Here is a 247996-nt window from a genome sequence, read left to right as displayed (position 1 = left end):
CATATGCCACCACACCTGGCCTTGCAAATTGAAGATCTTTAGATTTGTTTTTTGGCCATTATAGCTCTTTTTCCTATTTTTACCTGTATCAGTTAGCTGTTACTAAATGACAGATCACCCCAAAGCTCAGTGGGTTGAAACAGGAGTCTGTAGGGCATCTGGGTGGCTTTGCTGCTTGCAGCTGGGCTCACTCCTGTGTCCCGTCAGCTAGGGGGTTGCTGAGCTGGTATAGGATGGCCTTGGGTGGATCAAGCTGGCTCTGCTCCCCATGGTCTCTCCCTCAGGCTAGCCCAGGCTGATTTTCATGACAGTGGCAGAGATTCAAGACAGGAAAGAGACTTGAATGTGTTTTCCAGTCTCAGCTCTGTTTGTGTAGATGCTTCCATCCCATTGGCCAAAGCAAGGCATGGTCATGCCCAGAATTAGTGTAGGGGGGCAGAACCCACAGGACTGGACACAGAGGCCATTGACTGGGGTCATTAATGAAACCAGTTCTTGCGTTATCTTTTGACCACTGTTTTGTCTTGTTGATTTTTAAGAGTCCTTTTTATATTGAGTTAATTAGCTCTACACATAACTTCAAATAATGACAGTAAAATTTGGGTTATACATTTATAAGTGAAAAAAAAAAAGCAGACTGCAGCACAGCAGAAATAATCCCCTTTATAGCTCCTTAAAAAAAAAAGGCTCTTGTGAATCAATACAAGCAAACACAGGCACTAACTAAAATGCTGGGAGTGGGATGGCACAGATTCCTTGGATATAATAGGACGTTTCTATTTAGATTATAGTATGTGGTACTTTTAAAGCAGCTCTCGGAGTTCTAGAGCTTCCACCTCTAGGCAGGCTCCTCCTGCCCCTTGAACACAGAGCCCTGGGTCTACCACATCCTCTCCTATCTTCCAGCTGATACAGACTTAGATAATTCCATTTTGTGATTTAATATTAGATGGTGGCGGGGCGCGGTGGCTGAGGCCTGTAATCCCAGCACTTTGGGAGGCCGAAGTGGGTGGATCACGAGGTCAGGAGATCGAGACCATCCTGGGTAACATGGTGAAACCCCGTCTCTATTAAAAATACAAAAACTTAGCTGGGTGTGATGGCGGGCGCCTGTAGTCCCAGCTACTTGGGAGGCTGAGGCAGGAGAATGGTGTGAACCCGGGAGGCGGAGCTTGCAGTGAGCCGAGATCCCGCCACTGCACCCCAGCCTGGGCGACAGAGCCAGACTCCATCTCAAAACAAACAAACCAACCAAAAAAAATTAGATGGAGGTGGGGTGGCTCACGCCTGTAATCCCGGCACTTTGGGAGGCTGAGGCTGGAGGATGCCTTGAGCCCAGGAGTTCACGGCTGCAGTGAGCTATGATCACACCACTGCACTCCAGCCTAGGTGACTGAGGGAGACCTTGTCTCTAAATAAAGACCAAAAAATAACAACAGATTAAACCAAAGTATTTTCTTTCCCACATAAGAGTCTGGGCATAGCCAACTACAGATGAGCTCAACCAGCCCCACGTGTCAGCCCCCCAGGCTCCTTCTGCTGGTTGTTCTGCTGTCCTGAGTAGGTTGACCTTTTCCATTGGTCCAGGATTGCTCCCCAACCTGTGGAGGGGAACAGAATGAAGGGGAGGGCTCGGCGCAGTGGCTCACACCTGTAATCCCATCACTCTGGGAGGCTGAGGCAGGTGGATCACTTGAGGCCAGGAGTTCAAGACCAGCCTGGCCAACATGGTGAAACCCTGTCTCTACTAAAAATACAAAAATTAGGCTGGGCATGGTGGCTCACACCTGTACTCCCAGCACTTTGGGAGGGCAAGGTGGGCGGATCACCTGAGGTTGGGAGTTGGAGACCAGCCTGACCAACATGGAGAAACCCCGTCTCTACTAAAAATACAGAATCAGGCAGGCACAGTGGCGCATGCCTGTAGTTCCAGCTACTCGGGAGGCTGAGGCAGGAGAATCGCCTGAACCTGGGAGGCGGAGGTTGCAGTGAGCCAAGATCGTGCCATTGCACTCCAGCCTGGGCAACAAGAGCGAAACTCTGTCTCAAAACAAACAAACAAAAATTAGCTGGACATAGCGGCACACACCTCTATTCCCAACTACTCGGGAGATTGAGGCAGGAGAATCACTTGAACCTGGGAGGCAGAGGTTACAGTGAGCTGAGATTGCATCTCTGCACTCCAGTCTGGGAGACAGTGAGACCCTGTCTCAAAAAAAAAAAAAAAAAAAGAATGAAGGGGAGGCCACGCATGCCCCCTTTTTTTCAGAAGGCACATAGATCATTTCTGTTCACATCCTACTGACCATAGATCAGTCACATGACTGCTAGAAGAAAATTGAAATTTAGGGACGGTACAGGGCTTTGCCATATGCCCTTATCAGAGGTGCCTTCCTTGAGACTATTTGGGGACAATGATCCGTGCAAGTCTGCTGCTGTCCCCAGCCTTCCCCCAACACACACATTCCTTAACCTTAGATTTTAAAGTTTTAGAGGCCAGAGAGCAAATCCACTTATTTATAGACATGCAGTTGTAAGGGACATGAGAACAATCTGTGAAGATGGCATTCGGAGCAGAGAACATGTAGGGTGTTAGTCCCCCGCAATGACGCTCCAAGTGACCTCATGCAGGTCACACTCCCTCTGCCTCTCAGTGTCCTGGTAAATGATGAGCCAAATGGCGCCTCCTTCCCAGATTTACTGTGAGGATTAACTGAGTTGGCGTGTGTCAGATCCCGGTCCAGGGCCAGCCGATGCTGAAGTCCGAGGGGAGTGGGTGGATGAGCAGATAAGCAGATACGCTTTTGGGCAGGGGGGCCTAGGCAGGTGAATATGGTTTTATTCAGCAGCAGTTCTCATCAGTGGCTTTTCATTAGCAGCTTACTCACATTAGCTCTCTCGCCCTGTCCACCTTTACCTCGGCTATTTGCTTCCACTCTGTGGCTCCTGCGACCCCCACGCCTGCAGCTGCACAGCCGGCTCTCCCTTGCCGTCAGGGTCAGCAGCTTAACTCTTTCTCTCTCTGGCACAAGCAAGCAGAGCTGTGTCCTGGCTCTCTCCTGTCTGTCTACAAGATGGACAGTTTTGGCTGTCTCCCTTTCCCTGGGCACAAGCACAACCACCACATTAAGCCACGTCGAGCCGAGCTGAACCTCAAGAGCACCTGTATAGCGTCAGCGGGGCAGTTATACCTTTTACAGACAATAGTGCCTTAGAGCCAAGTATGAACTTACACAAACAGGTTATGTAACAAGTGGAGGTGTGCGCCTGTGCACCAAACTCCCTGAGTCGTGCAGGCCTGGATATCTGCCTTGGCCTCTACCTTGACCAAAGCACATCCAGGTACCTTATGGTGCCTTACAGTGTGCATGATGCTTGGCCAAGCACACGCACCCAACACACGTGAGCCATTGTTAGTAACAGTAGCACCAGGTGAGCCTCTTTGACTTAATGGACTGAGTCATCAAAGGCGAATGAAAATCATCAAGTCAGCATCAGTCCAAGACTAAGAAGAGCTCAACTGAAGAAAGCAGTGAGACAAGCACCATTTATAGCCCTTTTTCCTACTGTTCTCTTTCTCCTTCCCTCCCTGGGGATGTATGTCCTTAGTCCTTGGGTGCCTCCATTGTCTTTATCAAAAAGAACACTAGATTCCAGTCTTCATTTCATGTTAATGAAAGTTTCAAATTTTATCAATCCCTGAGTTGTCTGCTTTTTTTTTTTTTTTTTTTTTTTAGACAGGATTTCACTGTCACTCAGGCTGGATTGCAAGGGCGTGATCTCGGCTCACTGCAGCCTCTGACTCATGAGTTCAAGCGATCATCCTACCTCAGCCTCCCAAGTAGCTGGGACCACAGGCATGCACCACCATACCTAGCTAATTATTTTTGTATTTTTTTAGTAGAGACCGGATTTCACCCTGTTGCCCAGGCTGGTCTCAAACTCCTGGGCTCAAGTGATCTGCCCACCTCAGCCTCCCAAAGATATGAGCCACCATGCCCAGCCAATTGTCTGCATTTTATCAAGGATCAAATTATTAAACCAAAAGAATGAAGCTTTCAATATGAAATGCATGCATCATTAAAAATGTAAAGAAGTATTTTCAAAAATGTATTCTAACTGGGCCTTCCTTCATATCTTTATTTGTATTTGTTTTTTGTTTTGAGACATAGTCTTTCTGTGTCACCCAGGCTGGAGTGCATGGCACGACCTCGGTTCACTGCAACCTCCGCCTCCTGGGTTCAAGCCATTCTCATGTCTCAGCCTCCTGAGAAGCTGGTATTACAGGTGTGTGCCACCACGCCCAGCTAATTTTTGTATTTTTAGTAGAGACAGGGTTTCACCATGTTGGACAGGCTGGTCTCAAAATCCTGGCCTCAAGTGATCCGCCCGCCTCAGCTTCCAAAGTGCTGGAATTACAGGCGCGAGCCACCGTGCCCAGTCTGTATCTTTATATTTGTTTTTTTTTTTTTGAGATGGAGTTTCGCTCTTGTTGCCCAGGTTGGAGTGCAATGACACAATCTCGGCTCATTGCAACCTCTGCCTCCTGGGTTCAAGCAGTTCTCCTGCCTCAGCCTCCTGAGTAGCTGGGATTACAAGCACCTGCCACCACGCCCAGATGATTTTGCATTTTCAGTAGAGACGGGATTTCACTATGTTGGTCAGGCTGATCTCAAACTCCCGACCTCGGGTGAGCCACCCCCCTCGGCTTCCCAAAGTGCTGAGATTACAGGTGTGAGCCATCACACCCGGATGGGTCTTTATAATTTTTTTATAATTAAGACATTTTCTGTCCCTTTCATGGCTACATCTTGTTAATTCAAGTTCTATTCAGCATCTCAAATAGGTCCACTTTCAGCAAGCCCCCCAACCGCCACCAGGCAAGCTCCAGTCATGGTCCTCTTGTTCCAGGTACTGTGGCTGCACAGCAGATTACCCCCAAATCTAGCTGTGTAAAGCAGCCCTTTGTTATGTTCACGGATTCTATGGCTAGGAATTCAGACAGGGTCCAGCAGTGATGGCTTGTCTCTGCTCCCCGGGATTGGGGATTGCCACTAGAAGATTTGAAGGCTGAAATCAGCCATGTCTGGCAGATGCTGCTGGCTGACAACCTCAGTTCCTCCTCATGTGGGCCTCTCCCTGGGTCTCTCCATGTCGGCTGGTGTGAGCTGAGAGAGAGAGAGGGAGGCAGAGCCTGGCAAGGCCATATTGCCTGTCATAGCCTAACTTACTTTTTTATTTATTTACTTATTTATTGAGACAGGGTCTCGCTCTGTTCCAGGCTGGAGTGCAGTGGCACAATCTCAGCTCACTGCAACCTCTGCCTCCCTGGTTCAAGCAATTCTCCTGCCTCAACCTTCCAAGTAGCTGGAACTACAGACACGTGCCACCAAGCTTGGCTAATTTTTTTTTTTTTTTTGTATTTTTAGTAGAGATGGAGTTTCACCATTTTGCCCAGGCTGGTCTTGAACTCCTGACCTCAGGTGATCTACCCACCTTGGCCTCCCAAAGTGCTGGGATTACATGAGTGAGCTACAGTGCCCAGCCTCATAGCCTCATAGCCTAGCTTTGGAACCCACATGGCATGTGGTTCTATAGTGAAGTGGTTATCACATCTGCTTTACACACAGAAGGTCCTGGGTTCAAGTCATGGTGGAACCATGGTGAGGTCTACTATTTTCTCACCTGTAGTCCCAACATCCTTGGGATGCTGAGGCAGGAGAATCACTTGAACCCAGACGCAGACATTGCTGTGAGCTGAGATCTGGTGAAACTCTGTCTCCACAAAAAAAAAAAAAAAAGAAAGTAAGTCATACAGTGTCCCTTTGCCACATTCATTTGTCAAGGCAGTCAAAAAGTCTCGCCGGCGGTTCAAGGGGAGGGAAGTAGACTCTACCTCTTGATGGGAGCGGTAAAGTTCTGCAAGAAGAGGTGGGAGTGGAAATGTGGGAGCACCTTTCAGACATGGGCTCTGCCATGTTTCTCTTTCCTGAGTTACTGGAATGGCCTCATCACTGGCCTTGCTACTTACACTTTTTTTTTTTTTTTTTTTTTGAGATGGAGTTTTGCTCTTGTTACCCAGGCTGGAATGTGATGGCATTATCTCAGCTCACTGCAACTTCCACCTCCTGGGTTCAAGCGATTCTCCTGCCTCAGCCTCCTGAGTAGCTGGGATCACAGGTGTGCACCACCACATCCGGCTAATTTTGTGTTTTCAGTAGAGATGGGGTTTCTCCATGTTGGTCAGGCTGTTCTCGAACTCCCCACCTCAGGTGATCTGCCCTCCTCGGCCTCCCAAAGTGCTGGGAGTATAGGCGTGAGCCACCGTGCCCAGTCCCACTTTGTTGTTGTTGTTATTGTTTTTGAGATAGAGTCTCGCTTTGTCACCACGCTGGAGTGCAGTGGTGTGATTTCGGCTCACCTCAACCTCCGCCTCCTGGGTTCAAGTGATTCCCCTGCCTCAGCCTCCCGAGTAGCGGGGATTACAGGCACCTGCCACCATGCCTGGCTAATTTTTGTATATTTTTTAGTAGAGGTGGGGTCACCATGTTGGCCAGACTTGTCTTGAACTCCTGACCTAAAGTGATCCGCCCGCCTCAGCCTCCCAAAGTGCTGGGATTACAGGCGTGAGCCACCACACCCAGCCTACTTCTACTTTTGTACTTCCCTTTCTGTGGCTCTCACAGAGCAGCCTGGGAAAACCAGAAACAGATTAGCTTGTGCCCTTCCCTGCCTCTTACTTCTCAGGGTCGAACCACCAAGGAAGCCAGGCGGACAGCCCAGTCTCTTGCCACAGACGCCTCTCACTCAACCTTTCTTCACGCCCCAGGCCTCCTTTCAGTTCCTCAAACAAAACAGACCAAGCCAATTTCCTTCCACCTCAGTGTCTTCCTGGAAATTTCTTTTCTCGACTTGTCATGAGTTTGATTCCTGTTCTTTCTTCTTGCCCCAGCCTAAATGTCTCTCCCTGGACAGGCACCATCGCTGATTCCGCTCTAAAAACCCTTCCTGAACTCCTGTCACGTCACTTGTGCCAACGTGGATGAAGCTGCAGAATGTGACGTTAGGGTGAGGCAAGCCAGGCACGGAGAGACAAACACTGTAAGATCTCACTCATATGTGGCCTCTAAAAACAACAAACCTGGCGAGGCACAGTGGCTCACGCCTGTAATCCCAGCACTTTGGGAGGCTGAGGTGGGCAGATCATGAGGTCAAGAGTTCAAGACCAACCTGACCAACATGGTGAAACCCCGACTCTACTAAAAATACCAAAATTAGCCGGGCGTGATGGCACACACCTATAATCCCAGCTACTCAGGAGGCTGAGGCAGTAGAATCTCTTGAACCCGGGAGGTGGAGGTTGCAGTGAGCCGAGATCGTGCCATTGCACTCCAGCCTGAGCGGCAGAGGGAGACTCTGTCTCCAAAAAAAAAAAAAAAAAAAAAAAAAAAACGCCACAGGGCTCTGGGTGGTAAAGGATAGGTTGGCAGAATGGATGGACCGCACCAGAGAGCTCTGTGTTTAAATCACAGCCTGGCCTGGCGTGGTGGCTCAAGCCTATAATCCCAACACTTTGGGAGGCCTAGTAGGGAGGATCATTTGAGCCCAAGAGTTCGAGACCAGCCTGGGCAACACAGTAAGACCCTGTCTCTACAAAAACTTTTACAATTAGGCCAGGTGCGGTGGCTCACACCTGTAATCCCAGCACTTTGGGAGGCTGAGGTGGGGAGATCACCTGAGGTCAGGAGTTTGAGACCAGCCTGGCCAAAATGGTGAAACCCTGTCTCTACTAAAAATACAAAAAGTAGCTGGGCATGGTGGTGCCCGCCTGTAATCCCAGCTGCTCCGGAGGCTGAGGCAGGGGAATCGCTTGAACCTGTGAGGTAGAGGTTGCAGTGAGCCGAGATCGCACCATTGCACTCCAGCCTGGCAACAGAGCAAGACTCTGTCTCAAAACAAAAATTCGCTGGGCATAATGGTGTGTGCTTGTAGTCCCAGCTACTCAGGAGGCTAAGGAGGAAGGATCACCTGAGGCCAGGAAGTTGAGGCTGCAGTGAGCTAAGATCGTGCCACTGCATTCCAGCCTGGGGTGACAGGAGTGAGACCCTGTGTCCAAAAACTAATAATAAACAAATATATCACAGCCCAGGTGGATTAGCCCCTTACCTTCAATCTTCTCGCTTGTAAAAAGGTCACAATACCTACCTTGCCACGTGGCTATGAGAGGAAAGCCTGGCACAGAGAAGGTACATGATGACAAGTCGTTACTGTAGTATTATTTTGTTTGTAATCTGTCATTAAAGGTAATTCCGTGGCTTGCTGGTAGGGGGGGTCTTAGTTTACCCAATAGGAACATGGAACAGTAGTATCAGATTATTTTGTATCTTAGATTTAAGACCTACGCGGGCAAGGTGGGTCATGGCTATAATCCCAGCACTTTGGGAGGCCAAGGCGGGTGGATCACCTGAGGTCAGGAGTTCAAGACTGGCCTGGCCAAAATGGCGAAATCGTGTCCCTACTAAAAATAAGCCGGATGCGGTGGCATGCGCCTATAGTCCCAGCTACTCGGCAGTCTGAGGCAGGAGGATTGCTTAAAGGCAGGAAGCGGAGGTTCCAGTGAGCCGAGATTGTGCCGCCACACTCCAGCCTGGTGACATAGCGAGACTCCATCTCAAAAAAAAAAAAAAAAAAAAATGATTTAAGACCTAAAACCGTCCAATGCAGTTGAGGCTCAACAAAGCTCAGTGACTTGTCTGAGATCACATAGATGAGGATCCTAAAATACACCTGGCCCCCTGCCCTCTTAGTAAACAGAGTGTCACCTTCTCACACTGTCACCTGGACCATTTTGACATAAAGAGATCAGGCTGCGTTTGCAACTTCTTTCAAAGAGTTGGGAAATTTTCTTTCTGCCTCTTAAATATCAGTGACGATTATGCCTAGACCGGAATTTTAATTTCCCATTCCAGTTTCCTGAAGAGAGTACAGTGAAAGAAAACTCTAGAAATTTACTGACCTTTTCTCATTGGCTTGATGCCATGCTTGACTTCTCAGTGGGGCTGAATTTCCCCTCTGGGTCTGACTCACATTTTCCAACACACAAAGCACCCCGTTCAATAACAACCAGACACTTGTACTGTTCCGTATCAATCTGGACCAAAAGTGGGTTGCTAATGACAATGAACAAATCACCGGCAAGGACCACATTTTCCCCTGCGTTGTTTTTCAGTTTTCAACTTGGTTTCATTTTGCCATGACCAAAGAACCTGCTGGCCAGGCATGGTGGCTCACACCTGTAATCCCAGCACTTTGGGAGGCTGAGGTGAGCAGATCGCTTGAGCCCAGGAGTTCGAGACCAGCCTAGGCAACACGGCGAAACCCTGTCTGTGCAAAAAATACAAAAATTAGCTGGGCGTGGTGGGCTTGCCTCTAGTTCCATCTCCTTGGGAGGCTGAGGTGGGAGGATTGCTTGAGTCCAGGAGGTAGAGGTTGCACTGAGCTGATATTGTGTCACTACCCTCTAGCCCAAGTGACAGAGCAAGACCCTGTCTAAAAAAAAAAACAGAGGCCAGGTGTGGTGGCCCACACCTGTAATCCCAGCACTTTGGGAGGCGGAGGCAGGTGGATGGATCACTTGAAGTCAGGAGTTTGAGAGCAGCCTGGACAATATGGCGAAACCCCGTCTCTACTAAAAATACAAAAATTAGCTGGGCGTGGTGGCGGCCGCCTGTAATCCCAGCTACTCAAGAGGCTGAGGCAGGAGAATTGCTTGAGCCTGGGTAACAGAAGATGCAGTGAGCTGAGACTGCACCACTGCACTCCAGCCTGGGTGACAAGAGTAAGACTTCATTGCAAAAAAAAAAAAAAAATGCGGGGGCCAGGCCCAGTGGCTCACATCTGTAATCCCAGCACTTTGGGAGGCCAAGACAGGTGGATCACGTGAGGTCAGGAGTTCGAGACCAGCCTGGCCAACATGGTGAAACTGTCTCTACTAAAAATACAGGCCGGGCGCGGTGTCTCAAGCCTGTAATCCCAGCACTTTGGGAGGCCGAGGAGGGTGGATCACGAGGTCAGGAGATCGAGACCATCCTGGCTAACATGATGAAACCCCGTCTCTACTAAAAATACAAAAAAAAAAAAAACTAGCCGGGCGTGGTGGCGGGCGCCTGTAGTCCCAGCTACTCGGAGGCTGAGGCGGGAGAATGGCGTGAACCCGGGAGGTGGAGCTTGCAGTGAGCCGAGATCGCGCCACTGCACTCCAGCCTGGGTGACAGAGCGAGACTCCGTCTCAAAAAAAATAAAAAAATAAAAAAATAAAAAATAAAAATACAAAACTTAGCCAGGCATGATGACAGGTGCCTGTAATCCCAGCTACTCAGGAAGCTGAGACAGGAGAATCACTTGAACCCAGGAGGCGGAGGTTGCGGTGAGCTGAGATCACACCATTGCACTCCAGTCTGGGCCACAGAGCGAGACTCCATTAAAAAAAAAAAAAAAGAACTAGTCTGGGTGTGGTGGTTCACACCTGTAATCCCAACACTTTGGGAGGCTGAGGTGGGCGGATGGCCTCAGCTCAGGAGTTCAAGACCAGCCTGGACAACATGGTACAACCCCATCTCTACTAAATATACAAAAATTAGCCTGGCATGGTGGTATACACCTGTAGTCCCGGCTACTCGGGAGGCTGAGATGGGAGAATCGCCTGAACCTGGGAGGCAGAGGTTGCAGTGAGCCGAGATCACACCAGTGCACTCCAGACTCAGTGACAGAGCGAGACTCTGTCTCAAAAAAAAAAGAAAAAAAGATGGGAGGCCGAGGCGGGTGGATCACGAGGTCAGAAGATCGAGACCATCCTGGCTAACACGGTGAAACCCCGTCTCTGCTAAAAATACAAAAAACTAGCCGGGCGTGGTGGCGGGCGCCTGTAGTCCCAGCTACTCGGGAGGCTGAGACAGGAGAATGGCGTGAACCCGGGAGGTGGAGCTTGCAGTGAGCGGAGATCGCGCCACTGCACTCCAGTCTGGGCGATGAGCAAGACTCAATCTCAAAAAAAAAAAAAAAAAAGAAGTTACTAAAGAGGCTGAAATGGCAGTGAGCCAGCAGCAGACCCTGAGCTCTTGGGACTATAGCTCTACATGGCCAGCTCTTCACTGCCTGGGTTAATTTATCTTTACCGTAGTTTTCCAAGTGACAGGAGTGGTCAAGGAGAGAAGCAACTGACAGTGACATGAATTCACCCCTCAGACGTCCCCAGCTCTGTGACCTATTGCAACACCCTCGACCAATTTATTTTGTTGGCTTTTCCCGTCTGCCAGCATCCAAAAATGAGACAAGCTGAAATAAGAACTCCTGCCAGGCCTTAGGGGTAAATAATAATTTCCTCTTTTCACCCAAAGATGAAGTGGTCCACTTCACAGGCAAATCATTTTGCAGGCTTTCAGAGAGGTCTTTCAACATGTTTCACCCACAAACATCTGGGACCAGCTCTTCGTCTTTACAAGTTATTTTCAGCAAGCAGCAAAATACCATTCTGTAGCATAGCACTTCCACCAGGCACATTTCAGGCTGCCTGTGTCGCCACAGGGCAAATGACTACACAGATTGTCCTCCTGGGCAGATAGGCAAGGAAAGATCTTCAATGATATGTTATATAACAAATGGAATGCCTGTTCCTATAGTGAGGCTCAAAACTACCTTAGATCAAAATTAGACCAGGTGTATGGTTTTTCTTTTTCGGGACACTGTCTCACTCTGTTGGCCAGGCTGGAGTTCAGTGGTGCAATTACGGCTCACAGCATCCTCGACCTCTGGGGCTCAAGCAATACTCCTGCTTCAGCCTCCTCAGTAGCTGGAACTACAGGCGCATGCCACTGTACCTGGCTAATTTTTTTGATTTTTAGTAGAGACGGGGTTTCCGTATGTTGCCCAGGATGGTCTTGAACTCCCAAGCTCACTCAATCCTCCCGCCTCAGCCTTCCCAAGTGTGGGGATTACAGGCATGAGCCACTGTGCCTGGCTTGAGGTTTATGATTTAGAGTATGTATTTAGAGCAAATATTGTAAAAGGTGGTCCCTCAAGAAAAAAAGAAATCAGAGTCTCTTTGTTTGCTTCTGTCTCCAAAGAGGGAAGAGCAAAAGTCCTGAGCGACGTGGCTCCTTTGGGCCGAGCTTCGTGGAAGATGAGGAGATCATTAGAAACCACCGACTTGAAAATGGGGGTTTCCTAGGACAATCAAGACTCACATTTGACTTTTTTTTTTTTTTTTAAGATATGAGAGCTTCTTATTTTATCTCCTCTGAAGTTAGTCAGTATTCTTTCTGACTACAAAACACAGCTAAACTGTATGTGTGTGTGTGTATATATATATATGTATATATATATATATAGTTTCTGTCCCCCTACACAGAAAGGAGAGAAGAGAGAAGGAGAGCAGGAAATTATTACTTATGCAGATGAAAATAGTCAGCTGGGAGATTTCACATTTTCACTTAGTGGAGAGCGGGGAGGAGCTATTTTGATAGTATAGCTTCTCTTTCCATGGTGAAAGATAGATAACTTCTTCGAAGCTAAAACAAAGCTAAATACAGTTCTGGTTTAAAATTTAATGTGTGTAAGCCTCAACTTTATCACAAGTTCCAAGATTTAGATTTTAAAATAAAACCACCCAAAAAAGACAGCTAAAATAAGTGACTTACAGTTTTTTGTTTTGTTTTGTTCTGTTTGAGACAGGGTCTCACTCTGTTGCCCAGGCTGGAGTGCGGTGGTGCGATCTTGGCTAACTGCAGCCGCCACCTCCTGAGTTCAAGCAATTCTCCCACCTTGGCCTCCTGAGTAGCTGGGACTACAGGCATGCACCACCATACCCGGCCAATTCTTTTGTATTTTTAGTAGCAGCGTGTTTCACCATGTTGACCAGGCTGGTCTTGAACTTCTGTCCTCTGGTGATCTACCTACCTCGGCCTTCCAAATTGCTGGGATTACAGGCATGAGCCACTGCGCCCAGCTGAGCATCTTTGCATGAGCTCATTGACCATTTACATATCTTGCTTAGAGAAATGTCTATTCAGATTCTTTGCCTATTTTTAATTGTATTTTTTGTCTTTTTGTTTGTTTTTGAGACAGTCTCCCTCTGTGACCCAGGCTGGAGTGCAGTGGTGCTATCTTGGCTCACTGCAACCTCTGCCTCCCGGGTTCAAGAGAGTACAGCCTCCTGAGTAGCTGGGATTACAGGTGTGCACCACCATGCTGGGCTAATTTTTGTATTTTTAGTAGAGACAGGGGTTTCACCATGTTGGTCAGGCTGGTCTCGAGCTCCTGACCTCGTGATCTGCCTACCTTGGCCTCCCAAAGTGCTGGGATTACAGGCGTGAGCCACCACGCCCGGCCCTACATTATCTTTTTAATATTGAATTGTAAGCCTTCTGGAAGCTTTTCCTCTTTCCTCCCTTTCTTCATTCTTTAATGTTTTTCTCACTGAAAGAGCACTGAAAAGGAAGCTAAAACACAGTGCCTGAGCTCAAGGCTCTCACAGTCTAATGGAGGTGAGAAATACCAAAGAAGGAGCAATTTGTGTCAGGGATGGGGGATCCGGTTGGGCTTCACAGAAGATGAAATAATTTGGGTCTGTGTCCCCACCAAATCTCACGTTGAATTGTAATCCCCAGTGCTGGAGGTGGGGCGTGGTGGGAGGTGTTTGGGTCATGGGGTTGGATCCCTCACAGTAGTGAGTTGTCATGAGATCTGGTTGTTCAAAAATGCGCCCCCCGCCACTGCTCCCTCTCCCGCCATGTCAGTTGCCTGCTGCCCTTCGCCTTCCGCCATGATTGGAAGCTTCCCGAAGCCTCCCCAGAAGCTGTTGCTGGTGCTATGCTACCTGTACAGCCTGCAGAACCGTGAGCCAATTGAACCTTGTTTTTTACAAATTATGCAGTCTCAGATATTTCTTTATAGCAATGAGAGAACAGACTAATACAGAAGACAGCACCATGAGTTGGAGAAGAGCATTCCAGCTCACGCCAGGGCCTCCAGGGAGTCCTACTCTTGATTTTCTTTGATATGTATACATGAAGGGGACAGTGGCAGAAACACCTTCAATGAATTTGTGCTCTTGGAGTCACCTTTACATCAATTCAAGGGGGAAATGCCATGATTAAGCCATTCGCTAAGTAAAGCTGTCAAATAGCAGCTTCTGGTGCAGGTAGACCAGGCAGTCACATTTGGTGATTTAGGGGCTGTGCGAAGACCCCGCCCCTACCTTAAAAAATGTATCCAAATCACTGCCATCTCTACAAATATACGACAGCTGCCACAGAAACCTCTTATTTTTGCTCTGGAGGGATAATGCCTCCAGTAACTGGTTTATTTATAGGGCCAGCTTATTGAACTTACAGTTTATTTATTTATTTTTATTTGTTTGTTTGATTTTTGTTATTGTTGTTTTTTGGAGTTACAGTTTAAAAAACAGTAACTCAGACATTTGAATCCTGCCCCACCACTAACCAGCTTTTTGCCTTGGCCAATCCCAATCTCTCTGATCAGTGCCCTTATCTGTACAATGGATTTAGTAACACCTGCTCTATGCAGTAATTACAAGGGTTAAAAGAATCCATGCACGTCAAATACCTGGGCAGTGCTTGGCCAACATAGAATCCCCAAACAGTTTGAGTCTGTGTCACGAAGCTCTGACAGCACAGGGCACTGATGCACAGAAAGGGTGACATTGTGTTAGTGAAGGGGTGTGATTGACAGGCGGGGTCTGGTGTTTATTTGGGGCACCAGAGAGGGAGTCTCCCATCGAGGAAGGAAATGCCAGAAATAAAGGGGCAACAAGGGGGCGTGAGGGTGAGGACATGGCCCGCGTCACCAGGGCAGTTATGGTGCTGAAGCCTTGCTGTATGTCCTCCTGCCCAGTCACCTGCAGCGAGTGAGACCTTCCAGGGCCGCGTGACATGAACCGTGGGAACAGCACCTCCACTATGCTGTGCCTGACTTTCCAAGGGGTTTTCAGGAGAGCTTTGGACAAAGCATGGAGGCAGGAATCCTAGAAAAATCTAAATGAAGGCTCCAGAGCCACTGGCCTCCCCACTTTCTGCAGCAGGACCTAGGTGGAGCCCGGTGCCCACAGACCCCCCAGACAGGACACGAGGTGCCCCGCGAGGTGGAAATACATCTTCTTCCTGCCTCCCAGTGCAGCAGGGAAGCGCTGACTTCCCAGCTGCTTTAGCCACACACAATGGCACCTCTGTTCCTGGCCAGTGAGCTTGCTGCCTCCAGGGACACTGCCCAGGCCCGTCGTGGCCATGCCGGGAACATGCAGCCCTTTGATAATCGCCCTTTATCCCGGCCTCTAAATCAAAGCTGCAAACATACTGACAACTCCAGCAAATGCAACTGATGCTTTCAGGTCTGACCCTGAAATGAAGACCCACCTCCGTGGGGAGAAGCACACGCCTCTCTGGGCTGTAGGCTGGAAGGAAACAGGAACTGCGGGCCCTGCACACAGCTGCACTCGCTGGGGCAGTTCAGACTCATATCCCCAGGGGGATCCAAGTTATCCAGAACAGCGTTCCTGACCCCCAGAGGGGTGAGTCACCCCGGCCCACCTTTCCACATGCTGTGTGCAGCCTCTGGACGACTTCAGATGCCTTGTTGTTTTTTACGGAGGTGAAATTCAAGTAACGTAAAATGAATCATTTAAAGAGAAAAATTCAGGCCGGGTGCAGTGGCTCGCACCTGTAATCCCAGCATTTTGGGAGACCAAGGTGGGAGGATCATTTGAGCCCAGGAGTTTGAGACCAGCCTGGACAACATAGTGAGATGCTGTCCCCCAAAAAAGAAAAAAAATTAGCCGGGCATAGTAGTGTGCACCTGTGTTCCCAGCTACTCCGGAGGCTGAGGTGGGAGGATGGCTTAACCTGGGGGTGCAGGTTGAGGCTGCAATGAGTTATGAATGTCCCACTGCACTCCCAGCCTGGGTAACAGAGAGAGACCCTGTCTCAAAAAAAAGTAAAAATAAAATAAAATATAATGAAGAATTCAGTGACATTTAAAACATTCAGTGCTCTGCAGGCACCACCGCTATCTAGCTCCAAAGTGTTCTCCTCACCCCAAATACAGTCACTCTCCATTCTCCCCTCCCAGCCTGTGTGACGACAACGTGCCAGGGACTGTGCTCAGGGCAGAGGCAGAGTGGTCAACACAGCAGCTGCAGTCCCTGCCAACGTGGGGTCCAGTCTAACGTGACATCCAGATACAAAACAACTGGAAATGGCACCCGTTACAGGAGCCTATGACAGAAGTGCTAAGCGGGGCCCTGGCGCGGTGGCTCACGCCTGTAATCCCAACACTTTAGGAGGCCGAGAAGGGTCAGGGGTTCAAGACCAGCCTGGCCAACATGGTGAAACTCGGTCTGTACTAAAAATACAAAAATTAGCCAGGCGTGGTGGCCCACACCTTTAATCCCAGCTGCTCAGGAGGCTGAGGCAGGAGAATCACTTGAACCCAGGAGGCAGAGGTTGCAGTGAACCAAGATCGTGCCACTGCACTCCAGCTTGGGCAACAAAGCAAGACTCCGTCTCAAAAAAAAAAGAAAAAAAAAGAAAAAGAAAAAAAAGTGCTGAGCGGGTCCAAGCTCAGAGTTCCCATACGGTGCTCTGCTGAGGTGGGCTTCGCAGGCATCCCCCTTCTCCAGATGAACAAACTGGAATCTCGAGAGGTTAAATACCTTGCTCAAGGTTAGACCACCAATAAATGGCAGTTGGGATTCAAACAAAGGTCCCTGCGGCATCCACCAAGTTGCTTTCTGTCTCTACGGATTTAATTATTCTGTACATATCATATTAACGGACTTACACAATATGTGACCTTTTGTGTCTGGCTTCTGTTACTTATTTTAATATTGCAAAGGTTCATCCACGATGTAGCATACTTCAGTGCTCGACTCCCTTTTATAGCTGAATCCTATTTCATTGTATGGATGGACACACTTTGTCTCTTTGCTCGTCCGCGGATGCACATTTGGCTTGTTTTCCTTTTGGTCACTGTTGACAGTGTTGCTATGAGCATTGGTGCACAGTATCTGTTTGAGTCCCTGCTTTCAATTCTTTAGGAGTGGGATGCTGGATTATAGAATGATTTTGTTTGTTTGTTTGTTTGTTTGTTTGAGACAGGGTCTTGCTCTGTCCCCCAAGCTGGAGTGCAGCGGTGTGATCACGGTTCACTGCAGCCTTGACCTCCTGAGCTCTAGGGATCCTCTCACCTCAGCCCCACAAGTAGTTGGGACTGCAGGCATGCACCACCATGCCTGGCTAAGTTTTTGTATTTTTTGTAGAAACAGGGTTTCATCATGTTGCCCAGGCTGGTCTCAAACTCCTGGGCTCTAGCCATCTGCCACCCCGTCCTCCCGAAGTGCTCACTGCAACCTCCACCTCCCGGGGTCAAGTGATTCTCCTGCCTCAGCCTCCCGAGTAGCTGGAACTACAGGTACCTACCACCACGTCTCGCTAATTTTTTTGTATTTTTGTTTTCGCCATGTCGGCCAGGTTGGTCTTGAATTCCTGACCTCAATCCCAGCCTCCCAAAGTGCTGGGATTACAGTGTGAGCCACTGCGCCTGGCCTATAAGAGCTCTTTATACATGAATGAGTTCATAGGCTTTGGCTGTTTTTACCACATTCTGATTTTTCAAATGCTTCCCTCCTCCACTAGACAGGGAGTTCCTTAAGAGCAGGGCCTGGGCCTTTTTTAAATAAACAAACAAACAAAAACAGGCCAGGCTCAGTGGCTTACGCCTGTAATCCCAGCACTTTGGGAAGCCAAGGTGGATCACCTGAGGTCAGGAGTTTGAGACCAGCCTTGCCAACATGGTGAAACCCTGTCTCTACTAAAAATACAAAAATTTAGCTGGGCATGGTGGTACATGCCTGTAATCCCAGCTACTCAGGAGGCTGAGGCACGAGAATCGCTTGAACCTGGGAGGCAGAGGTTGCAGTGAGCCGAGATGGCGCCACTGCACTCCAGCCTGGGTGACAGAGCAAGACTCTGTCTCAAAAAAAAAAAATCAAAACTCATCAAAATGAATATTCAAGATTTATGCATTTTATTGAATATAAATAATACCTAAATAAATAAAGTCTTGTTCAAAAAAAAAAAAAAAAAAACAGACCGGGTGCAGTGGCTCACACCTGTAATCCCAGAACTTGGGGAGGCCGAGGTGGGTGGATCACAAGGTCAGGAGTTCAAGACTGGCCTGGCCAAGATGGTGAAACCCCGTCTCTACTAAAAATACAAAAATAAAAATAAAAATAAAAATAATTAGCCAGGCGTGGTGGTGGGTGCCTGTAATCCTGGCTACTTGGGAGGCTGAGGCAGACAACTGCTTAAACCCGGGAGGTGGAGGTTGCAGTGAGTCGAGACTGTACCACTGCACTCCAGCCTGGGCGACAGAGAGAGACTCCATCTCAAAACAAACAACAATAACAAAAACCTCTAGAAGCTGGGAGCAGTGGCTCATGCCTGTAATCCCAGCACTTTGAGAGGCTGAGGCAGGAGGATTGCTTGAGCCCAGGAGTTCCAGACCAGACTGGACCAGACCAACCCTGTCTCTACAAAATATCTGAAAAATTAGCTAGGCATAGGGGTGTGTGTCTGTAATTCCAGCTACTCCAGAGGCTGAGGTGGGAGGACTGGGTAAGCCCAGGAGTTTGAGACCACCTTGGGCAACATGGTGAGACTCCATTTCCACACAAAATTTAAAAATTAGCTGGGCATGGTGGTGCACACCTGTGGCGCCAGATACTCAGGGGACTGAGGCAGGAGGATCATTTGAGCCCAGGAGGTTGAGTGAGCCTGGCAGGCTGCAGTGAGCCACGTTCGTGCTACTGCGCTTCAGCCTGGGCAACAGAGCGAGACTCCGTCTTGAAAAAAAAAAAAAAAACCGCAAAAGATCGCTAGTCCCAGGGCCTAGAATAGTGCCTTGCCCAGAGCGTAGCTTAAGTAATGTGTGCAAAACAATTTGTGGCATGAATAAATACTAGTTGTTAGGTGATCTTGTGATGCAAAATGGGATTCACCCACAGCGTTCATTGCATTCTCTCCTACCCGCACCAACTCTTAGCACTGTGGGCCCTGGGGCTTGGTGCAGGGACTAGGTGGACTGGACAGGAAATGACATGGAGAGCAGAGTGGCTTAAGCTGACTCTGTGTGGTTCAGGTGGGGCTGTCCAACAGTGGTCATTGGCCAGACTTGGGTCATCAAATGCTCCCTGATGGGTTTAATGATGTGACCCAAACAAGGTCAGCCAAAGCCCTCTCCAGGCTACACAGCAGAAGCTCTTTCTAGCCCAGAGGTGGTGGCTAATGCCTGTAATCCCAGGACTTTGGGAGGCCAAGGTGGGCGGAGTTCGAGACCAGCCTAGCCAACATGGCAAAACCTCATCTCTACTAAAAATGGAAAAATCACCTGAGTGTGGTGGCGTCCGTCTGTAATCCCAGCTACAGGAGTGTGAGGCCGGAGAATCGCTTGGACTCAGGAGGCAGAGGTTGCAGTGAGCCGAGATCATGTCACTGCCTGGGAATCAGAGCGAGACTCCTCAAAACAAACAAACAAACAAACAAAACTCTTTCTAGTGGGGTGGCTGGCATGGTCCTGAGCTGGGGTGACCGTGAAGCCTGCCTCTTGAGAGAGCAGAGGGACATCTGCAGAGGACAGAGCCCCAGCGGCATCATCTCAGCCTCTGGATTCACACAGATATGTTTGAAGCCTACATGTAGACTTTGCAGTTCTGAGATCCCCAACATTCTCTTCCTTGTTTAAGATACATTGAGTTGATTGGTTGATTGAGTCAGATTTACTTTTTTTTTTTTTTTTTTTTGGAGACAGGGTCTTGCTCTGTTGCCCAGGATGGAGTGCAGTGGCGTGATCACGGCTCACTGCAGCCTCGACCTCCTGGGCTTAAGCAATCCTCCTGCCTCAGCCTCCCGAGTAGCTGGGACCACAGGTGTGTGCCACCACACCCAGCTAATTTTTGTATTTTCTGTAGAGATGGGGTTTCACCATGTTGCCCAGGCTGGTCTCAAACTCCTGAGCTCAAGCAATCCTCCAGCCTTGGCCTCCCAAAGTGCTGGGATTACAGGCATGAGCCACCGTGTCTGGCAGGTTTGAGTTAGATTTCCGTTATTTTCAACAAAAAGATTTAAAAGCCCATATTTGGATGTCACACAGAGCTTTGTTTGAATCCCAGCCCTGCCATTTATTGGTGGTGTAACCTCGGGCAAGACACCTCACCTGTCAAGGATCCAATTTGTTCATCGGAAGAACAAGGATGATCATGAAGCCCACCCCCCTCAGAGCACTGTGGAGAGCGCACGAGTGTACGGGAACCCTGAGCGTGCACCCACTCAGCACTTCCATCATAGGCTCCTGTCACACATGTGCCATTTCCAGTTGCTGATGCCGTGTCTGGCTGTCATGTGAGATTGTGGATCCTGTGAAGGCAGGGCCTGCAACCGCTGTGTTCACCACTCTGCTTCTTCCCTGAGCACAGTCCCTGGCACGTTGCAGTCACACAATGTTAGTTGAATGACTTTTCCATTCACTGACTGAATGACCGTAGCAAATTGCGTACTCCCACTGAAGTCAAAGTCTCTGATGTCCCCACCTGCCCATAACGAAGGTCACACTGAGCAACTGGTGAAATCCCAGAGAACGGAAATGCAGTTGGTTTGTTTCCTCCTCTCCTTTTGTCCCATGAAAACTTACCAGCTACCTGTCCTGGAATATCCATCTTTCTCCCAAATCCCTCCTGAAAAAATGGTCAGTCTCCTATTAATTTTGCATTGATTCCTAAATTCTTTCCCTTTTCTGGGAATCTCCTGGGGTCACCCTCGCTGGCCACCTGAACGTGGTCCCTGCTTTCATGAGAGTCCTTCAAGTTTTGCTCGCCTAATTCCCCACACAAGTTGCTAAGTGCTGGGACCTCGCTGGTCTATAAATATCCTCAGATGTAAGTGACCTCAGAGCTCGGACCTGAGCCCCTCCCTCTGCAGATAACAAAATGTATTTCTCAGAGCCTCCTTGGAGGCTGCCCTGGGGAAAAAGCAGGTCCCCTCTGCCCTCCAGATTACATGGAAAATGCAGTCCCAGCTGACGCCTGCAATTCTTTCCTTAGAGTTTAATCTCTTTGATTTAACCAAGTGATCCCTGTCAAAAAGGCAATGCCCAAGGAAAAGTTTCAACTCTCTAGCCTGTCCCTCACATTCTAAAGTGGAAGGAGGATCCAGACACACACAGATTAGTGGCTAGGGATGGCTCCTTTTGAGATTTTTTTTCTCTTTCATCTGATGCCATCAGCACAAAAACATGGCAACAAAGCACCGGGGAAATTGCTCTGTCTCCGAGCGCCCCTGCAAGTCTTGTCTGCAACCCAGGAGCTCACCGTTCCTGCCTTCCCTGCCTGCCCCTGCTCCCTGCAGCCTCCATCCTGGCTCCCTCAGCCTCTGCACACCCTCCTCCCAGCGCCTCCCTGCCAGCACCTCATGGACTCACAGCACCTTTGGCCAGGATTCCAGTTTGCTGGGTGTGGTCAGGGGCCTGTCCTGGTCCGACTGGTTCTCAGGAAACAGGCTTGGGTGGCAGCGCCTTGTTCTACAGGGCGGCAGGGGTGGGGGAGCTGGGAGTCTTAAATCCCCACCTGGCACAGCATGGGGCTTTCTGACCTGACACTGGTGGGATGGGGCAGGGGGTGCCATGGGAAGGAGCTGGGCATAGGGATCTATTCTCTGAGGTTGTGGGTTTTTAATTTGCTTTATATGTCTGTATTGTTACCTTTTACTGACCTCAAGGCCTGCTTGTACTGGCAGGTCAGCACTATTTTGAACTGCTGAAATGGGTCAAAAAATGCATCTGGGGGATAATCAAGCTCTTTCTGAGTGGTTCCCCTCTTGCTCATTTCAACTTACATAGCCACGAGCTAGTATGGGCTCAGCTCATCCACCAATACTTAGGACACCCAGTCTGGGCCCATGAGGAATACAGTTTAGAAAGTGTGGGCCGGGCGCGGTGGCTCAAGCCTGTAATCCCAGCACTTTGGGAGGCCGAGACGGGTGGATCACGAGGTCAGCAGATCGAGACCATCCTGGCTAACATGGTGAAACCCCGTCTCTACTAAAAAATACAAAAAACTAGCCGGGTGATGTGGCGGACGCCTGTAGTCCCAGCTACTTGGGAGGCTGAGGCAGGAGAATGGCATGAACCCGGGAGGCGGAGCTTGCAGTGAGCTGAGATCCGGCCACTGCACTCCAGCCTGGGTGACAGAGCGAGACTCCGTCTCAAAAAAAAAAAAAAAAAAAAAAAAAAGAAAGTGTGATGCTGACCAGAGGCGGTGGCTCACACCTGTGATCCCAGCACTTTGGGAGGCTGAGGCGGGCCTGTCACTTGAGTCCAGTTCATGACCAGCCTGGCCAACATGGTGAAACCCTGTCTTTGCTAAAAAATATAAAGATTACAAGGCCAGGCGCGGTGGCTCATGCCTATAATCCCAGCACTCTGGGAGGCCAAGGCGGGCGGATCACGAGGTCAGGAGATCGAGACCATCCTGGCTAACACAGTGAAACTCTGTCTCTACTAAAAATACAAAAAATTAGCTGGGCGTGGTGGTGGGCACCTGTAATCCCAGCTACTCGGGAGGCTGAGGCAGGAGAATCACTTGAAATTGGGACGTAGAGGTTGCAGTGAGCCGAGATCATGCCACTGTACTCCAGCGCAGGTGACGGTGTGAGACTCCGTCTCAAAAAATAAATAAATAAATAAATAAATAAATAAATAAATAAATAAAATAAATTACAAAAAAATACAAAAATGTGCTGGGCATGGTGGCATGTGCCTGCTATTCCCAGCTACTCCAGAGGCTGAGGCACAAGAATTGCTTGAATCTGGGAGGTGTAGGCTGCAGTGAGCCAAGATTGCGCCACTGTACTCCAGCTTGGGAAACAGAGTGAGACTCTGTCTAAAAAAAAAAAAAAAAAAAAAAGATCTTGGCTTCACAGAGCTCTGAACCCATAGGAGAAATAAAATGTCCACACTGCCATGCAACAGGTGGACCACCAGCATCACCAAAGTCACCGTCCCCCATGGACGGGTGCAGGACTGGGCTGGGGTCAGATGGGCTTCCTAGGTACACAGGAAGCAGCGATGGGAGGGGTTGCTGTCTGACAGCCCACAGCATCTGGCAGCCCATTGGTTTGTCTGCTCTGGAATCCTCTCCTGCTCTTGTTCAGTCTGGTCATGGTCTCTCCTGCTTTCAAACAGATGGCTGACAGGGGCGGCATGGTGTAGGCCAGAGCCGGGCCTATCAGAGGCCTTTCCAAATCCAGTGTCCAGCCCGGGGCAGAGGCAGGAGTGAACCCTAGTTTCTCTGGTGGTGGGGCCCTGAGGCCACTGGGAGCTGCTTCACCATTGGTTTAGCTACAGAAGCCAGCAGCTTCCCCGCCCCAGGATGGGATGGTCGTGGGCTTAGCAGGCAGAAGGTTATTAAGGAGTGTTGTGGGGTCCACACCCGTGGAAGGGAAGGTGAGGGGGCAGGAGAGGGTTGGCGAGAAGCCATGCTGCCAAGGAGGCCAAGGCCAGCCCAAGGACGCTCTGCAGAGCTAGAGGAGTCCTTCGGCACAGTAGCGGGAGAGCCCTGGAGCTTAGTACTCCTGGGACGTACTTAGTACTCCACAGTGATGGCTGTGTCCTGGGAAGAGCTCGGCCTTGCACCAGCGCCTCTGCAGCTGAGGGCCTGCCAGCTGCACTCCCAGCGTCGGGGTGAGAGGTTACTTCTGAGTGGCAGATCCTAACACCCAGCACTGTTCCCCTTTCCCGAAACTAGTTTTCAACTGAATTTTATTGCCAAGAGTCCTGACCTTTTGAAGGGAAAATTCCTCTTTCTGGTTCAAAGCGGTCATGGTGCTTCATGCTGGCTGTCATGGAAAAGCACCAGGTGACCACAAGAAAAGAAGTGAGCTGACTTTGGGCACACGGTCTATAAGAAGCAGTAATTTAAAATGTCTGTATCTATCTATCTATCTATCTATCTATCTATCTATCTATCTATCTTTTTTTTTTTTTTTTTTTGAGACAGAATCTTGCTCTGTTGCCCCAGGCTGGAGTGCAGTGGTGCGATCTCAGCTCACTGCAACCTCCACCTTCTGGGTTCAAGTGATTCTCCTGCCTCAGCCTCCCAAGTAGCTGGGATTACAGATTCCTACCACCACATCTGGCTAATTTTTGTATTTTTAGTAGAGACAGGGTTTCACCATGTTGGCCAGGTTGGTCTCGAACTCCTGACCTGCCTGCCTTAGGCTCCCAAAGTGCTGGGATTACAGGATGATCCACCACAGCCGGCCTGTCTGTCTATCTATCTATGAGAAAAGAAAAGAAGTGTTCAGAAAGGAGGAGAGAAACCAGACTGCTCTAGGGAAAGGGAGATACAGGGGCCTCTGGCTGCAAAGAGCTTCTGACTTTGACATGAAGGAAGGTTAGAAAGGACTGGGGTGTAAGTGGCACAGGTCACCCTTCAATTCAATATGTTAATCATTTTACCTAAGGGTCCAGAAGACTGGAAAAGGGAATTTCGTTCCTTAACGTCTTTCCCTTCATAGGATTTGGAGCATGTTTGTCTTTTCCAGGAATTCAGGAGGCATAGCTGGAAAATGCCTTCCCCTGGCACTGCCCATCCCTGCAAGTTCTTCCTGCAGCCTCAGTCAGTGGTGTGCTCTCCCTGGTGGGTGTGTGGCTACGGCTGTTCCTGCTTCATGTCCCTGTCTGTGTCGAATCTCTCTGCTTTTCTCTTAGAAGGACACCTGTCATTGCATTCAGGACCCACCCTACATGTAGCATGATTTCATCTTCAGATCTGTAACTTAATTACACCTGCAAAGACTCTTTTGCAAATAAGATCACGTTCAAGGTTCTCTGGGTTAGGAATAAGGCTTTGGGGGCCACTACTCAATCCAATACATGCTGCTTGGGGGAAAAGCTCACTCTTGCTGTAAATGCAATGCTTTGACAAAAAGACGCAGGTTTGCTATTTTATTTGGATGTTACACTGAGTGTCTCTGTTACCCAGGCTGGAGGGCAGTGGTGGGATCTTGGCTCACTGCAACCACCATCTCACAGATTCAAGCGATTGTCCTGTCTCAGCCTCCCAAGTAGCTGGGATTACAGGCGCCTGCCACCATGCCTGGCTGATTTTTGTATTTTTAGTAGAGACAGAGTTTCACCATGTTGGCGAGGCTGGTCTCGAACCCCTCACTTCAGTTGATCCATCCGCCTTGGCCTCCAAAAGTGTTGGGATTACAGGCGTGAGCTATCACGCCTGGCCTGTTTTCCACGTTATAGCTTAATAACATTTGTGAATATATACTATAACAACAAAAAAGAGTACATTGAACTATAGAATGCTATGCAACTGTTAAAAAGAATGAGTTCTGCTGGGTGCAGTGGCTCACACCTATAATCCCAGCACTTTGAGAGGCCGAGGCAGGTGGATTGTGTGAGTCCAGGAGTTCAAGACCAGCCTGGGCAACATGGTGAAACCCCATCTCTACAAAAAACAAACAAACAAACAAACAAAATAACATTAGCGGAGTATGGTGGCACACGCCTGTAGTTCCAGCTACTTGGGAGGCTGAGGTGGGAGGATCACATGAGACCAGGAGGCGGAAGTAGAAGTGAGCCAAGATTGTGCCACTGCACACTCCAGCCTAGGTGGCAGAGTGAGACCCTGTCTCAAAAGATTAAATACATAAAATAAACTTGCAAAAAAAAAAAATGAGTTAGAGGCCAGGCATGGTGGCTCCTGCCTATAATTCCAGCACTTTGAACCAGGAGTTCAAGACTAGCCTGGACAACATGGTGAGATCCCACCTCTAAAAAAATAAAATAAAATAAAATAAAACAGCCAAGCATGATGGTGAGCACCTATAGTCCCAGCTACTCAGGAGGCTAAGGCAGGAGGATCACTTGAGCCTAGGAGGTAGAGGCTGTAGTGAGTCATGATTGTACCACTACACTCCAGCCTGGGCAACAGGGTGACACCCTGTCTCAAAAAAAAGAAGAAGAGGAAGAGGAAGAGGAAGAGGAAGAGGAAGAAGAAGAAGAAGAAGAAGAAGAAGAAGAAAGGAGACAGGAAGAGGAAGAAGAAGAAGGAGGAGGAAGAGGAGAAAGAAGAGAGGAAGAGGAGGAAGAACAAGAAGAGGAAGAAGGAGAAGGAGGAGGAGAAAGAAGAGAGGAAGAGGAATAGGAAGAAGAGGAAGCAGAAGAAGAAAGAGGAGGAGAAGAAAAGAAAAGATCCAGTTTGGCAGCTCCCCTAGTTTGACATCCGTGAGTTTCTTCTCCTCACTGGTGTGACTGACATCATTTTGGAGTCCTGGTCACTGTGCTGGCCGAGGGAGGCTATGTAGAATATTTCTGGAAAGACACAAGAAACTATTAACAATGGGGAGGTCTGGGTAGAAGGAACACATCCTACTTCTCACTGTATAGTCTTAAGGATTATTTGACTTTAAAAATATGTGTGTTATTTTTAAATCAAAAATTAAGTAACAAAATATGTAATATTGGCATGTTAAGGCAGAACTCTGCAATGTAAGTTTTCTGCCATTTTAGAAATGTTGGAATCACAGAGCAGTTCTCTCCTGCCACCCATGCTGAGCGGCAGAGTTAATTAGCTGCTTTCATGTACCCCGTGAAGGGAGGGGAAAGATTTTGTGTGACATAGGATGCCCAGGTGCTTCCCAAGAAGAACAAACGCTGGGTGCCCTCAATGTGCACAGCAAGCAGCTAATGCCCCTCTTCAGGCAGTTCTCCTCGGGGGCACTTGGAAGTTGAGTTGGATGAAGGCCTGAGGCAAGCCTCTCAAAGCTACATCCCAGGACACTTTTTATCCTGCACTCTGAGGATTTTTTGGTACTGGCGTGAGGAAAACCCCTGAAAAAAAGAGCCCCAAGAAGCCTATCATGTGACAGAAGTAGGAGGATAGAGCCGTACCACGTGGCAGGTATGAAACCTCATGGCACATCCCAGATGGGTGGAAATTCTTCCTCTTCTTCTCCTTCTCCTTCTCCTTCTCCTTCTTCTTCTCTTCTTCCCTTCTTCTCTTCTTCCCTTCTCCTTCTTCTCCTTCTCCTTCTTCTTCTTCTTCTTTTTTTCTGAGACAGCCCAGACTGGAGTGCAGTGGTATGATCAATGGCTCACTGCAACCTCAAATTCCCAGGCTCAAGCAATCCTCCTATCTCAGTCTCCTTAGTAGCTCAGACTAGAGGTGCATACCACCATGCCCAGCTACTTAAAAAAATTTTTTTTTGGTAGAAATGGGGTCTCGTTATGTTCCACAGCCTGGTCTTGAATTCTTGGCCTCAAGTGATCTGCCCGCCTTGGCCTCCCAAAGTGCTGAGATTACAGCCATGAACCACCATGCCCAGCTGGAATTTCAGTTTTTTTTTTTTTTTTTGAGACAGGGGCTGGAGTGTAGTGGTGTGATCTTGGCTCACTGTAACCTGTCCCTTCCATGCTCAAGCGATCCTCCAGCCTCGGCCTCCCAAGTAGCTGAGACTACAGGCTCGGGCCACCATACCCAGCTAATTTTTGTATTTTTTTGTAGGGGCGGGGTTTCACCAGGTTGCCCAGGCTGGACTTGAACTCTTGAGCTTGAATGATCCACCTGCCTTTGCCTCCCAAAGTGCTAAGATTACCATGCCTGGCCTGGAAATTCTTAATTATGCCACATTTCCAAACAACATACCTTCTCATGCCAGCAGTCTGGAAACTGTCAAAGGTGGTAGGGATGATGGGGCCATGGGGGTAAATGCCCCAAAGAAAGGGACAGAAAGAAGGCAAGTAAAGTAGGGAAGGGAGATGGGCGCGGTGGCTCATGCCTGTAATCCCAGCACTTTGGGAGGACAAGGCGGGTGGATCACCTGAGGTCAGGAGTTCCAGATCAGCCTGGCCAACACCACGAAACCCTGTCTCTACTAAAAATACAAAAATTAGCTGTGTGTGGTGGCACGCACCTGTAGTCCCAGCTGCTTGGGAGGCTGAGGCAGGAGAATCACTTGAACCTGGGAGGCAGAGGCTGCAGTGAGCCAAGATTGTGCCATTGCACCCCAGCCTGGGCAACAGAGCAAGACTCTGTCTTTAAAAATAAATAAATAAAAAATAAAATAGGAAAAGGGGAGAACGAGAGAAAGTGTGGGGAAGAGATGAGGAGAGAAAACAGGATTCGTCTTGATAATTCCAGGACAAACGGAGTGGCCCACTGACCTATCTTTTAATCTCCCAGCCATCTTCTCCTACCAGTTACTGCTGCCTAAATGCTTACGTGAAAAATAAAGTTTTGCTTAAAATAATAAAATAATGCTGTCCAGAAAAGCTTTAGGCATCAAGCGTACAGTCAGTGCATATATTGAACTTGTATTTTGGCTGTTCTCTTTTTTTTGTTTGTTTTTTTGTCACCCAGGCTAGAGTGCTGTGGCGTGATCTCGGCTCACTGTAACTTCTACCTCCTGCATCCAAGTGATTCTCCTGCCTCAGTCTCCTGAGTGGCTGGGACAACAGGCGCGCACCACTAAACCCGGCTGATTTTTGTACTTTTAGTAGAGACAGGGTTTCACCATGTTGCACAGGCTGATCTTGACCTCCTGACTTCAGGTGATGCACCTGCCTCGGCCTCCCAAAGTGCTGGGATTACAGGCATGAGCCACGGCGCCTAGCCATTAGCTGTTTTCTTCCTGTGCCAACAAATAAGATAATAAGTAAAGCACACAAGCTAATCGGGTCAACCTATCAGATTGGTCTCCTGCAAAACAAAGATAAAGCCCATTGACAGCTTTTCTGCGTGAATAATGGCACGGAAGTCATAGGACTGAATGTTGAAGAAATTCTCTGGGTCTAACTTTCAACCTTCAAAACATAAAGCAAGGCTTCACAAAAACACAATGTTGATAGGATCCCACTGGAAGAGAAAATTAATTTAATTAACCCAGAGATGACAGTTTAGGAGACAAGTTATGTAAACATTTTTAGCTATAGGTTTCCTAGTGGAGAGATTAAATGGGATCTCAAAAGTGCTTTCTGTTCTCATTCTAGAGTCTAGTGGTTCTAAATTGTTTGACAATTTGGGGTTGGAGAGGTGAACTAGGAACAGCAACTCGACAAGCCACCGCTGCAACTGTGACGGGAAGACTGTCTGTTTCATGACAGCACAGAAACACGAGGGTGGGCTCATCTACGTAGGAAGAATGGCCAGAGGAGAAGGGTCACAGTGCAGGTCCACAGGTTAATGCAACAGGCTTGGAAGCACGTCTTTGAAACTAACATAGGCCTGGGTCAGTCCCTCTCTGGAAGGTGCTTTCATTTTCATGGAAGAGAGGCCGTCTCTTGCTTTTAGATGCTTGCTTGAGAAGCCAGGTGTGCCCCTCTGGCCATGGCAAGCCAGAGCAGCCAGTGAGGCCTTTTCACTTCCAGGATCACAGATGTGCTCAGGGCTCCTGCAGCCAGGGAGGTCAGTGCTGTGCCTTTCACCATCCTCCATCTCAGTTTCCATGGGCCAGGTTTGTTCTCTGTGCTGGAGTCCTTGCATCCAGGGACTTTCTTATTTAATTTTTTTTTTTAACTTCTTTTTTTTTTTTTTGAGATGAAGTTCCACTCTTGTTGCCCAGGCTAGAGTGTAGTGGCGCGATCTTGGCTCACTGCAACTTCTGCCTCTTGGGTTCAAGCGATTCTCCTGTTTCAGCCTCCCAAGTAGCTGGGACTACAGGCATGCACCACCACGCCTGGCTAATGTTTGTATTTTTAGTAGAGACAGGGTTTCACCACGTTGCCCAGGCTGGTCTTGAACTCCTGACCTCAGGTGGTCCACCCGCCTCAGCCTCCCAAAGTGCTGGGATTACAGGCATGAGCCGCCATGCCCAGTCTTCTAAAAAATTATTATTATTATTATTTAATCTTCTCATCTGCTATCAAAGGATCCAGGGACTTTCTTACTTAATTTTTTTTTTTTTTTTTTTTAAATCTTCCTGTCTGCTATTGAAGGATCCAGGGACTTTCTAACTCTACATCCCCACCGGCAATGCCTGCCGTTGGGGGTGGGGACTGGGAGGGTTGCAGGAGGGCTCCTGGACCCCGGCTGCTCTTTGTACACACCTTCAGCTAGCGCCCCATATCTACCCTAGCTCAAGCCTGTCCAGCAGAGACAGCCGCTCCCTCAGGCCCCCTGTTTTTCCTGGGGTCCTGCAGCTCCATCGAGTTTGCTTCTTACGTCTCTCTTCTATGCCGGCCTTCAGATATTAATGTTCTCTGGTCTGTCATAGTTGACCATCTACCTTCTTTCAGGATTCTATCAGCTTCTTTCAACTGCAGATCTCCTTGTCTCTTTGAATTCATTCGTTGATTTTTTAAAAAATTCTTTTAATGCCATTTTAGCAGACTTTTGGGAGAGAATCAAGATAAAGGCATGTGTTCAATCTGCAAAATGTCATCTCAAGATCACTTTTGTATGTTGTTACTGTTTTCTTACTGCTTCCTCACCCCCGCTACACATTCAATGTCTTCACAGTTAAATTTGACTCATGTACTTATAAATATAAGTGTATTTTGAAAATGTATGTAACTGCCGGGCACGGTGGCTCATGCCTGTCATCCCAGCACTTTGTGAGGCCGAGGCGGGCATACCACCTGAGGTTGGGAGTTCGAGACCAGCCTGACCAACATGGAGAAACCCCGTCTCTACTAAAAATTCAAAATTAGCTAGGCGTGGTCGCGGGCGCCTGTAATCCCAGCTACTCGGGAGGCTGAGGCAGGAGAATCGCTTGAACCCAGGAGGTGGAGGTTGCCGTGAGCCAAGATTGCACCATTGTACTCTAGCCTGGATGACAAGAGCAAAACTCTGTCTCAAAAAAAAACCAAAACCAAAACCAAAAACAAAACAAAAACAAAAACATATAACGTGTACACATCTTAAAATTTTACAATAACATTATTGTGAATACATCTCATTCAGCTTCTTACTTGTCTCATTCAGTAACTATTTTCCAGCTTTCTCCTACACTGCTGCTACGTTGTACTTTAGTCCCAATTGCTACAGGATTGTACATCGTATTTCACTTATCCATCCTTTTAGGAGGGGCAAGTAGCTCACCTTTAACTCTGCTACCATATATTACAATAGAGTAAACATTTTAGCATGTCTTCTTATGTGTCAGAAAATTTATTATTTTATTTTATTTTTTTGAGATGGAGGCTGGCTCTGTTGCTCAGGCTGGAGTACGGTGGCACAATCTGGGCTCACTGCAACCTCTGCCTCCCAGGTTCAAGCCATTCTTCCACCTCAGCCTCCCAAGTAGCTGGGATTAGAGGCACTCGCCACAATGCCCAGCTAATTTTTGTATTTTTGGTAGAGACAGGGTTTTGACATGTTGGCCAGGCTGGTCTCAAACTCCTGACCTCAGGTGATTCGCAAGCCTTGGCTCCCAAAGTGCTAGGATTACAGGCGTAAGCCACCCCACCCAGCCTATTTCTTTTATTTTTGAGACAAGTTCTTGCTGTGTCACTCAGGTTGGAGTGCAGTGGTATGATCACAGCTCACTGAAACTTTGGCCTCCGGGGCTCCAGTGATCTTCCTACTTCAGCCTCTTGAATAGCTGGGACTGTAGGCATGTACCACCACGCCTGGCTAATTTTTGTATTTTTTGTAGAGATGGGGTTTTGCCATGTTGCTCAGGCTGGTCTCGAACTTCTGGGCTCAAACCATTTACCCGCCTCAGCCGCCCAAAGTGCTGGGATTACAGGCATGAGCCACCACACCCAGCTAGAAAATTTATATTAGATATATACCTAAGAATAGGTTTTGGGGACATAGGGTTTACACATATTAAATTTAACTACCAGATTTATTTCCAAAACGGCGGTGGCAGTGAAAATTTCTGAAACCGTAACATGTCAATTGGCGCTGGGACTCTCCCAGAGGAGAACGGAATATGCAAATTTATATGACCATGGAACTCTTTCCTTGAAAAGCATCCTGAAGCTCTATTTCCTCACAGAATGCTGGGAGATACTGCTGTTGATTAAACGGGAATGGAGCACTGTTTGGGAGATGGGGAAAGATTAGTTTCTATTGAGCCATCTTTTTTTTTTTTTTTTTTTTTTTTTTGAGACTGTCTCGCTGGCTGGAGTGCAGTGGTGCCATCATTTTTTTTTTTTAAGAAAAAAATGTCCTAAAGTATCCTAAAGTGCTAGGATTACAGGCGTGAGCCACTGCATCCGGCCTGGAAAGATTAGTTTCTATTGAGTCATCTTTTCTTTTTTTTTTTTTTTTTTTGAGACGGAGTCTCGCGCTGTCTCCCGAGCTGGAGTGCAGTGGCCGGATCTCAGCTCACTGCAAGCTCCGCCTCCTGGGTTCACGCCATTCTCCTGCCTCAGCCTCCCGAGTAGCTGGGACCACAGGCGCCGCCACCTCGCCCGGCTAGTTTTTTGTATTTTTTAGTAGAGACGGGGTTTCACCATGTTTGCCAGGATGGTCTCGATCTCCTGACCTCGTGATCCGCCCGTCTCGGCCTCCCAAAGTGCTGGGATTACAGGCTTGAGCCACCGTGCCCGGCCTTTTTTTTTTTTTTTGAGTTGGTGTCTTGCTCTGTCACCAAGGCTGGGGTGCAGTGGCACAATCTTGGCTCACTGCAACCTCCTCCTCCTGGGTTCAAGTGATTCTCCTGCCTCAGCCTCCTGAGTAGCTAGGACTGCAGGCACCTGCCACCACGCCCAACTAATTGTTATATTTTTAGTAGAGATGGGGTTTCACCATGTTGGCCAGGATGGTCTCGATCTTGTGACCTTGTGATCCACCCAGCTCAGCCTCCCAAAGTGCTGGGGTTATAGGCATGAGCCACTTTGCCTGGTTGGAGCCATCTTGTTTTTAACCTAACAGGGTCGTGGTGTATAACCTTCACTGCAGAGTGAGTCCTTATTTGTTGGCTAATGCAAAAACTTGCTTTTCTGTTATCTGGGAAAAGACAAAATGACCTTCCTAATACTTTGTTGTTAATTTCTAATAGGAGTCAAGACTCACCCTGGGATTTTTTTCCACAGCTGTAAGCAAATGAGATTCAGTGATCAAAACTGTGACTATTCCAGTAAAACAGGGGCCTTTGTTCACCAACTACTGATAAGAATACCAAGACTAGCATTCAGTTCAGACAAGCAGATAACAACATATTGTTACAAAGAACAGGACTGATTTTAACTTTTTTTAAAAGCCAGGGCCTTACTCTGTCACCCAGGCTGGGTTGCAGTGATCTTGGCTCACTGCAACCTCCACCTCCAAGGCTCATGCCATCCTCAAGTGATCTTCCCAACTCAGCCACCACACCCGGCTAATTTCTGTATTTTTTGTAGAGATTGAGGTTTCATCATGTTGCCCAGGCTGGTCTTCAACTCCTGGGCTCGGGTGGTCCACCCATCTTGGCCTCCCAAAGTGCTGGGATTATAGGCCTGCGCTACTGCACTTGGCCTGATTTTAAGATTTTTTTTTTTTTTCTTTGAGACCGAGTCTTGCTCTGTTGCCCAGGCTGGAGTGCAGTGGTGCAATCTTGGCTCACTGCAACCTCTGCCTCCTGGATTCAAGTGATTCTCCTGCCTCAGCCTCCCGAGTAGCTGGGACTACAGGTGCGTGCCACCAAACACAGCTGATTTTTGTATTTTTAGTAGAGACAGGGTTTCGCAGTGTTGGCCAGGCTGATCTGGAACTCCTGACCTCAGGTGATCCGTCCACCTCAGCCTCCCAAAGTGCTGGGATTACAGGCATGTGCCACCGCACCCGGCCTGATTTTAAGATTTTTACATAAAAAATAGTGATTTATTGAAGGCAAAATGGTTTTGAAAATTTGTCAAGTGACAATCCAAAGTAGGGTATTTGGAAGATAACCTGTCCTAACCATTAAATCAATCCGGAACTGAAACAGAACCTCTGTGAAGACAGGGCCCAGTTCTCCTAGTTCAGAAAGGCCTAGCCCAGCACCTGGCACAGAGGAGACACAATCACAAAGTGTCAAAGAAATAAATTTAAAAATTGGATATTTTCAGTTTAAAGCCCTTATGGTGGAAGATTTTCGATTAAAGATTGTTTTCTCATATTCTGCTTATGTAAGATTAAATTTTTTTTTTTTTTTTTTTTTTTTTTTTTTTTGAGATAGAGTTTCACACTTTCACCCAGGCTGGAGTGCAGGGGCACTATCTCAGCTCACTGCAACCTCCGCCTTCTGGTTTCAAGCGATTCTCCTGCCTTAGCGTCCTGAGTAGCTGGGATTAGAGGTGCCTGCCATCACGCCTAGCTAATTTTTTTGGTATTTTTAGTAGAGACGGGGTTTCACCATGTTGGCCAGGCTGGTTTCGAACTCCTGACTTCAAATGACCCACCTACCTTGGCCTTCTAAAGTGCTGGGATTACAGGTGTGAGCCACCACATCTGGCCTGGAATAAATTTTTTTAAAGGTATGTAGATATCCTAAATATATCTCTGGGATAGTGTCCCCTAAATCACCCAAGAGTCAGAGTACGTAGAGTTAGGATAGAAAGCTTCATGTCTAGGATTAAGGACATGGAACTGACACCTGCACTAGGATATCTGTCCATTCCTCTTTTCTGGGAAGTGGCCATCCTTTCCACAGGCATGGATTTCTGGCAGCCATATTTCTGTCATGTAATACTATTAATACCTGGCTATGATTAATTGAATCAAGTTGGATGCAGGCCCCAAGTTGGGCCAATCAGATTATCTCCTCTGGAAATTTGATACTGAATGATGAAAACCAAGCTAGTCTAGCTCAGTGGTTCTCCACCAAAGGCAATTTTTGCCCACTGGGGACACTGGCAATGTCTGGAGATGTGATGATTTTCATAGCTTGGAGGTGGAGTAGAGTGGGTGCTACTGGCATCCAGTGGGTAGAGGCCAGGGATGCTGCTAAACATCCTACAATGCACAGGACAGCCCCTTGACAAAGAATGACCTGGCCTAAAATGTCAATTGTGTCAGGCTGAGAGACTTGGCTCTAGGTTTGAGCTCTAGGTTTGAGCAAGGGAAGCTGACAAAGTCAACCATAGAGAGAGAAAAAAACAAGAAGTTGCACAGAGAGGAGCTGAGCTTAGACACAGTGAGTTTTCTAGTGCCTGATTCCAGTTCCTTCCAGAGACCGGATTACATTTTTGCCCCTTTATTCTTCTAATAAATTCTCCTTTATACCTAAGATAGCTGGATGTGGTTTTAGTTAACTTGTAATCAAAATCTGTTTCTTTTCTTTTTCCCTCCCTCCCTCCTTCCTTCCTCCCTTCCTTCTTCCTTCCTTCTTCCTTCCTTTCTCTCTCTGTCTCTCTCTCTCTCTCTTTCTATTTTGAGATGGAGTCACGTTTTGTCGCCCAGGCTGGAGTGCAGTGGAATGCTGTCAGCTCACTGCAACCTCCACCTCCTGGGTTCAAGTGATTCTCCTGCCTCAGCCTTCCGAGTAGCTAGGCCTACAGGTGCCTGCCACCATGCTCAGCTAATTTTTGTATTTTTAGTAGACACGGGGTTTCGCCATGTTGGCCAGGCTGGTCTTGAACTCTTGACCTCAGGTGATCCGCCCACCTCGGCCTCCCAAAGTGCCGGGAATTACAGGCGTGAACCACTGCATCCGGTCCAAAATCACTTTAATTAACACAAGAAGTATTCAAGTGAATGATAAAGTGTCCTAATAAACATTAAGGCCTGGGCAGCTTAGAGATCATTCTAGTCTTTAGGATGATGCAAAGAAATTAAATGAAATTGTTAGTGGTCATTGCTTATCCATGATACTCGTGCTAGAATGAGTTGAAGCTTTTTGAAGAGCAAATGCATGTACGACATGCCTGCACCATGCTTTCCAGTCTTTTGGGAATCAGGACACCTGGCTGACTCGCTCTGCCACTATGCACAAGCCCCACTCAATGCCACCAACTCCTAGTCCTTCTATACAAAGCGCCCCACAGAGCTGCTACTAATTACACACTTCCAAGTGATTTCTATTGGAATCGTATTTTCTGTTTCTGTGTATATCAGTTTAGGTGCTGATTTCATTCCCCTACGTACAGAAATTCAATAAACATTGTGTTCTATGGCAAATAATATAGTCTGGATATTTGTCGCCTCCTAATCTCATGTGGAAATTTGGTCCCCAATGTTGGAAGTGGGGCCTGGTGGGAGGTGTTTTTGGATTGTTTAGGAACAGATCCATCATGCATGTCTCAGGGCCATCCTCACGATCATGAATGAGTTCTCGCTATTAGTTCCTGCAAGAACTGGTTGTTGAAAAGAGACTGGCACCTTTGTTTTTCCCTTCCTTCCTCTCTCACTTTGTGATCTCTGCACATGGCACCCCTTTGCCTTCTCCCATGAGTGGAAGCTTCCTGAGGCTTCACCAGAAGCAAATGCTGGTGCCATGGTTCTTGTACAGCCTGCAGAACCACGAGCCAAATAAACCTCTTTTCTTTATAAATTACCTAGCTTCAGATGTTCCTTTATAACAACATAAATGGACTAGAACTGCAAGCCACTGGAAATGGTCTTAAGAAAAAAAAAATCAAACATAAAAAAATTTATTAGGCAGCCTCCTGAACCAGAATAGGTTCAGAGCAACTCCTGGAAATGGACTTTGATATTCAGTCTTTTCTCAGAAGTTATTTTTTCCTTTATCTAAGTTGCAGAAATATGGTGAATGAATTCATTTGTCTACATGTATGGTTTCTTAATCATTTTGGTGTCATTGACCCTTTTGGGATAATGGAGCTTCTCTCTGAAAAAAATGCCCATTCATTACAATTATAATCAAGTTAGGAACCCCTGCATTAACTACTTTTTCTTTTCTTTTCTTTCTTTCTTTTTTTTTTTTTTGTCATCCAGGCTGGAGTGCAGTGGCACGATCTTGGTGGTTCACTGCAACCTCTGCCTCCTGGGTTCAAGCAATTCTCGTGCCTCAGCCTCCCAAGTAGCTGACACTACAGGTGTGCACCACTGCACCCGGGTAATCTTTCGTATTTTTAGTAGAGACGGGGTTTCACCCTATTGGCCAGGCTGGTCTCAAATTCCCGACCTCAGGTGATCTGCCTGCCTTGGCTTCTCAAAGTGCTGGGATTGCAGCTGTGAGCCACTGTTTCCAGCCCACTAAATACTTATTAACTGCCTACTTTGAACTAGATGGTGATAGGAAAAAAAAAAAAAAAAAAGATTAATACTGTAGAGTTCTACCCCTGAGAGGAACACAACTTAGAGTACAGAGCAGCAAACACCCAGTTACAACCCAGGGTGATATGTGGTAAGAGAATACTATAGGAACCCGGCATAGAGGAATTTCATCCAGATCAGGGAATCCAGGAAGGATCCCTGGGGGCTGTGACATGTATACTGAGACTTCAAGCAAGTAGGAGAAAGCAAGGCCCACCTGGGGGATGGGGGAGGGGACATTCCAGACAGAGGGAAAAAACATGCAGAAGGAAAAGAGCATGGCAGGTGCATGGAACACAGAAATGTTTGGTGTAGCCAAGCCAGTCATTGGTCTGTTAGTTCCCAGCTCCATTCTTGACCTCCTCTGTATATCTGGGACTGAGAGCCTGCAAAACACATTTCCCAGATCCCTTTGCTAACTGGCTTCTGGCCAGGTGCTGCCAATGGAAGGCACTGGGGAAAGACTGGAGCCAGGAGGAAGAGAGACACCATGTCCCCTGCTTTGGTGGCACTGCCACTAGTGGTAGCAGCCACCCCAATGAGTGGGGACCCCGGGGCCCAGCAATAGCTGCGGCAGGAGTCACTTCAGTAGCTTCAGAGACAGAAGGATTCTGGCAGTGGCAGTAATGGTGGTGGATGACTTCAAGTTCCACTGGCCTCAGCAGCACAATCATTGGGAAAAACCATTGCCAAGCACAGGGCAACAGCAGTTTCCCTCTTGCTCCAGCCTCGAGTTTCAGGCAGTTCTACATCTGTGGGCAATCTTATTTTTTGACCCTCCAGCTCTTTGAACAGTTTTGAAATCAATTCCCTACATTATCTCTGTTTAAAATACTTAGAGTAGTTCCTGTCTTTCTGACTGGATGCTGACTGACACAGCGACTGAATCCGAAACTATGATGAGTAGTTCAGCTACTCGGGAGGCAGAGGCGGGAGGATTGCTTGAGCCCAGGAGTTCAAGGCCAGCCTGGAAAACATAGTGAAACCCCATCTCCAAAAAAAGAAAAAGAAAAAAAATGAACATGATGAGGGGTGGAAGAGGGTTGCGGTGAGAGATTTGGTGGAATAGGTCATTCAAACCCAGATCACTCAAGTTCATGTTAGGAAATGACCAGGTGTATGGACTTTATCCTAACAGCAACCCACGAAAGATCCTAAAGACACGGTCAACTTGGTCACTTCTGATTTTTTTTTTTTTTTTTTTTTTGAGACGGAGTCTCGCTCTGTCGCCCAGGCTGGAGTGCAGTGGCCGGATCTCAGCTCACTGCAAGCTCCGCCTCCCGGGTTCACGCCATTCTCCTGCCTCAGCCTCCCGAGTAGCTGGGACTACAGGCGCCGCCACCTCGCCCGGCTAGTTTTTTGTATTTTTAAAGTAGAGACGGGGTTTCACCGTGTCAGCCAGGATGGTCTCGATCTCCTGACCTCATGATCCGCCCGTCTCGGCCTCCCAAAGTGCTGGGATTACAGGCTTGAGCCACCGCGCCCGGCCACTTCTGATTTTTATAAAGATCACTTGGGCTACAATACAGAGAGCAGGTTTGAGCCACCTAAACTGAACACCAAATGTCCAAATAGGAAGCTGGGGCCAGGATCTAGGAGGAAACTTGGTGTGCACTCAGGTTGTGGCAGTGAGGTTGAAGAGAAGGGACTGGAAGGATTTTTATGAGGTGGAATGACCAAAACTTAATGGGGTACTGTGGCAGATTAAATATGGTTACCACTGGCCGCAGTGGCTCACGCCTGGAATCTCACCACTTTGGGAGGCTGTGGCTGGTGGATCACTTGAGGTTAGGAGTTTGAGACCAGCCTGGCTAACACGGTGAAACCCCATATCTACTAAAAATACAAACATTAGCTGGGTGTGGTGGCGTGTGCCCGTAATCCCAGCTATTCGGGAGGCTGAGGCACGAGAATTGCCTGAACTTGGGAGAAGGAGGTTGCAGTGAGCCGAGATTGTGCCACTGCACTCCAGCCTGGGCAACAGAGCAAGACTCCATCTCAAATAATAATAATAATAGTAATAATAATAAAGATGGCTACCAATTTATTAATACTCTTCCAACAGAGACAGGCTCCACAGTTCTTCCATCTGAATTTCGGTGTGCTCTGTGATTGCACTGACAAACAGAACAAGACAAGTGACTCTGGGCCAGTTTCTCGGTCCAGGCCTTAAGAGACAGTTACTTCCACTTCTTGTTTCTTTTAGCACCACCACTCTGAGAAGTGCAAGCCAAACAGAGGCCACACATAGCTGCTCTGGTAGACGGCCCCGAGCTCCCACCGATGGCCAGCCTCAGCTGTTGGCCACGTGGTTGTGCCATCTTGGATGTCCAGTCCAGTAAAACCTTCAAATGACTGCAGCCCAGCCACTAACTGAAGCTGTCTGAAAGCCCAGGCAATTATCACCTGGGTAACCCATCTGATCCATAAGAGATAATAATACGTTGTTTTTTTTAAGTTGCTAGTTTTTTTTTTTTTTCCACTTAAGCCACTAAATTTTGGGGTGGTTTGTACACCGTAATAGAAAACCAGAATAGATGTGGAAGGAGATAAAGATGGCAGAACCAAGGATGGCATCTAGAATTCTGGTTTGAGCAGAAATAAAGACTGGGAGTAGGGCTGGGTGCTGTGCTCATGCTTGTAATCCCAGCAATTTGGGAGGCTGAGGTGGGCGGATCACTTGAGGCCAGGAGTTCAAGACCAGCCTGGCCAACATGGTGAAACTCAGTCTCTACTAAAAATATAAAAATTAGCTGGCTGTGGTAGTTGGCACCTGTAATCTCAGCTACTCGGGAGGCTGAGGCAGGAGAATCACTTGAAGCCGGCAGGCGGGGGTTGCAGTGAGCCATGATCCTGCCATTGTACTCCAGCCTGGGCGACGAGAGCAAAATTCTGTCTCAAAAATAAATAAATAAATAAATAAATAAAATAAAGACTGGGAGCAGACAAACAGTTTGTAGGGGATGGTTCTGAGTGAATGATCATAAGCTAGGAAATACAGACTTTTGGAACTTAATTAAAATTCCTTTCTAGAGATCCCATTACGTTCCCTCTACAGCATTAGCTATCCAGGTTTTACACAGGTTTATGTTTTATAGATACCTATCTCTAAGACTCTTTAAAATATTAGTTTTAACATCTCTTCCTGGAAGAAAAGTTGTATTTCTCCAAAGTATCAGGAGGAACTGGGGCCTGGCGGTGGCTGACACTAGTAACCACAGCACTTACGGAGGTTGTGGTGGGCAGACTGCTTGAGCCCAGGAGTTCGAGACTAGTCTGGTCAACAAGGTGACACTCCATCTCTACCAAAAATACACAAATTAGCTGAGCATGGTGGTCACATGCCTGTACTCCTAGTTACTCAGGAGGCTGAGGGAGGATCACTTCAGCCTGGGAGGCTGAGGCTGCACAGAGCTATGGCTGTACCACTGCACTCTGGCCTGGGCAACAGAGTGAGACCCTGTTTTTTTAAAAAAAAAAAAAAAAAAAAAAAGGGAACTAGTACCAATATCATTACATTCAGTCCTTGTTGATCTGGGGCTCAACTTCCAAGCCCCCTATTCATTTGTCAAATATTTACTCATCCTCCACTACTTGCTCAGCCCTTTACTGGGTGTCCAGGCTTAATATCCCTGCCCCTATGGAGTTTACATCCAATTTGGCAAGCAAAGAACAAGTGAAGAAAATAATTACCCCTCTAATAAAAGCAGTGAGAAAAAAGCAGGGTACTGACAGAGAATGATGGTTGAGGGGAAAGCTGAAACCTAAGGAAGTGGGAAAAGTTAGCTGTATGAAGAGGTGCAGGGGGAAGTGAGGAGTGGTAGCCATGGAAGCAAGAGTACAAAGGCCCTCGGGTGGTTAAAGGCTTGACTAGATTCTAGGAACCGAAACCCGAAACACAAGCATGTTTGGGGTTTAATGATCATGGAGCCAAGGAGCACTACAAAATAGAGTTGGAGAGACATACAGAGGCTAGATTAAGGTATTAGGTCGTATTTAAGGATTTGCAATGTATCCCCCTTTTTTTTTTTTTTTTTTGAGATGGAGTCTTACTCTGTCCCCCAGGCTGGAGTGCAGTGGCGCCATCTTGGCTCACTGCAACCTCCGCCTCCCAGGTTCCAGCATTCTCCTGCTTCAGCTCCTGAGTAGCTAGAATTACAGATGTGTACCACCATACCAGGCTAATTTTTGTATTTTTAGTAGAGACGGGGTTTCACCATATTGGTCAGGCTGGTCTCAAACTCCTGACCTCAGGTGATCTGCCTCAGCCTCCTAAAGTGCTGGGATTACAGGCGTGAGCCACCATGCCCGGCTACGATCTACAATATATTCTAAGTATAAAAGATATACAGAAGTCTGAACGTGATCTGATGAGTGTTTTGAGAAGAAAATGGACAGAACAGATAGGAGAAGAGGAAAAAAAAACCTGTTGAGAAACTGCCACGGTGATCCAGGAGACAGAAAGATGGTCTGGGCTGAAGTTTGCTCTCATTTTCTTTCCTTAGATTAAATCTCTCCTTTTCAAAGTGCAGATGGATGATTAGTAAAAACAGATCAGCAAACAATTATTCCCATGTACCCAAGTATAAATAACACTCCATCGATTCCTGCTTTGCATAAAGATTTGAAATATTTTATTTTTTTGAGACAGAGTCTGGCTCTGTCACCCAGTCTGGAGGGCAGTGGTGCGGTCTTGGCTCACTGCAACCTCAGTCTCCCGGGTTCCAGTGATTCTCCCGCCTCAGTCTCCTGAGTAGCTGGGACTACAGGAATGTGCCGCCACACCTGGCTAATTTTAAGATTTGAAATATTTTAAAGATTGATGGTGTCCTGGTTTGATCTTGGGTTTTGGCACCAAAAAATAAAATTAAAAATATTGATGTTTTCCACTCATCTTCACCAACCAACCTACTTCCCCTAAACCTAAGGTTTCACTCTAGCAGGAACTACCTTCTGTGGCATGAGATCCACTGAACCAATTAGTGGCTTTCAAGTCTCTTCACCTTAAGCAGTATTTGTCGTCTACAAGTCCCCTTGCAACTGGAATGGGTGGGGTGGAAGATCCAATAAAAAGCACAGAATTTTCTTTTTCTGAGACAGGGTTTTGCTCTGTTGCCCAGGCTGGAGGGCAGTAGCATCATCATGGTTGACTGTAGCCTTGACCTTCCTGGGCTCAAGGGATCCTCCCAGGTCAGCCTCCTGAGTAGCTAGGACTGCAGGCTCCTGCCACCATGCCCAGCTTTTTTTTTTTTTTTGAGACAGAGTCTCGCTTTGTCACCCAAGTTGGAGTGCAGTGGCACCATCTTGGCTCACTGCAACCTCTGCCTCCTGGGTTCAAGCAATTCTCTGCCTCAGACTCCCGAGTAGCTGGGATTACAGACGCCTGACACCACTCCCGACTAATTTTTGTAGTTTTAGTAGAGACAGGGTTTCATCTTCGACAGGTTGGTCTTGAACTCCTGACCTTGTGATTCACCTGCCTCAGTCTCCCAAAGTGCTGGGATTACAAGCGTGAGCCACCGCGCCCAGACTGCCCCTTTTTTTTTTTTGAGACGGAGTCTCACTCTGTTGCTCAGGCGTTGAGTGGCGTGGCGGGATCTTGGCTCACTGCAGCCTCTGTTTCCCTGGTTCAAGCAATTCTTCTGCCTCAGCTTCCCGAATAGCTGGGACTACAGGCACGTGCCACCACGACCAGCTAATTTTTGTATTTTCAGTAGAGATGGGGTTTCACCATATTGGCCAGGCTGGTCTCAAACTCCAAACTCCTGACCTTGTGATCCGCCTGCCTCGGCCTCCCAAAGTGCTGGGATTACAGGCGTGAGCCATCGTGCCCAACCTCCAGCTAATTTATAGGGACGGTGTCTCAGTTTGTTACCTACGCTGTACACCACAGGTTGGTTTTGAACTCCTGGCCCCAAGTGATCCTCCCATCTCAGCCTCCCGAAGTGTTGGGATTACAGGCGTGAACCACTGTGTGTGGCCCAAGTACAGCATTTTAGATGCACTCAGTCCGTTAAGGCTCAGTCCAGGTTTGATTGTTGTCCTTCTGTTGGGCCATAGGTTCTATACTGCCAACTAAAATGAACTTCAGTGTTAAGTAAGGAAGGGATCCTTATTAGCCTTAAATTGACTTCCCTTATCTCAGTGTCTTTAAGTTTCTCAGAACTCTGAGTATTGATGAAACAGTCTTCACCTGAAATATGGTTAACATAATTCAGTTGACATCCTTAAATTTCTCTTCAACAGTCAGAGGCTGATGGCAATTGTGATAAAAGCTCTTTATTGTTATTGCTAATTAAAAAAAAAAGGGTCAGTAGGCAGGTGTGGTGGCCTGTACCTCTTGTCCCTGCTACTCGGGAGACTGAGGTGGGAGGATGGCTTCAGCCCAGGAGATCAAGGCTGCAGTGAGGCATGATTGCACTGCTGCACTCCAGCCTGGACGACAGGGCGAGATCGTCTCAGGGGAAAAAAAAAAAAAAAGGTATTTCATATTGGTCCAAAAATACAGGTAGTGTATAGTATGACCCCCTGATGACTTGAAGACAGAGCAACAGAAGGACTTTCTTTAGTCATCATTAGCTTAGCCAAAAGAAAAGTCAGTTACACTCACTGTTGCATAATCAGTTGTATGGTCAACTTTGCACTAATTTATTTGGTGACAAATATACACAATCAAATTAAGGTTGAATATAAATTTAAACTTTACTTTTGCTTTCTTCTCCCCTCCCCTTGCAAAAGGTCCATGGTCCAATATAACACATCTTCTCCAAGTATTTACGGGTTAAGAAACATTTTTAAAAGTTGTTACATTCTCTCCTCAATCTTGATGATTTAAATATGAGCAAGTTCGGTCTATCAAGGCAGGCTCATGATAGCTATTACCGAGAAGTATTTGAGTAGTTCTTGAATGCCAAATCTTCATTGTCTGCTGACTATGCAGATTTATCACGTGCTGAAAACACAGGTTTTCCAACTGTCATCGCCTTTAGGAAATTCACCTGCCTAGGCTTTCGTGGGATTTGCCTCTTGGAGCTGAGAACACAGCTTCTGCTTACACCCGTGTCCTCAATGAAGTTAGAGATTCCTAAGAGAATTCTAGAAAAAGAGGAGGGGGTTAAAAGGCAAGCAAGGTACAGTTTCTAAGCTTAGGGCCTAAACCTTTGCATCCAAGGATCAGCTACCACGTTTACAGTGGCTTTAAGTTATAGCCCTGGGTAAGTGCGGATCGGCTTCCCAATGAAACCTGGCCTTCACTTTCATCTCCGTTAAGGGTTCCTTTTAGCAAAAGAAGCCGCTTTTCCTCCTACCACTTTCCTAAAGCGCCCACCGGCAACGCACCAAACAGGGAAGGCACAGAGCGGGAAACAGGACACGTGTGATTTCCGAACTCTTCCCGGCGGGCTCCGGGCCCCGGCGAGCCCAGCCCCGCGGGAGGAACCAAGGCCGCTACCCGCGAGAGGCGGCCGGACCCACGTTCCTCGCCCACGTGGCCGCCGCAAGCACCCGCTCAAAGTCCAAGGACGGCGGTCCGGCTCTGGGACCTTGGACCGAGCGAGCTCCCGCCCCGACGGCGGGAGTCAGAACCGTGGTGGCCGGCAGTACTCCCCTCCCGCGGTCCCGTGCGCCTCCACCCCGGTCCACGCGCCGCCTCCCAGACCCCGGTGGCAGAAACCGCAAAGGGAACCGGAAGCCAAAATGGCGACGCCCCTCCCTTTTCCTCTCGCGAGAGGCGGGGAAGAAAAAAAGTTGGGCGAGTGACGGGGACAAAACCAATTAGAGTGCCGGAAGCGCCTGATTGGCGGCCCTCCCGGCGCCTGCAGGCCCCGCCCCGGCTGCGGAGGCTCAGTCACCGCCCTCCCCTCCCTGCCCCCTCCCCTTTTCTCCCCGCCCGGTTCTTCGCTTCCCGTCTGAGGTGGCGGCAGGTCTCGCCTTGTCGCCAGCTCCATTTTCCTCTCCTCTCTTCCCGTTTCCTTCGCGCCCGAGAGCGCCTCCCAGCCTCGTAGGGTGGTCACCGAGCCCCTGCGCCTTTTCCTTTCTCTGGTTCTGCGTCCGCCACTGCCCCGCCATGAATGAGGAGTACGACGTGATCGTGCTGGGCACTGGCCTGACGGTGGGCGCCGGGGCTGAGGGGCCGGGGTTGAGCAGCCGGGGCGGGCGCATCCCCGGCTCCTGCACGGCCCGCGGGTCGCAGCTCCTGGGGGGTTTCGTTCTGCAGTCAGCCGTGGTTTTCGGGACGGGAGTCGTGGCTGGGGGCACGGGCGGGTTTGGGGGCGCCCCGCGTCCCGGGACGATCGGGCGACTCCCAGTGTGAGGGGCAGGCGGGGAAATGGAGATGCGGGCCGCGAGGCTCCGGGCGGGGTAACGGCGGAGCCCGGCCGCTGCGCTTCCCCCTTGCGGAAGCGGAGTGGAGGGAGAAGGCGGCCCGGGCCGAGGCTCCCGCTCCCCACTTTGGGCCAGTGACCTCTCCGGGTTGGAAACTAGCACCCGAGGCGGAGGGGACGGTGCAGGCCTCGCGGTTGCATTTCCTATTCCGCCTCGGCCGCTTCCCCGGGTCTGTCTGGCTGCCAAAGCCGAGCACGGGGTTTCCTGACAAGTCTTGGATAATCACTGCTTCGGAACTGCTAGGGCTTGATTAACTTATATTTTTGGAGAAAAGGCAGAAATTAGGCTTTTAATCCTTTCTCCCCCCTGCTAATAAGAAGTATTATTGAATCTTTTTAGCCACCCTCCCTTCCCACTTACCGAGCATCTGTAGAATTGGAATTGAGTTTTTTCAAAACTTGTCTATCAAATGCTTTCGCACCTGACCTTCGCCGCCTTTTCCTTTTGTTTGGTGGGTTCCCTGCCTCCTTTGTCTCTTCTGGACTCTTTTCCCCTAAGAATTGGATTGGTGATGGATTGCTAAAGGCCAAGTTCTCTGTACTCCGAAGCTTTCTTCAGGGAGTTGGAAGATAAATCAGTAACAACATGAAGAATGCATTGTAGTATATATATGAATGCAAGGTGTACCTAATACCATGGTATATTGATTTTCCTGGTTATGTGTCTGCTTAGAGAGCTTTAGGTTAACTGTAGATAATGCAGGCAGGTTCTGTAGTTTGTACTTTTTCTGTTTTTTTTTTTTTTTTTTTTTTTTTTTTTTATGAAGACTTCATCTTGCAAAAGAATTTGGAGAAAACCATTTTAACTATCGATTTTTGGGAACTTTGAAATTCTAACTTTGGGCTGCTTGATCATAATTAAGATGAATACTGATGTAAATCTTGTGTATCCTATGTACTCTGACTTTAAATTCCTGTGTCATTTAATGTAGACTTCCACTTCAAATTTTTTGAAATTTATTATAATCTGTCAGGTTCAAACTAATGTTTTTTTTTTTTTTTTTTTTTACAGGTAACGTCCCAAAATAACACTTTTAAATGTCTCTAGTCAAGAAAAAACCTTTGAACTTTTATTTGGCTAATTTTTTAGGAAAGGTTTGTTAAGACTTAGAATGGTGTTTTTCTGGCCTGTCATTTTTCTGTTTATAGTTATATGCAATTATTAGAGAATATTCATTCAGAATACTTTGTTATGTTTGACAAATTCAGGAATAATCCTGTCAATGTCTTTGAAAAGCTGGAAGGCTGTTGGATGCCTAAATGAATAGGCCCTACCCACTGCAGGTTTTGTGCTTTTTTTTTTAAGTGCCTAATTGGGATTCCAAACTGCGCTTAGTAGTTTGTGGTGGATTTTGCCCGTTGGAATGGGTAGTGCTGCTGCCAGCGTGTTGTTAGAGCCGGTTAGTTCCACCGTTTTTCTATGGTTGTTGCTGGTCTTTCAGATTTGCTCACAATCGAGGTCAGTTGAGCATGGACGAGTGAGTGCAAATCCACCATCATGCAGGCTTCCACAAGCCCCATTCACATCACTTTGTATCAAAGATGGTGAAACAGTCTTTTTATATAACAAGTTAAGATAATGCACTTCGTTTAAATTTTCATTTGGATTGTGAACTTTTTGATAAATGGTAGATGCATACTTAACTAGAAATCAGACCAATTTCTGCTGTCATTTTGTAGCTGTGATAACTTTAATCTCTGTTAGCCTGCCTAAGTTTTCTGAGATGTTCTTTGATAATTATATCAATTCAGAAGAATCACATTATTACCATCCTTGATAGGAGTAGTGATGACAGGATGATTTTGATAATGAGAAATCTTATATCCTTATTTTTAGTGTTACCAGGAATTAGATGACTAAAAATTAGAAGAAGAGAAAACCAAAGTTAGCACTCAGAATTAACTTTTGAGTGTCTGGAGTTAAATTAATTTTCTTGAAATTTACTTTATATTTAGTGCCTGAGATTTAAGAACCTAAAAAAAGGCAAGTGCTTTCAGTGCTAGGAACTTGTTACTTTTAAAGAAGTGTAAGGAAGTGCTGGAGTTGCTGTGTTGCTTAGTGCTGCCATTGTTTGTATGAGTTGTTAAGTCCAAGCTCGTAATCACAAATATTGATAGTCATTTTAATCAAGAAGATACAAAATGATTTGGCATAAAGGAGTAAAATCTTCATTCTGTGTGTAAAAGAAATGGAATATTCCACACAATTTAATTTTCTAAGGAATTAAGGGTTATCTCTAAAGAGCACAGCTTTTGGATAATGCCTTTCTAAATGCTGTCACAACTTCTCTAACAAACTAACATAATTTACTTGATAACTAAGATTTCACATAGTGAAGATTAATTATTGTGTTGTGCTGTAACATGGTGAAGCCATGAAGACCCCGCCAGCTTTGTAGGAACTTTTGCCCCCTTTACTCTCAGGCTGCTCTGCTTTTTGAGCTCTTGAGTTTACTCTTCAAATTTTTTCCCTCTGTCTTACTCTACCGTTAGGCTGGCAACTTTTACTTTTCTCCGCTTTCAGCATGTGTGGGCAGCCTCTCACCACATATTTTGCACATAGTTCACTATGGACTTGGAAATAAGTTCACGAGTCTTGTTAGACATAGTAGATTAAAAAAATAAGAATAGTTCCACAGCTATTTGTGCTTCCCAGAGGTTTTTCTCTTTCTGTTTTTTTTTTGTTCTACACAGTAAGGATTTATGAGTAGAAATATATACTTTAGTGATATTTAGCCAGATGATTCTCAGCATCATATGTCTAAAAACTTGCTTTACATCCCAGATACTTTTCCCCATTTCTCTTTATCAAAATTTTGTGATTTCAGATTCAGAGAAGGTTTTATACTTGATTTTAAAATTATGAACTATAATTCAGATTGCCTCTTGGATTTGCTTAATCTTAGATTTGCTCTTTGAGAGTTCTTGCTTATAGCTGTGTTAGAGTTCTGTAGACAAAGGACTTTCTATTCACTACAGTAGTGAGCATAGGATCAATATTTGCAAATGCTATTACACTTGGGAGCTGTGTTGTAGGCAGTTTAAACCAGTGTTAAGCATCCTGGCCAAAAGAAAATACAAGTGAAATTAGACATATTTTAGCATGTAGAGATGACAGTAGTGTGACATTGGGTTTTAAAGACCACTGGTAGATGTTCACATGCGTGATACACTGCAGTTACCTCTGTCTTCCTTCCCATGGTACCTGATTGGAGACTCTTCCTGGAGTAATAGTTTCGGTTTCAGTTATTTAAACTTCCAGTGACTATTGTGATCAGTTATGGGCAGTAAAAAGGTAAACACAGAACCTGTCTATAAGTAGCTTGTTCTCGTGTTGGGGGGTAACTAATAATAATTCGTATGAGAAAGCAGTAAGTCCCCTAAGAGGTGCACTTATGGGAGTTCAGACAGGGAGTCGGGGAAACCTTCATGAAGAAGGAGGTATTTAGCTGGCTTTAAAAAATATTGGCAAGCTTTGAATGGAGGAATGATTTTTTAGGCAGAGACCTGTGTAAGTCAGTGTTAAGTCAAAGATGTATGTAGGGAATGGGGAGTGGTTTATTTTGCTTGAAACAGGTTTGGAGAGAGATTCTAGGCTAAGAAATGTGAAAATTATCTTCAAGGCAGTGAGAGAGGACTTTGAGCAGGAGAGTGATATAATTAGCCACATTTCAAGAGAAGGTATCTTTTGACAGTTTTTTTTTTTTTTTTTTTTTTTGAGATGGAGTCTCGCTCTGTTGCCCAGGCTGGAGTGCAGTGATGTGATCTCGGCTCACTGCAACGTCTGCCTCCCAGGTTCAAGTAGTTCTCCTGCCTCAGCCTTCTAAGTAGCTGGGAATTACAGGTGCCCGTCTCCATGCCCCGCTAATATTTGTATTTTTAGTAGAGACGGGGTTTCACCATATTGGTCAGGCTGGTCTCAAACTCCTGACCTCAGGTGATCCACTTGTCTAGGCCTCCCAAATTGCTGGGATTACAGGTGTGAGCCACGCCTGGCTGACAGTTTTTAATGCGATGTATTGGAGGGGCAGAGTCATTTAAAGAAACATTCTTCATAAAACAAACAGCCATTTTTATTATGTTGTTGATTTAAGATATATGCCATTGAAATGAACTGATTTAAAATTTTTCTGGTTAATATATTTTCACATATGTCTATGTAAGTAGTTTTGAAAAGGCACCTTAATATTAATTATTAGATACTTTGTACTTCTGGTCGCATTTGTGTGTATGTGTTTATATCTGTAGTTTTGCGCTTTGTTTTTTTTTTTTTTTTTTTTCCATAACAACAATACTTTTTATTTCTAGACAGAGCTCTCTGTTACCCAGGCTGGAGTACAGTGGTTCAATCTTGGCTCACTGCAACCTCTGCCTCCCTGGTTAAAGTAATTCTCCTGCCTCAGCCTCCCAAGTGGTTGGGATTACAGGCGCCCACCACCATGCCTGGTTAATTTTTTTGTATTTTTGGTAGAGATGGAGTTTTACCCTGTTGGCCAGGCTGGTTTCGAACTCTTGACCTCAGGTGATCTGCCTGCCTCAGCTTCCCAAAGTGCTGGGATTATAGACGAGAGCCACCGTACCCGGCCCATAACAGAACTTTAAAATGCAGTAGGATTTGATAAGGGCTAGAGGATTTTTTTGTTTGTTTTTGAGACAGGGTCTCAGTCTCTCACCTAGGCTGGAGTGCAGTTATGTGATCACAGCTCACTGTAGCCTCAACCTTCCAGGCTGATGCGATCCTGCCGCTTCAGCTTCCCAAGTTAGCTGGAACTACAGGAGGCATGTGATTTGGGTATTTTTTGTGGAAATGGGATTTTGCCATATTGCCCAGGCTGGTCTTGAACTCCTGGGCTCAAGCAGTCCTCCTGCCTTGTCCTTCCAAAGTGTTAGGATTTCAGGTGTGAGCCACCTTGCCCAGATGGGGTATAGAGTTCAGTTTGTCACTAGGTGTTTAGTTTGTCACTAGGAAAGTATATCAAAATACTAATAAATTTTGGCTCTGTTCCCTTCCAAGTCTAAATTGCTCTGTAATTGGGGGTGGGGAGTGGGCATTAATTTTTCAGCATACTATTTAGTGTTACTGGCCATGGAAACACCATTTAGGTGTAACAATTCATATATAGAAATTCCATTCAGCCTCTTCAGGTGCTTTGTCTAATATGTTTGGATGTTGTCCAAATGAGTTATTCTGTTTTTGATTATTGCAACTCTGGTGTTATGTGTAGGGTGCTGAAGGAAGGGAGCATCAGTATCGCTTATGGTTCTGTTCCCCAGCCCCACATCCACATATCTACACATACTAGCACTTTGGTGCAATTAAACATTGAAAACCATTTTGGCTGGTTACCTCTTTTTATGTAGGAGAACTATCAAGTGCCAGGTGGGTGACAGATGCTAGTGTCATATAGAACTTGGATTCTGAAGATGATTTTATAGTCTTAGTGATTTTGGATGTGAATATACTTATCCTACTTAGGTCATTTGTAGGTGAGTTTGAAGTTAGAGTGGGTACTCTTACCTGTTACATTTAAAACTCATGTTGGTGAATATTCATTCACATACAAGTTTCCTGGTTAAAGTTAACAGTATACTTGACGTACATGATGGACCAGCTTTTCTAGTGTGAAAAAGAGAAGCTTAGTTTCTATGGCTTTAATGTGCTTTGCTTGTGAATATTGTGTATTCACCAGATAGGTTGTAGTAGAATTTAATTTTGAGCTGGTAATTTTGGAAAATACTGAAATTTTAGGATCATTAATATATACGCTGTGCCCAGATATGACTGATAAATTGTATCAATGAATTAATGACTTCACCCCATGTGTTAAAACATGTTTAAAGTTTTAAACGTGTCCCAAAGTTTAAAGTATTATGTTTGTGCTATTATATATTCTTTTAGCAGTGTGGAAGCAGTCTTTTATAATAGTTGGGTATAGAGGAACCACTGGGCCTGCAGATTTTTTATTAGCTTTAGTTAGCTCTTGTCATATTTGCTCCAAGTGGTGCCTTTGAAGGTAGTTGCTGTTAGCTCTTTGGACTCGGCCACATCTTTAAATTACTGGGCTCTTTATTTTAGGCCTCAGTGCTTGCTTTATAGCCATAGTCCAGTGGATCATGCTTAGTGTGAAAGGTTATGTATAGAAGCTGTGCAACACTCTAATTTGCTTGCGGAGATTTTGCTTTCAAAAGTTGAACCCTGCAGTCTACTTTTGACAGCTGGGAATGTAACTGTTCTTCCTCTGTTGTGTCATAACTTATTTTTAAGATAGTAAACATTTTATTTTCGTATGTAGAACTATATGTTGGTGCTGCTTTAGGTTGTTTTCTTTCCCCCCGCCGCCCCCAAAAAGTGAATTGTTTTAGTCAGTATTAGGCTTGATTTTTGTAGTTGTAAAATATCTTCATTTCCTTTTATGAAGACTTAATGAAGAAAGTGAAAAGGCAGGCCACAGAATGGAAGAAGATAATTGCAGTACATGTAATAAAGAAAGGATTTATATATAGTATATAAAGTACTTTTATAAAGCAATGAGAAAAAGCGCATTTAAAAAATGGGGAAAGGCACTTATCAAAAGTGCCTTATCACTTAGCTTGATCATCAGTGAACAGTTTTTTTTTTTTTTAAGTTTTTTTTTTTTTTTGAGACGGAGTCTCGCTCTGTCACCCAGGCTGGAGTGCAGTGGCCAGATCTCAGCTCACTGCAAGCTCCGCCTCCCGGGTTCCCGCCATTCTCCTGCCTCAGCCTCCCGAGTAGCTGGGACCACAGGCGCTGCCACCTCGCTGGGCTAATTTTTTGTGTTTTTAGTAGAGACGGGGTTTCGCCGTGTTAGCTAGGATGGTCTCGATCTCCTGACCTAGTGATCCGCCCGTCTCGGCCTCCCAAAGTGCTGGGATTACAGGCTTGAGCCACCGCGCCCGGCCGATTTTTATTTTCTTTTGTAGAGATGAGGTCTCACTAAGTTACATAGGTTGGTGTTGAACTTCTGAGCTCGAGCGATTCTCCCACCTTGGCCTCCCAAAGTGCTGGGATTATAGGCATGGGCCACCGTGGGTCCCTAATAATTAATCAACTATTTAAAAAAGTATTCAACCTTATTTGTCCTCAGGAAATGCAAATTAAATCACTTCTTAACTAGAATGGCTACAATTAAAGAGGTAACAGTATAAGTGGTCAAGGATTTGAAACAATGGGGACTTTCACTGCTGACAAAAGTGTAAATTGGTACAACCGTTTTGGAAAGCTGTTTGGTAATATCTGTTGAAGTTGAACATATTTATACTCTTCTTGATATATAACAGAAATGCACACTTAAAAGACACATGTGAGAATGTTCATAGAGCATTATTTGTAATAGTAAAAAAAACTGGAAACTATCCAAATATCCACCAAGAGTAGAATGGAGAAGTAAATTGTGGTATATTCATTCAATGGAATCATCTACAGCTGTGTTACCCAAAGTGCGATGCATAGATCAGCTGCATCTGCAATACCTGAGAATTTACCAGAAATGCAGAAGTTTAGGCCCCAACCCAGATATTACACAGAGTCAGAATCTACAGTTTAACAGGATCTCCAGGTTATTCTTATGTATAATAAAATTTGCAAACACAGCTTTAGTAATTCTCGAAATTGGTCCTGGACCAGCATCATCAGTATCACCTCATCAGCATCAGTGGTGGTGACACCTGTAGTCCCAGCACTTTGGGAGGACAACGCAGGAGGATTGCTTCAGCAAACCTTGCTTTGCAAGGCCAAGGCTGGGCAACATAGTGAGATCCCCGTCACTACAAAAAATTAAAAAATTAGGCGTGGTGGCACATGTCTGTAGTCTCAGCTACTCTGGAGGCTGAGGTGAGAGGATCTCTTGAGCCTGGAGGTTGAGGCTGCAGTGAGCCATGATCACACCACTGCACTCCAGGCTGGGCAACAAAGTGAGACCCTGTCTGCCCCTGCCACTTTTTTTTTTTTTTTTTTGTAAGAGCAAATTCTCAGATCCAGCCTCAGACGTACTAACTCAGAAGCTCTGGAAATGGGGCCTAGCAGTCTGTTTCTTCAAGCCCTCCAGGTGATGTGGATACAACCTGAAGTTTGGAAATCTGCATAGAATTTACATTTCTAACAAGTTGGCAGGTGATGCCAAGTCAGGAACCACACTGAGATGCCCTGCTTGCAGGGTTAGCCATATACTCTGTAAAGCTCCAGATAGTAGCCGGGTGCCATGGCTGACACCGGTAATCCCAGCTCTTTGGGAGGCTGAGGCAGGTGGATCATCAGGTCAGGAGTTCGAGACCAGCGTGGCCAAGATATTGAAACCCCATCTGTACTAAAAATACAATAATTAGCCGGGCGTGGTGGCGCATGCCTGTAGTCCCAGCTACTTGGGAGGCTGAGGCAGGAGAATCGCTTGAACCCGGGAGGGGGAGGTTGCGGTGAGCTGAGATCGTGCCATTGCACTCCAGCCTGGGCGACAAGAGTGAAACTCTGTCTTTGGGGGGGAAAAAAAAAAAAGCTCCAGATAGTAAATATTTTAGGTTATGTAGACTTTCTGGTCTCTCTCACAGCTGCCCAACTCTGCTGTGGTACTAGGAAAACAGACATACACAGTATGTACATGAACAGATAATGAACAGATATGGGTATTTACAATAAAACTTCACAGAAATAGCCTCCAGGCTGGATTTGTCTCATTTCTGGGGACCTTTGCTCTATAGCAATGAGAATAAATAGACCATGCAGAAAACATGAAAGAATCTTGAAACATGTTGCATAATGTCAGATGCAGAAAGTTAATACACATGATTACATTTTTATAGAGTTCAGAAGCAGGCAGAACAAATCTTTGCTATTAGAAATTATGAGAGTGCTGGGGGATGGTGGTGGTTATGATTGGAATAGGGCATGAGGGCCTTCTGGAGTGCTCAGAATGTTTTGTTTCTTGAGCCAAGGAAAGAATGATTCAGGCCGGGTGTAATGGCTCACGTCTGTAATCCCAGCACTTTGGGAGGCCAAGGTAGGCAGATCACTTGAGACTGGGAGTTCAAGACCAAACTGGCCAACATGGTGAAACCCCATCTCTACTAAAAATACAAAAATTAGCCAGGCATGATGGTGCATGTTTATAATCCCAGCTACTCAGGAGGCTGAGGCAGGAGAATTGCTTGAACCTGGGAGGTGAAGGTTGCAGAGAGCCAAGATCGCGCCACTGCATTCGAGTCTGGGCAATAGGGTGAGACTTCTATCTCAATTAAAAAAAAAAAAAAAAAATGATTCACACTCCTGTAGTAAAATTTGAACCTCATGGTAAGTAATTTAAAACATTTAAAAAGTACTAAATGAATAGATACATTATGGAAGAAAACTTGAAATTTGTGTGAATTTTAAAAATATGGGTTTCAAAGTCAAATAGACTTGTAGAGAGTAAGATTGTTCTTTGACCTCTAGGGTCCTTTGGATAAATTTGAGAAATATTAAAGATTTATAAAGATACATGGAATTTCCTTTGTCTCTTTAACAAATAAAACACTGATCACCAAAACCCTTTTTGAGTGATTATATGCCCCATCCCTGTGTTTCTTCACATTAATTGTATTTTTTCCCTCTTCTTAATTTGGTTTGTCTTAGTGTATTCGTGCTTGCTTTATCTTTTTCCTGAGAGTGGTCATTTATACTTTTTGGTTGATTGTCAGTTTATTGGTGGTTGTCCTATATGCTTTGCTTAGGGCTCTAGTATTCAAACTTTTTAGTCTCAGGATCTGTTTACATTCTAAAAATTTAAGGATCTTGAAGAGCTTTTGTTTATAAAGGTTGTAGCTATTGATATTTATCATATTAGAAATGGAGGAATAAATAATCTACTGATAAATAATAAACTAATTACATGTTAACATGTATAACAATTTTAACTGTATATGTACTTTTTTTTTGTTATTGAGATAGGATCCTACTTTGCCACCCAGGCTGAAGTGCAGTAGCCTTATCACGGCTCACTGCACCCTCACCCTTGGGGGTTCAAGTAATCCTCCCACCTCTCAGCCTCTTGAGTAGCAGGGACTACAGGTGCTCACCACCACACCCAGCTAATTTTTTGTATTTTTTGCAGAAATAGGGTTTTGCCCTGTTGCCCAGACTGGTCTCCAACTCCTGGGCTGAAGTCATCTGCCTGAGTATATTTTCTAAAAATTGTGAGAAGACTATCAATATTTTACAGTTTATGCAAATCCTTTAATTCTGGCTTAATAAAACAATTCACATACATGCTTCTGTGTTCAGTTCTGTTGTGATATATTTCGGCTGAAGTATATGAAAACAGGTCTCACACAGACATGTAGTTGGAAAAGGGAGGAGTAATTAAATAGCTTTTCAGGTTTTTGTAGATATTCTTTGGTTTACACAAAAGCACAAGTGGTAGCTTTTAAAAGATTGATTCCATTATGAAATCTGAAGCCACATTAATGAATGTTTTATATTCTGATATATTAAAACCCATTGATCTAGCTTGCACTTTAAATTCCTCTTTTTTCCTCCTGTGTGATTTTGTAATGTCATTCATCTGTTATTTGAAAAATAAGGTTTACTCTGAGTAAAGTGGGTCTTCTCAATGTTGACACATTTCATTTTAAAATATCAAAAATCATGTTTGTTAGTATTGTCACTGATAATGTCAGAAAAGTTCTTCATGTATTGGGGAACCTGACGTGCCCATGGTGGTAGTTGTAAGCTTTCCATAATTCTTTTTTTTTTTTTGAGATAGAATCTTGCTGTGTCACCAGGCTGGAGTGCAGTGGAGCGATCTCGGCTCACTGCAGCCTCCAACTCCTGGTTCAAGAGATTCTTCTGCCTCAGCCTCCCGAGTAGCTGGGATTACAGACATGCGCCACCACGCCCAGCTAAGTTTTGTATTTTTAGTGGAGATGAGATTTCACCATGTTGGCCAGGATGGTCTCAATCTTCTAACCTTGTGATCCACCCGCCTCGGCCTCCCAAAATGCTGGGATTACAGGCGTGACCAGCCGTGCCCGGCCAAGTTTTCTATAATTCTAATTTTCATTTAAAATTTGACTTTTTGTTATTGGCAACACATGTCAGTTATTTTCCTTTATGTTCTTTGAGAAAATGTCAAATACCTAAATCTGAATAACCACAGTTTGTTGGTCAGTTCTTTCAAATAAAAATGATTATTCATTAAAAAAGTAGCTAGTTCAGCTTATAGATCCGTGGCACAGAAGGTTTTCCCTGAGCCGAAGTGCTATCTGTATTCTTCCCATTTTGTCACAGTGTTTAAAAGATGACTATTGAAGGGTGTATGTTTAATAAAGTTAATTTTTTTGCAACTCAGTCTTGCTCTGTCGCCCAGGCTGTAGTGCAGTGGCGTGGTCTCAGCTCACAGCCTCCACCTCCTGGGTTCAAGCAATTCTGCCTCAGCCTCCTGCCCTGCTAATTTTTGTGTATTTTGTAGAGACAGGGCTTCACCATGTTGCTCAGGCTGGTCTGAAACTCCTGGGCTCAAGTGATCCACCCGCCTCGGCCTCCCAAAGTGCTGGGATTGCAGGTGTGAGCCACCACGCCTGGCTAATAAAGTTACTTTTTAATGCTTTTATCACGGACTTTTTTTTTTTCTTCAGATGGAGTTTAGCTTTTGTTGCCCAGGCTGGAGTGCAATGGCACGATCATGGCTCACCACAACCTCTGCCTCCCAGGTTCAAGTGATTAACCTGCCTCAGCCTCCTGAATAGCTAGGATTACAGGCATGTGCCACCATGCCTGGCTAATTTTGTATTTTTAGTAGAGAGGGGATTTCTCCATGTTGGTCAGGCTGGTCTTGTTCTCCCGACCTCAGGTGATCCACCTGCCCTGGCCTCCCAAAGTGCTGAGATTACAGGTGTGGGCCACTGCACCCACCCTATCAAAGACATCCTTAAGTGAATGCCTGGTGATGAAGAATATAATGACCACTAGTATAGTTTAGAGCCCTGTCTTAGTTTTATCCACCATTGATTTTATATCATCAGTGGAAATGTCAACACTGTTTAAAAAGGTGACTAGGCCGGGTGCGGTGGCTTACGTCTGTAATCCCAGCGCTTTGGGAGGCTGAGGCAGGAAAATCACCTGAGGTCAGGAGTTCAAGACCAGCCTGGCCAACACGGTGAAACCATGTCTCTGCTAAAAATACAAAAAATTAGCCGGAGTGGTGGGCACCTGTAATCCCACCTACTCAAGAGGCTGAGGCAGGAGAACTGCTTGAACATGGGAGGTGGAGGTTGCAGTGAGCTGAGATTGCACCATTGCACTCCAGCCTGGGCAACAAGAGTGAAATTCTATCTCAAAAAATAAAATAAAAATAAAAAGGTGACTAATGTCTTAGTGGTATTATGAAACAGTTTTAATCTTGGGATGCACAGGGGCCCGCATACCACACCTGGTTTCTTAAGGGCTTTCTTCATAAATTATGTTATGTTGCATGAATATAATTGTAATTACTAAGAGAATGTGTAATGGCGGGCTTAAACAAAAATGATCCGTTTTAAACATGCTGTAGAACTTTCTTTTCAAGATACTATGCTTTTTCTATAGGAATGTATCCTGTCAGGTATAATGTCAGTGAATGGCAAGAAAGTTCTTCATATGGATCGAAACCCTTACTATGGAGGAGAGAGTGCATCTATAACACCACTGGAAGATGTAAGTGTCAGTCAAATTTCTTTTTTTTTTTTTTTTTGAGACAGAGTCTCGCTCTGTCGCCCAGGTGCAGTTACTATCTCAGCTCACTGCAAGCTCCACATCCTGAGTTCACGCCATTCTCCTGCCTCAGCCTCCCAAGCAGCTGGGACTCCAGGCACCCGCCACCTTGCCCGGCTAGTTTTTTGTATTTTTAGTAGAGACGGGGTTTCACCGTGTTAGCCAGGATGGTCTCGATCTGACCTCGTGATCTGCCCGCCTTGGCCTCCCAATGTGCTGGGATTACAGGCGTGAGCCACCGCACCCTGCCAAGTGTTAGTCAAATTTTATATGCCTTTCACACTTTGTATTTCACTTGTGAATCTCTACCTTATTCCTTAGAGATGGTCTTATTTTGTTTTATTAAATAGAATATCTGGAGCACTGTTTTTCAGGAGCTTCTAGTTTGAAGCTCATAGAATTTACATTTTCACTTCTGTTGCTATGTGGAGCAGTTATCTCAGCGTTAATAGAGTACAGTCTAGGAAGGGGAGGGTAGAGGATCACCTGATGTGCCAGCGCAAGTCCAGTGCTTTCCTCATGGTTTTATTTATTCTCTCAGTCCCTCAAAGATGTTTTTTTAATCTCCATTTAACATAGTCTCTGGGGGGTTAAAATCTGAGATGGGTTGTAAACCTGTTACGTGACTACAAAACTTAGTTCCTTTTGCTATACTGCCCTGTTTCCTACTTTTTTTGAACATGGACACATAGCCTTTCCACAGTGCATTTTAACATATTGATTTGTTTTTCTGTGTGAGGTTTGTTGAACACCTGCATGTATGGATATGACCTGTACTGTGTTTTATGGGAGATAGTTATCATCAATGACTTTTATTTAATCAGTGACTTATTAGACAATACTTATCAAAAAGGATGTTTTCTATATTCAGTAATACAGAAAGACTTAAAGAATAATACGATGTATAAAAAAAATCTTCCATTGGAGTTCAGCAGTTAACATTTGCTGTATTTTTTTCATGTCTCTTGTTTTGTTTACTGATTTTGATCCATTGAAAGTAATAAGACATGAGGCTTGAGCAAAATATTTCAGCATTCATCTGCTAAGAATAACAGTCTCCTACATAAGCATAATACCATTATGTCATATCCAGAACCATATTTAAATTTCCCAGTGATCCCAGTAATCCCTTAATGTAGCTGTTTAGTATTTTAGTATTTAGTCTTTTGTATTTGGTATAATTTTCTCTTTATTCTCTTATTTATTTATTTATTTTGGAGACAGAATCTCGCTCTGCCGCCCAGGCTGGAGTGCAGTGGCACGGTCTCAGCTCCCTACAGCTTCCACCTTCTGGGTTCAGGTGATTCTCCTGCCTCAGCCTCCCAAGTAGCTGAGATTACAGGCGTGCACCACCATGCCTGGCTAATTTTTGTATTTTTAGTAGAGATGGGGTTCCACCATCATGGCCAGGCTGGTCTCAAACCCTTGACCTCATGTGATCTGTCTGCCTTGGCCTCCCAAACTGCTGGGATTACAGGCGTGTGCCACCACGCCTGAGTGCTTTATTCTTTGTTGTTGTTGTTTGTTTTTAAGAGGCAGAGTCTTGCTGTGTTGCCCAGGCTGAACTGCAGCAGTGTATCGTAGCTTGCTGTAGCCTTGAACTCCTGGGCTCAAGTGGTCCTCCTGCATCAGCCTCCCAAGTAGTGGGGTTAAAGATGCATACCACCTGCCTGGCTTATTTTGTTTTTTGTAGAGATGGGGTCTCTCTGTAGGTGTTGCCCAGGCTGGTCTCAAACTCCTGGCCTCAAGTGATCCTCCCACCTTGGCTTCCCAAAGTGTTGGGATTATAGGTGAGAGCCACCATGCCTGGGCACCTCTTTATTTTCTTAATCTACAAATCTCTTCACAATTTTTTTCTTTTCTTAATTTTGTTTTATTTTTATTTTGTTTTTTGAGACAGAGTCTTGCTCTGTTGTCCAAGCTGGAGTGTAGTGGTGCAGTCTCAGCTCACTGCAACCTCCATCTCTTGGGTTCAAGTGATTTTCGTGCCTCAGCCTTCTGAGTAGCTGGGATTACAGGCGTGGACAACCACGCCTGGCTAATTTTTTGTATTTTTAGTAGACATGGGGGTTTCTCTTTGTTGGCCATGCTGGTCTTGAACTCCTCAAGTGATCTGCCTGCCTTGGCCTTCCAAACTGCTGAGATTACAGGTGTGAGCCTCTGCACCTGGCCTAGTATATTTCTTAGCTGATCTTCAATATGATGAGTAAGATTTCTTTTCCTTTTTTTCTCCCCAGATGTATTCAGAGAGTCATGAATTTTTTTTTTTTTTTTAAGATGGAGTCTTTCTCTGTCACCTAGGCTGCAGTGCAGTAGCACTATCTCAGCTCACTGCAACCTCCACCTCCTGGGCTCAAATGATTCTCGTGCCTCAGCCTCCCAAGTAGCTGGGACTACAGGAGTACACTATTATGTCCAGCTAATTGTTTTGTATTTTCAGTAGAGGTGGGGTTTCACCATGTTGATCAGGCTGGTCTCGAACTCCTGGTCTCAGGTGATCTGCCTGCCTTGGCCTCCCACAGTGCTGGGATTACAGGCATGAGCCACCGCGCCCAGCTAGAATTTTTATTGAATAAATATCTACTAATTTTGCTTATTCTGTTCTACCTTAGCAGTAGGATTCATGAGCTCAAGTTACTGTTCTCTAACTTTACAAGCTTTTTGAAATCTGAGCTTCATTTCATTTCATGTGAATTATAAATTAATTGAGTATTCTTACCGCATCATAAAAGAACAAAAGGACATTTTTGGAGGTGATAGATATGATTGGTACCTTGTGGTGATGTTACGGGTGTACCCTGTGTCTAGAGTCACCAAAATGTACGCAGAAAGTAGGCAGTTATTTATGTATCAGTTATACCTAAGTAAAGCTCAAAAATTATAAATGAACTGGAACTAATTTTAATTGTCTTTTCTGATTAGGAAGAATCTAAGGTTTATTTTGAATTCCTTACATAATATGAAAGCAAAATTAAGCCTTTGATAGCTTTTTATTTGGGAGAGAATGAGTTTAAATGATTGCTATTTGTCAGAGACACCCTAGTTCTGCATATACAGTCTGTGTAGAGAACTATACAGTGTCATTGACAAATAATCTTGTTTTATTTATTTATTTATTGAGATGGAGTCTCGCTTTGTCACTCAGGCTGGAGTACAGTGGTGCCATCCCAGCTCACTGCAGCTTCGACCTCCCAGGTTCATGTGATTCTCCTGCCTCGGCCTCTTGAGTAGCTGGGATTACAGGCACACACCACACCCAGCTAATTTTTGTTTTTGGGACGGAGTCTCACTCTGTTGCCAGGCTGCGGTGCGGTGGCGCTATCTTGGCTCACTGCAACCTCTGCCTCTCGCGTTGAAATGATTCTCCTGCCTCAGCCTCCTGAGTAGCCAGGATTACAGGTGTCTGCCACTGCACCCTGCTAATTTTTGTATTTTCAGTAGAGATGGAGTTTCACCATCTTGGCCTGGCTGGTCTTGTACTCCTGACCTCCTGATTCACCTGCCTCAGCCTCCCAAAGTGCTTGGGGTTACAGGCGTGAGCCACCATGCTTTGCCAATTTTTGTATTTTTAGTAGAGACGGGGTTTCACTATGTTGATCAGGCTGGTCTCAAACTCCTGACCTCAAGGGATCCACCCACCTCGTGGATTAGAAAGTGCTGGGATTACAGGCATGAGCCACCGCGTCTGGCCTTGTTTTATATTCTTTCTTTTCTGCTAGTGAAAAACCTTACTTCTGCCACATTTGTTAATTTTAACATTTATGAGTTTAGTAATTAACTTATATATATATTGGACCTTGCTAAAAATTTTATCTGATAAAAGATGAAATGCCCTTATACTTTACTAGTGTAGTGGTGTTTAGTTATACTAAAAGCACTTAATAAAAAATATGTACATATTGTAATAAAAAATTAAATTTTGTTAACATTATGGCTGTTTTTTCTTTTGCTTTTAGTTATACAAAAGATTTAAAATACCAGGATCACCACCTGAGTCAATGGGGAGAGGAAGAGACTGGAATGTTGACTTGATTCCCAAGTTCCTTATGGCTAATGGTAAAGAATTCTAACTTAAATCTCTGACAGTACTTTAATTGCAATTTTACTATCAAAACTAACTTTTGACAGAGAGTACTACTCTGGGTATGAGGAACTGGATTTTGTTGAATGGAACAGCATGGTGAGTAACATGGTCCATTAGATGTCTGGAGTCAATAAGTTAGAAAAGGAGGGAAGGGGTTATGACTTATTAGTAATCGGTTCTGTAGAAACAGATGCTGCTGTGGCATAATACATACCAAGATTGTAAGCCTTTGGCATAGACTTACCTGTTGATGGTTATGACAGTCTTAAATAACTGGGCCTTTTGAAACAGCATTATTTTAATGTTTTTCTAGTTTGTAGGGTTTTTAAATTGTATTTTCATCTTTTTTTTATTTTAGAGGATCTAAGTCTATTTTTCTTTTTTTTTTTTTTTGAGATGGAGTCTCGCTGTGTCTCCCAGGCTGGAGTGCAGTGGCGTGATCTTGGCTCACTGCAAGCTCCGCCTCCTGGGTTCATGCCATTCTCCCGCCTCAGCCTCCCAAGTAGCTGGGACTACAGGCGCCCGCCACCACGCCCAGCTAGTTTTTTGTATTTTTAGTAGAGACGGGGTTTCACCATGTTAGCCAGGATAGTCTCGATCTCCTGACCTCGTGATCCACCCGCCTCGGCCTCCCAAAGTGCTGGGATTACAGGCTTGAGCCACCGCGTCCGGCCTCTTTTTTTTTTTTTTTTTGAGACGGAGTCTCGCTCTGTCACCCAGTCTGGAGTGCAGTGGCATGATTTTGGCTCACTACAACCTGCACCTTCTGGTTCAAGCGATTCTCCTGCCTCAGCCTCCCGAGTAGCTGGGATTACAGGTGTGTGCCACCATGCCCAGCTAATTTTTGTAGTTTTAGTAGAGACGGGGTTTTACCATGTGGGCCAGGCTGGTCACTGACATCAAGTGATCTGCCTGCCTCAGCCTCCCAAGTGCTGTGATTACAGGCTTAGTATTTTTTTAAATTGCTGTAATATTAGTACTGTTTTCTGAGATGACATTGAAGAACTAAATTTTTGGTTATAGGTCTGTTTGTGCACATGAAGCAAAGCATCTGCTATCCTTTTTCCTTGTTTGAGTTTATATTCTATTGTTTGTTTTTATTAATTTTTTTTTGAGACAGGGACTCTGTCACCCAGGCTGGAGTGTCGTGATGCAATCATAGCTCACTGCAGCCTTGACTTCCTAGGCTCAAGTGATCTTCTCACTTCAGTGTCCTGATTTGCTGGGTGTCTCACCACACTGGGCTAATTTTTTTGTGTTATGGTAGAGATGAGGTCTCACTGTGTTGTGTGGGTTGGTCTCGGACACTTGGGCTCAAACAGTCCCTCCTTGGCCTCCCAAAGTGCTGGGATTACAGGTGTGAGCCACCTGTGCCTGGCCAATAATGCTATAATTCCATACCTCATATATCTAATAAATTTTTCATTGCTTTTGCAAAAGCAAGTTGATAAAATTATTAACCTTTAAGTTGTAATATTAAAAAAACCTATGTATTCAACCTTGAGTAGAAAAAAATAAAAAATAATAAAAACTTGTAATACGCAGTGCAATAAGTATGCATTCTGGTTGTCTTATTTAAAATGTGACTTTGGAGATTATTTTGGGCCAGGCACGGTGGCTCGTGCCTATAATTCCAGCACTTTGGGAGGCCATGGTGGGTGGATTGTTTGAGCTTAGGAGTTTGAGACCAGCCTGGGCAACATGGCAAAACCCCAACTCTACAAAACAATAAAAAAAAAAATTAGCCAGACATGGTGGTGCCAGGTACTCGCGAGTGTCAGGCTGGAAGCTTGCATGAGCCCAGGAGCTGACGTGAGGTTGCAGTGAGCTCGTGATTGTGCCATTGCACTGTAGCCTGGGCAACAGGGAGACTGTGTCTCAAAAAAAAATTATTTTGTTGGAGTTATTGAACACTGTTAGGAAAAATTTGAGAAGCTGTTAGTATTAGTAAATGTTCTTTATAATTTATAGTCTTAAGTTATACTTTGAATTATGTGACTTTTCTAGGTCAGCTGGTTAAGATGCTGCTTTATACAGAGGTAACTCGCTATCTGGATTTTAAAGTGACTGAAGGCAGCTTCGTTTATAAGGGCGGGAAAATCTACAAGGTTCCTTCCACTGAAGCAGAAGCCCTGGCATCTAGTAAGTAGTTTTATTTTCTCCAGTAATTAGTTTTATTTTTCTCAGAATAATGAGATTTTATACTGGAAAAGAGTCTTAGAGAGGACCCAGTCAACAAATATTTATTGAATGTCTATCATGTGCCAGACACTGTTCTAGGCAGTTGGGAACACATCAGTGAACAAAATGTTCAAAAATTCCTACCCATTTGAAGCTTAGAGTTTAAATGATCATCTATAGACCATCTACCCTGTGGCTGGTGGATCTGAGCTTATCTAGGGTTAATAGTGTTCTTTTCATAGTAATTCATAATGGCTATGCTTTCTGTTGAGTATTTGCTGTGTCTAAAGGCTTTGTATTGAACACTCAATATCATTTTCTTATTTGACTTCTGAAACGTCTCTATGACATAGGGTCTCCTTTTTATAGGTGATGAAACTCAGGCCTAAAATTGCATAGGTAGTAAGTAGCTGGGATAAGTAGCTGGGTTGGAATTGAAATACTGGTAGTGTGGCTTCAGAGCCCCAGTGCTTAATCATGTTACTAAGCTTACCCTACACTATATTACCCAGTGTGCCAACAGGAGAAGTACTCGTTCTGATGATGCTCATCTTCTAGTTGGTCTTGTTACTAATCCCCAATATCTTTGATTTTAGGAACTCCTGGTGAGTTTGGAATGAGATACATATATATATATATATATATATATATATATATATATTTTTTTTTTTTTTTTTTTTTTTTTTTTTTAAGATAGAATCTCGCTCTGTCACCCAGGCTGGAGTGCAATGGCGTGAGCTCGGCTCACTGAAACCTCTACCTCCCAGGTTCAAGCGATTCTCCTGCCTCAGCCTCCTGAGTAGCAGGAACTATAGGCATGCACCAACACGCCCAGCTAATTTTTGTGTTTTTAGTAGAGACGGGCTTTCACCATGTTGGCCAGGCTGGTCTTGAACTCCTGACCTTAGGTGTTTTGTCTGCTTTGGCCTCTCAGAGTGCTGGGATTACAGGCATGAGCCACTGCTCACGGCCGCGCCTGGCCTTGGAATGATTTATTCTCCCCAAGTGCTGGGATTACAGGCACGAGCCACTGCACCCAGTCTTGGAGTGATATTTATTCTCTGCCCAACATTATTTCCTCTGTTGCCTCACCAAAGAGTTCTGGTTAACATTTCCTATTTCAGTGTCTCTCTTAAATAGCAAACACTCTAGAAAATACCTTTTGTTCTTCAAGACGTTTTAGTCCTTGTATGGAGCAGTTTGGGGAAGGAGAAATTTGTATAACTAAGGGTAGGTGAGGGCTCCAGGGAACTTAGAAGAGGGGAAGATATAGACTGGGAGAATAGGAAAAGTGCTCATAAGTTCTGTCATAATTATTTTGACATCAGTGCTGAAAAGTTTTCTCATCTGTAAACCTAATTTGAATTATTATGGCAGTTTCCTCTATCTCTATTTACTTCTGATTAGGGGAGAAAATATTCGGTATAAAATATTAAAGACATAGCCAGAAAGTAAAAAATACCGCAAAAATCAGGGCTAGGTTAGGATTGACAATTGGGGAAGGGAAGGAACAATTTCTCATTCAGTTGGGGGTAGTTAGTAGTGTAATCATGGGTTCAAAATTATTTTAAATCTTTTAAATGACTATGAAAGTTTAATCCAAATAAAGTATCTTCATAGAAGTAGGAGTCTGAGTTTGAATAGAATCCTTTTTAATAGTGGCGTGGTGTGGTGGCTCACACTTGTAATCCCATTGCTTTGGGAGGCCATGGTAGGAGGTTTAATTTAGGCCAGGAGTTGAAGACCAGTCCGGGCAACGTAGCAAGACCTTGTTTCTTCAAAAAATAAGAAAATTAGCCAGATGTGGTGATACGTGCCTGTAGTCCCAGGTATTGTGGAGGCTGAGGCAGGAGGGTCGCTCGAGTCCAGGAAATCAAAGCAGCAGTGAGCTGTGATCGCGTCACTGTGCTCCAGCCTGGGTGACAGGGAGGCCCTGCCTCAAAATTTTTTTTAGATAAAAATAAAAAGTAGAATTTCTTTTTTTTTGGGGACAAAGGTCGTAGGTTCTTTCTTTTACATTTTCTTTCTTGGAGCTCTTATTTATATTAAAGCTTCAGTTACCTCCTTCATCTAATAGAAATTATCTTTTGACAGTTTTCTCTAATTTTTTCAGATATATAAAACACACAGCTTGAAGGTTAAAAGGTATATTTAGAGTCTTGGTTGCATTCTTACTTTTCTACTTCCATTCTTTCTGACCTGTTAGGTAATCATTTTCTGGTTTATCCTTCTTCTGTGTTTTTTTTTTTTTTTAAATAAGTGCATATGCTTATGTATATATTTTTAAGGTTAGGCTTATTGAGGTATAATTTATGTACAGTAGAATTCACTTATTTTAGTAAACACTTTTATGCATTTTGACCAAATCACTACACCTTATCAGCATCTCTATATCGATGGAAAGGATTTTGAAATCTTGAGTTGCAGGCAAGAAAATTCTAGGCAGAATGAAGGAATGGGGTAAGGAAAGGTGGAGAGGTGGCAAAGTTCAAGAGATGGGTGGATAAGAACAAGTTGTTTTATAATTTTAACAAGAACTCAGTTTTTTGATCACTTATGTGCTAGGCATATATGTATTAAGTACTTTATGTGTATTATCTGACTTTATATAGTTCTTCACTGCAACCCTGTGAGATGCAGGTACAATTATTATATTTTATTTTACAGATGGGAAAGCTGAGGTATAAAAGGAAAGCACAAAGTAGTATAGCTAGTATCTGTTGTGGAGCCAGGTCTGTTTGACTTTAGAATCCCACACTCTTAACCACAAGAAATAGTATATTCTTACAGTATATAAAGCTATTAGTATTTTGCTTTTTAGATATTTTAAAAATCATTACATACCTTCTAATTCTTTTTTTTCCATACTAAATACTTGAGTCTCCTTAGTTTTTTCTCATATAATGTGCTATCTAGATCTCTTGGCCACTTTTTGGAAATTCTCTAATTAGTCAAGATCCTATATATAATATGGCAGCCAGACCAGAGACAGTATCCCAAATGTTTTCTGCTCATTCAGTGTAAACAGGACAGTTACTTTTTCTCCTTTGTCACCCAGGCTAGAGCGCAGTGACACAATTTTGGCTTACTGCAACCTCTGCCTCCTGGATTCAAGCAATTCTCCTGTCTCAACCTCCTGAGTAGCTGGGATTACAAGCTGGGATTACAGGCACATGCCACCAACACCCAGCTAATTTTTTTTTTTCTTGAGACGGAATTTTGCTCTTCTTGCCCAGGCTGGAGTGCAATGGTGTGCTCGCCGCAACCTCTGCCTCCCGGGTTCAAGCAATTCTCCTGTCTCAGCCTCCCGAGTAGCTGGAATTACAGGCATGCGCCGCCATGCCCGGCTAATTTTGTATTTTTAGTAGAGACGGGGTTTCTCCATGTTGGTCAGGCTAGTCTCAAACTCCCAATCTCAGGTGGTCTGCCCACCTTGGCCTCCCAAAGGCTTGGGATTACAGGCGTGAGCCACTGTGCCTGGCCATAATTTTTGTATGTTTTAGTAGAGATGGGGTTTTGCCATATTGGCCAGGCTGGTCTTAAACTCCTAGCCTCAAGTGATCTGCCTACCTCGGCCTCCCAAAGTGCTGGAGTTACAGGTGTGACCCACTGTGCCCGGCCCCAGAACATTTATTATGTATTTATTTTTTTGAAACAGGGTCTCACGCTGTTGCTCTGGCTGGAGTGCAGTGGCACGATCACAGCTCAACGTAGCCTTGACGTCCTGGGCTCAAGCGATCATTCTGCCTTAACCTCCTGAGTAGCTGGGACTATCGGCATACGCATGCCTATAATGGTGCATTTTAAAAAATTTTTCGTAGAAGTGAGGTCTTGCTACGCTGTCCAGGTTGGTCTCGACCTCCTGGACTCAAGCAGTTATCTCTCTTCAGCCTCCCAAAATAGTCATATGCCACCATGCATGCCTATAGTGGTATAATTTATTTTTTGTATAAACAGGGTCTTGCTATATTGCCTAGGGGTCTTGAATTCCTGGGCTTAAGCAGTCACCTCTCCTCAGAGTCCCAAAGTTTTAGCACTACAGGCGTGAGCCACTGCACCCAGCCAAGAACATTTATGATTCATGGGAGGAGGTCAAAATACCAACATTAACAAGAGTTTGGAAGAAGTTAGTTTCAGCCTCTTAGATCACTTTCAGAGATTAAAACTTCAAGACTTGTGACACTTCCGAAACTACTAATAGTCTGTTGTTGAATGGAGGCCATACGGATAACATAAATAGCCAAGTAGTTGATTAACATTTATTTTATATGTGATTTTTCTTTCTTTTTTTTTTTTTTTTGAGACTGAGCTTTGCTCTTGTTGCCCAGGCTGGAGTGCAATGGCGGAATCTTGGCTCACTGCAACTTCCAATTCCCAGGTTCAAGAGATTCTCCTGCCTCAGCCTCCCCAAGTGTCTGGGATTACAGGCATGCACCACCACACCTGGCTAATTTTTTGTATTTTTAATAGAGATGGGTTTTACCATGTTGGTCAGGCTGGTCTTGAACTTCTGATCTCAGGTGATCCACATGCCTCAGCCTCCCAAAGTGCTGGGATTACAGGTGTGAACCACCACACCTGGCCTTGTGATAATGTATTATATAATGTGTTCTTACAATCAAGTAAGCTATAGAAAAAGACAGTGCCCCTAAGAAAATGGTAAGGAAGAAAAAATACATTTACAGTACCATACTGGATTTATTGATACCAGAAGTTTAGTGTGTGTGTGTGTATGAGATGAATTGTCTGTCTGAAATGGCGGGCAACTGCAGCTGCAGACCTGAAGTCAGCTGGTACGTTTCAAGGGATTCAACTTTTTCTTGTAATGTCATGACTTTACTTCTTGGGAGCGCTTCAGCATCAGTGGCATTCCCTGTGGGTCCTACATTTTACTCAGTGTTTATGGTGTTGCACTAAACACGATGAAAAATATGCGAGAACAAGGACAGATCACTTTTTACTGTGATAGTTTACTGGAGAGGTGAACTGCTCATGCAGAGATGATTATTGTCACATAGTTTTAAGAGACTCAAACACTTGAGCTCACCACATTAGCGACAAGAGGTGGCTACAGAATTATTAAAGTAGTACAGTATGTACTCCAGTTAATCTTATGCATTTAAGACTTAATACTACATCTTTGTTTACAGTGGCACCATGTTTGGTCTGTGTTTGTGTGCATAAGTTTTGTGATTAAATTTTAACTTTGAAATAGAATTGTGTATATTTATGATAGTAAATAATATCTACATATATTTTATGCATTCATGACATACTTTACTTTTTTCTAATTTTTTTTGATATTTCTATTTTTTTGGTATTTCTAGGCTATGCAGTTCATCTGCAAGTTTTTTCAAATTGTCACAGATCTGCCGGGCTTGTTGCTGCGCATCTGTAATCCTAGCCACTTGGTAGTCTAAGGCAGGAGGATTGCTTGAACCCAGGCGTTTGAGGCTATAGTGTGCTATGATCACACCTGTGAATAGTCACTGCACCTCTAGCCTGGGCGATATATACAAATATAGCAAGACCCTATCTCTTCAAAAAAAAAATCATTTGGCCGGGTACTGTGGCTCATGCCTGTAATCCTAGCACTTTGGGAGGTCGAGGTGGGTGGATCGCTTGAGCCCGGGAGTTTGAGACCACCCTGGGCAACCTAGTAAGACCCCTGTATATCTATAGAAAATAGAAGAAAAATTAGCTGAATAGCCTGTAGTCCCAGCTACTCAGGAGGCTGATGCAGGAGGATTGCCTGAGCCCAGGAAGTTGGTGGCTACAGTGAGCCATGGTTGCACCACTGCACTCTAGTCTGGGTGACAGAGATCTCATCTCAAAAAGGAAAAAAAAAATCAAGTAAAATAAAATGTAGAACTTAAAAAACAAACTTGACTGGGCACAGTGGCTCATGCCTGTAATCCCAGCACTTTGGGAGGCTGAGGCAGGCGGATCACTTGAGTTAGGGAGTTTGAGACCAGCCTGTCCAACATGGTGAAACTCCATCTCTACTAAAAATACAAAAGAAATTAGCCAGGTCTGGTGGTGCATGCCTGTAATCCTAGCTACTTGGGACACTTACGTGGGAGTATTGCTTGAACCTGGGAGGCAGAGGTTGCAGTGAGCTGAAATCGCGCCACTGCACACTCCAACTTGGGTGATAGAGTGAGACTCTGTCTAAAAAAAAAAAAAATCAGTACATTTATTGACAAGAAAAAATCTACATCAAGCTTGTCTAGTATGTGGCCCAGGGTAGCTTTGAATGCAGCCCAGCAGAAATTTGTTAAGTTTCTTAAAACATTATGAGTTTGTTTTCCACAATTTTTTTAAAGCTTATAGCTATCGTTAGTGTTAGTGTATTTTTTGTGTGGCCCAGGGCAATTTTTTTCTTCCATTGTGGCCCAGGGAAGCCAAAAAGTTGGACACCTCTGATCTACATATAAAGTGGCAGTTCAGACGTGTTACTCAAGGAACAACTGTAAATACAGAAAGGCATATCCAATGGTGATACATTGCTGTGGGGAAAGAGGAAGGAGGGAGTGTGAGAAGGATGCTTTAAATAAGGTGATCTGGGATGGCATCAGCATAGATAAATAGTAGTTGTAAGAAATTACACAGTAGGACTAGGTGCAGTGGCTCACACCTGTGGTTCCAACACTTTAGGAGCCTGGGCAACATGACGAGACCTTGTTTCTATGGAAAAAAAAATTAAACACAGTAGGAAACACATTGATTTGAACTTTTTCAATTAGGAATTTTTCAGAATGAGCACTGGGTGTCTGGAGTGTTTGTAATACAATTATATCTGGTTCTGGTGCCATAACAGCTAGTCATTGAGACCACTATTTGGCGCCATGCATAGCAACATGGAATTAAGGGATGGAAAAACAGCTAGGACGTCTCTCTGTGCTGTGTAAAACGGGAGCGGCACTGATTTCTGTCCCTCTCTGGGTAAGGATCAGGTAATGGAGGAAAAATAAAGGAGAGGAAAGAGAAAGGAACATGATAGATTTTGATTTTGATTAAAACAGAAGTTGGTAACAGCAACTCAAGTTTCTATTAAATAAACAAAAGTTGGGAGATACTCCAAAATAACTGTTAGTAATAGCTTTAGGTTCTGACAGGCTGTGCCGACCGGAATATGATACCTAAGTTTTAATTGCATTGAAATAGTGATTCATGTTTCCTTTTGCCTGTCTTACACCCAGCTCTGACAACTACACCTGTGTCTTAAGGATGGTGCTGATGTGGTAATAGGATATTTCTATTCAGCCTTATGCCTTTACTATGTGTACATTCCGTCCATTTAAAAGGCTGAGTTGTAAATCTTAATTTTAAAAAAATTAAACGTAGTCAGTTGTCATTAATAGCCTCATGTTTCTTTTTTTTTTTTTTTTTGAGATGGAGTCTCGCTTTTGTTGCCCAGGCTGGAGTGCAATGGCGCAGTCTCGGCTCAGTGCAATCTCCGACTCCTGGGTTAAAGTGATTCTCCTGCTCCAGCCTTCCACGTAGCTGGGATTACAGGCGTGCTCCACCACACCCAGCTAATTTTGTATTTTTAGTAGAGACGGGGTTTCACCATGTTGGTCAGGCTGGTCTTGAACTCCTGACCTCAAGTGATCCACCCGCCTTAGCCTCCCAAAGTGTTGGGATTAGAGGCGTGAGCCACCACGACCCGACCAGCCTCATGGTTTTAATTTTCAGTTTTGTTGGGTGGAAAATGATCTTGGCTGTAATATTAAATCTATCAAAACATTAAGCTGTCAATAGAAACGTTTGAGAGTTTGTTTTTAAAACTGTAGTTGTATTTTAAAAATAGCTATACAGCTTAGGAAAGGGGGGAGAAGGGAGATAAAACCAGAAAATTTTCTTTTTTATTGGCTATTTGTCTATCATCTATGATTAGTTGAAATACAGCCTAGTAGTAAAAGCTGAGGATTTATAAAGTGGTCATTTGTGGCTTCTTCTGTTTTTTAGTGTAAAATGCAGTGAATTGGTTGCTTATGTAGGACTTCAGTAAAGTAAGTGACTAGCAGCAGCAGCATCATGTAAATTTTACTGAGGTCAGTTTGTTCTTGGTATCTTAAACTGTTATCATAAAATGCCCGGTTGTATCTTAGCATACAGAGGCAGAAAAGGAAGAGCATTCAGAATTTAGGCAATTGCCTGAGTGTAGATCACAGTTGTCAAAGGAAGACTCTTCAGATGGATGGCTTCATGGATACTTGTTCAGAGTCACATTTACCTTGTACCTAGTAAGAAACAAATTTGACATTTTTCATTCACTTAGGTTCTGGTTTTAATTACTTGTAATTGTATAGTAAAATTGAAGACTTTATAAGTGACCTGTTATAATGGAGTCAGTTTATCTTAAAGTGTTGTGAAACTGGAAGCCATGCTGTGTAAACTCCCATATCTTAAATTGCATCCTGCATTTGGTCAGGCGCGGAGGCTCATGCCTGTAATCCCAGCACTTTGGGAGGCTGTGGTGAGCGGATCACCTGAGGTCAGGAGTTTGAGACCAGCTTAACATGGTGTAAACCTTGTCTCTACTAAAAGCACAAAAATTAGCTGGGCATAATGGTGGTCGCGTATAATCCCAGCTACTCGGGAGGCTGAGACAGGAGAATCACTTGAACCCGTGAGGCAGAGGTTGCAGTGAGCTGAGATCGCGCCATGGCACTCTAGCCTAGGTGACAGAGCAAGACTCCATCCAAAAAAAAAAAAAAAAATTGCATCCTGCATCTGCAGTTGATAACATGGCATGTGTAAACTTTGCTCTCATACTTTGTTCTCCTCAATGTCTGATTGTGAATGTGCTTTGTGAAAAATACTTTCTTATTTAGGCCTAATGGGACTGTTTGAAAAACGTCGCTTCAGGAAATTCCTAGTGTATGTCGCCAACTTCGATGAAAAAGATCCAAGAACTTTTGAAGGCATTGATCCTAAGAAGACCACAATGCGAGAGGTGTATAAGAAATTTGATTTGGGTCAAGATGTTATAGATTTTACTGGGCATGCTCTTGCACTTTATAGAACTGATGAGTAAGTATTTTGGTTTTCAGATTTGTATTTTTCTTGAAATTCTCACTAAATTTCCCAATTCTTCCAAGTGGAAATTCTAACAAAACAAACACTTAGCCATATTACACTATGAAGGCAGAGGTTCTAGTTGGAATTAGTTGTTTGGACCTCTTAAGTGACATATAAAGGCAGAGGCCGGGCGCCGTGGCTCACGCCTGTCATCCCAGCACTTTAGGAGGCCAAGCTGGCTGGATCATTTGAGGTTAGGAGTTCAAGACCAGCCTGGCCAACATGGCGAAACCCCCTCTCTAATAAAAATACAAAAATTAGCTGGGAGGTAGTGGTGCGCATCTGTAATTCCAGCTACTTGGGAGGCTGAGGCAGAAGAATCACTTGAGCCTGGGAGGTGTAAGTTGTGGTGAGCCGAGATTGCACCACTGCACTCCAGTCTAGGTGACAGAGTGAGACCCTGTCTCAAAAAACAAAAAAAAAAAACAAAATGAAGATAGTGGATTGAAATCTCTTCAGAAAAAATTATAAATTGAACATCATGAATGAAGACTAAAACCCTTTCCTAATACTCATTTCCTTTTCTCCAGCTACTTAGATCAACCATGTTATGAAACCATTAATAGAATTAAACTTTACAGTGAGTCTTTGGCAAGATATGGCAAAAGCCCATACCTTTATCCACTCTATGGCCTTGGAGAACTGCCCCAAGGATTTGCAAGGTAAGAGCCTATGTTTAACCTATTAGCTAAAACCTCACTGATCCAAAACCTCGTCTTCAACATAATGTGTATATGAGATATAGTTTAAATAATGAGATGAGATCAGTCTATGAGTTATACGATGCTTTTTGTTTTTATTGAAATAAAATTAACATATAACAATATGCACGGATCTTCAGTTAAAAAAAAAATCCAGTTTTATACAACTGTAGCTGATGTGCTCTTGTAAGCGCCAACTCCTGGCTGGAGGCCAGCCAACACAAAACCAGCGCACTTAACAAAAATACAACCAAGGACCTTCACAGAATCTACTTCACACTCCTACTACCTCCACTGGAGTAAGTGCTGGTATCCATGGCTGAGAGACCTGGAGACAGATCACATAACAGGACTCTTTGCAGATATTCCCCAGTATCAGCTTGGAGCCTGGTATCTCCACTGGGCGGCTAGATCCAGAAGAGAAATAACAATCACTGCAGTTTGGCTCTCAGGAATCCCCATCCCTAAGGGAAAGGGGAGAGCACCACATCAAGGGAGCACCCCTGGGGGACAAAAGAATCTAAACAGCAGCCCTTGAGTTCCAGATCTTCCCTCTGACATAGTTTACCCAAATGAGAAGGAACTGGAAGAACAACTGGGGTTATATGACAAAACAGGGTTCTTTGACACCCTGAAAAGGTCAACTAGCTCACCAGCAATGGATCTAAACCAAGACAAAAATCTCTGAATTGCCAGTAAAAGAATTCACAGGGTCATTATTAAGCCAATCAAGGACGCACCAAAGAAAGGTGAAGTTCAACTTAGCAAAATAAAAAAAAAGATACAGGATATAAATGGAAAAATTTCCAGTGAAATAGCATAAATAATCACAACTTCTGACAATCAAGGACACATTTAGAGAAATGCAAAATGCAATGGAAAGTCTCAGCAATAGAATTGAATAAGTAGAAGAAAGAATTTCAGAGTTCAAAGGCAAGGCTTTTGAATTAGCCCAATCTGACAAAGACAAAAAAAAAAAAAAAACAAACAACACAGCCTCCAATAACTTTGTTAAACGACCAAGCCTAAGAATAATCGGTGTTCCCAAGGAAGAAGAGGAATCTAAAAGTTTGGAAAACAAATTTGAGGGAATAATTGAAAACATCCCCGGCCTTGCTAGAGATCTAGACATCCAAATACAAGAAGCTTAAAGAACACCTGGGAAATTCATCGCAAAAAGATCATCGCCTAGGCACATAGTCATCAGGTTATCTAAAGTCAAGATGAAGGAAAGTGAGGTGTGAAATCTTCAGAGCTGTGAGGCAAAAGCCTCAGGTAACCTATAAAGGAAAACCTATCAGATTAACAGATTTCTCAGCAGAAACCCTAAAAGCTAGAAGGGATTGGGGTCCTATCTTTAGCCTCCTTAAAACAGTTATCAGCCAATAATTTTGTATCCAGTGAAACAAAGCTGCATAAATGAAGGGAAGTAGTCTTTTTCACATCAACAAGTGCTGAGAGAATTCGCCACTACCAAGCCAGCACTACAAGAACTACTAAAAGGAGCTCCAAATCTTGAAACAAATTATCAGAATACCAAAATTGAATCTGCTTAAAGCATAAATCACATAGGACCTATAAAACAGTAACACAGTGAAGAAAAAAAAACCAAGGTGTTCAGGCAAACAAATAGCATGATGAATAGAATAGTACCTCAGATCCCAATACTAATGTTGAATATAAATGGCCTACATGCTCCGCTTTAAAGATACAGAATAGCAGAATGGATTAAGAACTCACCAACCAAGTATCTGCTGTCTTCAAGAGATTCACCAGACACACATGGACTCATAAACTTAAGGTAAAGGGGTGGAAAAATATATTTCATGTAAATGGACACCAGAAGCGAGCAGGAGTAGCTATTCTTGTATTTTTTCATTTTATAAATAATATATATATTAAAAACAGTTTGATAAATGTATAGACCTATCCCTGTCCTGGGTTTAACTAAAACCTGAGTGAAGGTATAGAACATTTTCCTCACCCCATAAAGTTCCCTTGTGTCACCTCATAATGAATACTGTTCCCCACCCCCAGCAACTAAATCTGTGATTTCTGTCACTATACATTACTTTTGCTTGTTTTCAAAGTTCAGGTGAAAGGAATAATACACTATGTTCCCATTTGTGTCTTTTTCATATTTTTGAGATTCATCCATATTGGTGCATGTGCCATTAATTCTTTTGTTTTTTGAGATGGAGTTTTGCTCTTGTTGCCCAGGCTGGAGTGCAGTGGTGAAAGCTCACTGCAACCTCCACCCCCTGGGTTCAAGTGATTCTCCTGCCTCAGCCTCCCAAGGAGCTGGGATTACAGGCATGCGCCACCACACCCAGCTAATTTTTTGTATGTAGTAGTAATGGGGTTTCACCATGTTGGTTAGGTCTTGAACTCCTGATCTCAGGTGATCCACCCGCCTTGGCCTCCCAATGTGCTGGGATTACAGGTGTGAGCCATTGCGCCTGGCCAATTCTTTTTTTTTAATTGTTGAGTAGAATTCCATTATATACATTATATGAACATACAATTCTGCTTTTGGTGGACATCTGGTTCATTTTCAGTTTTTGGCTGTTATGAATGAAGGCACTGAAATTTTCATGTAAAAGTCTTTCTGTGGGGATATAGGTTTTCATTTCTTCTGGGTAAATACCGGGAGTGAAATTGCTGACTGATATGGCAGACAGAAGTCTGACTTCATACGAAACTGTAAAACAGTGTTCTGGAGTGGTTGTGTCGTTGTGTATACACTCAGCAGCGTGTGAGAGTTCTAGTTGCTCCACATCTTTGTCAACATTTAGTATTGTCTTTTTAATTTTAATTGCCCAAGTGGGTGTGCAATGCTATCTCATTATGGTTTTAATTTGCATTTCTTGACTCATGTTGCTCACCTTTTCATGAGCTTATTGACCATTTGTATAATTTTGTGCTGTGATTATTCAAGTCTTTTGCACATTTCTAAAGATTGGTTTGTCTATTTTTGACTTGTAGGAGATCTTGGTGTATTCTGGGGGCAAGTCTTTTGTCATATATGTATTTTTAAGAATATTTTCTCCCAGTTTATGGCTGGTCTTTTGATAAGCATAAGTGTTAACTGTGTTTTTGAGACAGAGTCTTGCTCTGTCACCCAGTCTAGAGTGCATTGGTACGATCTTGGCTCACTACAACCTCTGCCTCCCAGGTTCAAGCAATTCTCGTGTCTCAGCCTCCTGAGTAGCTGAGACTACATGCGTGCGCCACCACGCCTGGCTAATTTTTGTATTTTGAGTACACATGGAGTTTTGCCATATTGACCAGGCTGGTCTCTAACTCCTGACCTCAAGTGATCCTCCTGCCTTGGCTTCCCAAAGTGCTGGGATTACAGGCGTGAGCCACAGCGCCTGGCCTAGAAGTGTTGCATTTTGATGAAGTCCAGTATATTTAAAAAAAAAAATTTTTTAAAAATGTTTATAGCCTTTTGAGTCCTATTTTAGAAGTCTTTTACTTGCCCCCAAGGGCACAGAAATACTCTCCTATTGTTTTTTTTTTTTTTTTTTTAAAGAAGTTGTATAATTTTACTTGTGTATTTAAATCTGATTCATCTTGAAACAGTGTTGGTGTGTGGGATGAGGTAAAACTTGAGGTTCACTTGAAGTTTATTCTTTTTTTTTTATATACCAATATTTAGTTGTTTTAGCTGCATCTGTTGGAAAGACTTCCTTTTTTCTAGGTGGTCTTGGTGCTTTGTGGGAGATCAGTTGGCTATGTATGAGTTCGTTTTGGGACTCAGTTTTATTTCAGTGATTTGTATTTCCTATGCCAGTACTACACTGTCTGGATAATTATAGTTTTATATTAAGTCTTGAAGTAGGTGATAACACTTTCTCCAACTTTTTCTTCAGAATTTGTTTTGGCTGTTCTAGGTCCTTCGTATTTCCATATGCATTTTTAAAACCAGGTTGTCAATTTCTAGGAAAAATGCTTGCTGGGATTTTGGTATTGAGTTAAATCTGTAGATCAGTTTGGAGAAAATGATCATCTTAATTATGCTGAGTCTGCCAGTTCATAAATATGATTGTTCTCCATGTATTTAGGTTTTCTTCTCAGCAGTGTTTTATAGCTTTCATTGTAGAGATCTATCACATTTTTGTTCAGATCTCTTTGTATTGATGCTGCTGTTAATGAAATTGTCTTACTTTTGTGTTGAAATTGTTGGCTGCTAGTATACAGAAATATTTGTATGTTGACGTTGTATGCTATGATCTTATACTTAAGTTTTACTAGTTCACTTACTAGTTTTTCTAGTTTTATATATTTCTTAGAATCTTCCTTCTACACGGTCATGTCATCTGTGAATAAAGAGATTCTTCTCTTACCACTTTTATGTGTTTTTTCCCCCACTTACCTTTATTGCACTTGTTAGGACTTCCTGATAACGTTGCAGTGATGAGAATGGATGTCCTTGCTTTGTTACCAGTCTTACGGGGAATCTAGTAAATGTTTTACTATTAAATATGTTTTGTATAGTTTCTTTTTTTTTTTTTTTGGTAGATGGTTTTGTCACATTAAGTTCCCTTATATTTATAGTTTGGTCTTTTTTTTTTTTCTTTGAGACATGGTCTCACCCTGTCACCCAGGCTGGAGTGCAGTGGCATGATCTTGGCTCATTGCAACCTCTGCCTCCTGGGCTAAAGGGATCCTCCCATCTCAGCCTCTTGAGTAGCAGGGACTACAGGCATGCACCACACCTGGCTAACTTCTGTATTTTTGTAGAGATGGAGTCTCACCATGTTGCCCAGGCTGGTGTCGAACTTCTGGGCTTAAGTGAGCATGGTGGCTCATACCTGCAATTCCAAATGCCAGCACTTTGGGAGGGTGAAGCAGGTGGATCGCTTGAAGTCCAGGGGTTTGAGACCAGCCTGGGCAACTTGGCAAAACCCTGTCTCCAGAAAAACACAAAAAATTAGCTGGGTGTGGTGATGCATGCCTGTAGTCCAGCTATTCGGGAGGCTGAGGTGGGAGGATCCCTTGAGCCTGGGAGGTTGAGGCTGCAGTGAGCCGTGATCTTAGGACTGCATTTTAGTCTGTGACAGAGCAGGACCCTGTCTCTTACAAAAAGAAAAAGTATCAAACTTTTTTTTCCCCTTTCTGTGCTTCATATTGGAGAATGCCTCTTCATGTGGCTTCAAGTTCACTGACCTTTTCTGCTATTTTCAATAGGCTGTTAATCTCATTCAGTGATTTTTAATTTTTTTATACTGTCTAGATCTAGAGTTTCCGTTTTTTATAATTTTCTTTTTTCTTATTTTTTTTTCGAGACGGAGTCGCCCAGGCTAAAGTGCAGTGGCGCGATCTCGGCTCACTGCAACCTCTGCCTCCCAGGTTCAAGCGATTCTGCTGCCTCAGCCTCCTGAGTAGCTGGGATTACAGGCATGCGCCACCACGCCTGGCTAATTTTTGTATTTTTAGTAGAGACGGGGTTTCTCCATGTTGGCCAGGATGGTCTCATCTCCTGACCTTGTGATCCGCCTGCCTCAGCCTCCCAAAGTGCTGGTATTACAGGCATGAATCACCATGCTCGGCCTATAGTTTTCATTTTTGTGATATTCTCTATTTACTCGACTCTTTGAGTACATTTATAACATATTTATCCTTGAATATGTATCTTTGAACAAGGATATTCTTGAACATATTCTTGAACACATAATAATATCCTTGAGCATATTTATAATAGCTGCTTTTAAACTCCTGCATATTTTAACATTGGGCATCTGTTTTTATTATTTGTCTTTCTGTTTTCTTTGGATCACAGTTTTCTGTTTCTTCCCATGTCTAGTAATTTTGGATTGTACACTGGACACATGAATCGATAGTTTGTTGAGATGCTGGATTCTTCTTCTGAAAAGTTGGTTTTGGTTTGAGTAGGCAGTTGAATTATTGACTGTTCATCTTGCATTGGTGGTGACTGGATTTTACACCTTGTTAAAGTGGGTCTTTTTTAGTTTTTCCTTTTGTTGTTTGCTGATTTTTTTTTTAAACACAATTACTTTATTGATTTCTTACAATCAGATACTGCCAACTAGCATTGCTTCTACTCATGCATCATTAAAAGCAAATGATATTTCCTCCTTGGTATTTTTAAATAATACATTATACAATAAAGTTAGAACTTAAAATGCACCCTTATTAATTAAGTAAACTGGTAATTTGTTTAAAAAAGCATAACTAATAATTTGGTTCCTTTCTTCATAAAATGGAAATTTCTCCTGATAGTCTTGAGGTTATCATTAAGAGTAGTGCAAAGTGTAGCACACACATATAGTTTCATCTAGAAAGGTGTGTCTCTTACACAACTTAATTAAACAAAATGCACATTAACAAAGTGCATACAGTCAATACATGAAAGAAAGCATGTTTCAATTACAAGGCAGCCCTTCGGGCCACCATATTATTTAGGTTTTGCATGATCATTTATGGCATTATAGATTAATTATACATAGCATACCTTTATACTTTTTTTTGTTATACTTTTTCTGGGATACATGTGCAGAACGTGCAGGTTTGTTACATGGTATACATGTGCCATGGTGGTTTGTTGTGCTTATCAACTCATCATCTACATTAGGTACTTCTAATGCTGTCCCTTCCTATCCCCCTATCCCCTGACAGGCCCTGGTGTGTGATGTCCCCCTCCCTGTGTCCATGTGTTCTCATTGTTCAACTCTGACTTATGAATGAGAACATGTGTATGGTTTTCTATTCCTGTGTTAGTTAACTGAGAATGATGGTTTCCAGCTTCATCCATGTCCCTGCAATGGACATGAACTCATCCTTTTTTATGGCTGCATAGTATTCCATGGTATATATGTGCCACATTTTCTTTCTCCAGTCTATCATTGATGGGCGTTTGGGTTGGTTCCAAGTCTTTGCTATTGTGAACAGTGCTTCAATAAATGTACATGTGCATGTGCCTTTATAGTAGAATGATTTATAATCCTTTGGGTATATACCCAGTAATGGGATTGCTGGGTCAAATGGTATTTCTGGTTCTAGATCCTTGAGGAATCGCCGCACTGTCTTCCATAATGGTTGAACTAATTTACACTCCCACTAACAGTGTAAAAGTATTCCTATTTCTCCACATCCTCTCCAGCATCTGCTGTTTCCTGACTTTTTAACGATCGCCATTCCAACTGGCGTGAGATGGTTTCTCGTGGTTTTGTGGGTTTGATTTGTATTTCTCTAATGACCAGTGATGATGAGCTTTTTTTCATACGTTTGTTGGCTGCATAAATGTCTTCTTTTGTGAGGTGACTGTTTTGAGATGGAGTCTTGTTCTGTCACCCAGGCTGGAGTGCAATGGCATGATCTTGGCTCACTGCAACTTCTTCCTCCTGGGTTTAAGTGATTCTCTCACTTCAGCCTCCCAAGTAGCTGGGATTACAGGCATCTGCCATCATGCCCGGCTGATTTTTGTATTTTTTTGTAGAGATGGGGTTTCACCATGTTGGCCACACTGGTCTTGAACTCCTGACCTCAGGTGATCCACCTGCCTCGGCCTTTCAAAGTGCTGGGATTGCAGGCATGATGAACCACCGTGCCTGGCACAACTTTCATGCATTTTAACCCTGAAGGCAAGGAAAGTAATTGTTGCTTGAAAAAATTATTCTATGTAGCCATTTGGTTTGTATCTGGAGAAACTGAGCTTCCATGAGTTTAGTGTCTACCAAGTCGGAATCATTAGCTTGAGTCGGTGAATCAGATACGTGACACATTTCACAGTGACTGTTTGCCAAGTCCTGGCAATGCCTCTTCTTCCACAGTCTGCCAGATGAAGCATTTCCGGGATTACCCTTCTGTGTGGTTTTCCTTTTTAATGTTTTTTTGCTGGATTAACTGTTACCACATTATTTCCTGTTCTCTCCTCTTCTGTGGCCTTCCATTTTAATTATTCATAAATCCTTTCAGAATATCCTCAGAGAGCTCCATAGGGGGAAGTTTTGGAGATGGAAAATCCAAGGGAGGAAGATTGGGGATTGGAATGTCCTTGGCTTTCCTGGTATTTGCTGCAGACTTCTATCAGGATGAAGAGGCTGTAGCAGTTTCTGAATGTGGTGGCAAGCTCCATAACTGACTTTTCTGCAAAATCAGCATCTACATCCAGCTCCTTTTCTATTGGACTTTTTGGAAGTCTGGCCTTTGCAGCCTTTAGTTGTTTACTTTCTTAGTCTTTCATTCTCAGCCACAAGGAATTCTACATGCCTCTTCAAATCTGCTTCTCTATATTGTTTTATCTTTTGGGCCTTTGCTTCCAATACACGGCTCTGCTGGCTCACTCTTTTGCTGAAGTAAAAGTAGTAGCCTGTCTGGATCCCTGTCAAAGATCCCTTGAATCTCAGGCAGGCATTTCTCTGTGAAAGGGCTGTACTTCTGAGAAAGGGGGCTCTGGCCCTCTGCATCCTCAGCAGAGGGTTTGTGAGATGTCTAGCTACATCCTGTGTTCTGCTGGGCTTCCTTTTTTTTTTTTTTTTTTTAAACATTTTAAAAAATTTATTTTTTGAGATTGAGTCTTGTTCTTTCGCCCAGGCTGGAGTGCAGTGGCGCGATCTCGGCTCACTGCAAGCTCCGCCTCCCGGGTTCCCGCCATTCTCCTGCCTCAGCCTCCCGAGTAGCTGGGACTACAGGCGCCCACCACCTCGCCCGGCTAATTTTTTGTATTTTTAGTAGAGATGGGATTTCACCGTGTTAGCCAGGATGGTCTCGATCTCCTGACCTCGTGATCCACCTGCCTCGGCCTCCCAAAGTGCTGGGATTACAGGCGTGAGCCACCGCGCCCGGCCTGGGGTTTCAATCTTTCTTTACGCTGGGCCCTTTTCCACCTCTCTTGAATGAGGAAGCGCTGTTTCCTATCCCTTTGCAATTGCAGCCAAAGATGAGCCTGCTCAGACTGTCAGCTTCACAAGGCTTCCGAAGGATTTGCTGCAGCCTTTTTGTGACAAGAAATGAAATAGCTTCTTTGTAGTTGCTAATGGTCTGCTCATCAGCTCTGTTGATGAGCCAGGTTGAGGGATCCATTATTTCCATAGACCCCGGGGTAAGCGGCAGCCTTAGGAAGGGGAGTGGTGGCGCCGGGGAACACGGAGGGGACTGCAGGGAAGCGAGATGCAGCCACAGAGACTGCAGCCCCTCTCTGCACCCCAAGAGCCAGCAGTGGGCGCAGAGGGAGCAACAGCCTCGCCACTCCCTCCTCCAGCACTGCTCCACGGGCCTGCCATCTGCGCTGCTGCCGCTGCCACGCACGGCGCCACGATGTCACACGCGCAAGTGGCCTTCTGCTGATTCTTAAACGTTACTCCTCTGGAGTAAGCAAGCTCCTTTGAACATGGCAATTTTAAACTTCAAACTTCACATTTTTTCTTCTGCCCATCCTCTATAATCTCTCCTAACCTCTTTGAGCCTTTCAGCTGTTTCTTTCTGGTGGATTCCGTGGCTTCTCCCTCCTGTAGAAGCACTTTTGGAGGTAGTTAAGGATTTGAATAGATTTTATCATAGATTTTTTTTTTTTTTTGAGACGGAGTCTCGCTCTGTCACCCAGGCTGGAGTGCAGTGGCCGGATCTCAGCTCACTGCAAGCTCCGCCTCCCCGGTTCACGCCATTCTCCTGCCTCAGCCTCCCGAGTAGCTGGGACTACAGGCGCCCGCCACCTCGCCCGGCTAAGTTTTTGTATTTTTAGTAGAGACGGGGTTTCACTGTGTTACCCAGGATGGTCTCGATCTCCTGACCTCGTGATCCGCCCGTCTCGGCCTCCCAAAGTGCTGGGATTACAGGCTTGAGCCACCGCGCCCGGCCTTTATCATAGATTTGTTGGCTCCTTCTTTTGAGGCTCCCTCTTTTGTGAAATTTTTCCCTACAATTTTCATCTCCTTTGGCCACCCCAAATTCTGTCACATCTCAAATCAGTAAGACTGCAGGCGCTGTGCTTCTGTTCTAGCTGTGCCATGTTGCAATGACTAGGGAAGTTGCTGCCTGAGGGGAAAACCCTATAAACCACATAAAGATCTCACCCAGTTCGTTCCTTTCAAGAGTGTTTTCAGTCTCCAGTTTTTGCTGCTTTAAGTCGTTCTCCAGTGCTGCCTTTTTTCCCCCCTTTATGACAATCTTTTTTTGAGACAGCATTTTGCTTTGTTACCCGGGCTAGAGTGCAGTGGTGTGATCACAGCTTACTGCAGCCTCGACCTCTCAGGCTCAAGTGATACTGCCACTTCAGCATTCCAGGTAGCTGGGACTACAGATGAGCGCCACCGTGCCTGGTTAATTTTTGTATTTTTTGTAGAAACAGGGTTTCACCATGTTGCCCATGCTGGTCTCAAAACTCCTGCGCTGAAGCCATCTGCTGACCTCGGCCTCCCAAAGTGGTGGCATTAGGCGTGAACCACTGCCTCCAGTTCCTCTGACAGTGTTTTAAGTCCATAGTTTTATTTATATGCCAGAGGATTAGACGAATATAGCTATTACTGGTCAGCCGTTCCCCTGACCTTGCCCTTGCCCTTCCCCTGAACGTGAATCCAGAGAAATGGCAGATTTGCCTCTCATGTGGATAGTCCCACAACTGCACAAGGCCATTTTAGAACACACACACACACACACAAGGAAAAACAGGAGAATTAGACAGTGTGGGTTTTTGGGAAAGAGCCGATTTTAGTTGAAGAAGCAGAGTAAAACCCAGACATGGCATGGCTTTAGACTTTAGCCTCACCAGTCTTGCGAACCTCCTGTCCAGGAGGGCCATTAGTGTCTCAGGTCTACTCAGTGTGAACCCCAAGGTCCTTCCCACCCGGAAGAGCCATCCGTCAGGGTGAGCTGAGGGATAAGCTGTGGAAGCAGAGCTGCTGCAGCCGAGAGGAACTGTTCTGGTGGTTGGTTAGCAAGCAGGAGAGTGGAAAGGGGAGAAGAAAACCGTGTATGGGGGTTGAACGCCTCCAGCCAAAGATGATGAGGTGTACAGGTCTCTTACTACTAGGGAGTGTATCTGAGTCACACAGCACCAAAGTGTGTTACTGGTGGAAGGTATCCCAGTCACAGGCACCAAAATATGTTATCGCGCTGAGATGAATCCGTACGGGTCTGCAGCAACCTCACTTCTTTTCTCCTCAGAAGAAAGAATGACCTAGGGGCATAAGGCAGAAGGAGAGACTGAAGCAAGTTTTAGAGCAGGAGTGAACGTTTATGAAGAAGCTTTAGAGCAGGAATGAAAGGAAGGGAAGAAAGTGCAGTTGGAGGAGGGCCAAGTGGGCAGCTGGAAAGACAAGTGCCTGGTTAGTGATTTTTTTTGACTTGGTATTTACAACTGTGATTATCAGTTTGTGTTTTTGACTGTTTTCATGCTTTAATCACTTTAAAGCTGACATCTGGCCGGGCGCGGTGGCTCAAGCCTGTAATCCCAGCACTTTGGGAGGCCGAGGCGGGTGGATCACGAGGTCAGGAGATCGAGACTATCCTGGCTAACATGGTGAAACCCCGTCTCTACTAAAAATACAAAAAACTAGCCGGGCGTGGTGGCGGGCGCCTGTAGTCTCAGCTACTTGGGAGGCTGAGGCAGGAGAATGGCGTGAACCCGGGAGGCGGAGCTTGCAGTGAGCCGAGATCACGCCACTGCACTCCAGCCTGGGTGACACAGCGAGACTCCGTCTCAAAAAAAAAAAAAAAAAGCTGACATCTTTCTAGAAGGAAATTGAACAAATGTATATTACCTATAACTCATTAAGATCTAAGGAAGGGGACTTTAGGAGTTGAAACAATTATATATTAATTGGGATTTTAAAAATTTTCCAGGCTAAGTGCTATTTATGGAGGTACCTATATGCTGAATAAACCCATTGAAGAAATCATTGTGCAGAATGGAAAAGTAATTGGTGTAAAATCTGAAGGAGAAGTAAGTAGCTTTTAAAATGAAAAAAATACTGTGTTCTTGTGAAGAAAATTGTGTATTGTAAATACTTATTTTGGTGTGGACACTGATGCATATGATTTCTGTATGGGAAGTTAGTATTTATCGTGACTAAGGACTAATTACAGTTGCTGTGCTTTGTTTTAAAAAACATCTTTTTTTGTTGTCAGTTGTTATTTTAATAATAAAATATGCATTATAGGGAAGCTCTAAATAGTAAGTATTCTGTATTTGTAGAGTTTGGGTTGTGCCTGTCTCCCAAATTTTCATTTAAATTGAACTATACTTGCCACCTACATGGGTGGGGTTTTGAGCAGTGTTTCTCAAATTTGAATTATATATAAAGTGTCATTAATCTGGTTCTATTGCATGTTCTAATCAGTAGGTCTGAGAAGGCTCTGCATTTTCTTGAAACCTCTCGGGTGATGTGGATGCCGCTGAAAAAAAAATTACAAGGAAAAAAAAAGATCTGTTTCCCTTTATCACCATATGAATTAATTCTTCTGCCATTTGACACTGTTAATATCTGCAACAGTTCTTGCAGTAGAGGACGCACTTCAAAGTGCACTATTTTACTGTCTCACTGGAATTCTAAAAATCTAAGCTTTATCTTTTTAATATTAAGCTGTGTGGGAATGTAGAAACCTGGGTGGTGGGGTGGGGGGCATTTTCAATTGTTTAGGTCTCACTGGAAATGAAAGTTTGAGATCAGAGTTTGGTAGCTAGTGTAAGGGGACAATGAGTAAGGGAGAGAAAATACAGGACTGACTTAGGGCAAAAAAAGCCTGATAATAATTTGTGAAGCACATTTTCAACCTCTTTATTCCTTACAAGAATCCTAAGAGGCAGGTATTACGTCCAGGTTATACCTGGAGGCTTAAATTAAGAAACATCTACAAGGGCACACAGTTCAATGAATGGCTGAGGTAGAATTGGAATCAAGGTGTTCCGCACCCACAGCCCTCAGTCGTGATACACCTGAGGATGTAAATTCCTGTGCTGGGTGATGTTAGGTTTGTGTGTTTTATCTACTAAAATGTTATTTAATTATTTATTTGAGACATCAAATCGTTTTGCTCTGCCACTCAGGCTGGAGTATAGTAGCGTGATCTCAGCTCACTTCAACCTCCACCTCCCATGTTCAAGTGATTCTCCTACCTCAGCCTCCTGAGCAGTGGGAATTACAGGTGCATGCTACCACACGTAGCTAATTTTGTATTTTTTAGTAGAGAAGGGGTTTCACCATTTTGGCTAGGCTGGTCTTGAACTCCCGGCCTCAAGTGATTCACCCGCCTCAGCCTCCCAAAGTGTTGGGATTACAGGCATGAGCCACTGTGCCTGGCCTTCTAAACTGTTACTTAATTGGGTCTTTTGAACATATATTTTAGGCAACTTCTTTATAACCCCGTTTCATCTTGACTCTGTCGTAGTGTGATTGGCTTATCTACTTTAAATGAAGTTACAAAGCACAAAAGAAGTCATATTTTGTTTGACATGTTCATTACTAGGTTTTGTTAATGCTAACTTAATTCTCAGGCATATCAGTGCAAATAGCACTGTTTACCACCTGGGTCCAACAAACTTCACCCAGCCACCTTTGTGGGGTTGGGATCATCAGTATCGCTATCTTCCATCTCCACATCATGTTCCACCGGAAGATCTTCATCAGGGACAGTAACACTGCTTGTATTTTCAGCATAATAGCTGTTTAGGAGATAGAGATAAACGGGTTTTTTTTTTTTATTTTTCTTTTTTTTTTTCTTCTCAGTTGCCCAGGCTGGAGTGCAGTGGCACGATCTTGGCTCACTGCAACTTTCGCCTCCTGGGTTCAAGTGATTCTCCTGCTTCAGCCTCCTGAGTAGCTGGGATTACAGGCGCCTGCCACCATGCCTGGCTAATTTTTGTATTTTTGGTAGAGACGGGGTTTTACCATGTTGGCCAGGCTGGTCTCGAACTCCTGACCTCAGGTGATCCACCTGCCTCAACCTTCCAAAATGTTGGGATTACAGGCGTCAGCTACTGTGCCCGGCCAGAATTTACCATCTTAACCATTGTTAAGTGTACAGTTAAGTGGTATTAAATGTATTCACTTCGTTGTACAACCACCATTCATCTCCATAACACTTCCTCTTTTTTTTTTTTTTTGAGATGGAGTCTTACTCTGTCACCCAAGCTGGAGTGCAGTGGCATGATCTTGGGTCACTGCAATCTCTGCCTCCGGTATTCAAGCGAATTCTTCTGCCTCAGCTCCCAAGTAGCTGGGATTATAGATGCGCACCACCACGCCCGGCTAGTTTTTGTATTTTTAGTAGAGACGGGGTTTCCCCATGTTGGCCAGTCTGGTCCTAACCTCAGATGATCCACCCACCTTGGCCTCCCAAAGTGCTGAGATTTTATAGGTGTGAGCCACTATGCCCGCCGTCACTTTTCCTCTTCTAAAGGAAACTACCAATTGAGTAATAACTCCTCATTCCCTGCTTTTAGCCACTGGCAAGCACCATTCTACTTTCTTTCTCTATGATTTTAACTACTATATTTTATATAAAAGGAATAATATTGTATTTTTTTGTGACTTATTTCACTTAGCATGATGCCTCCATGGTTCATCTGTGTTGTAGCATGTGTCAGAATTTCCTTTTTAAGGCTGAATAATATTCCAGTGTATGGATAGACCATAGTTGGCTTATCCATTCATCCTTTAATGGATACCTGGATTGCTTCCATGTTTTAGTTACTGTGAATAATGCTACTATGAAAATGGATGTACAAATATTTCATCAAGACCATGCATTTAGTTCTTTTGGGTGTGTACCCAGAAGTGGAATTGCTGGATCATTTATGGTAATTCTGTTTTTAATGTTTGAGAAACTGCCATACCATTTTTCATAGTGGCTGGACCATTTTACATTCCCATCAGTCGTGCACAAGAAGTTCCAGTTTCTCCATATCCTTGACGCTTATTTTCTGTTTTGACAGTAGCAGTCTTAATGGTTGTGAGGTAGTATCTCACTGAAATTATGATTAGTGATGTTGAACATCTTTGCATGTGCTTATTGGCCACCTATATATCTTCTTTGGAAAAATGTTATTCAAGTCCTTCGATTTTTTTTTTTTTTTCTTTTGAGAGGAGTTTTGCTCATTGCCCAGGTTGGAGTGCAATGGCGTGATCTTGGCTACCACAACCTTCATCTCCCAGATTCAAGCAATTCTCCTGCCTCAGCCTCCTGATTAGCTGGGATTACAGGCGTGCGCTACCATGCCCAGCTAGTTTTGTATTTTTAGTAGAGATGGGGTTTTACCATGTTGGTCAGGCTGGTTTCCAACTCCTGACCTCGGGTGATCCGCCCATCTTGGCCTCCCAAAGGGCTGGGATTACAGGTGTGAGCCACTGCGCCCAGCCCTTTGATCATTTTTGGATCAGGGTTTGTTGTTTTTAGGGGTTCTTGATATATTGTGGATATTAATCCCTTATGAGCTGTATAATTTGCAGATATTTTCTCTCATTCTGTGAGTTGCCTAAACTCTTGATTAGTATCTTCTGATGCAAAAAATTTTTTTGTTGTTTTTTTTTAAGAGAGACAGTGTCTTGCTCTGTGTTACCCAAGCTGGACTCAAAGTCTTGGGCTCAAGCAATTCTCCTGTCAGCCTCCCAAGTAGCTGGGGTTACAGGCACATGCCACCATGCCTGGCTATGCACAAAATTTTTAAAATTTTCATGAAATCCTATTTTCATGAAGTCTTTTTGTTGCCTATGTCTTTGGTTTTAGATCTAAGGAATTACTGCCAACTCCAATGTCAGGAAGCTTTTCCACTGTTTTCTTCTAAGAGTTTTATAGTTTTAGATACTACATTTAGGTCTTTATTCCATTTTGAGTTAGTTTTTGTGGTGTCAGGTAGGGTCCAACTTCATTCTTTTGCATGTGGATAGTTTTCCCAGGACGATTTGTTGAAATGACTGCTTTTCCCTCATTGAATGGTCTTTGCAACTTTGTCAGAAATCACTGTACTGTGGATGCGAGGGTTTATTTCTGGCTGTCTTTTCTGTTTCATTGGTCCATACGTTTGTCACTATGCCAGTACCACACTGAATTGGTCACTGTAGCTTTTTAGTGAGTCCTCCAGCTTTGCTGTTCTTAAGATTGTTTTGGTTGTTCCAGAATTCAATCCCTTGGGAACCAATATGAACTTTACGATGGTTTTTGATATCTCAACAATACTAAGTCTTCCAAACTATGAACATGGGATGTGTTTCCATATATCTTTGTCAGCTTCAGTGTCTTCTTAAATGCTTTATTATAGATTGCTCGTTGTAAGCAGCTCATCTGTGACCCCAGCTATGTAAAAGATCGGGTAGAAAAAGTGGGCCAGGTGATCAGAGTTATTTGCATCCTCAGCCACCCCATCAAGAACACCAATGATGCCAACTCCTGCCAGATCATTATTCCACAGAACCAAGTCAATCGAAAGTCAGGTGAGGTTTGAAGACCAGCAGATGTCGGTAGAATTTTGTAAGATATACTTTGCTTTGTGTTGTATCCTAGATTCCTAATTTTGTATGCTGTATTAGTGAACAGACATTGGTTTACATATGGGGAAAAAATGTCGTCATTGTACCTCCTCCTGGTCCGGCAGCATTGTGTTGATGTGGACAGGTTCGACTCGGAGCCAGCCTTGGACTTGTGTCCATCTGTAGAATGAACAGACTGGGCTTGGTGAACCCTGGGTCTCCCAGCTCTAACAGTAGGTGCCTGTGGAGGTTTATGCTTAATAGTTAACTGACCCGAGTATATTCTTGAGCTAATGATATAGCTGCTTCTGTGTCCTTATTTGTAATCTTAGTACTTACATTTGATTCTAGCAGTGTCTACCTTTCATTTCTGTGATCAGGACATGGCTCTAAAATTGCAAGTCCTAATTTATTTGTCTTAGCCAGTTGTTTGTAACCCTTCGATGTTCCCATTTTCCTTTCAACTAGAAGCCCCAAATCTTTTTATCTAAAATGCAGCTTAAAAAGGGTAATCAGGCTTTATGGGACAGGTAAGAGCTATCTGTATTATGATTTTTCCACCCCCATATAAGAAATGAAATCATGGGAGGCCAAGGCAGAAGGCTTGCTTGAGGCCAGGGGTTCAAGACCAGCCTGGGTAACATAGTGAGATCTCATCTCTACAAAAAAAAAAAAGCTAGGCGTGCATGGTGCACACACCTGTAGTCCTAGCTACGTGGGAGAGTACGGTGGGAGAGGATCACTTGAGCTCAGGAGTTTCAGGTTATTGTAAGCTGTCATTGCATCCCTGCCTCCAACCTGGGTGACAGAGCCAGACTGTTTAAACACACAAACCAATCACAAAAGATGATCTGTAGAACAAAGGGACTGGACTTAAATCTTCCGAAAGGTTCCCAAGCAGGTCCTGGGTCCTTGTGAGTATAGAAAGAATAAAGGAGGTCCCATAGTTTTTTGGGTTTTTTTGGTTTTTTTTTTTTTGCCTTTAAATGCTCTCCTATCCAAATGCTTTTCTATTCTGGAAATTACACAATTAATTGGATGAGTGATAATACAGACCAAGTCTAATTGAGAATTCTATCAAGTTATGCCAACTCAGAAGTGGTTTATGTGGATCCTGCAATTTTACATTACTTTAATAAGTAAATGAGGACATCAGTACTAAGTACATCCTTTCTTAGCCATTCAGAACCTTTCCAAATGCAAGGTCCAGAATGGAAGAATCTCCTAGAACAGTTAATATGGTTTGGTAGCTTTTTTAGTTAGGTATGACAGAGCTGTTAAGAGATCTCATTCCAAAGTTTAGCAGTTTGCTACCACTTAAATTCTTATTCTCTAGTAGGTTAAAAGAAATTCTTGTCAAATATTTGTGTACTTTACATCCAGCTTTGTCACAGTTTAGCACTTAAGTGTAGAAGATCTTGCCCGTTGAGAGTAATTTTAACTTACACCTCATGACATGGACACAGTTGAGGCAGTGAGCTGTTATTATTTGTTTCTAGATATCTATGTCTGCATGATCTCCTTTGCGCACAATGTAGCGGCACAAGGGAAGTACATTGCCATAGTTAGTACAACCGTGGAAACCAAGGAGCCCGAGAAGGAAATCAGACCAGCTTTGGAGCTCTTGGAACCAATTGAACAGAAGTGAGTTGTGTTTTTTTATATCTGCCGAGATGCAAACTGAGGCCTTTTGATTGTGGCTCCACCATGGTGGAACGAATGTGAGGGCAAGGCAGGTAGCCGCTGGCTGCTCTGTGGGAGTCATCTGTACCTCTCAGTTGATCTCAGGCAGAGCTGCGGTCAGGTGTAGGACCAGCTCACCTGACTGAATTCTCTCTCCCTCCAGATTTGTTAGCATCAGTGACCTCCTGGTACCGAAAGACTTGGGAATGGAAAGCCAGGTGAGTATGGAGGTGTAAAAGGATATGGGCAGGTTTCACTGGAAGACATCCCTCCATAGTCTGAAGTCTTTGTAATTTTTGTTTTCAGATCTTTATTTCCCGCACATACGATGCCACCACTCATTTTGAGACAACGTGTGATGACATTAAAAACATCTACAAGAGGATGACAGGATCAGAATTTGACTTTGAGGAAATGAAGCGCAAGAAAAATGACATCTATGGCGAAGACTAACAGCAGTACATGTTATTATCTAATTAGGACACATTTAAAATTTGGCAAATAATGCATATGAAATCAATATTGTAAGGCCTGCTTTTGTAATCAAAATGGAGAGAGTGAAGAGCGCTGTGTGCCAGTAAATACTCCCCTTCATCTTTCTAATATTATGTATTAACTTGTTTTCATGGAGTGGCTATTCAGAATTGGCAGTTACATTCTGTTCAATTTAACCAAACTGGCTTTTTTTTTTTTCCCCTAGTGAAGGATCAGTTTTAAACAAACATTGGCATACCAATACAGAAAACTTGAGACAGTATTTGTATCTTTTAATCAGTGTAGCTGTGTGCTTCTGCTTCTCAAGAGCTGGATCCATACAGGTTGTGTGCCATCTACCCTCTTGAGGTTCAGGAGATTCTAAATTGAATAATCCACGGTTTGGGACGGCATCCAGAAGTTTTCCCTATGACTTTATATTTTGTATTATGTCAAATGTTATGGCAGGGCCCAAATAGCATAGCCACAAGTTTGGTTTATGTGGGCATAAAATTCTAACCAAACTGCAGACATAGGGAGTCATTTGGAGAAAGCCTGTATGTGGTGTTTTAACCTAATAAAGTTGATGAGGGAAAAGGGGAGAGGAAGCAAACGTAAAGCGGGTAAAGTGTAGAGCATCTTTTATATCTCAGGCGTGGCTTCTTCAGTGGACCAAGCTGCAATGCAGTATTGACTTGACAGAGCCTCTACTTCTGTCTCAAAATGGCTCCAAATGATTTCTGTACTGCAAAATAAAGCCAAATTGTGGAACCTACTGCCCAGTGTTGGTCTGTGTGTCCTGATTGCAAGGGTCACAGCTGCTGTGCTTCCTTTAGTAGCACTGGAGTCAATGCCAGTCAGAAGGTGCTCAGCAGTGGAAAGCGTGGGTGTCTTCTGATCTGGATGGATCACAGCAGGTCCTGTCATCTGGCTTCCCTGTGAGTAGACCTGATTTTATTCTTGACTCAGAACAATTACTAGACTGATAATCTTTGTGCAGAAAAAATACAGTGTTCAATCATTTTGCTTATAGCAGCAATTGTAAGGGAGTAAGTGAATTGTCAGGTAGAATAGGTGCTCTAATAGTTTTCGTGTAATTGAAATGATGAAGTGTTTACATATAAGGCCTTTTCCCCTGACAGTGATGAGCCTCACTGCAGATGCTATTGTTTACCACAGATAAAGACTGACTCTTCAGAGTATGAAGGAGACAGACTAAGGCAGATGATGTGTTAAAGGAACTAGGGTGGTGATGTAGATTGTTGTTTAGATTGCCAAAATGGTAGAGCTTCTCGACTTCCCACAGCTGATGTTTTGGGCTGGATCATTCTCTGCTGAAGGGGCCTGCCTTTGCATTGTAGAACTGATTGTAGCAGCATCCCTGGCCTCCACACACTAGATGCCAATAGCACCATCCTGGAATGACAACCGAAAATGTCTCCAGATGTTGTTGAAAACCACTGCTTCACATGTATGATAAAATTATCTAGTTCCAGCAAGACTTTTTCTCTTCCCATGCAAGCAAAGGCCCAAGTTGGGTTAGTAATAAGTGAAAAGGAAAAAACACATCTTCATATTCTTCATTCAGCGTATTTACTGAATACCTTGTGTGCCAGGCCAGTGGAGACAAAGATGGTAATAGTAGTTACTGGGATGACTCAGTTTGGCGAACACATGATATGGTTTGGTTATTAGTAGAGTTGCAGAAAACGTAGCATGGAAACTGAGAAAGATGGCCTCGTAGGTGTTGGGAAGCTTTTCAGCAAGGGGAGGTGAGTGTTACTAGGTCCAACCTGAAAGGTGCATATTTCAGGCAGATAGGTGTTGGGCAGCTTATACCTGCTCACTTTCCTTTTCCTTAGTAATCTGGAAGTAATTCACTGTACTGAATAGTTAATGGTTCCCTTAATAGATTCCTGTCCTTGGAAAAATGAAAGGAAATGATTGCGGTTCTATTAGTAACTGAAAAACTGTCAACAATTAAAACTCTAAAACCTACTCAGGAGAAAATAAAGCTCTTTTGTTTAGGAATAATAAAAACCGACTTAATGACTTCTGAGAGACGCTTCCCTGTAAAAGCCAGGTGAAATTGCCATTCTTTAACCTGTTACTCAGTGTACTTGACTTTGGGAGGGAAAGAACCCAGAAACAGAACAGGCCAGGCCCAAAGGACAGAAGTGGAGGTTTCCTGTGGAAGCTTACTGTTCTGCTAAGTGGCCTAAAAATTGCTAGAGCACTCCAGATGAGTCAATTTCTGCTATAAAAATCATTGCAGAAAGAGATGATTTTTAGTTCTCTTTATTTAAAAAAAGGAAACAAATTAGTTACAAAAAAGCCTTTGCTCCAAATAGATACCATGTATCTTACAAACGTTTTTTGCGTGGTTTTGAGTTTTTACTGTAGAAATTTTCAATATCATAAATAAATGATTCTTTCTTTCTCAGAAAGCTGATTTTTGTAGTGTAGTATTTACAAATACCATAAGTGAAAAATGATAGTTTATAAATTTGTACCATTTAGGAAAAAATGTTTTAAGTTTATGTAGTGTTGTTTGTATAACAGCAAATAAAACCATTTAAGATTATAGTTTTTACAAGGATGGTAAAACCTTTAAAACAGAGCATAATGTGCATCATGGGCCTTTCTGACATTAGCATGCAAAAACAAAGCTATTTGTTAAAATAGACTTATTTTTGCTCCAACTAAGTAAACATGTTGTAAAATTATTTTTAATATTAAGCTCAATAGCTTAGAAGGCATCTTGTTTAAAATGAAAATAATTTAAAACAGTATCTAGCACTGCAACCCAAAGATAACGGACAACTACAATGCCACTGTGACATATTTCAGCAAAATACAGAAAATGAAAACTTTCCAGGTTGTAGAACATTGATTTTTCAAATATAAGACTGTTCACATGTGTATTCACATGTTCACAAGTTTTCCAAAGGGAAAATAATAATTTTTTATTGGCATCATCCATATCCAGGCAGGCTGTAGTTGTGTCACCTGAAGAAACACAAAATTGATAAGAACTTCTTAAAATAATATGAACAAGTATATTTCAAAAGTGAGATGCTCTAATGGGGAAAACTCCTATGCACTCTAAGGTTACATTATGTTCCGTACTGGCAATCCAAGTTAACAGCAAGTGAAAATGCACATCAGATAAAATGGGTAATTTTAGTAGATGGTTTCTTCATTTAGGAATTCCTATTTATGCCAAATAGCAATTCCACCCCTAAACACTTTAAATTTATAGCATGAAATATGTAAACAAGTTTCCCTTAGACACAAATGTCAGTATTTGCCATCAACAGCTCCAACTCACATGGGAAAGTTACATTAAAAAGTGTTCTTACCAATAGCTAGTCCTAAATGGAGCTGCTACTTTTTCTATGTTTTCTATAAAGTTATTTACATCTGTAACAAGGATTCCACTATTTTCAAAGACTTCTCTGGGGATAGTAGGCTTGTCTGTAAAAACAACAACAACAAAACAAAACACAAAACTTTTGGTTAATTAATGCATTTTTACATTGCAGGACCTGGTTTTTTTATTTAAAAAAATCTGTGGAACTTCCTCGTGTGGCAGGTAGGGGGAGAAAAGGTGTTGGGTTCCAAGCTAAGAAAAGATTTGAAGCTTTGGGAATAGATGCCTCCATCAGGGGTGGTGGGGAAAATACTGAAGAAAATCTCTGAAAAATGATAATTATGGTTCTTTACGTAAATTTTTCTGAACACTTTTTTTTTTTTTTTTTTAAGATAGGGTCTTGTTCTGCCGCCCAGGCTAGAGTGCAGTGGTGTGATGATGGCTCACTGTAGCCTGTAGTCTTGACCTCCCAGGCTCGAGCAATCCTTCTGCCTTAACCCCCTGAGTAGCTGGGGCCATAGGCACACATCACCACACCTCCCAATTTTTGTAGAGATGAGGTCTCGCTAAGTTGCCCAAGCTGGCCTCAAATTCCTGGGCTCAGTGATCCACCTGCCTCGGCCTCCCAAAGTGCTGGCATTACAGGTGTGAGCCATTGTGCCTGGCTGCCCCACAAATTTTTTAAGAGCAACCTCCACCTCTGGGGTTCAAGCCATTCTCCTGCCTCAGCCTCCCAAGCACCTGGGACTACTGGCATGAACCACCACACCCGGCTAATTTTTATATTTTTAGTAGAGATGGGGTTTCACCATGTTGGCTAGGCTGGTCTCTTACTCCTGACCTCAAGTGATCCACCTGCCTCCCAAAGTGCTGGGATTACAGGTGTGAGCCACTGGCGCCCAGCCCCAGTATTTATTTAAAAAATAATACAGGTATAACTATTTACACTGTATTGAGTATTGTAAGTAATCTAGAGCTGATTAACATATATAGGAGGATTGTGGAGTTAACCTGTAAATACTACATTTTATATAAGGGCTTCAGCATCAGCAGATTTGGGTGATTCTGGTATCCATGGGATGCCAAGCCATTTAAATACCTGATACTATTCGTCAGGTATCTAAATGGTCAGGTATCTAAATGGCTCAACTTGGACATTCCTAGAGCTGACCAATTTTGGCATTAACTGAGTAAAATGGGCCTGTGAATTACCTGTTAGGAAGACAGCAAACCTGGCTTCAATATGCTGAATTTGCAGGTTTAGCAAACATTTCAAAATTTCTGCTTTTGTTGATGATCGAGAGTCACACTGGTGATAATGAAGCAATTCAATGATATTTGCACTCTGAAATGACTTCAACATTATGTTCTTTTTATGTGCAGTTGAATCCACTCTGAAAGATACATAGGCATATTAAAATATTCATTTTCAGTTTTATTCTTAGGACTTTTTCTTGCCTTCAGTTTAACCATTCAAACTTATGAGATCCTCTGCCTTTCTTCTTGATGTTCTTTTTCATGACACACTTTGGTTGCCTCAAAACATACAACTGTACCTACTCCTTTTGTAAATGTGGATTTTCAACATAGGCCTCATTCTATGACCAATCAAGCCATGTGGCTTGGCAAGCCTTTCATGAATTTCGAGTGGGCCTTATTGCATTGTATATTTGTAGAGCAATGCACATGTATGCTTCTCATACCTTGCGGGCTAATCACCAACTTCATTAAAATTAGGTAGCAGCCAGAATTTTCTTGGTTTCTTGCCTCCCTGAAAATTCTGTCACTACTAGGAAAATGTGTTAATTCAGTATGTTTAAATTTTTAACATCTCTGTCTCTGCTTTTGACTCCATCTCTCTAGTCTTCATCACTTACGTTCTCAACGCTTGTTGAAAACCCAAATCACACCCATTCCCATAACTCTAGTGATAATCATTCTTAACATCATGAACCAATTTCCTTTCACTTTCTCCTGTATACATTTTTTATGACATCATACTGAACATAGTTATATGACACCAACTTTTATGCCATCTTTCTTTCTATGAATAGAAACTTTTTACTTGCTTCTATTGTTTAAGTTTTGGGTGGGCAATATTTTGTATAAAGTTTAAAATATTTAATTGTAGTCTGCATATCTCCCTCCTAGAGATGGAACTGAGGTTGATTTTGCAATAAGAATTCTGGGTAAATTCCACAAAAGGTCAAAGGATATGAAGAGTTTTCTGATGAGTTCTCAATAATACATCATGCCTGTTACATAATGCCAGAGTGGTATAATTTGAAGAGCACACTGCAGTGCCAACAGCAGTGAGTACGCTCACGTACCACAAAATGATGTTTCAGTCAATGACAGACCACATATACAATGGGGGTCCCATAAAATTATAACACTGTAATTTACTGAACCGTTTTTGTGTTTAGACACACAAATACCACCATTGAATTAAATCTGCCTACAGTATTCGGTACAGTCACATGTACAGGTCTGCAGTCTAGGAGTAGGCTCTACCATGTAAGTTTGTGTAGGTACACTCTATGTCTGCACATAGACAAAATCGTCTAATGACATTTCTCAGGCTGTATCCCCGTCGTTAAGTGACATGACTCTCTCTACCCAAAGCCCTAGAAGTGCTAGATTAATTTATGCTTATTATTATAGGTGTGCTGTGGTATGTCAGAACCTTAAATGTGATCTACTTACCAAAGTTGACGTTTTTCCCCTAAAGTGCTGGTTACTGAAGTCCACTGTGAACTGGTCATACCCTTGACCTGCTGAAGCCTTTGCACCCTCCTTTCCTGCCAAGGAAACCTGTGCTCCTTCTCTCCTTCGCTAGCTCCACTCCAAGAGAAAAGCTTTCTGAGATTCTGTTCCTTAAAGGTCACATGCAGCTAACAGTCGTTTCATCTTTCTGGGATTGAAACCCAGCTTCAAAACTTAGTACTTGCTTCACCTTGGTCATTTGTGTTATCTACTCTGCTTCAATTCTGCATTATGAAAGCAATGATTTGCTATCTAGCTCCTGGGATGAAGTCTGAATGAGATCATGGATGCACCTAACAGTGCCTGCAATCTTCATTTCACAAGGACTTGTCAGGTCTGCTTTTCCAATTGGTCCTGCTTGTGAGAATGTGGAGGAATCTCTCAGCCCCAGCTCTCTTCAGCCAAGGATTTTTTTCTTTTACAAATTATAGCTTTAGATTTAGTAAAGTTTGTACATTTATAAGCCTCTTATTTTAGGGTACAATTGAATTAAGGATATATTATGGTCTTAATTTTTCCATTCTCCTTAAAACGGTGGTAACTTGTAAGTATCCAAAAAAGCATTAATGGTACAAGTTCCATATATTTTTTACAGTTTGTAGTAGTAGGGCTTAAATACAATATGGACATTTCATGACTGCTAAGTTTGACTCCCTTACTTCTGTTAGTCTAGATAAACACATGCCTCATACTGTTGGCTACGGTCACAGCACATAGCTTCCTTCATTGAATACAGAGCCAGCAGCCCTCATGCTCTTTATTGATGAAGGCCATTCCACTGCAGCACTACGCTGGAGCCCATGGAACATGAGGTGTTTCTCCCCTTCCCCAGCGGGGCAGGAGGAACCATACACACAGCAAGTCCTTACCTTTCATCTTCTTTTAGCTTTTTATTTTCCCTGTAGTGAAGCAACCACTTCCATTTTCCATTTCCATTTAGTTTTTCCAGGATTTTGATAATTTCCTTCAGTTGAACTACAAAACAGAATAAACTCAGCAAGAGAAGATGACAACTTTAAGGTTACTTTTGGCTCATGCCAAGCCCAGTGATTATTTGTAAAACAAGAAAAAGACTAAGACTACACACCATCACTGGCGCTTATGTGGTTGGGCAGCATTCTGCTCTCACAAGCCCCTCAGCCTGGTCCCACCTGCTCACACTATGGTGGGAGGTAACTGTGTAGACACGAACACAGTGGAGTTGTCACCAGCAACTAGAGTTCTGTGTACAAATTGTGTGACAGAAGAGAAGCAGGAGGCCCAGTTGCAGTAGAGAAATGGGAGGCAAAAGTTTCTAAATATAGAATCTTTTTTTTTTTTTTTTTGAGACAGGATTTCAGCTGTCACCCAGGCTGAAGTGTGGTGGCACGATCTCAGCTTACTACAGCCTCAACCTCCTGGGCTCAAGTAATCCTCCATCCTTAGCCTCCTTAGCTGGGACTACAGACACACACCACCACACCACAGCTGGCTAGTATTTTTATTTTTTTGTAGAGATGGGATCTCACTGTGTTGCCCAGGCTGATCTTGAACTCCTGAGCTCAAGGGATACTCCTGCCTCGGCCTCCCAAGGTGTTGGGATTACAGACGTGTGCCTACAAATATTTAAAATCCCAATTTCTGTGTAGAAGTCACGCTGGTTAAGGTACATGCTGCCTTTGATCTAGAAGTGGTATCACTTCCAATGCGATCAGAGTCGAGGCAGGTTCACAGGTTTTAGCATAAAAGTGCCCTGAGAGAAGTAAAGTATGAGTTTTCAAGTAGATGATTAAATAAGCTGACTTAGTAGCCATTTTTTAGATTTTTGTGACATCAAGATGGTAGGGGTGATGACATCAGAAATGGAGAAGGTTGATTTTAAGCAAAAAATTTAATATAGAGTTGCTCTGACTTGGCAAGTGAAGGGACTAAATATAATAAAATCCTGATTTTAGCTGCACTACTGAGAGGGAGGGAACTCAGAAGCAAGTGTGGTGGTAACAATCAGTTAACAGAGGTTAAAAGCATTGCTATAAGAGAATTACTGTATGAAAATAGCACAGCAGACAGCAGAAATTATGCCCTCAGTAGGGGGCAACTGATATTCTTTAGAGCTGATCATTTGTTTTGGATGAAACAGTATTTAGGTCACTGGGTGAGAAGCTGATCTGACTTCAAAGAAACAGGAAAAGAAAATAAAGACCAACCTAATGTTACGGCTTCTAATATCTTGTCATCTGTTATCACAAAGCCTCCTGCACGAAACAGTTCTTGGTAGGTGTGATCAAGAACATCTCCAGGGCTGTCTACTCCAGCAAAGATGACACTGGGGAAATGCTTCAGCTTCAGCAAAGAAGGAATCTGCATGACACGAAAAGGACCCCCGTGAATAGAGGCTCACTGGGCATATTTTCTTAGACACTCCCTTGCTTTTTTATCCAAGAGAGTCAAGGTTCAGGAGCAGCTGAAAATATTTTAACCTGGATTACCGACTGGTCATTCTGCCCTGCATGAGGCATATTAACTGAGCTCATCATCACCAGGGGCTGCAAACTCATCAAAATTAGTTCATTAAAAAAAGGTCTCAAACTACCAAAGGTTGGAAATAATACATCATGAGGGAAGAGAGCACATCTGAGGTTGTAGGCACTGAAAAGGAACCAGTCAGGTCACCTCACTTCACCTCCTTCGTCGCCAGCTCCCCTCGGTGCCAGCACTGATGGCTGCCTGCTGACAACGGCAGGTTGATGCACCCAGCCTTTGTCCACAGTTGGGTCTTCCTGAGACAAGCAATGACTTTGATTCAACTAGCTGGTAAATATAATGGTTCAGAAAATTTCCAAAAGGTCTTTTAAGGCAAGATTTCTTATTGTTAGACATCAAGTGATGCAGATTTATATTTTGGATGAAAAAATGTAGCAATCTCACACCTAAGTCTCCTTTAGTTAATATGTTTTTTTTTAAAACTATCTGCCCTACAAATAACTTGGTAATATTGCAGTATTCTGTGATACACTATCTTCCCACTTAAAGGCCCAACATGTCTGTTAGCTTCTCTTCTACACAAAAAAAAGAGTGATGAGTCTGATCATTACAGAACAACTTATGTGCCTGGAATACATTTCTTTGTAAAAAAGGTATTTCCAACCTACCTGATGCAAATGTGATGATATATCTTCATTTCTGATGATGATGATTAATGTATCATCCTCTCTGTGGAAAGCTTGACAGAAGTGCTGAGGTTCAATTTCTGTATGGCCTCCTTTCCTCAGAAGGTTCTGAAAGATTTACAAATAGCCATTACTAAAAAAAGGATACTTCCACAGAACTACCTGTATCGTTTATTAAAATAATGAAAAGCATTACAGCCTAACAAGGCAACCAGAAATGACATTTGTCTTATTACTAAATAAGCACCTTTTACATGTAAAATAAATGACTCGGGTTTTGTTAACAACCGGATTTAGAAGTTGATTTCAAAGGTAAAGTATCAAAGGCTGATTTTATTTTAGAACATCGGAATAATCTACATAAATGAGTTTAATCTTCAAGGTATCAGCTACCTTGAGAATACCAGATATATACTTTAAAAATGCTACCTCTAGTTAAAACATTTCTAGAGTTTAAAAAACAATACCCATAATACCCATGTATTTCTTCACCATTAATGGGGACTGATTTTGGAGTCAACAGTCCCTTGGATCTACGTCTTAGTATAAGATAGGTGATGCTGTTTAAACAGCATGCAACTGTACGGTGCCACTGCAGTGCAGTCCAGTACAATAAACACACAGAATGGCTCCCAAATAATCCTGGCTGGGAGGGTAAGTTCGTGTTAATGGAGTAAATTCTGTAACCCTACCCTCCCTTTGACTATTTTTTTTTTTTTTTTCTTTTTGAGACATAGTCTCACTCTGTCACCCAGGCTGCAGTAAAGTGAAACAAACATAGCTCATTGCAGCTTTGACCTCCTGGGCTCAAGCAATCCACCTACCTCAGCCTCCCTGGTAGCTAGGGCTACAGGTGCACACCACTGGGCCTGGCTTTTTTTTTTTTTTTTTGCTAGAAATGGAGGTCTGTGTTGCTCAGGCTGGCCTCAAGCGGTGTTGCCCAAAGCTGGCCTCAAGCAGTCCTCTTACCTCAGTCTCCCAAAGTGCTAGGATTCCAGGCATGAACTGCTGCACCTGGCCTTGACATTGACTACCTGGCTGAAGGATTCTGGGTTTCTGTTATTCCTAGAAGACTGTCTGACCATCATTTATTTCCTTCATAAAAGTGAAGTGTTACTTTCATCTGTTTCCCTTGGATCTTTTTTTTTTTGAGATGTTGTCTCACTCTGTCACCCAGGCTGGAGTGCAGTGGTGAGATCTCGGCTCACTGCAACCTCCGCCTCCTGGGTTCAAGTGATTCACCTCCCTAAGCCTCCCAAGTAGCTGGGATTACAGGTGCCCACCACCATGCCTGGCTTATTTTTGTCATTTTTAGTAGAGAAGGGGTTTCACCATGTTGGCCAGGCTGGTCTCGAACTCCTGACTTCAAGTGCCTTGGCCTCCCAAAGTGCTGGGATTACAAGTGTGAGCCACTGTGCAGCTCCCTTGGATCTTTAAACAACTCAAATTTTGGCTTTTTCAATTCATTCAAAATATATGGTATGACTTTCAAAAAAATTATGAGATTTAACGAAGAGCTTACTAAAATAAGCATAAATCTCTAGTCTTCATTTATTTGACTAACAAATTATGTGAATGAATACATTTTCATCAAATCCTGTGGTGGTCTGAGTTATTCTGTCACACCCTCAGATTTCAACAGTAAGGAAGGGTCTTTCAGACATGCTCTAGTGGGCCTAACATCCCATTACTAATTAATGCTTCAAGATTCTCCAGGACAAAAGGATTATCCAAGATACGTTTCTGAGCTTTTAAAAACATTTTGGGCCAGGCCTGGTGGCTCATGCCTGCAATCCCTGCACTTTGGGATGCCAAGGTGGGAGGACTGCTTGAGGCCAGGAGTTCAAGACCAGCCTGGGCAACATAATAGTGACACTCCACCTCTATTAAATTAAAAAATTTACATATAAAATAACATTTTGCTCTTTATAGTACATTACTCTCAAGTTTATTTTGGAATGTGTCCACTTTCTCAGTTGACAAGTAGTTTTACCTTTGCACATTTATTTTCTGTTGTAAACAGTGATACCACGTGATAAAATATTATGAATCTAGAAGTACTCCTGCTATGGAGTTTGAGACCAGCCTGGCCAACATGGTGAAACCCCATCTCTTCTAAAAATACAAAAATTAGCCGGGCGTGGTGGCATGCGCCTGCAATCCCAGCTATTTGGGAGGCTGAGGCAGGAGAATCGCTTGAAACCAGAAGGCAGAGGCTGCAGTGAGCCGAGATCACACCACTGTACTCCAGCCTGGTCAACAAGAGCAAAACTTCGTCTCAGAAAAAAACAAACAAACAAAAAAATTCCTGCTATGAATAAAACTTTAGCATTGCTATATTCTCTTCTTCATGAAAATTGTATCACTTCATCTGGAAAGGAAGTGAGAACTAAGATTACTGCTCTGTTGTGGAGTCTCGCTCTGTCGGGCAGGCTGGAGCACAGTGGCTTACTACAACCTCTACATCTTGGGTTCAAGTGATTCTCCTGCCTTAGCCTCCTGAGTACCACAAGCACACACTGCCACACCCGGCTAATTTTTGTATTTTTAGTAGAGACAGGGTTTCACTATGTTGGCCAGGCTGGTCTCCAACTCCTGACCTCAGGTGATCCACCTGCCTCAGCTTCCCAAAGTGCTGGGATTACAGGCGTGAGTCACTGCACCCTCTGTTGCTTTTTGAGAAGATGGAAGCTAAAAGAAACCAAGTATTTTGCTCACTGTGCCAAAACATGTACGTGACCATGATGCTAACTTGGTTGATTCTAGAGTCACTCTAGCTCATGTCAGGGTATAGGATGTATAATTAATCAAATAAAATTAACCTTAATTCAAGGTAAAATAAAAAAACTAAACTGATTTCCAGATTGCTTTTGGAGGCTGAGGGCCTACAGAAAGACTGAGAGTGAAGACCATTCAGTATCTTTTCAACTACAGTGCTGCTTACCGAAATGGCAAGGAACTTGGAGCAAAGATAACAGAGGGAATATAAGCAACCATTCATTAAGAACCTTGGCAAACAGGCCAGGTTTGGTGGCTCACGCCTGTAATCCCAGCACTCTGGGAGGCCGAGGTAGGCAGATCACGAGGTCAGGAGATAGAGACCACGGTGAAACCCCGTCTCTACTAAAAAATACAAAAAATTAGCTGGGCATGGTGGCGGGTGCCTGTAGTCCCAGCTGCTCAGTAGGCTGAGGCAGGAGAATGGTGTGAATGTGGGAGGTGGAGCTTGCAGTGAGCTGAGATCGCGCCACTGCACTCCAGCCTGGGTGACAGAGCGAGACTCCGTTTCAAAACAAAACAAAACAAAACAAAACAAAAAACAAAAAAACCTTGGCAAACAAAAGGATCCTCGGCCGGGGAAAAATACAATTAGGTTAAAGAGCAGATTCCACACATTTGAAAAAAACCATTTACAGTAATATTTAGTTGACTCAAAATACGAGCCATCTTGCAGAAGAACAGTGTTGCTGACTCTAGCAACAATGGAGTTTCACGTTAAGGCAGTGACTATCATTTTTCCAATCTGTTCTCCATCTGCTAAGATATAGCTCTAAAATGCAAATATGATGCTACTTGTTTAAAAGATCTTTTACAACGAATCACAACCAGTTTTTAAAGATTTGTAAAAATCCCTACTCCTGCTTCACTTGAAAAAAAAAACCTTTAAAAAGATTTTTTAGAAAACTTTATCTCTGGTAGTCTAGTGGTTAGTGGGAAAAAACCCAACAGAACCTTTCCAGTGGCTCCCAGCGACCTCAGGATGAAGTCTAAATGGCTCAGTGTGACTCAAGGCCCTGCCACTGCCACATGAGGCATGAGGCTGTTCTCTCCCACAGCCCAGCCCGAGCCTCTGGCTGACATGGCTCATTCGCTCTGACCAGCCCTCCAGCACCAGGAGGCTGTTCCCTGTGGTGTGTTTGCCAGCTACACACCTCCATATGAGAAAAGCTAGGCAGACCAAGAAATCTTTATGCAGCTCTGTGGTTTGGGCAGTGGCCTCTGTACTCCAGATCAGAAGTGGTCTTGTGACCCTGCACCCAGGGACACTGTAACAATGAGGGACACATGTCCCTCATTACTAAGTAACTCGTTACTCAGTAATCCAGCGCCCATGGACTCGCCATGTGGCAATCGGGAGTTAGCACAGGAAATCAGCAGAAGTGATGTAAGTGAAATCTAAGACAGACCTAGCGGGCATGTGGAACCGACGTACGGCATGTCCAGTTCTGCACATGGCCTGCAGACCCCTTATGCTCTGCTTCTTGTGCTGCAGCACTTCCTGAGGAAAGACCTCCCCGACCAGGCCAACCACCCTCAATGCGTCCTCGTGGCACCTGCGTCACATTTACGATCACTTTCATTTTACATTTATTTGTGTGACTCTCTTAAAGAATCAGTGTTTTCCTGTCCCATTAGACTGTAAGAATCATGCCAAAAAAGCAACATCCCCCCCGCCCCACCTGGACACGCTGGGGCTCTGGGGTAGATACTAAACAGGACTGCTGGCATCTGAATGGAGCTTTCTGCTGCAAGGGTCGGGGAGGGCAGCTGGCCCCTCAGGTCAGGGAGTTTGGGGAGGTCAGGGTTAGTGCCTCAGTGAGGGGTCTCATTATACCTGGGGTTGGAAGGAGGATCGGGGAGGGGGACTTGGGAGGGATAATAAGTCAAAACACTGAGGATAAACAGTCAACCTCAAAGAAGGGAGCTCCACACATGGAGAAGGCTAGCACAAACCTGGCAGTACTGGACTAGAATTGGGGATGAGTGTGAACTCCTCTGTTTTTGCTTTTTATATGTAAATAGAGATGTAGATATATGTATGTACATATGTACATTTATTGGCTTTATGTGCTGAGAGGACCTAGAAGCAAAGACACCAAGTGGCACTGAGTTCATTCCCCCAGTGCCTAGATGGTGATCCTAAATGCCACTCCTCACTAAAGAGTCACAGCTCCTTGGAGAAATGCTTGACTTCAAAGTAAGGGAAAGGAAAATACAAGATAAGCCTGGAACATTATGTTACACCCCAAAGTAAAGAAGTGCCCAAAGAATTATGGCGAATTGTCAAAAGGACACAGAAGCCAACTTAAAGGGACTCCCACTGGCTGGGTCTGGGACAATCTAAGTATTAAAATAATGAAGAAATAGATGATAACCCTTTAAGTAAAACAAAATGTGCCATGGCCCATAGTGATACAGATAAGCGAATGAATAGATAAATGGAAAATAAGGGAAAGCTCTATTCTACAGCAGAATGCCAACTAAGAAATGCAGAAGGAATCTGATGGAATTTCAGTATCACTATTTGGCAATCATCATAGTAATAACTGATTCAGATAAGAATCACCAGCTGATGTTAAATCTAGTGGATAAAAGTCTGATAAAGAATAGGATTTTATACAGTCTCAAGTATCTTCCAACTTATTACTAAGTTCAACATAACTTTACATTGGAGAAACCTGGTAGAAATCATCTTAACCAAGTGAAAAGGTTAATATACCAGTAAGGGGATCAATCCATTGGTGCCTCCTGATACAATGAATGCACTGAGAAGAGCAGCACATGATATCTGAGTATTCTCACCTAAAATGCCTAAGTCATGGAGAAACAACACATGAACACAAATGGAAGGAAATTCTACCAAATAACTGGCCTACAATCTTCAAAACTGTTAAGGTCATAAAAGATAAGGAATAATAGAGGAACTCTTGCAGACTAAAGACATGACAATTCTAGACACCTATGATCCTGGACCTAGATGAGGTTAGTGGAGATGGTCACATTAATTAATATTATATTAACTTCCTGATGTACAGGGTTGTTCGGTGGTTAAAAAGATGAATATCTTTGAACTTAGGTAATATACATTTAAGTATCAAGAGGTAATGGGACACTGTGTGTGCAACACATTTGCAAATGGTTCAGAAATGTTAACATTGGGGTATCTCGGTAAAGGGTACTATTTCTGCAACCTTTATGTAAATTTGAAATTAAAAACAATAAATTTTTTAAAATGTTGTCTATACCCAAAATAGAAGAGAAATAAATTCTGGAAGGATAAAACAATGAAGTTAATGGTGAATCAAGACAGGTTCTGGCCGGGCGCGGTGGCTCACGCCTGTAATCCCAGCACTTTGGGAGGCCGAGGCGGGCGGATCACAAGGTCAGGAGATCGAGACCACGGTGAAACCCCGTCTCTACTAAAAATACAAAAAATTAGCCGGGCGCGGTTGTGGGCGTCTGTAGTCCCAGCTACTTGGGAGGCTGAGGCAGGAGAATGGCGTGAACCCGGGAGGCGGAGCTTGCAGTGAGCCGAGATCGCGCCACTGCACTCCAGCCTGGGCGACAGAGCGAGACTCCGTCTCAAAACAAAAAACAAAAACCAAAAAAGACAGGTTCTGGCTCCGCCCATGCCAGAATTTCACCATGGTTCCATTACTTAAATTTAAGGACTATATTACTCCATGTACTCACCATAACATCAGTTATCCTAACATTTAAATTAAAAGAAAAATACATCCAAAACCAGAAGAGGTCCTACTTGACAATCTACACTAATGGAGGAACACAGGTAATAACACTTTTCGAAAAATCTGTATTTTAACATTGGAATGTGTTTGTATTTACATTTGAAGTACGGGCATGTGTACACTGGTAACTTTTTGTGAAAAAAAGTCACTGCCCTAATTCTGGAACATAATACTAATTTTCAAATATAGTACAAATGGCAGATCCTGCAGGAAAACATTTAGTAGGCTGATAAAGACTAAGCTATGAAATTTAAATCCTATGTCATACCATGATTTCTTTTTGATGGCTAATACGCTAAATTTATTATTTCTAAAACTAAAATTAGCAATTAAAATAGTATGTAAGACATGACTGGCACTTTACCTTTGTTCTTACAAAGAATGATTTGTCTTCTGTTTCGACAAGGTAGAACAGGAAGGTACTTTTACAAGCCTCTTTCACAACACTTCTTAGTTTGATGTGCAAATTGGTGCACAAGTCTATGATTATGTCTTCAAAGGAGATTGACCGTCCTGGGAAAGGCAGATACATCACTTGAGCAGTGGCTTCTCCAGAAGCATCATTTAGCTCTTTGTCTTGGAAAACGACTTGGTTGCTATTCTTCATCACCTTGTTGAATTCGGCATACTCATTGAGAATAAGTGAGATATCATTCCGAGATTCCTTCAAAGTGCTGTTGTATTTCAGTTTGTTAAGGTGGAATGAAACAGTCTGATTTCTTTGAGAATTTGTAAGATCTCTATTATGACTACATCTCTCTCTCCAAGAGGAAGAGTTGTCCAGATTGCTGGCTGTGTAGCCTCTCCTGGGCTGCCCCTGTGGTCTGGGATCTGACTCCACAACTGTTACCAGAAGGGGGCTTCTGCTCCTAGGTGCAGGATGCAGAATTGAGGCCTCAGATATTTTTGTCAAAGGGAAAGCACCAATGGAGATCTGGGTCGGTAACTCCTTTGGAAAGACATTGGCGGAGGAGGCAGAATGCTGAGAATCCCCATTCTTTATGGTCTGTTTTAGCTTATGTGCAAAACGCAGATACTCCAGGTCCAAAGTGTTCTGGGTGAGGTCGTCTGCCACCTGCCAAGTGCTTGTCCAGGAGCTGGGCAGGTCACAGTTTGCAGTGAAACTCGGGTGCCTCCTCAGGCTGTGTGAAGTTCTCATGGTGTCTTTGAGCTCTTTTGTTACAGAGAAGTTGGCGTAAGTCCTGAGGATCCCGTGGAGATCTCGGATTTGGACGTAAGGTGGCACACACTTCTCTTCTTTCTTTACCCTAGTGGTCCAGTGCCCGGGAGGGAGGCTCATCTCCATGCCTGGAACCTGGCTAGAGCAGCCCCAGTCCCCTTGGTTGTTGTGGAAGTTCAACGATGACTCACAGCCATCTGTGGGAACATCTTCTTTTTTCCTGGTGTAACTACCTCTTAGAGTACAAGAATCCTCCAAATCGCATTTGGCATTTCTACAATCACCAAGCAGGTCTAGATCAGAATCTCCAGAGAGCAGTTCATAGTGCATGTCGGAATTCCCACTGACCTCTGCATCTCTGCCTAGGGTTTCAGAACCAGCCTGAGCCCTGAGCCCCTCCCCACTGTTCTCAATTTCTATGTGCTCTGTGGATATTCCACAAACAGAAGTATCAAAGGATTCTGAAACAAAGGAGGCCAAAGGCTCTTTACTGAGATTTTCCCTGGTGTCTGCTGTATTTTGGTAGGGACTAGCACAAAGGGAGGAAACCCCAACATTCAACAGCTCCTTTGTTTCACATGTTGACACATCTTGCAGCGTGTGGATGGCTTTGCGTTCGCCTTTTAGAGAAGATTTGGTGTTGGACTGAGGGCCAACAGTGCCTAGACCTGTGATTTCTTTATGTAACTCAGCTTCAGTTTCACCATTCTTAAGCAAACTGGCCATCCTGACTGCTGGTATTTCCTGTGCTTGAAATGCCGGCTCTGCATTTATTGGTCTTACATAATGGGTTAATGTGGCACTGTCTGAGGAAGAACAAAGTGTGGGGACCACTGAGCACATGCATCCCTGTGTAGAATAAGCTCCATCAACTGAGGCAGTTGTCAAGGACTTCACCTGTAGATAAACGCCTTCATCTGTTTTCAAATCACTGGTAAGGAGATTGTTCTGACTGCTTTTAGGGCTAGTCTGCTGTTTTACTATACCACTTGGTACGGCTGTGGAAACTAATGTGTCAGACAAAGCCATATTTTCAGTAACATTTCTGGGACTAAATGGAGGTTCACTGGACTCCAAGACAAGATGTTTTAAGTCCAAATTTCTGTTTTCTACTCTAATTGGCTGCAATGGATTTCCTGATTTTACCAGTTTTTCAGGAGAAGGACCGAAGTCACCTGTGTATTCGGCAGCTGAGGCAGGCTGGTTTAACTCCCTACCATAGCACTGCGCCTTTCCTGAGAAAGATAAACCCTCATCATGCTCACTTGAGACAATTTCCTCAGTTACTTTACCAGGAAGGGTTGGTCTACCTGTTCTTCCTGGATGATCAGTTAATATTAGAGGCATTTCAGCAGAGACCTGCATTTGTTGTACCTGGGTAAAGTTATCTTGCCCCACTGGATGGGTAGGACCAACAAAAAAATTTTCTTTTTCTGTTATGCCTAAGTCTTCTGACACACGCTGGGAGATTCGGTTGCTCTTCTCACACTGTGTACCATGAAGTTTTAAAATGCATGGAGTCACAGCCTGATATGGTCGTGTCTCTTTAACTGGTACTGGAGGTTCAGGACTAGAAGCTGGTGATACTTCCTCAATTACAGAATCAAAGGGAAAATCAGAGGTCACATTAATTTCCTCTGCAATCTCAAGTGTGCAATTTTCTTTAGAAAGTATTACAGTAACTGGTTGTAAATTATCCCCCTTTCTCTCCTTATTTTCTACTGGTTCTTCTGACACTGTGGGATATACTGACACACTGTCAGCAGAATTCACTTCTCTGCTTTCTGTGACAGCCACCTCTTCTGGTTCACCTATTTCCTTGGCTACATCTTGAAGTTCTAAATTTGAAAATGGGGCCTCTTCAAATTGCTCTATTTCACCAGCTGGCATTTCTTCTCTGGGACTTGTAGGTGGTGATATTGTTAGAGCTAAGTCAATGTCAGAATCTTCCTCTGATAACTCTAGGCTGACCTCTCTACTCACAGACAGCCTTCTTTGTTTGATAAATACTGAATCAAACTCTTCAAAATTCATATTTTCAGTGTTTGGACCATTCTTATCATTCTTCCTCAGTTCTAAAGAGTCACCTGATGTGTGGCATCCTGATGAAATGCAGTTAAGTGAACAATGCTTTCCCAAGGCAGTAGAGGCTGATGATGAGTCCACTTCAACCTGTGTCGGTTCTACAAGCCCTTCTGAAGACAGGCTGAGGAGACTCTGAGTCTGCGAAAGGAAATTCTGAGTGCACCTCACTTCTTCACTCGGTAATAGATAACTAGAACTTTTAACTAATGATAATGCCTCCATTACCATTGCTTTATCAGACGGTAATGAGACTGGAAGAGGCATCTCTTTCTGTAATGAACACACTTCTTTATCAAGCGTCTCTCTACCTACTGAGGAGGCACAAAGGTACTTAGAGCCTTTCTGTCCTGCAACTACTAGAGAGGAAATGTCCCTCAGGCCTTGTGTTTGTGCCTTTTCCGAGGTGGATACAGGATGTCTAAGGCTTGCAGCAGGTGATACTTGCTTAATCAACTCCTTATTAAAGGTTGTAGGTTCATCAGCTGTATTTACAGCTTCTGTCTGTAATGGTACATGTGTATTTTTTTCAAATATGAGAGTAACTGGTTCTGGATTAATCATTGCACACTCCATATTATCATCCTTTCTTTCCAAGGAAGGGTGACATTCATTGTTTATGGGGCTGCCATGTTGGATAAGGTCCTGTAAAGTACCTGTTTTTGTTTGCATTGCTGCATCAGGAACATCCACTTTGTTTTCAAGGGTGCTACACACAGAGCTCTGACATATCACTGGCTGACTACCAGTCCCATCATAAGTCCTGGTGAATGTGGTTTGAGTAACAGTGCCACTGTAAGAAGCCACTCTTGTGCTATCCAGTGGCTGAACAATTTCTTCTTCATTAGGAACAGAGGGTCCATTAGTTCGTGTACTTCCAACACCAGAAAGCGCAAGATTAGAAGTCTCCAGTTTATCTAATGATTCTTGTTTAGCTTCTTCCCCCATTACCTGAAATGGCTAAAGTAAAAAAACAAAAAAAATCAGTCACATAAAATGTTTTTTATACAATTATATGTACATGTGAAGCACAGAAAAGATAAAAATTAATTTTAGTTTGTGAATGTTCTTTTGAATTTTCTAGCTGAAAATATCGCAGGGTACAAATCAAGCAAATCCCTCTTTTAAAGGCAGGCTTAAAATACCCCCAATGGGATTTGTTTTCTTTAAAACCATACACAGAGGAGAACTCCAAAACTTTCTAAACTTTGAAGCTTTTTTCTCTTTTTAAATGAGCTTTTTGGAAGAAAAATAGCTAGACTACTGACAATTTAAGACTTTAAATGCAGCCTGTTTGCTACTTAGCACCACTTAATCCAGAAGTATAGCACTAGAGAAAAAGCATTCAATTTTGTTTTTAATAAATTAGATTATTTTTATTTTTATTTTTTTTAAGACAGGGTCTTGCTTTATCACCCAGGCTGGAGTACAGTGGAGTGATCTCGGCTCACTGCAACCTCTGCCTCCCGGGTTCAAGTGACTCTCTGCCTCAGCCTCCTGAGTAGCTGGGATTACAGGTGCATGCCATCATACCCAGCTAATTTTTGTATTTTCAGTAGAGATGAGGTTTAGCCATGTTGGCCAGGCTGGACTCAAACTCCTGACCTCAAGTGATCCACCCACCTCAGTCTCCCAAAGTGCTGGGTTACAGGTGTGAGCCACCGTGCCCAGCCTAAAAGATAATTTTTAAAAAGCAAAGAATAACATTTTTAACATCCGTTTTCAATTAGACCATAAGTACACTATCATCTGAAACTTTCCCATGAGGCAACACAGTAAATTAATCACTATCCCCTGTACTCAGAATACATTGATTCTAGTAAATAAAGGCCCCTCATCCCTTAGCTATCTTTTTTTGCATAAAACTGGGGATACTTTCTTTCTCATCTTAATACCTCCTATTGTACAGGGCAATTGAAAACTTATCAATGTGGTTTGCATTCATAAACTGAACTAAAAGGAGCTGATTTAAACAGTAGCAAGCAGGATTTAGGTTAAACATTAGCAGAGCTATCATCTCAGGACAGTTCTGATAACCTCATAAACAGGTTGGTGTTTGTTTTTTTGTTTTATTTAAAGCCTCAAGCATGGTCTTGTCCAGCATATGATAAAATGAACTGATGATACAACTGATCATACCTCTGCAATGCTGGAAACACCATGCTTATAAACTGCCTGCCACGTCTTGAAGCGTACATGTTGGAAATCAGGAACTGTGTTCAAAATCTCTTGTTAAAAACATTTCTGTCTTAGGTAGGGCATGGCCTCTCACACCTGTAATCTCAGAACTTTGGCAGGCTGTGGCAGGCGGGTCACTTTAGGCCAGAAGTTCAAGACCAGCCTGGCCAACATGGTGAAGCCTAGTCTCTATTAAAAATATAAAAATTACCCAGGTGTGGTGTCATGCGCCTATAATCCCAGCTACTCGGGAGGCTGAGGCAGAGAGTCACTTGAACCCGGGAGGCAGAGGCTACAGTCTCAAAAAAAACCAAACCAAACCAACAAACCCATCTCTGGCCGGGGCAGTGGCTCATGAGATTCTGTCTCAAACAAAACAAAACAAAACAAAACAAAACAAACAAACAGTTTCTGGCCGAGGCAGTGGCTCACGCCTGTAATCCCAGCACTTTGGGAGGCCGAGGCAGGTGGATTGCCTGAGGTCAGGAGTTCCAGACCAGCCTGGCCAACATGGGAAAACCCCGTCTCTACTAAAAATACAAAAATTAGCTGGGTGTGGTGGTGCATACCTGTAGTCCCAGCTACTTGGGAGGCTGAGGCAGGAGAATCACATGAGCCCGGAAGGCAGAGGCTGCAGTGAGCCGAGATCACACCACTGCATTCCAGCCTGGGCGACAGAGACACCATCTCAAAACAAAACAAAATCTCAGTCCTGTAATCTCAGCACTTTGGGAGGCCGAGGTGGGCAGATCACCTGAGGTCATGAGTTCGAGACCAGCCTGGCCAACATGGTGAAACCCCGTCTCTACTAAAAATACAAAAATTAGCCAGGTGTGGTGGCAGGCGCCTGAAATCCCAGCTACTTGGGAGGCTGAGGCAGGAGTGATTTAATCAGCTGAACCCGGGAGGCAGAGGTTGCAGTGAGCCAAGATAGTGCCACTGCGCTTCAGCCTGGGGGATGAGTCAAGACTTCTTCCCAAAACAAAACAAAAAAACAGAGTCAGAGTCAGCAGCGTGGGGCTGAGACACCAGAGTTTTAAGAGAACAAAGTATTAGAAAAGTCTTGATAGTCAGTGTCCTTCTGAGAACTTTAATGGCCCTCCCAATCATGTGGCTGGTAACGTTTAGCCTCAGTCCTAAATCTCACCATGACTGTACTCTTAGTGAAATGCAAATCGTGACAATCTTGATATATTTATATTTCGATATATTTTTACTGCAGGTAAAGTGTAATGCTTCTAAAATAAAGTCTGATAATTCAGAAAGAGTGCTCAACTAAACACATGACTAGCAGCAACATGCTCTTGGTTTCTAGTGGCTATCATGCCAGAATCCCCTTCACATTCCGGTGTGCCAACTGGTGGAGGGAGTGTGATAGCATACTTGTGTGCCTTTCAAGTACAGGCACAGCATTCAATGAGATGACAAAAAACCAAAACCTATGTAAGTACATACTAAGGAGATTGTTAGGAATCATTGATTTGAACAGTCAGGCTTGCCAAAGTCATTGCTAAAATTAGTACTGATGATAGTTAATTATATATTACCACAACAAATGGTATTTTATAAGAAACTAGCATGTATATACGTTTTAATCTAAACCTCCCTGATTAAACTATATTTTCTTATTCTAAGGTGGTGATTCTTAACTGGATTTTACGTAATTCTTTGAGAACAGGATGGAACTGCTGAACCCTATCTTTAGGGAAAAAAAGCACATACATAGTTAACGTTTAGGTTTTCTAGACTGGAATCTTGGCTTGACAATTTTCTATGTGACCTTAGGCAATTTCTTTACTTCTCTGTGCTTTAGTTTTGTCATCTGTGTAATGGGGAGATTAATAGTCTTTAACTTATTTGAGAATGAACTGAGTTCATGTGAGTGAAGGGCTGAGAACACTCACTATCCGGCACACAGTGACTCAGAAATCTTTAATTCTCATGATGATGACAATCACTTGAAGATATTCACCGGTTCTGTGAGGCTCACCCAAGGACCTCCAAGTCCCCAGTGACCCCGGGTACAGGAACACTGTCTACTCTTTGTTAAGACAGGAATCACAGATGCTGCCCTAACCCAAGCAATATTATTCTAGAATAAATTTGGGTTGAAAGCTTTAAAAGGTAGGTAATTTTATCAATTCATTTGCTTAGAATTTTGTTAACAACTTTGAGATTTGCTCCAGGTAAAATCTGGATTATCTGGCCTGGTTGAATGTCAGTTGAGAACAATGGAACAAAACGAAGTATATTTTCCATATTTACAAATAGTTATTTGCAATGGGTCTTCTCTCACAGGTCTGGCATTTTACTATTCCAGCATCTGTCTTCAAACATAATTTTAATACAAGTAATTTTAGTTTACTTTACGGTTTATCAAAGTATGTCTAATATTTATTATTGCTATATTTGATCCTTAAACAATATTCTACATAAGACATGACAGGCATTAGTCACCTCTTTTAAAAATTAAGGAAATAAGCAATTTGCCTCAAATTATGGTGGGCTCCCAGGTCATGTGAACCCTATGACACTTTTCTACTCTGTTTTTTTTCAATCAGGATGGCAGGTAAGCTCTACCTGCAGACAATTCGAGGACACTTCATGAAAACTAAGTTTTTGGTGTAATAGTTCTTTACATACCTTGAGAATTCACTGTCCTAAAATTTAAAAATGCCTTGTTTTGAATGTGATTTTACATATAAACTTTTTTTCTTCCAAAATAATGCCAACATTTAACAGTATTCAGCTTAACGTACCTCATTATTATAAGAACAGACGAAATCCTGGTTTTCTAGGGTGTCTGGATGACGCTTTCTTGCAAAAGTTTTTTTCTGTTCATTCTGTACACAGAGTTCCAAGCCTTGGGTAAGTGGTGTTTTAATGAAAGGAAGCAAGCAGTTAGGATCACGGAAGGACACTTCAGCAGCATGAGCCCTGGAAATTTCGTTAGTCTCCAAGAGAGGGTCTGCAGAACATCTTTCCAAACCAAGGCACTCCTCAATTTCACTGAGCTCACAAGATTCTAACGTGCTATTTATAGACACATATTTTGCTGGGTTGCTGTGTTCTACAACTTTTCGGGAAGATCGTATGACTTTGTTCTGATTGCTGTAAAACAGAGCTACCCACATATGAAGTAAAAGCTTCACTTCTTCCACATTATCAGGCAAATCAGTATTCCAGGGCCTAAGAGTTTACAGAAAGAACACATGAAAATCATTGAAAATGGTTATTTTAGTTGATTACCTACCTTATCATAAGCAAGTGCCTCCAACATTAACCTTAGTTTTTGTTATTTTTAAAATTTACAGATATGAAACATGAATGAGTAAATATGTAGTTGACTTAACAAATAATTATCAATCTAACCCACTCATTTTACAGAGACAGGAACTGAGAATCAGAACATGTAATTGCCTTCCTTCAAATCACAAAACCTGTATGGCAGAACCATGATCTGAACATGGGTAGCACGTGTCTTTTACGTCATACAAATTCACTCTGGACACAAAATACTTATTGTAGAAATAGTTTCACCAATACCCAAATCCTCATCACCATGCGTTTGCTAAGTCTGGCTGATTCATTTATTTTCCATTTTTGTGTCTCTCTTCTAATAGTTGAGAAAGTCTGAAGATAAAATCTCTCTCTGGGCAATTCAACAGAACTATACTATTTTCAGATTATAGTTCTGAAAAATATCCTGAAACTGTAAAGGGAGACAGAAAACATTTCTGGCCCTCTGGCAGGCAAAAGGATGGCAGATCGCCAGAGTATGATAAGTTAGGGGGGCTGCAGAGTTGGGAAACAGCTAAACAGGAAGTTCTAAGGAAATGACCTTTATGAGTATATATGAACATGTGTACGGAAGAAAGCCTGACAGCTGTAGAGTCCATATAGTCAGATGTAAAATAGTTCATTAATAGGGAGCTGAATGTCATTTCATGTAGCTAACGAGTGCTTCTTGCTAACAGTAATGGTTACCATTTATTATTACTACTGGCCAGTCACTGTGCAAAAATCCCAATATATGTAACCTCAGGATGCAGCTACATACTTAAGTGTTGGCGACAGACTGTCATCCACCATTGATGTCACCTGAAAATCTGTTAGAAATGCAGAATGTCAGGTCCGTCCCCGAGGAGAATGCATCAGAATCTGCACTTCAGTGAAATCTCTAGATGAGCAGCACACGCAATTAAGCAGCACTGTCCAGAAGCAAGACACTTGCCCAGGATCACAGGAGGTAAGAAAGGGAAAGAACCCGGGTTCAAACCTACACTCCAAAGATGTGGTGCTGGTCAACACTCTGTTATTATTGCCTTGATTCCTTCTTGAGGGAGATCTATAGAACAATCTTATGTGAAACTGCTTAGTCCTATCAGTCTGACCAATTTACCAAGCTACAAGTGATTTTTAAAATGTTTCCTCTGGAATTCAGTCTGTAAAGCATTATTTCTAAATCTCACACTATTTTACATTAAGATCTCATGTAAAAATTGAAATTCAAAAGCCACAAGGGCTTACGAAGGAGCACTGCAAATTGGAAAGCTATTCATCAGGCTAAAATTATCTTTAAAAAGTTCTCCACATGAGCACAGGGGGAAAACCAGCCTGTTACTCTTTATTGCCAGGAAACATGTTTGCTTGATGTTATTATCAAATTTCTGGTTTTACACACACTTCTTTCTCCTTCTCCAGAGTTTGGCACAAGTTTCCCCATCTCACTACATTCATCTCAACAGAAAAATTTCATCCATTTTCACCAAGCTTCACTCATACTCACCCATGTAATGCTCTTACTACAGTTTTCTCCAGTGGGTTGTTGGTATATTTGCTATCTAAGCTGAATGCATATTCTGTTTCACATTTGAAAGTGATCTTAACGGAGTCATCACAGCTAAACACTATACGAGAGCAAGAAGATTTTTTCACACGGGAAGACGCTTGTCGATCCTTGGGCTTCACCATGGGCTCGTCAGGAGGCTTTTGCTGAAGCAAAAGACCAGGCTGATGCCGAAATGGCATGACTTTCCCCACTGGGGTTACTGCTTCAGGGCTTTTTGTCCCATTCTTGGGAAACACAGGGCTTGGTATCTCTCTCTCCTGTAGATTTTTCTTTGAATGTTCTCTAAGGAGCAGGGCATAAGAATGTTCCACAGAAACAGAAGAGCTTTGACTTGCATCTGAAGATTCTAGCATTTCCTCAGTAAGTGCTGACTGGGCTTTAGCAGGGGCCTGACTACACGGAACCAAGCTTTCTTCATCTTGGCTAACAATTAAGTCTGACTCAGAATTACTCTTCCTATCAGAAGATGGGTTAGGAAGTAATTCACCTTTTTGACTTTTAACTCCTCTGTGATATTCATGGTCAGATGTACCTCGCAAAGAATTTTCTTTAGAGAGCAAAACATCATTTTGTGGCAATTCAGAGGAACAGTGAAGATTTCTAGGCTCAGGTACCGGTGTGGAAGAAGTAGCAGAGCTTAATGCTAGATCGGCCAACATATTTAGGGCCTGGGAGTCATAGTTGACAATGGAGTTTTCAGGAAGATCATTGTGAGCCACTGTGCTATTTTCTGGTTGAACGCTATTTATGCTAATCCCATCTTCTTGACCATCTCTTGAAATTTCTGATTGAAGCTTTGAAGCAGTTTCTCCTTTGACTTCAGTATAAAAGAAAAAAAAAAGAGAGATATGTTTGCTTGTTATAGAATTAATTCTCTGCCATATTACTATGATGGTTAACTCAACATGTTTGAGAAAAACTTATGTTACATATATTGCATATTAAAATTTTCTATTAGATTAAGGTCTCTTCCAACCCTCAGGTAAAACCTGTAATACACAGCATATTAAAATTTTCTGTTAGATTAAGGTCTCTTTCAACCCTCAGATTATAATGTGTTAAACCAGAGGGACAAGTCTTAAGGAATGTGTACATTAATTTAGAAAGAAATTACCTTTCAAAAACATATGAACTGATCTACACACAAGACATACAGCTCAGCTCAAAAAATGTACAAACAGAAAAAAACAAAACAAAAAAAAGATGACAGTCCTGCCCTTGGGGAGCTTACAATCTAATTAAGGACAGGAACATAGAAGTTTCAAGTGTGTATTAGAGTTTGCTAACATACTTTCTCAGGAATCATTTCCCTGAACAAATGATTTATTAGAGAAACTAAGTTCAAATGATTTTAACTACATTGATCTTTAATTACATGATGTGATAGAAATAAAAAATTAGAAAAGTCATGAGTATTCAGAATCATCAATTAATTCCATTACCTTTTAAACTTTTACTTTCATTACCAAAAACATTGCCTCTTACATTATCCAAGAAAGAGCAAATCTACTGACAATGTTCCTTTTTATAGATAATCAAATCTATCCATATGCCCTTAATCAGAATATTTACATTTGCTAGTGGTTTCCCTAGGTATTTTCAATATATTAATTATTCCTTCCTAAATGCTGTTATTATGAAGGATAAACTTCACAACTCTACTAGGCAATGATTCTCTGCTGCAGGTAGATAGGTGAACAGAAAAGCCAACTGTGTTCCTCTTTATCATAGTAGCAGGCCCAAAATGAGTTAACAACCTGCCAGCCAAGGCCAATGAGTAACACATTTAAAGAGAAGAAAGCTCCAGCCTATGATGTCACCAATTAGAAAGAGAAAGGCATGCACATACATGGGGAAAGGGTTAAGCTAATCAACCACTGCCCAGTTTTCATTTAAAACAGCAAACCCAAAGGGGACAGGTGGATGAAAAGGACCCAAAGCAGATAATTGTCTTGTTAGCCCCAAAGGTATACTGGAAACATAAAATTAATTTTGTGATCTGATGCTAATTTCATTCTATCTTTGTTATTATGGCCTCCATCTACTTATCCCTTACACAAACCACTACTTATGAGTAAGGCCTAATATAAAAGATACTGTATTAAAATAAAGAAAAATGGTAGTTTAATATATTACAGTCTCACATAAATCACCCAATTATTGACGTGTTACAGGTTCTCAATAAAAAAAATACACCACCAATAATTTCTATTTAAGACATACATAAGACAATGCCAAAGGAACTACACTAAAAAAAAGTTTAGTGAATAAAAAGGACAGAAAATCAAGTTTCATTAACAAAAGGACTGTTTGTTTGACTTCAAAATTATCATTTGATTCTAATTTAAATCAGTAATTTTCAAACTGAGGTCAATGTGGCTATGGTTCATCTACCTTCTTAAACTTTGATATTTCAAGTATAGGAAGTAAAATGATTAACATAGGCGCTTAAGAAAAAAATTAAGAGATTTAAACGTAGTCATTTAAAAATGTTAACTTGGAATGTGGCTCCATAATACATAGAGACATTTGCAATACAAATCAGCCTGTATTTGAACACATATTTTGAAAACTTTAAATTTTCTGGGCTCACTTTTCTGCCAGTATGCAATTACATACCTCCTCCCATTAATCAATTTGTCAATAAACATCTGAAGCCAATTCAGTACAACGAATTCAAATGACGCTGCTAGGAACACAAGATGTTATCTATTCTCATAATGTTTACAAATTGGAAAGACTGGACCAAGATACGTCAAATGACTTGAAAATAGTATGAATTAAATTATATAATGTTCTCAAATATCCCAAAGAAATGAGAGATTAGTGAGAGTCAGAACATGAGAAAATGCCTCCCTGTGGGGATAAATTCTAGCTGTGAGCCCCTGACGGGCAAAGCATGCGTGGGGGAGGCACATATGGCCCACAGGGGAAGAAGCATGGTGGCAACAGCAGGGGCGCAACACAGAGAGGTGGGGTGCAGCCGCACCATAAACTCCCAAGAGAGACAAGCAGAAGAGCTCAAATTTGGTATGGAAGCCAAAATTGCAGCATATGGGTTTTTGAATGACATGATGAGCTTCTAAAAAAATCTTCAGTCACAAAACAATCTGAAAAACCTTAAAGAATCTCAGGGTATGCTTAAGTTAAACAAACAAACAAAACAAACCTGGCTGGATGCAGTGGCTCACACCTGTAATCCCAGCACTTTGGGAGGCCAAGGCAGGCAGATCATGAGGTCAAAAGGTCGAGACTATCCTGGCTAAAATGATGAAACCCCATCTCTACTAAGAATACAAAAATTAGCCAGGTGTGGTGGCATGCACCTGTAGTCCCAGCTACTAGGGAGGCTGAGGCAGGAGAATTCCTTGAACCCGGGGGCAGAGGTTGCAGTGAGCAGAGATTGTGCCACTGCGCTCCAGCCTGGCGACAGAGCAAGATTTCATTTCAAAAAAAAAACCAAAAAACTCAACAATCCACTTTCTTTCTCTGAATTCTCATTCTCTGTGAGATACTAAAATCTAGTAACAGATGAGGGAGAAAGTAGAATCAGGAAAACCAGACAGAAAACTCATAGAAAAGATATGAGGGAATGACGTCTCTTTGTTAAACAAAACAAAAAAATAACACGCACACCACAAACGAATCAATACCAAAGGGAAGAAAAATTAAGGAAAGTAAATCCGGGAGGAAAGCTGGTATGTGTCTCACTAAGGTGACAACAAAACTTTCTAGTACAGACGTTATGTACAGAGGTTGAAAATACAAAACTAGAGCAGTTCATGTGACTAAACTTGATTCTTCACTTAAGCAAAGTTAAATCAGTAAAACTACTTTTAAAATTAATGCCTTTTAAAACCAAATATAGGATTCTCAGCTGGGCATGGTAGCTCATGCCTGTAATCCTAACACTTTCGGAGGCGGAGGCAGGCAGATCACTTGAGCTCAGGAGTTCAAGACCAGCCTAGGCAACATGGTGAAACCCTGTCTCTCTCTTTTTTTTTTTTTTTTTTTTTGAGACGGAGTCTCACGCTATTGCCCAGGCTGGAGTGCAGTGGCGCGATCTCGGCTCACTGCAAGCTCCGCCTCCTGGGTTCAGGCCATTCTCCTGCCTCAGCCTCCTGAGTAGCTAGGACTACAGGCGCCCGCCACCACGCCCGGCTAATTTTTTGTATTTTTAGTAGAGACGGGGTTTCACTGTGGTCTCGATCTCCTGACCTTGTGATCCGCCCGCCTCGGCCTCCCAAAGTGCTGGGATTACAGGCTTGAGCCACCGTGCCCGGCCTAGTTCTCTTTTTTTTTTTTTTTGAGACGGAGTCTTGCTCTGTCGCCCAGGCTGGAGTGCAGTGGCGCAATCTCAGCTAACCACAACCTCCGCCTCCCAGGTTCAAGAGATTCTCCTGCCTCAGCCTCCCGAGTAGCTGCGATTACAGACATGTACCAATACGCCTAATTTTGTATTTTTAGTAGAAATAGGGTTTCTCCATGTTGGTCAGGCTGGTCTGGAACTCCTGACCTGATGATCCACCCACCTTGGCCTCCCAAAGTGCTGGGATTACAGGCGTGAGCCACCACACCCGGCTGAAACCTGGTCTCTATAAAAAAATACAAAAAAATTAGCTGAGCATGGTGGTGCGTGCTTGTAGGCCCAGCTATTTGAGGGGGCTGAGGTGGGAGGATACCTTGAGCCCAAGAGGTCAAGGTTGCAGTGATTATAAAGTGTGACCCTGTCTCTAAATAAATAAATAAAACCAAATAAAGGATTCTGCATTACTGACAGTTCTGGACAGTCTGTTTATAATTCCCTTCAGATAAACTTATACTTTTCTTGATAATTATAATTTCTTATAATTATAATGGTCCAGAAAAATAATGCCAGATACTATTTCTTCTGTATTTAGTTATAAATAAGGCCATTTATACTTTAATGCTTGTAGACAATTCGTGTTTAGGCTTTTTTGCAAAGTAAAAAGTAGACTCTATGTTTTTGAAGGTTTGAGCCTTTGTACCTTCCTAATTTATTTACATTAACCAGTTTACTTATTTTTTTTCATGTCTGAACTGAAAAACACAGAAAATATTATAGGGACATTTCAACTGCTCTTACACTATTTCAATATATAATTTTGCACTCTCTGTTAGATCTGTATTGGGGTGTTTAAATTTACAGGAAGAGTATTTCTTACCAGGTTGCAGCTGCTTTCTGATTCTGGGGTTCTCATTGCCTTTTACTATATTTACTCTTTGTTTTTGTGGAGATTTCTTCACAGGTGGCTTAGCCTTTGGAACAGTTTTGACTGGAGATTTCTCTTGTTTCCTTGCCCTTTTAGCATTTGTTGGCACTGGAACATCTGTAGAAATAGGAGCTTCTTGGTTTTTCCTATCCAATTTGGTTTTCTGTACAAACTGTGCAGTCAGCACTTCCGCACCTTATGTAGAAAAGACATCATGTTTTTAAGGGGTAGGGGCCCAGATACTTAGCGTAGCTTTTCCATTTTTTGTTCTGTTTTGTTTTTATTTTGGGGGCAGTAACTTTAGTAATGGGGAATAAACTATGAAGTTTCAGGTATTTAATTAAAAGATTTTAACAAAGCAAAAGTTAAACATTCTCACATAAATATAATATGAACTTGCTAAGTGTCTGCCTATATCCCTATCAGATGAAGAAGAAAAAGATCGGAGTAGTAACTTTGTAACAACTGAAAAAAAAAAAGAAAAAAAAAAAACAAAAATCTTTGGACTAGGAGTGTGGCTCACACTTGTAATCCCAGTATGTCGGGGGCCATGACGAGAGGACTGCTTGAGCTGAGGAGTAGGAGATCAACCTGCTCCAGGCTGGGCAAGAGTGAGACCCTGTCTCAAAAGAAAAAAAAAAAAAAATCTTCATAACCTTTGCTGACTAATGTGACAGGTCAGACTGAATATGCTAGATCACAGCCCCAGGATATAGATATTCACGTTTAAACAAAAAGCAGCACAGCTCCCATAAGGCGATGTGGTTAAAACTATAACCACACTGCAGAGAAGAGTTGTATCGAGAGCAATATTATATATTTGGAGAGCCATATTATATATTTTAGGTTACTACTTGTAAACATCTAAATTTTAATACCATCTGAAAAATAATCTTTTAAAAGATGGGAAGACTGAGGAAAGTTTGCACCTGGTTTTATTTCTAACAAATCTACTATCTTACACAATTATGTCTCTTAGAAGTGCTCTGTTTTGCTTCTCACATAGTATAAAAATAGCTAAAGGTGGAGGTGGATGGAAAGAAAAAGGAAATACTAAACACCTGCTTATAATGCACAATAGAAAGTATTTCAATCTTTTAAGAGTTAAAATTTAGCCTCAAAGATATCATATGAAATAATCACACATATAAATGTTGGCAAATATTTTTAAATTACATTATACAGAAGACACTACTTCTCACTAAGGATACTAAAGATCATATTAAACAGTTTAAGAAACTGTGATGAGTGTTAGTGAAATGTAGCAGAAAAAAGGAGACCCATTTCATTTCATTCTTTTGGGGGTTAGGGAAAGGAATAGTTTTAAAGATGTTTTCAGAATATCTTAATGCTGTACATTTCAAGTCTGATTATTTTCCTCCCTACCAAATTATTACATTAATAAGTACTAAAGCAGCATATTGTTTTAAGAGTAAGACTTCTTATTACACTCTAATTACATTTTCTAAAATCTTCAGCATAGGGAAAAGTAAAATAAAAAAAAAATCAGGAAAACAGTTAAGACTAAATTAAAAAGAAAAAGATTAGACAACCAAGACCCAGGGGGAAACCTTCTAATATTTGTACAAACAGAAAGGGAAGATATTTGCAAGTACACCCAGGTCTTGGAAGAAACAGATAAGAAAAATGAAACAAAGTGATCCTGCAGGGATTGTTCTGTTCACATGGAACACTCAGTACCATGCTTCTCAAACTGAATGCAATTAATCCACTGGTGGGGTTGTAAAATAAATTCAATGATTCAGTGTGTCACAACTGGAATTCATTCATTCATTCTTTCTTTCTTTTTTTGAGATGGAGTCTTGCTCTGTCACCCAGGCTGGAGTGCAATACAGTTCACTGCAACCTCTGCCTCCCAGGTTCAAGAGATTCTCGTGTCTCAGTCTCCCAAGTAGCTGGGATTACAGGCCAGCGCCCCTATACCTGGCTATTTTTTGTGTTTTTAGTAGAGACGGGGTTTCACCATGTTGGCCAAGCTGGTCTTGAACTCCTGGCCTCAAGTGATCCGCCCGCCTCAGCCTCCCAAAGTGTTACGATTATAGACACGAGCCACTGCACCCAGCCCAGAACTCTTAAATGAAACAGAACAGAAGGTATCAGACTGTATTACACATAATTTTTTTTTGAAATTTTTGTTGCAGTCATGTATGAATTTGTAGGTACCGGAATATAATATGAAACGTATTTCTTACAGTGGATATAATTAAAAACATTTGAGAAACAGTGACAATTTATGTTGAGTTATGGACAATTGATTCAATACCTTAAATTGGTTCATGCAGAGCAGTATGGTTGGCCTGGAATCTATTTTACAGAGAGTTGTACCGTCTGGTGCACTGCTTTATACTACCATACTTTCCACTTACCCTCCTAAATACACACATCTCCACCCCATTCCTCAAGCCACAATAAGCCAGAAACCACTATTTGTGAAGCCACAGGATAAAACCAAGGCTGGGTGCAGTGGCTCACACCTGTAATCCCAACATTTTGGGGGGCTGAGGCAGGAGTATCGCTTGAGGCCAGTAGTTCAAAGTCTAGCCTGGGAAACACAGTAAGACCCTATCTCTACAAAAAAATTTAAAAACTTAGTGGGGCGCCCCTGTAGTCCCAACTACTCCAGAGGCTGAGGCAGGAAGATCACTTGAGCCCAGGAGTTCGAGACTGCAGTGATCTATGATCATGTCACTCAACTCCAGACTGGCTGACAGAGAAAACCTGTTTCTAAACAAAAACAGAAAACTCCAAACAAAAAAACCTCCATAGGGTAAACCCTGAATTATTTAGAATCCTGGGATTACCATATCCTAGATGTTTCTTCTTTAGGCACCAACATTTTCAAATTCAAAATATTACAGATTGGCCTGGCAAACATTTTCTGTGAGGGGCCAGAGAGTCCATACTTTCAGCTTTGAAGGTCACGTGGTTTCTGCCACAGCTGCTCAGCTCTGCCAACACGGCATGAGAACAGTCAGAGATGACACAGGCACAACCGAGTGGCCCCTCGGCCATACTGTGCTGCCTTCTTCTCCAAAGGGGTCACCCATATACTTCCCTACTCTTTTAGAGAAATAACAGTAAAATACAATTTGAGATGACTCTAGGGCAAAGTCATATGGTTTGCTGTGCTATGTTCACTGAAATACATTTGCCAATACACTAAGTGGCTCAAGACTCCAATTCTCACTCAATTTTCAGGGAGCATAAAAACCACATGAAGAATCCAGGTGCTCACGTAAAAACCTGTGGTACACATAAAGGATTAGAAACTCTGCCCCAGACTACTTTACTTTTGGAGGTCCCAGGCATTTCCCTCCTCTTTATAGGTGTTGAGGCTGTCAGCTATCACCGTTTGCTGGTACTGATGTGCTTGATTTTAGAAGAACCTCTTCTTCCTCCATTTGTGAAGAGGATGGCACAGAAACTAGATGGTCGTCTTTCTTAGAATGGAACATACACGTGTGAGTGGTTTTACAAGGTGGAACATAACATGTTGGTGGTGGGTAGGCTTTTGAGGTATCTTGGTCTTTCCTATTTCTTGGTTTTCAGTTGCTATCTCAATCAGTGCTTGTCAGGCATTAGGAGGCACACAATTGCCTGAAGAGAAATGATGGCAATTCTAACTGATGCTGCAAAGCTGCAGTCCACAGAGACCAAGACAGCAAGAGGGATTGAATACAACAACTATTATTATCATTACTGAGATGGAGATTTGCTCTTGTCACCCAGGCTGGAGTGCAATGGCATGATCTCGGCTCACTGCAACCTGTCTCTTGGGTTCAAGTGATTCTTGTGCCTCAGCCTTCTGAGTAGCTGGGATTACAGGCACGCACCACCACACCCAGTTAATTCTGTATTTCTAGTAGAGACAGGGTTTCACCATGTTGATCAGGCTGGTCTCAAACTCCTGACCTTAGGTGATCCACCCACCTCGGCTTCCCAAAGTGCTGGGATTACAGGTATGAGCCACCACACCTGGCCACAACTATTATTATAATAACCCACATAAATCGTGCTTACCTCTTTTTCTTTTCTGAGGAAACTGCCCTTTAACTAACTTAAGAGTTGTTGGAGAGTCCGAGCTGTTGTCTGCTCTGGGAGCAGTTCTTTTGGGAAAGGGGTGGCACAAGTTCACCTTTTTACTCTGCACCACGTGTGGCATGCTGGCCTTCCTCTTAGGCTGCACTCTCAGATTGGACGCTGGATTCAATGGAACCACAACTCTCTTCTTTGCTTTCAACATTTCTTCAGAATCCTTTTTTGTTTCAGTTTCTTTTCTTACTTCTGCCTCTGAGCCAGGAAAATCAGGATCTGGAGTCATAACTAAAGAAAATCCAGCATCACAAATTCCGTCTGAAACACAAGGAGACTGAGGATGCTCTGCTAACAAGTCCAAAGCAGTAGACACTTCCAAAATGTAAGCACTGGGGTCTGAAAAATAAGAGTTCAACTGAGTTAAAGACTCTGAAGGGCACTTTTCAGCTGGAGGAATCAAGTCAAAACCACTGGGCAGTTTCCCCAAGAATGTAGGGTCTTTCATTCTATCCTGAGGAGCAACAGTCAATGAAGGGCTTCTGTCCACCTTGTACAGTTCTTGGAAATGCTTTACTAATGTGTTTGGATGGATTCTTTCTTCAGGAAGTGATTTCTTTGTTTCTAGCAGGGCACAATTAAGGGCAGGCAAAATAGGTATCAGCTTCATTGAGATGTCATCTTCAACTTTCAAATCTTTTACCCCTAAAATATATATACATGTATTAAACATCTGAAGTTTATTTTTTAAAAACAAAACATTCTGGAAAAAAAATGCTTTACATTTCAAAATTAGGTGATGGTTAAATATGTTACAGTCTTTCAAATGACAACCTAAATGGCAATTAATAGAAGACTTACAGGTACATTTAACAAATATATCTCCGTGTATTTGAAATTATACACACACACGCACGCACACTGAACTGAAAAAGTATCATGACATGCAATCACTAGGTTAGAACAAGTAAACTAAACCCTGCCTCCAGCTCCATCTCACTAAAAAGGAGCTCATGAACTCAATGGTCCATCATAGCAGTACCACTAGCCTTTACAGCTGGCAGATTTGCTTTTGTACTTTTTCTTATTTTGTTTTAAAATTTATCTTACTGTAGCTCTACCTTATTGAACTCACTTTAAATTCTTTTAATGAGTTAGTGCAAATCAACTGAACTGAAAAAAGAAGCCCTAAAAAATGCTGAAATCTCACTGGAATGATTATTGCTAATTTTATCGCCTTTTCTATCAAATGAAATAAAAACTTCTAAAACTGACTAGTCTATGTTTCACCTCCTCTCCTTGGCCCATGCTTTGACTGAAGTGCTAACTTTTTCTTTTTTTGCAAACGAATAAAGGAAAGAGTAAAAGGGAAAAAAAAGAGAAAAGGTCTGGTCCCTATGAACTGGGTAAAAAAATCCTAGAAAATTTGAGTTGTCAGTAATATAAAGCCACAAGAAACAATGGCCTTCAAGGCCTAGTAAGTGAAAATAAAAATTGTACCATTCTTGTTAAAGAAAAGTAACTTCAGAATAAAACACAAAGTTAGTTCTAGTTAAATACATTAGCACTACAGTAGTTACAGAAAAAGGAAATGAAGGACAAATAACAGTAAAAAGGAAAATGTGGCCAGATATCAAAATAAAAAGTTTTGTATTTTTTGTAGACATGGGATTTGTCGTGTTGCTCAGGCTGGTCTTGAACGAGTGGGCTCAAGAGATCTGTCTGCCTCAGCCTCCTGGAGTGCTGGGAATACAGGCCTCCACCACTCCGGGCCCGAAGTTTTTATAAATTAAATTGTCTTAAAGTTATTACTCTGGTCTTTTTGTTATTTGTTTTTTGTTTTTTTTTTTGAGTCAGAGTCTTCTTCTGTCACCCAGGCTTGAATGCAGTGGTGTGATCTCAGCTCACTGCAACCTCCGCATCCCGGGTTCAAGCAATTCTGTGTCTTAGTCTCTTGAGTAGCTAGAATTATACACACATGCCACCACACCCAGCTAATTTTCATATTTTTAGTAGAGATGGGGTTTCACCATGTTGGCCAGGCTGGTCTCCAACTCATGGCCTCAAGTGATCCGCCCGCCTTGGCCTCCCAAAGTGCTGGGATTACAGGCGTGAGCCACTATGCCTGGCCAGTCTTTTTCTTCTTCACCTGATATAAATATAGGCAAACGCTTGGCAAGTTCATGTCATATTTATGTGAGAATTTTAATCTTTCACTTTGTTATAATCTTTTAATGAAATATCTGAAACTTTATAGTTTACAACTGGAAAAAAAAAAAAAAAAAAAAAAAGAAATTAGAAATCTTACAGGAGCCAGATCTGGAGTTAGCTGTTAGACCATAAACAAATTCGACCCTGAGTTTCTTCATCTTTGAAACTGTTATAAGAGTACTTATTTTATGGATTGCTAAATCTACTACTTCCACCACAAAACCTGACATGATAAATGCTTGAAAAATACAAACAGCCACTGCCAATTATGTTATTATCATGGGTAATGCTTTGCTTGTTGCAATGAAGTGATGCCTAGGAAAGCACAGCTTTCTGCTTTAAGTAACTAGTTTTATTATTATTATTATTAATTTTTTTGAGACAGAGTCTCACTCTGTCGCCAGGCTGGAGTGCAGGGGCGCGTGATCTCAGCTCACTGCAATCTCTGCCTCCCGGGTTCAAGTGATTCCCCTGCCTCAGCCTCCTGAGTAGCTGGAACTACAGGTATGCATGACCAAAACCAGCTAATTTTTTGTATTTTAGTAGAGACGGAGTTTCACCATGTTGGCCAGGATGGTCTCGATCTCCTGACCTTGTGATCCACCCACCTCAGCCTCCCAAAGTGCTGGGATTACAGGCGTGAGCCACCACGCCTAGCCAGTAACTGAATTTTTAAAAAAAACTTTAAAAACATTTTTATATTGGTTATAGCTTTATAAATACTATATAGAATTTTATGTTTAAACACACACATTGTGATTATAAAACAAAGTGACTTTTTTTTTTTTTTTTTTGAGACAGGGTCTCACTCTGTTGCCCAGGCTGGAGGGCAGCGGTACAATCTTGGCTCACTGCAACCTCCGCGTCCCGGGCTCAAGTGATCCTCCCACCTGAGCCTCCCAAGTAGATGGGACCACAGGTGCAAGCCACCACGCCTGGCTAATTTTTCTCTATTTTTTGTAGAAACGGGGTCTTGCCATGTTGCCTAGGCTAGTCTTGGAACTCCTGAGCTCAAGAAATCCACCTGCCTCGGCCTCCCAGAGTGCTGGGATTATAGGTGTGAGCTGCCGTGACTGGCCAACTCTCATTTATTTATTTGTTTAGCAAATATTTACTGTTTTATAGGTGACTGGCATTGCTACGCACTAGGGATACAGCAGAATACAAGAAGGGCAGGCATTAAATAATTATACAAATAAATATTTAAACTATATGGATGATAAATAAGCATAGGGGTCTAAGTTGAGCAAAACGTGGTGATGGGAATAAAGAAAGTGATAGTGAAGCCGAGCTTGACAGATAGGAGGAAGAATAAACTAGATTAGTGTTTCTCAATCTTTTTAGTCATCCTCCTCCCCAGCCCTTTTAGACCCATTTTTCCCCCAAATTGACCTCCAAAATTTTAATACCACATATACACTGCATATCTGTTTATGCACTGTATGAGTAGTATTTTTTTGCCCCCAAGAGCCAAGGTTTGGTCCTCTGGTGGATCAACATCACCATAAGAATGTATGGGCTTGATATGAAAAAGACTAATAGATAAGGTACAGATAAGGAGAACAGCACCTATGAAGACCCAGAGCCTGAGACATATTTACTGGAGAGACGATGGCAAAATTCAATAACAAATGAATTCAGTTTTAGACATGCTGAATTTAAGGCACCTTTGAGATATCTTAGTGGCAACGTCAGTAGACAAGTGGAGATATGGGATTGAGGTCAGAGGGAAGCATAAACCTACAAGGGAGGTCAAGAAGGGTGAACCAGTGATGTTAAGGGAAGAGAGATACTTAAGAGGAAAAAACAGTTAACAGTGTCACGTGCTGCTAAGTGGTCAAGTCAGATGAGGACTAAATATATCCAACAGAGTGAACTGGAAACCACTGTATCCTCACCTGTTGACAGGGGTGAATGAAATAAATGTAACCCATGCAGACCCATCTGCTTGCCTCCAAAATCTATGCAGAATGAGAATCAGAAAAAGAAAAGTTAGGTTGTTGATCTTATAAAGCAAAAGTAAACATAATGAAAAATATTTTTTCCCAAAACAGTTGTCCATACCTGGTTCTGATAGTAAGGCTGATGATGTAAGTAAAATGAAAAACCCTCGATCTTCTAAGCATTTGATGATTGCCTTAAATATAAATGAAAAATTCAACTGAAGGAATATTCTGCAATCCCTCTCTTCTCCCTCTACCCATACTCATTAGTGAATATTGACCTCAAGAAAAGAAAAAATTCTGCACATGTTATGGGAGTCAGGGTAATTCTGTCCCCAGTATCAGAAACTTCAAATTCCTTAGCTGAAATAATCTTGCCCCTGTTGGGGCTATATAAAATAACCAGAATATGAAGGGTTAGTTTTAGAATAGTGCTCAAGCACATGGCAGATCAATCAGAAAAGCCTTACTTTTTCACTGAGACAGCTGACATTTCATACCACTGCTTAAACAGCCAATATGTTACCATGTAGCCAGTATAAACTCAAGATGAATCAAACCTATAAGTAGCATCTTAAGCTCATATTTACATGAAAATTTTCCCAAAACCCTGAAACTAAAAAGACTGCAAGATACCATCCAATAAAAGACTTCTTTCTACAGCATCTTAAGAAATGGAAAATAATAGAAAATAATCAAGTTCCAGGGCAACAAGAAATACAGATGAAAATAAATTCTTCCTCTCTTTTGTTTCCCTCTATCAGAGTCTTCAGTGGACTCTTGAGCTCAAGAAAAGTCTTGAAATTTTAATGCTTTCAGTAACTGGGGCAGTTTTGTCCCCAGGCAGCAGCTGTTGTCTAAAAGCTGTTGTTCTAAATCATGAATTCAATAGCTTTTCTTTTCTACTGCTTACCACTTCAAAAATCTATATACACATAAAAGATAAAATCCAGTATCTATACAATAATTTTTCAGTTAAACCACCTAAACAAAATATACCATTTTACAGAATAAAACATTTTATTTCAAAACTGAGAGGTGATAAGGCTACAAATATAAATCATTATTTAATCACAATGAATATACAAAATCAGACTTTTCTAATGATTACACTACAATAAAGTTAGGACACTAATATCTCACTCACAAAAAGAATCACTACTTTCAGTTTTCAAAAAGATTCTATGAGAGTCTCTATGTGTGGTATGGCATATGATGATTTACATATTTGTCTCCTCCATAGTCTCCTAAGCTCCTTGACTTACAGGAGCTATGATTTAAGAGCCTATTTCTTTGAAAGACAGGGTATCACTCTGTTACCCAGCTTGCAATGCAGTGGCACAGCAACAGCTCACTGCATCCTTGAACTCCCGGGCTGAAGCTATCCTCCCACCTCAGCCTTCAGAGTAGCCAGGACTACAGGTGCAGGCGGTTATGCCTGGCTAGTTTAAAAAAAAAAAAAAATTTTAATTTTTTTATTTTGGTAGAGATAAGGTCTTGCTATGTTGCCCAGACTGGTCTCAAACTCCTGGCCTCAAGTGATCCTCCCACCTTGGCCTATCAAAGTAATGGGATTATAGATGTGATCTGCCATGCCAGACTTTAGGAACTATTTTGTATCCTTGCTTCTTGCCCCTCCTACCCAGTATGTGAATCATCCTTTTCTTTTTTTTTTTTGAGACTGAGTCTTGCTCTGTCACCCAGGCTGGAGTGCAGTGGTGCGATCTAGGCTCACTGCAAGCTCCGCCTCCCAGGTTCACGCCATTCTCCTGCCTCAGTCTCCCGAGTAGCTGGGACTACAGATGCCCGCCACCATGCCCAGCTAATTTTTTTGTATTTTTTAGTAGAGACAGGATTTCACCATGTTAGGCAGGATGGTCTTGATCTCCTGACCTCGTGATCTGCCCACCTCGGTCTCCCAAAGTGCTGGGATTACAGGCGTGAGCCACCACGCCCGGCTGTGAATCATCCCTTTGTCCAGTGTATCCATGCTGTAGATGCTACCCACCCAGTAGGCCAACAGTAGTACTTCATAATGCCTGCACCACCTACCTCACTCATCACAAGTAGTACTCAAGTACAGTATAATAAATAAAATATTTTGAGATGGACAGTCCATACTCATATAACTTTTCTTACAGTATATAGTTGTAACTTCCATTTTATTATTGTTGTTCATCTCTTGCTGTGCCTAATTTATAAATTAAACTTTATCATAAGTATGTATGCATAGAAAAAAACACAGTATACATAGCTTCAGTACTATTCACAGTTTTGGGCATCCACTGGGGGTCTTGGAACATAAACCCCACAGATACTGTATTACATCAATAATATATAAATAAATATTAAACATGAAACTCCTCACAGCAAATTAAAATGATTCCATCTAGACACAATTAATACATACATATCAATTTAAGAAAAACATAATATTTTAAATTAGTGATTCTTACCAATTGCTTGTTTTTAATACATTCTGTTAATTTATCTATATTTTCCCCTTGTCTGTTTGACAGTTCTACCTCATACAAATTGAAGCACAAATCTTGAAAACAGACTGTAGAGAAAACCAGAAAAACATTTATTTTTAATATGCTATTATGTACTTATAGTCAATTTGTTCATTTTATATGTTGCAAAAATGAAAGAATAGAAATACTACTCAAAAACCTTTATCATTTAATGTTCTTGGTTATAAAACTCCTTCATAAAACATCATCAAAACAGTTATTTTAAAACAATGCTCTTATTTATACTGACACTGCTCTAAGATTAACAAGACAAATACAAATACATACTACATGAATAAACATCAATGCTCCGTGAATTAACCTAAATGACCAAGAAATTTCCTTCTCATGGTTTTTCTTTGAGTTTAAAAGTACGTCTATAAATAAAACCAACAAAAACTCTATCTTCCTTGAGAGGAATAGTTACAAGTTTCCAAATGCTTTTAATATCTGTTTGCTTAATTGCATCAGTATTTCTAGATTAAAGCTAGTCTTTGTCATCTTAGGTAAAACTACCTTGCAGTTTCTAGTTGGCTTCCAAGGAACTGAAGAAAATAGTAACTCTACAACTTTCTCACAAAAGACTCTTTTAAGAGTCACTTAAGATGAAATAGAAGTGTGCATGTTTGAATGTTTGGAATAGAGCAGAAAATAACCAGAACAAAGCCCAGGACAAGCAACGTGTTACTACATTTCAACAGACCTTTCCGCTCCAAGTAATTCTGTTTTCTAAAGGCAGCCTCTGGTAGTCGTTTTTTCAAGGAAGACACTTTCATTACATACTTAAAATCTAGTTCTTGTGGTCTAAAAAATAACACAACAATATCAAGCAGAATAATAAACAGTGGATCTAAATTTTCATAAGCTTTAGTTTTCTAACATAAATGTAAAAAAATATATAACCACAAAAAAGACCTTAAATTGATAAGCTCCAGGTTAAATAATATGTATATTTTTAAGTACGACAGATTTTCAAATACATGATCCATAAACCATGGTCTGCAAATGTTCACATTTTCTAAATACATGTCTTTTTGGTACAGACAAAATATCTAGATGTCTCAAAAAATTATGTATACAGGAATAAGGAATTTTTTAAAAATTATGCTATTTAAGAGTTATTTCCTGACTACTTTTTCCTTTTTTTGTGTGTGTGAGATGGAGTCTGGCTCTGTCACCCAGGCTGGAGTGCAGTGGTGTGATCTTGGCTCACTGCAACCTCTGACTCCTGGGTTCAAGTAATTACCCTGCCTCAGCCTCCGAAGTAGCTGGGATAACAAGTATGCGGCACCATGCCCAGCTAAGTTTTGTATTTTTAGTGGAGACGGCGTTTGACCACATTGGCCAGGTTGGTCTCCAACTCCTGACCTCAGGCAATCTGCTCACCTCAGCATCCCAAAGTGCTGGGACTACAGGTGTGAGCCACTGTGCCTGGACCCTAGGAAATTTTCTTATACAACCCCAAAGCAACAAGCAAAATCAACACATTCACAATGATACGATACTATGACTTAACCTACATCTTATTCAAATGCTGCCAACTGTCTCACTAAGTTCCTTCACAGAAAAAGAAAACAATTTCCAATCCAAGATGCCATAATGCATTCAGTAATCATGTCTCTTTAGTCTCCTTTAATCTGGAACAGTTTTTCAGTCTTTCTTTACTTAAATGACTTGGATATTTTGAAAAATACAGACGATTTTGCAGAATGCTCCTTAATCAGCATAGGTCTATCATTAACTTAACCACTTAGTTAAGATGGTATCTGGCAGTTTACTCCACTGGTAGGTCTGCATTTTTTTCCTTTGTGATTAATAAGAAGTAGTGGGGAAACGTTGTAAGATATGCAAATATTATTAAACTTTCACCTGTTTTTAGCATACACTGGTTGATTATTATGGTGTTGTCAAATGCTGATTTTCTGATTTATTAATCTTTCCACATTTATTAGTTGCACTCTATACATGAGGAAGAACTTACCCTCCTCTCCTATTTGCTTATTCACATAATTTTTATGTTGTGGGTTATTATACTCCTACTTCTTCTTAAAAAAGGCTGATAGGAAAAAAAATGAATCCTTACAACACATCAGTTTTCACCTTGTATTTCAATTAAACTATGACTATTTCTTAATGGTTTGGGATACAAACTAAGAACAGGCTGAACAAAAAAGATTTCCTAAGATGTTCTTCACAGTTCCCCAGAAGAAAATATTAATCATGATAATTGCTTTTAACGTAAATACATGTAACAGCTACTCTAATACTTTTCTAAGAGAACCATGTTAAAATTTGAAACTCAGATACCGCAAAATGTTAATAAAAATAATATTAAGTGGCTATAATCTGCCACATTTGCTATCAGGCAAATCTGATTTATTTCTTGGGGAAGGTCAAATTTCTACTTTCAAATAGTTTAATTTATCCCAAGAGGTCATTTTCCCATTAATAAATTAGAATTTAGGTTTCCTATGTCATACCCTGTGTGCTATATATCTACCCAAATGTACCCTCATCTAAAATCAGTAACAGTTGCTGTATTTTACACCAATGCCACCCTTGAAATGAAGGGGGGGAAAACCCCCAAAACTTGTAATATAAGCATTAGTAAAGGACATGACATTTAATACTTACAGCTGTGTTGGAATCATTGCACCGTAAGTGGACCAAAGAGCTATATCACATAGCATACGGTCTTGAACAATTAATTTCCCTTTCCATGGAGACATGAGAACTTTAAGAAATGAAGGTAAGAAAGAAACCGATTATTTATGATGAAATATTTACTCAAGAAAAACAAAAACCTAAAATAATGAATTATTTCTCACCATTTTCGCTGCATTCAAGTCTAGCAGAAAAAAAAAAGAGAACATTTTTACAAGAGTAAAAGAAACAGATTCAGTAAAACAAAGCATGTATACAATTACTTACATGCTTTTATGAGCTGGTGGTGCCATAGTTTTAGGTTCCCTGTATCGAAAAGCTACAATTACATAAGGACAGATCTGTCTGGGTCGCTCAATAACAGTGTTGCCTGAAAGTTCGTAAAAGTAATACTGCAAGAAGAAAAATAAGTATTATCAGGGTGGTAGCACTATGGAATTGCATATGTACCAAGTTTTTCTCAACCCCACCCAGCCCTGAAATTTAACACATTAGACTCAGAAATATATCTTGGGTGTTATTCATTCACAGGTGACTATACCTGACTCAGTTCAAAGGCACGAAAATGACTCGTCTTGTTAGAAACCTTGTTAGTATTTTCAGACACGTGGCAATCATAGCCAGAAGATGGCTTAGTATAGTTAGTTGTGTAATTCTCAGACACAGACTTGACTTTTCCCTAGAATGAAAATATTAAAACTTATCAGATGCCGTCAAATAGCAATAACCTTTACTCTAGGATTCATTTAGTAGTAGTCTAATAAGGATGCAGATATGTGTCCCCTAACAGTAACTGTATTAAGAACTATACTCCTTAGAAAAACAATTATCTTAAGGCCAAAAATAGTTTTAATTATCCATGAACCCTTAAAAATGTATTTAAAAATCTTGGACATTTGGGCATCTGAGACAAATATCCATAGTTTTTATCACAATATCAAAGAAATATACGAATCACCCTAAATTTAAGAGAGCCATTTCCTTAAAAGAGTAACTACAGCCCACCATCTTTTATGTTATGGTCATTGAATGGCTCTTTGGTGACTGTAACGTAAAAGAGAACAAAATCTAAAATTTCAAAAGACGAGTTTCCAATCTGAACTATGATCAGTTGTAAATTATAAACTGAGATACTTCTATTATGCCAAGGCCCAGCAAGTTAACAAGAAGCAAATATGTAGCAAAGTTCTTAGCAGGCCACTGGTCCTGGTCACTGAACAGTCAGCAGTATTTTCCATTACGGATTTCTCTCCATCAAGGGTTACGTGTCTCTCAAAACAAAACAAAACAAAACAAAAAAACAAAAAAAAAAAGAAAAGAAAAAAGCAAGCAGCTGGGCACAGTGGTTCACACCTGTAATCCCAGCATTTTGGGAGGCCAAGGTGGGCAGATCATGAGGTCAAGAGATCAAGACTATCCTGGCCAACATGGTGAAACCCTGTCTCTACTTAAAATATGAAAAAATTAGCTGGGCGTGGTGGCACGCGCCTGTAGTCCCAGCCACTTGGGAGGCTGAGGTAGGAGAATTGCTTGAACTCGGGAGGTGGAGGTTGCAGTGAGCTGAGATAGTGTCACTACACTCTGGCCTGGCAATAGAGAAAGATTCTGCCTCAAAAAAAAAAAAAAAAAAAAAAGCAGTTAGGCCAAGTTTACCATTATGATGAAATATGCAATGACTTTAAAAGCTGTTTTGAATGATACAATGACATAAGAAAATGTTCATATGATGTTATTAAGTTAAAAAAAGAATAGCATATAAGTATATAAGTATATACAAACTTTTTCCATGGGTTAATAACTCAATATATAGGAAAAAATAAAAATATACAATATATACCCCAACAAATATATCAAAATGGGATATGGGACTATAGGCAATTTTAATTTTTATAAGAAGAATAAAATTACTTTTTTAAAAAGAAGATGTTTTGTTGTTATGTCCTGTGTCTTTATTTACAGACCCACCAAAGGCCAAACCACCACTAAACCAAAAAATATAAACAGTACTTATCAGTAACCAACCACCCCTACCATCTCCTCATCAAACATTTTATGGTTCTGTGTGGCTCAATTTTGTGAAATAAAATGAAGATGAGAACACAGAGGCAAAAACAGCAATCTCCAGCCAATGGCAAGAAATCAAGGCTTAGGCATAATCTAAGTAAAAAATGAAATGCTCATTATCCACATTAGTAGGCATACTTTCTGCAGCACTCATTGCAGAGCAAGAGAAGAAAGATTAAGGGAGGAAAACTACTGATTGTACCTCAAAGCAATGTCACTCCCCAACCTTTTTTTTTTTTTGGAGATGGAGTTTTTTGTTGTTGTTATCCAGGCTGGAGTGCAGTGGCGTGATCTTGGCTCACTGCAACCTCCACCTTCCAGGTTCAAGTCATTCTCCTGCCTCAGCCTCCCAAGTAGCTGGGATTACAGGCACCCGCCACCACGTCAGGCTAATTTTTTTACACTTTTAGTGGAGACGGGGTTTCGCCATGTTGGCCAGGCTGGTCTCAAACTCCTGACCTCACCCGCCTCAGCCTCCCAAAGTGCTGGGATTATAGGCATAAGCCACAGAGTCTGGCCTCTCCCTCCACTTTTTTGAGAACAAACTTCACAATACTAAGAGTTCACACGCTTTTTTTTTTTTTTTTTTTTTAAATTAAATGTCAGTTAGTGCTAGGCTGATAACCAAAGAATTTAAGATAGTAAGAAAGCTAAAACAAAAACAATATAACGAGACCACAGAAATGTCCTCAAGAAGCCCAATCACATCTAAAATCAGTTTCCCTTCTGTTTGGGTGAAAATTCCAAATTGCATGATTCACTTAAACAGTACCATTTAGGACATTCAAGGATTTGTGGCATCATCACTTCTAGGTGGCACATGAAGCTGTGAAGCTGGACGTCTTACGGAGAAAGAAAATAAGATTCTATTGACCATTTAAATTAGACAATGAATGTTGTTTTCTAAACTCATCTTTTATAAGTGTAATCACGTCATCTTATAAGCAGCTACTTGTTTTGTTATTTCATGTTTAAAAAGTAGCTCTGACAGGTGAGAGGAAGATTTTTCCCTGCATACCCTTTATTTTTGAAGTTAAAAAAAAGTTTACAATCTAGTAAATGAATTAAAAAGTTTTCTTTTTAAAGAAAAGGAAAAATAGTTTTGCTTTTCCTGAATTTGGATAGCTAACTTTGGTGAGGACTATGTTCAACTGAGATCTACAGAGAATATCAAAGGTAGATAACCTTAAACTTTAAAAGGAAATCACATAACAGCACATTTAGCCTTTACCTTAATTATATTAAAAATTACAACATAACCAGATTTCCCATGATACCATGGTCTTGGATGAAGATAGTCGGAGTATTTGGAAATGTATACACCTGTAAAAGTATAAAATATAGATTAAGCAGCAGATTGCCCACCAGAGAGGAGAAAGTAGAAGCAATAAGACCAATTAGAAAAAAAGCTACTGTGATAGTTGAGCAGGAGAGGAGGATTCAAACAAGGCAGCAGCCGTGAAAAATGAGGAGGAAAGGACAAGCTTCAGGGGCATTCCTCAACTGAGGCACCTCTTTCAAAACATAAGAGACAATGGGTGAGAAAACTGATACGGTGGAAAAGAGTGATGATTCTGTGGTCAGAAGCTTGGGTTCCAGGCAAGAATAAGTCACTCAGGTAGGGAGGGTGGGCCTGGGTCACAGACACAAACACCACAGGGTGCTCATGAAGATTTAAAAGATCAATAAGCTTTAAAAACTATTATTAATTGAAAGTATTATTACACACAAAATTATCCAGTTCTAGTCAAGCCAAAAACTACAAAACACATGTAAGTAGTAGTGTTAATTTTATTATCAACCCCAGCGCATGTGTTTTTGAAGAACGTGTATTTGTCAGGAACAATCCAGTTTCTACTTCCACCACTCTACTGAAGCCAGCCTCTCAAACATCAGCAATGAAATCATAAGATTGTAGGAATGCAGGAAAATGTTTTTTTTTGTTTTGAGATGTAAGCTGCAGTGGTTATTTGTAATTTACTTTCAAATTCTCCAGAAAAAAAATTAAACAAATGAAGCAAATAATGCAATATGTGTGTGTGTATATATATGTTTATATTTTTATATATATTTATATTTATACACATTTATATTTAGAGACAGAGTCTTGCTCTGTTGCCTAGGCTGGAGTGCAGTGGTGTGATCTCGGCTCACTGCAACCTCTGCCTCCCAGGTTCAAGCAATCTCAAGTCTCGGCCACCTGAGTAGCTGGGATTACAGGTGCACGCCACCATGCCTGGCTAATTTTTGTATTTTTAGTAGAGACGGGGTTTAGTTAGCCATGTTAGTCAGGCTGGTCTGGAACTCCTGGCCTCAAGGGATCCACCTGCCGTGGCCTCCGAAAGAGCTAGGATTACAGGCGTGAGCCACCGCACCCAGCCAATAATGCATAATATTATTTGCTAAACTTTGGTGATGGGTATATTACACTATGCTCTTTACTTTTTCTATGTTTGAATTTTTCATAATGAAATGAGAGTGGGGTGAAAAAAATAGGAGAGAAGAGAAAACGTTGTATGCAGTGTTATCAGGGTTATGAATTTATCACTTTTAATGTCCCTCAGAAGATGAATTGAATGTAAATTTTAATTTTTTTTGTTTTATAGAGTTATCATATGACCCAGTGGTTCCACTCATTATATATCGAAGACATATATATAACTATGTCCACCCAAAACCTTGTACATACATGTTCATAGAACCACTATTCGTAATAGCCCAAAAGTAGAAATAACCCATATGTCCATGAACTGATGAATGCATAAAGAAAATATGGTATGGCCACATAACAGAATACAGCATTGTACCATTTAACATTTTGGTCAACAACAGACTGCATAAAGTTTGGACAGTGGTCCCATAAGTTTGTAATACCATATTTTTACTGTACTTTTTCTGTTTTGATACACAAACACACACCACTATTTTATAACTGCCTGAAGTATTCGGTACAATAACATGCTGTACAGGTTTGTAGCCTAGGGGCAACAGGCTATCCCATATAGCCTAGGTGTGTCGTAGGCTATGCCCTCTAGGTGTCTCTAAGTACACTCTGTGACGTTCACATGAGTAAAAAATTGCGGCCGGGCGTGGTGGCTCACACCTGTAATCCCAGCACTTTGGGAGGCCAAGGAGGGCAGATCATGAGGTCAGGAGATCGAGACCATCCTGGCCAACATGGTGAAACCCCATGTCTACTAAAAATGCAAAAATTAGTTGGGCATGGTGGTGCGTGCCTGTAATCCCAGCTGCTCAGGAGGCTGAGGCAGGAGAATCACTTGAACCAGGGAGTCGGAGGTTCCGGTGAGCTGAGATAGCGCCATTGCACTCCAGCTTGGCGACAGAGCACAACTCCGTCTCAAAAAAAAAAAAAAAAAAAAAAAACAAAAACTGCCTAACAATGCAATTCTTGGAACATATCCCCATTGTTAAGTGCTGCAGGACTGCATTATTCAATCATAAAAAGGAATGAAGTACCACTGGTTCATGCTATAATATGCCTTAAAAACATGCTAAAAGAAGTTACTCAAAAAAGACCGTATATGAGATGATTCCACTTATATGAAATGTCCAGAATAGGCAAATCTATAAAAGCAGAACATAGACTGGTGATTGCCTAGAGCGGGGATGGTAGAGAATGGGGAGTCACTGCTAAAGGCCATGGGATTTCTTTTTTGGGTGATAAAAATGGTCTAAAATTAACTGTTATGATGGTTACCCAACTATGGGACTACATTAAACAATGGGTGAATTCTATAATTGTGAAATTATATCTCAATAAAGCAGTTTTTTTTTTTTTAAAAAGGTCAGCAGGAATCTAGCCATGATAATCTTTCTCAGTTCTGAACTCCACATTCTACATAGTACCTGGCACTGCTAAATACCCTTCTTTGTGAGATCTTTCTGCTGTCTGTGAAACTCTATTTCCTAAGTCTCCATGCAACAGACTGCTCTTGACACTGCCTCGTTCTATCCTCGCTCTACCTCCCCACACCCTGGTCCCATTAATGACCCAAAAGTTCTGTTTTTGCCATCTTCTCTTTCCATGCCATCCCACTAACAATGTCTTAGCTTCAGTTCACACTCCACTCCCACAACCCCAGCCCCAAATCTAGTTCTGATCCCTTTATGACCTATAGGCTATCTTTCAGAAACACTTAAGAAAATCTATTTCTCAAATTCAACTCATAAAAGTAGTACTGTCCATTTACTGAGAACTTATTAGGTGCAAAGTCCTGGGCTAAACACTTTAGTCTCACTGAATCCTCCCAACAACTCTATAAAGTAGTTTAATCTGTTTTACACATGAAGAAACTGAATCTTAAAAAAAGTTAGTGCTAATTTATATTCTTGACAATTAGATAACATTTTTCTTTTTAATTCATCAGCTTCTCTACTAATCTGCTTCTCTTCTTATGTACCTCTTTTCTATTAATAATTATCATTGTAATATAAGTTTAAAAGCTTATATTTGATTATTTCTTCTCTTACCCCTCACATTCCATGGTTGCCAAGTTTGGTCAGTTCTATCTAATGTCTATTCTTATTGCCATTGTGATAACTTAGAAGACATTCTCAAGACAATACCAATCTCTTGACACTGAAAAATACTGTAAAGTTTTAAACTCAAATCTCGTTCATATATTTAAAGTTAGAAATCTAAACATTATGAGCTGTTTGACATTTAATGAAACTGGCTTTTAATATACATATCTTATAAACCTAATGAAACCTCACTTCATCTTGTAAAAGATTTTTTTTTAAGATTCTTTTTGCTTTACAGGCTTACCTTTGGCTGGATCACCCAGAGTGGTAACAGCACTGCTGCCAACACGGAGTCCACGCTGACATACCAATTTTGCCTTTAAACAAAAGATTACTTTGCTTCAGTCTTTGAAGTAGCAATGAAATAATGCTATAATCTGTAAGTGGTTTTTTTTTTTTTTTTTTTTAGTTTTATTTTTTTATAATACGATAGAGACAGGGTCTCACTATGTTTCCCAGGCTGATCTCAAACTCCTGGGCTCAAGCAATCCTCCCACCTCAGCCTCCCATAACGCTGGGATTACAGGTATGAGGCACAACTGCATCTGGCCTAATCTATAAGCTTTAAAATAAACAGTCTGCTCACTGTAGGTACTCAGGGCACAAAGAAAACTTATTCAAAGCAATCTGTATTTTGATTAATGGCCCAAAATTTTCACAGAATTTTACCGTTTCAATTAACAAAAATGTCAGCAAAACCAAATTAAGCAGGGTCACAGGTAAGTCCACTAGAAGACTTATTTTCCAACTACAGCTTTAGAACCATGAAATTTCAAAATGTCTTATCGCCAAATGTTATTTTTAGTAAGAACCCAGAGCATCCTATTTGAATTCAGATGATTAAGTTAAAAAGGGATAAACTCTTCTGGTATTACTATATAGTCCTCATTATATGTTAGTGCGAATTATCTGCTAAACAAATCTGCCCCCCTTCTTTATAGACCATTAACCTAATGGAAGCACTAACTTTGAATTATTTTAGATCTCTGGTATTATTTAAAATGTATCTAGGAAACCATACATATCTTTGGAGACCTACCCTGTACACGGTCCTTTCCTTCTCCCATAATTTAGATACAGGCAACAATACAGATTTCAGTCTTCAAATATTGAATGAAGGAATTTCAGTTAACCAGGATGCCAAAGTTTATTAAGTTACATGATTTATCTCCCAAATCATGTAATTTAAACCAGAAAAATATCCACAAGAAACAAAGTATCTGTTAAACGATGATCCAGAATGGAAAAATATCCCTTCAATCTATTAAACGGCATTATTGACGCTAAAGAAACCCGTTTTAATCCAAATTGCACCCTAAGCTTACAAATGTATTTAAGATGAAACTTAAATACGTTTAATCTCTTAAATGTATTTAAGAGAAACCATGAAAAGTTGTAGAAATCAAATCAAATCTCCTTCATGACTGGCTTTTACTGCTGTCATTCACATGCCACCAAACTAAGTAACAAAAAACACTGATGATTTGGTAATCTTACAACTCTTACAGAACGGAAGCACCACAATATTTAAGATTAATGATGCCATTAATTTTCTACAACCTAATTCCCTTACCTCCTTTTCAGTATCAAACAGAAGAAACCCGTAAGTGTCTTGAAGTTCTTCCTGAGTATAGTTACTTGCTTTTTTTTGTCGGTAAAAAGTTTTGTACTGTGTAAAGAGAGAATAACCAAATGCTATAAACTTACTATTTTGTCCTGCAAATTAATTTTTAAAATGCATCATTTAAATTCCTCCTGCTATAAGACTAAACATAAATGCATTATTTTTCTATTCTGTAGAATTACCTTCCAAGTGGCTATTTCCAAGGATCTTCTTCGTCTGAAAAATGATAGCTAAAAAGTGCTAGATTTATATACCAAAAATGATGGGTTTACCTCTTTTAAAACTAAAACAAAACCACCACAGTGTGTACCAAGCACCTCACCTCATTTAAGAAAATGTCATTTTTCACCAAAGTCACATGACTGTACTGAAAACCATGCTCAGATGAAGAGTCCAAGTAAGATGTATGGAGGAGTGAAACTGCCCTCTGGAAGAGAGAGTCTGAACTCAAGGACACTGTCTCAAAAACTGTAAAACACAAACAAAAATAACACAGCTATTTCAGATACCAAAGGATGGGGTTAAGTGGGACACACTGAATATCACTCAAAACATCATCTATTCCTTCCCTATATAACTAAGAAATATTTGTACTGTCTTAGCAAAATAACCTAAATAAATTACAACTGAGGCTGAATTACTTTTAATACAGGAGCTAAAATATGCCCTGCCAGACCCCGTATGTCTTTCGGTTGAAAGCCGTGTACTATAACTGTAGTTGGTCAAAAGCAGATACAACTGTAGTGTCAAAGTGGTAGTCAGGAACTGCTTAGACTTTTAGAGCAATTTCTCATTCTGTAGTTTTTTTTTAATCCTCCGTTTCTATTCTTCTTCTTCTTCTTTTTTTTTTTTTAATATATATGCCACGCTTGATAAACTTACCTTTACATATTTTCATTAAATCCCTAAGTCAGCTGGGTTCCTTTTAAGGGACCTATTATTGCCCAGTCACCAAACACAATAGAAATCACTGTATCTCTGGGATTTCCTCACCAGCCAAGAAGAGTCTATTGAGTTTTACTTCCTGTGAGTTGTATTATAAAATCACTTTCATTTTATACAACAGAGCTGTATTTACAATTTTTTGAAGGTGCTTTTTTCAAACCACACCCATGTGAGATAGTGCTGAGAGACTGTGATACACCTTCCCATGAGAGGCATGTTTTCTAATTGAGAATTACCGACTGGATCCAGTAATTATGTTGACTGACTCTTTGTGCCTTTTGATTTTACAAGTCTCTACTTTAGCAAGAACTGAGCCTAATGACCTAAGAACACTCTCGCATCAAACCATTTTAACTGTTCACTCTCCTATTTGTATTCTTTCTATTCTCTTTAATAAGGTTGGGGGGTTTTACAAACCCAGTATTTACAAATAATAAGGAGAAGAGAATGATTTATATAGCACTGGAAGTATTGGTCATATAGTATAAATGTTATGAAGTACAGTAATATGGCTTCCTACTTTTACCAAAACTCTCAAATGTATTAAAGTTCAAAAAGTAAAGAGAAAAAAGAATCTCAATCAAAATTAACTTATAAGTAACCGATATACAAAAATTAGACTATCTCAGAAATGAAAGCAAACATTTTAGTAAGCTAAATTTGGACTAAACTGTCCTAATACTTTAATTATCAAGATATTTTAAAATATTTTAATAAACTTCCAAGTATCAAAATGAAAGACTGTAAATAGTAAAGAATGAAATGTTTATGAATATTCTGAAGTTGATATACATGATTTATATATTCATTCTAAGTTTACTTTTACTTTTGCTTAGTTTCACTTTCTCCTTCAATATACCAGTGCTGTAAAAAATAAGGACATTCTGAATAGATGCAAACAGCAAAACATCAGTTACAATAATTAAAATTAAAGCTTTATTAGCTACATTACTCAAAGCAAACTGGCAAGCCTGAGCATTTTCAAATTCATTTTACAAATAATCTGTACTGCTAGCCTAAACACAAATCAAGAATTCTTTAGAAACAATAATTTTGGAAACTTTATATTTGATGTTTATAAAAAAGCAAGAAATTTTCGAAATTGAATTATCTATAGACCAAGATCCAATATGTGAGAAACATATCATTTACACTGAAAGAAATATTTTAAAAAGTAACTCTGGAAATGAAGACTATGATTATCAACTTCTCTAAATTCTATAAGTCATTAATAGGTAGGCACAGATTTAAGTTATATACATCCTCATTTTTTAGCATCATAACGCACAATAACGAACTGAAAACTGGAAAGATGGTGCAATTAAAAACACTAATATAGGGTTTCCCAAATACATGGTCACAGAACACTTCATTAATACCAGTGTGGGGAATACTGTTCCCTATAAAGCTACAAATAAAGCCAATGATTTAAAACGAAGGAGGAGGAACAAGTACCAAATTATTTTTTGCTTATATATTTTTATTTCCAGAACTATTTATTTATGGTTAAAAATGCTTCCACTTTAGGCCAGTATTCTCCAAATAGGAGTATATGCATAAAAGCAGTGATTTTATGGTTAGTGGAGGTATGTTAAAAGCAAAGTTGTTGGAAAATCGTAGCTAATCTTAACTCTTTCATGGGTTCATAAAGACATCAATTACACTCTCAAGAAACCACAAGTTTCCTCTCAGTAAATGAGAAAATAGACGAAAATTTCATCTAGAAATTTGATGCTCTCCCTTCTTTACAAAATACACTTTTGAGAGTCCAATTAGTGCACTAGACAATACAAACACTTTATGAACGAATGGTCTCGTTTTTGCTGAGTAATGCTCAAGCTTTATTTAAACATTCAAGACTACCAGACTTTTAAAATGAAGAGGGGGCTATACCACAAAGACACCTAAAAATCTAAAAAGGTAACTTGAAAAGTGCTTGCCTATAAAGTATTAAGTATATCCCTTAGGGCTTAAGTGATGAATAAAGAGCATGTAAGAAAGGTTAAGTTCAATCACAATAGCTCTGAAAATTGAGTTTTCCTGTAGTACCTGGATTTTGGCACATTCCTCCATTTGTGAGTTTAGTCTTAAATGTTAAGTCTAAGCTTGATATAGGTTGGATTCTAGTCAAAGTAACTGCAATAACCTCTTCCCCTTCTCAAAATCCCTTAGAGATACTGAGTGAGACTGGTTTTAGACACTTGTCTCTCTTTTTAACTCCTAATAGAGATGAGAAAATTATAAACCAACTTCTGATGCCATATCACAGATAACTGTCTTCCATTCTAGAAACATCTGGTCTGAAAGTAGATGATGAAATAAACTAATGTCAACATCTTAGGTGTCACAGAAATTCTAAAACAACTAGCTCTTATACATCTCCCCATGACTTTCCTGACTACATCTTCCTATAGAAGGGTTGCAACCCTTCATTAATACTAAAGATGCCTATATCCTTCATTTAGTCGAAGTAAGCCATTTGATAGTTGCTGAAGGAACAGATTGTTACTTAATCCTAAAATGTATTAATTCTACTTTGAAGATATTAAAGGATATCTGGGTTTAGATAAATGTAACTTCTTAGAGTACAATTTGGTAGGACCTATATAAAACCTTAAATACACATACTCATTAACCATTTCATTTCTAGGAATCTATTCCTGAAAATACTCACACACACACACACACCCACACACACACCCCCCCCCCCCCACACAAAAAGGTGTTCCATGTGTATCAGTATCTTTAATAGTGAAAATACTGGCAATAACCTTAATTGCCATCAACAGGGAACAACTTGCAACTACTAAATAAAAACAAGGTAAATCTGTACATACTGGCATATAAAGATATCTATTATATGCTACATTATATGATGACACTTGGTTGAAAAATATATAATTTGTTTGAAAGTATACATAAAAAGATCTAGAAAGGTGGGAAGCCAAACTCTTAATAATGGCTAAAGCAATGGCTGTTGAAATTGGAAAGTGGATACAAGAGGAACTTACATTTTTTAACCTTATACATATGGGTTTTTCTTGCATGTATTACTTCTACCATTTAAAATATTTCAATTCAAAAACCAAATAAAAATGCAACAATTTAAAAGATACAAATAGAGGAACATACATGTTTTATGTTGCAATTTGAAAAGTTAATCACCTATTACTTTTGGACTAATGATTGTTTTAAAAAATATAGGTACTGGAAATCATAATTTTTTAAAGTCTTTGTTTTACATGATCTAAATTAAAACTAAAAACATTTTAATCATTCTATTCTAGATTCATTAATTATGACTTATAGCACTTAGTTTAATACTCACTCTTTTCTGATAGGGACCCTGTCTCGATCTTCTCTGAGACAGAATGTAGCTGGGAGGGTGGTCTTAATTCATTTTCACCAAGTATACCCTCAGAATTCTTGACACAGTCCTGTTCTCTGTTAATGTCATAAATGCTAAAATGAAGAAAGAAAAAAAATCATAAAGTGAACAATTCTATTTATAGCATATTTACTATAGAAACAAATGTTCACCGAGTATCTAATTTGCGTTAGGAATAATTATGTAACATTTATTTACCTCCTTTGACAAGTATTCTCAGCGAAGGACTAAATTTGTTCTATAAGCAATAACATATAATTTGAAATGTTTTTCCTCCAAAAGTCTTTAACTTCTAAATAAAATTTTATACACACAAATACATTATGCTTAATCACTTTTGCCTTACTGAAAAAAAATCTTTCAAAATGAATAGATCACAGAATCACATCTTTATTTTATTAGTTGAAAATAACAAAATCAAGCAGAACACAATTTACAAAAATCTCTCTCCTCCCCCAGATTAGTAGTATATATATTCATTAAACAAAACTATTAGTGGTGACTATTATGCATCCAACACCATGCTATACCTTGGATTTATCAAGACAAATGACAAACAGTCTCTATTACAGAGAAACAGGCCCTATATTAGAAGAGTTCAGATGAGGCTGGGCGCAGTGGCTCATGCCTGTAATCCCAGCATGCTGGAAAGCCAAGGCAGGCAGATTGAGCTCAGGAGCTTGAGACCAGCCAGGGCAAGAAAGTGAGACCCCACCCCTACAAAAAATACAAAAATTAGCCAGGCATGGTGGAGTGTACCTGTAGCCCCAGCTACTTGGGAGGATGAGGTGGGACAATGGCTTGAGTCTGGGGGGGAAGAGGTTACAGTGAGCTGAGACTGCACCCCTGCACTCCAGCCTGGGTGACAGAGCCAGACCATGTCAGAAAGAGAGAAAAGAGAGGAAAGGGAGGAAAGGGAGGAAAGGAAAGAAAGGAAGGAAAGGAAGGAAGGGAGGAAGGAAGAGATAGAGAAAGAGAGAAAGGGGAGAGAGAGGGGGAGAGAGAGGGGGAGAGGGAGAGAGGGGGAGAGGCAGAGAGAGAGAAACAGAGCAAGCTCAGACTAGATGAAGAAGAAAAATCTGCAAAGAAATTCTAAATGTGTAGAAGTCTCTAAAACATGATACAGTGGATGTACACTGATATAACCAATTTTAGGGAGACGGAGCTATGTCAAGAAAGATTTCATGAAGGTATAGATACTTGAAATCTGAGAAGATATTCAAATGAGGAAGCCAAAAAAGGAAATTGTGTACATTTTCCAGATAGTAGAAATAGTATGAGCAAATGAACAGATGTATAAACATGATACATTAAAGGAACTGCAAATAGTTTAATATGACTGACTAAGGGAAGAAGGGTGAGAAGAATAAGAACAAAGAAAAAGATTAAAAAGGTGGTCAAGTTTTCAGTTTTTATCATGAGTCTGTGGAATAAGGATTTTAACATGCTTCACAAAAATAGCATGTATAGTTTTACAACACATTTTCCCCCCAAAAAGAACTGGAGGTAGAATTGTGTGGATACATTCAAGATTTTTTAGGAAAAGTAGCTTTGTTGATAAAATTTCATGAAGGAGGTTGTTTATGCAGGGGAAAATTAGGAACTGGGAGACCAGGATTCTGGTGCAGGTTCTACTACTAACGTGTTTTGAGACAGTGGTTGAAGATATAGTGGACTGACTTCCCTACAATCATGTCCCTTTTACTCCCCTTCCACAAAACCACAATTCTGTTCAGGTATCAGGAGATCCCGTGGTTCAGAAGAAGTTTGGGGGTTGTGTGTGTGTGTGTGTGTGTGTGTGTGTGTGAAAATGAGGGAGAGAGGGTGTGTGTGTGTGGAGAGAGAGAGAGAGAAAGAGAAAGAGGAAAAGAGAAAGAGAGAAAGAGAATGAAAATCTTAATTACTCTAAGATCTTTATGGTAATTCCACTTCCTTTGAATAGTGTTTGTTTTAGGAATAAACATGTGACTCAGTTCTGGCCAGTGAGAGATAAACAGAAGTCTACAGAGAGAGTTCTGGGAAACCTTTCTTAGAAAAGGACTCCATCTTCTAGCCTAAGATCTTGTCTGAAGACGTGTTGCCTGGATCTCCTTGCAACCAAGATGGGATTGATCGGCCAACAGAGAATGGAACAGAACAGAAAGAAACCAGATCCTTGAACTGATGAAATAAACTAACCTGGGGGCTGCCTTATCTTTGGGCTTTATACATGAAATAACAAATGTTCCTTATTGTTTAAACTTTTATTGGAAGCTGAAGACACACTAACTGATGGATTTTGTTAAATTTATACTCTCTAAGGCCTCCTTTAGTTATAATTGCCTTTCTAAAGCTCCTTTCAGTTGTGACTCTACAAGGAGCTTTACTGAAGGCTTGCTGTGCATGAGGCATGTTGCACTGGCATCAGATAACTTAGCAAAGTACTTTTTTCTTTGTTGCCATGGATATAAAGACGTTATCCTAGTAAGAGTTAGCAAGGAAGCTACTGTTATTAATGATAACAACGGCTAACATTCGCTGGGTGCTTACTTTTTTTTTTGAGATGGAGTCTTGCTCTGTGGCCCAGGCTGGAGTGCAAGTGGCTCAATTCTGGTTCACTGCAACCTCCACCTCCCGGGTTCAAGCAACTCTCTTGCCTTGGCCTCCCGCATAGCTGTGATTACAAGTGCCCAGCACCACGCCTGGCTAATTTTTGTATTTTTAGTAGAGATAGGGTTGCACCAGGTTGGCCAGGTTGGTCTCGAACTCCTGGCCTCAAGTGATCGCCATACCTCGGCCTCCCAAAGTGCTGGAATTACAGGCATGAGCCACCGTGCTAGGCCTAGGTTTCACTACTTAACTGCATGTATTAATCACTGCTGAGCCATACTGTGTAGTCAAGTTCCTTTCTTACACCATGTTTTGCTTTTCTGAATTTAAAGTAGCCTCTGCTTAAATTTCAGTTACCAATCATTATTTCAGCTTGAAATTCTAGAGAACTAACAATATCTTCTGGATAAACATAGATCAAAGATTTTGTTCATTTTGAGCAGTTTCTTATCTTTTTTTGGGAAGGATCCTTTCTGGAGCACTATGCCTTCCAGCTTCAATCTGGGCTTGTGCCCTCTGATATTACTGCCTGGCTTTCTAACATTGCTGGGGGATGTTAAGATACAAAATTGATCTACAGATTCAACACAATCTCAGTCTGCAGAAACTGATGATCTGATTCTAAAATGCATGTAAGAAAGATATAAGCCAAAACAATTTTGAAAAAGAAGAACAAAACTGAAGGACTCACTACTAGATTTTAAGAATCACTACAAAGCTAAAGTAGTCAAGACAAGGTGGTACTGATATAAAGAAAATGCATATAGAGCAATGGGACAGAAGAGAGTCCAGATGACAGATATTTAATATTACCAGTATAATTCCATCGAGAAAGAATATCTTTACAATAAATGCTGCTATGGAACAACTAAAATAGGGGGAAAAACATGAACCTCAAACCTCTACCTTAAACCATAAAATTTAACTCAAAATGAATTACAGACCTAAACATTAAAAACTATAACTATTTGGCTAAAATTATAAAATTTAAAAAATCATAGGGAAACATTTTCTTGACTATGGGGTACATAAAGTTTTCATAGGGCACAAAATTAGTGACCTAGAAAAACGTATACATCAGACTTCCTAAAAATTAAAACCATCTGATCTTCCAAGGTATCATTAAGAAATGGGAAATATTTGCAAAGCACCTGTACCTAGAATATATAAAAAACTCATAGACACATTTCACAAAAGAAAGCATATAATAAAAGGAAACATGGGAAATGGGCTAACATTATTAGTTATCAGGGAAGTGCTAATTAAAACCACAATAAACTACTACCGCTCCAGCAGAATGGCTAAAAAGACTGAAAATACCAAGCATTGGCAAAGATGAGGAGCCTCTGGAACGCTCCTAGTAGAAATATAAAGCCAACTGAAAAATTATATAGCCAATTGAAAAAATAACATCAGTTTCTTATAAATACACACTTACCATATGACCCAACTATTCTATTCCCAGATATTTACCCAAGAGAATAAAACGTATCTACAAAAACACTTGCACATGAATGTTCAGAGCAGCTTTTTCACAGTAGCCTAAAACTGGAAACAACTCCAATATTCATAAATAGGTGAATGGATAAACAAACTTGTATATTCATACATAATAATAATCAGCAATAAAAACAGTAAAACTGATGCACGCATCTCAAAACATTAAACTGGGCAAAAGTTGTCAGACACAAAAGAGTACATATTGTAGAATTCCATACATATGCAGTTCAAGAAGCAGCAAAATTAATCTATGGTGATAAAAAGCGTTTCATTAGTTGCCTACAGTAGGGGGCAGGAATAGGAAAATTGACTGCAAGTGGGGTAAGCACAAGGGAACTTTCTGCGGTGATGGACACACACTGTATTTTTATTGGTGTAGTCATCACATAGTACATACATTTACCAAAATTCACTGAACTATATACTTAAATTGTGTTCATTTTATTGTATGAAAATTAGACCTCAATAAAGTTGAGCTGAAAGTCCCAAAACAAAACCCAATGGTTATGACTTTGGCCATAAAGGAAATTCCCAGAGTACTAAAAAACAACTGATCTCTGACCAAAGTCAAGTAAAATGACAATGTAACCATAAAAAGTTAATCTCAAAAGCCCCATGTTTGGAAATTTAAATTTTAAAAATCCTACACACAAATAGTTCATAAGTTAAAGAGTAACATGATCTAAGCTTAAGATATTATCTAAAATATCTATAAGAAAACTGTTCGTTTCAAATGTATACATTATAGAAGAAAAACATTTTTAAAATCAACAAGCTAGAGTCAATTCAAGAACTCAGAAAATGGAACAACACAGTAAACCCAAAGCTAATAACAGGAGGAAATAAAAAGAGAAGATCAGATACTATTAAATAAGTGGTAGAGTTAATTGTCATAGGTATATAAGTTTCAAGCCCAGAAGTTTTCCCACATAAACATTATTCACAAGAATGAAAACTTTCTCTTTTTTTTTTTTTTGAGATGGAGTCTCACTCTGTCGCCCAGGCTGGAATGCAGTGGTGCAATCTCGGATACTGAAACTTTCGCCTCCCAGGTTCAAGTGATTCTTCTGCCTCAGCCTCCGAGTAAGTGGGATGGGATTACAGGCGCCCACCACGAAGCTCAGCTAATTTTTGTATTTTTAGTAGAGATAGGGTTTCACCATCTTGGCCAGGGTGGTCTCAAACTCCTGACCTCAGGTGGATCCACCCACCTAGGCCTCCCAAAGTGCTGGGATTACAGGCGTGAGCCACTGCGCCTGGCCAAGAATGAAAACTTTCTCAAATTATAAGTCTAGCACAACCTTGAATGAAAACCCAGAAAGGAACAACTACAAAAGAAAATTTTAAGGTAAGATCACCAATGACAATACATGCAAAAAAAATCTTAAATAAAAACCAGAAAAACCTAAACTAGCAATACATATAAAACATAAAACAACGTGATTGAGGTAAAGCTTATGCCAGGAATTCAAGGAAGAAAGGTGTAACATTAGACAATTTATTCATAAAATTAATCATACTGAGAGATTAAAGAAAAACCTGTGCCTTACTAGATATAAAATTCAACAGCCACTCTTGATTAAAAAGATAATTCATAGTAAACAGATTAACTGATAAGCAGATATCTAGAAAGCAGCCTACATATATAATGGTGAGACATTAAAGTACTCCCTTTAAAATTAGGAAGACAATGATCCCTAATATTATCTTCTAATTATTGAGAATTTAGCAGTTCATTCCTTTACTGAAGTTTCCTTTTTCATTTACTGATTAGCTGGTATCTGTCTTTTAGTTGTTTCCTTAAGAAAGGTTCATATAAAAAGATGTAAAACTCTGAATATTTAAAACTACCAGCCAGTATGTAGTCTTTATACCCAAAAGACACCTTGGCAGGACAAAAAAATATTTGGCTCACATGTTCTTTGAGTAGCTAACATGTAGTTCTTCTACTATTTTTTGGTATTGAATGTTTCTGTTATTCTGCACCAATGATTTTCATTATATGATCTTTTGCCAGTTCAAATTTTTTACCAGAATCTGTCTCAATGTTGGGCCAGTTTTCCCTGGAGTATGTGTGTCTTTTCAATAGATTTAAGTCTTTTAAGGAAAAAAAAAACACCTTGAATTATACTTTAAGATACGTATTCTATGGAATTGGTTTTCTTTTTGGGGGCTCCAGTTTTGTCCATTTTGGATCTCTTTTGGCTGTCTTATCTATCCTTACTTACCAAAAAAAAAAAAAAAAAAAAACCATTTTAGTAATGAGATCAAAGCTATAATAAAAACTCTCCCATTAAAGAAAAGCCCAAGACCTTATAGCTTCACAGCTGGATTCTACCAAACATTTAAAGAGGAACTAATATAAATTTCTATTCAAACTTTTCAAAAAATTGAAGAGGAGGGAATATTTCCAAACTAATTCTACAAGGTCAACATTACTGATACTAAAACCAGAGGAGACAATGAAAAGAGAAAACTACAGGCCAATATCATAGATAAACACAGATGCAAAAATTCTCAATATACTAGTAAATCAAATTTTAAAACACAGTAAAAAGATATTTGCCATGATCAAGTGGGATTCATCCCAGGGATGCAAGGATGGTCCAACATGTGCAAATCAATAAATGTGATATATTAACAGAACTAAGAACAAAAACCATATGATTACTTCAACAGATGCTGAAAACGCATTTAATAAAATTCAACATCTGTTTATGACTAAAAAACAAAAAGCTCTCATCAAACTGCATATGGAAGGAACATATCTCAAAGTAATAAAGGCCACATATGACAAACCAATAGCAAACATCATCCTGAACAAGGAACAACTGAAAGTCCTTCCTCTAAGATATGGAACAAGACAAGGATGTCTACTTTCACCACTTTTATTCAATACAGTACTGAAGTACTGGGCAGAGAAATTAAGACAAGAGAAAGAAACAGAGGGCATCCAAATCAGAAAAGAGGTCAAATGAGCCTGTTCACAGATAACATGATCTTAGAAAAACCTGGACCCCACCAAAAAAAATTGTTAGAACTGATAAACAAATTTAGTAAAGTTGCAGGATACAAAATCAACATACAAAAATCAGTAGCGTTGATATACACCAACAGCAAACAATCTGAAAAAGAAATAAAGAAAGCAATCCCATTTACAATAGCTACAAAGAATATAACATACCTAGGAATCAATTTAGCCAAAGAGGTGAAAGATCTATACAAGAAAAACTATAAAAGAATTATGAAAGAAATTGAAGTGGACATTAAAAAACAGAAAGATACTTTATGCTCATGGACTAGAACTCATATTGTTGAATACTACCCAAAGTCAATTTACAGTTTCAATGCAATGAACCCCTATCAAAATTCCAGGGACATTCTGCACGGAAATAGAAATCAAATCCTAAAATTTATATGGAACCACAAAACATCCCGAACAGCCAAACCAATACTGAGCAAAAACAACAAAGCTGGAGGCATCACACTGCCTGACTTCAAAATTTACTACAAAGCTACAGCACTGGCATAAAAACAGAAACATAGACCAGTGGAACAGAACAGGGAACCCAAGTGTAAATCCATGTAGAGCCAATTCATCGTCGACAAAGGAACTAAAACATACACTGGGAAAAGGACAGTCTCTGATAAACGGTGGTGGGAAAACTGGATAACTACATGCAGAAGAATGAAACAATCTTACCATACACAAAATTCAAAACGGATTAAAGACCTATATCTAAGCATCTAAGACCCAAAACTATGAAACTACTAGAAGAAAACACTGGGAAAACGCTCCAGGACACTGGTCTGGGCAAAGTTTTTTTGTTTAAGGCCTCAAAAGCACAGGCAACCAAAGCAAAAATAGACAAATGGGATTACATCAAGCTAAAAAAAGCTTCTGCACAGCAAAGGAAACAATGAAGTACAGAGACAACCCACAGAATGGGAGAAAATATTTGCAAACTACTCACCCGCCAAAAGATCAACAACCAGAATTTATAAGGAGCTCAAACAACTCAACAGCAAGGAAGCAAGGAAACACACACCCTCCCTCCCCAACAAATAACCCAATTAAAAAACAGGCAAAAGATCTGAATAAGCATTTTTCAAAAGAAGACATAAAAGTGGCCAAGAGGTATATGAAAAAATCCTCAACATCAGGAATTACCAGAGAAATGCAAATCAAAACTATGAGACATCATCTCGCCCCAGTTAAAATGGCTTTTATTAAAAGGACAAGCAATAATGAATGCTGGCAAAGATATGGAAAAGGGGGAACCCTTACACACTGCCGGTAGAAATGTAAGTTACTACAGCCACTATGGAAAACAGTATAGAGCTTTCTCAAAAAAATAAAAACAGAACTACCATATGATACAGCAATTGCACTACTGGGTATATATCCAAAAGAAAGAAAATCAACACATCAAAAAGACATCTGCACTCCCATATTTATTGCAGCACTATTCACAACAGCCAAAATATAAAATCAACGTCAGTGTCCATCAATAGATGAATAAAGAAAATGTAGTATACACAATGCAGTATTATTCAGCTATAAAAAAGAATAAAATCCTGCCATTTTCAGCAACACTGATCATTATGTTAAGTGAAATAAGCCAAGCACACAAAGACAAATATCACACACTCTCACTCATGTGTGGAAGCTAAAAAAGTGGATTTTATGAAAACAGAGAGTAGATTTGGTGGTTATCAGAGGCTGGAAAGGGTAGGAGGAAGGAAGGAATAAAGAGAAGTTGATTAATGTATATAAACATATGGTTTGATAAAAGTAAGACATAGTGTTGATCAGTAGGTTGACTACAGTTTACAATCTATTATATATTTCAAAATGATGAAGAGAAGAATTTGAGTGGTTCTAGCACAAAGAAGAGAGAAATATTTAAGGTGACAGATATCCCAACTACACTGACTTGATCTTTACAAATTATATGAATGTATTATCACATGTATCCTAAAACTATGTACATCTACTATGCATCAATAAAAATAAATGTATACCTATTTTACTCACTTTTCTCATGTCTATCTTTTGTTTTGTTTCTTTGCATTATCAAAATTGTGGTAAAATATACTTACCAAAAAATTTCATTTCTACTTTTATGATCTTTTCCATGGTGTTTAGTCTTACCTTGGGTACTTCTGAAAGGGCTTGATCATTTTTCTCTATTTCTTTTTTTTTGCTGATTCCTGTTTCACATCCTGCTGTTGTCTGGCTGTCTCTTCCTTGAGTTCTTGTATTTTCTGCCTTCCAGTATTTCTCCATAACTTCTATGCTTCATTCATTTTACTTTCTAATACAACGTTGAGATATAATTCATATAGCATAAAATTCACCCACATAAAGTGTACAATTCAATTGCTTTTAGTATATCCACAGAATTGTGCAACCTTCACCACAATCAATAGTATGTTCATTATCCCCAAAGAAACCTTCTACCCCTTAGCTATCCTCCTCACCCCTCACTGGTTCCTAGGCCTAGGCAAACATAATTTACTGTCTCTACAGATCTGCCTATTCCAGACCATTTCTTATAAACAGAGTCATACAGTATGTGGTCCTTCATGATTGCCTTCTTTCACTTAGTCTGTTTTTGAGGTTCATCCATGTTAAAGCATATATCAATATTTCATACCTTTTTATGCCAAATAATATTCCACTTTGTGGATACACTACATTTTGTTTATCCATCAACTGATGGACATTTGGGTTGTTTCTACATTTTGGCTATTATGAATGCTGCTGCTATGAGCATTCATGTATAAGTTTTTATGTGAACATGTTTTCATTTCTCTTAGGTATATACCTTAGAGTAGAACTGCTTGCTCTTCCAGTAAATTTGTGTCTGCTCATCTGAGAAACTGCCAGGCTGATTTCAAAGTGGCTGCACCATTTTATATTTCCACCAGTAGTATACAGAAGGTTCCAATTTTTCCACAGCATTGTCAACACTTATTATCTGTCTTTTTGATTATCGCTATCTTAATAGGTATGATAAGTATATAAATGTATTTTAAAATTTGTATTAAAACCTTAGGTCACATTTTCCATATACTTCAAAAGGTCAGCAAACTTTTTCATAAAGGGTCAGAAAATAAATATTTTAGGATTATGAACCACACGGTCTCTGTCACAACTACTCATCTCTACCGGTAGAGCATAAAAACAGCCATAGAAAGTGCATAAATGGGAATGACCATGTCCCCGTACAACTTTATTTACAAAAACAGGCAAGACCACAGGCAGTAGCTTGACCACTTGTGATTTATTTTCTGGCAATATTGTTTTGAAAAACACCATCTGTAGAAAATTGTGGTTTTGCTTTCTCTTTTTTAATTTTTAATCATATAACTGTTCAGTTAACTATTGTTTATTAACAGACCATCCTAAAGTTCAGTGGCTTACAAGCACAATCATTTTTTTATCACTCACATCTCTACAGTGTTCACTGAATTCAGCTTAACTCAGCTGGGGTGGCCCTCACTCTCCTCTCTCTCATCTTCCCTCAACCAATGAGCTAGGAGAGACATGTTTTTCTCATGGAAATGGCACAGATAGAAAGAGAACAAATAAAAATACCCAAGGCCTCTTAAGGCTTAGGCTTGAAACTGACATGGGGTCACTTTGACCTTAGCAAGTCACATAGCCAAACACAAAGTCAAGGAGTAGGGAAATATTTCTGTCACTTTAACGGAAGGAACTGCATAGGGTCATGGCGTGAATATAAGGGAAAGTAAAGCACTAGGGTCAATGCAATTGATAGTGGTGATGGTTGCACAACTTGGGAATAAATTAAAAACCAGTGAACTGTACACTTTTAAATGGTGAATTTTATGGCATGTGAATTATATCTTCAATAATAAAAATCATATAGAAGAACAAAAAACTAACACAAAATATAAAAAATACACTCTACCAGTCATTGTATGGATGTCGTACATACTATTTTTGTTATACACGTCTGAATGAGATGAATTATCCTGGACTGTTATCAGCAGATTCAGGGTGTAGGGAGAGAATGGCAGTTGTCATGTTTCTTTAGGGTTCCCTCTGTTCCTAAATCAGAGGATTGCTGTTTTATAATATAGTGCCTTGTTCTTGTTCCTTGTCTAATCTTCAAATGTAATCTGGTTCAGGAGGGCCTTTACTGCCAGGTCTGCTTACCTCTTAGGGACAGAACCCTAGATTTCCAAGGTTATGCACTCATTTCTAGGAGTATTTTATTAGCACTAAGATCTCTGCCTCCCCCATGCCCCACCCAGGCACTTTCTCATTCTACTTTCTCCTTCCTTGATGGATACCATATGGCTCCTCAGTCTTAGGAATACAAGACTTCTCTCTTTGGACAGGGCTGATTCTGGATATGAGTAAGTTGCTGGAGATACCTGAAATATGCTTCCTCTGCGCAACTTTATCTTCGTCACAGAACTGCTGGAACTTCCCACTGGGGATTCCTAACAGCACTTGCATATAATTTGAAGTTAAGAAGGTTTCCTTTTTCCCTAAATTTGTTAAAATGCAGTTTGAGAGCTAGCCCCTCGTTCTCTGCCCCCATTCTTCTTTTCAGAAGTAGGAAGATTAAGAATGAATCTGGTCTTGTTCCTTTTGGAAATATACATTTGGTACAATGAGGTTTTGTTCTATTTTTTGTTTGTTTCTGTTTTACTGATCAGGGCACTTAACAGGCCCTTTCAACCTAGAAACTCACCTCCTTCGGTTCTAGGACATAGTTTCCTTCCACTGTATTAGATGAAGAACCTCCGTGGCTAGTCCTCTCGTTTTCTTACTATTTCACTCTTATTTTCTAATTCTTGTTGCTCTTCTGGTTTTTGGGGAAGAATTCTTCAGTTTTATTATCTAAACCTTGTATTAAATTTTTAAAAAATTTATTCTGTTGCAGCAATTTTTTAAATAATTTCTCTTTTTAAAACAGAACCTTTTTCATCTTTCACAGATGGAATATCTTCTCTTTAAAGATACTAGTTTTATTTGTTGAAGTTTCTTCTGTTCTCTAAAGTAAATCTATTTATACTCAGCTCCTTTTATTTCCTACTTGGTCTCTTTTTCATTACAGACTTTCATCCCATGGCAGGTGACCCTTGGCTGTACATTTATGCTCAAATGTGAGGCATTTAAAAGCTGACTAGGGCCAGGCACCAGTGGCTCAAGCCTGTAATCCTAGTACTTTGGGAGGCCAAGGTGGGAGGATCACTTATGCTCAGGGGTTCAAGACCAGCCTGGCAACAAAGTGAGACCCCATCTCTACAAAAAATAAAAATATTAGCTGGACGTGGTGGCATATGCCCGTAGTCCCGGCTACACACGAGGCTGAGGTGGGAGGATGGCTTGAGCCCAGGAGTTCCAGGCTATAGTGAGTTATGATGGCGCTACTGCACTTCAGTCTGGGTGACAGAGTGAGGCCCTGTCTCAAAAAATAAAAGCTGAATAGAAGCTGTGGTACGTGAACAATGCTTCCTGACCAGCAGCTCTACTCTTCGGATGATCTGATGGATCCAACTGTTCAATCAGGTGAATTCCCATAGTTCATATCTGTTCAATACTTTGCCATGGGCTGGTAAGTTTCCCCAGCTAGGAATCCGTTAATATGTTGTTGAGGGACACGTAAGCCTGACAGTTTGGAAGCCAATCAAAAAAAGACAACTGCTCTAGGTTCAGCATGTTGACCTGACTTTCACTCAATCTTCATTTTCATTTAGGTGCTTCACCCCCACCTCAGCCATCTGGAGCCTCCCAGTTAATGTCTCCTGAGTATAAACTTTCAGTCTTCTGTCAAGGTAGAGGAGAGAGTAGTTGTCTGGGTGTATGGGAGTGGAGAAGGGGTTTCAGGGTGTCAAAATGATAAAGACCATCAACCAACCCTTCTATTCCCACCCTGTCCTGTAATCCTTGACTTCAGAAATACTGTACTTGATACCCCCAATTCCTAAAACTTTTCCAGATTCTGTGGAAAGAATCTGCTTGCTCCTTGTTGGCTTACCTCTCTTCAGCTTTCAGCATTCTCTAATTCATGAAATCATTTATTACTTGCCCATCTCCTTTCTAGTTTTCCAAATATTGATTTCAGCTGTATCTTACTCTCACCTCCTCTTGATCTTTGTGGATTTATAGCCTTATTCTTTTACTATAATCCTACAGAGACTCCTGAAGAGTGTATACAATTGAATATGTTAGACTAAAAGTGTCTACTTAACCTGTCTTAATTTCTACAGTTAAAAAACGATGCAGCTACCTCCTACAATGGTAGCTACTATTGCCATTATTTTATATTTTAATTTGTGTAATTATGAAGACCTCATTTTACTAATGTACCCACCAGAGCCCTAATTACATACCAAATCAATACATATTAATAATTAGCTGTTAGTGTATATGTATGTACTCAATAGTCATTTACTCAAATGCATAAAAAGCACAATCTAAAGATCTTCAATGATATTCTCTCAAAGCATCCTGTCCTTTTCTTGCATGATTTATAATTACATATGTGTAGTTTCTTCATTAATGTCATTTTCCTTCATAAGCCAAGCAATATCATGGCAGGAACCATATCTGTTTTGTTTACTACTGATTACTCAGCATCCAGTCCAATTCCTAGCACATAGTGACTGTTTAGTAAATATGAATTTGGTAACTGAAGAATAAATAATACTTGGCATTTAATCTGTTCCAAAACTCAGAAAAAGAAATAAAACTTCTCAACTATTTTTACAAAGCAAGCAGATGCGAATATCAAAACTAGACAAAACATTGAAAAACAACTACAGACCAATCTCTTATGAATATTGACAAAAAAATCCTAAATATATGCATTGGCAAAGTAAATCCATCAGGACATTAAAATAATAACAGATCAATTAGGGCTCATTCTAAGATGCAAAATGGTTCAATAAATAGTAAATCCATAAATTTAACCATACTAATAGGTCAAAGTAAAAAACCATAAAGGGGCAGCTGGGGTTTGGGATGGGGTAGGAGAGCCACATGTCAGACTGTCAAAAGGAAGTTACTATATAACGTTCACCAGATGCCTTGTAACATGCAAATTTTTTGTTGCTGCACAGTATTTCTTCATTTATACATGCTATTTTTTTACCATACTTAATCCAAAAACAAATTAAGACGCCCCCAAAGGAAACTAGTAACAGTGAAAAATGTCCTACCATAAATTATTCAGGAGAAAGAAAAGCAAGTTCCAAAAGAAATATATGTGTAATATACCACATCTTAAAGAATATAAACCACAATTTAAACAATGGTCATCTTCTGCACACTTATCAATATCTGGTATTTTTTCTTGTTTATCTGATTGTCCTCCAACCACTAGATAAGTTTCATGAATACAGGGGCCTTGTGCTTTTCAATGCTGTACTGCCAGTGCTCAGAACAGTGCCTGTTATACAGTAGGGTTTCAATAAATTTTACTTAACAAATTATCAATTAGTTTTCCAGATCATTTTATTTCTCATTAAAGCCCCTCAGTACCCTCTCACTGCCCTCAGAACACAAAACACACCCTTCTGGCAATGGACAAGTAAAATTTGGTCCCTGCCAATTTCCCACACCTCATCTTGCTCTACTTTCCCCTGACTGCTGAGTGCCAGCTACATGGATCTTTCTTTTTATAGCTTTTTCCTCTTTTAAGGCCTTTTGCATGCTGTTATTTCTGATCAGATTTCTTTTTTTTTCTCCCCATTCCTCCCATGGTTGAGCTCCTTCTCTTCCTTAGTGACATTTATTTAAGTCATCCACTCAGATAAACCTCCGATCACCCCGCTGAAAGTAGGTGTTTTCTTTAAAGCATTAGAACATGGAATAAATTTACTTTTTGGAAGGTTGGGAGAGGTCTATTTTACCCACCAGAATGTAAGGTTTATAGAGGCAGGCTTTGTCTTGTTCACCAAAGTCCCCAGTGTCCAACAGAGCTCCTAGCACCACAGTAGATAATCAAACATTCTGTGAAGTTATCTTTGGGTGGGACAAGTACAGGTAGTTTTTGTTTACTTTTTACAGCTTTATATATTATCTGAAATTTTAAATAAACATAATCTGGGTGAAATAAAGCTATTTCTACTTTGGAAAAAAGATCTCCTATAGTCCTAAGTAGCAGCCAGTTACAGCTGTGGTTTTGTGGGGTTTTTTCCCCCCAGAAATGAGGTTGTTAAGGTTGGTCTTGAACTCCTGAAGTTACAGTTTTTTTTTTTTTTTTTTTTTTTTAATGAAGAAAATGTAGGGAAAACCAATAGAATTTCTCAGAAGTCAAAACAGAGACCCAGAAAACAAAGTGACCCTATTAAAACCCAGAAAATACAATTTGAGAAATGTACGATTTTCACAGAAACTTAAACATTCATTAAAAAACTTTTTGGCCACGTACAAGATTAAACCAAGATAATAACGCACAAAGGGAGTAAAAACTAAGGTAATAACCTGCAAATACTTGAAGCGCAAAGTCCATGTGCAATCCCTCTTCCACATTTCAAAAGACGACCTTAGTAAGGTTTACACAGGCACACACACAAACTAGCACCATCTCTCTGGTGGTTCTGCAAGGGCTCCACTACTACCACCCACAACCTACTCACAATCAGGAGTGAAGCAAGCCTTCAGGTACCATACAAAAGTGTCTTTCATCACCTGGGCTCTGCTGCGGGGCCTCACTGACCGTGCCAAAGCTTCTCTCCCCACACCCTCACCAGAAGGTAAAACGCTACTAGACAGAATCAGCCCCTTTTCTCGGGTCTCCTTCGCACTCAGTGCTGCAGTAAGAGCCACTTCCGTGGGTGAGCCCGCCCCAAGCAGAGCTGGAGTCAGAGCTTCCCACAACAGCATGGGGGAGACCTGGGCCCCTCCCCGACTCACCTCATGGTGTGTGGGGGAGGGGGCTGTGTCTCTGCTCTGCCGGCAGCCCCTCCGGCCCCCTCCCGCCAGCCAAGGCCAGTGCGCCAGGGTGGGGAACTCGGCGCAGGTCGTGCAGAGCGTGTAGGGCGCGGGGCCCGTAGCGCCATTTGAAAGTCAACAAGGGTGACGCCAGCTCCGCGAGCGGAGCCCAGGGTCATGGCCCTGACTCGGCGCCCACGGATCCCACAGAACGAGGGGATCCCTGCAAACCCCGCTGAGCCCGCACAGCCAACAGGGATGGGAGATCCCCGCACACTCCGTAGACCCAACGGAGCTTGCAGGGGGTGGGAACTCCACACATCAGGGACCCCTACAAAACCCGCAGGATCCGGGGACCCCGCAGACCTGGGCAGACCTGGGCGGGCTCAGTCGTCAGAACGTAGCAAAAGACAGCAAGCCAACTCCCCCCGAGTTCTTGGACGTCACACAGTAACCCCACTAGGAGGATGATCTTAGTGTTATTTTACAAAACTCACTCCAAGCTTCAATTTCCTTAAGTGTCCTGCCCGCAAGCCCCCAGTAAGGATATCTAACAATCTCAGGTCTAATCTAAAATCCACGTTCTTTTCACTACAGTGATCTCAAGTTATTATAACTCTTCGTCCCACCGTCATTTATGCAGCCTCACCGGCTACAGTTTGATGCAGCTTTTTAAATTTACTATGTAGATAATTTAAAAAAAAGTATTTATACATGTAACAAAATTAAAAGTCATACTGAATGTGGCTTTTTTTTTTTTTTTTTTTTGAGACAGAGTGCAGTGGCAGAATCTTGGCTCACTGCAATCTCTGCCTCCTGGGTTCAAGCGATTCCCCTGCCTCAGCCTCCTGAGGAGCTGGGATTACAGGCATGGGCCACCACGCCTAGCTAATTTTTGTATTTTTAGTAGAGAAGGCATTTCACCATGTTAACCTGGCTGGTTTCAAACTCCTGACCTCAACTGATCTGCCTGCCTCTGCCTCCCATATGACTTTTTAATACTTCACATATCTGCAGGAAAGCTGATACCAATGCCTGGGGCAGGGATGAGGTCCTTTCCCAATAAGCCATGCAGCCTAACAAAATTCACCAAAAATTAAATCAAATGGAGGTGCAGGGGGAAGATGAAGTATTTGGCCTGACCCCAGGACGTCTTTACTCATTATGTTTTAACTAAGCAACCTAATACCCACATGCATTTCCCAGAAGAAAGCCTAATTAGCAGATATTATTAATCATTACCATTAGTGTGTTATGTAGTATATAGGATAATTTGAACTTATAAAGCAAGTTAAATTTATAAAGAATTATGTAGATTAACAGCTATTCAAAATACAAAATTCACTAAGGTATTTAGTATATCCAGTAGAAAAGAAATTACCTTTTTTAAAAACTTTTTTTTGGGATTACACCCCATGAGTAAAGGGTATTACGCCTATGTACTATGACTTTTTCATTTAGCTGTGACTTATTTTTTTGATTTAATATTCAATTTTTAAGATTGTTTTAACATTCTCAAAATCCAGTTTACTTTACCATAAAAAGTATTTTTGGTAATCAGGCTGATGCTCATAAACACCAGAATTTTTTTCCTGCTACATTATGTAAAAACAACAACAAATTATTTAGAAACCATACTTTCTATATTCAAGATCATATAATTTTTTTTTTTTTTTTTGATACAGAGTCTCACTCTGTCGTCAGGCTATAGTGCAGTGGCGTGACCTCAGCTCATTGCAATCTCTGCCTCCCAGGTTCAAGCAATTCCCTTGCCTCAGCCTCCCGAGAAGCTGGGACTACAGGCATGTACCACCATGCCAGGCTAATTTTTTGTATTTCAGTAGTGACGGGGTTTCACCATATTGGCCAGGATGGTCTCGATCTCCTGACCTCGTGATCCATCCACCTCAGCCTCCCAAAGTGCTGGGATTACAGGCGTGAGCCACCGCACCCAACCTCAAGATCATGTAATTTTCATTAGAATTATTTCAAAGCTTATATGGTGACTTTTTAAGACATCTATATACAGTAATGACCATTGTTCTGGCTCCTCATGAACTGGGTTTATGAGTTTGTGCTTTAGCATTAAACCGTCTTTCACCTGTATAAAATGTTGCATCATATTCATTAATATACTTATTGTAATGATACATACTGCTAAGTAGTTTTGTCCCTCTTACAAGAAAATCCTGAGAATAAATTTCTCTCAGAAACAATTATATTTCAAGACCCACTTTTGGGTACTCTTGATTATTAAATATGACAAAAGAGAAAGTGACATCTGATTAATGCCAGAACAAAAATAATTATATATGGCCACGACCTCTACATGTAGCCCACACAAAATGTCCTGGGCACCGATAAATAGGGGATATGCACAAGGGTGAAATAGGTGCCTCAACTGGACAAACCTCAGGCATTGGGGTCTTGAATATTCTTTCTCCTAATGAGGGAGCAGGTGTACATGAAAGGTTCTAACCAGGGTCTCTTTCACCATGCCAAGGACGGTAGTGAATCTTTATACAAAATATTAGCAAGGGATTTAGTTCTCCAATTAAATGTAATTAAAATCTTACTAGGAGAAAACAGTACACTCCAGATACATTTCTTATGATAATAACAGTAATTTTAAAAAGCAAATTTAAAAAGCCAACTAAGTCAATCAATAAAAGCAAAAGCTATCTGAAGAGTAATAATAGGTAATCTTTTAGCAAATATAAACAAGAAAAAAGGAAAAAATTAAATATTGAAAACAAAGATGATATAACCACAAATACAAGGAAGATATTTCTAAAATTATAAATCACCATGTATAATTTATATCAATAAATCCGAAAACCACAAAAATATAATTTACCAACATTGGTCTAAATGGAAGAAACATTTAATAAACCAGTAATGACGAAGAAAATGAAAAGAGTAGTCAAAAACTCTACCCCTTCTTCCAAAAGACCAGTTCCAGAGATTCACTGTTTTACTTTTAACTTACCAAAAATCCACAATTATCAAAAATTATCAAAAATCCACAAGTTTGGCAATGTATGTCTGTTGGGGAAGCTGTGGGAAACAAAGTGAAAGAGGAGTAAAAGACCAGAAGAGAATATTTACTATGTAGATAATTTAAAAATGTATTTATACATCAAGATAAATAAAACATAGATGGAAATTCACATTTAATAAATTATGAATAAACACATTTAAAAACACCTCCAATTTACAGATTTATGACAATCTCAAGCAAGATATATACATGTTTGTTTTTCTGAGATGGGGTCTTGCTCTGTCGCCCAGGCTGGAGTACAGTGGTGTGATCTCTGCTCACTGCAACCTCTGCCTCCCCGGTTCAAGCAATTCTTCTGCCTCAGCCTCCCGAGTAGCTAGGACTACAGGCGCGCACCCCCATGCCCAGATAATTTTTGTATTTTTACTAGAGACAGAGTTTCACCATATTGGCCGGGCTGGTCTCGACCTCTTGACCTCGTGATCCGCCTGCCTCGGCCTCCCAAAGTTCTGGGATTACAGGCGTGAGCCATGGCGCCTGGCCGATACATACATGTTAACAGCAAAACATCAAAAAGCTAAAGACCAAAACAAACAACAAAAGAACCCCCAAGGCAGTCAGAACAAAATGAATTGATAAGACAGATAGGTGACTTTTCAAGAGCAATAATGAAAGCCAAAAGACAGAAGAATAAGAGCTTCATCATGCTGAAAGAAAACAATTGCCAACTTTTGTATTCAGCAAAAACATCGTTCAAGAATGGCTGCAAAATAAAGACATTTTCAGGTGAACAAAAACTGAGTGTTCATCATCAATAGATCTTCAATAAAAGCCATTCCAAAGGTTGTACTTTTTAAAGGAGACAGGGTCTTGCTCTGTCACCCAGGATGGAGTGCAGTGGCACGATCATGGCTCACTGCAGTATCAACCTCCTGGGCTCAAGCAATCCTCCCACCTCGGCCTCCCAAGTAGCTGGGACCACAGGTGTGTGCTACCACGCTCAGTTAATTTTTTTTGTTTTTTTTTTTTTGTATAGATGGGGTCCCATCATGTTGCCCAGGCTGGTCTCAAACCTGGCTCAAGCAATCCTCCCAGCTCGACTTCCCAAAGTGCTAGGATCACAGGCATGAGCCCACACAACCAACCAATTTTCTGAAATTATATAATGAAATGTGTCATCATGTGAAAGAGCTGCATAATTCAGTGAACCAATATTTTCCAAGTGACCCATGTGTAGGTAAAAGAGCCCTTGAAAGTGCAAGGCAGGCCACTGGATTTTAATGTTAGAGCATGAGAAGTTCATTCATACGATTTCCAATTCTATACTGCAGCTAACGTTTAACAAATTGTTAGGGGCTGGATGTTACAGTCCCAGTGCTTTGGCAGGCTGAGGCAGGACTGACTGCTAGAGGCCCGCAGTTCAAGACTAGCTTGGGCAACATAGCAAGACTCCGTCTCTACAAAAAAAAAAAAAAAAATTAAAAATTAGCTGGGCCTGGTAGTGTGTGCCTGTAGTCCTAGTTACTCAGGAGGCTGAGGCAGGATTGTCTGAGCCCAGGAATTGAAGGCTGTAGTGAGCTACGATCTCATCACTGCACTCTAGCCTGGACAACAGAGCAAGACACTGTCCTAAAAAACAAAACAGAAACAAAAACACAAAACTGTTAGGTTTTGATAAGTATCAAAAAAGAACATAATCATCTGAAAAGATTAAAACATTTGTCTCTTTTCTAACTACTCAGCTGAATGAGGCTGGATTTTCTTCATGTACTTCAACTAAAATAATACATGGCAACACAATGAATACAAAAGCAGATGAGACTCTAGTCATTAAAGGTGACATTCAGCATATTTGCAAAAATGTACAAAAATCCCATTCTTATCACTAATTTTGGGGGGATAAAATATGTTAAGATGTAATGGGTTATTATATTTAAAGGTATCAATAAATAAACATACATTTCAAGTTGATCAGTTTTAATATCTAATATGGTAATTATCAATTGATATAATCCAATAAACAAAAGATCTTTGGGATCTTCAGTGGTTTTCTGAGACGGAGTCTCACTATGTCAAGCAGTAGAGTGGCACAGCCTTGGCTCACTGCAACCTGTCTCCCAGGTTCAAGTGATTTTCTTGTCTCAGCCTCCCGAGTAGCTGGGACTACTGGCACCTGCCACCACCACGTCCAGCTAATTTTTGTATTTTTAGTAGAGATGGTGTTTCACCATGTTGGCCTGGCTGGTCTCTAACTCCTGACCTCAAGTGATCCGCCTCCCTTGGCCTCCCAAAGTGCTGGGATTACACGCGTGAGCCACCATGCCTGGCCCCCTCAATGGTTCTTAAAAGTGTAAAGGGGTCCTGGGAATAAAGTTTCTAAATTGCTAAACTATAGGCACGTGCTTTAACATGAGTGAATCTCAGAAACACAATGCTTAACAAAAGCAACTCATAGAATACAGAATATGACTTTATTTAAAGTTCAAAAACAGGTAACAGTAAACAATGATAGTTAAGGATACCCATATAGGTGATAAAACTGTTTAAAAAGGCAAGGGAATAATTAACACAAAATTAATAATGGCCATTGTAATGGGGGGCAGGGAACGCATTCCTCTTGGGGTAGAAACACACAAAAGGTTTCTAAACTAACTAAAGTTTCTAAAGCTTTTAAATTAGGCTTTTATTAATTTTTGTTATGAAAGATGCCATTAATATGTACTGACAAAAAAGCATATTTATTACAGATACACTTTGTCAGTACATATTAACGGCATATTTCACAATAAAAATTTTTAAAGAAGAAAAAGGGAGATGCATATATTCTCCTAGAAAGAAAAACTCAAATGAATGTCTCTTCAAATTATAAATTCAACACCATCACAAACAATATCCCAAGATTTTCTATAGGACTTAAAAAGTTATAATTTCTTCTGGAAAAAAAAAATGCAAAAAAAACAAAAAACAAAAAACAAAACCCAAAGCTCTTTTTCAAAAGAAAGTACCAAAATATATTATAAAACTATGATAATTAAATTCTATGGCAACAGTTACATGGGCGAAAGAAAAGAGAGCTCAGACCCAATAAAAACATCAGCAAATGATATGACCTGGCTAAAAAGACTTAACTTTTGTATTCGCCAAGGAAGATAAAAATTAAAACAGAATGCTACTTTCAATTACTAGGTGGCTAAGATATTTTAAAAATACCATTATCATCCAGTGCTGGCTAGCATGGAATAAAAACACATCTTTTGAGCAAGTGAACACAAAAAGGTACAATCATTTCAGGGCAATTTAGCAACATTATTATCCAGCACTCGCATAAAGAATCAATTCTACAGAAATACTATCATGACCACCTGAAGCACTGTCTATAACGGCAAGAGATAATCACTGCAGTATTGTCAGTTATAGGGATATCTTGAAAATAACTTGAATGTCTACCAATAGAAGAAGATTCACTTGATAAATACATGCCGTATCGATCTATTTTTACTAAATAGATATACTGTATTTAACAAACACCATGTCTCAGTCAAGTTCTTAGGCACTTCACCGATTTTAACCCATTTTAACAACTATGTTTGGACCACAGGAGATGCTTATAACCTCCCTTTAAAGAAAATTAGTTACATTTGGGCAAATGTTCTGTATACACAAAATTTCGAATATACCGTCTTTGTCTTCCTTAAAGTAACTGTGGACTTTCTGTCACCCTTTTTCTGGCCTGGCTTAGTTATTTATTGATGTACAGTACTGGACATACTGCATACAGCCAGCCATTCCTATAAGGCAGTTTTTCAACACAAGGGTATTCTTGCCCCATTAGGGGACACTGCTTTGTTACAAACCTCCTAGGCAGGATTACCGCCAGGCTCACCCCTAGTTTTATTCAGGGAACACTGTAGACTCTCGGATCGCGAAAGCTATTCCAATAATAGCATACAGTTGTATGCCACATATTTAAGTTTTGGATACACTTTCATAAACTTTACTACTCTAATTTTACCTTACAGGGAGAATAAGGAAGAGTAAGCGATTAAGAGAAACTGGAGAATTCCCAAAGTAATCTTCCTCAAAATTTCAGAGTCATCAACCCAGTTCTCCCACGAAACGCTGCCTGGCGCCGCCTTCAGACAAACTTCTGGGCTGCTCGGACCAAGTTCTCCTAACGCTCCTGCACGGCTGGGGTTTGCTGCTAAAATGACCCTCCCTACGGAGAGACCTGTTTTACCCTCTAAAGAAAAAGTGGCGCATTGCCATGAAGAACCCGCAGGAAATGATTTCCCAGCCGGTGCAAACCCGAAGACCGAAACTTCAGCCAAGAACTTATCATCATATCCCTGAGGACGAAGCTGTCCCCCGACAGCCGACGCAAACGAAACGCCTCAAAAAGGGGCAAGACGACAGGGTTACGACCTCTCTGCCGCCGACACCGAGCGCGGCCACAAGTTGTAGCGCAGGACAGAAGGTCGACTCATCTAGAAGGCGCCGACCCCTCCCACCCCCTCACCTGGAGCGCCGCAAAAGATGAGGAGAACGCGCCGACCCTCGCAGCCAAGCCCCGGCAGCTGCCCGAGCGCTCAGCCTCGGAGACCGCCGTCCTCCTCGCAGGGTTCCCGGGCGCCCAGGCCGGGGAGGGACTTACCCGTGCTTGGCTTGGCCGCCGCCCCCGAGGACCTGAGATCCCGGCTTGGCCTCCTTCCCATGCTTCTCCCGGCCGTGCTCTGCGTCCTCCCCGGCCCTCGCGACACCTGCGCACGTGGGAAGCACCAGTCGCCGGCTCCGCGCTCCCGCAGGGAGCCCCCTCAGGGGCACGCCGTCCGCCCCGGCCCCGGGGTCCTCGCCGCGGGCGCTGACAGGGACGCCACGCCTGTCCGCGCTCTGTCTCCCGTCAGGGTCTCAGGCGAGAGGCAACCCCGGGACGCCCGGCAGCCTGCGAGAACATGTCGACTTTCTCGCTGACCGGCGCTAGCCACCGGAAGTAAAACCTCGCGGCCAAAGGAAAAGAAAAGGGGAGAGGGGGCAAAAAAAGAAAGTGAAAACTGAAGTGAGGCGTCCCCCTCAGAGATGGGAACCAATCGCCTGGAAGAAACCAAGGCGCAGGCGCGGACCGAGGTCAGCGTCCACGCGGCGCTCGCGTCTCCCCTCTGCGCAGGCGTAAGGCCACAGCTCGCTCCTGATTGGGCCCCGATCCCTGCGAACGCGTGGCGTCTCGCGATGGCGACCCCTAACCGGATGCGGAAGATGCCCTTGGGAAGAGGCGGGAGAGGACCTCTGGGCTGACCTAGCGTGCTCTGGCAGTGGTCCACGTGGTCGCCCTCAGGCGCCTTCGCCGCTGTCTGCGTTTCCCTCTGTTGCTTCTGCTGCTGCTGCAAGAACAGTTGATTTGTCTGGCCCAAATGCAACATTTCCGAAATCTTGCCCTTGTTTTAATCCATATAGCGGGCGTGGCTGTTACCCCTAGGAAAGCACCTCTAGAAATTTATAACACATGCACAGAGAGCTACGGTAACCATAAATAAAGTGACCATCAATAAGTTCAGGTTTATTATCCTTGCCCATGATAAATAGTCATGCAGACATTGCTTAACTGTAGGGACACCTTATGAGAGAGATGCCTCATTAGGCAATTTGGTCCTTGAGTGAACATCATAGAAACCTAGAAGCATAACCTACTACATACTAATGCTATAAGCCATAGCTCATTACTCCTGGCTACAAACCCATGCTATATGTTATTGTACTGAATACTGTAGAAATTATAACACAATGGTAAGTATTTGTATAAGCATATCTAGACATAGAAAAGGTACAATAGAAATACAGTATAAAAGATAATGGTACACCTGTGTAAGGCATTCTCATGAATGGAGCTTGCAGTACTGGCAGTTGCTCTGGGTGAGTCTGTGAGTGAACAGTGAGAATGTAAAGGTCTGGGACATCACTGTACACTCTTGTAGACTTCATAAACTCTGTATACCTAAGCTACATTGAATTTACTTTTTAAAATTCTTTCATAGTTAACCTTAGCTTACTGTAACTTTTTAACTTTTTAAAATGTTTAAAAACTTTTTAAGACTCTTTTGTAATAAGACTTAAACACATTGTACAGCTGCACACAAATATTTTCTTTATATCCTTAATCTGTAAGTTTTTTTTCTATTTTTTTAATTTTTAATTTACTTTTTAAACTTTTTTTGTTAAAAACTAAGACACAAACACACATTAGCCTAGGCCTACACAGCATCTGGAGAGTCGATATCATTGTCTTCGCCTCCATTTTGTCCCATTGGAGGGTCTTCAAGGGCAACTACATGCATGGAGTTGTCATCTTTTATGATAACAATGCTTTCTTCTGGATACTTTTTGAAGAACCTGCCTGAGGTTGTTTTACAATTAACTTAAAAAAAAAAAAAAAAGGAGTACATTCTAAACGATAAAAGTATAGTAAATAAATAAGCCAGTAACATAGTCTGTGATCATGATCAAGTATTATGCACTGTACATAACTGTGTATGCTATACTTTTTTTTTTTTTTTTGGAGACTCAGTCTCACTCTGTCACCAGGGCTGGAGTTCGGTGGCATGATCTCAGTTCATTGCAACCTCCACCTCCCAGGTTCAAGCGGTTTTCCTGCCTCAGCCTCCCAAGTAGCTGGGATTATAGGCACCCACCACCACACCCAGCTAATTTTTGTATTTTTAGTAGAGACAAGGTTTTGACATGTTGATTAGGCTGGTCTTAACTCCTGACCTCAGGTCATCTGCTCACCTTGGCCTCCCAAAGTGCTGGGATTATAGTGTGAGCCACTGCGCCTGGTCATGTGTGCTGTACTTTTATGTGACTGGCAGTGCAGCAGATTCATTTACACCAGCATCACCTCAAACACATGAGTAATGTGTTTTATGAAAATAAGATGGCTACAACATCACTAGGCAATAGAACTTTTCAGCTCTATTATAATCATATAAGATAACTGTTGGATATGTGGTCTCTTGTTAACTGAAACATTAAGTGACATATGACTGTACCAATGAGAGAGATTAAGTGCTAATGAACATGTATCATGAGTCAAGCACCGTTCTGGTAATACGAAGAGATTCAGTCATTGTGTTTACTGTTTACCGTAACCAGGTGCTGTAATAGACACTGGTTTTACAATCATGAACAAGATAGATAAGGACCCTGCCCATTATGGAATTTATTGCAGAGGTGAGTCACAAACACAGGTAAATCACCGCCATGACAAAATAGAATTTCAGATAATAATACATGCCATGAAAACTCACTGGAAATGCTAGTGGATGGGACTGGGGGCTGGAGGCCAAGGACGGAAGCAGTAGAACTACAAGATCTTACTGAAATGGGCACATTTGAGGTCAAACCCTAAAGATCAAAACTGATAGAACCAAAGCCTGGAATACATGGAGGAAGAGCTTTCCAGGCAGAAGGAAAAGCAAGTGCAAAGGACTTGAAAAGTGAAATCAAACCTATTCAAGAACAGAAGAAGGCTGACTGTGGAAGTAGGGAGTGAAATATAACTATTTTAATAGTGTACAAAACCAGAATGTACAACTCCATGATTTATCACAAGGCAAATATTCATGAAACCAACACCCCCATCAAGAAATAGAACATTGCCAGTACCTCACCCCTCTTCCCTAGCCTAAGCACTATTCTGACTTCCATGGTAATCTCTTCTTTGCTTTTAAAATTAAGTTTGCCAACTAAATAGGCACTCTGAAACTTTATCATTTAGTTTGCTTGTGGTTTGAACTGTATATAAAGTGAATGATTTTGTGCCTGCTTGTGAGACTCACTATGTTTTTGGGTGTACTTGTTCTTTCATTTTCATTGCTGTATATGTAGGTGTGAATGTAACACATTTGCTTTACCCATTGTATTATTGATGGATATTTGGGCTGTGTCCAGTTCTTGGCTATTATAAATAATACTTTTGTGATCATTCTCGTTTGTATCTCTTGGTGTACATGGGCACTCATTTCTGTTGGATGAAAACCTAGGATTGGGATTTTGGAATGCTAGACATGATCATTTGGATTTTTGTTTCTGCAAATATTTATGACCTTATTCCCCACAGTTGGCCAAGTTTCCTTCTCTACTTCATTGATGTTGGGCTTGGTCTAAGTGAGGTCTTTTGGCTGATAGAATATTAGCAGACATGATGCAGCAGGATTCTTAAGTGTGCTCATGCTATTTGAGTTGGCTCTTGTGCTCAGGTGATTCATATGGGGAGAAAATATCTCAGGTAGCCGTTGTCTCCTCAGCCTGAGTCTCCAGAACAAACCTATGTGGAATAGATGTGACACCAACCCACAGTCCAACACACTTTGGATTAGCAGAGCCTTAGACATCCTGAAGATCAAGGAGTCTGAGAGTTAATGCTGTTATCACAAGCTAACCGACTTTGGGGTGATTTATTATAGGGCATTATGGTGGCAATAACAAGGGCATATGTTCAACTTTAGCAGATAATTTCAAACTTTTTGCAAGCTGGTTTTACTAAGTTATACAGTTCCACAAAGATAATTCTAGTTTGTCTACATCTTTGCCAACACTTTTGAATTGTAGCCACTCTGAAGGGTGTGTCAAGGTTTGAATTTGCATAGTATCCAATGTTTTTCTTTTTCAAGTGTGTTTTGGCTATTCTAAGTCTTTTGTTTTCTTTTTTTTTTTTTTTGAGACGGAATATCACTCTTGTTGCCCAGCCTAGAGTGCAGTGATGCAAGCTTGGCTCACTACAACCTCTGCCCCCCAACCCCCAACCCCCTATTCAAGCAATTCTCCTGCTTCAGCCTCCCTAGTAACTGGGATTACAGGCATCTGCCACCACGCCTGGCTAATTTTTTACATTTTTAGTAGAGATGGGGTTTCACCATTTTGGCCAGGCTGGTCTCAAACTCCTGACCTCAGGTGATCCATCCGCCTCTGCCTCCCAGAGTGCTAGGATTACAGGCATGAGCCACTGCACCCAGCCCGTCTATTCTAAGTCTTTTAAATTTCTGTATACATTTTAGAACCAGCTTATTTTCTACCACAAAAACAACCTGTTGGGATTTTGGTTGGGATTGTGTTGAATGTACATATCTATCTGGGGGAGAATTAACATCTTATTAATTGTCAAATTCTACTTATTCAGGTCTTTAAAGACTTCCTTCAGCAATATTTATAGTTTTCAGTGTACAGCTCTTGTACATATTTTGTCATATTTATCTCTTGTTTTTGATGTTATTCTAAATAAAATTTTTGCAATAATTTGTTGCTAGTATATAGAAATAAAATTGATATTTCCATATTAACTTTATATCTTGTAGCTTGTTAAAATCACTTATTATATCTGGTAGCTATTTGTTTGCACATGTGTGGATTCTTTGTGCTTTTCTAGGACACTCTCTGCACATAAAAATAGTTTTACTTCATTGTTTCCAATTTGTATTTCTTTCCTCCTTATTGCATTGTTTAAGGCCATTAATGTAATGTTCAGTATAAGGAGTGAGATAAAATATCCTTCACTTAAAAAAATCCTTGTCTTGTCTCTCATCTTAGTGCAAAACCATTTAGTTTGTAACCATTAAGCATAATGTTAGCTTTGGTGTTTTGTACCCTTTTTTAGATTTATGAATTTCCCTTCTGTTCCTACTTTTTGAAAGTTTTTCTCATAAATGGGTGTTGAATTTGGTCAAATGCTTTTCTGCATCTGTTGAGATGATTATATAGTTTTTCTTTTTTGATCTATTAATATGGTAAATTATATCAACTGATTTTTCAAATGTTAAATCAACAGTGAATTCCTGAGATAAACCCAATTTATTCTGGATTCATTATCCTTTTCATATATTACTGGATATGAATTGCTGATATTTTGTTAAGGATTCTGGCATTTGTATTCATAAGAGATATTGGTCTATGTTTTTGTTTTATTGTGAGGTCTTCAGTTTGGGTATGAAGGTAACTCTGGCCTCATCCAATGAGTTGGGAAGTTTTCTTTCCTCTCTTAATTTTCAAAATACTTTGATTTAAATTGGCAGTATTTCTTTCATCAATGTTTAATAGAATTAATCAGTGAAACAATCAGGGCCTGTATTTTTTATAGCAAGGTTTTTAAGTTCATCATGTTATTTCTTTAGTAGATATAGACCTATAAAGACCTAATATTTATTTCAGAGAAAGAGAGTTCTACCAATGCCTCTGTCATACCAGAGTGATGGTGGGCATATTTAAATTTGTGTCATCGTAAGAAGCACGATCAGAAGCTTGACACTATGTGTGTGGGGAAATATTACACAGAGTTGAGTCAATTTATTATCTAAACTTTAGTTGCCAATCAAGAATTATGAGGCATACAAAAAAATGGGAAAGTATAACCCATACAATGAGCAACAAACAAGCAGCAGAAACTGCCTGGAAGAGTGACCAGATGTCAGATCTAACAGAAAGGATTCAAAGTAACCATTGTCCGTGACTGTGTTCCCATCACTTAGTGTGACTCAGAGAATGGAAATCCATGTGCTGAATACACAGACTCCCTCCCTCTGGGCTTTCCATATCTGCAGAATGAGAAGGTTGGAGGGGAAAACTCCAATTCCTGACAATCCTACTCTTATTCTCTACTTTATACAATTTTAATAACTAACACATGGAAATAAAAGTTCAAGAGAATGACAAGACTGCTTGACACAAAACAATATGGAGCTATCCTCTGTCTTGTCCTCTTCCTGATTCCTCCTTGGAGACAAGCACTTCCAATTCTTTTAGCTGTTTCTTCTGCTATTTACTCACTTATTTTTTCCTGCCACTCTTGACTTCTTAATTTCGTTCTTCTTATTACTATATTAAATAGAGATGGGGGTCTCACTATGTTGCCCAAGCTGGTCTCGAGCTACTGGGCTCAAGCAATCCTCCTGCCTCAGCCGCCCAAAATGCTGGGATTACAGGCATGAGCTACTGTCTCGAGCTGACTTCTCAGTTTTAGATAAAATCTTCCTAAAATGGCTAATGAGGACTAGACTATTTCAGGCAACATCCTGCAAGTGTTCATTTGCTTTCCTTTATGCTTTCTATATAGTCATGTCATCATTTTTTTTGTGTGTTTACAGCTAAGCCATAAAAAACGTTTGTACAAATTTTGTTTTTCTTGAAATTAGCAACTGCATCATTTTTAATCTCTGTATCTATCAAAAATATAACCCCAAGTTCTCCAACAACACACACACACACACACACACACACACACACACGTTATATTAGGAGTATGAGGGAGAGAAAATGTGTGTGTATAAAAGTGGGGGAAGAGTAAAAGGGGTTAAATCATCTGTAATAATAAATAGGAAACCAAGAATGTCTCTGTTTTAAGAGTATCCCATTGCCCAATTTATAAAACTTAGCAATACGGCAGGACTTCCTCCAAAAAATTCCATAAGAAAAATATAAACAAAGTGTCATGTTTAGAAATTTTTTCAAAAAATAAGCGCTATGGAAGTGGAGAGAAGTGTGGGTTGAAATCTGCTGCCCTCAGGCTGTTCTCAGCCAGGGCCTGAGGGTGGTGGAGGATGAGTTTGGGCCGTTCCTGCCCAGAGCAGGGCCTCTTTCATGGAGAACCTTCATTCTGAGGTGCACATCTCCCAGCTGAGACTTTTCTAGAGCTCCATGGTGGTCTGAGACTCCCCCTACCCAATTCTTCCTCCCCCTTTCCATGCACAAGTGTCGGGCCTGCACCACAATCTAAGACTCTCCCCACCTACTCTTGCTCCTTCCTGGTTTATTCTTTACATTGATTTCCCCCAATAAATCGCTTGTATGTCTGCTTTTCAGAGACCAGGGACTGATACAAGTAAATACTGAGAGTGGTCCAAGAAAAGAGAAGGCCAGCTGGGGTTTTGGAATTGGGTCACTCACGGTCCTGATCGCAAAAAGAGGCTCATTCTAAGAGGAATGTGAGGTACAGGACAGACCTTGGTGCCAAGTGGTGGCCTGAATGGTGACAATTTCACCAGAGTTAACCCAGGAGAAGTGACGACTATGCAGGTGTGAGCTCACAATAAGAGAGGTGGTCACAGAGCTGAGGTACTAGAGGCGGGTGGTCTCCAGGGGCAGGCAGGATCTAAGGTAATAGAGGCAGATGAGGTCTGATAGAAGCTGCAGGTCATAATTACTCTAATGACTGGCAAAAGTGGAGAGGCAGCCCATGAGGCCTGGCCCTTACAGAGTGGAGATAGGACATAGTATTCCAAAATAAATAGGCAGCTAGTGAGGGTTCTACAAAATATCTGCAACTAGGAGAAGGCCAGGAAGGAGGAGAGGGAAGCTGGAGGTGGAGATGGAGCAGAAGTAGCCCCAATTCCTATCACTTCCATGGGGAGACATCCATTCCCAAACTCCAGGTTCTGCCAGGGTGGAGATCCTGGTCTGTCTCCAAAAAAGGTGTCTCACATGTGCCAGAAAAAAAAAAAAGAAAAGATTAAAGAAACAACCCTAAAAGATGTCCTCTTCTCAGGAGACTCAGTACATGCCCTTTAAATCCCAAGCTAAAGCTGCTGTGGGGGCACTTAGACTCCCGCGTCCAGGCAGCAGCAGGCACGAAGAGCTGTGACTTTCTTGACAGTAGTGATCGCTGCCGATGGGCAGGAGGAGGTAGAGCTGTCTTTGCACACGGGAAGGAACACTTGTATAATCCAGGGGTGCACTCAGGGGCCCCTTGGTATTCCCTTGTCCCATTGTAACTGTTGATGGACACAGACAGCAATTGCAGCCTTAGAAATGTATTATTATTATGAGTTCAAGCCCCTCAAGTTCCAAGGTTTGAGTCATGTTACAAGGTGAGTCACAAAGAAAGACTTATTGAGGTGGTAGCTGAGAGGGATAGGAAAATTTAAAATATGGTGGAGGAAGAAGAGGATGAATGCCCATTGAAGCCCTGAGACTAACTGCAGAAACAGATCCTATTTGTACCACTGACCTTCTTTTTCTAAGTTCCCCATTGAGAGGCTCTTGGGAATTATAGAGAAACTGCTCCCCTAAATAAGTATGGAGAAATAGAGTTATCTGGTGGAAGGAAGACTGTGGTAGTGATGGAAGTGATCTTTCTAAAGAGAAGCTGCTCTGGGAGCAGAGCTGACTCACAGATTCCAATTTCCACCCACTGGAGCCACCATGCGTCTCACGCTTCCTCCAGGATGTTCCCAGACAGTGGCTGAGCACAGCGGGGATACGAGTGCTGGTCCAACCCTGCCTGTACCCTCCAATGGGCAACCTTTGCTCAGGCACTCTCCATCAGCCTGGCAAAGCTACGTTCAGACCTGAGCTGTGATCTGAGACTCCTTTTATCCAGACCTTCCTTATTGCTCTTCCTTCACAGAAACCAGGCCTTTATCTTCATCTGTGGGTTCTCCCACAATACCCCTGTACCTCCCCGTTTATTCTTCATGGAATTTTCCCTAATAAATCTATTGCACGTCTAGCCCATCTTGGTGTCTGCTTCTTGGAGTACCGAAACTGACACACTGCCCAATAAGCCTTTGGGGAGCACTCCTAACCCTCACTTATTTCATTGTCTGCTTCCCAGAGAACATAACAGCACTCTTGTAATCTTACTAAAAATGCAAATGCTGGGCCCCACACCTGAAGTTTGTTATTTCCTTCCTTCCTTCCTTCCTTCCCTCCCTCCCTCCCTCCCTCCCTCCCTCCCTCCCTCCCTCCCTCCCTCCTTCCTTCCTTCCTTCCTTCCTTCCTTCCTTCCTTCCTTCCTTCCTTCCTTCCTTCCTTCTTTCCTTCCTTCCTTCTTTCTTTTCTTTTTGAGACAGAGTCTCACTCCATTGCCCAGGCTGGAGTGCAGTGGCATGATCTTGGCTCACTGCAACCTCTGCCTCCCAGGTTCAAGCAATTCTCCTGCCTTAGCCTCCCAAGTAGCTGGGACTACAGGTACCCGCAATCATGCCTGGATAATTTTTGTATTTTTAGTAGAGACAGGGTTTCACTATGTTGGCCTGGCTGGTCTTCAACTCCTGACCTTAAGTGATTTGCCCGCCTCGGCCTCCCAAAGTGCTGGGATTACAGGTGTTAGTCACTGCACCTGGCCTTGAAGTTCTTTTTAACTAGGTAATGGTGGGGGCCCAGGAACTGGTTTTTCTTATTGGTGTCTCAGGTACCTCTGTCATAGTTAAAATTAGATGATAGATACTATTTAATTTTCAACATTAATTACTCTAACACTATCAAACTAATATAAGAGTACTGAAGCTAATCTTTATATTTAAAAGAAAACAAAGGAAGAAATTCCAGCTAAAAGGCACATGCTTACCCAAAGGGATCTATGGATTCAATGCAATCTGTGCCAAAATACTGATGACATTCTTAATAGAAATTGAATTTAAAACGCTAAAATTTATATGGAACCACAAAAGTTCACAAATAGCCAATACAATCTTGATCAAAAAGAACAAAGCTAAGGCCAGGCTGATGCCTGTAATCCCAGCACTGTGACAGGCCAAGGCAGGTGAATTGCTTGAGTCCAGGAGTTTGAGACCTGCCTGGGTGACATGGTGAAACCCCATCTCTACAAAAAATACAAAAATTAACCTGGCATGATGCTGCTTGCCTGTAGTCCCAGCTACTCAGGAGGCTGAGGTGGGAGGATTGATTGGGCATGGGAGGATCTGTTAAGCCGGTGAGGCGGAGGTTGCAGTGAGCCAAGATCGCATCACTGTACTCCAGCCTGGGTGACAGAGCAAGACCTTGTCTCAAAAAACAAAACAAAACAGGCCGGGCGCGGTGGCTCACGCCTGTAATTCCAGCACTTTGGGAGGCCGAGGCAGGTGGACCATGAGTTTAGGAGATCAAGACCATCCTGGCCAACATGGTGAAACCCTGTCTCTACTAAAAATACAAAAATTAGCTGGGCATGGTGGTGTGCAACTGTAGTCCTAACTACTCAGGAGATTGTGGCAGGAGAATCACTTGAATCTGGGAGGCAGAGGTTACAGTGAGCCGAGATCGTGCCACTGCACTCCAGCCTGGTCCAAAAAAAAAAAAAAAACAAATAAAAGAAATGATAAATGTTTGAGGTGATAAATATGTTAATTACCCTAATTTGTTTATTACTCATTGTATGCATGTATCAAACAATCATACCATACCCCATAAATATAGATAATTATTGTGCCAATTTAAAATAAAACCTAAAAAGGTCATATACTATAATATTACAGGAAAGAGCAAAACTTTTAAGAGCTAAGGATGAACTGAAAACATTGATGGAATGTATAAAAAGTGGAATTGATGCCATAAAGCCGGGGTTGTCACACTATGCCCCTAGGTCAAATCTGGCTTGCTGCCTGTTTTTATGAAGTTTTTGTTTTGTTTTATTTTGTTTTGTTTTGTTTTGTTTTCTTTCTTTCTTTCTTTTTTTTTTTTTTTGAGACGGAGCCTTGCTCTGTTGCCCAGGCTGGAGTGCAGTGGTGCCATCTCAGCTCACTGCAAGCTCCACCTCCTGGGTTCACGCCATTCTCCTGCCTCAGCCTCCCGAGTTTTTATGAGGTTTTATTGAAGCTCAGTCATACACACGGATCATGTATTATGTATGGCTCAGTAAACATAAAAAGCTCTGTAGCCAGACCACTTGGATTCCAATTCCAATTCTGCAACTCACTGGGTGGGTGCTCTTGGGCAGGTAATTTAGCCTCTCTATGCTTAAGTATTGTTATCTGCAAAAGAGATAGTAACAGGACCTACCTCATAGGGTTAATATGAGGATCAAATGTGATCATGTATACACATAATTTCCTAGTACATGGCCTGAGAGGTGTTAAAAAAGTTAAAAAAGTGTTATTTTAATGGATTGGTTTGATCATCCCTAGACCAGCCCATCAAATTTATTATCACAAAAAGAAGGAAAGCCAGACATCATAGGCTTCCAGATTTAATGCAATAGGAAGTTTACGATCTACGAAGTATTCTTACCAAAAAACCTGGATCTAATTAAGCATCTAGACTATAGATCGACCTTCCAGTGTACAGAAAATATGGTGAACAGAGAACACGTTACATGACACCACAAGGATGCAATCAGCAAAATCCAGAATTTCTTTAAAAAATACATCACAAGTTGGGCACAGTGGTGCGTGCCTGTAGTCTCAGTTACTCAGGAAGCTGAGACAGGAGGTAATATGGTTTGAATTTGTTTCCCCGCCCAAATTTCATGTCGAAGTGTAATCCCCAATGTTGGAGGAGGAGGGGCCTGGTAGGAGGTGATTGGATCATGGGGGCAGATTTCCCTCTTGCTGTTCTCGTGATAGTGAGTTCTCGTGAGATCTGATTGTTTAAAAGTGTGTAGCACCTCCCCCTTCTTTCTCTTCCTCCTGCTTCCCCTTTACTTTCTGCCATGATTATAAGTTTCCTAAGGCCTCCACCCATGACTCCTGTACAGCCTGCAGAACTGTGAGCCAATTAAACCTCTTTTCTGTATACATTATCCAGTCTCAGGTATTTCTTTTTTTCTTTCTTTTTTTTTTGAGATGGAGTCTCGCTCTGTCACCCAGGCTGGAGTGCAGTGGTACAATCTCGGCTCACTGCAAGCTCCGCCTCCCGGGTTCATGCCATTCTCCTGCCTCAGCCTCCCAAGAAACTGGGACTACGGGTGCCCACCACCACGCCTGGATAATTTTTTTTTGTATTTTTAGTGGAGACAGGGTTTCACCGTGTTAGCCAGGATGGTCTCAATCACCTGACCTCGTGATCCGCCCACCTCGGCCTCCCAAAGTGTTGGGATTACAGGCATGAGCCACTGCGCCCAGCCAGGTCTCAGGTATTTCTTTATAGCAATGAGAGAACGGACCTAATACAACAGGATTGCTTGAGCCCAGGAGTTCAAAGCTGTAGTGCAGGAGAATAGTGCCTATGAATAGCCACTAAACTCCAGTCTGGGCAACAAAGGGAGACCCTTTCTGTGGGGGGGAAAAAAAAATGGTGGAGACTGTCAGATTGTCAGATTCCAAGTACAGGTGAGATAGAAGGGATGTGCTGTAAATATAAAAAACATAGGTTGGAAGCAAAAGAATGAAAAAATCCATGCATGCAAACACTAATTGTAAGAAAGCTGAAGTGGCCATATTTACATCAGACAATGTAGACTTCATGGCAAAAAATATTACCAGAGATAAAGAGGGACATTTAGTAATGATCAAAGGGTCAATTTATCAAGAAGATACAGTATTAATAGTGTATGAATTTAGTAAAAAAGCTTCAATAAACATAAGGAAAAACGTAACAGAACTAAAAAAGAAAAACACAAATTCAGATTCACAGTTGGAAACGGGCCTCAGTCTCTCAGGAAATGATAGAAGAATATAGAAAATCAGAAGAGTAGAGAAGACTTGAGTAATGTTTAGTTTAGTTAGGTCAAACAATTTGACCTAACTAAAATTTATAGACAGTTCACCTCACTGCCAAATATATGTTCTACTAATGCATATAGGGAACATTCAGTAAGATAGACCATATGCTGCACTATAATACAAATCTTAACACATTTAAAAGGATTGAAATACTATAGAGTATATTAGGTACAGATTCTGTATTAAATTAGAACTCAATGACAAGAGGATATCTGGGAAATTTCCAGATATTTGGAAATTAGACCACACATGTCTAAATAAGCCACAGATCCAAGAAGAGATCATAAGAAATGTTAGAAAATGTTTTGTACCACAAGAAAATGAAATTATAACATTGAACTTGTGGCATGCAGCTAAAGCAGTGATTAGAAGAAAATTTATGCCTTTGTCCATTGTATCAGTATCCAACCTCATTGGCATGACTAACTAGCAGGAAAGCTGGTGTTCTTCACCGTGGAGCCACACACATGCCTAAGACTTTGAGAAGCTGAAAATAGGGAGCCAGTGACAGCCAATGGCTGCTTATATTAGAAAAGAAAAAAATGTTTGAAATGAGGTATATGTTGCCTTGAAAATCCAAGGAAGCCTGTTTGGTGCCGTGTTTCTTTCTTAGTGGCTGGAGGAGTCAGATGCAGCCCCTTCCCTTTACTTTGGGAGGGGTGTCTTGACATTTCCCAGATCACTAGAAATTTGAATTTCTGTCCCACCCTCTGGCATGCATGCATCTTACTGAAATGCTGACAGTAGACACTAATTCCTGCTCATCAGATCCAATGGGCTTGGTATCATCAAAACACTTGATGGGAATGATAGTCTGGTGAATGGAGAGGAAGCCAAGATTCCTGCAGATCAGATTATGACGTAAAATCGGAAGGTTGATAAAGTTCCAAGGTGAGATAGTGACGGTGAATTGCTGCCCCAGCCAGCTGGAAACAAACTGTTCCTCATGGTCTTCACTAACCACATGTAACCATGTAGCCAGAGAAAGCATTCATCATACCAATAGCTGCATACCAGCAATGAAAGCATTTCTGAAACAGCAGCTTCACCTCTGATAAAGTTTATAATAATCCACTGTCATTCTCCAGAAACCGTCTGTCTTCTGCACAGGCAAAATTATGTAATTTGAATGGAAATGGGGCGGGTGGGAGCAGGGGGAATCACCATCCTGCATCTTTCATTTTCTTTCTTTCTTTCTTTTTTCTTTTTTTTTTTTTTTTTTTTGAGACGGAGTCTCGCTCTGTCGCCAGGCTGGAATGCAGTGGCATGATCTTGACTCACTGCAACCTCCACCTCCTGGGTTCAAGCGATTGTCCTGCCTCAGCCTCCCGAGTAGCTGGGACTACAGGCTTGCAGCACCACGCCCAGCTAATTTTTGTAGTTTTAGGAGAGATGAGGTTTTAGCATGTTGGTCAGGATGGTCTTGATCTCTTGACCTCGTGATCCATCTGCCTCAGCCTCCCAAAGTGCTGGGATTACAGGCACGGTGGTTCATGTTCTTGATGGTAGCACTAAACTCTGCAATTCCTCCAGCAATGTAAAATGGCTTTTTCCTATTTTGGTAGATAGAGGCAGTTTCAGTGCCTTCTACTTGGCTCAGAGAATCCATGTAGGGACTCTGCCAGTTTCTAGTATATACATTCAAATGATGCATTCTGGAAATGAAGAAATAACTACAGGATTCAAGAACCCACTGGGCTTATATGAGATGAACCTACACCCAAATTCGACTAATTTTTTCTATCCACTCCTATTCTGTCTGATAGACATAGTGGTATTTTAGCTCTCCAGGAATTAGTGTCAGTTCAGAGCCATTGACCAGCAATTGCTGAATAGTCTTGTTATTTCCCTTTCTTCAGTTCATAGTCAATATACAACCTAGTAAATATCCATGAGATTCTTTGGGAAGGTTAGGAAGAGGAGCTACAGTACAAACTCTGTGGCTCAGAGTTCAGGTGCACCTGGCCCCCCTTTCATTCAAGGAGCTCTGGGTCTGTGAACTGGCTCAACTCTGGGAAATAGGGAGGCTGAAACTCCCTATTACAATGATTTTTTCTGTACTGCTCTTCACCAGACCTAGAGCTTTTCTGCTTGCAAAAATCAAGTAAGGCTTCAGTAAGCTGCCATATGTTTCAGCTGTAGGGATGCTGTCATCGACTAATCAATGCCCAAGATCTCTGAGGACAGACCATCTTGATGACTGTGCCAGTTCTGCTGCCCATGATGGCAGCTCGTCCCACATTGGCTTTGGCAACTAAGTGCCACCACTCAGTCATCAGATTCTATCATTCCCAGTGAATTCAGAGAGTAAAGCTTAATGACAGCATCTCTCCCACCATCATTACCAGCCTAGACTCCTCAAGGATTAAGAAGCCATTGCCCCCGCCCCCACACCGTCCTGACAAATGGACTTCTCACAGTCTTGTGAAGGGGTTTCCTTCAGATTCTGAGAGCCAGAGTTAGGCAATGGGTGGACAGGTTTTACATGAAAAATCTACTCTAGCATTCATACTCCTACTCTAGGAGACATTTTTCCGAAGTGTAGCGAGAAAGTTCTGGCATTTCACCTGTAGAACCATGCCTAGCCATTTGAACAAGCAAATTGACTTTAGAATTGCGATATAGTAAACCTGATTAAAAATTCTGGCCGGATCTGACATTATTTTCCTTCCACTCTGATCCAGTATCCCTTTGATCCATTCCTATATAAGTGCTACAGATTTCTGCCAATGTCACTTGGCAAAAATCTTGCAACTTTTATGGTGCGTGTTGTGCCTTATTAGGCCTCAAACCCCTCTGAACCTTACCTTTCAGGGCCAGGCAGGTCGAGTCCGGGTTACAGGTCTAGAAGCAGTGACAGGTGAGGTGGGGGGTAGATCCTGAGGAAGATCCACAGCTCTTTGCAAATCAGCTTCCACTGGTGAGGCCATCGTAGATTCATCAGGCAAGGTTAACCCTCTGAGTAAGCACAGGTGGATTCCTTCTACTGGCCACAGAAGCCTCAGCAGAATTCAGGGGTTTAAGATCTTCAGCTTCATGGAAATCTGCCCATTTGCTCCCATTCCATTTTTCCGCATCCCACTCCTTTCCAATTAGTTCCCTACCTTTACCATGAGAGACTCCATGGGGCTGAGAATGTAATCTGCATTGTTTCAGTCACCTGCAAGCTTATACTTTGAGTTTAGCTTTCAGAAACCTTGGCTGTGTGGCTATGAGAGATAAGCGTTTCTTGCAGGGTGGCCATATAAGATTTCTGGGCCCTGGCCTGGTCTTTGAGCTGGAGAAAACCCTAAACTGATGACTTTGTTTTCCTTAAATCCAATCAGATCAGGATTTCTTGTACCAGCCAAGATGGTGTCAGCCCATTACAGTCTCTGTCTGCCACTGCTACAAATAAAAACCAGACAAGCTACCAAAAGCAACTTCCTAAGAGCTTTTTTTAAAGATTTTTTTTAGAGATAGGGTCTCACTTTGTTGTCCAGGCTGGTCTCAAACTCCTGGGTTTAAGCGATCTTCACAAGTAGCTGGGATTACAGGTGTGTGCCACTGCACCCAGCAACTTCCTGAGGACTCTAAAAAGTTAACAATGGCAGGAAGATTGGAGAGAGGAACCAAAACTTGAAGAACTATATATTTTTCAATACTCTTATATTTAAGAAAAGAATCAGTCAACATAAATTGTAAATGAAATGCTTCCTCACAGCCTTTGGAGGATGGGGTATACCAGTGATTGCCAAACTTGCGGCAATGATTAAAAAAAAAAATTACAGTACCGCCTCCCACGTCTCTCCCTGGAGCCCAGAATCTCCAGGAGAAACCCAGAAATATACATGTTTAACAAAACCTTGATTTATTGAGTTAGTAAGTTTAGGAAAAATGGCTTATCCAAGCAAACAGAATTGGATTTCCTACAAATTTAGTCCTCACCCAAGCTATTTGTTTTGAAGGCAAAAGAAGAGTATCTTATGACCTAGGAGACTCTAAAAATGTGGTATGAAGACTATCTTTATTAGAAAAAACAGGGGTTAACACATCTCGTTTAATGATGTGTGGGGAGTCCCTAACTACACCACTTTCCAAATAGCGGTCTTATCAGATTTTAAAATGCTAATAAAAGAAATTATGATCTTATAAAATGACACTTGCTTCCAACATGGTGAAACCCCATCTTTACTAAAAATATTTTAAAAACCAGCTGGGTGTGGTGGTGGGCGCCTGTAATCCCAGCTACTCGGGAGGCTGAGGCAGGAGAATTGCTTGAACCCAGGAGACGGAGGTTGCAGGGAGCCAACACAGTACCACTGCACTCCAGCCTTGGCGACAGAGTGAGACTCTGTCTGAAACAACAACAACAACAACAACCAAAAAAACCCACATGTGGTAGTTAAAAATCACTGACCTTAGGGTAGGTAATCAGCAAATATTTGCTAAATGAATAATAGAAACTTTCTCAATATCACAGCGGTTCTTACAATAGATTCAAAAGGTAATTGGAAACAACATGCAATAAAAAGAGATTAATGCAAAAATAGATAAGTGGATTACTATTTAATGAATATTTTTGGAAAAACTCTATTTCAGTTTAGAAAAGAATGAATCGAGCTCCTATATTTTCATTCTATGCATTGCAGTGAATTCCAGATGGGACTCAAAGACTTAACAGCAACAACAGAACAGAACAGAGTAATATATATTTTCTGGCTCTTGCTGGCGAAATACATTCTAAATATTGAAGAAAAAGGAAATACTTTCAGGGAATGTATTTCTGAATATATATGTAAACTTTGAAAAGCTTTTTCTGTAATGAAATCTTTTAATATTTTGATCAAGCAACAGAATGGAGGAAAAACACAAATGATAAGCAAATAATTGCTTATTAATATGTTTAGCAAACACTTGGATAACACACATACACATGAATATATATATATATGTATGTATATGTTCTACATGATCATACTCAAATTTAGATGACACTGTCCAGGAAGAAATAGTGAAGAAAATGCAATCATACAAACCACGACATCGCCACGGGGAAAGCATAACATCCGTGGTCAATATAATGACACAAAAATCTATGACATATAGTAAAAAGTGCAGAAAACCCACAAGAAAAATGCGGGAGCCTGATTTTGCTAGAAAGTGGCAAGAAGGCTCTACATGCCTAGTGCTCACGGCTTGAAATTCCATTCCCAGGCCTGGGGTTCCACATTTCCAGGGGCTCTGCTTTCCAAAAGCTGTGGTTCAATGTCCCCTAGGTATAGTGCCTTCGGTCTGGACTGAAGATGGAGACCTGGGTCATCCGAGAAGCTTTGTAGAGGGAGACACCAAACTGACCACTCTCTGCCAGTCCTCACCTATTTCCAGACTGGATGATTTCTGGTATATTTACTTCTGAGCCCAAACTAACTTCTGCAAGGAGGTTCAGTACAGGTCAGGTGAGTGAGGAATCTCCTGGCAGGGCTACGGTGAACTTCGACAAGGTTAAACCTTCTAAACTTGGGAAGCCGCTTTGCAAAAATAAGTAAAATAAAAATCCCTTACTCAATTGTTGACTGGGTATTACTCGGGAAACAGGAAACAGGTTTTTCATTTCTGCTAGGTTGTGTCCCAGCTTGCATTTGCTAAGCAGCTTAAGGGAACACTGGATTAAAAACCACCCGTAAAGAAAAGGCGTTAAAAAAATTGATTTGAATGATTTGAAATTATTATCTTGAAAGATCAAAGAAACAGTGATTATGAACACCGGCTCTGGTGGGAAGCGGTTCTTGAAAGTTAAAGCATGGGGGAACTCGAGTACTCCGGAGCACCATCAGCATCAGTACAATGCAAGTGAACTCTGGAAGCTAGACGCATGCTTTGCATGTGGACACATAGACACATGCTTGCACAGGACACGTTTGCAATACATACATGCTTACACGTGGACACATGTTTGCACACGCTTGCACAAGACACGCTTGCACAGGACACATGCACAGGATGCATGTTTTGTACAGGACACATGTTTTGCACTTGGAAACACATATCCATGGTTTGCACAGGGACACAGGGCCGCATGCTTGCAATGGATACATGTTTACACACGGACGCATGTTTTGCACAGGGCATATGCACAGGATGCATGTTTTGCACATGGACACACACATGTTTACACAGGACAAGTGCACAGGACACGTTTTGCACCGGACGCATTCTTTGCACGGGACGCACGGTTTGCAGATGCAAGCACGCACACTCCTCGGCGCGACGGACGAAGCCCGGTGGCAGCGACAGCGGAGTCGGGACGCAAGGACAGCGCCTCCGGGAACCACGCCAAGGCGGCGGGAACTACAATTCCCGGCTCGGTGGCCTCGGGCCGACGCGCGTCCCAGCGCAGACTGGCCCCGCCCAGCGGCCCCGCGCAGCCTGGCCCGGGTCCCAGCGCCCAGAGTAGCCGCGCGGCCGCTGGTGAGCCGCATGGAGCCCCGGGCGGCGGACGGCTGCTTCCTGGGCGACGTTGGTACGTGCGGGCGCCGCGGAAGGCAGGGCGAGGCCGCCGCGCCGGCTCCTGGGGCTGGCTGCGTATCCGATGGCCTGCGCCAGGGAGGTGGTGGCGCGCCCCACGCTGGCTCCGTGGGCGGGGGTGTTTGGCTGGGTGGGCTGCGGTGAGACCAGGGTTGCAGTGGTGCCGCGCATCCCAGACGGGCTCTCATGTCTGGTGCCTTGTCCCAGGCCAACGCACTGCGGGGCTGCAGTCCGTGGGGCTCGCCAGGTGTGGGGTTTCGCAACCGCAAACCCACCGAACGCCCCGCGCCCTGGGGAAGGTGCGGGGCGCGTGCAGAACCGTTGCCCAGTGGCGGGGGAGAGCCTGGGAAACGCTCACGGTGCTCCCTCTCGGGGCAGCCGGTGAGAGCTGAACACCCCTCCACTGGCGCGGGTGAGGCCCGTGGCGCAGTGTCCGAGCATCCTGCAGAGGCGTCCGCATGACCCCGAGTCCGCTCCAGTGAAGGTGGCCTTGGGGCACCGCGGCACACTCTGAAAAGTGCGATCCCAGTTCTACACGCAGCCTTCTTTGCCATCCGAGCAGCCCAAGAATGAAATGGATTTGAGGGAAGTACACTCTTTGGGGAAGCAAATTTTTTTGCTGCCTATGAAGCAATAATATGGTCACTGAAATGAACGACGGAAGCACTATGAAAGCCTAAAAAGAGAAAAAAAATCTAAAGTATATTCATCCTGGTAAAAACAGTAGTGCACGTAAGAGGGAAAAGTCTTAAGGGTAAATTAAATTTAGCTGAAGAGGAAGTTGCCGTCATAGCAAGGCAAAGATATTTTAATTGACTTTGCAAAATAACCAGCTTTGACATGATCAAAGGTACCTAATAAGCATCTGTTTTTATTTGGCATTCCAGTCCAGGCAAACACAAGACTTTGACCCTGACACTGTGATCTGCATTTGATTAGCTTAAGTAAGCAGTAAATAGCTAACGACGAAAGCTTATTTAAACACATATTTTAATATTTCTGTTCACGGCATCACTTCTAAGCATGTCTTCTGCATCGTTTGTTAAGGAATGCATCTGTAGAAGAAACGCACATTTTAAACTAATAAATCCGCAACTTTTGAGGTTCACTGGTATTTTTGACATCGTCATTTTTTATTTAATATATTTCTCCCCAAATAAGTTCTGCTGATGTTTTTTATTCCCAATGTAATGAATAAGCTGAATGTATTGGATTCAAAACAGTACTGCCATTCCAGCAGCACTAGAGGCGAATCGTAGGAGCGTTAGTCAATTTTAACATTCTGACCTCAAATTCTGGATGTGTGGTGTACCCTGACCAAAGCATTTAGGTTTTTGGCTGTTGCACAGTCTCTCATGCCTGTAATCCCAGCACTTAGGGAGGCCGAGGCAGGCGGATCACTTGGGGTCAGGAGTTCGAGATCAGCCTGGCCAACATGGCGAAACCCTGTCTCTACTAAAAATACAAAAATTAGCCGAGCCATGGTGGCGGGCGCCTGCAGTTCTAGCTATTCGGGAGACTGAGCTGGAGAATCACTCCAACCTGGGAGGCAGAGGTTGCAGTGAGCCAGGATTGGGCCATTGCACTCCAGCCTGGGCGACAAGAGTGAAACTCTGTCTCAAAATAAATAAATAAAAATACAAAAATTAGCCAAGCATAGTGGCGGGTGCCTGTAATCTCAGCTACTTGGGAGGCTGAGGCAGGAGAATCACTTGAACCTGGGAGGCAGAGGTTGTAGTGAGCCGAGATCATGCCATTGCACTCCAGCCTGGGTGACAGAGTGAGACTCCGTCTCAAAATTAAATTAATTAATTAATTAATTCTGCATTCCCTATGGACGTCCTTCTGTGGAAGATGAACCTCTGACCTACTGGCTGCTCCCTCACTCCCCTGTACGTTCCCCCCAGGGTCCTCCAGTAGAATTGTTTCTGTTTAAATCAGATTTCAGTGTTGACATTATTGTGACTATGCGAATATTGCAGCTGGGCCACTTGCTATGTGGGGACTGTGTTTCTCTCCTAGTGTAATGTCTTGCTTTTCTTGGACATGGCGGCTGTTGTTTTTGTTTACCTGTGGGTTTGGTGTTCTTTGCGCATAATCCCTAATTTATCCCCAGACAGTCTTCTTAGGCCCCTCAGATAAGCGACGGGTCCTGTGTTCTCTGTCTCCTGGTTCAGTGTTTGGAGACGTGTGTCCCCTGCAGCCTTGGGTCTTCCAACTCTGTCTGCTGCCGCTCTGGAAAACCGGGGTGGGGGTGGGGCAGGGGGTGTCTTCCTGTTGTTTATGGGGATTTGCGCATCCCTTTGCGTTCAGCGCCCTCCCAGGGGTAGTTCAGATTCCCTGCCCTTCGCTGGTCCCCACCCTGGGTGCCAAGCCTGCCTTCTCTATCCTTGTTAGCCACTGCCCCAGCCTGCTCGCCAGCTCCCCGGATGGTTCGGAAATCCCTCCGCAGCCTGTTTGTTTTCCACTTGCTTATATGGATTTATGCCTTCCCACCGAGGTCCTCTCAGTTGAGTGAGATCTTTGCGGGGGGACAGAGAAGATCCTCCGTGTTTAATGAGAAACACAGCTCTATCGTTCTTGATTTCAGTGTCAGGACGGGGAGAGGGAGAATCCACTAGGGTAGCAGTCCAGGGCATTTCTAAAGGGTAGAGAGTTACTTGGAGTGGGAGTCTATTTTATCCTAAAACAAGAATTCAAAGAGGGCATGTTGACACACCAGAAAAGCCTATTTAGGGCCAACGAAAGTATCAGAGGAAATCATAGCAAGTAACAAAGGCTTAGAAAGCATGTTTATGGGCAAAACAGTACCTCTATCGTCCTTCTCGACATGGCAGTCCTGGGAGACATTGCCTGCTATCCTAAGGAAACCGAGGCTTAGGTGATTTAGGATGAAAAGCGTCCCTCGGGTCCCTTAACTGAGACGGGGAAGATGCGGAATCAGAGCTTAGGGATCCTGAGTCAGGGCCTGAGCTCCCATGGTGCCTTGAGGGTGGGATTGGGATTGGGGGACCCTCCCCATGCTCCCTGGGCCATAGCCTTTTGGGGTGGACCAGGGGCAAGGGAGGAGTCGGGGTAGCAGATAATTGAATGAGTGATGAGGAAGTCAGGGGAGGAGGCATTGAAGGATAATGCAGCGAATCCAGCGTGGTTTTAGCGCCATGCCGTGGAAGGAAATGCCTGTTATTCACCAAGCTCTCCTGACACCTTTGGTCCTTTCTCCCGGTTCCTTTACTCCTTAGTCCACCTATTTTCACCTCTTTTCTCCTCGTCTTCTGCTTTCATTTATTCTTTCCCTTTCTTTTCTCCACTCTTACTGAGTTTTGACCATTTTGTCCCTCTAACGAGGCAAATACTGGCATTTTTGCTTCATTGAACACATCTTGAAATCAGTCTGCTGTTTGATCTCAAGTTTACCGACAAACTATATTTTGGGAATTCATAATGAAAACATTTAAAAAGACATGGTGGAAAAATATCACCTTAGCAAGAAAACACTGAGCCTAGACTTGTAAGTGGGAGTTGCTACATAGAAAAATAAAGATGAATATTTTTTTTCCCTTGGGTTTCAAGGACACTAAAACTGAAATTTAGGCTGTGCTATTAAAATTTGGTGATAGTGATAAGTGCCATGTGTCAGGCACCCTCTTTGTGCCGGGGTTGTCACGTACACTGTCTTTAGTTGTTACCATGAGATGCTTCATTTCTCTTTTCCTCTGTGGTCTCTTTGTCTTTGTGCATTTAGCCCCCACTTTTATTCCCTTACTATCACTTCCGTGTGGTTTGGACAGCAGGCAGAGATGAATGCATGCTACATTTGGCTTTCTCTGGGAGTGTTGATCCTCCAGGATCTCATCTCTCCCCTCCCCTCCTCTCCTGTCCTCTCCTCTCCTCTCCTCTCCTCTCCTCTCCTCTCCCCTCCCCTCCCCTCCCCTCCCCTGCCCCCTTCCGTCTCCCCTCCCCTCCCCTCTTCCCTCTCCCCTCCCCTCCCCTCCCCTCCCCTCCCCTCCCCTCCCCTCTCCTCTCCTCTCCTCTCCTCTCCTCTCCTCTCCTCTCCCCTCCCCTCCCCTCCCCTCCCCTCCCCTCTCCCCTCCCCTCCTCTCCCGTCCCCTCCCCTCCCCTCCCCTCCCCTCCCCTCTCCTCTCCTCTCTTCTCTCCTCTCCTCTCCTCTCTTCTCTTCTCTCCTCTTCTCTCCTCTTCTCTCCTCGACAGAGTCTCACTCTGTTGTCCAGGCTGGAGTGCAGTGGCACGATCTTGGCTCACTGCAGTCTCCACTTCCCGGTTCAAGCGATTCTCCTGTCTCAGCCTCCTGAGTAGCTGGGATTATTACTGGGATTACAGGCGTGTGCCACCACACCTAGCTAATTTTTGTATTTTTGGTAGAGATGGGGTTTCACCATGTTGGCCAGGCTGATCTCAAACTCCTGACCTCAGGTGATCCGCCTGCCTCGGCCTCCCAAAGTGCTGGGATTACAGGCGTGAGCCACCGCACCCGACCCATCGTCCAGCGTTTCTAAGGCCTTTTCAGTTCTAACGGCCAGCACGTGTTCATGAATCCTCAGCTTTCTGGGATGCTGGGGGGCTGTGTCACTCAGGACTCTTGTCTTTTCCCTGAGAGCTGAGGCTCAGCCCTTTGAGAGCAGCATCAGAAAACCCTCCCTGGGGGCTTCCGGTGCCTGCCATGCTTCTTCCAGGTGGCCTCCCCAAGTGTGTGCTCGCCCACCCCAGCATGGCTTTATGGGTGGGTCAGGGTGGAGGGCCCGCCCTCACCATTTCAAGGATCCTTACTGGAGTTTTGCAGGGAGGGCTTCTTCCAGAGGCTGCAGGGTGTTTTTTTTGGATGCAGAAATGACATTTCTGCAGCCAGGACCCCAGACTCCCCTTGGTGATTTACTCTGAACCAAATTTCTGGCTCCAGCAACATTTAAGAGTACACTGTGGGCTGGGCGCGGGGCTCGTGCCTGTAACCTCAGCACTTAGGGAGGCTGAGGCGGGAGGATCCCTTGAACCCAGGAGTTTGAGACCAGCCTGGGCAACATGGTGAAACCCTGTCTCTACAGAAAATGCAAAAATTATCCAGTGTGATGGTGGGGCATGGGCCTGTAGTCCCAGCTACTTGGGAGGCTGAGGTGGGAGGATCACTTGAACCTAGGTTGAAGCTGCAGTGAGCCCTGATCACACCACTGCACTTCAGCCTGGGTGACAGAGTGAGACCCTGTGTCAAAAATAAATAAATAAATAAAGAAGAAGAAGAAGAAGAAAACAAAATAGGAAAAAGGTGCATCTTGGGTATTTGACCTGGATTCAAAGCCAGCCTTTGTCTGGAATAGCTTTGTCTGGATCAGCTTTGTCTGGAAGATGTCCCTGGTGGCATTTGAGAATTGCTCTTTGTTGGAGTGGGCCCTGACCCTGGAGAGGCCCCAGGCTTGGTGGGGCGGGGTGGGGGGCAAGTGGCTCTGCTGCATTTATAGTTGCAGTCCCTGCGAGGGTCAAGTGAGGCCCGCCAGTGTGGGTGCAGGCAGGGCAGTGTGGAGGATGGGCTCTGGAGGGGCCCAGCTCTGCAGTGCGCAGGGGTCAGCAGGCCAGCCGCCTCCTAGACACGGGCTCTCTAGGGAGTGGCTGGGCCTGGGCACAGAGCTGCCACTTGGGCCCAACGAGCAGGGCTCTGGCTTTGGGGTGACTGAGGGGGATACTGGCAAACCAACTGCCTGGGGGAAAAATAAAGAAACAGAAACAAAAATAAAAGTCTGCTTTGCTGCTTTCCCTGGTCTAAATGCTCATACCCCGGCTAGTTTCAAGCTGCTGGTGGTCTCTGGCCAGCAGAACCTGGCTGTGCAGCAACCAGCAGTGGCGACATGGCCTGGGACACTGCTGGGTGGCTTACAAGGCAGGGAGGGATGGAGGAGCTCTGGTGTCAGAGGGCCCAGGAACTGAGCAGAAAAACTGGGCAGAGACTCAGACTTAGATAAGCATCGAGTTACTGGAGCTGGAATGCAAGGTGGTGGGGGCTTGCTGTGGAACAAAGATGAGATGGAAGAACCCGCACTTGCCCTCCCCACAGGACTGGTAGGGTAATAATGACAGCAGTGATCCCAGAGCCATTACAGTGTCTGTTACTCAGAGCCTTTACAGGTGGCCAGGCACAGTTTCCTTCAGTCTTCACAGCACCCATTTGAGGAGAGAGGAGGCCGAGGCTTGGAGAGGGTAAGCTGTGAGACGCACTTTGAACTCACGAGCCAGGCGGTTCCTGCAGCTTGCCCCTGTAGAGTCCGCTCCCTGAGGGTAGGCTGACCCTGAGCCACTTGGCCTGTTCAGCCAGGGCTTCCTAATCTCAAAGGACAGGTCAGTCCTGGGGCAGGGCGCAGCCTCAGATGGGAGGGTGTCAGGGCCCCAGCAAAGGGGCAAGAGAGGGGAGGAGGAGCTGCGGTCCGGAAAGGTCCACATCTGGCACACCAGCCTAGTCAGTAAGTTCGTATTGTGGGTGGAAAAGTGGAGAGAATGTTCTGAAGCCTGTGTCATTCCTTCTCAAGGTGACGTCTGCTGTAGTCTGCAGTAGATACATAGATGACGTCTGTGAAATTCTAGTTTTCAGGGCAAAGGCTTTTGCCTGGCTATTCATGACCTCAGGCCTGCAAGTGGCAAGTAAACAGGAGGGGCCATGTATGTATCACTGTGACCCTGACCTGAAGCAGAGGAGGAGGTGGGTAGAATCCAGCCATCAGGACTGGATCACGAGTCACCAGGGCTGCAGCCTTGGCTCTTGTTGTAACACAAGTTCTTCATTTAATGGATGCATGAGCCCCCGCCTGGCCAGAGTGTAGGAGCATCTTGTTAGGTCTCAGGCCACTGTCCTAGGCTGGAAAGTGGAGCAGGGGACAGAACCCAGTGGCAGGGGTCCGAGTTCAGTCTGGCAGGGGAAGATGTCTGGGGAGTGCTTATTCATTCAGATACCTGCACATGCAGCCAGGGCCGGGAGACCTGCTAGCTGTGGTACTATCCCCAAGGTGATGGGGGACGACCAGGGAAGGAAGGCCCAGGGAAGGAAGAATGCTGGTCAGCTGGTGGCGCGGCGATAGTGTGGAGATGGCGTGGGTGGGTGGGCTGCATGCTCGGGAGGCTTCCTAAGGAGCAGGGGCTCACTCAGTCGAGGAATTTCAGCCGGAAGCAAGGTGGGGAATGGGGCTGAGAAGGGCTTTCCAGGCAGGGGAAGGAACAGCATACACAAAGCATGGGGCTTGCAGCCACTGGATACTGTTGAGTCGGTAGAGTTTGGTGTCACTGGGCACGGCTGCGTGCATGACAGGGAGCCTGGGGACAGGGCCTGTGACTGCATGGTGTGGGCCTTATACCTTGCTTGGATTCTACCTTGTGAACAGGCCCTGTCAGACTGGTTTGTCATTCATCTGCATTAGGGAGGGGGCAACGGGAGACCTATTACGTGGCAGCAGTGGGTAGGGTTTAGGGGCAGAACGTGAGTCCGGAGGGAACTTGCCAGCACAGCATGGAGTTTCAGGTTTCCAAGGCGGTGCTCTGCCAAGGGAGAGGGTGCAGGGATTGGGGAGGGGGGCGTTTTGCCACCACAGGGAGCCTGGCACAGGGGCTGGAAGCAGCCTGCAGTCCAGCCTGGCCAGTCCATTCACTAACAGACAGCATTTCCTGGGCTCACTCCTCATCCATTTAAGGTCTGTGACCACAAGCTGTCCTTCCTGATTCTTTTCACCTGGGACGTTGGCCCCGCCATTGCAGGGCTGAGTCATTGCTCTGTGGTGGTGGGAGCTGGGGGCTGACCTTTATGCAGAGTGTGGGTCTCTTCGCCCCTTGGAAGGGCCATCGGTGGTTTGAGGGTGTCAGGAAAGGTGACGAGGTGCAGCCCAGGCACCTGCTGTCCTCTGGCCTTCTATCCCTCCCTTCCCCACTGTAAATCTCCTGTGAGGACAGCCTGTGGGTGACAGTCCCCCCATGCTCTAGGTCCTCCAGCTTCTGATTACTTAAAAAAATTTTTTTTTCTATTTTTAATTGTAATAAAGAGCACATAACACAGAAGTTACCACCTTAGCCATTTTCAAGTGTCCATTTCAGTAGGGCTAAGTACATTTACATTTTTGTATAACAGATCTCTAGAACTTTTTCATACTGTAAAACTGAAATTCTGTCCCCGTGAAATACTAACTCCCCGTTTCCCCTCCCGCCAGCCCCTGGCAACTACCTTTCTATTCTCTGTCTCCATGAACTTGACTACTCAAGGGACCTCACATAAGTGGAATCATGCAGTATTTGACTTTTCAGAAATGGATTATTGGCTTTTTTTTTTTTTTTGAGACAGAGTCACCCAGGCCATAGTGCAATGTCATGATTTCAGCTCACTGCAACCTCCACTTCCCTGGTTCAAGTGATTCTCCTGCCTCAACCTCCCGAGTAGCTGGGATTATTGGCATGGGCCACCATGCCCAGCTAATTTTTGTAATTTTATTAGAGGTGGGGTTTCACCATATTGCCCACCTCGGCCTCCCAAAGTGCTGAGATTACAGGTGCGAGTCACTGCGCCTGGCCAGAAATGGCGTATTTATTTATTTATTTATTTTCAAGCCAGTCTCACTCTGTCACCTAGGCTGGAGTGCAGTGGCACGATCTCAGCTCACTGCAACCTCTCGTCTCCTGGGTTCAAGCGATTCTCGTGCCTCAGCCTCTGAGTAGCTGGGACTACTGACACACCATGGATTATAGCCACCGTGCCTGGCTAATTTTTGTATTCTTAGGAGAAATGGGGTTTCATCATGTTGGCTGTGCTGGTCGTGAACTCCTAACCTCAAGTGATCTGCCCACCTCAGCCTCCCAAAGTGCCGGGATTACAGGCGTGAGCCACCGTGCCCGGCCTAGAAATGGCTGGTTTGACTCAGGATAATGTCCTCAAGGTTCATCCATGTTGTAGCATGGGACAGGATTTCCTTCGTTCCCAACGCTGAATAATAGTCCACTGGACACTTGGATTGTTGACGATAATGCTGCTATGATTGTGGATGTACAAATGAATCTCTCTTCAAGACTCTGCTTTCAATTCTTCTGGAGATATGCCCAGCAGTGGAGTTGCTGGATCATATGATATCCTATGTTTCATTTTTTAGGAACTGCCACATAGTCTTCCACAGTGGCTGGACCATTTTACATTCCCATCATCAGTGCACAAGGGCACCACTTTCTCCACATTCTCGCCAACACGTATTTGGTTTTTTTTGATAATCTTAACAGCTGTGAGGTAGTATCTCATTGTGGTTTTGATTTGCATTTCTTTAATGATTAGTGATGTTGAATACCTTTTTTTATGTTCATGGCCATGTGTATCCTCTTTAGAGAAATGTCCGTTCAACTCGTTTGCCTATTTTTAAACCTGGTTATTTCTGTTTTTTTTTTTTTGAGTTGCAGGAGTTCTTTATATATCCTGGACCAATCCCTCCTCAGGTATATGACTTGCAAATATTTTCTCCTATTCTGTGGGTTGCCATTTCACTCTGATTGTGCCCTTAGATGCTCGGAAGTTTCTTTTTTCTTTTTTTCTTATCAGTCTGCTGCTAATTTTTGCCCTTAATCGCTGCTGGTAAGACCATAGCAGCTGACGTGATTCACTAGAAATAAGTTGCATTTCCTTTATAGACTAGTGATACAGAGAAATAAAATTAGATTTTCTTTTAAAAATTTTATGTCACGTTGTAACTGAACCCAGATTTGGCTGCTTACTGTTCAAAAGCCAAACACGAGAGACAAGAGTTGGTGGCAGGTTTATTTAGAGAGCCTGCAAACCAGGAAGATGGTAGACAAGTGTCTAAAGTGCCATCTAAGTCAGTACAGGTTTCAGGCTCTTGATTATGTTGAGAGCAGTGGGAAGAGGAGGCTGTTGGGATGAAGAGGTAACCCAGGACCGCTGACACCTGGGCACCAGCGAGGGTCCGAGGTTGGGAACGTCTTTGTCCTTGATCACATCACAGTGTTGCTAAAAATCTTTAACAAAACATAGCTAGTTGTTTACATGCTTTCCTTTTAATCCCAGAGTTATTTCAAAACTACACAATTGCTCTTTTTGCATATTATCTCAATGCTCTAAAATTATCCTAGCCTCTGTGTAAGAATGGATAAAGGCCCCTTAAACAAAAATGTTAGTTCTTTTGCTGTTTCACTGCTATGGACTTTTTTTTTATTTTTCATTAAAAAATTTTTTTTTTTCTTGAGACGGAGTCTTGCTCTGTCACCCAGGCTGGAGTGCAATGGCGTGATCTTGGCTCACTGCAACCTCCACCTCTTGGGTTCAAGCAATTCTGCTGCCTCAGCCTCCCGAGTAGTTGGGATTACAGGCACGTGCCACCACACCTGGCTAATTTTTTGTATTTTTAGTAGAGACGGGGTTTCACCATATTGGCCAGGCTGGTCTTGAACTCCTGACCTCGTGATCCACCCACTTCGGCCTCCCAAAGTGCTGGGATTACAGGCATGAACCACCTTGCCCGGCCAGACTTTATAATTGGTTTTAGTAACTCCTTTCATTCATTTACTCATCCACTCACCCGCTGAGCAACCACGTAGATACCAGCATCTTCGTGGACAGTGCCAGGTTCTAGGGTACAGAGGTGAATAAGTGGTGCCCAAGATAGACCTGGCTGCAGCTCTGCGGCCTCTGTGACCTTCCCTGGCCATCCCTGGGCACCGGGGCTCTTGCTTCTGATCCGTCACCAGACATGATCGCAGGTGTCATGTTGTGAATTGTCTGCACAAGTGTTCCCTGGTCCCTGACTGTGAGCTGTCTGTTGCTGCATCTTAGTCATCTTTGTGTGTGGCAGCGGAAGACGCTAAATCCACCTGGACATCTTGTGAATGGAGGCACGTTGGGAACGTGCCTTCCCTGCTCAGGTGGCCTCCTGAGAAGCATTTTCCTTTTTTGCTGTAAGGCCTAGGTCTCTCCCTGCCTTCCTCTTCTTTTTCAAGTGGCAGCCTCTCCTTCTACCCTTGGGATTTTGCTCCCCGCGGATTGATTTTAAAGTGACACGAAACCACTTCTCACTAACCCCAGGAGGTCAGTGGGTTACTGTTCATTACAACTGGTGGGGCTGAGGGCCACCTGGAGACGGTCAGTCAAATGGAAGCTTGACTTTTACATTTTGTGGGGATCGAATCTTCCTTTGTGGTTCAGTTCTCCCTACTCCCACGTCCGCTGACATAGGGTCACCCGGGCTCTTTGGCTGTGGACAAGACAGATAGGTACAATTGGAGGCAAAAATACTATAAACAGCTGGGCGTGGTGGCTCACGCCTGTAATCTCAGCACTTTGGGAGGCCGAGGTGGGTGAATCATGAAGTCAGGAGTTCGAGACCAGCTTGGCAAACATGGTGAAACCTCGTCTCTACTAAAAATACAAAAAATTACCTGGGCATGGTGGCACGTGCCTGTAATCTCAGCTACTCAGTAGGCTGAGGCAGGAGAATCACTTGAACCCGGGAGGCAGAGGTTGCAGTGAGCTGAGATTGCGCCACTGCACTCCAGCCCGGGTGACACTGCGAGACTCTGTCTCAAAAAAAAAACCAAAAAAACCCCACAAAAATACTACAAACAGACAACGTTTATTGAGCACTGATTCGGTGCCAGGCCCCACCCTTTAAGTGCATCTACCTATTTCAATTCATTGAATGTTCATAGACCATGTTCATAGACCACCTATGAAGAAAAAATAATTGTTATAGCAACTTACAGGTAAAGAAGCTGACACTCGGGGAAGTTGTGTTTTGGGTAAGCTGATAAAAGACTGAGCTGAGTTTCCACCAAGCAGTTCTGTGCAGTTGTAGCTCCAGGGAACTCTTAACCCTGGTCTCAGTGCCAAAGGCAGAGGTGGGGGAGGGGGGCAATGTGGGGATCTCTAAGAGCAGACAGAGTCATCAGCACTAACTGCTGAGGCTGCCCACCTGCAGAGGAAATTCGATGCAGATACCTTCTTTTTTTTTTTTTTAGACAGAGTTTTGCTCTTGTTCCCCAGGCTATAGTGCAGTGGCGTGATCTGGGCTCACTGTAACCTCCACCTCCTGGGTTCAAGCGATTCTCCTGCTTCAGCCCCCCAAGTAGCTGGGATTACAGGCATGCAACACCATGCCTGGCTAATTTTTAAAAATATTTTTAGTAGAGATGGGATTTCACCCTGTTGGCCAGGCCGGTTTCGAACCTCTGACCTCAAGTGATCCGCCGGCCTTAGCCTCCCAAAGTGGTGAGATTACAAGCGTGAGCCACAGCACCCGGCCCAGATACACTTTGTAAAAGTAAGATCTGGGGAAGATCCAGGTGATAGGAAGGTTTTCCAGGGACATGTCAGAATAGTAAGAGGAAACTGTTGATTGAGAAGAGGTGTGTGGTGTGATCTTGTCTGCTCGAAGCTGGGGAGTTGACGGTAAGGATATGTCAGCTTTCATCCAGCACTGTTGTCGTTTATGACATTTTAAAGTGTCTAGAAGACTTCTCTGTGTCTGAGATGGGTGCTGAGAAAACATAGGCGTGTGTGGTTTCTGCATCTGGGGAGTTTACGGTCTGTACTAGTTAGCGAGCTTTTGTCTGCACTTGGTTTAGACAATAAAGAAATATGACGGCCGGGCGCGGTAGCTCAAGCCTGTAATCCCAGCACTTTGGGAGGCCGAGACGGGCGGATCACGAGGTCAGGAGATCGAGACCATCCTGGCTAACACGGTGAAACCCTGTCTCTACTAAAAAATACAAAAAACTAGCCGGGCGCGGTGGCGGGCGCCTGTAGTCCCAGCTACTTGGGAGGCTGAGGCAGGAGAATGGCGTGAACCCGGGAGGCGGAGCTTGCAGTGAGCTGAGATCCGGCCACTGCACTCCAGCCTGGGCGGCAGAGCGAGACTCCGTCTCAAAAAAAAAAAAAAAAAAAAAAAAAAAAAAAAAAAAAAGAAATATGACAAAGCCCACCCATTGGCTTGGCTCCAGGCACTTGATGGTCCTTGACTCGTCCTCCAGGTTCCAGTCCTTTCCCGGCTTTGCCATTCCTGTAGGTCCTGTCTTCAGGCAGGTAGCCAGATGGCTTAGCAGGTTCAAGTTCACATCCGGGCAGTATCCAGAGAAGGAAGGGAGACAGCCATCCCCTCGAGCTCCTTCTTGGAAGTGAACAGAATATGGAAGCTTGGAGGCCTCTTCGCAGACTCTCCCTCACCTCTCCTTAGCTAGAGTTGGGTTGGATGCTATATGGGAAATAGGATCACTATGATTGACTGAGACTAAAAAAAAAAAAGAAAGAAAGAAAACCCAGTTAACATCATCCTTAAAGGTGAACAACTAAATGCTCTCCCCTGAGACTAGAAACAAGACAAGGATGTTGGCTCTCACCCCTTCTGTTCCACATTGCACTGCAAGTCCTAGCCAGAGCAATTCAACAAGAAAAAGAAATAAAAGGGCTGGGCGTGATGGCTCATGCCTGTAATCCCAGCACTTTGGGAGGCTGAGGCGGGTGGATCACCTGAGGTCAGGAGTTTGAGACCATCCTGGCCAACATGGTGAAACCTCATCTCTACTAAAAATACAGAAATTAGCTGGGTGTGATGGTATGTGCCTGTAATCCCATCTACTTGGGAGACTGAGGCAGGAGAATCGCTTGAACCCGGGAGGCAGAGGTTTCGGTGAGCTGAGATCACACCATTGCACTCCAGCCTGGGTGACGCAGTGAGACTCCATCTCATAAATAAATAAATAAGTAAATGGCATCCACATTAGAAAGGAAGAAGTTAAACGATCTTTGTTTGCAGATGACATGACTTGTATATAGATAAGCCTGAGGACGCCACTAAAGTGGAGTAATTAAAACATGGATTCTGAAGGCAGTCGAGTGCAGGAGACACTGTAAATGCAGTGGTCTGAGCGTGTGTGTGTGTGTGTGTGTGTGTGAGCTTTGTGGGAAGTGTTTCCCAGGGAAGTTGTTTTATCTGGGCCCACCTGGAGGATGTAAACGTTTCACCAGGAAATTGCCGAGTGGACAATTGGCAGAGGGCAAAGGTGGGCGTGTTAGCAGAGAAGGATGTGGAACTGCAGGGGAGTGGTGAGCACCTGTGCCTGCAGAGCGGGTTTATGCAGGGGCAGTGGTGGGAGGTGGACCGTGGAGGTGAGCGGGGTCCACAGGATGGAGCCCCTTGTAGGCCTTGCCCAGGAGCTTGGACTCCAGCCTTCAGGTGGGGAGGGAGGGAGGGTGCCTCAGGGATCTTTACAGAAGTGCTGGGACAATTGCATGATCACGGATGGTGCCTTGGTGGCATCAGGGGCCCTGGAGTCTTACGTGTGCTCATTTGTCCTGGATGAAGTGGCAGGGTCTTAGCATGAGGTCCCCTTCCTTTCCAGGTTTCTGGGTGGAACGGACCCCTGTGCACGAGGCAGCCCAGCGGGGTGAGAGCCTGCAGCTGCAACAGCTGATCGAGAGTGGCGCCTGTGTGAACCAGGTCACTGTGGACTCCATCACGCCCCTGCACGCGGCCAGTCTGCAGGGCCAGGCGCGGTGCGTGCAGCTGCTGCTGGCGGCTGGGGCCCAGGTGAGTGGCCCATCAGGGCAGACCCCCAGCCTGGCTGCAGCTGCCAGAATGGAGAAGGTTGACTCAGGAGAACTTGGGAAAGAGGGGAGGGTGGGGCCTGCACTGTGTCCACTGCACACAGGTACCAGGAAGCCTATGGCTGAGAAGTGCTTGTGGACCTGGCTGTTAGGAGGTCACGGTGGTGGAAGAAAGGGTGACCTGAACAGATTGGTGGTGGGAGTGCCAGCCCTGTGGTGGGCAGGAGCCAGCAGGCTGGCCACAGCCTAGATGCAGGCTCTCTCAGGGGCGGCCAGGCCTGGGCGCAGAGCTGCTGCTTGGGCCCAAAGAGCAGGGTTCTGGCTTTAGGATGACTCGGTGGGATGCTGGCCCGCCAGCTCTCCGAAAAAAGGAACAAAAACAAAACTCTGTATTGCTGCTTTCCCTGGTGTAAATGTTCCCACCCTGGCTAGTGTGAAGCCACCGGGGGTTTCTGGTCAGCAGAATTCCTGGCACATTGGCAGGCAGCTCTCCCGAGCTGGCAAACACTGGCCAGGCACACCCCTGGCCAATGTACTAGGGACACAAGGAACTGGTCTCAGAGTTCAAGGGGTGGGGAAAAAGGGAAGACGGTGTACTGTTTATTCTTCCCAAAAGCTTGGAATGGAACCCGTGTCAGTGTGTACCCAAACGGAATTTGAATTTGGACAAATGCTGAATAAAATTTGCCAGTTTGGGGAGTGGCCTTTTTCCCGGCCTGTGACTTTCTCACTAGGGGAAGGATGGTAAGCTGTCTCAGGCATTCCTTCCATTGAGGTAGAGGTTTTTGTTGTTTTCTGAGACAAGGCCTTACTCTGTCGCCTAGGCTGGAATGCAGTGACGTGCTGGAATGCAGTGATGTGATCATAGCTCACTGCAGCCTCGTCCTCCTTGACTCAAGTGATCCTTCCACCTCAGCCTCCCGGGTAGCTGGGACTATAGGTGCACGCCACCACACCCAGCTAATTTTTGTATTTTTTGTAGAGACAGGGTTTCGCCATGTTGCCCAGGCTGGTCTCGAACTCCTGAGCTCAAGTGACCCTCCTCGCCTTCCAAAGTGCCAGGGTTACAGGTGTGAGCCACTGTGCCCAGCTGAAGTTAGAGTTTTTAAAACTCATGTTTAAAGCCTGCCTCTCCCAGCTTGCAGCCTAGGGTTCCCCTGTCCTGCTCTGTGCTTAGTAGGTGTTTGGGGTAGGGGTGGTGAGGGGGCGGCTGAGCTTACCCTGCCCCGAGAGAAAAGAATCCTGAACGAGATGACCTTTGTACTCAGGAGGCTATGGGTGCTCCCCAGCCACGTGCTGTCCCTTTCGGTGTTCTCGCCTAGCACATAATACCAAAGCAAACTGGTGCTTCTAAGAAGCATCTTAGCAAAGATGAACTTGCAGCAGGATGGGAAAGCGGGTTGCGTGGCGTTTCTCTGCCCTTTGATACTTGTTTCTTCCTTCCATGAGGTGGATGCTCGCAACATCGATGGCAGCACCCCGCTCTGCGATGCCTGCGCCTCGGGCAGCATCGAGTGTGTGAAGCTCTTGCTGTCCTATGGGGCCAAGGTCAACCCTCCTTTGTACACAGCATCCCCCCTGCACGAGGCCTGCATGAGTGGTGAGTTGGCAGACAACTGGGCTGGTCCAGCTGGGCCCTGGAAGTTTCCTCCTTTCTGGGATTAAAGGACTTTGGGAAAGAAGCAGAGTAGACGAATTGGGAGCCCTTGGCTGGTGAAGGAGAGTTCTGAGTCTGTTTCTGGCTCTTGCTGGCTCAGCTGCCGAGATTCTAAGCTTTCCCTCCTTGAGGTCTTCCTCCAGGGCTGGGGCGGGTGACTCTATGGTAGGATTCTGTGTCCAAGCCAGGGCTCCTCGGGCCCCTCCACATTAGCACCAGGGCCTGGGGCACTCTGCAGAGGCTCACTTGGGCTTTGCTCTAGTGTGCTCTGCAGGTCCCTGATTGACATGGGAGAGGACAGAGAAACGTGTCCCAACAGCCTGGGCCAGGAGGCTATGTGCAGTGCTCTCAAAACACAGTGCTGGTCTTGCAGGCTCAGTGAGCAGGTGGGACTTCAGCTGCCCTCCGAGAACAGGTGGATTGCAGATGCTGGGAAGATAAAAGGGCACCCCGAGCATGGGGGACACTCCTTGTCCTATCTTACTGCATTAGAAGCTCCCAGTGGAGCAGAGAGGACTGGAATTTAGGGTGAGACCAGCTGGTGGGAAGATGTTTAAATGACAAAGGAGTTTGGATTCTACTCTTTTGAGCAGAGGCTGCAAACCGTGGCTTATATCTTGACCAGCCAGCATGGCCTTTGTCTTTGGATGCACGTCTGAGGTGCAGGGTATGGAGTATGTGCCCTTCCACAGTGCTGGCAGAGCCATGGCTGCCTGTGGCTCACCCCTGATTCCTGCTCTCAGGTCTTTCCATGTCTACAGGCCATGGGGACAGCTCCGGGGAGCTCTTGAAGGTTTCTGAGCAGATGTTGAGGGCCAGGAAAACAGAAGTTGGGGAAGGTTCATTTAGTGGCCCTCCATGTGCAGACAGACGGAGGTGGCAGTGGTGGTCAGGGTCTCCTGGAAGCAGAGGAATGAGTTGGGGACCATCGCTGGGATCAAGGTGGCCAGTTGGGGACCATCGCTGGGATCAAGGTGGCTGGTGGAGTGAGATGGGTTCATTTAGAAGGTTTGGGGAGGAATCTGTAGGATTTGGTATGAAGGGAGGCTTAAGAGGTCAGAAATGGGTCAGGTTTGAGTCAGGAGCAGGGACCCCAGGAAAGGGAGAGGGCTCTGGAGTGGGAGACACCAGCTAGTGGCCAGCACACGGCTCTGGGGCTGGGGCTGGGTGTGAGGCTGGTGGGGAAAATCAGGGAGCTGCCAATAGTGAAGAGGTAATTGAGTGACAGGAAAGGATGCAGCCTAGACGGAATGTGCAGGGGCGGGAGGGTGGGGACCTGGAACCGCGCTCCAAATCCACATTACAGACCCAGGAAGAGGAGCTGCTTAAGAGGCAGGATAGGCCAGGTGCTGTGGCTCATGCCCTTGGTAATCCTAGCACTTTGGGAGGCTGAGGTGGGTGGATCACCTGAGGTCAGGAGTTTGAGACCAGCCTGGCCAACATGATGAAATCCCGTCTCTACTAAAAATACAAAAATATTAGCCAGGCGTGGTGGTGCACGCCTGTAATTCCAGCTATCTGGGAGGCTGAGGTGGGAGAATTGCTTGAATCCGGGAGATGGAGGTTGTAGTGAGCTGAGATTGCGCCACTGCATTCCATCCTGGGCAACAGAATGAGACTGTCTAAAAAAAAAAAAAAAAAGAGGCAGGAGAGGCGGCTGCCGTGGGGCACAGGAGGATGACCTGCCTAAGAAAGTCTGGGGGGTTTCCTGGGAGACTGGGCTCAGTGCCAACAGCTGCAGGTAGACACAGGACAGGAGGGCAGCGGGAGAGTTTTCCCTGGCCCATTCTAGGTGGTGCCCCATGTCTCCTGTTCTCACAGCAAGAGGCTGGCCAGGCCCGTTTCTCCCACTGCTGTGAGCCCTCCCCTCCTCAGGGGGACGCAGAGCCGTGTCCTGGCTTCCTGAGGGCCATGCGGGGCATGAAGTCCTCCCTAGGCTGGGATGCAGGCCTGCCTGGCTTCCCTGTCCTGCACCAGGGATGGAGGCTGCTGCAGCTGCCGCATCTGCGTGCTTGTTGTCTCCAGTGTCCGTATTCAAGGACATTGTCCCCCCTTTTCCATTTATCTTAAGGGAGTTCCGAATGTGTGAGGCTTCTTATTGATGTTGGGGCCAATCTGGAAGCGCATGATTGCCATTTTGGGACCCCTCTGCACGTTGCCTGTGCCCGGGAGCATCTGGACTGTGTCAAAGTGCTGCTCAATGCAGGTGAGTGGGTGTTTACCTGCATGGGTGTTTACCTGAGTGGGTGTTTACCTGCATAGGTGTTTACCTGTGCAAGTGTTTACCTGTGCGGGTGTTTACCTGCGTGGGTGTTTACCTGCGTGAGTGTTTACTTGTGCGGGTGTTTACCTGAGTGGGTGTTTACCTGCGTGGGTGTTTATCTGCGTGGGTGTTTACCTGTATGGGTGTTACCTGCAGAGTGGGTATTTACGGATTTATATGAGAAGCTTGCCTGAATGGGTATATACTTGCAAGGCTGTTCACCTAAGCAGGTGTTTACTTGCAAGGGTATTTACCTGAACAGGTATTTACTGTGCCTAGCAGAGAGCTGGGTAGAGGAGTCAGAGGGACCAGGGTTGGAGGCTGGCTCTCCTACTTGCCAGCTGAGACCTCGGCCTCAGTTTATGTATCTGTAACACTGGAAGAATCTATGCTGCAGGTTGCTGGGAGAACTGGGGATATTTCCCCGGTGCCTGGTGTGTCCTAGTAGGTACTCAACAAATGCCAATGATTATTTCTAGAGATCACAGGCCACTGTCCCCACAGCTGCCTGGTGAGGTTGCTGCCTGAATCCAAGAGAGAAGGGGATGTAATGGGAAGTAGAGTCAGCAACATTTAGGAGAATATGGAGCATTTGGAATCCAGGCTGTTGTCAGGTGTTCGAAAAGACTCAGGATCGAGATTCCCAAGGAGGGAAAAAAATCAAAACCAAAAAGACCCAACCAATTGAGGATTAGGCTCAGGACCTGTCTATACCAAAAGTTTTAGCCAAAGTGCCTGTTGGCACAGGGTTTTTATCATTAACCCAACTTAATGTTGTTGAGGGAAAATTTAAGTTTCATCATCTCATCCAAATTCTGGGTGTGGTGTAGGATAAAAACAAAACTCTTCAGGGTGGCTGGGCACTGTGTCTCACAGCTGTAGTCTCAGCACTTTGGGAGGCTGAGGCGGGAAGATTGCTTGAGCCCAGGAGTTTGAGCCAGCCTGGGAGATATAGCAAGACCCCATCTCTTAACAACAAGAACAAACCTGTTCAGGAACAGGAAGATCATGAATCCCCCCCGATGACAGCTATTTGAGCTTAGTTATATGTAGTTTTCTGTTGGAGAATCTTATTCACTTTCATGTGCCACTTTTAAGTCTTCTTAGTGGAAAAGATTCATTTTGTATAGGAACAGTTGTTGGGGTACTTTTAATTTTTTATACACTGTATTAAAAATATCTCCATTGGAAGCAGGCGTAAGTATTTCCAGCCGAGCTGTCCTCTGGCAGCCGGATCTGTTTCTATGAACACAGGGCAGTGCATTCGTATCAAGCCGTTATGAGCTCAGTACACATGAGTTCCATTTTTACTTCAGTTCCGTTTGGTGTGGTTGTAGGGAAAGGGATCAACTTAGTGTTTAAAGCAAACATCCTTTCTGTATCAGTTAGGACTTCATGTCACTTGGATGCCTTTGCGAGTAACAGGAAGCCACTTCTACCTGGTAAACAATGGCGGGCATTTCTAGTTCAGGTGACTTCAGGGCTGAGACGCAGAGCAGGTTTAGGGGTGGCTGGACTGGAGGTTCCGTGGTGTCACCCAGTTTCTTTGAATGTTGCGATCCTGCTTTCCTCAGTGTTGGCTTTATCCTAAGCCTCCGGCTTCCCTGAGCAAGATCACGGGGCTGCAGTGGCTTCAGGCCTACACACCAGATGTTTCCCATTTTAAGCCTTCTGGAGACTCTTTCAGAGGAGTGGAAAATCCCTTTTCACACACGCCTCCCCAGTCCCTTTGCCCAAACTTTGCCAAATTCTGATGGGCTGAAGCCTGGGTCATTAGAACCAATTACTGTGGTCAGGGGAGAGGGACTGGACCAGGCGGGGCCCACGCTGGAGCTGAAGTCAGGTCTGCTCCCACCTCCACCACATTACCAGGTGGCAGCACAGTCGGGGGTGGGGGCTGGAAAGGAAGGAGCAGCTGTGATGCCCACTGTCGCCCTAAAGCGGGGTTCCCACAGCTCTCCCTGGGAGTTTGCATGCCCCCTGGGGAGTGGGGAAGCCTCCCCGCTGTGACTGTCGGTGTTGGCTCGATGCTGTGGGTGGTGTCCAGCCATCAGCTCCATGTGGGATTCCTGATTCACATCCTACTCTCTGGTGGTCTCCTCTAGTACCCCTTGTGAGAGCAGATGGATCATCATCTTCTTAGAAACCATTTTGTCATTGTCAAACATACAGAGAAGAGAGACACAACAGCACCCCCTACGTCCTCACAAACGGATTTTTTAAAAGTAATGATTCTGAACTTTTGGGGTCGGGTCACAGATCCTTTGGGAAACTGAAGGAAAGCCAGGGACTGTGTCTCCAGAAAAACAGAAGAGTGGAAAGCCCCTTTTCCCGCACCCCTCCCCAGTCCCTTTGCCCAAACTTTGCCAAATTCTGATTGGCTCAAACCTGGGTCATTTGAACCAGTTACTGTGGAGAGGGGAGAGGGATTGAACCAGTCGGAGCCCACATGATTGCAGGTGCTTTCGTGTGCGGTTTGAGAGCTGAACTGTGAGGCAGCCACGTTGCACCCCAGAGGGGACGTAGAGACCGTTGTGCTTGTTCTTTGTAGGCGGTGAGGCGAGTCCAGGAACCAGATTGTATTTGCAAAGGAGGAGGGCTGGGGAGGGTGAAAGTCCGGTTATGATGGTGAAGTAATTTTTAATCTGATGGCTGGCAGTGAATAGTGAACTCTGCCAGGAGTGTTCAGAAGCCGCTCCCTAAGGACGGTCCTGCCTCCACCTTTGTTCTTAGCACTGGTCCTGGCACAATTAAAAAAATTTTTTTTTAATTGTTTAATTTTTAAAAAAAGTTTCAATTATAAATTTTTAAAATTTAATTGCCATTATTATTTCTTTTTATTTCTCTTGTTGCAGCAAGCACCTACTGAGCTATTTGTGTTTATGTTCCAGGATTGTGCCAGTCCTGGTGTGCTAAGGTCTTAGAAGGTCCCTTCACATCGCTGGCCATGGGTTCTCTGAATCCACTTTCATCCTATTTGGCGTTGAAAGCAGGATTTTGGTAATGAGCCTATGCTGACCCCTTTTCTCTAAAGCATGAAGTTCAGAGCTTTTAGTTCCCTGGTTGTTTCCTGGCTCCCTGTTTTTGTCTTTGGCTCTCTCTGTCTCAGTCTTTCTCTTGTCTCTCAGTTCAAGGAATGTTACCATCCTTGCTTCACACACAGTTACTTTCTTTCCCTTTCCCACCCTCTCTCTTCCTTCTTTCCTCTGTATCTGTTTCCTTCTTTCTTTTTTTTTTTTTTTTTTGAGACGGAGTCTCGTTCTGTCACCCAGGCCGGAGTGCAGTGGTGTGATCTCCACTCACTGCAGCCTCCGACTGCCGGGTTCAAGCGATTCTCATGCCTCAGCCTCCTAAGTAGCTGGGATTATAGATGTGCACCACCACACCCAGCTAATTTTTGGATTTTTAGTAGAGATGAGGTTTCACCATATTGCCTGGGCTGGTCTTGAACTCCTGACCTCAGGTGATCTGCCTGCCTCAGGCTGCCGAAGTGTGGAGATTACAGGCATGAGCCACCGTGCCTGGTCCTGTTTTCTTCTTTCTAACGAGTACCTGTATGTGTTCTCTCTCTCACTATGGGCCTCACTCTGTCATCCAGGCTGGAGTGCAGTGGTACAATCACGGCTTGCTGCAGCCTCAACCTCCTGGGCTCCAGCGATCCTCCTACCTCAGCCTCCAGAGTAGGTGGGACCACAGGTGTGTGCCATCACGCCGGGATAATTTTTAAAGTTTTTTTGTAGAACTAGGGTCTCACTATGTTGCCCAGGCTGGTCTCAATTTCCTGGGCCCAAGAGATCCGCCCGCCTCAGCTTCCCAAAGTGCTAAGATTACAGGCGTGAGCCCTGCACCTGACCGAGGCACATATTTTTAATGGACATAGTTGTTCAGATTTCATCTCTCTCTTCTTTGCTCACTCAGTGCTATACTTTCAGGATCCATCCAAGTTGCCGCCTGCACCCCTGGCCTGGTGTTTCCTTTCAATCCCTTATTCACAATTTCATTTCCTTCCTTATTCACCTTCCTTCCCTTCCATGCAATCAAATGATGCCAAACACGCATTTTGAAAAGATGTACATTGGGAAGGCCGCCTCTCTGCAAGAGCCCCTGGCCAAGGCCTCGTGTGTGGAGCACAACAGGGAGCATGATTTTTAGAGCTCTTTCCAGCCATGGTTTTCTCCCTGATCGTGAGAGTAGCTGTGCCTCTCTTGGGCCTCTTTCTCTGTTTGTTTTTTTTTTTGCTTTTGTTAAAATAGAGACCATCTCTTTCTCTCCCAATTGGCAAGAATATTGCCAGAATTAATGACATGAGAGAAAGCTACTTGAACTGTAGATTCTGTGGATGGTACAATTTGTTCTTCATTACAAGTGTACGTTTAGTGTTAAAATGTACTTTGTATTATGATTGCAACATTACACTGGAGGAAAACCCCTCGTGTGAAACGGAGGTTGAATTGTGGGGAAAATATTTCTTTAATCTATTGCTTTTAAATATTATTATTATTATTATTATTATTATTGCAGTACATTTCTGCCAAATTCAGGACATAGGTAATTTAGCATTTTTCCTGGCTGAGAGATCCTTTTCCTGTCCTAACTTCTGAGTTTTGGCTGCGGGAAGCGGAAAGAACTTTCTTTACTTATGTCATCACTTTGGAGGGCTGGATCACTCCACAAATGCTGTTATGAGCATAGTTCTTATCTGCTTTTAGGGGATTCAAATATTTTAAAGCAGAAAGCAGGATTTTTCAGATAGTTTTTGAGCAGAGGAACTAGAAAATGGAATAGCATTCCACCTCTCAACTCCTCTTTTGACCCTCTGAAATTGTCGGTAAGTGATGGCGTGCTAGTGGTCTGATTGTTTTAAAATCCCACTTTTGATAATATTTTACAGTTGTGGTTTGAATCTGTCATTTGGCGGATTATTTTACTAATGCTGGGCGATTTGCTTGACTTCTTTAAAATACTTCTCTTTCATTTGTTTTCTCTTATAACCTCCTTTGTTACTTGAGAAACAGACTTCGAAGAAAATGGCATTTTCTTTCAAAAGAATTCTGAAACCCTGTGGGATTCCATCGTATTGGATTAGTGATGGCTGTGCCCTAAGAATGATGTGTTACAAAAATCAGATTTTTATCAAAATCTTTTTTTAGTGCATTGAAAAATGCCATATTTGACCAGGTGTGGTGGCTCATGCCTGTAGCCAGGAGTTCCAGAGCAACCTGGCCAACAGGGCGAAACCCCGTCTCTACAAAAAATAGAAAAATTAGCTGGGCATGGTGGTGTATCTGTAATCCCAGCAACTCGGGAGGTTGAGGCAGGAGAATCGCTTGAACCCTGGAGGTTGCAGTGAACCGAGATTGTGTCACTGCACTCCAGCCTGGGCGACAGAGTGAGACTCTGTCTCAAAAAAACAAAAAACAAAAAACAAAACCAGCCGTATTTAGCTACTAATTCTTGGCATCTTTCTGAATGTCTACTCTTTAAAAAAAAAAAATTTTTTTTTTTTTTTTTTTTTACTTTTAATCAGCTTGATGAATGCCTGCTCTTATCGTGAGAAAGTTGAGGAGTGCAGAGCTAAATCTCTTCTCTGAATTGCCTACCGATTTGGGTACATTATCTGTTTTCCTTTTGTAAAAGAATATGCATTGTTAAGGAGCATTCATTCTTTCATTCAACCAGTATTTCTGGAGCCTCTGTCCTGCGCCCACAAGAGGAAGAAGTAGTGTGTGTCTGTGCTCGAGGCCAGGTGGGAGTGCTTGAGTAGCTCTGGTTTGAGCTTCCAGAAATCTCAGGACCCCTGAAGGCAGATTGACAGGGCATTAGAACGCTTGTTTAACTCAGGACGTTTTTCATTTTGTTTTTCTTCTTTTCGGTTCTGTTTCCAGTTATTTCTTTATGATTGCTGCCTACCTTGATCTCTCTTCTCATGAGGGGGGACAAGGAGTAATTCCTGCTTTTGGATGTGAAAAATAGTTTTGAAAGCTACGGTAGCGTCTGTCCTGGTTTTGTCTTCTGGGTGGGGATTGCTTCTGCCGCCGTGCTGTGTGAAGAAACGGATGTGATTGTCCCCCTGACTTCAGCTTCTCTTCTTGGTGAAATCTCTTCTGCACTCTTGACCTCCAGGGGCCAACGTGAACGCGGCAAAGCTTCATGAGACGGCCCTTCACCACGCGGCCAAGGTCAAGAATGTTGACCTCATCGAGATGCTTATCGAGTTTGGCGGCAACATCTATGCCCGGGACAACCGTGGGAAGAAGCCGTCTGACTACACGTGGAGCAGCAGCGCTCCCGCCAAGTGCCTGGAGTACTACGAAAGTGAGGCGCCCCACCGAGCCCGCCCTATCCCCTCCAGCCTTCAGCCTGGACCCCTGATATGCCGGCTCCCTGCGGGCTTCCATTGAGAGCTAGGCTGTTCGTCGTGGCTCCTGTCCTCTGCACTAGGACAGACCCTTAGGCACTTTGCGGGGGCTGTTTGTGCTGCTGCCCCAGCTCTCCCTGGGTTCCCTGTGGCCTGTGGCCTGGAGCAGCAGAAGCTGTGGCTGACACCTGCTCAGGAACCAGACCTGTGCCTCCTGTGCCGGACATTTGACAGATGAGCCTCCTAGCTGCAGATATAGTTGTTTGATGACAAATTTGGGTGCTGAAATATAATGCCGTGGCTCGAGAAACCAAAACCATGGTTTTGAAAAGGTGCGGTGGCTCACACCTATAATCCTAGCACTTTGGGAGGCTGAGGCGGGCAGATCACCTGAGTTCAGCAGTTTCAGACCAGCCTGGCCAACTTGGTGAAACCCTGTCTCTACTAAAAATATAAAAATTAGGCGGGCATGGTAGTGGGTGCCTGTAGTCCCAGCTACTTGGGAGGTTGAGGCAGGTGAATTGCTTGAATGCAGGAGGTGGAGGTTGCAGTGAGCCAAGATTGTGCCATTGCACTCCAGCCTGGGCGACAGAGCGAGACTCTGTCTCAGAACAAAAAACAAAAAACCTTAAAACCAAACAAACCCCCAAACCCCACAAAAGGCAATCCCAGTGGACATCACGCCCCGAATTTCATTTCCTGGGCTCCTTTCCTCGGGTTCCTGGCTGTCCTTCCAGAGGAGGCCTGCAGGACACATCCCGGTTCCAGGGGAAAGGGAGGCATTTTCGATTCTGTCTGAGTTTGTATTCGGTTGCAGGTGTTGTGCTCCTTCCTGAAATTAACCTCATGTCCTTCCTTGTTCCCTTTTTCAGAGACACCTCTGACTCTGTCGCAACTCTGCAGGGTGAGCTTGAGGAAGGCCACTGGCGTCCGAGGGCTGGAGAAGATCGCCAAGTTAAACATCCCACCCCGGCTCATTGATTACCTCTCCTACAACTGAGTTGCATGCGGGGTCCGGGCCATGACTGCCCCCGTTGTGCCCAGCATTGCCCGGGTGAGGACTCTGCCTGTTCCTCTGAAGCAGCGTGATTGCTGTAGATAGAACAACGCTCCTTCGAGTCCCTTCCTGCAATGCTGTGTAGGCTTCTCTTCTGCATCCTGGATAATGTTTCCAAGGTGTTGGGAAGGCCTGCGTCTCAGGTCACAATTGTGGGTGTGACCCTGCGCTGTTCTACGGAACCTACCTCCTCACTGGGCGTGGGCCAGTTTTCCTCTTTTATGGGCCATCCTCAAGCACAGAGGAGGCTGGCAGAGCTGGGGACTCAGGGCATTGTTGCTAGTTCCCACTCGCCTGGGCAGCCGGCCACAGATGCACAGGTCCCAGGTGCAGGCCGCCACCTCCGGGTCGGCACCAGGACTGCCCTCGGTGCTCATAGGAATGGCTGGGCCCACGGAAGGTCGGCCTCGGATGTGGCCTGGGACCGCGGCTCTGCTGGCTGCTGTGTGGATGCTCTTCCTGGAGCACTTTCCAAAGCATCCCCCATCCCGGCACCTGGGCGCGTCCGTCACTCAGGGGCTTTCTATGGTGTTTGTAGGGGAAGGCCCTAGCTTTGTATACCCCACAAGGAGCACTGAGTTTCTTAGGAAATTCGTCTTCAGTATTAGGTCTTGAACTCTTGTAAAAAGTTTATGTGTAGGATAAAAACCTTTTAGAGGACACGTAGGCGGTACCCCTAAGGTTCTGCTAATGAGCCATTCAGACCGATAGCAGTGTGAAGGTGCGTCAAGGTGTATATTCTCGTGGCTCGGCATTCTCAGTGCACAGGGCCGTTTGGAGACTCGGTGGGAATTGTTTTTCATCTGTTTCTATGGTTGTCAAACGAATTCTTCACCCACCCTGCAGTTTGTGAACTCCTTGAAGCTATCAAATTAGTACGAGAGGCTGCCCACACCCAGGAGGCACCATCACCCACTTATTATTTGGTTCTGCGGATACTCATGGAACATCGATCACATCCAGCATTGTCCTAGTGCTTTGAGTTGGACGGGAATGGGACTCTGCAGCCAAGGCGGGATAAGAAAATCTTACAATCCCGTCCTGCAGTGATAGAAACAGGTCGTTCTGCATTATAAGCCATTGGTGGAGCATTCGGTAGCCTATTCAGACTGCGTGGGCCGGCCTAGGAGTCTTTGTCTTCATACATTTTAAGAACCCCTTTGCATGATTAGTTCAGGGATGTGTGGGTTTCTGGGGCAATGGAGAACGGATCAGGCCTGTCCTGGAGACAGTGTGCCCAGAAAAGGGAACGTGGTACTCACTGGATGCACCCAGGCCGGCCCGAACCTCCCACCACAGACAGTGCGGGACAGAGTGAGCCTGAGCCGCCCAAGGCGATGCCCTTTGTGCTGTACGACTGGAGGCCTCTCCACGTGGGTACTTGGGGGTGGAGCCACAAATCTGGCGAAAAGCTTCACACTGGCCGCCGTGGGGTTTCTCTTCTCCAGCGTTCCAGCCGTTGTCATGGCGAGTCTTCGTCTTAAACTGAGAAGAAGAGCATTCCTGTTTGATCACCGCCTTAGCTACCAGTTCTGGATCAGTCAGTGTTTCTGCATGGAATAACAACCATTAAAAAACAAGTATTAGGCTCTGCCCTTTCATCTTTGTAAGCGATTCTTGCCTCTAGCAATGACGTCTGGTGATGTCTCACAGTAGAGCACTTAGCGCAGCATCAGGTCCCCACGGCCGTTGCTCAATAAAAGTGGTGGAATAAAGTGCATCCCTGTCTTCACACGACCCTTTTCTTATGGGGCGGAAACACCAAGATGGGCGCATCCTGTGTGGATGGAGAGGGGTGGCTCTCGTCTTGCCATGTCCCGGGTGGGTTGGCAGCGCTGTGCTTGCCAGGGAGCCACACCTTGCCATCTCTTCCCCAGGTCTCCTGGGGCCGACTTCAGCAACCCCGTTATGTAGACTTTTCTTGGGGGAGACAGACGCTGTTCACGGGACCTGGTGACTGGGATTTTGGATCCTCCCCCACCCTTACGCAGGACTGTGACTGTAGACAGGTTTGTCTGCTTCTCTACTCTGAGTTGTTCTGGAAAGCTGCAAAACCGGGATAACGGGTCAGACTTGGAGCACTGAAGGGGTCTTGATGACCAACCACTGAGCCAAACCCCTCACCTCAGGGTGACAAGATGGGTCCCCACGTGCCTCAGGTTTTTTTTATTTTTATTTTTTTTGAGATGGAGTCTCGCTCTGTCGCCCAGGCTGGAGTGCAGTGGCGCGATCTCGGCTCAATGCAAGCTCCATCTCCCAGGTTCACGCCATTCTCCTGCCTCAGCCTCCTGAGTAGCTGGGACTACAGGTGCCTGCCACCAGGCCCGGCTAATTTTTTTTTTTTTCTGTATTTTTAGTAGAGACAGGGTTTCACCATGTTAGCCAGGATGGTCTCGATTTCCTGACCTCGTGATTCACCCGTCTTGGCTTCCTAAAGTGCTGGGATTACAGGTGTGAGCCACCACGCCCGGCCGCCTCAGATTTTTATGAGGTTGAAATTAAATGATTGAAAGATGCCTTGGCTGGGTGGGGTGGCTTACGTCTGTAATCTCAGAAATTTGGGGAGCCAAGGTAGGCGGATCACTTGAGGCCAGGAGTTTGAGATCAGCCTGGCCAAGATGGTGAAACCCTGTCTCTACTAAAAATACAAAAATAAGCCAGGCGTGGGGGTGCACGCTTGTAATCCCAGCTACTCAGCAGGCCGAGGCAGGAGAATCACTTGAACTTGGAGACGGAGGTTGCAGTGGGCTGAGATCACACCACTGCACTCCAGCCTGGGAGGCAGAGTGAGACTCTGTCCCCACAAAAAAGAAAAAAAAAAGATGCCTTGAAAAACATAAAGTGGTCCCTAACTATGAAAGTGACATCGACTGTTGTGTGGTTTTGTTGATATCTGTAGGTCTTGCAGCTGTGTGAACTATTCCCACTTTAAGACCATACCATCTATTTCAGGAGTCTGGCAGTCATAAGACTTCTCAGTTTACATTTTGAAATGCAGTGTGCAGTGGACAGATTTGGAGCAGACATCTGCAACATATATAACAAGTAATTGGCAAGCAAAATATATCAAGATCTTATTATAGATCATTAAGAAAATGGGCCAGGTGCTATGGCTTATACCTGTCATCCTAGCACTTGGGGAGGCTAAGGCAGGAGGATTGAGCTTAGGAGTTTGAGACAAGCTTGGGCAGCCTAATGAGACCCCATTTCTACAAAAAAAGAAAAAGATAACCTAATAGAAAAAAACTCTAATGAGACCCCATTTCTACACACACAAAAAAGATAACCTAATGGAAAAAAACCGGGCAAAGAATAAGAACAGGGCTTTATAAAAGAGGGATCTTGAAATGTCCACTCACAGGAAAGGATGCTCCGAAGTGATCAGGGAAATTCAAATGAATGTTTAATTCAGCAAAGTGATTAGCACTGAATACCGCCATGGAGACAGTCGTTGAAAGGCCTGAGTTTCACAGTGTTGATGGGTGAGCCATATGGGCAAATGGAAATGCACAGGCTGCCTGTGGGGACTACACTGATGATGGGTCTGTTTTGGAGAGCTATTGGCTGATACTAATGCAATTAAAAACGTGCGTAACCCTTGTCCCTAGTAATTCTACTTTATATAAATATACCCTAAAGAAACTGTCGGGGCCAGGCGCGGTGGCTCAAGCCTGTAATCCCAGCACTTTGGGAGGCTGAGACGGGCGGATCACGAGGTCAGGAGATTGAGACCATCTGGCCAACATGGTGAAACCCCATCTCTACTAAAAAACAAAAAACTAGGCGAGCGAAGTGGTGGGCGCCTGTAGTCCCAGCTACTCGGGAGGCTGAGGCAGGAGAATGGCGTGAACCCGGGAGGCGGAGCTTGCAGTGAGCTGAGATCTGGCCACTGCACTCCAGCCTGGGCGACAGAGCGAGACTCCGTCTCAAAAAACAAAACAAAACAAAAAAACTCTCATGCAGTGTCACAAGGAGACATGTATGAGGTTGTTTACTGCAGCAATACCTGTAATAGTGAAAGACCCCACCAGTAAGGAATAAGATGTAGAATATCATATACATCTTATATATCATACCTACACTCGATAAAAGTTAAGTTGGATTAGAATTACATGTTTTAACACAAATAGATCTAAAAATTGTGATGGTCAATCAAACAATTGCCAAACCTTTTCTGTGTATGGTATGAATCAATTTGTATGATTTTTTTTAAAAAGCTCATCTAAGAATTCATATGTATGCAGTAAATACATAAAATCATGGAAACCATACACTGGTGTCATGGGGATACCTGTGGCTTGGGGATAGGAACACAGGGAACTTCAGCTCTGTTGTATGCCATTTCTTTAAAAATGATATTGGCCTGTAATCCCGGCACTTTGGGAGGCTAAGGCGGGAGGATTGCTTGAGCTCAGAAGTTCGAGACCAGCCTCAGCAACAAAGTGAGACACCATCTGTAAAAAAAAAAAAAAAAAAAGGAAATGATATGAAGCACATGATAGAATACTATTTGCTTATGTTGGGGGGGTGGGGCAAATAGAAATATGGGTGTTACTCTCCATGTGTTTTGATGTTTAATTTTTTCTTAATAAAAATTGAATGCATAGAGGAGCAACGAAGGGCAAAAATGTGTAACCATTATAAACTGGGTTCTGCTTAAAAACACCTTTCAGTTTCCTGTTGGCCACAAGGGCATGGTTTTGGTTATAGGAGCTTGTATTCCACAGTGGGTGTTGACACCTTTTTTGGAACTACACTGTCAGATAAACTAGATATGCAAAGTCCTAGGTCCTGATGTTGGTGTCACAGAGCCGACCCTCATCTCCTCTGCAGGAAAGTGCTGGATAAAATGCGTTTCACTGATTAGCCTTGCCTGCGCTGGCATGGCTCGCTCCCTAGACGATGGTGGGTCTTCTAGGTCTGGCTCTGGACAAAGTCCCTGGCATCAAACCCTCCCCTTTGGAGAGATCATAATTGAGGGACCATTTCACAGTAAGAAAATGCAGCTGCACCCTCTGTCCTCAGCCCTTGGAGCCGGGGTGCTGCCCACCTTCTGCAGGTGTGAGGCGTCGGGAGGTGAGGGAGACAGCAAGAGACCCCAGTGGCGTCCCCAGTGTGATCTCTTGCTCAGCTCTGGGCTCCCCATGGTCTTCCAGGGAGGGAGTAGAATCTCGTCTACTCCTGGACCACAGCAATGTTCCCTGTGCTATCCCATCCGTGCTACTAGGTGACTCTGCAGAGAGTTCTGAAGTCATTTGGGATGAAAAGAATGCCTTTGCCTGTCCATTTCATCCCCTGGGCCACTTTGTTAAACTGCTCGTGCTTTCTCTCCAGCGGGCGACACCTGTTTCTTCTAGGCAGTTGAGTTCCTTTATTCAGAAAAATGAGCGTAAGACTGGCTCTGAGAGCAAAGCTGGGCTGCTTGCTCATCTTTCGAGCAGCTGTGCTGTGGAGAGATGAAGGTGGGGTGCACAGGGCCCTGGCAGGGGCTGTGTCCCCTGTAGTGGCTAAGAAAATATTTCCAGACCCTGGAGTCTTTGCCTTTTCTCTTTTCTCCACATTGGCACCACACGGTATTGACAGTGAGGCCTTAGTGATTTTGGCATGACGGTCTTGTGATCTCTCACAAGTTGAATGAAAAGATGTCTTAAATTGGTCCCATCTAAAGAGTGCCTCCTTTTTCTCCAAACCACAAATAAAGACAGAAAAGATGGATGATAGGCCTGTCTGCCTGTGTCTGTCTCTCTCTCTCTCACGCACATGTGTACACATTTATTTGTTCAAATACAATTTCACTCTAGCATCTGGCCTCCAGGTGTCCGGTTCTTGTGCACAGGGACTTCTCGGCTGGGGAGAATGTGCCACTGAATGCTGAGCCAGGACGTGCACTTAGCTTCACCATCTGCACACTGAGTGATCAACAAAGAAAAGTCCCTCTGTTTTTGGTGTGAATCCAAATGCTGAAGCTCATTCCGCTGTGCTGGGGACAGAGGGCTGGGACCAGAGGAGAAGCAGGTATGTCCTCTTGCTCCTTGGGCCTCTTCCCCATCCATCCAAGCCCACCCATCTTCTTCTTTCCTTTTTTTTTTTTTTTACCGGTTGTTCTATTTTAAGTTCTCTGCTGGGCACTAAGGATATGAAAACACAGAAAAGCAAATCTTGGCCCCGAGAATCTGAGTCTGTTTCTCAGGGAGCAGGTACAGGAACAGATGTTGCACCTCGTCATGTGGTGAGCTGGGGGATGCTGTGGTCTGACTGTCTGTGTCTCCCCAGATTCCTGTGTTCAAATCCCCACCCCCACAGTGATGGTATTAGGATGTGGAGCCTCTGGGTGCTGATTAGCTTATGAGGACAGAGCTCTCTTGAAAGGGACCAGTGCCCTTAGAAAAGAGGTGCCAGGCCTGGCGTGCTGGCTCACTCCTGTAATCCCAGCACTTTGGGAGGCCAAGGTGGGTGGATCACTTGATGTCAGGAGTTCGAGACCAGTCTGACCAACATGGTGAAACCCCATCTCTACTAAAAATACAAAATTAGCCAAGCATGGTGGCGGGCGCCTGTAATCCCAGCTACTTGGGAGACTGGGGCAGGAGAATCGCTTGAAGCTGGGAGGCAGAGGTTGAGGTGAGCTGATATCGTGCCGCTGCACTCCAGCCTGCACAACAAGAGTGAAACTCTGTCTCAAAAAAAAAAAAAAAAAAAGGTGCCAGAGAGCTGGCTTGCCCCTTCAGGCAGACGAGGACACAGAAAGAAGGTGCTGTCTGTGAAGAAGAGAGCTGCTGTCACCGGGCACTGATCCTGGGCTTCCCAGCCTCTAGAACTAGAAATAGACTTCCGTTGTTTGTTTGAAAACCACCAGTGTTTAGGTTTTGTTTTCTTTTATTTGAGCCAGGGTCTTGCTCTGTTGTGCAGGCTGGAGTGCAGTGGCGTGATCTCAATCTCCTAGCTGAGGCAATCCTCCCACGTCAGCCTCCTGAGTAGCTGGGACTACAGACGTGTGCCACCACATCTGTCTAATGTTTTAATTTTTGTAGAGACAGGGTCTCATTATGTTGCCCAGGCTGGTCTTAGGCTCAAGGGTTCCTCCCTCCTGAGCCTCCCGAAGTGTTGAGATTGCAGGCATGAGCCACTGTGCCCAGCCATATAGAATTTGTTTTAGCCACCCCAGCAGACCAGGACAAGGCATGAGCAAATAAGAAAGGAACAACTGACTCTTAACTCCGCCAAGGACACTGGAGAAGACGGAAGAGGGATGACTGCTGACCTGCTAAAGTCTTGGATCAATAGTCAATTACGTAGCATAAAGAACAACTTCATTTTGATTCCCATGGTGCTCTGTGGTTTACAAAGCTTTATAACGACTTCGATTAATGGCAGCACTCTTCCGGGGTGAGGATGAAGAAACAGAAGATCTGTTGGTATGACTTTTTTTCCCTTCATACTTTTTCTAGCAGCCACGAAAACGAGAGTGAGACTTAATTCCTTGGAATTTTACATGTATAACAGGGCTTACTGTAATCCTTCTTATGCTTATGATTTTCAAAGACCTGGGAGAGACTTTGATCATAAAAGGCAAGATTTGGCCAGCCGGAGAGCGTGGGATTTTGCCTACGAGCCTCTGGGAATCTGTGGGCAGCAGAACAGAAATAGGTCATTTATAAAACTTAAACTTAACTAAGCCATAGGAAAAAAATCCACCACAAGCTAACTTCAAAGAGTCCAATTGTCAGGTTTTTTTTCTGCTTCTTTGCTGTCAGAGGGGTCCCTTGCTGCTTCTAAAATATCATGGAGTATAAACTTGTATTCAAGAAATACAGATAAGATACGATTTAGGTGCAGTTTTGGTTAAATACGGCATTGATGAGAGCAGTATTACTCAAGAGGCCGGGTGCTACTGAGTTCCCACATCCAGCCCCCAACCTGTGCTTGCCCCACCAACCAGTGGCTCCCACACCCAGCAGGCTGAATCTAAAACTGGCCTGGTCTATAATGCCCTTCCTCAGATGATCTGACAGCCCATGGATTAATTCTGTGTCCCTTTCAAACAGGGCAACAGAATTGCCAAGACTTGATAAAGCCCAATAATATTTCTAGTAACAAGTAAACTGAGAGCCTGGTTGGGCGCTGGTTCTTATTTTGTGTTGGGCTCCCAGGCCAGCCTGTGACAGTGTGTTCCTTTGCATTCAACAAACGTTCACCGCCAGGCTTCCTAAGCTGGAGTCCCTGGGTGTGTGCTTTGCAGACCTTGGCTGTAGAGTATCTCATTGGTCTTTCTCTCTGGCACCTCTTGTTATGCCTCCAGCTGCAGCCGAGTGTCAGGACCTTGGTCACCGAGTGCTATGATTGCAGGCACTCTGTGCTGACAGGTGACCTGGTTGCCTCAGACCAGGTGTGACTCATTATTTTCCTCCTGACGTTCCAAGCACTGAAGTAAATGATTGATGGAGGGGAAGTCCAAAGTGTCAGAGAAGCTCTCTCTTAGCCGTGAATAACAAGCTACCTTGAACTGGTGTTTCCTTTGCGTATTTTGTTTCTAAGCAAATCGAGGTCCGGGTAGAGTTTTGCCCTTGAGCAGCTTCATGAGGTCAAGGAGGGGTGCTCGCTCCACTCTGCACGGAAACACTGAGAGTGCGATGAAAATACAACCAGAGAGAATGTCCTCCCCACCAGAAGGTCGCCTTGAGACAGGCCTCCACGCATCATCGCCGACCTCACACAGTGATACGTCTGCGTGCTGAGGAGGAATTCCATACAAGGGTGGGGACAGTTTCTCTCCCTCTTTGGACATGCCAGACTGAGTCCTTGGCAGTACTCTGTTTTCCCGGGAGGCCCTTTTGCCCAAACTGGGACTTCTGGTTCCCTTAGGAAATCAGAATGTTCCCCTGGGCTTGTGGCATGCTCCCAGGTGGACACTCCTCTGGGAGGGCAGCTGTCTGGGATAGGATCATTTCACAGGACCGCAAGAAGTTACAGGAGGAGCTTGGACCCAAATCCTGCCCAGTGCAGTCAGGAAACACGGCTGTGAGAGTGTTCCCTGCAAGACCAGAGATGATGGCTTTAATATTACCTCTCTCTCTTTCTCTCTCATCTATCATCATCTATTCCTTCTCTCTATTATCTATCGTCCCTCTATCTTCCTATCCATCCGTCAGTCATCTATCTATTCATTTGTCTATCCATCCATTGATTATCTATTATCTATCATCTGTCAATTTTTCTGTAGAGACAGGGCCTCACTATCTTGCCCAGGCTGGAGTGCAGTGGCTATTTACAGGAGTGATCCCACTAGGGATCATCATGGGTGTTTAGACTTGCTCCATTTCCAATATGGGCTGGTTCACCCCGTCCTAGGCAACCTGGCGGTCCCTTGATCCCGTGAGGTCACCATATGGATGCCGAACTTAGTGTGGACCCCTGATCTGCATGGTGTAACACAGCCTAGAACTTCTGGACTCAAGCGATCCTCTTGCCTCAGCCTCCTGAGTAGCTGGTGTTACAGGTGTGTGCCACTGGCTATCTATCTGTCTGTCAATCATCTATTTATCAGTTTATTATCTATCTATTGATCTATCATCAATCATCTGTATATCTATCATCAATCAATCAATCAGTATATCTGTCTCTTGAGCTATCATTCATCTATTGATCTATCATTGATCTATTATTTAATGGGCATGCACTGAATGTCTAATACATGGCTCTGAACTGAGTCTCGGGAAGGGAAGTGCAAAGATCTTGGCTTCCCTTTAAGACCCTCCCATTTATGAGAGGATAAAAGATGCATCAGCTTTATCAACATCGTCTCAACAGAAGCCAGAATGGAGTGAATGCCACAGAAGAGGAAAACAGTGCTTGAGAATTCATTGTTTAAAAAAAAAAATGCATCATGGAGAAAGGGAATTTGAACTCTGCATCTCCAGTCAAGGAATGACATGAACTGAAACACGCATGTTCTGGAAAATTGGTTGGGTTGTGGTGTGTGGTGTAGACAGGCAGCTGGCAGAGCTGGAGGCCAGATCTGGAGTTGGGAGAGGCAGTGAGAGAGGAATGTGAAGGCCAGGCCATGCCTGCCAGGGCTGGACTGGGTGCCCAGGTGGATGAAGCCTGGGTGGGTGTTCAATTGCTGGGACACAATGTTTGCTCTTCAAATAGAACACCGATCAAGGGAGATCTCAGCATCAGGTGGCCCAGCCTGAGCAGTGCTTGCTGAAGGTGTGTGGAGCAGCAATGGTTGGTTGTCTCAGCAGACACAGGCACTGTCACGTCTTTATCCTCCAGGACTTGGAATGATGCTATTCGGTATGTGACATTTGCGTCTCTGGAGCACTGACCTCGAGCCATCGTGTGGTCTATTTAAATTGTGTGTTACTTGGCTATGGCTGCCATAACAAAAGATCACAGATTGGGAGCCTTACATAATAGAAATAAATTATCCCCAAGCTCTAGAGACTGGAACTCCAAGATCAAACTGTCAGCAATTTGGTTTCCCCTGAGGCCTCTTTCCTTGATGTGCAAACCACCTTCCTTCGCATGGTGTCTTCACGTGGTCTCTCCTCCGTGTGTGCACATCCTTGGTGTCTCTTCCTTTTCTTATAAGGAACCAGACCTATTTGGTTTAGGGCCTCACTCTTATGACCTCATGTAACCTTAATTACACCCTCAAAGGCCCCATCTCCAAATACAGTCACATTGAGGGGTAGGGCTTCAACATATGAATTTGGGTGAGGGACACAATTTAGTCCATACCATATGGCTACTTGGTATATTTCTTTTATACTATAAGCTTCTAAGGACCAGGGACCATGTTTTATTCACCTTCCACAGTGTCTGACACAGAGACAATCCCCATATACTGGTTGAATTAGTGGGCTGCAGAATGAAGCCAGAGTTACAGGGCTGCTGCCTCCAGCTGCCCAGGCTGTGCACTGCAGAACTCCACCTAGAGGACGCCGTGAATATTGCTGCTTGGGGTTATGTAGGGCTACGTCAGACTGGTTGGCCATGATTCTTACTCTGGTGGAGGGAATTTGGGATGTGTCTTTTTAATTTTCTAAAAGTTGCCATGTTCTGCTTCCACAGCTGTGTAAACTCTGAGTGCCTCAAGTGTAAATAGTGTTATATCAATTAGTCTGTAACAGAAACCTCATGTTAAACACAAGAAACCTCATGTCAAATACAAGAGGAATTTTTTTTTTTTTTTTTAACATAATAAGTCTGGAGATAGGCAATTGCTGCCTGTGGTTTAGAGCAGAGGTTTATAATTTTATTTTCTGATAGCCAATATTTTTAGCATTGTGGGTCAAGTAGTCTCAGTTACAACCACTCCCCTTTGTCATGGACAGGGCAAAATTAGCTCCAGAAAAATAAATGAGCATGACTGTGTTCCAATAAAACTTTATTTACAAAAACAAGTAGTGGGCCAAATTTGACTCATGGGCCATAGTTTGCCAACCTTCATCTATACCACAGCCAAAGCTTTTGCATTTTTTTGACCTTTTGACCTCGGGACCCTCATGGTCCCAAGATGGCTGCTACAGCTCCAGTCATCATGCCTATCTTCCAGGCAGGAAGAAGATGGAAAGAGCTTGGCAAAAGGAGTGTCTGCCAGCCAAACAAGCCTTTTGTATTTTTTTTTTTTTTGGTGTGTTTATTTGTTTTACTTTGGGCACAGTGCCATCCCAAGCAATATAAGGTTTCTCTTATTGAGAAAAAACAGAAGAATAGATAGTAAGTAGCACCACTCAGCCCCTAGCACCAGCACCTTAAAAAAAAAATCCTCCAACTCCTAGAGTAGTGCTGTGCTGAGCACACTGCAGGAAATCCATGAATAACGGCTTCTCGTTTCCTCTCATACTTGTTTCTGGTCACCTCTGGTCTCTTCACTTCATTATTAAATCCTTAGGGGGGACTACAACCTTTATAGTCTAACTTTGTAAAAAGATGACTCAAATTTTCCGATTCTTGTTTAAAAAAAACACCACACACACCTCAATAACTCCTTTCACGCTGTATAGATTTCCAGGCAGGGAACAAAAGACAGAAAGAGGCGGGAAGGCAGGAAGGAGACGATTATGCATTGCTGGCTCAGCAGTAATTGTTGGCAGCCTTCGGAGAGTCCGGGAGGTGAGGGCTCAGGCGGCTTTGGGGCATGACTGATGGGGTATGATGAGAACCAGGAGGCATCTGTCCAGTGTGTTGGAGGATTTGGGAAAGCAGATTCTGTAGTGTGTCTCAAGCATCCATTCTGATGCTGCCTCCTCCAGGAGAATTTTATGAGAAGGCAGGGATTCTCTGCAAAGCTCAGGCTCTGCTCTGTTTTCCATGAGTCTTTCCAAATCCCAGAGCTCAGACCCTGATGAAACTCTTTCAATCTTGTGAGGCGTGGGGTGCGGCAGAAAGTCCCTAAGCTCCCAGACCCAGGGAGAGCCGTGTTCTCCGGGACCTACAGCGTAATAGTTTCTCTTTTCGCTCCCTCCCCGGCCATTCCTCCCCGCTTTCCAGAACGAGTCTATGGTGAGGACTGCATAGGACAGGAAGAAAGATGCCTGGAGTTACTGTAGAATCAAGGAGATCTGACACAGAAAAGTAGGAGACGACCCTGGACCCGTCCAGCCTCTTCCTTTGATTTAGGAGTGGCCCAGAGGATGGCCTGGGTCCCTGGTTTTCAAATCTCTTTGGGTTCTGACACCCGTCCTGGCCACAGCCCCTCCCTTTCCTACCCTTTCCTCACTGCATTCTCTTTCCAACCTTCCGTGTCTTTTTTTTTTTTTTTTTTTTTGATGCATTGCTGGGAATGCCTGCTACAGACTTAATTATGCCTCCTCCAAATTCATATTTTGCAGCCCTAACTTCCAATGTGATTATATTTGGAGGTAGGGCCTTTAAGGGGGTGAATACGGTTAAAGGAAATCATAAAGGTGGGACCGTTCTTTTCAAAAAACCTGGTGTTCTTACTTAAAAAGGAAAAAGGCACCAGAGATTGATCTCTGTCTCAGACAGAAAAAGCTACTGGAGGACACAGTGAGAAGGTGGCTGTCTGCACGCCAGGACAACAGCCCTCACCAGAACCCAATCACACCAGCACTTTGATCTCTTGGACTTACAGCCTCCAGGACCATGAGAAAATAAATGTCTGCTGTTTAAGCCTCCCAGACTGTGGGGCTCCGTTGTGGCAGCCGGTAAGACAGTACCCATCCCCACCGCAGTCCTGGAAGGCACAGGTCAGTGTGTGGGTTCTGGATATTTGTGGCTTTAGCAACTGGAATTTTTATTTATTTGTTTATTTATTTATTTATTTATTTGAAATAGGGTCTGACTCTGTCACCCAGGCTGGAGTTCAGTGGTGCAATCACAGTTCATAGCAGCCTTGAACTCCTGAGTCCAAGTGATCCTCCTGCCTCAGCATCATGAATAGCTGGGACCACAGGTGTGCACCACCATGCCTGGCTATTTTTAAAAATGTTTTGTAGAGATGGGGTCTCGCCATGGTTTCCAGGCTGGTCTTGATCTCCTGGGCTCAAGAAATCCTTTCACCTTGGCCTCCCAAGATTGCTGCGATTATAGGCGTGAGCCGCTACGTTCAGCGCAACTGGAATTTTTAGATGCCAGTGTAGTCTCCACACTTTCTCCAGACATCCACACTAATGTGGTGAGGTGTACTGCTGGCTCAAACAACAATAACAGTAACAACACAACACCACAATGCCAACGTGCTCCCTGCCTATCCTCCTTCTCACTGTGAAACATATTTCGGACTGTGGAGAAAGCTTTCTAGTTAAGCAGAAAATTCCTTTCCATCTTTTAGGGCTCAGCTCATTTCTGACCCCTGTGAATGTTCCTTAATTTCCTCCCGGACTGAAGAATCCTTCTCTTTCTGGGTTTCCAGGTACCTGGCTTATAACTCTACCCAAAGCACTTTGCTTTTAATTCTATAATAGTTCCTATCTTTCTTGATTTGAATACTTTATTCATGTGCTTGTAAAGTTTCCCAGACTGCAAGGACATTGAGGCTAGAGGTCAGGTCCTGTCTGCCCTCTCCCCAGGAGCCCCGTGCCCAGCACACAGCCAGGCTCAGAGAATGAGCTCTGAATGTGTTTGCAGGATGAGGGCCCAGGTGAACAGTGACCTTCAGGGGCCCTGGCTGCTGGTGCCATGTGGGAGGGACGTCTGTTGGTCCTCATTGGTCATTCCGGTTGCACCTGGCTGCTGTGCTCGTTTGGCACAGAGGGCTGAACCAGGCACCTCGGCCATTTTGATTTTTTAACCATCATTTCCCAGGGCGACCCTGAGCCAGGCCGCAGCATTAAAGGGAGCCCTGTTGTGGGAGCAGGTCCAGGATGACTGTGTGCCGAGGGCAGTTGTGGGGTCAGTGGGTAAAGGAAGGAAGTTGCCCTTTGGCAGTGTTTAAAATCTGGAATCTAAGTTTTATTCATGGTGTGGTGTAGAGATGAGTGAATGTGGAACTATCTGAGCGTGTTCCCCACACAAAGGAGTCATCCCTCCCAGCAGATTTCCAGAACCTCTCGAAATAAACCTTCTGGCCCATGTGTGGATCAACAACAGCTGCTCTCTCACAGCTGCCACAACTGTAGCTGTCCTTTAGGGCTTCTAAACTTCCAACCAGGGTGCCCTGGCAGGAAGCACTTCATGACGAGTCAAGAATGAGCCCCGCATTGGAAAGGCTGCAGCACCTGTCTCCAAGCCAGAGCGCTGGCAAACCCAGAGACCAAGAGGCAGCCTTGCCATCAGTGACGCCGCCTTTGGATCCCTGGGCATCTCCACGGGGTTTCACCTTCTGCCCATGCAGGGCTCCCCTCTGGATGTGGCCTGGCTCAGGGTCTACCTAGGAAATGAGAGCCAAAACACATTATGATGATGGCTCCACTCTTTTCATGGGAAAAAGTATATATTTAGAATTGTATATACATTTTATATTTATATGTATATATATATTTATATTTTATATTTATACTTTTAATAGTTTATATGGATGCAGTTTATTTTATTTTTTAATTAATTGCTTTTAATTTTTGAGTCAGGGTCTCATGCTGTCACCCAGGCTGGAGTGCGGTGGTATGATCATGGCTCACTGTAGCCTCAACCTCCCAGGCTCAAGTGATTCTCCTGCCTCAGCCTCCAGAATAGCTGAGACCACAGGCGTGAGCTACCATGCTGAGTTAATTTAAAAAAATTTTGTAGAAATCGGGTCTCACTATGTTGCCCAGGCTGGTCTTGAACTCCTGGGCCCAAGTGACCCTCCCACCTTGGTCTCCCAAAGTGCTGGGATTACAGGTGTGAGCCACCATGCCCAGCTCTGGACACAGTTTAGATGACCCAGTTTTTGGGCAACATCCAAACCATCTTAGCCAGGTGCCAGTTGAACATCGGGCCTGAGCAGGGTATGGGCCTTGGGCACACCGATGTCGGAGGGCTTCTTTCCAGCCTGTTTGACCAGCACCTGTCAGCTTTGACATCCATAAGAAGCACAAGTGTGTGGCTGTCTTCTGTTAGGTTGCTGCAAAAGTACCTGCAGTTTTTGCCACCCAAAGTAATGGCAAAAACCTTGATTACTTTTGCACCAACCTAATAACTTATTTCTGGCTGACTCGGGTTGGGGACACTCCTTGGGGTGCTCTTCCGAGGATATCTGGTATGTCTCCAGAGCTGCAGCGTCTTGGGCCGCCGGAGGGTGACTGACGGCGGATCTACTTTTTGTGGCTGTGGACATCTTTCAGCACTGCCTCCTTGGCCCTCAAAGCCCCTACTTCGGCTTGGGCTTTGGGAGGTGCAGGAGCTTCCTTCATTACCTCGGGCGCCATCTTGAGAAAAGGGGCGCGGCAGCTCCGTTTCCGGTACCTCCCACGGGTGACAGATCTTCGAGATGGCCGCATCGGGCCAATGCTGGTGTCTTCCCTGCTTTACAGATGTGGAGCGGTCTGGGAGATTAAACCATTTCCTCCAGACCACATCGAAGAGGAACCCAGCTGTGCCCGACCTTTCCTTTCTTCTTACTGCTTCTGCAGAGGTGGAGACGCCCGCGTGGCCCATGTTGTCCTCCTCTGCCCACTCCAGGTCAAGCATCCCCCTTCCTGTCACACGCTCTCTGATGGCTTCACTGTCCTGGACACCCCCTCAGATCTGTGCTGTCTCAGAGAAAGCAAACGAGAATGGGCCCACGGTGCTCCTCCTCTTTGGAAATGGACTTTTACCTTTGTGAGAGCTTTCAGAGGCCCAGTCCTGGGGCTGTGTAGGAACAGGGGGCCTGGTCGGGGCTCTTTTCCTTTCAGGGACCTTTTTCTCTATAAAAAAACAAAAATGCAATTTTATGACTCTTGGTACAAAGATGAATGTGATCTAGGCTGGATTCATAGCTGTATATTATTATTATATTAAAATTTGATTTTAAAAGAAGTGAGGGCTGGGCGTGGTGGCTCACGCCTGTAATCCCAGCACTTTGGGAGGCCGAGGTGGGCGGATCACGAGGTCAAGAAATTGAGACCATCCTGGCTAACGTGGTGAAACCCCGTCTCTACTAAACAATACAAAAAAACTAGCCAGGCGTGGTGGCGGGGGCCTGTAGTCCCAGCTACTCGGGAGGCTGAGGCAGGAGAATCGCTTGAACCCAGGAGGCAGAGGTTGCAGTGAGCTGAGATCACGCTACTGCACTCCAGCCTGGGCGACAGAGCCAGACTCTGTCTCTAAATAAATAAATAAATAAATAAATAAATAGAAGTGGAAGTAAGAACATTTTCTTGGGTCCATAAAAGATTGTGGGCCCCAGACACTGGAGGATGAGTCACCCGAGCGTCCTACCCTTTATAATGAGTGGGAATTTAGCCACTGGGATGTGCCGAAAGGGGCTGCTTTGGGAAAGTGATCCTTCTGGGATCCTGTAACTGCTGAAGATCAGAACAAAAGGGGAGATTCTTGAGGTTAGCTTTTTAACTTTTTTGAGACTGGGTCTCACTCTGTCACCCAGGCTGGAGTGCAGTGGCCTGATCTTGGCTCACTGCAGCCTTGATCTCTCATGCTCAAACAGTTTTCATGCCTCAGTCTCCAAAGTAGCTGGGCTGGGACTACAGGTACACACCACCATGCACGGCTGATTTTAAAATTTTTTGCAGAGACAGGGTCTCCCTGTGTTGCCCAGGCTGAGGTGAGCTTTTTAGTGTCACTGTTAAGCTGCTTGAAGCTCGGGGTCCTCTGCATGTTCTTAGTTTTCATGAATGAGCCGCAGGTTCACCCCTAAATATTTGCCAGCCACTGCTCAGGCACAGGTTTGTGGTCCAAGTCGTCCGTGCACAGACGTCCTGAACCCCATTGGCCCTGACCTGCGGGTCCAAGCGCGCAGCAGGCTCAAAAGCTGAGTAAGTCCATTTGCACCCGCCTGGTGCTTAGCGTTTGGCCACACGGGGGCACCAGCGGGACAGTCTAGACTGGCCTTCGTCCCATCTGGGCTGCGGGAGCCGCAGCAGGAGGAGCCTCGAGAGAAGCCTTGGGCCTCCCCAAGCTGGCTGTGGCGTGGGCCCAGGAGGGCATCGTCTAGAAGGCCCCTGCTCCCTGCCACCATCAGTAACCCCCAGCCCTGGAGACATTGAAGGCAACTCAGTCCCAGGGAGCCACGGGCTGGGTGGAGCTGGGCTGTCCTGATTACAGGTCTTTCAGAGCCTGGGGGTGTCACGCTCTGGGCCTCGGACTTCTTATCTGAAACACGCAGGGTGCACGTGAAAGGTCTCGAAGGTCACTTTATGCTCTCAATTCTTCTAAAATTAAAATTAATGTAAAAAGACTTTTTCAGCTTTATCGAGGTATAATTGACAAATAAAAATTGTATATATTTAAGGTATATGTGATGCTTTGATATATGTATAGACCGAAATGATTCTCACAGTCAAGCTAATGAAAAAACCCATCAGCTCACATTGTGACAGTATTTCTGTATGTGTGGTGAGAAGTTATCTTTTAGCAAATTCCTAGGATACAGTATTATTAACTGTACTCACGATGCCATACATTAGATCTCAAATAACTTACTCATCCTGCATAGCTAAAATGTTATACCCTTTGACTGATTCAGATCTTAATTCTGCAGTAAATGCACTAGGGCCGAAGTGTAAGCAGACAAGGAGTGTCTGCAGGGACCACCATAAAATTTTTTTGTTTTTTGTTTTTTTTTTGAGACAGGGTCTCACTCTGTTGCCCAAGCTGGAGTGCAGTAGCATGATCTTGGCTCACTGCAGCCTTGACCTCCTGGTGAGAGGTGACAGTGTGTTAGTAGCCCTCACTCTCAAAGCCTCCTCGGCCTCAGTGTCCACTCTGGTGGCGCTTAAGGAGTCCTTCAGCCCACCACGGCACTGTGGGAGCCCCTCTCTGGGCTGGTTGAGGCTGGAGCCGCCTCCCTCTGCTTGCGGGGAGGTGTGGAGGGAGAGGCGCAGGTGGAACCGGGGCTGCGCTCGTGGGCTGGTGTAAGTTCCCGTGGGCGTGGGCCAGCTGGCACCACCAGCCCAGGGCAGTGAGGGGCTTAGCACCCGGGCCAGCAGCTGCGGAGGTTGCACCGGGTCCCCCAGCAGTGCCGGCCTGCCAGCGCCACACTCAAATTCTCGCTGGGCCTTAGTTGTCTCCCGGTGGGGCATGACTCCGGACCTGCAGCCCGCCATGTCTGAGCTCCTCCCCCTGTGGTGGGCTCCAGCACAGTCTGAGCCTCCCTGATCGGGCGCCGCCCCCTGCTCCCTGGCGCCAGTTCCCATCGACAGCCCAAGGGCTGAGGAGTGCAGGCCCGGCTCCGGACCGGGACCGGCAGGCAGCTCCGCCTACAGCCCAGGTGCAGGATCCATTGGGTGAAGCCAGCTGGGCTCCTGAACCCCATGCGAACTTGGAGAACTTTTATATCTAGCCAGAGGATTTTATGTGCACCAATCAGCACTCTGTGTCTAGCTTAGGGTTTGTAAATACACCAATCAGCACTGTGTCTAGCTCAGGGTTTGTGAATACACCAATTGGTACTCTGTATCTAGCTAACCTAGTGGAGACTTGGAGGACTAGCACTCTGTGACTCCATGTCTAGCTCAAGGATTGTAAATGCACGCATCAGCACTCTGTGTCTAGCTCAGGGTTTGTAAATACACCAATCAGCACTCTGTGTCTAGCTCAAGGTTTGTAAATACACCAATTGGTACTCTGTATCTAGCTGACTCTGTATCTAGCTAACTAGCACTCTGTGACTCTGTGTCTAGCTCAAGGATTGTAAAGGCACCAATCAGCACTCTGTCAAAATGGACCAATCAGCTCTCTGCAAAATAGACCAATCAGCGGGGATGTGGGTGGGGCCAGATAAGGAAATAAAAGCTGGCTGCCTGAGCCAGTCAGCAGGAAGTCACTCTGGTCTCCTTCCACGCCCTGGAATCTTTATTCTTTGGCTCTTTGGGTCCACACTTCCTTTATGAGCTGTAACATCGTAAAGGTCTGCAGCTTCACTCTTGAAGTCAGCGGGACCAGGAACCCACAGGGAAGAACGAACAACTCCAGACGCGCTGTCTTTAAGAGCTGTAACACTCCCCACAAAGGTTTGCAGCTTCACTCCTGACAGTGAGACCACGAACCCACCAGAAGGAGGAAGCTCCAGACACATGTGAATGTCTGAAGGAACAAACTCCGGACACACCATCTTTAAGAACTGTAACACCACAAGGGTTGGCTACTTCATGCTTGAAGTCAGTGAGACCAAAAACCCACCAATGCTGGACACACTGGGTTCAAGTGATCCTCCCATCTCAGCCTCCCTGAGTACAGTTGGGACCACAGGTGTGTGCTACCACATCCAGGGACTGTAGGAATTTAATCCACTTGAGCCATCAGCCTGGGTTACAGCCTCCTGCCCTGCAGCCTGCTCTTCCCTAAACTCTGGGTGGAATGAGGCCACCCTGTTGGTCAGAACCAGCTCCTGAAAGAGCCCGGCAGCTTAGACATGAATCCCAGTGAGCTTTCCTCATGACAGTGTTAAAGTCTCTACCCTGGAAACGCTGCAGCTTCAGGTCCATAACGTGCAACCCCCCTGCTGGCATGACACGGTGCCTGTGCCACAGAGACCCCTGCTCTACGTGCGACGATGTGCCCTCTGCCCTCTCCATTGCCCCATAATACCCTCCTGTCACTTTCCCTTGGAGAGACACTGCTTTGGGAGTATGCCCAGTGCCCTCCTTACTGGAGCCAAGTAATAAACTCTTATTGATCAAAACTTGCATTCTCACGGGGAGTCATTGTTGCTTGACAGGGGAATGAACCCTGGTATTTTTAGGGCAGCAGAAGCTCATGTTTCACGGCACGTCCAGTTTCTGATACCTGCTCGGCCATTACATCAGCTGGATGACCTGAAGCAAGTCACCTTTCCTCTCGGATTCCCTTTCTTTGTGTGTTGTTGGCCCTGTTGTTTGATTTTTTATTTTTGTTTTTGAGACAGTCTCATTTTGTCACCTAGGCTGGAGTGCAGTGGCATGATCTCAGCTCACTGCAACCTTCGCCTCTTGGGTTCAAGTAATTCTCATGCCTCAGCCTCCCGAGTAGCTGGCACTACAGGAACACAACACCGTATCTGGCTAATTTTTGTATACTTTGGAGAGGTGGGGTTTCGCCATGTTGTCCATGGTTTTGATCTCCTGACCTCAAGTAATCCTCCTGCCTCAGCCTCCCAAAGTGCTGGGGTTACAGGCGTGAGCTGCTGCGCCCAGCCAGCCCTGTCCTTTCTATGGGCCCCAGACTGTGTGGGAGCATTCTTTGTGGGGTGAGAGGGGAGTCTATGTAAACTTTGCTTTCTACCTCCATCCCACACACTGGCTGAGGAAGGTCTGGCTGGGGGCTGTCTCAGAGGAAGGGAGCTGCCTACAGGGGGCCAGGTAATTCCAGCACCTGGAGACTAGAACCTCTCACTGTCCTGCTGCTGAGGCCTGGAGGGACAGCTGAGTCTGGGTAGAAAAAACAGGAGAACTGAGCCTGAAGTAGCAAGTCCACCCAGTTGTCCAACAACCATAGCTCTGCAACCCTGGCTCCCACGCGGCTTCGTCCAGACCCGGCAATGAACTGCTTCACCAGGTGCTTGTTATTTAAAATGTTTCCACCACCCTGTGACTTCTCTTCAATTTAACCATCTTGATGTGTTGCCACCTGGCCCTGAACAGGGGTGCGGAGGAGTTAGCTGGGCGCTGACGGAGAACGCAGAGTCCTGGGTCCTGCTCCGGGATGGTTTTGTGGAAATGTATTGAGGGAATGAATCATTGTCATCAATGGGTGTTTCCCTCCTACCTTTTCATTTCTTTTTGTTTTATAACATCTTAGTATCTTGGAGTTCTGGGAAGGAGAATGTGAACATTTTTCAGAACCAGCATTTTCCCATCTTCTGTTTGGTCTGGGTGGTGTCCTGGCCTCTCCTGGGATGTGGTGGCTGTGGAAGGCTGGTGGGGGTGCACGTTCCACAGCACCCTGAGACTCTTGGTAGCTCCCACCTGCCTGCTCTTGCTTTCGGCCGTAAGGGTCAGCTGGTGGGGCCGCCGCTCAGCTCAGGGCTGGCGCAGGGTGCTCAGGGCGTGTCTTTTGTCCTGATGGGCTCTGAAGGCCGGTCCCTCAATTCTGCCTTTTGGTTTTCTTCAGCGAAGGAGAAACGGCCAGCCCGGGGTGGACGGGATGACACTCGGCTCCGAGTGGAGGCTGGAACACAAAGCGAGTTTCTCCTGAGTGTGGGTTCCTCTTCTGCCATCTGGCAACCTCCCCATTTCTTCCTCCTCCTGCTGTCCCACGCACTCATCAACCACGTAAGCCTAAACCACTTTCCCAGCGGCTCCCTCCTCCTTCCTCTCTGGATCCTGGGACTTTGTGGCCCGTGAGATACCGCCAGCTTCCCTGACCTGGAGGCCAAGGTCACCCGCCCAATAGCCTTGAGTTTGGCAGGGCAGGTGTCCCGAGACCTCCCTCCCTGGCACCCCAGCCACCTCCCCCACAGCCTGCCCATTCTCCATCTCTCCCCACCGCCCTGAAGCCAGGCTCCAAAGCCAGTCATAACAAGGCACCAGAAAGGAAAGCGGAGAAAGGAAAAACATGTATCTTGGCCTCAACACAAGCCCAGAGACGATTCACTTCCAAACCACTGAAGACAAGGACGTGCCAGGGCTCTGATGCAAGGGTATGATGTGGTGTGCTTACTCCTGGCCTTGCAGAAAGGGGTCTCTGTTGGGGGGTGGGACGTGAGAATGGGGAGCGACGAGGGAGGGGACAGTCCCCCCACTCTGAAGCACGGCTGAAAGTTGAGCCCCCATAGGGCTTCCCAGATGGAGCAGGCACAGGGGAGGAAGTGGCTGTCTGGAGGGCAGACTGTCAGGCAGCCTTTGCCGGTCCCGCCCTTCTTCCCCCTCCTCAGCCCTGCAGGCAACCCCAGCCTCTCCCAGAGGGCCTGAATGTGGTTTTTCCTGTTAACTCTGCCTGTTGTTCTTCTGCGGCCTTTGAAGCTCAGCTCTTTCCTTCCATGCTGTGACCTCAAATCCCAGCCCCTCCGCTTCCTTCGGTGGTGGATTGTCCTTTCTTTCCAGGTCCCTGCATCCTTGTCCAAGAGCAGCCATCAGCGTGGAGCTGGGGCCTGGAGATCTTGCTCCCTGTTGCGTCTAGGGCTCAGGGGCATGGCTGCCGACCACACAGGGGGCAGGTGGGTGTGTGTGCTCCCTGCAGAGGGACAGGTCTGGCATGGGTCAGATGCCTGCTATTGTGATCTGTGGGACTTGGAGGGGTGTCCCTGACACTGAGCAGCTCCTTTCTTCTCACACAGTTCTGGAAAAACCCATGAGGCTGGGGCACTTGCTGCTCAGAGAATGTCTCTTACAAGGGAAGAGGTGGAAGGATTCATGCATTCCTTCACTCACTCATTCACTTACTCATTGATCATTTCAGCACTGAGTGGGCACCTGCACTGTTCCGGTCTCTTTCTGTAGACTGAGAGGTGGGCTGCTCCAGATTGACGGAGGGGCTCGACATGGTCTCAGAGAGGTGGGCTGCTCCAGATTGACGGAGGGGCTCGACATGGTCTCAGAGAGGTGGGCTGCTCCAGATTGACGGAGGGGCTCGACATGGTCTCAGAGAGGTGGGCTGCTCCAGATTGACGGAGGGGCTCGACATGGTCTCAGAGAGGTGGGCTGCTCCAGATTGACGGAGGGGCTCGACATGGTCTCAGAGAGGTGGGCTGCTCCAGATTGACGGAGGGGCTCGACATGGTCTCAGAGAGGTGGGCTGCTCCAGATTGACGGAGGGGCTCGACATGGTCTCAGAGAGGTGGGCTGCTCCAGATTGACGGAGGGGCTCGACATAGTCTCAGAGAGGGGGGCTGCTCCAGATTGACGGAGGGGCTCGACGTAGTCTCAGGCTCTGTGCACGGGGCTCCTGGGGCAGCTCAGAGCTGCAGTGCAATCAGGTTATACCCCATAAGGAGAAGCTGCCTGGGACCTTGCCCCCTGGCCAGCAGAACAGCTGCTGCAGCTGTCACTGATTACTAAGCCTGCGTGGTCCTTGGGGTCGAGTGTCATTTGTCACTCCGAACAGGACATACTGATGCTTCTCACAGCCTGTGGAGGAAACGTACAGGCCCTTGGAGTTTCATAGGCTAGCAAGGGCCCTGCGGGCATGACCCCGGCCAGGAGTGGCTTTCTCAGTCTGTCCATGAGGCCTGGATCCAGGGAGCCTTCCAGGACCCCGGGCACGTGGCCACCCGCTTCCTCAACCTCCTTCCTGAACAAGACATGCTTTTTAAGGCTCAGTCCAGAGCCGACCTTCTCCCTGTGGTACTTGGTGATGAGAAGTCTTTCCACCTCCCGAGCCTTGCCCTTTTTGGGGGCATGAGATCCTGGGATGTTATGAGCCCTCTGAGGCTCAGTTCCTCATCAGGAGTTTGGGGATCATTGTAGTTCCTACCTCCAAAAGTCTTAAAAGGCCTGTTGTTATTATTCAACTTTCCAGACAGTTTAAAAGAAAAGTGCTGGAGAAACAGATCATCATAACAACACATTTTATTGTAGTCTTCTAACGAGCCATGTAGTGAGGTAACCCCACTACTCTCTCTCCAGGTGTAGAGAGTAGAGAAATCCACTCAATCCTAAGTTTGATAATGAAGAAACAGAGGCCCGGAGAAGTTAAGAAATGCACATAAGGGCACACACTGTTAAACGGTAGAGCTGGGATTGCCACCTAGATGTTCGATGATGGAACCCACGCTTAACCACTATCCTGTCCCACCTCCCAGCGAGGAAAACAGAAACAACCACAGAGAGCCTCTGCCTTCTTTTAAAGCACATTAGCTTCACCTTCAGAGTGGAATACTGAGCCCTGCCTGGCCTCGCCTTGCGACATTTGGGCGAGGAGCTGAGGTCCTTGCACAGAGTGGTGTGGTTGGTGCATGGTTGAGTGTGCACTGCCCAGATGCAGGGTGTGGACTTAGCTCAGAAGCACAGCATTTGTGAAGCTTTTGGAAACTATCCCTCTGGCTCCAGCCCTTTCTAGAGCTCTCCAGGCACATCCCTGCATGAAGGTTTCAGAGTCACTGGGTTTCCCGGGGACTTCTCTTTGCTAGGAATCTCTGAGGTGCTCTCTGCAAGGTGAGTTGGCGGCATCTCTGTGCCTCTGGTTTTGCTAGGCTCCACTAACAAGCTGCTAAGAACTCTTCATCCTCAAGGTAAAACCCGAACTCCTTAGCACAGTATTCAAGGGCCTGCTTCCCTGCCCACCTGCCCACCTGCATCCCTGCACCTGCCCACCTGCATCCCTGCACCTGCCCACCTGCATCTGTGCTCACCCGCCCACCTGCATCCCTGCTCACCCGCCCACCTGCATCCCTGCTCACCCGCCCACCTGCATCCCTGCCCACCTGCCCACCTGCATCCCTGCTCACCTGCCCACCTGCATCCCTGCCCACCTGCCCACCTGCCTCCCTGCCAACCTGCCCACCTGCATCCCTGCTCACCTGCCCACCTGTGTCCCTGCCCACCTGCCCACCTGCGTCCCTGCTCACCTGCCCACCTGCGTCCCTGCTCACCTGCCCACCTGCATCCTTGCCAACCTTCCCACCTGCGTCCCTGCTCACCTGCCCACCTGCATCCCTGCTCACCCATCTACCTGCCTACCTGCCCACATGCCCACCTGTCCACCTACCCACCTGTATCCCTGCCCACCTGCCCACTTTCATCCCTGCCCACCTGCCCACCTGTATTCCTGCTTACCTGCCCACCTGCCTATCTAGTTACTTGCTCACCTGCTTACCCACTTGCCTGCCATACTTACCTGTCCAGCTCATCTTCCCTGGCCCTCCTGCTGCTGTTCTGCATGGGAACTGCCGCTCTCCCATCTTCTCCAGCCAGCCCTCCTCTCCACTGCCACATCCATGGCCCTTCACTGTCCTCATGGCTGATGCATTCATCCTGGTCCACCTGCCCCAGATGCTCCTTAGGGCAGTGGCCCTACTGAAGCATCTTCACATTCCCATAGAAAATTGTGGGATGCCAGACAGGGAGGAGTGCCTCCAAGATGAGGGGATCAGAACTGGAGATGAAAAGGGATTTGTCATCCATCACCAAGAAAATCAACACAAGAGGCAGGATTGGAACCCTGTCCCATGGCATCCGGGGTCGATTTGTTTAGGGGGCCACAGGTCTTTTTCACCCATGTCCACCTTAGTGCACTGAGGGGAACCCCAGTGAAGGCCAATGAGGGAAACCATACATCATTGAGGGCCGATGGAGGCCCCCAAAGCCCAAATCGCTGTGCTCCCCAGTAGGTAAGCATCCCCTGCAAAGAAAGCCTACCTTCTCGCTCCCTCCCCAGATCCCCGTATCGAGAGTGAGGAAATGCATAAAAACAAAACACAAAACACACTCCTTCCCCAGGTCCCCAGACACCCTTAACACAGCTATCTGCAGGACTGAGTGATCGGTGGGACCACACAATTTGCCCTTGGCTCTCGTGGTCGGGAGGGGAGGACTGCGCCAGCATGAGGAGACCAGAGAGCGAGTCAATGGAAATTTGGCAAGATCCTGCAGCTGCTGTTGGTGGCTGCAGCCAGACAGGAAAACTGAGATGGTGTGAGCAGAAAGGGCTGGAAGGCGTTGGCTTTTTCCAAGAAATTACAGAGGAATCTTCTTCCAAGAGGCTGGGGGCCTCTGCAGACATGATCTCATTACTCGCCCCCCCCAATCCCCTGGCTTCCCTAGGGACCAAGGGCCAGGAGTCTCTGCCCAGTCCTAGCTCCAAGGCTGATTTTCTGAATCGGGGCTGGCCCTGAGGTTTGCTCACTAATAATCACCAGAAAACTCCCCCAACAATGGGTGATGCCAGAGTGTCCTTAAGCTTCAGGGGTTCATAAAAACATTTGACTCCCCAGAACAAAAATGACTGGGGGAAACGCGCAGTTCTTCGAAGAGAATGGTTTCATTCTGTACCAAGGGGTGTCTCAATTTGCCTTGGAAGATAGGGAGCACCGTTAGATGGGTGGATGGCACCCGAGGCGGGGGTGGACGGCACAGGGCAGGGGTGGGCGGCACGGGGTGGGGGGGTGGACGGCACGGGGTGGGGGGGTGGACGGCACGGGGCGGGGGGTGGGCGGCACTCAGTGGGGACGGCACTTGGGGAGCTAACCACCCAAGTGTTGGAGCCTCTTCTGTGCCGCAAACCCTTTGCCAGACACTGACCATTGATATAAGGTGCATCAGAGCCAGACCTTAGCAAGCAGGGGACAGAGTTATGCTTATGATAGGGGCTAAATGAGGTCCTGGAGTTGGTGCAGAAGAAGAGAGTCTACGGGTCCCGGAAGACTGTGTGGAGCTGCCGTGCTAGCTCCCATCCAGGGTACCAGCTATGTGCAGGCACTGTGCTGAGTGACCCCTGGATGTCAGCTCACTTAATCTCTGTAACAACCCGGAGTCTGCTCATAGCATGGCCCATTGCCTACCCAAGTGCGGTGCCAGGCATGGGCCATGGACATTCCCTGGGTAAATGGCTGACAGTGATACCCACTGCAGAACAAGGAGGCTGAAGCCCTGGAAGAAAAGAAGCTTATCACCAGTCCCTGAGCCTGGGAGTCAGATGCCAAACCCAGGACCCCAGTGGTTAAGAGTCCAAGCCTGGACACCACAGAGGCCAGGCTGGACGGGGCTGGGCCTCTCAGTGTGGCCTTATAAAAGTCACAGCCTCTGACTGCATGGGTTTGGATATGGAGATAAAAAAATTTCAGAGGCTGTTGGGATAATGAAATAAAATATAAACTTGCTCAGCACGGGACTGGCCTGCAGTCACTGTGGAATAAATTGCCATTCACTGAGCTGCGCTCCGATGCTGGTTCTGTGGGTGCCTCCTGCGCTCATGCTGCGCTTTCCCTGGACGCTTTCCAGCACCCTCCCTGGGAGCTGCCTCTTCCTAAAGTTTTGGGCTAGGCTTAGATGTCCTCAATACAACATGACGTGTACAGGAACCTAACTACGGCTTTTTAGTGAAGATGTTCATGTTTCTGAGAAAAACAGGCCTATTAGAGTAGCCTCTGTATTTAAGTTAGAGCCTTGCTTTAACCTGCTGACTGTGGTCATTGAATGACACCAGGAAAAGTGACCAAATGGTTTAGTAACTTACTCTATCTGAACACTTTGGAAAACAAAATAGACATTTGGGCTAACAAAGAAAGAGAGAGAGAGAAAGAAAGAGGAAGGAAGGAAAGAAGGAAGGAAGGAAGGAAGGAAGGAAGGAAGGAAGGAAGGAAAGAAGAGGAGGGGGGAGGGAGGGAGGGACGGAGGGTGGGCCAGGCACGGTGGCTCATGCCTGTAATCCCAGCACTTTGGGAGGCCAAGGCGGATGGATTGCCTGAGGTCAGGAGTTCGAGACCAGCCTGACCAACATGATGAAACCCCGTCTCTACTAAAAATACAAAAATTAGCAGGGCTTGGTGGCAGGCACCTGTAATCCCAGCTACTCGGGAGACTGAGGCAGGAGAATTGCTTGAAGTGGGAGGCGGAGGTTGCAGTGAGCCAAGATCGCACCATTGCACTCCAGCCTGGGTGACAGAGCGAGACTCCGTCAAAAAAACAAACAAAAAAAACCAAAATGAAATGAACGAACGAACGAAAGAAAGAAATAAAAAGAAAGAAAGAAAGAAAGAAAGCAAGCTAAAACACCACGACCAAAAAGAATGGAAATGAATTGCTAATTCGGGTCCCTTCCCCATCTTGGTAAAGATGGGATGTATGTGTTAACTTAGTTAAGATTCTATAGCTTGAGTTTGGTTACTACAGGAAAGCATGCAATGAACCCCAGCTTTGGTTATGAAATCTGCGATCTGTGAGATCCCAGCCCTTTATCCTTCACGGACACAGTGAAAGCAGCGTTCTTACCCAAGGAAACCAAAGCCCATCCTTGATCCCCGCAGGCTCAGCCATGCCCTAGTTAGCGTGTCTGTTAATCATTTTCCCTTGTTTTCCAGGCTGGTGGGAGGAGAGACCCACATTTGGGATGGTGGGGGAAAGACACTGGTTTCTCCATGCCTCTGTTCATTACGGTGCTCTGTGATTTGAGATAGATGAAACACATTGGCATGTCCCAGGCTGACAATCTAAGGAAACTGGAGGAATCTTAGCAGCCAGGAGCTGGAGGTTGCCCTTAGCTCAGCTGGGGTGAACAGCTAAAATGCAGGTGGTGGCTGCTGCCTTGGGAAAGTCCTCCTCTGTTCCAGTTCCCAGTGTTTGCTTTGGCCCCAGGCAAAGGGCCCTAGTGGAACAGGGGCAGGGAGGAGGCATTTGGAAACCATGGGGTTACTGATGAGATGGTGCCAAACACACCTAACCAAAAT

The 247996-nt window shown here is 43.7% G+C and overlaps 4 protein-coding genes, 1 long non-coding RNA gene and 1 pseudogene across 30 annotated transcripts; 3 read left to right on the top strand and 3 right to left on the bottom strand.

Moving 5' to 3' along the window:
* Positions 1 to 43873: 43873 nt before the first annotated feature.
* LOC107000022 (uncharacterized) lies at positions 43874 to 44959 on the bottom strand. Its single transcript, XR_001446964.3, has 2 exons — positions 44600 to 44959; positions 43874 to 44356 (listed from the first exon to the last, which is right to left on the bottom strand). It is a non-coding gene; the product is annotated as an uncharacterized LOC107000022 (long non-coding RNA).
* Positions 44960 to 45148: 189 nt separating this feature from the next.
* GDI2 (GDP dissociation inhibitor 2) lies at positions 45149 to 93790 on the top strand. Its single transcript, NM_001258168.1, is given in 11 exon segments — positions 45149 to 45371; positions 58214 to 58321; positions 62335 to 62434; positions 64470 to 64604; positions 73484 to 73682; positions 74261 to 74392; positions 86237 to 86336; positions 90651 to 90822; positions 92358 to 92502; positions 92705 to 92759; positions 92848 to 93790. Coding segments are annotated over 11 exon segments (1338 nt in total). The 5' UTR covers positions 45149 to 45326; the 3' UTR covers positions 92995 to 93790.
* On the bottom strand, positions 82369 to 83479 carry LOC100424953 (uncharacterized; annotated as a pseudogene).
* Positions 93791 to 95297: 1507 nt separating the features above from the next.
* On the bottom strand, positions 95298 to 174311 carry TASOR2 (transcription activation suppressor family member 2). 23 transcript variants are annotated; one of them, XM_077945674.1, is made up of 25 exons: positions 173974 to 174311; positions 169311 to 169378; positions 150250 to 150383; positions 146299 to 146444; positions 145926 to 146021; positions 144597 to 144669; positions 141039 to 141130; positions 138011 to 138135; positions 137908 to 137927; positions 137714 to 137813; positions 135783 to 135883; positions 135023 to 135126; positions 132688 to 132760; positions 132522 to 132584; positions 128401 to 129117; positions 124312 to 124554; positions 119063 to 119942; positions 117033 to 117462; positions 109198 to 113055; positions 102286 to 102411; positions 101341 to 101494; positions 100024 to 100129; positions 97601 to 97782; positions 96378 to 96492; positions 95298 to 96024 (listed from the first exon to the last, which is right to left on the bottom strand). In XM_077945674.1, exons 8-25 carry the CDS (start codon positions 138034 to 138036, stop codon positions 96021 to 96023), a joined length of 7302 nt encoding a protein of 2433 aa, XP_077801800.1. In that variant the 5' UTR covers positions 138037 to 138135; positions 141039 to 141130; positions 144597 to 144669; positions 145926 to 146021; positions 146299 to 146444; positions 150250 to 150383; positions 169311 to 169378; positions 173974 to 174311; the 3' UTR covers positions 95298 to 96020. The 23 variants fall into 23 exon arrangements, with proteins under 23 accessions (XP_077801800.1, XP_077801803.1, XP_028681775.2 ...); XM_077945677.1 differs by having other exon boundaries at positions 124312 to 124476; XM_028825942.2 differs by lacking the exon at positions 141039 to 141130 and adding an exon at positions 138285 to 138422.
* Positions 174312 to 191272: 16961 nt separating this feature from the next.
* On the top strand, positions 191273 to 220870 carry ASB13 (ankyrin repeat and SOCS box containing 13). Of its 4 annotated transcripts, XR_013397903.1 has the most exons (8): positions 191273 to 193238; positions 207611 to 207798; positions 209265 to 209415; positions 211544 to 211678; positions 214627 to 214735; positions 216445 to 216563; positions 217859 to 218050; positions 218966 to 220870. XR_013397903.1 is itself a non-coding variant. In XM_001104985.5 (6 exons), exons 1-6 carry the CDS (start codon positions 192650 to 192652, stop codon positions 219091 to 219093), a joined length of 1383 nt encoding a protein of 460 aa, XP_001104985.4. In that variant the 5' UTR covers positions 191273 to 192649; the 3' UTR covers positions 219094 to 220870. The 4 variants fall into 4 exon arrangements, 2 of the variants coding, with proteins under 2 accessions (XP_001104985.4, XP_077801791.1); XR_013397904.1 differs by lacking the exon at positions 216445 to 216563; XM_001104985.5 differs by lacking the exons at positions 214627 to 214735; positions 216445 to 216563.
* LOC144331062 (uncharacterized) lies at positions 219225 to 220870 on the top strand. The gene has a single exon (XM_077945666.1). The coding sequence runs from the start codon at positions 219225 to 219227 to the stop codon at positions 219699 to 219701; it is 477 nt and encodes a 158-aa protein (XP_077801792.1). The 3' UTR covers positions 219702 to 220870.
* Positions 220871 to 247996: the final 27126 nt, after the last annotated feature.

The sequence above is a fragment of the Macaca mulatta genome, chromosome 9 (genome assembly GCF_049350105.2).
Source record: "Macaca mulatta isolate MMU2019108-1 chromosome 9, T2T-MMU8v2.0, whole genome shotgun sequence".
In the NCBI taxonomy this organism is placed as follows: Eukaryota; Metazoa; Chordata; class Mammalia; order Primates; family Cercopithecidae; genus Macaca; species Macaca mulatta.
The sequence above is the reverse complement of the archived record's forward strand: the minus strand, read 5'-3'. Positions and strand labels throughout refer to the sequence as shown.

Excerpts from the sequence above, each read along its gene's own strand:
- TASOR2 (XM_015146386.3), bottom strand. The coding sequence starts at position 166,500 with ATGACCCTGGGCTCCGCTCGCGGAGCTGGCGTCACCCTTGTTGACTTT. Across the intron at positions 144,670-145,925 it reads TGTTTGATACTGAAAAGGAG|GCAAAATTGGTATGTCAGCG; the intron begins GTAAGGGAATTA and ends TTTTGTTTAAAG. Across the intron at positions 100,130-101,340 it reads ATTAGAAGCCGTAACATTAG|TTCAACTGAAGGAAATTATC; the intron begins GTTGGTCTTTAT and ends TCTGTTTTGTAG.
- ASB13 (XM_001104985.5), top strand. The coding sequence starts at position 192,650 with ATGCTTACACGTGGACACATGTTTGCACACGCTTGCACAAGACACGCT. Across the intron at positions 193,239-207,610 it reads CTGCTTCCTGGGCGACGTTG|GTTTCTGGGTGGAACGGACC; the intron begins GTACGTGCGGGC and ends CTTCCTTTCCAG. Across the intron at positions 211,679-217,858 it reads CAAAGTGCTGCTCAATGCAG|GGGCCAACGTGAACGCGGCA; the intron begins GTGAGTGGGTGT and ends CTTGACCTCCAG.
- LOC144331062 (XM_077945666.1), top strand. The coding sequence starts at position 219,225 with ATGCTGTGTAGGCTTCTCTTCTGCATCCTGGATAATGTTTCCAAGGTG.